At 33.4% G+C, this 288,358-nt stretch overlaps 10 protein-coding genes across 17 annotated transcripts; 6 read left to right on the forward strand and 4 right to left on the reverse strand.

The window, feature by feature from the left end:
- Positions 1-2,777: 2,777 nt before the first annotated feature.
- LOC124543230 (dnaJ homolog subfamily C member 22) lies at positions 2,778-9,917 on the reverse strand. Its single transcript, XM_047121367.1, has 6 exons — positions 8,931-9,917; positions 6,409-6,556; positions 5,781-5,985; positions 4,629-4,772; positions 3,528-3,651; positions 2,778-3,049 (listed from the first exon to the last, which is right to left on the reverse strand). The coding sequence occupies exons 1-6, from the start codon at positions 9,189-9,191 to the stop codon at positions 2,840-2,842; spliced, it is 1,092 nt and encodes a 363-aa protein (XP_046977323.1). The 5' UTR covers positions 9,192-9,917; the 3' UTR covers positions 2,778-2,839.
- Positions 9,918-10,249: 332 nt separating this feature from the next.
- Positions 10,250-39,357, forward strand: LOC124542869 (JNK-interacting protein 3). Its single transcript, XM_047120756.1, has 24 exons — positions 10,250-10,878; positions 11,453-11,608; positions 11,879-12,026; positions 12,384-12,500; positions 12,667-12,737; positions 14,096-14,243; positions 14,515-14,550; positions 14,925-14,942; positions 16,280-16,337; positions 17,744-18,056; positions 18,609-18,733; positions 22,281-22,449; positions 23,678-23,817; positions 24,640-24,788; positions 26,020-26,171; positions 27,362-27,550; positions 28,155-28,271; positions 29,435-29,615; positions 30,290-30,500; positions 30,735-30,895; positions 31,569-31,729; positions 33,152-33,455; positions 34,036-34,323; positions 37,191-39,357. The coding sequence occupies exons 1-24, from the start codon at positions 10,549-10,551 to the stop codon at positions 37,310-37,312; spliced, it is 3,864 nt and encodes a 1,287-aa protein (XP_046976712.1). The 5' UTR covers positions 10,250-10,548; the 3' UTR covers positions 37,313-39,357.
- A 5,139-nt stretch (positions 39,358-44,496) lies between these two features.
- Positions 44,497-51,538, reverse strand: LOC124543407 (syntaxin-6). The gene is made up of 7 exons (XM_047121623.1): positions 51,396-51,538; positions 51,200-51,282; positions 49,742-49,911; positions 49,231-49,325; positions 48,834-49,147; positions 48,622-48,716; positions 44,497-46,949 (listed from the first exon to the last, which is right to left on the reverse strand). The coding sequence occupies exons 2-7, from the start codon at positions 51,232-51,234 to the stop codon at positions 46,873-46,875; spliced, it is 786 nt and encodes a 261-aa protein (XP_046977579.1). The 5' UTR covers positions 51,235-51,282; positions 51,396-51,538; the 3' UTR covers positions 44,497-46,872.
- LOC124543406 (exosome component 10) lies at positions 51,497-68,879 on the forward strand. Of its 2 annotated transcripts, none has more exons than XM_047121621.1 (15): positions 51,497-51,623; positions 52,064-52,200; positions 53,309-53,490; positions 54,379-54,556; positions 57,394-57,566; positions 57,819-58,036; positions 61,445-61,563; positions 61,920-62,083; positions 64,312-64,495; positions 65,142-65,290; positions 65,596-65,734; positions 66,099-66,220; positions 66,745-66,853; positions 67,804-67,881; positions 68,395-68,879. In XM_047121621.1, exons 2-15 carry the CDS (start codon positions 52,138-52,140, stop codon positions 68,836-68,838), a joined length of 2,322 nt encoding a protein of 773 aa, XP_046977577.1. In that variant the 5' UTR covers positions 51,497-51,623; positions 52,064-52,137; the 3' UTR covers positions 68,839-68,879. The 2 variants fall into 2 exon arrangements, with proteins under 2 accessions (XP_046977577.1, XP_046977578.1); XM_047121622.1 differs by having other exon boundaries at positions 54,469-54,556.
- A 607-nt stretch (positions 68,880-69,486) lies between these two features.
- Positions 69,487-71,571, reverse strand: LOC124543276. Its single transcript, XM_047121439.1, has 4 exons — positions 71,066-71,571; positions 70,765-70,896; positions 70,518-70,673; positions 69,487-69,806 (listed from the first exon to the last, which is right to left on the reverse strand). Exons 1-4 carry the CDS (start codon positions 71,480-71,482, stop codon positions 69,504-69,506), a joined length of 1,008 nt encoding a protein of 335 aa, XP_046977395.1. The 5' UTR covers positions 71,483-71,571; the 3' UTR covers positions 69,487-69,503.
- A 4,232-nt stretch (positions 71,572-75,803) lies between these two features.
- LOC124543002 (discoidin domain-containing receptor 2-like) lies at positions 75,804-142,292 on the reverse strand. Of its 5 annotated transcripts, none has more exons than XM_047120988.1 (15): positions 142,008-142,292; positions 130,799-130,906; positions 99,981-100,086; positions 91,047-91,278; positions 89,557-89,704; positions 85,237-85,532; positions 84,252-84,459; positions 83,395-83,850; positions 82,604-82,785; positions 81,275-81,397; positions 80,407-80,516; positions 78,987-79,105; positions 78,084-78,222; positions 77,272-77,518; positions 75,804-76,110 (listed from the first exon to the last, which is right to left on the reverse strand). In XM_047120988.1, exons 2-15 carry the CDS (start codon positions 130,863-130,865, stop codon positions 75,919-75,921), a joined length of 2,625 nt encoding a protein of 874 aa, XP_046976944.1. In that variant the 5' UTR covers positions 130,866-130,906; positions 142,008-142,292; the 3' UTR covers positions 75,804-75,918. The 5 variants fall into 5 exon arrangements, with proteins under 5 accessions (XP_046976944.1, XP_046976941.1, XP_046976943.1 ...); XM_047120985.1 differs by having other exon boundaries at positions 80,398-80,516; XM_047120987.1 differs by having other exon boundaries at positions 80,398-80,516; positions 141,997-142,292.
- Positions 142,293-142,802: 510 nt separating this feature from the next.
- Positions 142,803-149,642, forward strand: LOC124542985 (ubiquitin-conjugating enzyme E2-22 kDa). 2 transcript variants are annotated; one of them, XM_047120960.1, is made up of 4 exons: positions 142,804-142,982; positions 144,375-144,527; positions 146,204-146,582; positions 149,296-149,642. In XM_047120960.1, coding segments are annotated over exons 1-4 (597 nt in total). In that variant the 5' UTR covers positions 142,804-142,919; the 3' UTR covers positions 149,298-149,642. The 2 variants fall into 2 exon arrangements, with proteins under 2 accessions (XP_046976915.1, XP_046976916.1); XM_047120959.1 differs by lacking the exon at positions 149,296-149,642 and having other exon boundaries at positions 142,803-142,982; positions 146,204-147,343.
- A 6,044-nt stretch (positions 149,643-155,686) lies between these two features.
- LOC124543013 (bestrophin-4) lies at positions 155,687-236,817 on the forward strand. Of its 2 annotated transcripts, XM_047121006.1 has the most exons (11): positions 155,687-156,110; positions 178,182-178,292; positions 202,996-203,167; positions 225,803-225,932; positions 226,247-226,485; positions 232,716-232,844; positions 232,981-233,088; positions 233,576-233,806; positions 234,177-234,441; positions 235,193-235,492; positions 235,978-236,817. In XM_047121006.1, exons 1-11 carry the CDS (start codon positions 156,040-156,042, stop codon positions 236,229-236,231), a joined length of 2,010 nt encoding a protein of 669 aa, XP_046976962.1. In that variant the 5' UTR covers positions 155,687-156,039; the 3' UTR covers positions 236,232-236,817. The 2 variants fall into 2 exon arrangements, with proteins under 2 accessions (XP_046976962.1, XP_046976963.1); XM_047121007.1 differs by lacking the exons at positions 155,687-156,110; positions 178,182-178,292 and adding an exon at positions 207,859-207,905 and having other exon boundaries at positions 203,028-203,167.
- Positions 236,818-238,633: 1,816 nt separating this feature from the next.
- LOC124543093 lies at positions 238,634-243,730 on the forward strand. Its single transcript, XM_047121132.1, has 8 exons — positions 238,634-238,922; positions 239,074-239,736; positions 239,910-239,970; positions 240,147-240,271; positions 240,861-240,939; positions 241,364-241,493; positions 243,145-243,210; positions 243,651-243,730. Exons 1-8 carry the CDS (start codon positions 238,904-238,906, stop codon positions 243,720-243,722), a joined length of 1,215 nt encoding a protein of 404 aa, XP_046977088.1. The 5' UTR covers positions 238,634-238,903; the 3' UTR covers positions 243,723-243,730.
- Positions 243,731-255,032: 11,302 nt separating this feature from the next.
- Positions 255,033-265,628, forward strand: LOC124542998 (glycerol kinase). Its single transcript, XM_047120977.1, has 8 exons — positions 255,033-255,441; positions 256,158-256,331; positions 257,714-257,861; positions 258,716-258,867; positions 260,212-260,460; positions 261,898-262,067; positions 263,639-263,774; positions 264,955-265,628. The coding sequence occupies exons 1-8, from the start codon at positions 255,199-255,201 to the stop codon at positions 265,225-265,227; spliced, it is 1,545 nt and encodes a 514-aa protein (XP_046976933.1). The 5' UTR covers positions 255,033-255,198; the 3' UTR covers positions 265,228-265,628.
- Positions 265,629-288,358: the final 22,730 nt, after the last annotated feature.

Below are 288,358 nucleotides of genomic sequence, written 5' to 3' on the forward strand. Positions count from 1 at the left end.
ATTTTTCGCATTGTCAAATAGCCTTTTCGGAACCATGTCTATATAGGGCACTGGTGCAATGTAAAAACCTATATAACCAAGTACTTTTGTAAGTATTTTGCCGTTATTAGTAAAATATCGTTTCGAAAAAAAACCTGTTTTCGTAACCACTTTAACATGATTAATTTAAAGTTTTTGACGGTATTTATTTATGAGTAGACGGTCCAAAAATATATTTTTTCTAAATGGTAGCCAAATATAAAATAACATAACGTAAATGGAAAATATTAACGCGAGTGTTACCGGACAGTGAAAAAAATATCCTCATATAATCTCTAAACATATTTTTTGGGATATGGGTTGGGTGTGATGATAGTTTAATGCACTCAAATGTTAACTGAAAATCAAATTAAACAAATTATAACATATTAATTATAATAATGAGCAATTGTTCTCGCTATGTGATTTTTATAGAAGATATGCTTTAGAAATAATATTTTTCTAAAGTTGAAATTATTTGTCACTAAAATTCGATTCATCAAGGCTCCTAAACTCAGTATGGATGTGCTTGCTACTCCAGTTTCAGATTCCTCAGTGTTACAGCCCACATTTCGTTTCATTATTAACGCCTTTTAAACATTGAATAAGGAGAAGTATTTATCTAAAATGCTCCTATTTCAAGCATAGAAGTTAACTATTGTAGGAAATATGAACAAAACCATCCATTTTATAATCAATTCATTCACGTGTTATCTGTAAATAAAAAAAGTAGCTTGTATAAAGAAAATTTTATTAAATAGAATAAAATATATTAATACAAAATGTTAAAATAAATATTATTAATACAAATTATTATTATATTTATGCTATGGAGGGTATCGATGTACCGTTTGAGCATTCCGAAACATTTTTCTTTGAACCTAATAACTACATTCGTTTATTTTTTTGATATTTCGAATTTAGAGATTCAAAATACACATTTTTTAATCTCAGACCTTTTCTTTTTAATACAAGACAATAATTAAAGAATAAAAAATAAATTAAAATTAACAAAGATAATAAATATTTACCACCTAGCTTATTACGATTATTAATTACAACACAAATATAGTCATCTTATTCATTGCAAAGTACAAGTTTGCGAGAAAAAGATAAAATATATTCTAGTTATATTTTTATTGGACATTATAATATACTTTATTCTTAAATAGATTAATCTAAAATAATGCAAGTTAGTCTAGTACGTAAATGCTCACAACACCCTTAAATTAAGTTTTATTTATTTAATATTTCTTACATTTGGCGTAATAAATGCGAATAATTAATACAGGTGCGACCTTTCTCACAATCTCATATACAAAAAAAAGCTTTCATTACGAATAAGTTCAATAATATTTAAATATCTAAGTATATAAGACTTTATCATTAATGACCTTTGTCAAAAATATTAAAAAAAAAAACAGTGTTATCAAAAGATTAAGTAATCAATTTTTTAATTTCAATTAACTAATTTCAGGGGGAAATGCCCTATGTTTGTTATTATTGAACCTGCTGGCAATAAAATGCAATTAGAAGACTACTTATACTGATAGAACCAGAATACTGGAAATAGACAGTTTGAAATCTCTATAGAACCGATGTACAGTATTCGTTTCGACTAGAAATATTTATTGAAAATACAATTGACTTTTGAATTGATTTTGAGAGTAATATAAATGTACTAACTAATATTATCAACAGCAACTACGACTTCGTTTAAAACTATACATTATTTTAATAAACTCCCTACTAAATAAATTAAGGATGTACATAAAAGTATTATCTCGAACATACAAAAATATATAATAATGATTTTTTTTTTGTATCAACCCTTGCACTACACAGAAATACACAGTAAATATTCATATCAAAATTGTAAGAGTGCATAGAAAACAAACTATCACTAAATATAGATTTGCGTAATATATATTACTAGTTAAAGGGGGTTGTTAGTCAGATAAAAAGAGTATCATATGTCCTTTGAAGTTCAAGTATTTTTCACACCAAATTACAACAAATTCGATTCATTGGTTTCCTTGTGAAACAGCGACAGACATACAGTTACTTTCACATATATAATATTAGTATAAATATTCCGTACAGTACTTTTAGGCTAATACGTTAACTAGTATCCTTAGAGTATAATAGTAAAATATTCATCTCTTAAATGCGATAATAAATACACCAAGTTATATTCGAATGCATACAGATCTATTCTGGATAAACCAAGTCCCCAGCACCGCTATTCTTGTAAGAACTCACTTCAATCTCACACGTGACGCGTCGGTAGTGATACGCTATCTTGTTGTGTTTATAAACCATATAGTATTTTCAATGTTGCATATCAACTTCTGACATTTCACGATCGTGATCCGCGGAGAGTTTCGAATTCTTAAATAACTCTATACACCGACAATAATAATAATCAATTAATCAAAAATTATACTTACGTCTAGTTATTTCAAGTGTGAGAAAGGTCTTATTAATAATATTTAAATATAGTACGACACAACTTAGATGTAGCCTCAGCAAAATTACGTACGTACACTATCCCAAATTATCAATATTTATTTCTCATGCGAATATGATCTTTGCACAAACGTAATAACTATAATATCATATGACCGAATATATTCGTCAATTTGACACGTCGATTTACGTGCACTTGCTTTCTCGTGTTGAACTGACACGAGAATCTATAGCGACCAATGGCGTCGAATGGCGCGATAGGGAGCTATTCAGTATAAATCAGCAGTAATCAATTTTGCCGATGCTACATCTAAGTTGTGTCGTGCTATACAATTCGTTTATATAGTAACGGTTACTGGTCAGAGTTGTCCTTCTTGTTGCGTCTCGACCGCCGGTGCTTGCTACTGGAGAGGATCTCGTAAGCGCGCTGGATGTCCATAAACCGTTCTTGAGCTTCCCTGCGATGCTCTGGTTTAGCCTTGTCCGGGTGGTGCTCACGGGACAGCTTCCGCCAGCGAGACGTGATCTCCTGTTGGCTCGCATCACGACCAAGGTCGAGGACCTGCGACAATATATACATTAAATGACAAACTATCAAGTGAAGAAAAACATAGGGTTATTGTAGTTGTATTACATTTTTCCTTAGGTAGAATCGACATTGAAAATTTCTTAAAAAGAGTGAAATTTGTCTAACACATTTTGAAGTACACAGTAATCAATCAAATCAATATGATTCAGCTTTAAAACGTTACTCTACCCCACAAGAGCCACAATAATAATAAGCATTTATTTAAGATTATTAATCCATATACAACACAATTACAAACAAAACAATTAACGTGTTAGTATCACAAATAAATGTATAAAATTAAAATTTGTTAAAGAAAAATGAATTTAAAAATAACAATGAGCAGGTATCATATCTTTCGTATAGCAAACAAAACAGTCGTACATTTCACATTGTACACTGATATATTTCCATCGTTACACAGTTGGTACTGTTGTAACTTTAGCATAAGAGTGGTCATTGTCGTGCGTACCTTGTAGGCGTTCTGTTCCCCATGCGGGTCGGACAGGTCTATGATCTGCTTCCACACCTCGTACCAGCCGTGGTGCTGCGCGAACTGGTACGTGTCGATGAGGCACTGCTTCACATCCAGCCACCTGAGGTTTGAAACCGATTATAACATACCCAAGTATAGTACGACACAAATTAGATGTAGCATCGGAAAATGCAATGGAATGAAAATAAAACCGATCACTGACGATTTACACAACCAATAGAAATAGCTCCCTATCGCGCCATTCGACGCTATTCGTCGCTATAGATTCACGCGTCACAGAAAGCAAGTGCGACGCGTCAAATTGACGAATATATTAGGTCATATGATATTACAAGTTATTACGTTTGTGCAAAGATCATATTCGCATGAGAAATAAATATTGATAATTTAGGATAGCGTACTTAATTCGGATGTGATCGGTTTTACGAATTTTGCCGATGCGACATCTAAGTTGTGTCGTACTATACAATTGTTATGCCGATGAAGACGGACACGCAGTTGTCCTTTTAGAGATCTTTTTATTTTACAACATCCACGAGATGACAGAAAAAAAAGCCGAGATGGCCCAGTGGTTAGAACGCGTGCATCTTAACCGATGATTGCGGATTCAAACCCAGGCAAGCACCACTATATATATGTGCTTAATTGTGTTTATAATTCATCTCGTGCTCGGCGCTGAAGGAAAACATCGTGAGGAAACCTGCATGTGTCTAATTTCATCGAAAATCTGCCACATGTGCATTCCACCAACCCGCATTGGAACAGCGTGCTGGAATATGTTCCAAACCCTCTCCTTAATGGAAGAGGAGGCCTTATCTCGGCAGTGGGAAATTTACAGGCTGTTACCTTACTTTACTTTTTTACATTCTAGCGTTTTAAAGTTTTATTTTATTACTGAACATCAGCAGATCTTTGCTCGAGCTAGTCGTCCATAATACCTTCTCATATATACGGAATAGTTGTTCATTCATATGAGTATATTGTATACGTTTACTGAACACTTAAATTTTTTGACCTTTAGTTACCATACAAAATATATACAATTTTAGGAAAATATCTGAATATAATGTTTCATACCAGGGGCTAGTAAAGAAATGATGTAGGGCTTCGTAGACGGGCACTTCATCACCCTCGCTGTCAGTGATGGTGCCGTGGAAGTAGAGGTAGCTGCACCACAATCCGAGGTACAGGCCAGCGCACAGAGCCAACACCACGATACGTCTGCAAGACAATTTGTGTTAGCAACACATTCCATATTCATAAACAGAGTAAAGGGAGCTTGGACCTGGTTATAAAAAGGTATATTAAACTGATTCTAAAAATTAATATTTATAATACATCTCAAAGCTCAACAGGTATAAAACTATAAATTATTAACTACGTATACTATATGTACAACTCATTATATATTCTACCGACCAGAAAATATACTTCTATTATTGTGTTTCAATTTAAAGGGTGAGTGAAAACAAACACAAGGGACATACTTAGTTATCAAGGTTGATGGTGTAATGTAAATATTAAAAAAAAAATAAGGCGCCAATAAACAAGCTATCATTAACAATTCCTCTAAATATTTAAGGTGAATGATGATAAAAAATATTGCATAGTTGAGAAGAATAAAGGCGTAAGCTTAAATCATGTGACAAAGAGTAGTAAATAAATTGAGAGCGTTATACTACGACCACATATTTTACTTAAAACTATATAAGCATAGAACTCTTCGAGATACCGATATTTGACACACTGCCCTCAATACTATGAATAGTGCTTACTACACATTAGTTCAGTAAACAAGCCGTGATGCAAAATACACGAACAACATTCCACAACGACGAGGGAAATATTTAAGCAAAGATAAATTGAAATAACGCGATAAAAAAGCAGTAATGCACCATTCTAATGATTGAGTTATTTTTACTTTCAACGCCCAGTTTATAAATAGACAAATTGTTTTACAATTAACCTTACATTCAGTCAAAAAATATATTATTTCATTTAAAATAGATAAGCAGGCCAGCAAATTGGATAACTGCTGGTAAATGCTTAATAAAGCTGATATAAATTAGCACTAAACTTATGGATATTACCAGCCATTAAACGCAAATGCTCCGCCAATCTTGGAAACTAAAATTTTACGTCCCTTTTGCCTATAGATATACTGGCTTCCCTTAACCACATCAGCACTTAGTACAATAGTCAACCAATAAGTAATCCAAGCTTACATACCTGACCACATGGGTACGTTTTGGGGGAGTCCTGCGCCACTGCTTGGAGAATGAGTCGAATGCCAAGGCTGAGGCCAGCACCATGAGCGTGAACCACACACTCTCGTCGTAAATGTAGTAACGTAGGGGGTACACCGCGTAAGCTGCTAGCACTGGCCACTTCAGGCTACCCCTCTCTCTGCCTATATTACCCACTGTCCATACACCTATAACACAATGGGCAGTCAATAAAAACAATATTATGAAAGATTAGTAAAGAAGAAAACTATAAATTTTTTGTATATAGAATTACTTTATTAAGTTTCTATCACTTAATGTCATTCATTATTAACTAAAGTAAATAAATTTCACAACAAGTACATTGAACAAGCATACATATGTTATTTTTATTTACTGTATAATAAGCATAGAAAAAATAGTGTGAGTAACATCGAAATGACTTTGAGATGCAGTAGTTTTATAATTGTTTTAAAATAAGTAATAATGTTTATGATTTTTTTTGCACTTGATAAACTTAAGTAAGGTGATATTATCTAAATATTTATTAGAACATTATATTATTTTTAATTGATTCAAAACTGATGGTAAAAACGAAATTATTAAAAATGTAAAACGATGATAATACTTACCGAGTGCTGCTACAAGTGGTATGAGACAGTTTAGGTATCTGAAATTGATGCCCCAAAAGTCATCAGGTGGAACCGCTAACATCATCATTTGACCCCAAGAATACCCAACCATGAGCATTCCAGTGAAGCGGTTCATGGAAAATGGAGGCTGTTGAAATAGTCTTATTTTAATGTTACATATTATTGATTTTAAATATTTGTAATGTTAATGCTTATGAGAACAGCAACATAAATTGAATCGAATTATTTTAAATAAAAGTATATAAATAGCTCGATAACAAAACTGAAACTCATGCTATGAATTAAATATGAAAAATGATCAACACCCACAATGCACTAATATCTTACAGAGAAAGAAAGTTGTAAATGGCTTAAGTCTTATGCATTTGCTATGTTAGTATGCTAATTGAATTAAATCTAAGTCAATGTTATATTTTATAATACATGATGTGGTTCCAAAGTCAACATGTCAACCTCAACACTTGTTGAGTGAATATAATGGTGTTTCTATATTAACAATTTAAATGTTTTATGCTACTTGGTCTCAATCAACTAGTGCAAAAACTCCTTCAAAAATGACCTGTTAAAATGTCTTTGTTTATATATTGGAATGGAAAATATTTTGACAAACGACGAAATGTTGATAGGAAATTGTTAGAGAAATTAATAAAGGTAACCAAACATTTTATACAAATCTTTGTGCACCTCGCTATTAGAAGTTATCTTAACATTTAGTTTGAAAAATGTGTATGGCATGTAGTATTTACATTGATGCTAGTTTACACAAAACAATCATGACATAAGTATCTGTGTAACAATGAGTTGATATTGTAATCAGTCAAGTGAGATGCTTTCAATATAAAACATCTATCTCTATACAAGGTTGTGTTTGTGTGTTGTTTAGTTAGTGTTTAATTTTTTAATAGACTATCTATTGAAAAAATTAAATATCATTTCTAAAGAATTGATAGATAAGGTATATTACCTAATACATGATAATATTAATGATAATAAACGTGAAAATAGCATTTGTTGATTTACAGGTGGGATATTTATAAATTAAATTGTACTTCATTTACATACTCTCTGAGTAAAATGATGAAACAGATTAGCTAGTGAGATTCTTTCCAATCCTTCTCGGCTGAATCTAATTTCCAGACCAGTTAAGTCAACAATATAACATAATGATTCATAAGTACTTTTATGAGCCTACTTGCATAAAGAATATTTTTATTTTGCTACATCATTTTTTAATGATGAATTGCTAATCAAGTATTTTATTATTGTAAATTAAGGATTCAAATCTATATTTATTGTATGATAGTATTTCTATGTGACAAAAACCATGTTTATGTTATAAAATACATTCAGAATGACCAAATAAGAACACAAAATTTAAATATGGCAAAATTATTTATTTACACATAATTTGAGCAAACTTTTATGTATAAGCAGATGCATGATATGATATGAACTATTAAGTAAGATTGTAGAAAATCCATTTCAATATTATTCTTATAATGTACATAAAATTAATTCATATTCAAAGCATAAGTACTGGGGTTAATATTTTCTATTATAAAAGGTGAGACTGACTATTTAAAAAATAAAAGTCACCATTCCTCTTAGTATAGACAATGAAAGATGTACTCCTTTCATCATAAATGTACTTTCACCTAACAATTGGTGCTTAGTTATTACATGCTTTAAAATTATACCATATATATTATTAATAATATATCTTTGTAAGGAATTCTCCACATATAAAATAAACAGTGGTAAAATTTTTAAAGTACTGTTAATAATCACCTCAGGGCTTTCAAGAGAGGATATGGTTTATTAAAAAATACTTTTAACACCCTTTCGTTCCCTCGAGACACTATTGAACTTGGATTTTCACAAACAGCTCACAAATCCAACACAAATCCAAAAATTAGCATGCAATAAACAAATAAGCTGGATTTTATTTACCTTAACCTATAAACGCTTTCTCCTAGGATAGTACCTCGCCTAATGAAATAAGAGAATATAATTGATATGATTAATTATTATACATAACAATAAAGAAATACTTAAAATTATGTTATAGTCAAGCTTTGTTCCAATAAGCAAGATTAGGATTAATACATATATTACATTAAATGGTTTTATTGTTTAACCCTCACCATTAGTTATATTGAATATACTCTATAAACCATAACTATAAGTGAAATCCCTAAAGTAATAAGAATCACTAAATGAGATCACAACTTATATGTTAGTGTTAAATTTATACTTTTAAAATTAAACAAAATATGATGTTTATTTAATACAAATACCTTCCCTCTTCATTCATTTCTTTCACTGTTCGATACATTTCAAATCAGTTCAGATTCTTCCATGAATTTTTACTAGAAACTCTTACTGACAATGAGGACTATTTTCATGCATATTCGTCCAAAAACACCTAGTCCAAATTAGATTCAAAGCATTTTGTCCAAAGTAGCGTCTAATTAAAATAACTAAGTAATTGTTGTACCAACCTTCTTGTTCTGAACCATTCTCTTGACTAAATCTTGCATGTAATTTGGATCTTCATTAGCGTCCTTCACATAGCGCGGGATACAAAACATTTCTCCCAACCAGCCGATACCAAAACCTCCTAGAGTCGACCACCACACGAAAGCATGCTTATCTCGACGCAAGTAGAAATGATGGACCCCGAATATTCCACCAAACAACCACAATACATAAGCCCAAATAACAGACTTTTTGCCAGGCATATTGGCTCCTTTAACGGACATCAGTGAAAATGTATACGTAATAAAAATAAGTTAAAATGTTCTACTTAAATAAATTAGTATGGAATGCAAATGAAACTCAAATGAGAAATTTGCTGCTAGGCGTATTTTAAACGATAAACTTGAATTACAGTGAGTTTAAAAAACTGACATCTGCCCTTTTTCGTGTTAATTGTAATAGAGGTCAGTTCATTTAATTTCTAATACAATAAAAATATTTTCTGATATTCAACCGACGAACAAACGGATTGAAAACAACTGACGTGACATGATGCTATCGGCTATACGTTTGTCTGTGTACGTCAGCCAGTCCGTTCGGATACTTGCTCACTTACTAATAATTCTACCACGTTTATTAAAATTAATTATCAGCAATTACAATTTTTCTTTATTATTACTTTTTGAGAAAATTAATTGAAGTCTGAAACTTAGTTTACATTATTGCTCACACTTTTACCTAATCATAAACTGAGAAGAGATCTTTATTGAAATTTTACTAATCATTATAGTTTAAATTCTTATTATATATAATAAGACACACCATAATCCTTTATATGTTTGATTTCACGAGATTTATTGTACATCAATACATAACATTGATGTTATAGCATTCACGGTCAGAAAGATAATATTAATTAATTAGACAGAGAACGGAGATTATTATTATTACGCTTCAACAACATATTTAATGTATGATCTGATATGCAAAATATTTTATGGAAAAGAGATATGAGTAACGACATAATCGATTAACTGAAAAAATGAAATTTAATTGGTTTCAAATAGAAATTTAAAACGAAATTTGTATATTTCTATTTATAAAAGTATTTATGCGCTAAAATCAACAATATTGTAAAGTTATTACTTTTTATAGTTTTACAATTATAGGAACCAACGCCTATATTTAAATTAACCAATTTCATTAGTATTGTCAATCAAATAAATAATAAAAATCTACACTTTAACTTACAATTTTTATTAAAAATACATAAGATCTATACCAAAACCAAAAAATTAACCCGGACAGTAATTTTGTCTATGTCCGGAAACGGTTCCAACGTCAATCGTTAATCGAACTTTTTTTTCTTGCAGTACAGCAAAAATACGTCAATCAAACAAATGGTGTGATTGTAGCCCTTATTCTTTTCTATCTTTCTCTATCTACATATTTATAACATCACCTACGTGAAGCTTTCTAAATATTAATCGTAATGCACGTAATAAGTATTTATTAAAAAAACAATCGATCGCGTCATTGTACAATATTGTACACAAATGCACTAATCATGTTTTCGCGTAATATTTATTATTAGACGTCTCTGCCAAAAGTAGTCGCAATTCCTTAATAACCTGCTTCATCATGAATTTCGACGATTGCGCGAGTAGTGGCTATGCCACGGCGGAAACCGTATACGGAACTCACGAAGATAGCCATGTAGTGATGTCGGAGAAGGTCCAGTCCCTCGCAGGAAGTATTTACCAAGAGTTCGAGAAAATGATAGCACGGTACGACGAGGATGTCGTTAAAACGTTGATGCCTTTGCTTGTGAACGTATTAGAGTGCTTAGACTCCGCGTACCAAACCAACCAGGAACATGAAGTGGAGCTGGAACTCCTGCGGGAAGACAACGAACAACTGGTCACTCAGTATGAGCGCGAGAAGTCCGCTAGGAAACACTCTGAGCAAAAGGTAAGTAACTGAATCATTATTTTTTCATGCACAAAGTGTAGACCTTGATTGGATTTCCTTTGTTTTGCTAGCAAGGCTACCTTAATTCATGTTCAGTAGTTATCTGTCTATGATTGTTTCATAACTTGTTTTTGTTATAAAGTTAATTTCGTGTATTGTGTAACTACTCAACACGGTAAATAATGTGTCACCCACTCTGTTATTTCAATCTCAAGGTAATCAACAGAACATCTTTTTTGCATAATTTACAAATTTAAATGTTGTGTTTTATCTCTAATACCATTAAAATATATGCTTTGGAATTTTTTTTTCATTACATTCTAATGATAAAAAGATTGATTCAGCTCAGCCTATCATACATAATTGATTAACAACTATATTTACAGTTGTTAAATCTTGAGAGAAAAAAATGATATTATTAAAAATATACCAATGTAAAATATTACATGAACATCATATTATGAAATGTATATTGTATTTACAAGTACTATATAGCCACTAATTGTTTTTTTTTTTCCTTACGATGAAAAATATTCTTTTAGTAACAATTTGTTTTTTTTTTTTGTATGGATAGTTACTTGAGGCTGAAGATCATTATGAGGGTGAAAGAAAAGATCTGACAGGGAGGTTAGAGGCTCTGGACAGCATTGTACGTATGCTGGAGCTGAAGCACAAGAATTCCTTGGACCATGCCAGTAGACTTGAGGAGAGAGAAAATGAACTTAAAAAGGTATCAAAGTTATAGACTCTATATTACAAAGTTATAGAATATATATTATTGACTACATTAATCTCAGATAAAAGTTAATATAAGCAACAATATTAATAATATTTATGTATTTAATATATATATGTTCCAATATATAGTTAAAATTCTTTAAAGCAATAAATATTCATGGCAATTGGTTATCAATATGTGATCTGCATAATAAGGTTTCATTATACATGTACTTTAGTTTATTTTTAATACAACCAAGTTAATTTAATATATGTTTGTCAGGAATATGCTAAACTCCACGAGAGATACACAGAGTTGTTCAAGACTCATATGGACTATATGGAACGCACCAAGTTGCTGTTGAGTACAGCTAGTGACCGCAGTGAGGTGCGAGGCCGTCTCGGTCTCAATCCTGTTGGCAGATCGAGTGGTAAGAATCCATTTTGTCTTAAATTTATACACACCTAATATAATGTGATTTGTTAATTAGTGTAGTATTGTTGAAACTATCAGAAATAATGATTATCTGAGTGTTCCAAAGACAATGGTTTTAGAGTATTTTAAACAACATATAGTTTTGAGATAACTCTTGATCTTCAGAAGGAAATTATTGTTTGATTAAAATTCAATACCCCAGCCTTGGTCCTTGTGGAGCACATGGTTTTGTTGCATGTAAAATATCATCAAATGGTATAATAAACTGACTTAACATCTTATCAGAATTATTAACATAATGTTATTAAGTTATAAGATTCTTATTATGTTTTTAATCTTATTGAATGTCTAGGTCCCATATCTTTTGGATTTGCATCTCTGGAGGGCTCGGTGCATGCAGTGGAGCAGACTGAGAGCATCCCCGGTAGTCCAGTCAGCCTGTCATCCTCCCCACCATCGCCTCCCATTGGTAAGATTACGTCATAATATAATAGAGTTGAAGTTATGTGCGCCTACACTAATGGATTATGTTATACATATTATGTAACTTATAATAACCATTCTCATCAAAAATTAAATCTAATTAGAATTTATAATGTTGGCCCGAATTCAAGCATATTATAATAATTTTGTAGGAGCAGAATTAGCAGCCGTCAGAACAGTTGAACGCGCCCACCAAACTGATCCCATTAGACAACAAAGCCAAGTAAGTATTAGACATACTTTTTACTAAATGTTATACTTATTGATTTTTTTTTTTCGGTAATCGTCAACAGTTCTCGTAAGACGTAGCAAGATATTGTTAATGTTTTGCAAGAGTTTTACTTGTTTTTTTATACTTATAATGTTTAATAAAAAAATTTAAACAAATCTAGCCTCATTATTTGTATACAAGATACTCTAGAACTGTAATTTAACTATTTGTAATATTACAAGGATTATGTTTTGTTTAGGTTTACATCGTGTGTGATAAAATAAAACAAATTTACATTTATTAATGCATAAATAACATTTGCAATCAATTAGTTAATATCGGCACGAAATCTATGAAATTATTAGACGTTATAACTACAATAATCAATAAACGTGATGTAGACGTATGACTATTTAATTACAAGCGATGTAAATACAAATGTCAAGGTCATTGCTCCTACAGCACGGACTCGCAAACTCGCGTTACACCCGTCGTCGCCGCACTCGCACGCACTCGAATAGTGCAACGAGCTCAGTCTAGACTGCTCGCACTGCAGGGGGACTGTGTACAAATACGCACACTCTCTGACTATAGCTATCTCTCTCTTGCGAGTGAATAATTGCACCTGTGATAGCAGACGACAGACGGGGGTCAGACCTTCGCTTTTGTTCAAGCATTCCTTCAAATGTCCCCCGTTCAAATTGTACGATAGACAATCTCGCGTATTCATCGTTGTGCACTGGTAACATTTTATGCATGAAACGTTCTTGCACATCGTCAGAAACAACGTCAGTTGTATCGTTAATTCTGTAATGCTTCGCATTTTCTTAACGCCATGTAATTATGTATGACACATGTCAAGTTGATTTATTTTTATTTAATGTTAATAATGAGGTTTTAATATTGGTAAAGTTAACCGCAAACGTCCGTTACTGAGTTCTTAAGGTTTTGTTTTTATAAGTTTAAATTTCGATAACTACTGGTAAATTCTTTTCGTTTGCAATTGTTGTATGAGTCGAGATGGCCCAGTGGTTAGAACGCGTGCACCTTAACCGATGATTGCGGGTTCAAACTACAAGCAAGCACCGCCGATTCAGGTGCTTAATTTGTCTTTATATTTCATCTCGTGCTCAGCGGTGAAGGAAAACATCGTGAGGAAACCTGCATGTGACAAATTTCATAGAAATTCTGCCACATGTGCATTCCACCAACCCGCATTGGAACAGCGTGGTGGAATATGTTCCAAAAACCTTCTCCTCAAAGGGAGAGGAGGCCTTTTACCCCAGCAGTGGGAATTTACAGGCTGTTGTTGTTGGTGTATCACAAAGATATGTGAGCCGCACAAAAGTTACACATATATAATCTTTCAGGCTACGTCGCCAGTGGCGCCACCTACTGGCGCGAGTCGTTCGCAGACCAAAAGCGAGAAGCGCAGTGCGAACACGTTGTATCAAGAGCTCGCCTTCCATGACACCGACGTCACTATCGCGGAGGTCGACGAAGGCGCGGATATCACGGGTATATTTCAACTATTATACTATACTCAATCTCTCTTTCTATCTCTCTCTCTCTCTCCTTGTCTCATACACACATGTATACATTGCTTTATATTGCTCAGTTGCCGCGCTTACTAGTATATCTTATTCATATATTTAACATTTATGCCTTATTAAGCTGCGTATTGCTTTTATAATTTTCTTTATCTGAATGAGTTTATTTATATACTGACCGTAGTCTGAGTTGATCTGAAAGAAATAGTAAGCTTAATAGTTTTATAATTTATTTCCAGGGAGCTGGGTTCACCCCGGCGAGTATGCGTCTTCGGGTAAGAGAGTGTGGATCGCATACATCATTCATCACTTTACATTCATTTTTTATCTTCTTTGCGTTTGTTGTATCGCCGCTGACAATATACGATACGTCCCAAATATAACACACCCTGCTCTTAAACGTATTTTAACTGAAATGTCACTTATTACTGTTAATACAATTTTATTTAAACGTTTGAAAGCCCTCTTATGACCGGTGATCAAAATTCTTTACGTAACTAATAATTTCTTACTAACAAACCGAGTGATATGCTCGTACGTGTAAGTTTCCCCCCGAGTCAGTTTCGATGTGCTATTTGACCCCGTGACCCCGGACTAATGCAGTTTCTTCTTTTTCCATGTTCTAACATACGTTGCATCAACATTGCAGTTAACGATAACTACTTCGGTGAGTAAAAACCGTTATAATTTACAGATCGCGTAACCTTAAGTCTTGACTCTTATTTACTGTATTTGCTTGCTTTTTATTATGATATTTATATGTCATACCATTTTTTCATTAAGTTAGTGGTTATTGTGATACTTTTTAGTAATTTTGTATATCATTGACTTGTGCTTGTTATTGTATGTAAGTATATGAAGATATCAAATAATGTACATCTCAAGCGCTAAAGAGTTAACGAATTTTTGTCTTAATCCGTAACGTTTCCTTTACACTTATTAAAAATTAAATGGATGATTAAAAATAACGTTTAAAGAATTTCATTAAATATTTTCTTTATGATTTAATAACATAATAATATAAAAATAATGTAAATAAAAAATGTCGACGTTGAGGAGTTCTTTCGTCTGAAGCAAATCCTGAATATAGTATTAGGTGATGCTTTCCATATAAATGTATTATCGGAATTGAACCAATATCTAATGTTTCGAGTCCGTAGGGTGTGATCAATTCAGCTTGCAAGATTATATACATAAACAAACTAAGAAATAAAGATTACAAGTGAAATAAAAGCTTGTTATTCAAATGTAATTGTTAAATACAGATAAAAAATATGGTTCAGTGAAGCTTTTCTCAATAGATTTAACTATATAAGGTCATGTAACCTATTGCTTAATACTATTTATGACATCAGTCCTTATTATGATATGGTAATTTGATATGTCAACAATATGTTTTTCTCTCGTTCTAAGCGGTTGAGGTGTGCAAGATTTGAGTATGTATATATGTATTGTGTAGGTTGTATATCAAAGTCAATCTAAAATGCTAGTAATATGGACTTACATCTTTTTCTTATTTATTTATTTTTTCTACCAGTACGTAATGCGTACGGATTGCATGTGGTTTACTTTATCTGAAGTGAGCTTGCTTAATCGTGTCAGGGTAATTTATTCGTATCAATTATCTCAGAAGGATGTGCGTTATTAAATTTATCTCGGTCAGTAGCCGCTGGCCGCTTCGCGCTCTACATCACGCATCCTTCGTTGTTTATCGGAAGTCGTAAACTTTTAGACGTGTTACCAAAACATGAATTATCGTTCTTATGTATTAGCAAGTTCAATTGGATTTAAACAGCCATGATTAGTCCATTATAATCAATTGAAATTGAGCCTGAATCCTTCAGCTGTATTTAAATTAAACGTCTCGATTTAAGGCTTCATTTAACCAGCAATTCTTATATGATCAAGAAATCAATAGGAACAAAAAATAATTACTTTATTTGTAGTTTATCTTATATATAAACTAAGATTGACGATATATACAATGTTTGTTCTTATCGACAGGTATGGGGAAGGAAGTGGAGAATCTCATCTTGGAGAACAATGAATTATTGGCCACTAAGTAAGTGTTTCTTGAATAAAACAAGGATGTCTTTAAAGATTTACAGGAAAACGTAATGATTGATTTCAAATTGTAATACCTTAGTTTTGCGATTACTACTTAGTCTTGTGTATTCTAACTTTGTTTCAAACTTCAAATTTAAAGCTCACGATTGCTTTTTTTTTTGGTGGCGGACAAGCATATGGGCCTCCTGATGGTAAGTGGTCACCATCACCCATAGACAATGACGCTGTAAGAAATATTAACTATTCCTTGCATCGTAAATGCGCCACCAACCTTCGGAACTAAGATGCTATGTCCTTTGTGCCTGTAGTCACAAAGGCCCACTCATCCTTCAAACCGGAACACAACAATGCGTACTGTTGTTTAGCGGTAGAATATCTGATGAGTGGGTGGTACCTACCCAGGCGGGCTTGCACAAAGCCCTACCACTATATTTGAGCCCTACCACCAAGATTGTTTGAAGAAATCCGCTTAATTATCTGTTCGTATCTCAAATTACTATTCGAGTAGTATCGTCAGTTGCTCATCTAAGTTTTCTGAATTTTCCAATCAGAGATGATCAGATTCCATTCAAGTCTCAGTTAGTTTGAGATCGCTATTGTTTATAAGAATTGCATACCAATGATAATATAATGAGTAAATTGTATTAATCGATAGACTTTGCAGTATTAGTAAAGTATTTACAGCAAAAAATACAATGGCATAAATTATACATATGAAATAAACTATTTGTTATTAATATTAAACCAAAATTGATAATGTGTTTTACAACAACATTTTCTATGATTCATTCAACTTTTGTATAATTCTAACGAACTTTGATCGATGCTTGTGTTTTGATATATTTTTGGAAAAATAGACTAAAAATATATATATATATATATATACATGTAGTTGATCAATTAAAATTTGAACGATGAGTATTATTTTTTGTCCGGTACTGGAAATATTATTGTACTTCTCTTCACTACTACTACACAATACTAAATGTTCACGTTACAAATAGAACAGAGGACTTGGAAACTGAAACGTGTCACAAGTATAGTACGACACAAATTAGATGTAGCATCGGAAAATGCAATGGAATGAAAATAAAACCGGTTACTACCGATTTACACAACCAATAGAAATAGTTTCCTATCGCGCCATTCGACGCTATTCGTCGCTATAGATTCACGCGTCAGAGAAAACAAGTGCATGTATATCGACGCGTCAAATTGACGAATATATTAGATCATATGATATTACTAGTTATTACGTTTGTGCAAAGATCATATTCGCATAAGAAATAAATATTGATAATTTGGGATAGCGTACTCAATTCTGATGTGATCGGTTTTACGAATTTTGCCGATGAGACATCTAAGTTGTGTCGTACTATATTCAATTATGCACGTGCTTAGGAACGCGCTGAATGTGGTGAAGGACGACCTCATAGTGAAAGTGGACGAGCTCACCGGCGAGCAGGAGATCCTGCGCGAGGAGGTGTCCGCGCTGAGTGCGGCGCGCGAGAGGCTTCGCGAACGGGTGTCCCAGCTGGAGGAGGAACTGCGGCACCTGAGAGAGGCCGTCGGGGCCGGGGGCGCGGCGGGCGGCGGCGGCGGGGGAGGGGGAGGGGCCCACGACGACGACGAGTCTGACGTGCCGATGGCCCAGAGGCGCAAGTTCACGAGGGTCGAAATGGCGCGCGTGCTCATGGAGAGAAACCAGTACAAGGTACGACTCGATTCAGCGAACTCATTTATATTGATTCCAATCCAATCCAATCCATCAGCCCATTTCCGTCCACTGCTGGACATAGGCCTCTTCAATTGCACGCCACTGAGATCGTTCTTGGGCTACTCGCATCCAGCTCCTGCCAGCCGTCTTGCGTAAGTCGTCACTCCACCGTGCCCGAGGACGTCCTACACTACGTTTGCAGAGACGCGGTCTCCACTCTAGAACACGTTTCCCCCAACGGTTATCGGTTCTGCGGCAAATATGGCCAGCCCACTGCCACTTCAGCTTACTAATCCGGTGGGCTATGTCGATGACTTTGGTTCTCTGGCGGATCGCCTCATTTCTGATGCGATCCCGCAGAGAAACGCCGATTGATTATATTGATTGCCCGACCGCTATGGTTAGACTCACAAACGATGATGAATGAATGACTTTAAATACTATAACTATAATAATATAACTATAAGAGATTTTCACAGAACATAATCTTCCTATATATTGACGTAGATGTTAACTATGGTTGAATGGGTTTGGGTGTGTGTTCTGCAGGAGAGGTTCATGGAGCTGCAGGATGCGGTTCGCTGGACGGAGATGGTGCGCGCGAGCCGCGTCGACTCCACCATGGATAAGAAGAACAAGCAAGGCATATGGAACTTTTTTAGTAAACTTTTTAGGTAAATATATGTAATAGTTTAATGTACTTAGTATGTCTTTATTAGCACGGAATGTCCTCAACAGTGAGCTGGTCCGCCTTAATATTGGACGCTGTGGCTGAAATTGTTAAGGAAGCTTTTACTACTTATACCGTTATTACTTTGTGAGTAATAACGCAGGCAATTATAACAACCAAAGTGGCTCAGTGGTTAAAACCCCTAACCGATTTTAGAGTTCAAACTCCTATCTGCTCTACTATACTCAAGCAGGCTAATACAAAATTTTTTGAATAGACATTTTACAAACTTTAAATGACGCTACCACCGGTTCGGAATGCCCATTCTACCGAGAAGAACCGGCAAGAAACTTAGTAGTCACTCTTTTTTTTAAATTTATGATGAAATTGGCTTTGAAGAAAAACATGGTGAAATAAGTGTCTTGTATCGTATGTAATTATGTCATATGTTAATCCACCAATCTACATTGGAATGGCGTGGTATAAACTCCTGCTCGTCAAGGAGTTTCACGTAAATCAATTCAGTGATGGTCCAATGGCTGCTATTTTCCAATCTAACTACCTCGTGGGTCAAAGCCTAGACCTGTGTTCGAATCTCGTCATGGCTAAGATGATATGAAATTACACAAAGCTTAATCGTATCGAATTCTGTGAGTAAATAATTGGGTATACTGTATACCATAGACATGATTGTGCACTGCACAGTTGGTTAGTCTCCGTTGAGGCTCCAATCGGTCAAAATATTGTTAAGTTTTAATATTTAATTGCTTTTGAAGTCGGGTTATGCACAAGTATATTTTCATTTGTGTGTTTAGTTCTTAAGTATTTATATTTATATTAAGTAAGTTTAGCAATGCGAACTATATAAGTGCCTTTTTTGTTTTTTATCATATATGCCTTATTATTGAAAAATTGGTAATAATATTCAAGTCTTACATTGGGATCGAAGTAATGGATGTGATGTTGTCCAATGTTTATTTATTTATTCATTCGTTATTTAAATTTGTATGAAATTATTTATTAGCTATTGCTGCTAAATGCGATAGTCATTTTTTTACCAAATGATCTCTAAATTTGTCTATGCGATGCTATTGGTCAATGCTTGTGTCATTGAATTAATATTTTTATCGCTGTATTAATAATATAAGGAATCTTCATTAAACTGATGGAAACTCTGCAATGCGCTGTGTTTATATTAAAGCTCTCGAAACGATAGCAGTGCGAAAGTTTGGAATATTTTAAATCGTTGCGAATTTATTTTGGAATATTTTTAATATCAAAATCATTGGCTACTGCGTAAAGTTAGCGCTTGATTAAGTAATGATCCCATAGATATTGGTACTCTATAGCCATCTAAGATGTTACGTCCCTTGTGCAAAGCCTTACCGCTTGTGAATTATCTATATATGTTTATATGCTGTTTGTTTTCAATTATGTTCATTGCGCCATATTTGATATATTCGCTAAACAGTGCTTGCTTATATTGTTATCTAGATATCTAGTTAAGTCATTAAACATTATCATTCATAAATCTATTATAATATCTTTGATATTATTAGAGTTCGTTGAATTTTGAACCGAGATGGCCCAGTGGTTAGAATGCGTGCATCTTTCGACGATTTACATTCGATGATTTCGGGTTGAAACCCAGGCAAGCACCACTATATATATGAGCTTAATTTGTGTTTATAATTCATCTCGTGCTCAGCGGTGAAGGAAAACATCGTGAGGAAACCTGCATGTGTCTAATTTCATCGAAATTCTGCCACATGTGCACAGCGTGATGGAATATGTTCAAAACCCTCTCCTTAATGGGAGAGAAGGCCTTAGCCCAGCAGTGGGTAATTTACAGGATGTTACTTTACTTTTTTTTTATTAGAATTCAAAGTATTATACGCTTTCGTATGCAAGCTGTTTATAATGTATCGGCTTTGCTTACAATAGTAGCCATTATATTACAAATATTTATCTTATTTGTTCTGTAAATAGACTGTCGCGAAAATTAGAGAGCTAATGTAGAGCTTATTGCTTGGAAACAAAGTGTCATACTACCCCATAAACATTACCGGCGCCTTCAAGGTCAAGAGTTCGCTTGTGTATACTACCGCTTGACCGATACTGACATTTTGTTCAAACTAAAAATACTTCTGGTGTCAAACTAGCGAATGTTATTTAGTACATTATAACGCGTAATTGCAATACTACGCAAATGTTATACGAAATGAACATAAAAGAATAATGTGATTTTAATCTTTACGACGTTGATAAGATTCGTAACACTGAGCGCTCTGCGAGGGTAATAAATGTTTGCGTGTTATTTTAATATGTTTTAATCATCCTTGTTACCGCTGCAGCTCCGCGATGTATTTGCATTCGAATTTTTATCTTTCCAATCGAATTAGAGCTGTGTCATCTATACATATAATAAAATTGGAGTGTCTGTTTGTAATATTAAAATAGCCCTTTTTTACTCAATGCATATGTATGTATAAACGGTACATATACCAAAATAACATTTTTTACAATTTTTGTCGGTCTGTCTGTTTGTTTCGGCTAATCTCTGGAACGGCTGGACCGATTTTGACGGGACTATCACTGGCAGATAACTGATATAATAAGGAGTAAATTAGACTACAATTTTTTTTTGTTATATTCAAACGTGTACAAGGTCACGGGCACAGCTAGTCTCATATAAACTACGTAAAAGACACGCCCTGCGCTCTTATTCCAAAAGTCTTTATGTCTTCAACAATCAGAGAGTGAGATTATGAACCAATCCGAAATGACTCACCCGTGTCTTTGGCCTATTGGTTAGCAAATACACCAGCTGATAATGTTATGTCATAAATATGAAATCCAAAATGCTGTGCCTAGGTACTAAGTTGCCATTTAGCGAATTGTAATAAATTCAAATGTATGATTTATTTTAATTTGATTATAATCATTATTTCAAATGTTTCACGTGTTATATCTGATAAGATTTAAGTTAACTAAATCTGTAGCGTGCTGATAATGAATTGATCAAATTATTTTATTATATTTTTGATAAGACGGACTTAAAATTAACGATCGTAGTAAGATATGTTAACGAATATGTATCGCCAAAGAGTTAATAATTGGTATCTATTTGCTGAAATAAATACATTTCTGTTAAGGAAATTTATCTGTGAATTTATTATAGCTGATAAGACGAAATTATTGCATGTGTACATTGATTTGCATGAAACTGTTGTTTAGTCCAAAGTTATTCCTGTCGACGTTACAGTTGTAACTTTGAACCCGACCCCTAACAAGATTCATAGTTGAGGACCAATTAGAAACGTATATACACATATAATCACTTTCGACACACGAACTACATCTATTAAGATTTAGGCGGTCGTATTCATACCCGATTCCCATAAGTCATTGGGAATACCTAAGTTGCTGGGTTAGTTTATCCTTACCATATAGATGTATCAACTCTTCTTTGATGTAGCGTCATTAAAATGATGAGATGAGGCTATTTGAATGAGAATTTTATTTTAAATGTTTATTTTTTTTGTCGTCAGTACGTCGGAGAGGCCCCAGCGTCCCCTATCGACGCCGCAGCTGCGTGCGGTCGCAGCACCCCAGCCTCCTCTGCGACACTCGCGCACGCAGGCCGACTTCCTCGAGACGCAGCTCTCTGACCACCACCACCGTCGGCACGACCATGCACGTTGCGACCAGTTCCGACAGGTAACTGTACCATAATAACAGACACGACACACTATATCACCGAAAACCGAAAATACCTATAGTCTATTCTAATAACATCAAACGAAGAACAAACTGACCGTTGATATATTTTTATATATATATTACAATTTACATGTTCTATGAGTTTTGTTGTGTTAAATAAATGATATACTTAAAACAATTCCTTAATAGTATGTCGTTATTAAGAATACAATGAAATATATTAAACCACAAAAATCCACATTCCGTTAACGACTATAAGTTATTTAGGTTACTGCGCCTCAAACAATAATGTTTTTAAAAATAATCAAAGTCAAAAGTGAAAATTATTTATTGTTAAAATAGTGTGTAGTATGAGTAGTATGTGCGTCGGAATTTATGGAAAAAAATTAACAGTTGTTACATTTTTTAAATATTTTATGCCTCGTTGACCTGACAAAAATGGTTTAATATCGGCTGCACTACCCCAAAATAGAAAGCCATATGACATAATAACATATAAATGACTAAAACATACTAGGCTACAATAATTGAGTATTGAACTTGGATTTTAGTATCGCATAAAATATTACCTAAAGTATTTTTTCCCTTTCGCTAGACATGTTATTTAGTCGTGACCATTCAAGGTCAACGTGTTTTATTTGTCTCTAGATGGCTTAGAATAGACTAATGATCATTAATCATGAACGCAATGAATGTATGCTTGTGTGTGTGTGTGGTTTATTGTCAATTAGCCTCATCAGTCTTTTGTTTTGTTTTTTCCTTCTCCTCACCTAATTCCTTGTCCTTTGTTTCTTCTTTTCAGTTGAGCGCTGATGACGAAACTTCGAGAAATAATTTTTATCGACTTTAGTTTTATAGTTTTACTGTGAATGATTTAGTATAAATTTACATACAATATGTTTAAGTATACTCGTATGTGATATATGATTGTGATATTTTTAATAAATTATATTATAGTTAAAATATTTTGTTTATAATTGAAAACAAAATCTCATTTCTCACAAGAGAATATATATACAAATTAATTTATTTTATTGTCAAATAAATATGGATGGGTCGTACACACTGAACGTATCAAAGTGACTTCAAATCAGGTCAAATCAATTTTATTCAAGTAAACTTCACAATGAAGCGTTTTTGAATCGTCAATAATCAAATACTACCACTACTTAGTGAAGTAGTAGTAAAGTAACGAAGGAGTAAAGTGCGTGCGTGGTGCGTGTAGGTGCGGGCGCACGTGCGCAAGGAGGACGGGCGCACGCAGGCCTACGGGTGGAGCCTCCCGTGCAAGAGCGGGCAGACGCAACGTGGCGCCCTCTCGCTGTCATCGGGCGGAGTACCCGTGCCCGTGCCAGTGTTCTGCAGGTGAGTTTGTCACCACAGACTATAAACGATCATATCAATGACACTGCTTTTACCTTTCACAAAGAAATATAACAGTCCAACAGGATTTGATTTATATTATAATTGAATGCTACCTCAGAGAGAACTAATAGATTCAGAATTTAATTACACTCTGATTTGCGGGCCTTACGATATAAAACTTTCTTGTAGTAGTTGCCTAAAATAAAAATATCTAATATACCATATATTAGATATTTTTATCTTATTGTATAATTACATTAGTCAACGTAAACAGAAGCTTAAATAATTTTGACTAATCCGTTGGATTCTGATATACTTCTGACTTAAACTCATAATTATGTTGTTAGAAAACAAGCACATTTTAAAAAAAAATTAAATGTTTTTTAAAATATTCCAAAGATATTAAATTACATATATATTATACATATATTATAATTTGGTCGCAGAACTTTGACAAGATACGACCCACAGTTTCAGATATTCTGTCACCAAACAGCTGTTTTCAGTATTGTTGTATTAAAATTTGCAGTGTAATTAAAGTCTACACGCACTAGGGACATATATTTTAGCTGCCAATATTATTGTCATTGAAGATTTTTTCGGCAAAATTGTTAATATTACTGCGCTATTGTATACGGGCGATGTGAACACTTCCCATCGAGTGATCTATTACTCGTTCGTCCTATTTATTTTAAATGAATGTAATCTTTAAAATTACACAAGATTTAAACTATATTAGCACAAACCTGTGAAGTACTGTTTATAATTTTAGTTTTTTCACGATTTATTTATATAAATAATATATAAACGAAATAATTTCAGGCCGATAGCCGAGTCAGAGCCCCAGATGACGCTGCTGTGCGCAGCCGGTGTGGACCGGGGCGGTGGTCGCACGCCGGACGGCGGTTGCATGGTGGGCGACAGTGTCTTCTACGATGGCAGAGATAAGAAACAGGACGCTATGTGCTTAGGTCAGTTGCAAATCCTCCTTATAAAAAAAAAAAAAAATATAATCTAGTCAATTGGACATGGTTTCTTGTGCATACATAATATGCATAACATTGAAATTAAACTAGTTTTAACAGATTCAAATCGCGTATATTAATTATTTTTATCATCCCAATATTTCGAGCACTTTACAGCGTTCGTGTAGACTAAAACTAGTTTTATTTCAATGTGTAATAATCGCGAAAAAAAGACAACATTATATGCATAACATATTTATGTGCCTGATCTTTGCGGGATAGCCACACACGGCATTCAGACACATGCAGATTTCAATAGGGATATATTGGACATGGCTTTGTAAATCATTTTTTGAGTGTGATTCAAAGTGATTATGAAATTATTATTGTTATTTTTCTTAATATAATGGTCGCGTTGTAAGGCAGATGTACAAATGTTACAACGTGTATATATGTGTATTAGTGATCACGACGGCGTACTGTGAGTGAGGAATGACGACCGAGTTTAATTTGTTTGTTTATACTGTAAAACGCCCTTAGTTTTTATCAATCCCCGAAGAATTTGAGTATTCATAAAAAAATTTAAGAAACGACTTCTTTGGATCTTTGGTTGATATTAACAGTATTATTAAGGCAAACTTTCAAAATAACGAACAATTTTGAAAGTTTACATTTTATAATTTTAAGGCATTTAGTTTGAAAATGTGCTTATTATGGCAGAAGCAAAGTTATGGGTTAGACTCTAATATGTTTTAGTACGATGGACCAAATTCCCTATACTATTATTAATTTGTGTGTTTGGATACTTTACGTTGCCAACATTTAGCCGTGGCAATTCCAATTAGGACATAATTTAAACGTAGTATGATAATAGTAATTTGCGAGTGACAAAAACCAAAACAAGAGTGATCCTATGTATATTATATTAACTTTAATCGAAACTTCAATATAATTAATTCTATTTTCGAACCCATTGTTACCAACTGTAATAATATTGTTCGTTTCAATTCGTCAATATTCCATTAAATTATACAATGATGACGAAACTATTTTATATTATTTTGCTTTATGACTAAGTCGACTATGAGTAATAATATTCCATATACGATACATATTCCAAATGAGTTTTCTTTTTTCAATGGTATGAATAATTTGTCCATATAGTTATCGTTTATTAATGTTAATATATATTTAAATACATGCAATTTTATAATATGATTGTTTTTGTGTGATGTAGCTTACGAAATGAGCAAAGCTCAGGGCTCGAACTCGCCGGAAGTGGAGCAGGGCGACGAGCAACTACCGGGCTCGCCCGAAGCGCCCGTCGAGACATCGCTCTCCTCCCTCGTCTGGATCTGCGCCAACACTCAGAACAAGGGCATCGTTATGGTATATATTACTTAACTAGCTTTTGCCCGCGACTTCGTTCGCGTGGACTTCAGGTCCCGTCTAGTCTAGTAATCGCTTAAAATCGCTTCGTAAATAAGTCAAAAATGGTTATTGTGGGTTATTCCTAAGAGATAAAAATGTGTTTTTTTACGACCTCACATTAGAAACCTCAAAAATTGTAGCCTATGTGTTATTCTGATGTATAAGCTATATTGTGGTAAAGTTTCATTCAAATCCATTCAGTAGTTTTTATGTGAAAGAGTAACAAACATCCATACATACAAACTTTCGCCTTTATAATAGTAGTAGGATGATACAAAGTTAGGCTTACTGCCATAATTATAGTCAATCATCATCCTCCTGCTTTTATACCAATTTTATTTGCGGTCGACGCATGTTTACTCCTACCATACCTCTGTCAGACGTCATCTCACAAGTAACTTTCTAACCATATCTTCTTTGACGCAATTCATCTATCGTTTACCTCTATATTCATACACATCCATGCTCAAGACCGTGCAGTCGATATGTTATTAAATATGAACTATTACAAAAATTGCACTGTCAGATCTTGTACTAGAACAGTAATTTCACAAACTGGTACTGTTTTTCGGCCTTGAAATGAGTCGTCGGGTATTTTTTAGTTTAATAACAACAACAACAGCCTGTAAGTTCCCACTGCTGGGCTAAAGGCCTCCTCTCCCTTTGAGGAGAAGGTTTGAACATATTCCCCCACGCTGTTCCAATGCGGGTTGGTGGAATGCACATGTGGCAGAATTTCTATGAAATTTGTCACATTAAGGTTTCCTCACGATGTTTTCCTTCACCGCTGAGCACGAGATTAAATGAATTATAAAGACGAATTAAGCACCTGAATCAGCGGTGCTTGCCTGGGTTTGAACCCGCAATCATCGGTTTAGATGCACGCGTTCTAACCACTGGGCCATCTCGACTCAATATATTATAAAAATTCAGTTTAATGTCTTCCTAATTTATTCAAGAGTTAAAAAGAAGTCTGCAAATAAAAAGCAAATTATACAGAAGTAATCAAAACAAAGCTAGTATTCATAAATCAATATAAAATAGAAAGAAGTCTGAAAAGGAAAAGCAAATTATAAAAAAGTAATCAAAACAAATCTAGTATTCATAAATCAAGTAACTTTCAATATAAAAATATCTTTCGTTTGCAGATAATCGACGCGAACAACCCAGCGGACGTGATCGAATCGTTCCCGGTGAGCGACAAGCACATCCTGTGCGTGGCGTCCGTGCCCGGCGCGCTCGACGACGACTACCGCGAACTGCGCGAACGCGACGCCGCGCCGCCCTCGCCCGCGCATGCGCAAGCGCACAACGACGCTGACACCAAGCGACATTCGGTAACTGTCAAAAAAAGTATTCAAAATCTATAGTACGACACAACTTAGATGTCGCATCGGCAAAATTCGTAAAACCGATCACATCCGAATTGAGTACGCTAGCCCAAATTATCAATGTTTATTTTCTCACACGAATATGATCTTTGCACAAACGTAATGACTTGTAATATTATATGACCTAATATATTCGTCAATTTGACGCGTCGGTTTACATGCACTTGTTTTCTCTGACGCGTGAATCTATAGCGACGAATAGCGTCGAATGGCGCGATAGAGGGCTATTTCTATTGGTTGTGTAAATCGGCAGTAATCGGTTTTATTTTCATTCCATTGCATTTTCCGATGCTACATTTAATTTGTGTCATACTATACTTTATTCAAGTAGGCTTTTACAAGCAATTTTGAATCTTCATTCAACACTCCATACTAAACAAAGCTACCATAATATTACCGGCAAGAAACGCAGTAGTTACTAATTTTCAATATTTTAAAATACGTATTAGTTACATACAATTATATATGATTATTATATAAAAACTTGAAATACAAATATTTGCTGACGGTAATGCTAATAATGACTGATATTGATTTATGATTTTCGTAGCAATCTTTGTTCTGCGTGGGCAAGAGCGACTCGACGGACAGTCAGAGCAACGGGACCATTACCAGTAACAGCAACGGAACGGGCGAAAAGGAAGTGGTAGTGGGCAGTACGAGACTGGTCAGCGTCATTTATTTACACACTTCTAATTGGTTAATATTGCATGTCTAGGAAGTTTCTACTAACCACAATTACTTTGGCTGTTAATTTTGATTGGTAGTAATTAGTGCTTTGGTAATATGGTTTATGGAATGTTAATTTAAACGGGCCTTAAACATTGTACTCGTCACAGCCAATGTAAAAATATGGGTATACATACCATGCATACATACCATGATCAGACCTGCTGTCCTGTATGGATCAGAGTGTTGGGCTACAAAAGGGATGACTGAAAGACATTTGCATGTTGCGGAGATGAGAATGCTGAGAGGAATGTGTGGTGTTACCCGAATGGATAGAGTAAGGAATGAGTACATAAGAGGAAGTTTGAAAGTGACACCGATAGCCGAGAAGTTATGTGGAAGGCGACTATCATGGTATGGGCATGTAATGCGGAGGAATGAGGAACACATTGTGAGGAAGGCCTTGAGCATGGATGTGGATGGATATAGAGGTAGAGGACGACCAACGAAACGATGGATGTATTGTGTGAAAGACGATATGGCTAGAAAGAATGTTACTTGTGAGATGACGTCTGACAGAGAAGTATGGAAGGAGAAGACATGCTGTGCCGACCCCAAATAAAATTGGGATAAGGGCAGGAGAATGATGACATAACAGCGAGCGTTTGAACATTATATTACGAAATTCAACTAAGAGTTAAATATTATTTCGCCTATAAAGTAGAAACTTAGTTACAAAAACTAAATCTTGTGTAATAAAAAAAATGATATTGTAAAAAGCTCATTTAAAATACGCAATTAAGATAAAATGTTGTTAAACGGCCGCTCGCCAATTCAACTACGTTGAACATATGTGTTATAGTCCAGACGTGTATACACAAACAACATTGCTCTCGATTCCTTTACTGTCCCAATACAGTTGAGCAAGTCCGGCCCAAATTAAAAGAACACTTACAGGACAACGGACTTCACGTAGTAATTTTTTGATCTGCTATTGTGCATTGGAAAATAGAATCAGCCTTACATGCAGGTTTAGTGTAATATGTGCAGGTTTAGTGTGGTAGTGTTTATTTGACAATCAATAAGTAAGTGTAATGCTTCTATATTGAATAAAGGAAATTGAGTTTGAGTTTATGAAATAACTGATCAATCTTCACATAGGTTCAAGCGACTCTGCTGACCCCGCCCAGTACGCCCGCTAAGGAGACACCAGCACAGCCGCAACCGCCGACCGCTGTGAGAGCGAACAGCGACGTGGTCAAGGAGCCGAGTTTGAAATCTGAAACAGAAACGGAGGGCGGTAATGCTGAAAGTCCGCCATTATCCTCCACGCCAATTAATGGTAAATATAAATATATAGTGATACGTGAAAATGATGATAAGTTATCAGTCTCGACAGACAAAGAAGTATAACACTGACCGGACAATGTGAATTGATACATGTTCTTTGTATAGAAATTTCAAGCCGAAACAAACGCATATAAAGTATTTACGTTTAGTAGTACAAAGTCTTGATTGTACTTTTATATGGTATATTTTTTTAAATTTCATCAACGATTGTTTTGTTTAAAAACAAAATATAGTCCAATTTTTTATCACTAGTTATCTAAAATGAATATTCAAAGCTTAATTAGTCTTCTTTAGATTTCTTCTATCTATTTATTAGTAACTGTCGAAAGAACTTTTGACTTGAGACCCATTAATATCAATCCTATAGTCTACCCGACTAGAACAATGATAGCTGTGTTTCGCTCCGAGGATGCTTTGCGTATTATACAAACTTCACTTCAGATTCACGCTTCTATGGAGAACTTGTATTGCATGATTAAACTCCATAGTCTAAAGCACTTTCGCAAAGGATATTTTTACTTCTAAAGATAATTTGTCGAAGATCATGCACATCACTTACGTTATTTAATCACCACCAAAAATATACTTTATTGACATATTAAAATATACGAAAATCATCATTCCTGTTACTAAAATGTGTTAATCACTCGTTTATTATATTCTCAGCGTTAACGGAAGCTCGTAATTCACCGGAGCCCGGCGTGGATGCGTTCGCGCAGGAACAATCGGAAGCCCTGACGGATGAGGGCAAGCGGGCGGAGGAGCCTATGCGAGATCGCAAGATGTCTACCGTGATGGCCACCATGTGGCTCGGAACCAAGAGCGGCGAGCTCTACGTGCACTCTGCCATTGGCAACTACAGTAAATGCTTGGCAAGGTGAGTGTCGACAGCCAATACTCAGTAAGTAAGATAGACAATTGGCCCATATGTCCATATGGACCAATGTTTGGCACCGTAATTGTACTGTTTGGTTGTAATAATAATTACATCGCCAATCTTGGTAACTAAGATGTTATGTTCTTTGTGCCTTTTTCGTCTAGTTTTCTAAGTTATACAATTATTCTATAAGTTCAATTAATTTGTTTACATTAATGTAATGAATTAATCCAGGGTTAATCTGAACGATGCGATATTATCAATCGTGTGGTGCTCGTCGCGATGCGTGGTCGCTCTCGCCGATGGTACCATTGCCATCTTTGCTCGTCTCCCGGACGGACAATGGGACTTTTCTCAATACTGGCTCATGACGCTCGGCGACCCCAAGTGTTCAGGTAAAACTTATTGTTATTTTAAGTAAACAATTTTACTCGAATTTATGATTTTTTAACAGAATTAAGTTTCTGTTAAAAATATTTAAAAATAGGAAAATTGTGTAGCGATAGTGATTTATTAAACAAATTAGCATCGGTTACATTAATATCTGTATAGTTCAATATTTCGTTATAATTTTACTTTCTCACATTAGGCAATGTGATAACACATTGATATAGATATAGCCCTACATAATATATTTTATACTAAAAATAGGAAAAAATAAATCAATAGGCCGTGTAGCATACCAAATTTTCAAAACAGATCCAAGAAACTTCCTGTATTTTTATTTAAGTATTAGGATATGGAAGCATTCACCTTATTTTTGGCTTAGAATAAAACAGTTTTATGCTCTACACAATCAAACACCTTAGACAAATCACTGAACACATTTAAATCATTCTGTAATTGTTTCTAAGCATCGTTAATATGTTTAAGAGGTGCTAATCACCTAGTCAAACGAACTTTGTTTTGTTTTCTCAATTATTTTCCTTTTTTAGATAGAAGCTATTATTACTGGAATTTTTTTTGCTTCCAGTTGGTACACTCCCTAGCTTGTAATGTTTTTAAATTGCTCTTTATTGTTTAAAGCATTTCTAATGAAAAATAATATATCATCCTTATTGTTTACAGTGCGATGCCTAAGCGCTGTGGGCGGCGCCGTGTGGTGTGGGTACCGTAATCGTGTATTAGTTGTGGAGCCTCGCTCGAGACGCCTCTTGCACTCTCTCGAGGCGCACCCGAGACATGAGAGTCAAGTGCGGCAAATGGCGGCTCACAGGGACGGCGTTTGGGTACTTAATTACAATTATTACTTTTCAAAGTCATAATGAAAGCCAATGATCTCTATGGTCGAGTGGTGTTTACACCGGTTTTCGTGGTTACGCTACTCTGAGGTCCCGGGTTCGATTCCCGATCGAGTCGATGTAGATTACCGTTAGTTTTCTATGTTGTCTTGGGTCTGGATGTTTGTGGTACCGTCGTTACTTCTGATTTCCATAACACAAGTGCTTTAGTTACTTACATTGGGATCAGAGTAATGTATGTGATGTTGTCTCATATTTATATTTATATTATATTATTTATATTATATATTATAAACATAGGTAAGAATTATTGACTAGCCCTTACCACTATACTTACTATAGAAAGTCTCTTGTGCCAATTGCATTGAATCAATCGCTGTTTAAAACTAAAATATCAAATCACATTTATTGAGTGATAATTATGTGAAACCAGGCAAGCTTAACGATGCTCTCAAAAAAACACTATTACCAGTAAATGAAAGGCTGAAACGATACCGACAATATCAGTGTAGTTGTATAATTCAATTTTTTTTTTGTTCTTGAATTTAATGAAATCCTAGATTGTAGGTATTTATATGATACTTGATAAAGAGCCGTCAATCTCAAACTCTAAACAATGTCACTCCCCTATTGTACGCTAAGATTTTTTAAACTACGCAACATTTTTTAAACATCGCAGTTTTTTCATAAATAAACTATCAATTCAAGATAAAGGTTTAGGTGTATGAATATATACAGGTTATAGTAGAGAAATAAAATGTTTTTCGAACTAATCGTTGTACACCCCTTATTGTACTCGTGTACGCCGGAAGGGAAACTAGTTTACAACCAAAAGTATTATATACGCCATTGCAAAATGAGACCTATAGTTTGTTCGCGTTAAGAATGCAGTGAGTTGTCATTGTTTACCGGCTTTACTCCGCCCCCTGACCAATCAAATCTTTTTTAACAGCAGGGTGAAGGTGTATGCATATTTGTGTTAAAATTCCAACAAATTATATTTGTTTTAAAGACTAAGTATAATGAATTTAAAAAATACACATTAAAATAAAAAATCGGATCGGGGTGTTTAATCAACAAAATTCTTAACACTATATACAATCGTTTTCGAATCTTGCCATCGCGATGTAGAAATTTACATATTTTGACATAACGTCATCTTGTAGCTATAGGTTACATTAATTATTACGTGTACAGCTTGAATGAATTAAATATAAATAAAAAAATAAAAGAAATTTAAATTATAAAAATAAAAATATCAGTTAATAATTAATCAAATGTGAACTTGACTTTGTAGTTTGAAAATATTTGATTGGTCAAAGGGGGCGGAGCCATGCCGGTAAACAATGACAACTCACTGCATTCTTAACGCGAACAGACTGTAATATATTTTTTATGAATTTTAAATAGGTATCAATAAAAATGGACTCGGCGTTGCGGCTGTACCACGCCCACACGTACGCCCACCTGAAGGATGTGGACATCGAGCCCTATGTGAGCAAGATGCTGGGCACGGGCAAGGTGGGCTTCTCGCTGGTGCGCATCACGGCGCTGCTCATCAGCTCGGGCCGCCTGTGGATCGGCACCAGCAACGGCGTCGTCATCTCGGTGCCACTGTCCGAGGGCGCGCCCGCTTCGGCCACCAATAGCCTCGTGCCGACCTCGCTCGTCACCGCTTCCGGTTCCGTTGCGACTGCGAGACCACCCATACCCGGTAATTTTAGTATTTTTTTTGCATAGTTAGCCGAATCTGATTCAAATTTAAGTTAACTGACAGTATATCATGTCTAACGTATTTTGAATATAGATGTATGTATAGTACGACACAACTTAGATGTCGCATCGGCAAAATTCGTAAAACCGATCACATCCGAATTGAGTACGCCATCCCAAATTATCAATATTTATTTCTCACGTGAATATGATCTTTGCACAAACGTAATAACTTGTAATATCATATGACCTAATATATTCGTCAATTTGACGGGTCGATTTACTTACACTCGCTTTCTCTGACGCGAGAATCTATAGCGACGAAAAGCGTCGAATTGCGCGATAGGGAGCTATTTCTATTGGTTGTGTAAATCGGCAGTAATCGGTTTTATTTTCATTCCATTGCATTTTCCAATGCTACATCTAATTTGTGTCGTACTATACAATTGAAAATATATTATACAATAAGAAACCTTAAAAATCTGTATATAGGCATCTTGTGAACCTGATGACCCTCGAAGACAGAGGATAATGTGTCTGTATACGAAGTGGTTTCTTAAACTAGATGTTTTTCCTTATAGGTCACGCCGCGTTGGTGCGTGCCGGGTCAGTAGCGCCCGGTGATTGCATTCCGCATTGCTCAATGGCGCACGCGCAGCTCAGTTTTCACGGTCACCGTGAGGCTGTTACGTTCTTCGTCGCGGTCCCGGGTGCCCAACAGAACTCACCAGATTCACCCCCACCACCGGCGCCGCAGCCTACCTCGCCCACACAACGAAATCCCACCACCGCAGCCACACTGGCTACCACCGCGGCGCCTCCCATGCTCGTCATATCCGGCGGCGAAGGGTACATCGATTTCAGAATAGGTACGTAACCCGCGACGTCAATCGTATAAACTATTTCAGTTATATGTGACACGTTCAGAAACCGACAGGCGTCGGAACATTAGAGGATCATTATCAGACAATAATATATACATCATGGCATTAAAGCACTTCAGCTTTATATAATATCATCAGATTCAGACCTAATAGAAGTATATACTTATGTGTTCACACAAGACTATCGTCTTGTTATAATTTCCATTCCACATAACCGCTTTTTCGAACCCTTTATGTTTTGGACACTTTTATGTTTTTCTTATTTTCAAACAAGCAATATGCACGTTAATCTCAGTGTGACAGGTAGGCGCCAGGCTTCGGCTTTAAACGGCTCAGCGGATACGTAGTAGTAACGCTTCCATGCTTTGATATGTACTTAGTTTTATGTTATATGCTTGTAGTTACCGGCGGGGGGTTACCGCGTTTGCGTATACTATAGAATAAAGTAGTCTATGTGTTGAAAAATCCCTGAGATTTATTATATTTAATTACGCTCGAGCCCCTTGTAATATACATTTATTTTGCTTATTTTTATTGTTAACGAGTGCCTATTGTTTGTTTTGAAAGCGATAAGTTTTTCTAATAAGTCATTGAATAGTCAATGGAATTTATACTCTGTTTTTTAAGCGACTTTATCTTTCGTGTAGTGACATAAAGTATGATCACTAGAAATCTAAAACAGATAGCTTATTTATACATGAACTCCTTTATTATTCTATAAATTGGACATTAATTAAATATATTATTATCTTTACTATTTGTTATGTATTTTGCATTCCAAAGATAGATAGCATTCTGAGCCCACTGTGGACTATCGATAATGGGTTAGAGTTGACGCCTGCGATAACTCACGTTGTTGGTACCATCCTATTTCTGGTTAGAGCGTCATACGAATTTTTCTTTCTCCTCTTTTTCTTCTCTCTTATATTCTTCTTTGTCTTATATCTTAGTCTCTCCGACTCTTATGTCTCCTGTATCAGATTTTCTAACGATTTTCTAACAATCTTCCTCATCAGTCCCATTTCGGTCATGCTCATTTGCTATGAATCGCTATATATAGCATTGCATACCTGATACTTTTAAGTACGTTTTAAGCTCAAGCAATCAGAAAATGTAGCTTTACTATTTTGACGTTTCGATTAAAATATAATTAGTAAACAAGAAACATTTTAAATGTACCCTTTTCAAGTTATTCTAAGGAATTTTAGAGCGATTTTCGTCCGTAGTTTCACATTACAGAGTCGTTAAAATAAACAGAGTATAAATACATTCAAGCCTCCGATTTGGATGCGTTCGTAGAATTCATGATAAAATTATTAGCTATTCTTATCGGTCGCATTTATATTTTTTGCCATTAGAGGAGCATGCCGATGACGTACGAGATACCGCCTCCCACCTCATTGTTTGGCAGATCGTTGACTCCTGAACGTACCTGATAGAATATAAGGCAATAAAACTCTTTCTAGTTGTAACCGGTACGTGTTTTGTGTTTACGTCACGACGAGCATGTCGCTTGGGAAATCGCAGCACTAACACGATAAGGCAGCCGGCGCTCCCTGCACTTACTCCGCACCGCACGGGCCCCGCCCACCTGTGCCCCGCTTAAACAGACCTCGTACCAAAGACTTTACTTTAGAAAGTGTTGCCATCATCAAAATGTCGACAACCGTAATGATTTCGTTATGTGTTCGATATTGTAATTTTGTTTACGCTGGTACGAGTTCTGTTTGAAAAGGGCCTGACTAACACTTCTTTTTCACGTCGTCATCGGTACACTGACTCTATGTCATATATCCCTCCGTGTCCTCTTTATAATTCTACATATAAAGTATGATCGAGTATTAGTGTTACAATGGCTTATGAATTAAATTTATTTTTATTAGCAGGCTTATTGTGTCAGGTCTGGCAGTCGGAATAAACATCATTTAACAAATGTTTTACTTTTGCCTACAGGTTAAATATACATTTTATATATTATAAATAAATAACGTAAGCCGATTTTTGTCCCAAATATTAAGGGATAGCAGCTGCACATAAAGAAACGGTTACGGTCTCATTTTCAAGAGCTCCAACCGTAGGTGCAGAAATTCAAGAGTGAACTTGATTCCTATTTACTCAGTTGTTACAATTTAACAAATAATTAGAAGAAAATAGTTACATACAGTCATACATTTTTTAAATAAACGCAAAGTTACACAGGTGACTTATAATTGCAGATCTTTTTGTAACATCACCGTGGATAATATATTGTTTTATTATCGGGTGCACGGAAGGATAGGGACAATTTAAATTCATGTTAATATCAAAAACAGCATTTATTAATACATTATATCAACCTGTTTTAAGTTGCGTGCGTGTGCCGATGATACAGTAACATTATAATACCACTGTCTGAAAACTTGCAGTACAAACTTTATGACTATGCCGCTTTGAAGTTACATGAAATATACTTTAATCCTTAGAATTAAAATGTTTTAAACATGTGACCTTTCGTGATGAACGAAAAGTTTAACGAATATTTTATTAAAAGTTGAGGTCATTTAAACATGAACACTCAAACCGGGTTCAAAACTCAGCCTTTTACTATGTGAAATTTCAAAGCGGCAAAGTTGAAATAATTGTACCATAAGACGTGTACATATTACAAATAGTACGAAGCTCCGTCCGTTTTGTATATGGCTAACGTGTATATTGCTAATTATAGTGTTATCCACTTAAATACTATTATAAATCATAGTGTATTACGTAATTTTAACAGCAACTACAAACAATAAATGATCAGTATCCTATCACTAAGTGATACGTTCGTCTAGTGTTGGTATTGTTGTATATCGAGTACTGAATGTCGTCAGCTGACTCGGAGATGGAGGAGAGCGTCGTGGCGGCGGAGGACGGCTCGTCGAGCGGGCACAGCTCGCTGGCGGAGCGCGCGGCTCGCAGTCACCTGATCGTGTGGCAGGTGGCCGCCGCCTAGCGCCGCGCGCCGCGCGCACGCGTCCGCCCCCGCCCGCGGCCGCCCTCCGACTGCGACTACGTCTACGTGTGCACCTCCGCCAAGCCCGCCGACACCTTCCAGTCATTCGAGTAGATGTCGCTGTCCGTCGAGGTAACTTGTTCGTGAGTTAGAATCGTTTATCCATAGTCCATTCGACGCGACGACGTCCGACCACGTCCGGCACTCCGCGGCCCGCGAGCACATATCAGGGCGCCCGCCGCGCGCGGCAACAGACTTTGATGTTATATTTGTGTACGAGTGCTACGTGCTTCTCGCCTCGCCCCGGCCGCTTCATTCCTATCGTATCGTATCGTATCGTATCGTATCGTATCGTACCGTACTGCGTTGTATTCTATTGTAATATATCGCTCACCTCGTCGCCGCCCGACGCGGCCGACGTACAACATTGTATCGCTGCTTTAACATTAACCTTAATCTAAATCTCATGTAGGTGTAAGTTACGAGATATAACCACCAAAAATTCTTTATAGAATCTTTATTAGTGAGTAGTTAGCGGTTTAGGATAATAGTCGAGATGTTATCTAAGACGTTAGATAGCCGTATGAAATATCTCTTAATGTAGAACAATTTTATTTTCGACTGATAACTATTACGGGCTGTGGTTGTCATCTCCATCACAAGTTTAGGTTTAAGATGAGTGAAGTATTTAACTTAGTCGAGTGTGGGTCACTCCGCTGTCAGACGCGACCCGGTGTCGCCGCCGGAGCCAGTGTAGTGTTAACTTTACCCTGTAACTAATTATACGTTATTATTTTGAGGAAGGTCGACTAGTTTCGTTGCGTGGTTGCAATTATATGTCTGTATTCGAGTGCCAGTGATACATAATATCGTTTAACCCATTTCATTTGACCGCATAATACGATACATACATAAAATTAATAATTAATTCGTCGCTGGAATACCGACTATATAGTTGTAACTAATAGTACTGGTTTTATTTCTCAAAAGATTTATGGTGCAAATTTATTTATAGCATAATTTAGATAAGATACGTTTGTTATGTGAATAATCAAATAAGTTTTTTTTTTTTTTATATATTTTGTGTTCTTCGATGATAATGTGATTTTTATTTACTCATTTATACAAAATGAAATTATTAAAGAGTTAAGTCACGTGCTATTTATTTTTAGTTCGAATATTATTACCGTATTTGTAGGGTGTTTAATATTCGTTCGGTTGTACATAACATATATTTATATTTATTACGAGCTCAGTTGTAAGGCGACATGCGAGCGAGTCGTTCAGTAGTCTAGACCACTTGAACGCTTCGATTCCTAGTCAAAACAAACGACCTAGATTAAATTTGCGAGGCTTATGTTGTTTTGCATGTGTAACGGATAGGCTGATGCCGAGGGGTTGAAGGTCGAAATATGCCTTAAATATATACACAGCGCAAGTCTTGTAGTTGGGCATTACTGTACTAAATGTAACGCTTGACAGTGTACTTTATGATATCGTATGACGTATTACTAATTGTTTACCCTCGCACGTTTAAAGCTTCGAACACACTTGCATAATCGTAACCAAGCTCAACACAATGACTTAAACGATATTTCACACTATCGTATTCTCTATACAGTTGTGACGTATTGCTTGTTGTCGGTGTGTTCATCGCTTTAAACTGTAAACGATGTTATTTATCTAAATGCTATTTTCGAAACATTGTATCAATATAGAATCATATAATTGGTTGAAATGATTATTAATGACACATACATATTGTCGTATATAATTTGTACTTATTTATAAAATTCGTGTGCAATTGGTTGATATAGATATCTTTCTTTATTTATTCAACGGTATAAATGAAATATAAACAGTATTCGAAACTGTTGTTTATACTTGTAAAGTGTTGACTTCCGCAGTATTTTTTTTAAACAAAATTTATACAAATTTATAAAGAAATAATTGTAGAAAAAATCAAGTCTTTTGCATAATATTGTAACTAGTATTTAAATTTTTTCTTGTTTGTATGGCGCAATCAAATAAAAAATGCCTCTGACTAATGTGGTTTTTCTTTCCGAACACTTTTTGGGGATTTCAACTTTTTTACTGTGTACTGTACAAAAGCGAATAAACAGATTTTTATAGATATAGATGGACAGCACGGCGTCGTTATTTATATATATTTTGTTGATAATATTTTTTTAAAATGTTTATTTCATGATATGCAATGCGAATGCTCTCTTATAAAAAGCAACAGCGTATTAATGATATAAATAAATTGTAGAAACGTGCTATTTGCGAAGTGATGTGACGTTAAAATTTCAATGCAAGATTTAATATACTTTAATATATGTTTAAAATGAATGTGGATACTGGTAACATAGTCTTTTTTTTCTGATTCAAGATGAACCAGTGATTAGACCACATATATTTAATCCTAATGAGTACCATTTATTTAATTAGTCTTAATATAAGGATTGGTCGACCTTACAGCATTATTGTCTTCATATAAGCAGCAGTGACCACCATCAACTGGATCATTTACTCGTCCACCTAATTAAACAATCCTAAGCGAGTGTGTTCTCTATATATTATACAGGATAAGGTCTTAAGCATTAAGTGGGGAATGAGACATTACACACACACTATCTACTCAGGAAGTCATCAGGGTGGTGATACAAGAAAATTACATACACGTGTTGTGTGCTTTGGATTGCGGGCTGTCATTTTGCGTCATCATCATTAATACAAACATATAGTACGACATAACTTAGATGTAGCATCGGCAAAATTCGTAAAACCGATTACTGCCTGACTTATACAACCGACAGAAATAGCTCCCAATAGCACTATTCGACCGCTATTCGTCGCTATAGATTGTCGCGTCAGTGACGTGTCAAATTAATGAATATATTTGGTCATATGATACACAGTGTTATTGGTAAATCGACGTATATCCGTTAGGAGTTGATAGAGGTGACTATTTGCCACCAATAATTTTAACCCCCATATGCATAATCCAAAAGTGAATAATTTTTGAGTTATCACGTTTTTTAGCTTCTTTCAAAATTTGTCAAAAATTTATTTAAAAAAAATATATCAAATAAAATCATTTTTTTTCTTTTTTATTATAATAATGATTAAACACTGGATATTTGTCAATATTTAAACAATAATTATCGGTCCAAATTTAAAAATGCCAGCCTTTTTCCTAATTGTAGTAGACCGTGGCCTAAAAGGAGTCCAGGTTAAACACGGGTTGATTTCTATGTCATGGCTCAAATCAAATCCCTAGTTTCCGGCGTTTCGCCAATATCACCCGTAGAAGATTTCGAAGTACAAATTACATAATTATTAGAATACGAATGCACTAAAACTAGTTACTGTATAAATCTTGACCGGGTGGAATGGTGGCAAGAATGCTGGCAGCATTTCCTCGTTGAATCGCAATTCCGATCCCCTGGGCAAAAAAACTGTCCAGCTCTCCTATCATCAGTGGAGGCAATGAGGCGAGGTGTTATATTTTTGATGAAGATTATTGCACCACTACTCCAAGGGCCAAGCGTTTCGACAGCAAATGGGACAAAAAAGTAATTTGATATAAGACGAATATTTAGATCTTTTATTAGGTTCTTTTTCCGCAAGGGCACCTAACATTGTTTCTCTGATATGAGACGAGTCCAACATGCCAACGCATGTAGCGTCCCACACAAGGGCCCGTCCTCGTTCCCTGGGAACCAATGTTAATTCATCAGGTCTCTTACCATCAACACGGCTAATTCTACGAGGCTGATTCTCTTACTGATAAGAGCAGGATGGTCGATGGTGGCAAGAGCCCTTTTTATTGTGTCATTAAGAGAACCGTTGCGAAAAAGCCTGACTGAACTCCTTGGCCAAGAGAGACCATGTAATCCGAAAGAGTCCACCTCCCTTCCACACGGGCATCTGTGCTCAGAGCACAGCAGTGTTCCCAGACGGAGACCAATCGATATGCGGAAACATTCATTATCTAAAAGCGTCCCAATATTTTTAGAGGATAATGAATTCAACCAATGACTTGACTCTTTACATGATAACGCTAGAAGCCTGGTACGGTCTTGGGCAACTTGTTAAATAATAATTTAACACTAGTTAATTGATAATTTGGGATAGAGTACTTAATGCGGATTCGATCGGTTTTACGAATTTTGCCGATGCTACATCTAAGTTGTGTCGTAGTGTAATTGAATATACAAGTAATGATTCTTTCTACAAATGTCGCTGAGAACGAAGCTAACGAGTAAGTCGCGTGACCAGCGCCGGCCTTTACACCGCGACTATAAGCTGCTCTTGTTTTCACACGCTCATATTTTATATGGACGACGCAATTTGACGCCGGTCGTGTTAAAGACATACCTTCATTGATATACGGTAAATGGTTGAAGTAATCTAATAAATTAGTCAACGCATTTATATGTTTGAAATTGAATGGAAAATCAGCATTTCTATGGATTAATGGCCTAAGTTAGGTATATCAATAATTAAAACCTAATGCATTATTTTAAGTGGAAACGTCTCACTTTGTATAGAGGTCATTTGGTACATACACGAAAACCGTGTAATCCATAACTAACATAGTTTGTATGTACAAAAGTAACAGATTGTAAATTTTCCATGTAAAGTCGTTTGGTAGATAAGGCTTTGGAGCTTATTTCACCACGCTGCCCCATGACGGAATGGTGGATATAAATGTGGCAAAATTTCGTTGTAATTACACAAATTCAGGGTCTATAATACACAAATTAAGCACATGTAAATTTAGTGCTTGCCTGGAATTGAATCCGCAATCATCGGTTAAGGTACACGCGTTCTAATCACTGGCGCTTTGTATGTATGTAAAAAAATATTCAATAACCATAACATACAGTAATAGTACAGTAACAGCCTTTAAATTTCCCACTGCTGCTGCTAAGGCCTCCTTCTCCCATTAAAGAGAGGATTTGGAACATATTCCACCATGCTGTTCCAATGCAGTTTGGTGGAATACACATGTGGCAGAATTTCGATGAAATTAGGTTTTCCTCACGACGTTTTCCTTCACCACCGAGCACGAGATGAATTATAACACAAATTAAGCACACATATAGTGGTGCTTGCCTGTGTTTGAACCGGAAATCGGTTAAGATGCACGCGTTATAATCTCAGTTCTTAACCATTACATACAATATATTATTAAATGCGTTAATTAACGGGGTTTTATTCCCGCTGCAAAAATTTATTATCCACATCGTAGGCTGAACTAATGTAAGATAATGTTAGTTATAACTAGAATAGAATTTGAAAACTTAACACTTATCAACTAGTCCAAATTAAACACCGAGAAATACGCTGGAGCCTTTATAGTCCGATTCGGAATTTCGTCAGCGCGATTCAATTGGGCCATAGTGACATCTAGCGGCGATCGCTACGGATTGGCCGGAAGGGGGGGTGAAGCTGACCCTCATTACACCCCCTCACCACCCTCTGCCATCGAGGTATATATAATTGTGAATTCAAAACTGGAACACGTAGAACGACCGAGCTACAGTTCATTCGTGGCTGAATGAATGATTAATGAACGATATTGAGCTTTAATTTCGATAAGTACTTAAATGCTAGTTACGGTATAAAATACGTTTATTATGCAAATGACGAACCCATTTTATTCTGCTGCAGTATAAATTACGCCGACGTCTTTAATAATTTATTATAGAAACTGAATACATGCTTCAACTTAGGAAAAGTATTTCTTTTTAGGTCACCCTGTACAAACACTATCGTAATAATTACGATCATTGTATCATTACATACGATGTATTTACTTTAAAACGATCAATAGTTTTGTACTTATTGTAACATTTTATAATGACCTAATCAGACATTCGCTTTCAGATATGTGCATAAGGATTATTCTCTGGAATTTTCCAATTAATCAGTCTTGTTAATTTATATTAAAGGCTTTTTGTTTACTTGCTATGTTTTTTAATCGTATATAAATTAAATACATCCTGATAAAATTAATGTAATCGTTTTATTATAATGAACTATTTATGTCTAAAGGTCCTTGCTGGTCTGGCTTACAAGGTTGCAGGCTGCGTTTTCAATAATCGGATCAGGCCAATCATATTATCGGTTTTCTATTAATATTCCGGATCTATGAAGTTACCGCTGAAAGCTTCTCAGTAATATTAAATGAAAATTATCATTAATAGACGTTAGCACTATTTTCTGTTTAAATAAAAGCTCCTAAACGGACTACCTGATAATAAATGGTCACCATCAACCTTTGGAAACATGTGATATCACTGGTGTCTGTAGGAGTACTGGTAACCTACCATGTAATTCTACTTGTAGGTCTAATTTTTGTTTTTAACACTCTCATCACAGTATTCTTAATACGAGTACACATTAAGTGGTAACACCAAGTCACCGACTCTACAGAGTCAATAAAACTAAGCTATTTACAAAAACCTTCGAATCATTTGTATCTTTAGTCTCTAGGTTAATTATGAGCTTGTAAAACAACTATTTTTAACGCTTGTATGAGTCTGCTTAATTAAAGTCATTTCATTATGACTTTTCAATATGATTAGTAGTAACCCACCCAGGCGGGTCGGCACAAAGTTATAACAACAGTAATTGCTTTACTTTGTCTCGCATTTCCCGAGGAAATCACTCGCTAGAAGCTGGAAATTGGACAGGTAATCACCGTATGCTCTATGTATACACATCAAAGGATTTCACGAAAATTATTAAAAATAAGTCTATTTAAGAAAAAAAAAACGATTACCACCTCTTTACATATTTTATAATGCAATGTACATTCATGAAATAATAATACACATTTTTTTATAAGAATATATACCCAAAGGTACGAGAGCCAACTACTAAGCCTGTTAATTGAATGGCTAATTAAGCTAATTACCTGTGATATACGATTTTACTACTGGTTTTCAGAAAATGTGAAACGATCCACGCTGTTTTAAATAATAAAGAAGATTGATAAACAAAATAGGTGATAGGATAGACACATTAATTTCGGTGACCGACTTTCTGAATGAAGCTTTTGTTTAACAACTATTTATATTTGTGGTTTGTAGAAGTTTAAAATGGAAGATTGGTGTTAAAATTTGGGTGATTAGTGGTTCGTTGGGAGATCCAAAGTAATACACGTATGATTCGTCTTTTCGTTTGTCTTTATTTTCCAAATAGAAACGCACAAATAAATATACATCACATCCATCTATTGTTCTTAACATTTACACTTAAAATAATTCATATAAATAATTTATTTGGAATTCATGTCCATCAACTTAGGAACATAACGTAATAAGGTGATCGATGTTTTCAACAAAATATAATATACAAAAATATTTTAAATCTATTCGTTCAAATGCCTCCAAATCAAATCTTTCACTAAATACTATTAGATATAGTGTAACTTTTGGATAATATTATTTACTTTTCATTGTTAAATACATATACATACAATATACGATTACAATATCCATAGTGACGTGTTCCACACTAGATTGTCGATTAAATTGTTCCAAAATGAGTCAGTAAGTTACCGATCCCGTCAACGATATGATCCTAAGTGATTCAAATGATATTACGTCTATAAATAATTATAATTAATTTGATAACAGTGTCCTCATAACAAACAAGGAAATATAAACATGAGCACTAAGAAGGAAGCAGTTTCATCGTGTTTACAAAAATGTTTCTTTTTTACAATATAAATAGACATTAATTACTTTATCCTCTAGACTGTATTTGACACTTTGGTAATTCATCGTCACGATTACACGAGTTTATGGTCACGGTCGTTTCAATAAATTATTAAAAAATAATAATTATCATATATGTAGTTAATTTCGATAGTTCCGCAGTCAAGTAAGCGTCATAAGCTGCATCTCCATTAGGGGACAACTTCTCTTAACATACTTAAGTTTTCAACATATATATGTACACAGTGTTCTATTATGTTTGGTGACTTTCAGAAGAATAGCAATTAATCGTAAACTTCCAAAACCTTTATAGATGCAGATCAACATAAGGTTAAGTTCATATCTTTGAGTTCGTAAAGTGCACCAACAAACGATAATATATTATGTATATATCTTTATTACAGGATTCTACAATTAGAAGACCTAACGAACTTGTCTGATATTTCGTATTTTCGATCCTATTATGACTCATACATTAAACAATATACAACTTAAAATAACAAAGGGCTAACAATACATTTATTAATATCAACAACCATACAACTATAAGGGTACGCGTATATTAAGGAAAGAACATTCGATCTACAAATCATAAGTTACGACTTTAAGCTTTATCACAAAAATACATTTCTTTTTAAATATTTTCATGTTAGAAACACGTTTATACACATGGGCGTCGCAATTCATCTGAGTAACACACAAGAGTGCAAAGGCACAGACGTAACGACAAAGCGATGATGTTAAAATTACTTAAATTATATTTAAATATATTTCCGTTTATTTTGACGATGTTAAACTTTACGCACTAGTGACGTAAAGGGAGTCTTGTGTTAAAGGCCACTTTCTCGCTACGCCCATGCTTATAATTAATTCGCGTATGAAAACCGTGTTTAATTATAATTATACGATATGACCATGTCACATTGTAGGCGACAACTGTGACCCGAGGGCCGCGTGCGATGCGGACAGTAGCGTGACCAACTTAAAAATTAATTATCTTCGTGGTAAATAGTATTTCAAAGTGCACACAAAATGCAAGCCACTATAATTGATAATCAAAAAAGTTTTAGCCTTCCACAGTTGTCTTTTATAGAGGTTTTTTTTGTCTTTTATCGATTTCGTCTAATACAAGGAGACAGTAAGTACGGCGCGCGAATACATATGACGAGTTCACACCGACAGGAAAGACTTGAGAAACGTCTATTTTATAATACAAGTATTTTGAAATTTACAAATCATTTTATTTATTCGAAAATTCGAATCTATTATTAAACGTTATTTTAAATTCTAACGGGTTTGTATTGTCTATAGTCCATCATGTGTTAACTTAAACTTGTATCAAACTTGCTGTAAAAATTCTCAAGCGACATAAGAACTGTAATCTACGTTATCTAACCTAGCTACAGTACAATATAACCTACCTACTAGTAATAAAATAACTTCTTGTTACTACTTTAGAATTGTTTAATTACACCCTCCCCCAGCGAATCCGGGGTTACGATCTAGGTATTGTAAATTAGCCTGTTGGTAAGTCACAAGTTACAAGCAGCCTGTTAAGGCCGCTTGCTACTAATTATATAATTAGCGACTAAAAATGTTACTATTAGGACACTTTAAAGCTAACATTTATTTAAAATGGGTCGATTTCAGTACAAATGTTTCGTCATAGCATCAATACGACGTACTAGTTCCATCGTAACCCTCCCAACGCCTTCCTGATAACAATTTAAACGATCGAAGAGCTCTTAATAGAATACAACGAATATCTAAATGGAAACGAGAAACAAAACCAAGGGCCAACAATACAATTCGGTTCCATACAGCTTAAAGTATAACAAAGAGAATCAATATAATAACCAGCAGACCGAGGAGTATTCCGATTGCCATCCATTGACGTTTATCTGAAAAAGAAACATTAATTTCATTTATGATAAAAGGTCTAATAGTTAAGTCGCTTAACAGAGAGTTAATTTAAAAAAAAAAAAAAACATGATCAAAGAACTAGTTTAAAACGGGTTTGAGCAAAACCAATCCAGTTTAAAAGACATTGTTTTCAGCACAAAGTAAGTGTGTAAAACTTCAGCCGGATTTAGTTACAACATCAGCCTGCTGGGCTAAAGCCTCCTCTCCCTTGTGGAACTTATTCCACCATGCTGTTCCAATGCGGGTTGGTAGAATACACATGTGTCAGAATTACTATGAAAATAGACCCATGCATGTTTCCTCACGATGTTTTCCTTCAACGACGAGCACGAGATGAATTATAAACACAAATTAAACATATGAATATTCAGTGACGTTTGCCTGGGCTTGAACCCGTAATCATCGGTTAAGATGCACGCGTTTTAACTACTAGGCCATCTCGGCTCCCACTGGCAAATCTCGGCTCTCGGATTTAATTAATTTCTATCAATTATTATATTTTTCACGACAACATTTGTCGATAACAATTTCACGACATTTGATCTTCTCATGAAATAACTTTTTAAATAGTAACCGACTTTAAAATTTAGTTTAATACAAGAAAAACGAACATCACAATATACATATGCAGCAAGATACAGGCGCTTGCCTTGTCTGGAACGCATTGGAATGTCTCTTTAAATTAGTTTGTAAATTATTATCCGCCAGACGCACGGATTGTTCCCGACTTTCAAACCCAGGCAAACATCACTCAATTATCATGTGATTTGTGTTATATAAATGTGTTTTGTGTGTATAATTCATCTCAAGACCGCATCGGATCAGCATAGTGGAATAAGCTCTTACCCTTACCCCTGAGGGCAGTGGGGGATTTACCAATAGGCTAAGAAGGCTGCAGCCTAGTGCGGCAGATTTAGAGGGGCGGCAAATTTTGCCCAAATTTGTTATTATTTTACAGAAATTAAAAAAAAAACTTGTATGTATACACATTACGTCCGTAATCCGTATACTCGTCACAACATAGCGGGTTGGATAAATAATCTAGTAACTGACAGAAATATCACCTAGTTTATAATCATACGAATAACGGGAAAAAACCGATGTAATGAGGACGAGGAAAGTTGGGGTGGCCAAAAATGAATAGCCTACTAGCTCACTAGCGGCAGATTTGTAAGTCCACCACTGCCTGAGGGAGAATATAGCTTATTTCAGAAGTGGGACTTTTACAAGATGTTTGTATATATCATTATCTGATACGACTTTCGCTCAAATATTCTCCGTACTGAAATTGATACTAATATTTCAGCGATTGATTAAACGTAGCCAGATAAATCTGAACAAAAATTACATTTGTTACCAACTTCCATGGTAATCGGTCAATTAGTCTAAGTCTCTTAATCTCATGTGTGTATAATGCACACTATCTATTTTTATACGTATAATTAGTTATCGCCCGAGGCTACGTTCGCATTTTAAGGATTGGTCACCGGGTGTGACACATAAACCAAATACCAAATTCGCTTCACTAGTTTAGGGTTGAAAAAGCAATAGAGAGACAGAGGGACTTTCGCATTTATGATATTAGTATAAATATACATTGATAATTAGTATGTTCTTTCAACTGAAATGTATTATATTTTATAAACTTACCATTATTCATGTGAAGGACTCTTGCGACCTTTTTAAGAGTCGAATCAAGTTTCGAATCAGCGTTTTCCATCTCCGTGTTAAGATCGTCCAGCATCCTGGGGAGAGAACACCATTCAAATTCAAAGTTATAAGACAAAAGTAAGGTAAGTTTATAGAATTGTACTTTTATCATTGCTCAAGTTATGTGCAAAGACAACTAATTAAGCACTTACACGGCTTGTTCGTCCAACTCGATGCCGATCTGTTTGGAGACAGTCTTCAGCGATCCCACGGAATTGCTGATCACGTGCAACTGTTCATTTTGACCCATGAACATCTTGTCCTGCATGGACATTATGTCGCCGTCGTAAGCGTCGAAGCGGCTCGGGCTGTCCGTCTGATTAGCGAGCTTCGAATATTTGGAGTACTTGGGCGTCGCTGTCCACGAGTTACCGAAATGCATTGGACTCTCCTCGCCGAGAAGGGGCTCCCTGGCGGTGCCATCGTTGTCTCGATTCCTATTTAGGCTCATCTTGCCTTTCATCACCTGAGAACAGTAATACTTGGATAAAAATCAACTATACATTATAAACTCGATCGCCGTTGCTAATAAGATGGGCCTATATATACCTTTACTTCTTGTTTAGTTGCTTCTATAAACGTCCTCCGGTCGCAGATTTCCTTATTGTCGATCTTAAATTTTGACGAATTCTTCTCAACTATGCGTGATTTAGAATTGTTAAGGAAATTAACCTACACGTATCATTGAATATCAACGATGTTTCGATGAATAGATGAATATCAACAATACAAATGGATCAGGAAATGCAATAAATTGACATTGGAAAATTATTCATTTACACTCAATCAAGATTCATCACGAAGGGGACCGTCAGGAAATTTGTCGTTTGCATCATTGTACGTAGCAGAGGCAATTGATTGAGATCCTTGCTGCACAATGTAAGACACGAGTCCACCTACTCTATCAAAAGAGCGTATGTAAATATTAAGAACCATCTTGAAACTGCAAAACTTCATACTACCATATGCTTTGTATTTACAAATTGAATGCATTTAAAATTAGTATAAAATCAAATTGTTACGAATAATTTTTGAGATAAATAAATATTTAAAAGGATATTTATTGTATCTTCTAAGTCTTCCAAGTCCCATTCAATACTCCGTAGAGCGTTTCTTAGTTCCGTGGACGTCCACTCCACTTCAGGGCTGTTCGGTGCGACCGGTGCCTTTGATATCTCTTGCCAGCGGATATATAACCCGCGGGTCTTATTCAGAGCTCTAAACACCTCACTATAAATATATAAAAACAGTAAATCATGTTCTTTCTTAAGTATGTCTTGTTGAGCAGTCCTTTCCTATAAGCATAGTCAGTGCAACTACAACTCGAGCAAGATCATCAAGCCCACATTCTGGCTGGTGAAAATCCAGGACTTCTACTATTGAGCTGACACACTAACAACTCACTAATTAAAACATCATTAGTTACCAGCATCTAATCGCTAATTATTATAATTATTGGGTAACTATGTGCATATTAAAAAAAGTATTGTTTTTTTACTCATTATACTCACAACTTTATTCTATGAATTTTATAAATAAATATTTATTTAAGTGCTAGAATAATAAGTTAACTAATACTATACTTTAAGCTACTATGATAAATATTAATTATCATATATTTAATAGCATTCCCAATATCTTTCAAGGACTGGCTTCAAAAGTTGTATTTACACTTCATGAGAAGTCAAACCATTCCTTACAAAAAAATTCTGGCTAAAAATGTATGTTAAGTATCCTAGGACTCAAAATAAACATTGATAACTTGCCCTTAATTTTACCTGCACCATTAAAATGTACATACAGCTTTGTTATTAAAATATTTGATTATTCAATCAATTAAAGAACTTTATAATTCAGCGATCGCCCCATATAGTGGGCCACAGATATTTCTTTCAGGCTCTTTCAATTAATTTAGAGATTGCATACAACATAATCAGCAAGACGTAACATGAAATATAAAAGTCTACTTGTAAGCTAAATAAGAAAAAATAGTTTTAATATGTTTGAAAACATGCAGATATTATAAAATATTTGGAGTAATTTCTAAACAAAAAACCCCCTTTAAGGGGTAGTAAGCATGATAACTGCATGATAATTAAGGACAAAAATTAAAAACACAATATTTATATTCCAGGCAGATTTACGGTGACCACATAATATGTTTGTAAATAGATGCACAAACTTTACAAAAGCTTTGTTTATAAGAGAATATTTAAAAATATTTGTTACTAATAAAGCTATTACTAAAGTATAAAATGAATTTGTTGTCATATTTCAGTTTATAAACAATGAATTGAAAAATAAGATGATTTGATAAATATAATTGCTACAGTGTTGCTTCATGATGTTTCTTACACATATACTAGAGATAGGACAGTGATTTCATGTGGAACATATGTATGCAAAGAAGTAACAAATACAGCAATCATACAATCAAAGGATAAGTGCGGTCTCCCCCACACGCTAAAAATAAAAATACTTGCTGAAGCTCAACAGTACAAGAACTTAAGCCACTTACTCTTTGACGACGTAAAATGGGTCTTCTAAAGTCATGTCAAACAATAATAAGGTATTTGCGGAAGCCGACTCATGTGACGCTGACTAACACAAACAATTGAAATTAAGCAATGATTACATTTCAATAAAAACGAACATGCAAGAAATCCTGACGTTCCGCTGCCTATCCCACAAAATATCGACGGCCTTATACCTACCAAGAAAACACTTCGCTCGATGATACTCTATTCTCTGTCCCTTACTCTCCTATACGGATCCGTTCTATTGCAGCTGCGTATCACAACTTCTTTCACTGCGCAATCGCCGAGGGCGGTAGCGTATAAGGTGCAGAGGAAGACGTGTTACAAAAGCGCTCCCTCTAACGTACATCATAAACAACTCGAGTAAGATATTACTTCAAGTGGCTCTCTTTTCTAACAGAGAAGGTACGTAAACATTTCCTTAGAAGCACAGAAATCGTTTTTGACTTGTAATGTCAATCTTGGCAAGACATGTAGTGATTTGATTCTGACATCTTGTACGTTTTGAAATTATTACCAATACGAATTATCATTAAAAAGATAATATTTTAATTTTGTTTTTAAGGCCAATATGCTTTTAAAAGTAAATTCTGTGAATTTTAGAATATCTTTAATAATCTGTCTTCTCTATATCTATTTAATTCATCTAAATCAAGTATGTGCTCAAATCAATACTCGTAAATAGTTTTCTAGAAACAGTTATTTTCTAGAGCACAACCATAAATATTCAATTACTAAATTATCTATTAGAATTTAGAATTATTCATATCTAGTCTGTGCATTGTGCATACTACTTTATTTTCATTATCTGTGGAATCATATTCTGTTCATTTCATTCTTCACAGCTCATCTCCTGCATGGTGCAGAAGTGATATTTCAGTTTATTTTATTTATGTTTTAATTGATTTATTCATACAACATGAATTCAGTTTTGAATCCAGAAGCTCCAGAATTTTATCCACATCTAACATCAGTTACACAGGTATGTATTGTTGATTTAGTTCAATATCTCGACAATATTTAGCATGTGTTTTCATCGTAATAGTAGTTATTGAGCTTTAATAAAAACTTGATTGTGTTAAAATAGGTCAATCCTTTTCAATTGATCCAATCAAGTTTCGTTAGTGAGATTCAGGGACTATGGATATTCGCCTATAGGTATAGACTTCGTTCTGGAACAAAGTGAGTTTGATAACGAAATTATTTCATGGACAAAGAAAACATTTAACGAAGGAAGACGTTTGCATCAATAAGATCGGCAGTAGTAATCATTGAAAATGCAAGGATATTCATTTGTTGTTCTCTTTTTTTAAATGTTTCACCAAATAGTTTATTTTATCAGAGGCTAGATATGGTACGATGAAAATATAACCGCCATTAAACAAACTTTACTAGAGATAGGAGAGAATACAGAATTTAATGCATAAAACTGTTTGTATAGATTATATGATGGTAAAATCCAATTCAATGAGTAAAAGTCTTGCCAAAATTTAGTAATAGTACTACTTAAAAGGAGATTGTAGAATATAACACGCAATTTTCGAAGATATCAAACATCTATATCAATGTAGTTCTCCAAGACCTATATCTATAAGTTATCTATATGTATGTTTATATAGTTGTATAGGTTTTGTGACTGAATATGATTGACTCGAGGATGAGGGAACTGATTTGCTGTTATACTAATAGAGCAACTGTCATTTAAGGCTAGTTAGTACATCATAATAAAACTTCTTTAAATCTAAATTAAATAATTAGACGAGTAATCTGATGATTGTTATTGTTCCCTGTAATTAAATATTCACAGAAATAATCTAATTAGAAACAAAAATAAAGTTTAATAAGTTGTAGAGTTTTTCAAATAAATAATTATGAAGAAATAATGCTCTGACAGAGAATGACATGTCAATATATAGTAAACAACAACCATCAAACCTTTATAAACAAGTAATAGCTAACTCATACTGGTTGAGTATGTTTTCATATTGATATATCCTCGTGTATTTTTTCTACTTTCCAAAAAAGATGTATTTATAAGTTTAGTATATTAAATATATGTTTTCTTTTTTAACATATTTTTATTTTTTCAGGATGGATACACGAAAATCACCAAAACAATCAAACTGTCTAATCACTTACCTGCAGGAGTTGCATACAAGATATTCAAAACATTCACTGATTTCAGCATTGTATCATGTAAAGTGAGCAATAATGTTGTCATACAATCGAATGACATACTGGTCAATGAACTGCCAGGTGTGAAGCTGAAGCCGTAAGTATTATTCTTCTTCTTCATCTCATAAGCATTTTTCAATATCATACACCGTTTATTAAGTCATGCACCATATTTAAATCTGGTTTGGGGCATTAAGTAAGTATGACTGGAAGCTAAGCTTTATTCTACCTATCATTGGTTTACTGGCAAAGCGAATTTATTACATTAAAGAATGCTACTTATTTTCAAAAACATATATTTATAGCTCATAAGCTATTATTATATATTATTTGAATATTTCATTAAAGCAAATTGTAACCTATCATATAGTTAGTGTAGCTTTGGATATTGCTATTGAAATATATAAAATGACTAATTAAAGAAATACCAGACAAAAATGTCTACTTGTGACTGAGCCATTTATATAAAGCAGGCGTTCCCAATTTTGCTATTTAAAATATATTTAATAGACTTTCTTTTAAACATTTTGTTATATTTTTTTGCTTTTGCGACATATATGTAACAGTACTTTTCATATAATGAATGTCATACAATGAATCCATTAGGCTAATGCTCAGCAGTATGACTTTTTCACTTTATCAATAACATTGTTGGTTTCCTCATATATCTGCGGGACCTCCAGTAGTGTAAACATAATGCACTTATATTATTAATAATCCATTTTTATTTGTAAGGCCTATAAATAAACTGTTTTTTTTTTTTTAATTTATTCTATCATAATATAAAACCTCCTTATTTTTTGTACTAATTTCATCATTGCATTAACATTTATATAATTTTTTCATCCGCTAGCGACTAAAGAAAATACTATTATAGCTCATTTGTTATGGTAAAACAGAAGACACTTTATCATAATCAATTACTGGGCTGTATTAGGTCGTTCATATAGCTAATGGTTAATAAAAGTAAGTTTTGCACAAACAGAAAAAATATCGAATACAACACAGAGAAAATAATAGACGCCAACGACAACATTTTGGACAGAGTTAACATCAACATTGACAATGTGTGCAGAGTGAACGCACCATGCGAGCAGTTCCTGGAAGGTGTCAATCCGAACTGCAAAGCCTGGAGCAACAAGCCTGTTATCACTAAGATACAGGTAATTGAACCTTTATTATTATTTCATACATATCAATGTACATAGGTTTTGTGATTATTGTAAGTATGTATGTTTGTTTGTATATTGTTCAAATCTTTGTTAGAAGTTTAACTTTATATTTTAACTAACCCGCGGCTTCGCTGCCTAAGTTAATCCTTACTATATCAGTTATATGCCAGTAAAAGTCACGTCAAAATCGGTCCAGCCGTTCCATAGATTAGCCGGAACAAAGAGACAGACAGATAGACAAAAATTATAAAAAAAGTTGTTTTTGGTATTTGTAGCGTGTATACATATGCATTGAGTAAAAAGGGCTATTTTAATGTTACAGACACTCCAATTTTATTATATGTATAGATTAGATTAGTTTCGTAGTATCTAAGCCTAGGGCTAAGGAATAAGTAACTGAAATGAATATGTATAACATATTGCTGGTTGTACATAATAGTCAATTAGTGTAACGTTATCACTTCGCCACGGAGACACCTACCCACCTACCAACCTACGTATTCTATAATGTGCGGCGGCGCGTCTGGCTTTCCCCTACTCACCCCTGACTACCCCTAGTTACCGCCAGTTACCCCACTGAGCGTTACTTGATTCGTTAGTGATTAATTGATTAGTTCAATGGCCAGACTTGGAAAAGCCGACTGAAAGTCATTTATATTTTATCACTTTATTATTCTGTAATGGTTCTGTTTTAAAGATATGTTTTATTGATTTAAAATCAAAGAGAATATAAGAACGTTTACGAAGCGTTATTGCATTTTAGCATTATATATTTTGAATCAATTTTCCAGCATTAGTCGAAAAGTTAACTTTATAAGGAAACTTTTCCAAATTTTTTTATTTATGTTCCAAACTTTTTTTGAAAATTTTCCGTGAGAAATTTACAGGCCTTTGTTGTTGTTGGTATTTTTAAAGCACACTTTAGGCAGAGTAATTTAACTTGAAAATAGCGCAAATGGTTTGAATATTATTATTTAATTGCATAATTTTGGTATTCGAAAAAAAAGAAAATCTATGAATATATAATATAAATAATAATAAGGATATACAACAAATATAATCTGCACTGTCTAGTGTATAAGGTAAGCTAATCTAAGATACGGTCGAGTTAATTTTCTGGAGTATCGATGACAGTATTCAGATAATTACTGTTGCTATGTTTATATGAAAACCCTAATTAATGAAGCTATAACTTGTTTAATAAGTAAGCTCAATATATGTCGCGAATAATTCACCTGTCGGAATAATCGCGCTTGTGTTCGTCGTATCGCTCGTAACTCGTACTACAACGTATGTATCTGTTGAATACGTATTGATTTACTCGAATGGCGGCTGAATGCTACCTTTATTGATTTCGAATGCAGTCTCTCTATCTGATTTGATGTATTTACAACTACAATACGCAACTAGAAAAGCTTTTATATAAAGTTTATGTAAAATAAGATGTGTCTCAATTTCCTTTGTTTTGCGACTGAAAGGATACGAAGAATGATTTCTTATGACTGTTATAACTGTCACTTCACTTATAAGAAATGATATATGTATATAATTTTGCAATCGAAGGGATTGCTTTTTGATTTTGTTATCGTTAAATATCAAGAATAATTTCAAATTTCAGTTTCAAATTCAATAACTTATTGAAGTTGAATTTTTATACTTGAACAAATTACGGGTATTGATCAGCGGTCGGTCGCCGTCTGGGGATCATTTTATGCTGGATGCTGGAGCACCTACTGCTTTAGGGCTTCACATCAACTGATTTTACAAAGAGATTTAGAATTTAGCATTAATATTGGCTATTGGCTTTCGAATTACCTTTGATTTATATACGCGTACAGTTTTTATCAATCTGATGGTAAATATATATCTAAGTTGGCTTAAGCGTTGATTACGTCTAGTACACGATTAGTACCATATGGTTAAATAAAAATCAGTAATAACTTCAGATTGTTTCTTCTCCTTAATAATAAGTAATATTTCTTTTTAATAATAGTTCGTGGATTTTAGTATCTGGCTAACTATACTTATGCAATTAATGAGAAATTAACTCAGTATGTCTGTCTGTATCGTCATGAGTAAATCACTGAACCGAATTTGATGAATTTTTTTAGGAAGTAAACGTGAACATCGAGAAATACTTTTTTATACTTTATACCTGAGAACCAACCCCTAGAGCTCGAGCGATGCCGCGGGCGACAGCTAATTTGTTTTTAAATCACATTTTGGCTGGATGTCTTCTAATAATAAAATTTGGCATAGACATCGATTATGTTATTGAATAGGAGACGGGGTACTTTTTTAATCAATGCTGTTATATAAATATGGAGTTAATTATTTATTGTACGTACATGAAAAAATAAATCGTAAGATAGCCCTTTTATTTTATTTATATACTAATATCGCGCTGCGACCGGCGGAGTCGGAGCGGCAACGTCGAAGCGACTGGAACCGCGCGGAGCGGCTAGTTATTTATAAAAAATCATTATTACAATTTAGTTGACTCTCAGCGATCGCGCGATGAGGTCCAAAGTTAGTATATAATATATGAAGTTCTTAAGTGTTTCCCGTTGATATGAGGCGCCTGTGTCTCTCATCGGAGCGGTTGTAGCAATTTGCGAACACGGCCCGACATCACGGCCGCGCCGCGTTGTATTGACGTTCGCACCGAACCGAGATGTTTTTAGTTGAAATGTTTGTTTGTTATCGATATAATATTGTGCAAACTTCGATCTAAGGGAACGTCGACAATAGCTATTAACCCAAGGAGATACAATTGATAAATTATGTGAATACTTTTGAAATGTTTTAATGTTTGTATTTTTTTCAAGGTGGGGTCGACTCTGTTCATTGGAGCTAAAAACATACCAAGACCCCAATTGTTATTTAAAGACACCATCGACAACTCGAACAGCCTATGGGTCCCGAAGATATCGGATAAGCCGAACAATATAAAGCCACTGGCACTGAACATACTGTTCAATGAAGAAGGGCAAGCCGTGGGGTGAGTGCGGATTATCTAATAGGAGAATTATTTAATGCTTCGTGTAGTGATATTAATGATCTTAAAAACATTTTCAATTTCAAGAACTTTCAAGAACGAACTATGACACTCAATTATTGACTCGTCTGCAATGAGCCAGATATTACTTTATTCTTTAAGAAACATTTTCTTCTGAAAGTGAGCTATACACAGTAATCACAACCCTTATTTGTGTATAAGTTGTTAAAATATTAATTGTAAATATAATTTCAGATACGAGCATCCGTACAAGGTGGAATTAGATCTCTATGAGCCACCGCCTGAGTTTTTAGAAGCTGACCCCGAACCGCCCTCGTTCCCACCGCCGCTCGAGGAAACGAATTACACGTACATTGACACAGAGGCGCTGGTCAATCAGCTTGTGGAACACCTGGAGACTGTTGTGGAGTTGGCCATCGATGTGGAACATCACTCGTACAGAACCTACCAAGGTTAGTGCATGCGGCCATGTAGCTTATATGTACATTTTCCTCTGGTCAAGCAGTGATACTGTAGGGAATGGTAGTCTATGGTCCTCTATGGTTATAGGTAATGGTAACCATTTAACAAGACGTGGCATATTGTCCATAATTAGTTATAGACATGTGTTTTTTTAGTGGTTATTAGGCAGGTATTCTATTAGTGTTTTTCTTAAATTACATTACAGGTAATTTACCGTTGCGTTTGTTTTTTGTAGTTGTAATATTTTCAAAACGAAATATTCAAAGTTCTAAGCATATCGGTTGGATCTCCAATGTCTCTGGAATGTGTTCCAGTAAATGTCCAGTAATGTTCCAGTGATGTTAAAATTAAAAAGTAATTTTATTTATAATATTCTAAATAATGTTAAAAGTCAGAATAGAACAGTATGTTTTTGTTTATGACTACTTTAAGGCATTGTGTAAAAATGATTTATAATTGTCTCTTCGTAGAGATTAAAAAAAAAAGAATTATTCAGTTTTTAAATTACAATTTGAGATAATAATGACATAATTAAAATAGCTAATTTATATCGTTATCCTGTGATAATACCAGCTTGGTAATACCAAGCCACCCATCCCAAGGTACCAGTTTCAGTCCATTAGGACAAGGGCCGTCTTGAAGATTTTTTGGTAGGCATATAAAACCTAAGAGGCGAAGTCAAAAAAGTCTTTAAGATTTCAACTTTCATCTCAGATCGCATATTTTCTGAATAAAGAATCATAATTTCATAAATAAGGTAGCTCTAGAATCATCTTGATAGTCCGCTATTTATGATATGACTATATTTAGTATGGCGCCTTGTACAGGAATAAATTAAAATGTACCGTATTGAGTATCAAAGGAAAGCGCTTGATTGAGCACTTTTCAATTATATATAATATTGGATCCGGCTTCCTCCTCCGTTTGTTAATTTATAAAATCGAGGTAATGAATCGTCGGCAACGTCTGTAGTTTTATTTATTAATATAACTTGTGTCCTGTCTTAACGGTATCGAAATCAAACAAAAATATAAAAAAAATATATTGCCTTACTATAGTATTAAGATAATCTTGGCTGAGACTCTTTTTTTCTGACTGGAGAATCGCATTACGCGTTTCCTCCTGTAAAATGGAGGGGGTATATGGGTTTTGCGGGTGCCTACCACGAATACCCACTAAAATACCAGCATCAACCCCTCATCTATTCAGCGGGCACCACGGGATCCCATTCGAATGCTACTGTGACTTTGACCAAAAGCCTACCTAAACCACATTGGACAAGAGAAAAAGAAAAAGATAACCTCCTCCTTGCAGTTGTTTTCAAAGTGCTGTGTTGCCAGTCGACGAACTATTGTTCTACGAAAACATTTATTGGAGACAATTTGCCCAAGATTTTTAAACCTGGCTATTTAATGGACAAAGCTGAAATCCGCCCACTTTTTTCACTGTTAAGAACGCGTATCTGAGTTAGTGTAACCAGAACAAATAGCACACCAAAATATTTGTTTGGTAACAACTCTTCTTCTTAGATACAGATATAAACCTTTTTTCTTTGTCTGACAATCTCGTGAAGTTATCAGGAGACTAATATCTATCGTCGCAGAAACGCCCCTAGATAAGCTATTATATTTTTAATGAGTTGATTTTTTTAATTGGGTGGCACATCCTTCGAGTGGCTAATAAATAGATTATCATTATAAAATAAATTTAAACAAGTTATTAGTTTGAATTGATTTATTTTTTGTCTACGTTTGTTTAAGCATTTGATAGCGTTCAAACCAATTTTAATGGTGATTCGGAGTAGACCTTTCTTTGTAACACCATGTTTAGGTGACGTCCTTAACGTTGCAAGGTTAATACATCTAAGCTGGAGTTTTTGAATCTAAAAACAAATCCCATGAGCAATAAAAGGGGCAAAATATTCTGTAAAGTAATGTAACAGCCTGTAAATTTCCCACTGCTGGGCTAAGGCATCCTCTCTCATTAAGGTGAGGGTTTGGAACATATTCCACCACGCTGTTCAATGCGGATTGGTGGAATGCACATGTGGCAGAATTTCAATGAAATTAGATACATGCAGGTTTCCTTACGATCTTTTCCTTCACCGCTGAGCACGAGATGAATTATAAACACAAATTAAGCACATATAAATAGTGGTGCTTGCCTGGGTTTGAACCCGAAATCATCGGTTAAGATGCGCGTTCTAACTACTGGGCCATTTCATCAAAATATAAATATATAAATATTCTGTTAAAGGTAATATATTACAAATATATTACCTTTTACATACTTTACATTATACAAAATACATTACATACATTTATACAAAATGATATATTAAGTACGTATTTATTGATTTTTAAGCACGATACTTAAATATAACATATTTTCTCAAGAGAAGAGATATCAAGAGATCTAGTGGAATGATGTCCTAAACTATGTCTTGCCACTGATGAAGCATGAAGCTGTACGCACTTGCTAACCTTCGGCGGTGCCACCAGATTACTTGCATATTTAATATGTGTAATGGTACATGGTAGTACATGTTGCCACGACGGTAGATCCGTCGCTCTCCCGGGGTGAAAAGAACTTCTTTAAAGCTGACGGAGGAATAAAACGTGCATAACTGTTGCCTTTGCTGATGTGGTCTTCTCACGAGCTCACTCCGCAGCGTTTTTTAAAGATAAGCAAAGATAAATCTCAGCAGTGCGTAACTATGCTAAGGCCCTCATGAATATGGGGCCCCGTTTGCTAGCTATTTATTATTTATAAAAATGAAACAATTTATTTTTAATTTTAAAAATTCGGCTTTTCTTGTAAAAATAATTTCGTTACAGTTAAGTTTCAAATAAACGGTGCAGTAATTTTCTTAAATATAAGGCTAAAGCTAATCTATTTCTATAAGGAAGAGCACGCCCACAGCTTTCAACTTTTAATATCCTTTAATAGCCTTTTGATAAAGATGTTAGTTAATAACCAATATGGCAATTAGGGAAATATAAATAGCAGTCAACGTATACACAAACGGGTAAGGGAAAACGTTGGTTTTTCGGGGCCCCCTGTGGATGGGTGCCACGTGCCCCGTGCATTTATGGTAAAGAGGGTAATATGCGGAAGACTCCATCAGGATTATACGAGACTAAAATGCAACACCTGTTACTTGCTAGTTCTTCATCTAAATAGTTCATGTATTCTATCGAGAAGAACCAGCAAGGAACTCAGTAGTAAAACTTTTCTTATCAATCATAAAAATGTAATAAACTTATCGAATTAATATATAAAAATAAACGTAGTACTCGTTTATTTTTATATATTAATTCGAGTCAAAGCGCATTTGACATCCATAAATAAGTTATTATTATGGATGAGATGTATTATTAATGGTCCATTCGTTTCAGGCATAACCTGTCTGATTCAAATAACGACATACGCCGGCGACTTCCTCATCGACGCGCTCGCCGTGCGCGAACATATTCACAAGTTGAACTTGTCATTCACCGACCCTAAAAAGATAAAAGTGAGTTACTTTATATGTGGATTCCCTTTAAATTCGACGACGATTCAAACATATATAAATATATATAAAGAATTTAAAGTTGAAATCAATTCATAAACCGGTTAAAATATTTAAAAGAAATTAAAGTGTCTATTATAAGATATTATTATAAGTATTATAAAAGAAAATAAACTACGAAGCACTATATGTTACATTATCTTTAATAATTAAGCATTCAAAATATAAAACCTTATTAGACAGAACAGTCCACGTATATCGGAAAGAGAAGGAAAGATGCTTGTTTTGTCTCTCTCCATGTATATCGGAAAGATGCTTGTTTCTTCTGTGCATTTAGTGTAATTATGGTATTTTACCAGGTGTTCCATGGCGCCGAAATGGATGTGCTGTGGCTGCAGCGCGACTTCGGCGTGTACGTGGTGGGCATGTTCGACACCCACAAGGCTGCGCGCGCACTCAACCTGCCATCGCTCTCCCTCAAGAGTCTCCTGTTCCGTTACTGCGGGGTCGACGCTGAGAAGAAGTTAGTATACGTCCGCACACTAGGGGTCGATGACCCATGTCCTTAGGGTTAAAGCTTCATACTAAATCTCATCAAAATCGGCTCAGTAGTTTGGTCACGCTGAGAAGAAGTTAGTATACGTACGCATACTAGGGGTCGATGACCCATGTCCATCCTTAGAGTTAAAGCTTCATACTAAATCTCATCAAAATCGGCTCAGTAGTGTGGCCGTAAAAGAGGAACAGACACAGACTTAGGTTTGGACTTATAATATTAGTATTGATTATTCATTAAATACTATCAAAATTCTCTCACCCTGTCTGATTTATTTGGGATAGGCGTGGTGTCAGATGTGCAAACTGCACGAAGAAATTCTTGGTTGCATGGAAAACTCCTAGGGAATGGGACTTAGGGATAGTGATCCTAAATGTAAAATTATGCATACGATGAAACAAATAGACATATGCCTCTCGTGATGTTAACCTGACACTGCCTAAGGAATTCTGCAGAGACCGAAACAGATGAAAATCTGAAGGTGCAAGGTCAGGGCTATACGGCGGATGCATTAATACCTCCCAGCCAAACTCTCGTAATTTTTGTTGAGTGGCTAAAGATGTGTGAGGTCTAGCGTTGTCATGGTGAAAAACCACACCCCTTCTGTTGATCAATTCTGGCCGCTTTCTCTCAATTTCTTGCTTCAATCTCATCAATTGTTCGCAATACAGTTCTGAATCGATGGTCCTGCCGGGCGGTAACAGCTCATAATGAATGATGCCCTTCCAACCCCACCATACACACAGCATTACCTTCACAGTCTGTGAAGCTTGACCGGCCTTTGACCACGATCTTTTTCGCACGTTCTTGTCGTATGTGATCCACTTTTCATCACCAGTTATCAGCTTCTTCAAAAATGGTTCGGTTTCATTACGTCGTAATAAAGAATCACAGGTTTCTTTCAGTAAGTTCATGAGGCACCCATATATCGAGCTTTTTTGTGTACCCAGCTTTATCCAAATGAGTCAAAACCGTTTTGTGGTCAATTGCCAGTTCTTCAGCTACATCGTAACTACTAATATGCCGATCTTGCTCCACTATTTCAAAAATGGCATCAATTTTGTCCGTAACAGGGCGACCAGAGCGAGATGCATCTTTGATATCAAAATTTCCGGCTTGAAAACGCTTAAACCAAACTTGCGCTACTCTCACAGATACTGCATTAGGTCCATAAACATCACAAATTTTTTTCGCGGCTTGAGTTGCAATTTTACCTTTTTTATAGTAAAATTTTAAAATGTATCGAATTTCTTCTTTAGATTCACTCATTTTAACAACAACAAAAACAAATGAAAATCACACAAATTCCTAATTTGAATTTGGAAGTGCCTTCTTTACAATTAAAATTTTTTAATGATACCAAAACCAGCCAGATACAAATGGTATAGCCAAAGAGATTTTATTACAATTTCATACATACTATATGCGAAAAGACTTTTTCTCCAACCTAATATATTTATGTAGTTAATTTTAAGCTGTTAACGGCAAAAGGAATTCTATTAAATGAACATAGACAATTTAATCAATAAGTCAAGTAACAGTTAGTATTTCGGCCTCGCCAAACAAAACATTTTAGGAATAAGTATTTAATAATATGTATAAATATCTATCAAATTTACAACATATAAATAAAAAGAATATGTACAAGGTTACATCTGTACCTTAAATAGCCTTATGACGTAGATGATCACTTCCATTAAGAAGGTCATTTGTATATACAAATTTTTAAACATTTCAGTTTGATAACAATATAAGTTATAGAGATACAGATCAAATTTATTTTTTCATTGAAACGCCTCATTCATGTAATTGATTTGGTGTTTAATATAGTTGAGTCGAGTGAGTCGAGATGGCCCAGTGGTTAGAACGCGCGCATCTTAACCGATGTTTGCGGGTTCAAACCCAGGCAAGCACCGCTGTTTCATGTGCTTAATTTGTCTTTATAATTTATCTCGAGCTCAGCGGTGAAGGAAAACATCGCGCGAACAACCTGCATGTGACAAATTTCATAGAAATTCTGCCACATGTGCATTCCACCAACTCGCATTGGAACAGCGTGGTGGAATATGTTCACACCTCCTCAAAGGAAGAGGAGGCCTTTAGCCCAGCCTTTAGGAATTTACAGGCTGTTGTTGATATAGTTTATTTTCACATTATAAACTCTAAAGATACTAAATAATACAAACGTCCCACAGGTACCAGCTTGCCGATTGGCGCATTCGTCCGCTTCCCGACGAGTTAGTGAAGTACGCTCGCTTGGATACGCATTACCTGCTGTACATCTGGCGTCGGTTGAAGGGCGAGCTGCTGGATGCGGGGGGAGGGGAACCGAACCTACTGCTCTCAGTCTTCGAAGTGAGCCGTCATCTGTGTGGCACCGTAAGTTATTACATAAATGCTTTTTTATCATTACAATATTGATATCATTGATTTAATGTTGTCTTAAATTATCGCGATTATTACACATTTAAATAAAAACTAGTTATAACGGATTTTAATCGCGTATATTAATTATTTTGGACATCCCGACGTTTCGTTTTTTTATCCGGTTTGATAAACCACAGATCCTCGCTAAAGAACATAGGTTCGTTGCTAGAACGATACGCGAGGCTATTGAAATTCAAAAACATCCGAACTTCAATAGAGAAGATGGTTGGATACTTTCTAACACCTGGGATCCACTAATAAAAATTTAAAATCCCAAATCCAACAGACTGCAAGACCTAAAGATACAGTGCAACCGGAACGTTACTCAAGATACCAATTGAGAAATCGTTGGCGGTAGTTGCAAATAATATTTCCTTTGTTCTTCAAATAGACAAATGCCACCTTAGTCTACCCGTGACCACGAACGCTGTAAAGTGCTCGAAACGTCGGGATGTCCAAAATAATTAATATACGCGATTAAAATCCGTTATAACTAGTTTTATTTAATCCATTGTTTTAACTTCTATATTGATATCATATTAACATGATTTGTTTATTTTGTTGTGCATTAAATTAAAAAAGGTTTCTTATGCCACAGACGTACAACAAAGAAGTGTTGAACGAGAACAGTCACATGACGATCTACATGCGCTCGAAGAAGTCTTTCAATTCGAAACAAATGGCCGCCCTGCGGATGCTGTACCGTTGGCGGGACGCTCAGGCGCGGGAACTGGACGAGAGTACCACGTGAGTAACATATTCTAAAATTTGTAACGAATATATGCGTCGAAACAAGAGTCCAGAGTGCATCATGTCACACAACCTTAATATATATTTATAGTGGGAGGGGTGTTGGCAAACCAATCAGCTGATGCCAAATGGCCACCATCGCCCATAGACATTGGCGCTGTAAAAAACTAAGAAGTTGTGTGTGTTATGCCTGTAAATATAATTAAAGGGAGTATTAAGACATACTAGATTAATGGGAAAAGATCAAGTGGCAGAGATTACCCAAATAACTGGTCGTAAATGGATGTTTTTATATGTGTCAGATACTTGTTGCCGAATCACATGCTGCTGTCGCTCGCCGAGGCACTTCCACGAGAAATGCAGGGCTTGAGCGCTTGTTGCAACCCCATGTCGCCGTTCCTGAAGCAGAATCTTGTCACCGTACACCGGATGCTGCTATCGGTACGTGGGATAAAACGACATTGAATTGATTTTTATATTATGAAGTTAGTTGTTTTGTTGTCTTCTTTTTTATCAAGGTCAAATAAACTATTAATATAAGCAATTATTATATATAATTCTAAAAAGTAATAATGCTAGATTAAAAACGAAACTTACTTAAAATTAACAAATACAAACCAAATTATCTGATGAATTCAACATAATGTAGCTACGGTCTGCAAAATAATATTTATTCATGACTTTCATTAAATTATATAAATTTAATCTAAATATATTCTATAAATTGGGTACATCGTATTAGTCTGTGATAGGTTTCTTCCTACTGGTAATGGCCAAGCGATTACAATATTGTGTTCGGTTCCAGTGCCGTGAGCTCCCCCTGGAGCCTCAGCTGTACCAGATGCCGGCCGCCGTTGACGCGATGTCGATCATGCCGCCGCAATTAACCTACGAAGTCCTCGACTTGGGAAACTACCCCGAATACACGTAATTATAACCACATATTTTTTAACTATTATATTTACTATTATATATTTTTAACTACAAACTCGCTTTGAAAAACTAATTCAATTTTCGATAGTTATTAAGAACGAATACTGGAGAAATTAAGCAATTTATATACCAAATAGTATCAACTGTAAATGTTGAAGGAAAAATACACTAACGTATTTTCAATAAGTAGTATATTAAGCTGTGAAACATGAGAACATAAAGAAGTTCTTATCAAATCCTTGATAAGGTAATGTCACAACGAAATAATCAAAGTAGTTATTCTATTCAAAATCAATAATAAGTGTCTTCTTAACTGTGTAAAGTTCGCTTTTTTTTCAAAGAACCTCTACCTTTAATAACGTGTTGTAACAAATAAATTCATAACTCACCATTGGTATTTTAAGTTTCTTCGAACTTTTACTTTAATAAACTAACTCAGAAAAAAAATTTAAAACAATCTTAAAGGTTGTTAGGAATCTACATTTGTTTAAGAAGGTTATATTCAATTTTGTTGACAGGGAGGAAGATGGTAACACAGAGGAAGCCGTGGGCCTCGTGGAAGAAGAGGTTGAGGACCCGCCCAAGAGGGCTGATATCCCCGTGTTCAAGACCCCCGACCCTGGCACTGTGAGTTTAAATCATTAAATCAAACATTTTAATGTATGGATGTATTTTGTTTTGCTCACGCTTTGGTGACCGTATTCATTTAATGTTCAAAAACAGTCGCTATCATATATTCGACAAAGAAGTTAATATTTACGAACAGACATACAAGACATATATTTTATATATTTAGTTATAAGTATATCATATTTAAAGTATTACCATTTAATATTTCAACAAAGCATAATCATTTGTTTGAGGTAATCTGTGTTATTGTAACTCGTGTAGACTATACTATATAGAGAATAGTGATGTAACTGTGCATAACTGTCGATATTTTAGTTAGTTGGACTCTTAACAAAGAGTTGTAGTAAGCAAAGGCTGTTTAAAGAAAAGCTCGGCTTGTCTGAGGTGATAGATTGTATAATGGAGTAAGAATACAACTTTATTTAATAAATATGCTGCCATTTTGTCTTATTTCATATTGCTTTCATATTATTTTTATTAGCTTATTTTCGAATTTTTAATTCTCGAACATTTGCGAATGTGAATATGCGATGCGTAACCACTGCACACAATGTTTACAAGTTTTTATCGAACACAAGCATAATATGACATCTCCATACATTTATTATCTGTAAACCGAAGTAATTGTTTCTTGAATATAATACAACTAGAAATCATATAATAATAATACAGAACTGGTAGCTTTAAATTTAATATACATATTTAGTTCGGAACATATTACTATATGTTGATCTATTGTATAAGTATCTCAAAATTAATGGCTATTATATACTTTCCATGTATATTCAATTCCAAAATTGGTGTTTTTGAAACGAATTTTTACACTAATAGATACACTTATTATTTCATACTCAATCTGCATTCTAGTTCTTTCACTTATATATTGTGTATTGTATTAATTGTTGTTATATTTATTTATAAGTATAAGATTGTTATTTGTTGTCCAGGGCTCGCGTTTGAATGTGGATGCGAAGATGTTTGTTCCACCGTTCGACAGATACAAACAGTATCGTTCATTGGCACAGGTACGTAGCTATGGTACATGTGTGTGCTATACACAAAGATACAAAAATATAATTAATTAATTATTTTATAATTATTAAACTCTGACTAAAGTAGTTGCTTACGAATTAAAAATAAATAAATAAATATAAATATGAGACAACATCACGTACATTACTCTGATCCCAATGTTAGTAGCTGAAGCACTTGTGTTATGGAAATCAGAAGTAACGACGGTACCACAAAAACCCAGACCCAAGACAACATAGAAAACTATTGGTAATCTACATCGACTCGGCCAGGAATCGAACCCGGGACCTCAGAGTGGCGTACCCATGAAAACCGGTGTACACACCACTCGACCATGGAGGTCGTCAAAAAATGTATTAATTTGATAACAAATACATAATTAATAACACTTTTTTCAATTTGTTGAATCAATCAATGAATGTAAATATTTATAATAAAATCTTTTTAGCTATAACATAGAAAACACGCAATGTTTAGTTTTTAATATAAGTGTTGTATTAATTCAGGTGGAGGAGATAAAAGAGTACAAAGACAAAGAGGCGAAAATTACGGCCATATCGAAGGGCAACGAGTATATAAAGACTGAAGTGCTGATAAAGCTGCAAGAAGCGAAGACTCTCATCGAAAATGAAAAGAAGAAAGCGGAGAATGAGCCCGACGACGAGGCAGCGCCGGCGTCCGACATGGAGGGCACCGGGGCGCTGCGCAAACGAAAGATACCAAACGAGAAGACGGCCAAGAAGAACGAACCCAGCGTCAGCCAGGGGAAGAATAAATCGGACAAGACCAAGAACAAGAATCAGAACAAGGTGAAGAATAAAACCGAGCCCGCACCTGCGAGCGCCGCCAACGTAAAGCCCTTCAACTACAAGAATGTTAACTACAAAAAGTTCCGCGACGAGCAAGAGCCGCACAAGCAGTCCAAGACGAAGCTGAAGAAACATAAATAATCATTTACATTATAAGCGAAAGTAAACCCATGTAATCGAAATGATCTTTCATTCAATCTCCCCCTAAATAAACAACCACGTTCTTTACCTATCTGTTCAGTTAAGTTTTTCATTCATTCGCAAAAGTCATTACATTCGTCAATAAGATCGAAATAAATTATTACATATTTTATTTTTTGCAAGACCATGTTCATTGTTGTTTAACAATTAGATGCATAATAGTACATCTAAGTGTTAATATGTAAGTCAGCGGTCCGCGAATGTCTTCGTGACTGTTTTGCAAAAATGTTGACAAATATATTAAACGTACAAAAAATAGCATCTAAAATACAACCTCAGACATCACACTAAAATTAGGTCGTTTGCAGTTTTCATTTATTTATTTTTATATGCTCAAACATATAAACATAATGTAAGTATTATGTGTACGAATTTAACTCTGTATCATTTAAAAACTTTCAATAGCTTTTTTCTTTTATCTATGGAATATGACTAATTAACACTAATTGTGCGTAGGTATATTGGGCCTCTAAGGTTTATATCAAGACTGCGGCCCGAGTATCCTTTATTTTGCCACCTTGTGGCCCTTGCCTACCAAAAGGTTGCCGACCGCTGATGTAAGTGATTGGAATCAAACGACATAATGTAAAGTGTTAATTGTATATTTATTCGGACACGTCTTCGGAAATATCCTCCCTAATCTTGATCTTATTCTTGTCCTGCCTGCGGTTCGTGTATTCTGAGTTATCCCGATCCTTCACCACACCCTTTCCTTCGGCTACTTTCCTGTTCCTCATGTGGTTTTTCTTATTCTTTGCGATTTCCACTTTTTTCCCCTTGTGTGCTGATTTCGCGTGGCTCTCCGTGACAGTCTTATCGTCTTCGTTGACGTCACGCTTCAGAGCGCTCTTAAACGTCTGCCCGCGGCTGGGTTCGTGTAGCGAGAATGTTATTCTGTCGTGGTGAATCTAATGAAATTATAACGATTAATTTAATAGTTTTCCAGTTGGATAGATATTTAATTATTTCAATACTATTGACCTGCCCTAGCTTCGCACGGGTATAATATCGATACTAAATATACCTACTACAGATACAGAATTTGTTTATTTACACACACATTAAACTTCTAAAATCGTTAATGTTTCTTTACTATTATATTTATTACGTCATATTATTTACAAAAGCCTTCCTCTCGAATCAATCTCTCTATTAAAAAAAATGACATCAAAATCCGTTGCGTAATTTTAAATATTTAAGCATACATAGGGACAGACAGCAGTAAGCGAGTTTTTTATCACTATGTAATAATGGCTTCAATTATTTTGTCTTAACATCGTCAATAACATCTGAAGTTAGGCCTTAATTTATGCTTAAGAGCTGATTCAAATAAAGATCACGAAGGCTTTCAAGGGATGGTGTGAAGTCTACGATAGTAGGTATTTCTATTGCATTATTTCAGTAATATGTACGACACAGTAGAAAAAAATTTGATCTAACAAGTATAAATGAATGCCCCGGTTTTATTACTTGTTAAGAAGTGTTCTGATAATTGGAAAATAAATGTATACCACCATATATGAAACATTGTAAAGTAAATGCTAATATCTATACGGATACGAAAAATTAAAAGTTGTCTTAAAAAATAAATTTTAGTAGATTACAAATAAAGTTCTTACCCTGTATTCTACACTGAGGTAGCATTCGTCTTCATCCTCACAGACGAGTGAATTGACGTCGGCAGGTTTAACTGCACTGGTGGGTCGGAGTCCTACTCGCACGAAGCGCCATAGCGAACGTATCCTCGGCCCGCACGAGCGTACAATCTCGCTAACCTTGAGATAAAATTTGATCATTTGAAGTGGAATTCATATTCAAACAGTCAATTAATTTCAAATTTTAGTATTATAACAGTAAGCATTGTACCTTCATCTGTTCTCCGCCGTCGCAAGCGGAATTAGCGCGCGACTCCACGCCGAAGCCGTTGATGCAAGCGCGGTCGTCGGGTGTAAGCGCCTCTATTTGGAATGCGCATTTTGGTATTGTGTCCGTTCGCTCCTGTGCAATTATTTCTATGTTAGAGTTATAAATCAAAGTTACGCTCTAAATAAAAATCGATCTAAATAAAAATTTCGTCGACTGAAAGCTATTTGCCATTTACTAAATAGTATAAACTTAATTATTATTTTATAAATATATTTATTTCCTTCATACAATAACTTCTTACCCATCCGATTTCGTCGCAGTGCTTCGGTTCGTCGTAGCAAATGTAATAGCTGACTGCCTTCGACCCGTCCGTTCGTTTCTCATTCGACCAAGTGTACCAATTCTCACCGAATTTGAACATGCTGTTTATATGGTTCTGTCGATATATTAACGGAAACAGCATTTCGTTGGGGTGCATCTGTTTTGGCTTCTCGGTTTGTTTCTCCTCCTCGAATTCTATCTGCTTTGCCCTGTGAGCTTTCTTTAGGAACGGGAGCATAGTTATTTCGACTTTCTTCCTCGAATCCCACGACTCTGTTTGCGTTTCGTCTTCATCTGCTCTCGAGTCTTCTTGATCAGAATGCATTATTACTTTGACCTTAACTGCTGAAACGGTTTGTAGGACATAGAGTGCTATGAGAAGTCCGCCTCGTTTCATGTTGAAATGTTTATGCGGCTGTGTGGTTAACGTTTGGGTATAGTTTTGCTCTGAGCTGTTTTGTTTCGTGAAGGATGTTGTTGATACGCCGGTCGATAAGAAGAATAGTGTTTATACGCCAGAACTACGAAAAAAATAAAGTAACCGACGTTTTTACATATGTTTTGCAAACAATGGATTATTTATTTATATCGTGTTATAGTTTGAACTAGCTCGGCCCTGCTTTTATAAACGCATTTGCATTTCGTATGTTTTATGAACACAAAGGGTGCAAAGTCAAGTAAAAGCATATGAGTAGCAAAGGCTTCCTGTCGTGTTGAAGAGAACGTTGTACGTAATTTAACCCCGCTGTTTCTACGCGGGTCGGCCAATATCCATGTGACAAATTGTGTCTGAGCACGAATTGAATTATTATGATCACAAATTACATGTAAACTCAGTGCAAACAAGTTTGTAGTGTGTACTTTGGTAATGATAACCCCTCGTCGCTGGCACTTTCGGCTCTTCATCCCATTAAGTAATAGGAAAATTTTGTCAGGTTGTCCGATGTTTTAATTACTTCTCAGCAACTTATGCTGCTAGTTGGTTACATAGTTACTGAGATTACTTTGGTACACATACAGTTTCCAACAATCTGTTGAATATTAAAAGAAAGGGTCGTACACAAAGAGAAACACGGCATAAGTTAGAATATTGCTTTTATTTGGGTACAAAGATGTAGAGTATAAAATAAAAATACTGCATTTGGTATCAACCTCCATAAAACTTTGATTATGAAAATTAAGCATTTCATCAAATACACGTTTTACACTATAAAATAAAATTAAAGCGTAAGACATATCTATAGACCTAATTATTATTTATTTATCTAAATAGAAATTGTATAATCGTATAGTACAAATAAAAAAGCGAATGAAGTTTGGACCATTGTTAGGAATTTAAGATTTCCATAGTGCTGAATATTTCTTTACATTAGCCGTATTCGTATTTACAAGTCATAAAACATCTAACGTGATATTCGCTTTAGGGATAAAAGTCGCACACTAAGGCAGAGAGGGTGTTTATTATTGTACATTGTTATTAGTGACTAATTTAATTACCTAAAGATACGCGGCACTATAGAGAAGGAAGGAAAGGGGGGGGGGTCAAGTATAACTACGCTATCTATTGTCTACAAGCTAGACAGTAACGAGAAAGTAAGGCCAGGTTCGTAAAGAAAAGTCTTATAGTTTTCTATATACTTAAAAATTACATAGATCTCTTGAGTCTTACTTCTAAACGCTTTCAATCGCCCAACTCGTTCGCTGTCCTTGTCCAGCTGAACGGTTATCAATACGCGCGACAGGGACAGAGAATGAGAGAGCGCGAACTTAGCGTTTATTCGATAAGAATACACATTAGCCTATTACATTGGTTCCGTCTGTGTACAAGTTCAAACATGTCTACATTGCAAACTAAAGACGCTCTTATACTACTTAATATTAAAGTGCTAAATATATAGGCTCCTAACATTAAGCCGTCGGTTCGGTCCACGGGAACGTAACACCTAGTGATACACTATTAGGGCGATCGGATTATCGTATCGATTCTAACGATTATCCGAATCGCGATACGATTTATCGAATAAAAAGACTATCTAATCGATATATTGTCGTTAACTGTCAACACTAACTCGGAACCAGCAAACTACGGAAAATAGACATATGTATATCTATAGTGTATATAATACATCTATTTATTTATAATTCTTTTTTTTTATTTAAATAATTCATTGTATCGACTTTTAAAATGCAACTATATAAACTTACATATACACAAATATAAGATCACTGTTTTTATTGTAGGTAATATAGGTGTTGTATGAAAATAAATTACTATCTAGGTCGGTAACTTTCTAAGTCGAAGTTGTCAATGGTCGATAGGGGGGGGGGGCAGTATTGGTGGGTAACCTTGTCTACTGTCTATTAAACGTAGCTCACTCGTGAGTTACGCGGCAGAGGTGGAACGTGTAACATGTATCTCATCGAAAATTGTTTTTGATTATTCGTGAGTATTGTATATACTTTATTTAGTCATCTATATGTTCCAATATTTTTATATGTCTCGAGTTAAAATTTTAAAATTCCAGCCTTTAAATACATGTTACACGTCAAGCGAACAGATAACACTATTCATCGACTGTTTACAAATTGGCAACACTCGACACGACCTACGACAGCTATTAAGCTCATAAATTGAAAAATACGTGCCGTTACACTAACAACAACATAATTAAGAAGCCTCTTAAATCCTGCAGCGTTAAGTCTAAATCTAGCTGTCAGGTCATCTAACTAAACGTCACTTTAAAAACGTCCTAGAAACTATAATCGCTAAATTAATAAACGTCTCTATCGCACACCGTTTGACAGAAAGAGATAAGTGATGTATGAATTCAACGTTCATTAATGTAACGAAACATGGAATTTTCAGTCAGAAATTAATAGAACATAATAAATATATACGTTTGACATCGTACGAACTACGATAGGGGAGGCCGTGCTGAAGCCGGAGAGTGACTCAATTTATTTTCACATTAAGTACAAAAATGTTCGTCTATCGTACGATATTCAGTCGAAATTATCTAAAAGCTTACGAGGTAACTCTCAAGGCGAGAGAACTATTTATATATAAGTCAATTACTAGCCGAGGTGCGGTCGTTTCAGAATGCTTTTAATTCTCAATAATAGATATTCGTTTATATAATGTAACTATATAAATTATCGATATAATATATAACTATAATGCACGCTGTAAACAATGTCAATAATATATGGCACAAAATATTGTTATATAATACTAAAAATACTTAAAATTATTGTTTTAAAAATTTCGTTGTATTTTAAGATGGATTAAAGCTTTTAATTTGAATTTGAATCATTAAAATTATTAAGTACATCGTTTTATATTTGTAACGGAAACTTGAACTTTACAAAACATACTCGTATAAAAAATCTTCAGTCCATAAGCGTTATCGCAAAAGTGTACAATATATATATGTATATATAAAACATTTGGGGTCAGTTTTAGGCCTTAGTATCCACGGCCGCACCTCACAAATTATGTTTATAACTTTCAAACTATAGTTTAAAATTATACTCCAATATAATTGAAAATTTATATATAAAAAAAAACAGCTACGTAAGCACGAAGTTACATACAAAACAATAGACAGTGAAGTGGGTCTAACGAATACTGATACTCGATATAATATGAAATTCTTTCATTATTTATATCTCTAGACAGATAATAAATAGTGGCAACACTTAACGCACACTATTAAAGTATCGTGACGTTTGGCGTATGTCTAACGCAGCTGTCACTCACACTAAGACAATAAGTTACTGTTATGTACTGTTTGTTATTTGTCACTCTATCTAGACATACAAACAATCCAAGATCAAATTTATCTAATCATCCCGGATACCTCCAGGTCATCGTAAGCCAAGATGCCGGTTTTAACAAATCATTTCTAAACAATAAACACATCTGCAGGCTTCAGTTTTAGTCTAAACCGACTAAAGATCAGAGTAATCTAACACAGTTTCAGTCTTTCGGTAATCTTGTAAGTAAGATATCTCCGTATAGTACGACACAACTAAGATGTAGCATCGGCAAATTCAATAACACCGATTACTGTCGATTTGTGATCGGTTTTACGAATTCTGCCGATGCTACATCTAAGTTGTGTCGTGGTATACTTAAATGCGATCGTGATTGCGAGCGACGATCGTACAATACATCTCCCTCGATCCGATACAAAACATTCAGATGTGTTCAGTTACTCTACCATTCGATGTTTCCTCTTAACCGACAAATATAAATGGAAAATTGTAGCGATTGCGAATTTTCCAAATTAAATTTAAATTCATATCTATCTAAAACATAATTAAATAATTTAATTTAACACGATATATTTTTTTTTATATAGGATGTTATAATATATAGCCTGTCGATATAAAGTAAAGCAATACATACAATAAACGTATTCAAACAAAATCCGGTATCTCAGCTCGGGAGAGGGACTCCACACTTCCCCACCATTAAAGCGAACGCTTGACGCTTCCCACGCGGTATATAATATATACAACAGACATTTTGTTTACGGTAATTCAAAGTTGGCATTTCTTTTTTTATACCAAAAAGTTACCAACAATTACAAAATAATCATTCTTGTTGATAACTCCAGGTTATTTTGGAAAGGTTATTAAAAAGTTACTTTTGTGGAGACCAATTATTGTTTCATCGGTTTCGACATGTGCTTGTGATCAGAACTTCAATCTGCGTTACACTTTGATAGTGAGGGAATAAGTGGAGCCAGGTTGGTAAGAGAATCAATCGTAACAACCGCACCCACAGCTAGCCGGCTAAGTCCAAAGGTACCCCGGGGGGACCGCCAGTCACGAGGTAGCGTATCCGAGGCCTTTCCTCTGCAAGAACAGGTGTATCTCCGCGAAGGTCGGCCTCTCCAGTTCGTCTCGTCTCCAACACTCGCACATCAGCTCGTAGATGTCTCGCGGCAGACCGGGGCAGCGGTCGATGCACTCGAAGAGGCCGTCGTCGGCTTGGAGGTGAGAAAGGTTCTCCAACACCTAGGTGAACAGGCATTTTGGATTCAGTACAGATCAGGATAAATTTCAAATAAAATATAACGTATTTGTGAAATATTCTGAATGTTATACATACAATACATATAGTAAGACACAACTTAGATGTCGCATCGGCAAAATTCGTAAAACCGATCACATCCGAATTGAGTACGCTATCCCAAATTATCAATATTTATTTCTCATGCGAATATGATCTTTGCACAAACGTAATAACGTGTAATATCATATGACCTTATATATTCGTCAATTTGAAGCGTCGGTTTACATGCACTTGCTTTCTCTGACGCGTGAATCAATAGCGACGAATAGCGTCGAATGGCGCGATAGCGAGCTATTTCTATTGGTTGTGTTAATCGGCAGTAATCGGTTTTATTTTCATTCCATTGCATTTTCCGATGCTACATCTAATTTGTGTCGTACTATAAGTATTGTATATATAAGCAACGGTACAATAAATGACAGTACCGAAGAATATAGTTATTATTGTGGTCGTGTAGAGTTTATCATATACTTGATACAGTGTTTGTCTGTGTGTAATACTAATATAATGTGTGTAATAATAATACTCCTGCCAGTACGGCTGGCAGGAGCTGGATGCGCGTAGCCCAAGAACGATCTCAGTGGCGTGGAATTGAAGAGGCCTATGTCCAGCAGTGGACGGAAATGGGCTGATGGATGGATGACAGATCAGGATTAATGAGTTATTAAAATCGAATGAATGATAAGTATAGTACGACACAACTTAGATGTCGCATCGGCAAAATTCGTAAAACCGATCACATCCGAATTGAGTACGCCATCCCAAATTATCAATATTTATTTCTCATCCGAATATGATCTTTGCCCAAACGTAATAACTTGTAATGTCATATGACCTTATATATTCGTCAATTTGACGCGTCGATTTACATACATTTGCTTTCTCTGACGCGTGAATCTATAGCGACGAATAGTGTCGAATTGCGCGATAGGGAACTATTTCTATTGGTTGTGCAAATCGACAGTAATCGGTTTTATTTTTATTCCATTGCATTTTCCGATGCTACATCTAATTTGTGTCCTACTATACATGAAACGTGTTTGGTGCAATAGTAGTATAGGGTATAGTTTGTAGGTCAAGACAGTGATTATGCATCCCCTGACCTCAGCTTCCGTGAGGTGTTCGTATGGGCGTCGTCTGCAAATGGTGAATATCTCGTGCAGGGTGACAGCGAACGCCCACACGTCACTCTTGGTAGTGTACTTCCCCCGAAGTACGGACTCCCACGCCGCCCATCGCAGCGGCAGCGGGATCCGACCGTCGACCTTGTAGTAGTCGCACGCGTACGCATCGTTGTCGGTGCCGAAGTCGCTTATTTTTATTTGATAACCCTTCCCGATCAGACAATTCCTGAAAAAACACAATACAATTCAGTTAAACGACGAAAGGTAACAAATTAATAACCCTTTTTTATTTATTTTTTTATATGGTATAGGTTGGCGGACGAGCATATGGGCCACCTGATGGTAAGTCACCATCACCCATAGACAATGACGCTGTGAGAAATATTAACTATTCCTTACATCGTCACTGCGCCACTAACCTTGGGAACTAAGATGTTATGTCCCTTGTGCCTGTAGTTACACTGGCTCACTCACCCTTCAAACCGGAACACAACAATACTGAGTACTGTTATTTGGCGGTAGAATAACTGATGAGTGGGTGGTACCTACCCAGACGGGCTCGCACAAAGCCCTACCACCAAGTATATACCCTTATTTTCTTCTTCGCTTTGATAGAGCTTCAGTCTTATTATTCTACAACAACAGCCTGTAAATTTCCCACTGCTGGTGTAAAGGCCTCCTCTCCCTTTGAGGAGAAGGTTTGGAACAAATTCCACCACGCTGTTAAAATGCTTAATGGAATGTATTCTTCTACACTCGCACACACAGAAACGTTGTCAGATAGAGGGTACCTCGTAGCGAGGTCTCTGTGCACGAAGTTGAGCGACTCGAGGTAGTGCATGCCCGCCGAGATTTGCGTCGTGATGTGCAGAAGCGTGCCCGTGCTCACGCTGCCGGGCGGAGACGTGCGCAGGAACGCGCACAGGTCGCCTGCACACACAGACAAACATTGCATCAAGTATATGATACACTAACCAACCACTACAATAACACACACAGACAAACGCTGTGTCAACTATATGATAAACTCTACACAACCGCAATAATAACTATATTCTTCGGTACTGTCATTTATTGTACCGTTGCTGTATGTATTGTATTTATAACGTTGAGAATATTTCACAAATACAGTGAATTCCCGGATTATTATTGAATATTTTTTTTAATGCAAGATCGAACACGTATTGTGCTCAATACTGTGCTCGAGCCGTTTTTTTGTTTGATTCTGATTGCTTTGTTTAAATCTGACTACACGTGATAGCTGTCACATCTTTATACTTCAGAGTTTAACATAAAAAATCTTATCATTGGATATGTAATATGTTTGAATACAATGTGTGCTTTTTTAAAAAAATCCAGCCTGTTGAAATTCCCTTTCTTAGGCAGTAGTTATTTAATCCAACAGGTAACGAATTCGTTTATAGGATTTATAAAGGATAGGAAGTCTTAAAAGTTTTATTGTAATTAATAGAACAAGCAATAGCAGGTTGGCTGGCAGAAATCGCTACTTAGCGATAAGACCGCCTTTTTGTACATTTTAATTTATTATTTTTTTGTTCCATGTAAAGTTTATTGTTTGTGGTGTACAATAAAGTATATTCTATCTATCTATCTATCACTTGTAAACTATACCTCATCTAGGTTTAAATATAAGAAAATATAAATGTCTACTATTTGTCATCTGATATCGTTACCTAGTTCCAAGTACTCCAGGACGACGGCCAACGGTGGGGACCGACACGCTCCCAACACTCTCGCGAGATGAGGCGACGACAGCGCAGCGAGAATGCGCACATCTCTCTCGAAATCCTCCCTGAAACAAGTTTTTATTTAAACAAGTCATAACTTTAGATGAACACCATGAAACATACAAATTGATGAATATCGTTATAATTTCACATTGAATAATAGTTGATTTTGAAAAGCCAAATTTTGCAAAACTTATATGTAACATAGGCAGGTGTACTGACTATTGTCTATGTGATGTTAAGTATTCATTGTCTATACATATCTATAAAAAAAATCTCATGCCTCATGTTAATGGGGACATTGTCGGTGGGGACCGACCTCGGAAATTAAGATAGTATGTCCCTTGTACCTTTACCTACCACCATCAAACCAGAACAAAACAATACCGTTTGGCGGTAGAATATATGGTGAGTGGGGACATACCCAAAGGGGCTTGGAAAGCATCTGCCATATAAATTAACCGAATCAGTCCGAATTATAGTGGATACTAATGTGCGTAACACAGACGATAAATAAGCGTAGAGCTAAAACTTATTGACATTCAGACAGGATGTATGTGTTATATACATATGTATAGTACGACACAACTTAGATGTAGCATCGGAAAAATTCGTAAAACCGATCACATCCGAATGAAGTACGCTAGCCCAAATTATCAATATTTATTTCTCATATGAATATGATCTTTACACAAACGTATTAACTTGTAATATCATATGACCTAATATATTCGTCAATTTGGCACGTCGATTTACATGCAATTGTTTTCTCGGGTTGAACTGACGCGTGAATCTATAGTGACGAATAGCGTCGAATGGTGCGATAGGGAGCTGTTTCTATTGGTTGTGTAAATCGGCAGTAATCGGTTTTATATTCATTTCATTGCATCTTCCAATGCTACATCTAATTTGTGTCATACTATAATTGTATTTAACTAACATGACTTTGTATTTTTAAATGTTGACAAATAGTAACTACTGAGTTTCTTGCCGGTTTTTCTTAGTTTCATCGGCATTCTTGTAAAAGCCTCTAGGAATATTTTTTTTTTATACTCAGTCATCCAACCAAATGCTTTACGTGTTCTTTGCACTTAGTTTTTATTTGAATGGATTAAATCATGATTTTATGTTATAATTTACATCTATATAAACTAGGCAATAAACAAACAAAGCAATCTGTAAAACTAGATAACCGTTAAAAGATTGTGAATATACAAACAAATTATATTTCTTAACAAATTAAGTTTTGTACTCAGTATTAACTAATTTACGTCAAACTGCCTTGCCTGTTAAGATAAAATAAAAATGTAATGTACAAAGCTAAAGACAATAAAATATAATAAAAAGAAGCGCATACATGATATACCTCTCCTTCGCGGAAGCGTCGTGGCAGAGGAACTTGACCGCCACCAGCCGCTTCTCCGAGGTGATGGTACCGTTGTACTCCGGCACGCCGTCTGCTTCCGCTACGTATACCTGAACGAGCATGGCGAGTTAAAAACATTACAACAATAAGAACAGCTTCCCACCAATCAAAGGTATCCTAAATCGACCACGCTGTTCCAATGCGACTTGGTGGAACACCACACATGTGGCAGAATTTCTGTAATTCGACAAATGTAGGTTTCCTCACGATGTTTTCCTTTACCGCCGAGCACGAGAGAATTATTAACGCAAATTAAGTACATGAATCAGCCGTGCTTGCCTGGGTTTGAACCCGCAATCATCGGTTAAGATACACGCGTTCTAACCACTGGGACATCTCAGGTCTAAGATGATACATGACATTGTATCTAAAAGAGTAGGTTGCTTTATATAACATGGATGCCTACTATTGTCGTATTGGTGATTTCAAGTATATCGTTTAAGCATCAAATCTATGCATGATTTCAAGTTGTTTCGAATACGGTAAAATGTTGTTTATATGATACTTTACTCAAAACTGGCACAGGACACAGAAATTCCGGACAGTGCTTGTACTGTCGAATGGGTAATGTCCTAACTACAATTGAAACTAAATCACTATAGGTGAATACTGATATTTATAAAATCGAAATGAAAATACCAAGTATGTGTGCCATTGTGTTTTGTGGTATTTTTTTATTATGAAAAATTCACTGATAAATCATATTTGATATTTTCCTGTCAACCAATCAGTCTATTTTTGACCCCTTATGGTCAATTTCCTGTACAAACTGGATGTTTTTTTATATAATATATGTCCGGTTACTCACAGTGCCGAATGCACCCTCAGCCAGCTTGGAGATCATGCGGAGTCGGTGTCTCGGGAACTCAATGACGTTGGTGTTGTCCAAGCGACGCTTGAGATCTATCAGTACCTCTTGTTGACTGGGAGACTGGAGAGGGAGTTTAATACGTTGTAATATTTAGATAATACATTTATTATATTATAGTATTAGGTTACTATGTAGTTTGTATGTAATTCGAGTTGTAATTCATGATTTATTTTTTAGGGGGAAGAATGACAGTACGCAACAACAGCCTGTAAATTCCCACTGCTGGGCTAAAGGCCTCCTCTCCCTTTGAGGAGAAGGTTTGGAACATATTCCACCACGCTGTTCCAGTGCGGGTTGGCGGAATACACATGTGGCAGAATTTCTATGAAATTTGTCACATGCAGGTTTCCTCACGATGTTTGCCTTCACCGCTGAGCACGAGATGAATTATAAAGACAAATTAAGCACATGAATCAGCGGTGCTTGCTTGGGTTTTGTACCCGCAATCATCGGTTAAGATGCACGCGTTCTAACCACTGGGCCATCTCGGCTCAAGAATGACAGTACTAAAACAAATTAATATTGTTCATTATTTTATAGATATGAGAATAACAATTAAACTAAGAGACACTATAATATTTCTACGTCGATGTGCAGATACAGAGGGCGTTACTAGTTACTTTAATGTGTTTTGCTAATTTCGAGGTGAAGATTGAAACACAGCGTCTCGTGTAAACATTTAATCAGAAATGACGGTTCATTGACATAAAATAAACACATCCTACATACTTTTAAATATTTTCGTGTAAATAACCTAATTTTGTATTATGCATTTTGTTGCATTTTGTAAAACCAACCTCGGTCAAAATGCGCCACTTAATAGAATGATACGATCTCACAAAACATTATGCTCAAGCAATGATATTGATATTTTTTCTGATTCTCTTTATAAATTTAAGAAAACCATAAAACTTAAATTTCTTCATTCTTCTATAAATGGTTAATTAATTATAGTAATAACTAAAAAACACATTCTTATATTTTTGTTTGAGTACAAATACTAACTTTTATTTAAAAAAAAAAAAAAATTTTTGCTCACTAAACTATTAGTACTAGGTATTATGTTGTTGTCTTATTAGAATTCAGTGTTGCTTATAATTAGGGCATCATTTAGTCTAGATCTTCTTTTGTTTATTAGCATGTACAATTGTAAGAATGTATGCTCTGTTAGCGACCTATGTAATAAATAAATAAATAAATAAACAAATGGTCTACAACAAGCAATTACTTATTACGTCTATGGAAGTAGAGATAGTGTCAACTCACCCTAGTGCTGTGCTTAGAACGTATCGAGCCGGCCGCTGAGCGCCTGGTGTCGAGGTCTAGAGTCTCCATATGGTCGCTGACGAGGTCGGTGGCGCGGTCGGACAGACTGTCTGCCAACCTCCGCTTTGTGAGGAGCGGGGCCGAACTCAGTTCCGGCACAGCGTAGTCGTAGTTGGAGCTATCTGTTGTGGGCATAATGGATCGCGTTAAATATTATAATAATGTTTTGTCTCGCAGACAATTAAAATTAAACATTTTTAGCTTTGTCGTTTCATAAATTCAAATCATTTGGAAAAAATAGATTCGTAAATTAGGAAAATTATTCAATACAAAATTATACAGACGATAAACAAGCGTGAACTTAATAATTGTTGACTTCCAGGCAGGATATATTACATATTTGTATAATTATATTTAACTTATATAGTAGGGTAGAATCTATGTTCCGAACCAGTGGTAGCTTAACTTGAAATAGTTGTTAAATGACGATTCAAAAGTGCTTGTGGAAGCCTACTTGAATAAAGTATATTTTGATCATTCTATTTTTGATTGATGACATTCTATTGATGATTAATTTCTAGGATAAGTTTATTATTTTCTGCAGTCTGCTTGGCCTGACAGCCTGTATCCACCACCCAAAAGTAATTCTTTATTTTGGGTGCAGGAGCGAAGTGTTTTAAGTCACTCCACATCACACCGAAATCTCATTGAGATAAAGGATAGCCTTCACAGTGCGGTCATCTTACTAATTCCGTCAAAGTAAAATAAGAAAATACTGTAACAACTGTTACCTGACAGAGCTGTATTGGAGTCCTTAACGAAATCCTTCATCTCGAGCAAGACCGTACTGTAGCTGAAGTACGGAGCGCACTTGAGGGCCTGATACGGCTCCTGGTACTCGTCGGACTTGACGTCCAGCGGGCAGTCGATTATCATCTTATTGTCGGGCAACATGGATGTACCGCAAGGGTTATAATTGTCTGCGACCGTCCTCTTTTGCGCTATCGTAGTTTTAGCCAGTGGTGACGCGAAGCATTTCCTATGTCTGTGTCTGTGAATGATGAGGAATACTGCGACGGCCAGGAGTATCACGAGCGCGGTCAAGACTCCTACGACGATCGCCATGTAAAGCGGGTCTTCTTGGTGCGCGGTGGATATCGGCAAGTCCTTTGTGGGAGGCGCTTTCGCTTTGTCCTTAGTACCGGTCGGCTTTAAGATCTCTGGCGTGTAGTTGCCTTGAGCGACATCTGTTAACAATGACAGGTATTATTGAAAATTCAATAAACACAAGTCAAATACTAACTCATATTTATGAAGCGGCACAATTTTAGTATTTAAGCTGTATCGAATGAAAATGAATGATGAATGAACGATAAAGCTATTAAATTTAAAAAGTTCATTCAAAATCGAAGCTTTCTAGCCGATGATTGCGGGGTCAAACCCAGACAAACCTTTGAATTTTGGTGCGGTTAATATATTATGTTTGTAATTCATCTCGTTTTTGGCTGAAAAGACAAACGTGAGGAAATCTGCATCTCATCAATGAAATTCTGCCACTAAAGAGAGAAGGAGCTCTAGCCCTATGATATGAGAGATAGCTGACGAGATGTTTCACCAAGTGTCATTAATATATGACTGATTCACTCACCAGAGTCGAAAAGCACCTCGCTGATGAGTATCCACCGCGCCGAGAAATGCAGTTCAATCCGCACCCACTTCCCGATGCGGTGGTGCAGCTTGATGCTGACGTTACGGGAACTCTCGAAGATATTGTCCTCATTCGTCGTGTACCGGATCGGCTCGTCTTGGAAGTGCCGGCCTCCGATGGAAAACGATATGATCGCCTCGGAGAACACCTGGCGACAAAGTTCACTTGGAATTACGGAAGAGTTATATCGCTAAAAGTGTTATTTCATTCCATTTATTTATTGTTAAGTGTGAGTATTATATCATCCCGATTTTAATAAAACTATGTTAACATATAAAACGCCAATATGATATATTGCGAGATTAACGGTAACGAATGAACTGATAAACAGACAAACAACCAAAAATTGTAAAAATCACACTTGTGATCCAATTGCTTTAATAAATACCCAGTAACATTTTTTTTACAATTTTTCATGTACACATTCGATAAGTTATGATTTTATAACAAATCTATACAAGATTTTTATTTGGTGACTTTTTGAAGGAAAAAAAAACATATAAGAGGTTAAACATATAACTTTGAAGTATGCTTGATTCGCTCACAGTTAGACGGATAAAACAGTAGTTTTTTTTTATGGTATAGGTTGGCGGACGAGCACATGGGCCACCTGATGGTAAGTGGTCACCATCACCCATAGACAATGACGTTGTAAGAAATATTAACTATTCCTTACATCGTCAATGTGCCACCAACCTTGGGAAGTAAGATGTTATGTCCCTTGTGCCTGTAGTGACACTGTTACACTAGTTACACTGGCTCACTGACCCTTCAAACCGGAACACAACAATGCTGAGTACTGTTATTTGGCGGTAGAATAACTGATGAATGGGTGGTACCTACCCAGACGGGCTTGCACAAAGGCCTACCACAAAGTTGTCAATATTTTAATAACATTACGAATATAAGACATCACCAAACTAACCTGCACATCCCTCATGAACTTATTGTTGCAGTACAAGTGCACCGCGCTGAACTCCCTCACTTTATCGAATTCGAAGATGACGACCGGCGGATTGGGCCTCGAGTCGTTACGCCAACCCACCCAGGCGGAGGTCTTGGCCGCCTCCCGTATCTCGTCGCCGCCGAACTGCCCGTCGACGAGCTGCCCCAGACCGCCTCGCAACTCGTCCCCCCACTGCCCATCATATATCATGTCCGTCAGCTCGACGCCATTGCTCCTCTTGTCGCCTTTCGGCATCGAATACGAAACGATGCCAACTGTGAAAGAAAATAATATCATTTATTGTAAAAGTTACACCATCGACTTATCACTAAACGCTTAAAAATAATATTTAATATGGGTTTCATTCATCTTTATAGGTGTAAACAACATTGAATTATTAAATCAAAATATAATTTATTCTATTCGTTTCCTACGAGCACTTTTGAATAAGCATTTTTGAAAACTATATCAACTGAATTTGCCCCCGGTTTAGAATGTAGATTGTACCGAGAAGAACCAGCAATTAATCATTAGTTACTCTTTTCCAATATATAGACCGGAATAATGCTAGGTAATTGACTGTTTGGTGCATTGTAACGTTATCTGGCTGGATTCTTTACAGTGTGCTGGGTTTTGGGAGAGAACCGCCTATTCTCGCGATTTAGAATTGACCACGTGTCGGCCCTATCTGTCAAAGGCATAACCTTCTCTTATGCTCTTTAGTCCCTTGTGTGTGGTGATGGCTATTCTGTATACTTTGTGACTTTTCTTATAATAGTAATAATATGTTATCATTATATATTATTTTATTGGTTTTCTTTAATTATGAATTGCTGTGACGTAACGTGACGAGATAATTTCTTTAGTCGTAAATAAACATGATGATCACATCAAGTTTGTTGTCATATTATGTAGGGAATTGAGTGTGACTATTTATTTTAAAAACCAAAATCTGAGGAAAATTAGTCACCCTAATATAATATACTCGTATGTATTGTTCAATCCAGACTTATTACTTAAAACTTAAGTTTGTATTTATTTTGCGACATTATAAAAAGTACTTCGCACACACGACGCCAGCACACAAGTCCTGCGTGCTCAACGAGCGCCTGATTTATACTAACGTGATGTTTTATGTGAATATTATGATAACAATGGTAGTTATTTCTCACCAGTTGGATAATGTTGAATGCTAAGGGTTAACTCGTGCGGTTTTGCGTGACACGTCAGCTATTTAAATTATAATATAAGTATTAGAAAACATTACAACTCAGGCTAATCTATCTATCTTAAGTTATTATTTATTTTTCAATCAAAAAGCTCCCACGCTATGTTAATACATTAGAAAATTAATGTTTTCTGTATTTCATATATTTACAGTCTATTTCGAAAAAAATAACTCTAGTTTCACTAAGTATACTACTAATATCAATGATACATTATGAGATACATGATACATTCTCTGTAACATATTATTAAAAAAGCATAGAACAACGCAATTTAAGTAAATAAAAATGATATAAGTTTTCCTTTATGGGATCTTTATCAAAAAGTATATTGTTTGAGTTCAATTGAATATATGAACAGCGACAACTATTCAAGATAGAGGTGCTGGATCAAGAGGATTTCATGATACTGACTAACATTAGCAAGCCGTCGTTATCTGGAGTCATGTAAAAAAAAAGTAAAGTAAACAGCCTGTAAATTTCCCACTGCTGGGGTAAGGCCTCCTCTCCTTTTGAGGAGAAGGTTTTGAACATATTCCACCACGCTGTTCCAAATCGGGTTGGTGGAATGCACATGTGGCAGAATTTCGATGAAATTAGACACATGCAGGTTTCCTCACGATGTTTTCCTTCACCGCCGAGCACGAGATGAATTATAATACAATTAAGCACATTTATATAGTGGCGCTTGACTGGGTTTGAACGCACGCGTTTTAAGATGCACGCGTTCTTACCACTGGGCCATCTCAGCTCTTGGAGTCATGTGTAACATAACAATTGAATGAAGCATCAATTCTTTAATTTCAAATTAAAAGATACCTTAATTTGGAAATAGATTTTTACGAGACATTATAGTCTATATAACTAAATAAACAATTAGGACAAACGATTTGTTTTGATTTGATTTTTTCAATTTGATTGGTAACGAATTGTAGGAATTAAATTGTGAGTTTAGAAGAATATGTTCATTTAAAAAATATATATCAGCACCTGATATAGATATATATGTATGTACTATCTAATCTTACTTATAAACAAGTTTATATCAATTTCGAACAACCCAATCAGAAAAAAACAAGCATGAATTAGAAACGATTAATAAATGTCATCGAACTGTATTATATTTTTACATACGGGTTAATTATAAATATATTTATATGTTTTTAAAATTTTATGTTAACAATTTAGTATTAATAAAAAAAATTACGATATCGCGTTGTTTCTATGTTGGTTTTCAGATGGTGACGCGATAACAGTATGGTACCTACTAAAAACAGTTTACACTTAATTTTCATACGAAACCTCAAGAAAAAGTTGTAACATTTTTATTCGAACATTTTTCGTTATTATTAATCATTGTATATTTTGTAGCATAAAATTTTAAAACGTTGATTATCATTTATATCAAAACGATTATAAAATACTTATGATAAAAGGTACCATTTGTTAAATTTTGACTTCATAATGACCCAGAAAAAAAATGGTAACAAATTAAAATAACATGTTCTTCGAAAACGAAACGTCTGATAACGATCGCGGCGAACGTTATTATCGTTAGTTCGTGACGTTTCAGCGAGGGCCGCGTGGAATTGTTAAGAACGATTTCAGTGCATGAATGAAAAAAAAAAGCACGAAAATTTCTCAAGAAGCAGACGTATGATTAGCCGAACAATTTTCTGCATTCGCTGTACGCTGCATGCGATGTTGAACGCGATAGGCTCCGGGTATTACCGAGAATTACCATACGAACAATTATTCTATGTGTGTCTATTGATGAAAGATATGCACAGCGAATTCAGCCTTTGTTGACATTTCGTCAGGGCTATGAGTGCCGTACACTGTCATAATCATTCTTTTAGTAACGGTGCCTTAATAAATACATTTTAAATATGAAACGAATCAATATTCAATATTCGGTACAATGTTTCGATCAAGAAGGTAATGCCTAATATGAAGTTAATTACTGGTGAGATACTAAACGTATTTGATTAATAAAAAGGTATCTCAAATAACATACGTCACGTTAAAAAGCAATCCATAATCATTCGAGAATAATAACTCAAATATAAGAATGTTGTTAAGTTTTGTATTATAATAAACTCAAAGTCTAGCAACCCTAGGTCTTATCCAAAGAGTTATCGTTAAAAGAATGGTTTTTACTCGTTTTTAGTCGCGCACAGTATTGGAAATAATCGTTGAATGTGAAAATCATTCATTCATTCCTTGAAAATGCAATTATTATACTTTTTAAAAGGTGTATTGTGTTATGGGGCTAATATTACGGCGTTTCATTGAACTTACTTAACATTTATGCTATATTGTGTTTTAATATGGCTACATTATGTACCATGTTTTATTTTACAGTCTCGTAAGTATGGCGACTAATATGTAAGGTTACATTCCGAGCTATAGTAGATCGCCGATTATCCGAACGTCGTTTAAGCGAATCGTCAATTATCCGAATCGGTCCTAAGCGTAATATATATTACTAAAACCAAGTATTTATGCTTTGCATATTTTTTATGACCTGATGGGGTTGCAGCTTACTCTGATCGATACTTTCGAGTGAGCGTTACTGTACAACTGTGTTTATTAAACTTACTAAAGTTTATTCTATGTGTGACAGTTCGTTTTCCTTGATAATAAAATCAGTCTATGTCCGATTATCCGTATTGACCCCAGTCACAATGAATTCGGATAATCAGCGTACTAGCTTCAAATCTCAGGTCAGGACAATAAAGCGTAAAGTCTTTGATCCTATGTCGGCATTCTTTGTGAGTACACTAGCAAATTAACACTTGTGCAGAAAATGTGCTGCGCAATTGGGATTGACATCGTAGTCGAAATTAGGAAGACCATCATTATTCGCTCATATCGCAATTAAAAAACCTATTTAAATATAAATCTGTTATAAATAATCCGAAGTGTCGCCTTTAAATGACGATTTTATGTACACAGAAATATGTCTGTTACGCCTTATCTTCTTCTGAAGGCAATGATTAATCTCAAAAGTGGGAAAAATCTCTTTCTTAATAATTAATATACATTGATCGATTCTAAATGTAGCTCTTACCGCTCCAGTAGCAGCCGTAGAGCTCGACTCTCATGCAAACGGTGCGCCGGTGAGAGCTGTAGGGTATGAAGCGGATCTTCGACGCCCATATCGGTGGCTCGAGGTGGTTCTTCTTCTCCAGGTAAGTATTCGTGTTGCCGGACAGTATCTATATAAAATAAGTTAATTGGTGATAGGGTTTTGTGCACAACTATCAAGATAGATCCACCCAGTCATTATATATACCAAGAATAATTGAACCACCAATTGGAAGAAGGGAATAAACGCCACTTTTCGACATATTTACTTTTATACACTCTTACATTCTGTAGACGTAGGGCTAAATATTATACATTTAAGGCAGTCTGTATGTCTGCAAGTCTGTCGGTGAATAAATCAGGTTTGATATTTTCTTAATAATCATTGATGTCCTATAAGTTTATAAGTTGAAAGCAAAAAGTTATGAAGATTTTTTATTTATTGTCGTTGTTCCTATTTTTTGGATTTATTCTCTTTTTCCAATTGGTGGTTCAATTGTAAGATAAAGAAACAGTGATTACTTCGTATCTTTGCTGTTTGAAGGGTGAATAAATCTGTGATACCACATGCACATCAATATCGAAAGGCAATAATTACCATTTAACGTCGGGTGAACCATTTTCTAATTCGCTAATAATACCTAGGAACTATTTCAAAGGTTTCGAAAAAAGTAAAGTAACAGCCTGTAAATTTCACACTGCTGGGATAAAGCCTCCTCTTCCATTAAAGAGAGGGTTTGGAACATACGCTGTTCCAATGCGGGTTGGTGGAATGCACATGTGGCAGAATTTCGATGAAATTAGACACATGCAGGTTTCCTCACGATGTGTTCTTTCACCGCCGAGCACGAGATACTTACGATAAACATAAATTAAGCACATATATACAGTGGTGCTTGCCTGGGTTTGAACCAGCAATCATCGGTTAAGACGTACTCGCTCTAACCACTGGGCCATCTCGGCTCTCCTCCAGCCAATCAGAGACGTATATGACGCATATTAAAAGGCGTTTTATTAAAATTTTTACATAAAGTAATGCTTCATTATCTATCTTTGCATTTATCGATTTTCGTGCCCATAAAGCGAGGAGCAAAGTTCCTCTTGTTTTTAATCCTCCTATTGTTCATTCCATGTTTGAGGTACAAACTAGCCGAGATATAACAAGTACTATCTTCAACTCTTATATTACATACGATTATACACACTCGAATGATGATTATATCCGTATGAACCTTCGCAGTTACTTTGACGTTTTGGAAACGTGCATTAAGAACAATTTCATGCGACATTCAAAAGTTATTTAGTTCATTAGTTGATAACGTAAAATATAATAACTATGGGTGTTATGTTTGGTCCAATGATTTCGTGTTCTCGAAACTTTCGAAAGAATTAAGTCTCATTAAAAACGTGCAGTAAACGAGAAGGTTTTTGTCGCTGTGAACTGGCGGAGTGAGTTCGTTTACGTTGCTTTACCTCTTGGCCATCAGCAGCGCGGTACCGCACCCACTTGCCGAGCTTCGGTCGCCAGTACTCCAGCACGTATGCCTCCGCGTACTCCGCGCCCTGGCCGTTGCCGAACCTGCCCTGTGTACCGGCCCCTGTGATCACGTGAACGGAGTGAAGGTCCACCTCCAGCCATTCGGTTGATTCAGTCGTGATTTGAGACTTGGGACACCACGCGCCGCCCTTTATTTCTTGATTTAATCTGTGGAAAATAAAACAATTTTTTTTTATAAAGTGTTGTATTTCTTTTGTCTTAAAATACTTCCTTTGTAAGGGTATTATGGTAGTATATTATTTAAATAAAATTAAAATAAAACTGACGTCCTAGTCGCTTCAGAAAAAGTCATTATTGCTCGGAGACGCTCGCTGGTGGAGGAAAGATGTAGCAGCCATTTATTTATAATTTTCTTCTCAGTAGTATTATATTTGGTAGGCCACGTTTATAAAAGAAAATGTCCTCCTAATAGGCACCAATTTCTTAAGATTCTTCAGCAATAAATACCTCAATGAAAACAAGAAAGGAAATTCGATTACTGCAATGTTTATAAATTTAATTGTACTATGTTTATTGTAGGTGTCGCCTTTCGTAACGCATTCGTAATATCAGGTAGCGCTCTGAGTTTTTACTAAAGTATTTCGGTATTTCACTAACTCACACACGAGCGGAGTAATACGAGTACATACATAGTTCAAACTATTCCAAAGAGCTTTGATAGATACCGGCCAGCCATGGCCGGCGGAGTTAGTTTCTGCAACGGTATTTGCATTTGACAAATATTTCTAATGGTCCAAGAGACATAGCTCTGTATTTCAACTTTAGGATGTTTAGTCAAAGTGAAATATTATGCTGAGATCTAGGTTATTACTCAAAATATTTATAGATATTATTACAATTAGTTTTGACGAATAAGATAAGAGAACGCTGCTGGATGATACTGCGATAGTTTTATCTTAAAAGTCGAAAGGTACGCGTCAAATTTTTATTGAATTTTAAAACACGAGTTCGTCTACGCACGAGTACCTCTGACAATACAACAAACAAGATATTTTATATAATCAAACACAAATGAAATAGATAAAAAAGCCGATATCGGCTAACAAATGAAATTTAAACAATACTGTTTTTTTTAAGCTGAGAAAATTTGAAACGGAGAATTTAATTTATAATATAAAGAGCCAATTTTTATAAAGACTACCAACGTTACCTAACCAAATTTATTACATATATATACGATGTTGGCCGTCCATATCGTGCAATACAAAAGCTTATATACATAGACATATTATATTTATATACATTTTCGAAACACATACATATGATGCTTTAAGTAACGTTTTCATACACGAACCGCCCCGTGGAAAAGGCAGCGTGGTCTACTCAGCGAGCACTTTTGTATTAGCGGGTTTAAAATTCAGTAGACGTTTTTAATATCTGTTTCTGAATGGCGGACTGACACAGATAATTCTAGCTGTGTTGTTAGAAATCTCGGTTGCTCACTTATCCTGATCGATTATTGTGTCGTTTTAAGTTTACCAAGGCTTTTAGACGTGAATATTTACGCTTATGAGATACTGCAAAGAGAAGAAAGCGCTACACTCCATATAACCGTTATTCCAGTTGGGTATGTCAATGATTTAAAACTTATAGTCCAAAACTATTGCAAATAGTTCAAATTTTCTAATCAAATCCTGCACTTCATCTTTCTGAACTAAACGGTGACTAATTTGGGCTTAAATAATGATAAAGTGATTTACTCATTATACCTCTGTTTGTATAAGTTACAAAGTTAACTAAGTGAATAATTAACGCTCCAGACCAGTGGCAATGGCGCCGCAATAATTCGCACATCAACAGTCTAGGAATATTGGTCAGGCAACAGGAAAATTGATCTTCGTGACATTTGGTCTGGACGCAGATGAAACACAGACTTAAGAAATGGAAAACAAACTATATCGTATTTTGTTGTTACGAAACATTACCTAAAACAACAAAAACAAAAACGTGTGCATACATAATATTACTTATACCAAAGCTGCATTGCAACTGATGTCGGGCGACAACGAGTAAGAACTAAAAGAACTGGCTACAGCGTTATCAAAGGAATTAAATTTTTCCAGCAGCTCAAGAACTCTTTGTTTTTGTTAATATAACAGCAAAAGTCCATTATCACTAGTACGGATTCCAGCAGCTATTTGATATCAACGTGAAGTAACGAATTTAACCATATCAAGTTGAGCCCCGACGCGAGGCATTATGGACGGTGTCAAAGCGTTTTGTTTAAAAAGGATTTATAACTTTGCTTCCCTGTGTGAATTTCACAGTCAAAGGGCTCGATAGACAGACAAAACGAGTGCTAACTTCATGTTGGGAGAACAAAAACAACTTTAACAATCATCGTCATATTTGGACAATTTACACAAAATTTAATGAATTTTAAAATTTCTCCGCGCATTTTTGAAAATCGTATAAAATTGGTCGTTATTGAGTTATGGAGTCGCGAACGGATGCAGCGGGAGGGCTTCATTTCTGTGATGATATTGGTAATATTACATGTGACAGAAGCGATTCCTTAAGCGCCGGAATCGCTTTACGGTAACAGAGTACGTATCCCAAGAAGTTCAAGAAAACGTAGCAAATATTGATCACATCGCTGGTAATAAACTTTCAATCGTGCTATGTAACAGTGGTTTTCACACTGGTGGAAATATGTCAGTACATTTGGGTTAAGAATACCACAAGTTGTTAAGACATGCGACGTCATTAACGTGTGACGGTGGGTTAGGCACGCACGCTTGTTACACGGAAGGAACTTTTATATATATTTTTTTATTATAATATGACTATAGACAGCGAGGGTTTTTAATGTGCACGCACGGGTGACCTCGGGTACATTATTGTATTTGAAATACTCTCCTTTGTCCACAGCTACCATTAAGTATATACCTAGCAGTCGTTAGAATTGTAAATGTGAATAAAAAACTATTCCATATATAAAAATAGCAATTTTTTTCTTAAATTTTGATGTACTACAAAACTGTAAGTCATATGGTGCTGCGGATGGAACATATGTACACATATATATAAGAATATCCACCAATTCGACCTGAAGCAGCACGGTGGTTTAAATTTCAGCAATATGTAATATAAGAAGATAATTATCAATAGCGCCACAGCCGAACATGCATAGAGTATTTGAACCTTTAACTAATCAACAAATTTTAGGATGAACACGGATTTAAAGGATCATGTATATTTGTATAGAAACCGAAAATAAAAAAATAACAAGCCGAACTGTTCGTAATATTTTTCTTTGTTGCAAATAATTCGCAACTACAACTACTGTGAATGCATACAAAAAAAATATCCATGGAACGAGTAGTTCCTTTGTAATATGAATATTTAGATTAATGCTTCGTTTGTTGGCCATTTTTAATTTACTTTCGAAATCGTCAATTCGTCTCCGGTTGTTTCCGACGATGCTCGAAATGCAATTATTAAACAAGTCGACTTCAAAGGGAACTCAAGACGTATTTTTTTAATTAAGTACATTATATCATGTATCGACTGCAAAGAACTATAAAGTATTTTATATAATAGAATATAGTTTTATCCCGTCAGTAAATTGCTTTATTTCTATTTACCTTTGGCGCAGATTGGATTGAATTCTAGTGTAGCGAGGGATATAAAACAATTGCTTTCAATAAGATTTCTCTTAAATTATTTTTACTAGATATTTTCCGTTGTTCCGCTAGCGCTAATATACAAACAAATACTATTTAATAAGAGTTTCTGTGCTCGCAGCGTTTCGCTTTCGTTTGATTTAATTTCGTCTGCGTGTAGACAATGAGGTCCCTCGCGATTAAGAAATATCTAAAACGATATTACTGTTGCTCGTATTCAAATCCGGGCAAGGACCACAGAGTTTTCGTTTGTTTATTATTCAGCTCGTATTTTGAGGTGGAGTAAGTATCTGTATCTGTTTGGCGGTAGAATGTATGGTGGTTCTTGCGTCGCACATAGCTTTAACTTACCAATGAAGTAAATATACAATATGTCATTTTTTTTATGGGAAGGCGTTAAAGACGGCGACGATAGGCGGTCAAACTAAACTCTGACGGTAAGTAGTGACTTTCACCCATGGGCCCTAGTTATAACAACAATGTTAAGGTTCTTGCACTTCTAATAAAACTCCTTCGTATACAATTCATCCTGACCACACAAATACAATTTATTGCCGTTCGGCTGTGAAATAAATAGACCACCCATTTACCAATTATTCACCGCCACAAACAGTAGATACATCTCTCAGACAGAGTCGTACAAAGGAAATGTGTTTACGGTTGCCTTGTACGTAGTTTCAATATTTGAGTGTGAAAATTAGAACAGCAACTTTTGATATAAACCTTATCTTGAACTGGCTTAACGTAAATGTAGCTTGATAAAAAATTCAAATATAAATTTAAAAAATGAAAGTTAAACGCGAGCGTTAAGAAGTAACCTAAGTAAGGCTAATCCAGGCAGCGTCTTATCGGCCCCTCTGTAATCGGTCACGAGCGAGGCTTACGCCTAATTCCATAGTGTTCGACGAACATAAGACCTGTAGACCTAGGGCCACTGCTACGGATTCCGTATCAATTTTAAGGCGTTTTGGTATGATTTCAATTGTTATTTTATTTTGTCCATTTCGAATTTCTTTTTCTTTAGATTTTTATCTATGGTCAAATTTGCGGAACACAATCTTCTCAAAAATGAATTTTGTACTGAAAAATATCAATTGTAAAATAAAAAAAATGTTTTCGATTATTAAATTATATTAAAAAATCAATTCTTATTCCAGCTATACTTTGTTGTTGTCAACATATTAAATCATAGAAAATGGTATTCAGTATGTTATAAAATAAAACATATCGCCCAAGCCCCGGTGATGGCGAAGGACCAATTGTTGGACCAAAACAAATAGCTCTAAATATATCAAAGTTGCTTCCTATTGCATGCGAGTTCGTACGATCTTTTAATCGTTATAATATAAATAATCCGAAACTTAAAACAATCTCTCGTGTGTAATGAACACGTTTTCTGAGAACAAACACTTTTAATCTACACATGTTACAAGGCTGAAAATCGACCACACACGCGGACAAGCATTAACCATACTTAATCTATATCCACACAAACTTTGTTTACAAGCAATGTTTAGGTATTTAACGTTTGAAACAAGACAATGCTCGCGGTTATAGACGGCTTTTTGTATTCATTGTTTATTTCTTCTCGATCATACATAGTTGTAGTATTCTTTCAGCTTAAACACGAAATTCCACGATAGGATATTGTCATAGTATACTTGCATTATTGGTTGAAGATAATGTCGCATTCAAGTCTCGAAAATTCCACTCTGCTTCGCAATATAAATTCATATACCTTATAATATAACAATTTCTTGGTTGCCTTTTAACTAAAGCATGCGTATTAAATTTTCCTCGGTAAGTAGACAAAGATAAATCAGTCCATTGTCTTATCTAACCTCTGTTTATCAATTAACGAATGTAGTATGAAATAGCAGAAAAAACATTGAAACATCCAAATTCATAGCACACATGATTTCCTTCAATTTTCAATAATGATCAGGGTCGAGTTCTGGGCGAAGCTAAATTAGTATAGACATAAAAATTTAACGAATACAAGTTATCTTCATACGAAATATCTCGTCGATCAGACTTGGTCCGTTGTTGCGAGAATGATCAGCAAGTTTATAGTAATAGTCTCTGTACCCGTCACGAGAACCTTTGGATTATTTCCACTTAACGATTTTTTAGTTTCAAAAGATAAGAATCGCACGGAACGACGGACGCCGCTGGCACAATATTTTCATTGAACTTACATTACAAGTTACAACACGTATCAACGGTGAGCTGACAAGCAATCAGACTCGAGAATAGTTACGAGCTATTAGTGCATTCATTTATCGTGTGTCACGGCGAGTGCCGCCCAATCAAAGTGACTCGCTTCACTCATTACCGCTTATTGACGCATACTCTTAAAAATAGGGTCACTTTAACATCGACAAATTTACGGAAAATCCCGATTCGTGTGCCGCATCTTATAAAAGGTCTATCGCTTCTGCAGATCGAAGTTACCGTTGATCAATTTAAATGATTAGTCTACTGAAACCGCGAACGAGACGCCGACGTTGATGTTGAACGAAGTGGCGTTGCCATCTCACCAGCTGTGACCGCAATCGATGATGGCCGTCATTCGAGCACACTCAATAAAACGCCCTGCATGTTTAACACCCGATAATCGTGAATAACGATGTCGGTCGTCTAATTGAAATTAAACGGGTCACTGGATAAATCGAATCTTTTAAATCTCATATAATGAAACTTTGTATTTCTATATTTATTCTTTTCTGTTCGTTTGGTAAAGGAAAACATAGTGACGAGTGCTGGCGAAATTCAATAACAAGCAGATCTTAACTCTACATTTAGAAGAAGACATAATATATTTCTCAGAGTACTCGCAAATATTAACAACTTTTAATAACTTGATATTTCCAAAAAACATCAGAAGGAATCCATAGTAACCTCGTGCTTTAAAACTTACTACGTACGTACAAGTAAAAGTATGCTGTGAATTCACGACAAAAATATTTTCATATAAATCAGATTCATAACAAAGATAAGTTTGACCTGAATATTTATTTCGGTCGTTGATTATTGTTTATTTCAAGTTATTTGTGCATTCAGATATGGTGTGTCATGACGATAGCCGGCCAATCAAAGTGACTCGCTTCACTTATTAATGCTTATTGGCGCGCATTCAACTTGACGTTTCTACAGGGTTACCAGATCGACTCGGAGACACGGAAAATTATTAATTAATATATTGAGAAATTTACAAGAATTAATTGTTATTTTACGTACACCTATTAGAGCTAAATGCTTATGAGATAAAATATAATTATACAAAAGACCATTTTTGATCGGATTGCTACAAGATTTATTATTTTTAATTTTATATACCCTTTTTAAATATGAACAGGTTATCTAAATGAATATAAATAATGATAATAAATAAGTAAGCATATTATCAAAAACAGTGTCCCGGAACCCGCGTTTCTATCTGGCCACCCGAGATATCAATGATGCGTTAAGGAGCGCCTTTCGTAATTGATATCATCCCGTACTCATTTCACAACACGCGACCGAATCGGGCGATATTCAGCTTCAGTGCCTCGTTATTAAGTGCTAAAACGTTAAGCTGCACTAAATCAGCTTGTCTTTAGTCGGCACTGCAGATATTTAATGGCTTTAAATAAAACAAACTCAAAGATTACACTGTTTGCTGCTAAATCTTAAGTTTGTTAGGGTACAACGAAGGGATATTGCAATGTTTTCGGTTGATCGATAGTATTACCCGAATGCGGCTAATAAGTTCGCCGAGCTGTAATCGTAAACGCACGCATTGCATGCATTGTTTCAAAGCCCATTCAGCCAACGAAACCGGTTGCTAAGTATTCTGCAGGCGGTAACAATAGCTTTTATTCTCACACGACCTAATAAAGTCCTCTTTCAATTGCACTGGGTCAAATTAATATGGAGAGCTTGCAGAATAGGCATTAATAGTTTTTCAATGTGAAATCAGCGTTTGAAAACCCTGGAGCCATCTGGCTTTTCATGAGTTCACATCAAGTGTTTGTGCAAAATATTGAAAACTAATAGAAATATTTGAATATTGCCCCAGAGTATTTGAAAATTAATTTTTTTTTTCTATTACAAAATGAAAAGTCAGATATTGAAATGTAGGATGTCATGAAAAAACAGGGACTTTTATTGGGGCGTTCTGTAAAAATAAAGGAGTAAGTCAGAGGAGAGGCTTCGGAAATCGCGCGATGGTCCGAGAAATGGAGTCCTCGTTTACATTCAATGTATACTTTGTAAATACTTATTGTTTTGCTTCAATACATACACACGGCTTGTAGGGAATATTTTTAAATGCATATAGCTTAGCAACTTATTAAAAGAGTTATTTACACGTGATTAAAATTATATTTTAATTGCACAGGTTTTTGGAACCGCTATTATTCCTATAGTTTGATCAAACAAATCTTTTTTCCCGCTAACAATTTGATTTGACATCGACCATTTCATTATTCCGAAATGGTTGTAACTTATCTGGGACGATAATAATAAATCCTTATTTGATAAAAACGTTCTAAAACCTCGTGTAGGTTTAGAGAAACATCTGCTCGAATAGTCCATCATTTTTAACCAAGTCCGCTCTCTAAAGGTAGACTCTTAAAAGAGTTTGTCTAGTAAAGATTGATCGTAACATTACTCGTTCTATATAGAATAAGACCTTCGTGGAACGATTGAAATTTTAAATATAAGAGAGATTCTAGTAAAAGATGTATCGAAACAATTTAACATTGGTACGAAATTATCGCACGTATATGATAACATTCACTTTTGCTAAATCTCTTGCGACTGAAAGCGCATTTTAATGGCGGCCCCTAAGATACAAAACGGATGTTACACATAATGAATGCTAACAAGTAATATTAATATAACAGAGGAAACTTCTTTTGCTCAACGAGTCCGCGCTACTTTGTTCGCCTGGACTTTAGATTAGCAACAAAACACTGTTTTACTAACTTTTATATTAATTCGCTCGCATTTAAGAGGACAGTCGTCAAGGGTTACGCAAAGAAATGCATTCCATGTCCATCCTTACAGTTCGAGCTTCATACTAAACTTCAACAAACTATTTTCAATGGATTAGCCATCAACGAACAACAGACGAACATATAGAGTTACATTCGCAGTAATAACTAAATTATATCAAACATAGCAACACCACGATGTATAGTCATAGATACATCTCTGATCTTGGTCTTTGGTACTCACCGTCCGTTCTGCGGTCCGACGTTGCCATCGTTGAAGGACGAGCTGGCTGTAAGGTCTCGGTCCGGGATTAGCCCACTCTCTATGCCGAGCGGCGCGATACATTGAGCTGGAAGCAAGAGGCGACTTCATTATATAAACATTCCAACACTTATTTCTCAGTCGAATTCCTTAGTTTCGGTAAAAATATATCAACTGAATAAATAGAGCGATTTGTTTTATACAAGTCTATAGTTGATTGTATTTTATTATACATAATACTTGTATACACGAGATTAACAATTACCCGGTATATTGACCCAGGAAACAAACCGCTTCATTAAAATACATACAGCGGTTTCTTCGTGATGCGAGGACTGACAGGCAGTCACAATATAAAATATTACACAACATTTACAAACGCTTAGTATAACAGTATATTTTTGAGACATTCAATAAGCTAAGCTATTAAATTCGCTTGCGACATATATAAATACAAAATATTTAAAAACAAAAAACATTTTTCTATTTTATCTGCAATGGAAAAACAATAACCATTATTATTCGCAGATAGTAGAACACAGCAACATTCTATCATCAGAATTAATTATTTAAAGTACCCGACTCCACGAATGAAACATCGAATTAGGTCGAAGGCAAAATATTTTAAAAACAAGAAAAATTTTACAAAGCTTACATTACTAACTGTAATATACTTATGTTATTCAATGGATACACATTTAAGAATCGAACACACGCGATTAAAAGCCCAAATAATTTTCTTTAAGGCTACGTCCACTGCAGTATGACTGAGTGACTGTGGCAGAGCTGTAGTCTGTCAGCAGCTTCACAAATGATAGTTTAACGGTAATCTCGGGGGTTTTAACGGCGACAAGACAGTCGGAAGTGCGACAGTGCACCGACATCACACAAGATGAGAGTCGTAATGTATCGATACGATCACGCAACGCGATCATCCGTCCGATCGCGTCACGGCGTTTCCACTTCCGTTCCAATGATTATGTCAATCAAGTGGCAAGTGGGATTTATTCATCGCACGCGTAGACGAATATTCGTGAATCGATCGCGATCGTGATCGGCGACCGTCAAAAAGAAATGATTGAAATGCAAACTGCGCCGGCGCCGGTTATATTTTTAACATCACGATAAGATCCTTTTGAGATCTGCGACGGCTGGAAGGCAGGCATTTATAAATACGCTATGTTAGGCAGTTACATACACCACGAGGCAGTCGGTCAACTAAACATTGACTCTCGAAGAAAACAAACATCAAATAATTAGTATTTTATTGTTGAAAGAAAAAATAGGAAACTTTAATATATATATGAGTAAATCGAAGACTTAATGAGGCTTAAACCTAGATTAAAACTATACAACTTTTAATGTTAGAAAAGCTGTTAAGCTAACACAATGTATTCAGATTTATTTAGGAGTAAAAAGGTTCTAATTGATAACACATAACAAAGGAGGCAATACCTCTTTGACTTTGTCATACATGGGTAAAATTAGCTCATTCTCATCTCAGACGGTACACCAAACCGAGCGACGTATTTATCCAATCAAATCTTCGCCACTAATTAAATTATGTTGCGGAGAACTCATCTCGCAACTCACTACATTCATATCCCGACGAGACACTCACACAAAAACATAATTAACATATATATTTATAAAATTGATCTATTATTAAATCAAAACTGCCAGCTATAAAATTAAGACAAAGTTTATATTTTAATTTACAAACAAATGAAAGAGAATTAAGCCCAGCTGTAGACATGATATGATATATAAGGCAATTTATATATATGAATATAAATATACGAGGTTGAATATAAAAGGTTGTTGGTACAAAAAGATACATAATCGCTTAACCACTGATGTAACATTCGCAAAGCGCACATCGCATAAACATTTGCATAGCAAATAGTACATTCCAACCGCTGAGCGAAAAACACAAACGTAAAGGTAATTTTATTTACCATGCTTCTATGTTTCATTTCGAAGAAATGTAAATATAATAAAAAAAACGAAACATCACAAAAAAATCTTCATACTTTTTTACTATTCAATATTTTACTTCTATCAAAAGCAAAATAAACCAATAAATTTCATATTTGCCAGTGAATCGAAATATTCTGAAAGGTATATTTCACAGAGTTGGTACTCGTCCGTACGATGCGAACTATGGACACAAATCTATACGGGAGATGTTCGTAACGATGTTCGCCGACAACGCAAAACACGTTACATTAATATGAAATATTTTCAAAATGAGTTCTGTTACCTGTACACTCGCTAGCTCCGTATAAATGTTCAAAGGCTTTGCCGGCATCGCAGTGTTTAATGTGAGCAAATAAGTACTTATTTCCGCATGTCTAACAGTTTCATTTAAGTTACCTCTACGTGACGCTGCGAAGCGATGCACAAAACGCTATGCAGATTGATTCACTGCTATATTTTATTAATAAAAATAATTCAAGCAATTCGTATAATATATGATAATGACTATCGATGAAACAGCGCACGCTATACGCAGTAACTGAGGTTCCGTAGAAACACGTACATTCCATGCAACAATATGACTGGTTTACGTATTGTTTAAAGAAAAATAATTAAGCATTGCTTTTAGCCGAAATGCCTCTTATCACATTCTAACCGAGCATAATGTACTAACAAAAACAGGGCTAAGTAGTCGAAATGAAATAAACGTAAGTCATAAGTCGTCAGGCGAAGTTCTCATCGAGCATGTATATTATAATTTCCGAGGGGTCAACCATTAGTCAATCTATCAAGTGATATCGCGTGCGGCGGTGCGGGAGTAAATAAACATACATATTTGTATACACGGCTCCGTCTGCTAAGCCCTCGTGCAAACAATGTGATGAAATGCAGCTTACGTGTTGTTCTAAACTTTAAGGTTCCCGTTGAGCGAAAACGCCCGTCAGAACCAGCTCGGAACGAGTTATTAAAGTGAATTCTGTCCAAATTTAATTCTCAGACAAGCAACACAAACAACGGCTTATATCGTTTTGACGGGAAGTATCTGTAACTCATTCACATTTCATTACTAACGAGTCGCCGAGAGATGTCAATTTAATCAGAATTCTGCTTAAGGTGGCGCCACGTTCGCTTCAGGCCGAATAAATGCTTTGTAATAAAAAAGTCGCGATTGCATACACTCGAAATCGTTTCAATAGGTAAAGCAATCTAGGCGTGGTAACCGTCGTAGTCAAGTACTATACTTTTTCATAAAAGAAAATATAAAAAGTTTAACAAACATATTATAAAATACAATATAATATTTAATATATTTTCATAAACGATATTGAAATAATAAACTCGACACGAATGTCACATATCATAACTGACCACACTAGTTGCGGCGAGAGTTCTTTAATTGAAAATGTACAGACAGACCACTCTAAGATATTACTATACATATTCATGGAGTGCATAGCGCAGTGGCCCTTAATTGGTCAGTGGCGTCGCTGATAAGTCGAGTCGTCAACGGAATGTATGATTAGCCGAGACAGGGGCGCGAGCGTGCCAATTTTTCATAGAACTTTCAGCTTTATAAATACTTTTGTGGTGCTAATAAATTAACAATAATTCTGAACTAATCCTGTTTTGACGAGGATTTAGACGTCTCATTGAATATTTAACTGAGAGGCCGACATAAACCCGTTATGTCAAAATTAATTCAATCAGCATGAATATTAAAGTTTAATTCGCAGACATTATACATTTTTTATCGAGGCAATTTATTGCTAAATCGTAAATTCGCTTCGCGCTCTTAACTTAGCCCTATTGCATTCTATCAATAAATTGTAGGGAAATTATGTTAGATACACGAATGGCAGACTATTTTAACATTAAAATATCATTCTAAAATTATCTAAATGTTATCCACATTTTGTATTTCTACGTTTAAACTTTGAATATGAATAAATTAAATGTATATTTATTATAAATAAGTACATAAAAATATTATTGAAACATTCAGTCGTTGCTATTGGTATTGATTTATATAATTAAAGCATTTGTTAATGTATTGTGTATGGGTATTGACCGGCTTGAAAATATATGATAATGACAAAACCATTAGCTTTCCTAGGCACCTAATATATAACGGATAGTTTCTATGAAATTAAATTTGTTGAAACAACTCCCAAGGGAAAGACTAAATATTTGCTCCAGAAATATTTACTATTAATAACGAATTCCTTTTTTAAAAAATCGATTGTTTACTTTTCATTTATACAAACACACAAATCATATTTACCGGACAAAATTAAACACAATTTTACAATAAGAGAGAAATTGTAAAATTTTAAAAAATTGATAAAACTTGATTGAAAACCAATTGACGTTACAAAAGAAAGCAAGAACATTGTTAAATAAATAAACACGAGTGATTCCTATTGCTGAACAAATACGTACACAAATACACAAACACAACGAACAATATTACAGTGGACAAGTGAACATGGGAATTGCTCCACAATCACAACACACGGCTAAATTATAGACTCGTCGACTTTTACTTTCTGATTACGAATACGTTCGATAACATTTATTCAGTGGTAATATATTTTTTAACCCAGTATTTCAGACATTTCTACTGTCATTTTATATTAATTTCTAAGCTACCAGTCCCGACTTCACACGGGTAAAATAAGGGTCAATATAATACGTTCTATTATAATATTTTTTTTGCTATTGGTAGGCGGTAATTTTTTTTCTGACACATTTTACAATCATTGTTATATTTCAGCCAATTTACACAAAACCTAATGAACCACTACGTCCATTATCACGTAATCGAAAATCGTATAAAATCCGCTCGGTAGTTGTCGAGTTTATCGCTTACAAACGCGGCATATAGATATATATATGTACGTATTTTAATGACTAACTGTTATAAACATACAAGAAGTGTTCGGATTGATTGAAACTGTTCTTTAAGCATCGTCGTATTCAATCAACTAAACCGAATCGTTTCAGTAGGTGATTTAACAATTCAGATATATGTAGATCATTTTAATTTCAGATTGATAAATATGTAATAGTTCTTGTCCGACGGTTAAACGACGAACACGACAAACATTAATTTGCATTCGCACGCCTTCGCCCTATCTGCACCCGGCCTTAGACACCAGTACAAGTAAACTTTTCGTAATTGATATTCATTGTGTAACAATGCTTAGTAATATAAGGGACCGAAGACAGATATGTATTAATCAGTCGGCTCGAATGTTGTGTAAACCCGTCCTCGTCCACACGTGGATGAAACGAACAATAGCTTCGGAATATCCTGATAAGTATGGAAATTGCATTCCGATGACGCTTACGCTTACTTTTGTCACTCTCGGGGAACTATTTAAATGTTACACAGTTCATATTGCAAATATTCAATAAATAATATCATCCGAGCTGAAAATAGAATCGTTTCATCAAAATGTAAGCAAATATGTAGCAGTGTTGGACGGCTTTTGCAGTCTGTGGAAGTAATTAAAGCGTAGAAGGCTCAATATTGTTAAAGTCAAACGCACTAGCGAAGATCATCCCACAGCCGCTGGCTGGCAGTAACTATCGGGGTAATTTGGGTATCGAATGTCGCTCACGTCCGCAGGAATCGCCTACTACGACCCACCCCTCGACGACTCCCTAAGTGGTGCTAAGAGAGCGACTACCTACTAGGTGATCAAGGGGTTTGCGGTACGATAAATAATAACCATTGAACGACTTTTTCTCTCGTAGAAAAGAGAAAATTGTTTTTTTTTTCTTTTTTACTTTTTCTTCGTGAAAGACGCCTCCAACCAGCGAGGTTATGAGGTTAGTTTTTCATGAGCATTTATTTTACGAGTAAACATTTGTATATCCATAGTAACGAGAATCAACTCAGGAAATAAATTCATAATAACCTGTTATTTATTTGCATACCTTCGTAAGATTTAGTTTCATAAAATGGCAAAATTATAGAAAAGTATGCAACTTTAAATTTTTTTTTCGAGTTATTACTGGAACGAACGTATTTTCGAAGGAAAGTTTAAAATGTCTTATATTGAACTTGGTACTGACAATTTAAAGGTGTAACTGAAAACTTGAAAACAGCGGTAAAAGTTTGTCTCCAAGCGAATAGAATCTCATTGTGCCTAGTACAAAAGGCAGTTTTAGGTCAAATGCAAATAGAATTCGCTTTTTGCGTGTCTCGACGTTCGAGTACCTACCGAGTACCGGCTACCTCTCGTTGCCGAGGACCGAGCGCTTGGGAACAAATTGCAAACGTCATAAAGCCAGTTTTGAATATTAATAAACGCGAATAAATGATCCCGCTTTAAGCAATACCATTTACTTCGACCACTCGTTCTCAAAGTTAGTCCGTAATAAAACGAATATTCGGAGCGAACGCGGAGCGTTAAAATTACGGACTCGATAACAGAATCGAACGTATGCGCTCGATGTAATTATAAAAAGCTAACTCGCATGTATAAATAAGCTAATAACAAATTTATAGAGCGAGGAAAGTTTGAGAAGCGGCGGGCTCGTGCGTGCCTATGCTCTTGCGTGACATGTAGTCGTCTAATGAATAATAAACAGCGCAGTGGCGACTCGCTACTCATTCATATACATCCACAATAGGCAATAATATTTTTAACATAAAACGATTGAATGTCGACTTAAACCGCCTACAATATTGGCACTCGTTCGTATAAATTTCAGAGCATCCGTCGCTCCACGAAACGTATTCGTTACTTGGTCACGTACATAAACAAACAAACATTACGAAAAGCAAAGCTTTGTGTGCGTATAAAAAGAGGTTTACGACTGAAAAATACTTCGCGTGATGTCGTCGAAACTATTATTTTAATTACTTTCATTGTAAGTCGGTGAGGGCTGTCACCGTTGGACTTCTTTTATATTTAACGGATCACTAATTTTCAGTCGGGCGTTTCGTATCGATCAAAGGCAGCGGTCCCTCAGGTACTCCGGTAATGACTTTCGAAACTATTCAATACATAGATATAATTGTAAACACGGTTGTAATAATTACACGTTCGAGAGATCGATATGGGAGCCGCGCCGTGCGGGTAATGGACGCCTGTAAATCATGCTTTGGGCGATTTCGATCGGCCGCGTTTTAGGACCGAAAAACGTTTTTTTGTACTTTTTCTCGAAATCGATACCGAGCGAATAATAAAGCGGGACGACGGCTTCCACGAAACTTTACCGTGCATCTGGAATCCGCAAAATTTAACAGCATGCGTCGACTCGTTTATTCCGCGCGCTGTCGTTTGGAGCCCGAGAGGCGGTCGCGCCTTCCGTTCGCCGAGCATTCTTCAAAATCGTCATCCATGACGCGAGCCGCCATTGTCGCCGCGGAGCTACTACGTGAACTGTATTAGAAGTTGCGAAATCAGCACTCACGAGGTAAAAATATCAAAGTAACTTGTTTTAAACTTGGAAACACAGTTGCGCAAAATGAATTGAAACAAAACAATTTCCTAACCGAAATGTGACAAGTTCGAAATAAAAATTGTGAACTTTTAAAAGGAAGTCGTACAAGTAGAGTACCTGACTCTCATTGAAACATCGCAAGACAAAGTGCGAATACTTAGTAAATTTATAATTCTTCGTATAACTTGATCGGAGTGAGGCGAGGCGTCCGGAGCGAGGAAGTTTCTCATTAAATATTAAAGGCGTCCATACACTGGTTGGGCAGTTTGTCCACTAGAAACCGAACCTATCGCGCTACCAGTACCGATTTATATCCTATCATATTTGATATTGCGTGTTAGCGTGAACGAATCATAATTATATTGGGCCAATAAAGTAAGAGCATAACGAAATAGTCACACATAGCGCTCGTCGCTTCGTTTTTAGAGGACAACCAACCTAATGTACAGAGTTGTTTTTATTTAAAAAAAAACTGAATGGGTATTGGATACATTCAAGGTATGTATGAACGACACTCTAGCAGAATAAAATAAATAAATAAGTATGCGTATGCGGCTTTTGTTTATTTTTATCTACATTCAATTATTTCTCATAATTAGAAGAGTATTGCATCTGGATGTTTATATTTGTATACGGTATGGAATAAGAATGCGTGTAACTATTCAAACATATAAATTTACGAAATTTAACTAAGCGGTAACCGAATTTGGTACTTAGAATCATTTACTTAAACATCAAAATAAGGTAACAAGTTGGTGCTGATATTGAAAGTGTAGGTCCATTTATAAAGGCCACGTATTCTTCACATGAGAACACGCAAAATTATATTTAAAGATTGTAGGTTCAAACGCGGTCGTGTACCATTACGCTCCAAACTTCAGGAACGAACTTCAAGACGGGAGGCCTGGTCCAGGAGTGAGACACTAAAGACATCAGTCTGTATTCTGTGATTATATATTTTTATTGATTTATTTTCATCTATCATCAGTCTGATGATTACGGTATCAATTCCATACCATTCCATATCAATACCATTCTCCTTTAACTGTACGAGTACCTATTTATCCCTTGTTTGTTTTTCATCATTTCATAGTATTTCATTTGTTTTATTTCACACCAGAATACGAGATGAATGTAAGACACAAACAGACAAGATTAAACCAAATAACTCTAGATAACCGAGTTAACTCGATTAGGATATCTCAACTAGCATGCTCATAAACGTTAAAAGATTCTTTTACAAAAAAATACTTGTTTCGAATTGCTCAAGAGAAAATATCTCGTTCAAAAGAGACGCGTTTAAAATACCTCACATACTCGTAAGATAACATTCGTATAATATAAGAGTGTCTGTGACAAGATCATAACTACATCTCGAGACGAAAGGAAGATATTTCATTATAAATAATATTCTATTTCAATTGAATTCGTACGTACAGCAAACAAACTCCGAATTATTGCAACTGCCAGCCAACATTGCGAAGTTAACGACATATCCAGGTACACTGTTATTGTTCCACTTGTTGAAATCATTCATTTATTTCATTCAGCAACAACAAGAACCTGTAAATTTCCCATTGCTGGTCTAAGGACTCCTCTCCCTTTGAGGCGAAGGTTTGGAGTATATTCTACCACGCTCCAATGTGAGTCAGTGGATTCACATGTGGCAGTAATTCGATGAAATTGGGCACATGCAGGTTTCCTCACGTTGTTTTTCTTCACCGCAGAGCTCGAGATGAATTAGAAACACATGAAAATTCAGTGGTGCGTGGTGTTATTTTAGTCAAAGCACTAAAAATGTCTTTATAATAGCTGAATTAATAAGTCAAGAAGTATTTTTATTGTATTGCTCTGAACTGTACAAAACGAAACCACACAAACAACCTACAGTTTAAATAACGTCGTAACCTTTTCAGAAGGAATCGTACACTTTTTAGACTTTTTAAGGCTTTCCGTTGTTAACTGTTAACATTTGCAGACACGTCGATTGACGTAAATGTTAACAATGTTTTAATCGAACAGCCCGAAGTCAGAAGAAATTCGTAAGATCAAAAGTCAAAAAAGTCCAAAATCTTTACTGAAAATAGAAGTGTTTACACTTTCTTATTGATAGTCAAAAATCTACCACCGGTTCGGAATTTAACACCTCAGACCCGAGAAGAACCGGCGAAATCAACAGAAAGTCAGCGGGATCAACTGGTTACTAGTGGACAGCGAATATCGCAAAACAAATTTTCAAAATTGCAAGACTTTCAAAGAACCTTATTCGAGTATGAAATATACTTGTTTATCCATACTAGTATTAAAAAGAGGCAAAGTTTGTGTTTGTTTGTTAAGGTTAAAGCATCAAAAATCACTTGAAGCAATCTTAAAAAAAACTCGAATGCTGTAGGGGTGAAGGGTATACTTGTAACGCATAAATTTCACCGTGTGAAGCATGGCCGTCTCGCTAGTATGTAGATAAAGTATTATTATTCATTATTTAAAGTGGCGAGTGAGTGTATCATATATTTCAGCCAGTACTAAAAGGAATTTTAACGAAAAAATGTATTACATCTTCAATGCCTCTTGTTATCTAATCATTCAAATGTATATTTATTTATCTGCTTAAGTATAACAGTTTAATGGGGACGACATAAGTAGACATTTAAACAAATTTTTAGGTATACATCAGTTATAGCAGCAGAGTGAACGGCACATTATTACAGAAGCAATATTTAAAAAAAATTAAGAATTATATTATCGAGTAAAGTTAGCGATCCGTCTATAATATTGCTAAAATAATGCATGCTCGTATGTTAAATTTGTAATATCCTTAAAATTACACATAGCAAATGTAAACTTCAAGTTTCATTTGTAGGACACGAAGATTTCTCGAAGACATTTCGATGATCTACAAATCTTACGAACAAAATATTCGCGTATCTGTTATAGTTTTGGCAGAGTTCGCTTCGAAAGTGTACGAACTGACGATTTTTATCTCTGACTGACTAGACGTGAACTATGTTTTAAAAATATGCAAACCATAATACATTTGTAATGTGTGTTTATAGCTTGTAATGCTGAGATCAATTCTGAAACTATAATCTGTAACGATATGAAAGTTCATATCAATTAGATGATTAATCTTGAACTTAATCCCGATAGAATATAAAAACTTATGTTCACGTATAAAAGATTTCGCTAACATCGCATCGGACGTTTTGCAGATGCAGAATACATATAGTGTCGCATCCGCGGTTGTACACGTCAAGCGATTACCTGCCGAGTTGAATATCTCTCGTTTATAGAAGGAACATTAAACTCCAGTATATCAATAGATTACAAATAAGTAATTTTAATAGATTACAATTAATAATTCTCTAAAATCTTCATAAAAGTCTTTTTAGTAGAAAATATATTTAAAAAAAAAATTGGAACATTACATCGAACTGACTTTTCCCCGCGGCTCCACGGGTGTCAATTTTTTTTCCCCGTAAAACTCGTAATTTATATTCCTATGTCCTTATCCAGGTCCCAGGGCACCTCTACGTCATACTTCATTACGATCGGTTCAGTGGTTTAGCCGTGATGAGGTAACAGATAGGCAGATAGAGTTACTTTCGCATTTATAACGTAGGTCTGATATAATTGTTTAATAGGTTATCACTCACATTATATTTTTATAATCACAGATTGATAAGAATATTCTTGCAAATGAATCCGACTCGTGCCGCGAGTATGTCGCATTAATTGCTCTTGAGATAAAATTATTCGTAGGCGCTTGAAGACTCAATTGTAATGAATGATCGATGGCGATTCATCGTCATTCAATCAGGCAGGCATTATTTTTGCCTCTAAATATGCCAATGAGACTGTGATATTGAACTTATAGTTTCTATGATAAGGAATATGATAATCCGTACTTTTATAAATATAATGCCCTAACTACTAAAGACTTACTAGATATACATATCTATAATATAATGAAAGAATGATGATGTTTTCATTTATTAATCATTAAATTTGGAACATTAATACCACTGATTTGTAAGCGAAAACTTCAATTAAGATCACCTCGTTCCATTCATTAGGTCATCGCGTCTCGATATTTTTTTCTTGGCGCATAATTAAAACCGATTCATTTTTGTAAAGGCTTAGAATACAAGGCCACGATATCGCAAACGGTAGTACTTTAAGTCAGGAATTTTATACAGGTTCTGGCTCAATTTGCATTGAAAGTAGCAACAGCGTCAACAGCCTAGGCTTTCAACTCGGTTTCTATATTTGTTATTGCGCCTTTGTAAGGCATTCGTTAATTATTTGCAACATTCTGATGAGATTCTAAAACTACTTGAAGTAATTGGAAAAATTGATTCATGTTATTTTATCGGTGAATAAAAGAGTTGTTATAACGTTTCCTATCGTTAATTTGACAATCATCTTTTCAAATATGGAATTCGTATTGTATATTTTACTAGCAACCCGACTCGGCTTCGCCCTTATGAAATACAATGACATCACATTAGAAACTTCTAAAATGATCAGTGTTAATTTATTACATTATCTACGTACTATATACGACAACCTTCCTCTCGAGCCATTCTATGTATTAAAAGAAACAACATCAAAACCGTAGCACAATTTTAAAGATGAGAGCGTAATGATGATAGTGATGATTTATTAGACCTATAAATGAAATTCAATCTTTCTGTTATTATTTTACCAGGACTAAGCCACAGTGGTAACCTGGGACTTGTGTACAAACGTCTAAATCATTGGTAGATTGATCATGTTTGTATCAACAGTTGAGAAGTATTTTACCTGCAAATTTCCAATTTCCCAATATAATATTAAAAAACATCCACGTAATTCGACACGTCAGCAGCGGCCCTCAAAGTCCGGACAACTCCAGAAGAATAAAAAGACTCGCAATTAAATTCAAATGAGGTCATGAGAACTGAAATCTAATGAAACGAGATAAAAAGTGACCTAACTGGCATTCTTTATAAAGTTCGGTCGAGTCCTAACTAAAGAAGTTTGAAAGTAAGTCGGAACTCAAACAAAGTTAGCTTTCATCCCTTATGAGATATCAAACTATTATGTATGTATAATATTCGTATTGTTTTTGATTATTTCATTTAAAATCATACCGAAACGTCAGATGCGTCGTTCGTTAAGTCGGATTATCTCGAACTACCAACAACTTTTTAGTTGGCAGAAAGCGTTTATTTCATCTTCCGTATTTGAAGGAATTCTCGAGGCAAGAATTTTCGAAAACTTCATAAAATGAAGTATTTATAGCAGAGAAATTTTACATGAATATTTCCCGAAAGCCATGTATGTTTTGTTTTAAAAACATATCAAATGTTAGTGGAAAAATATTTTTAATATACTATAAAAAACAAGGCGGCTTCGCATGGGTGCTATAGTCATATTAATTATACTACATATTATCTTTATATTTACCACGTTCACCGGTTTCTTTTGTCATTAGACTATACAGACTACTCTAATCCTGCATTTCAAAGTACATACTATAAAGATATATATATATATATGAAATGCATAATGTATTTTAGGTACTTTATCGAATAAAGATTAATGCCGTATTGCTTAAAATCGCTGCGAAAATAAGCCATTATTTCTCATAAAAAGTAAAGAATAAAAAATGGTTATTGTGGGTTATCCCTAAGAGACAGACATAATACCACCGCGGACTTTTTTGTAGAAATTTTTAAGTAGTACATTACAGTAGTATATTATTTTGATCTGTTTGTAAAAAAAAAACGCAAAAAAATTGTTTATTTACGACATCACATCACACAAAATTATTAATGTTTATCTTCTATATTATGTAGACATATAAACTTTTCTCTTAAATCATTTCTCTGTATTATAAAACACATGAAAATCCATTGCGTAGTTTTAAAAATCTAAGCATACAAAGGGACAGAGACAGCGAGAAGGGACTTTGTTTTATACTATGTAGTGACTATCTTTGTTCGTTAAAAAAAATTTACAAGCAGTCGAATCAAATCATATACTGTAATCAAGTAGGCTTATACAAGCACTTTTGAATCGTCATTTAACAACTAAATTAAGTGAAGCTACAACCGTTTCGAATGTAGTCTCTACCGAGAAGAACCGGCATGAAAGTCAGTGGTTACTCTTTTTCAACATTTAAAAAACAAAATCTTAAAACTAAAAACAATTTCATACGACTCATATAATAAACAAACACTGCAAAAGATGACACTGCTAAATTGTTTCTGTGTGTAACTATCAACTTGTTGGCAAACTATGATTTATGAGTTTTTTATAACATTTTATTCTATTGTGGCATATTGGGGCACGATATCATTATGTTCCAGTCGATTACTTGAATTAGTTATGAACACCGGCAAGGACAACCGTTGTAATTATTTGGTTTAATTCCATTTTAATAAATAACTATCGTTATCGAATTATATTCCTATATAATACATATGTGCGTTTCTACTAAACCCGATGTTTTTTATTCTCAAAACTAACTGAAGGTTATCGTATATCTTAATTGATTTATTCGTTGTTTTTATAAGTTATTATTTTGACTTCTGAAATTGAATTTTGAAAGTTTTTAGTCACCCACATAATCTGTAAAACCGGATTTCGACCGTGCCGTTAGTTCAGTTATATCGCAAACATAAACCTGTTATTTGTGTATATACAAATATTTGAACAAACGAGTATACAGGGATGCACAGACATGACCTACGATCCTCTTATATTTAGAGATAACAGTAACGAAATCCGCACAAAGCGACAGTGTTAAAGAGCATCGTATGTTTGCTGTGTCATTAGAAAGGGCCATTGTTTCGCGTCGTGATCTCGGAGCATAAAAGTGAAGAGATGGCCTGAGTACGTTACGCACTGTTAAGGTAAGCTCAAACCTTACACGAAGCTAGAAACGTGACTCGCGATCTGAATGCCTCGCCGCAGAACATTCATTTATGATTTTAATACTGAATGCAGTAATGAAAAACTAATGTAAGGTGTAAACAGATGATTCATTAAAGTTTAAAATAATCTTATACTAGCGACCCGCCCCGGCTTCGCACGTTTGCAATGCTGATACTAAATATACTGCTCAATGTTTGCAGTTTTTCAGTCATTCTCTACTATATTATTCCTCTTGAATCAATCTATCTATTAAAAAAGCTCATCAAAATCCGTTGTGTAATTTTAAAGATCTAAGCTTACATAGGGACAGACAGCGGTAAGCGACTTTGTTTTATACTATGTAATGATTATATGCTGATAAAACAAGACAGATATTGGCAACAGACTTTATAAAAAAGACCTATTATTTTTATTTTTTTTTATAATGTATAATTGTTATAAATATAGAAATTAATTGTCTCAATATCTGAAGGTACCAAATGGATTTTCTTCTTGATGACAAATTATCTTATTTCACGGTAACTAACTAAATTCACCGAAATTATATTTTAACACATAAAATTAAAATCGAAGCTAATTTATTTACATTGTCATTTTTCAAAAAAAAATTCCGTCGAGGCTTATATGGAACCATTGATGATAGATGAGAATATTCTCTAAGGAATGTAATGCAATCCGATCCATCATAAAAATATCGATATATATATGGTGTCGTTGGAGCCGTTCTCAGGTGGGTAGAAACAGCGTGCCTAGTTTGTGACGAGCTTAAAGTGAAGAGACCATCTCTTAAGACTAACCCCTGAAGGGATCTAGACGTCCAATGAATTGTTTTCAGGGCCCGACGAGTCTTTTGTCTTACCGCGCCTTCTCAACGAATGTTTCCTGTTGTTTCTTTTTGATACGCGATGTGTATGTACGTTGAATACTTGAGGAATTCCTTTCTTAAATATCTCCTAGGGCATGTTAGACAAATATTATGAATTTTCCAAGAGTCATGAATATACCAAATTCACGAGTAAAAAATGGCCGAAAATAGCCTCGTAGATCCTATCCATGGATCACGGTTACAAAACCGGGCCAGTACTTATATCGTCATAGTTAAGTTACAAACATAATTAAGAACATTGATATCGAATCTAGGAGCTACAGAACATAAGCTACCTATGATTTAATAATAAAATTGACCGAATTTCGACCACGGCAGGAAATCTCAAAGAAAAGCCATCTACGCGTTATTGTTCACTGTGGGTAAGCACATGTTGACTCTACATTTCCTATTCTCCTAGAAAACTTAACAAGTAGTCAATGGAACAAATTGCAAAGAATCGACTTTTAAAAATATGCAAGATTAAACAATATCACTAACGTTTCTTCCACACTAATATTTTATTTCGGAATAAAATATTTACCCAATAATATACGTACATAAAAAAAAAAATTAAAGTAATAATTAATATACGATTGTCTATATAATTATATCAAGTAATAGAAATTATTTTAATTTAGGATTAAACTCAATATGACAAAAAGTAACCACTTGATGAACTATGCAAATGAACAACCCCCTCAGGGCCGGAGGTTAAAGGCTCTCTGATAGAGACAAACGCTGAGTGATCGTTCATTATTTCTCTCTGAACGCTTTCATAATAATTACGACAGGAATATGCAATATTAAAAACATGGCCTGCTTGACGAGCGTATGTAATTTAATTGTTGGAAAAAGAGCAATTACTTAGTTTCGGTTCTTTTCAGCAAAATATATATTATGAGCCGGTAGATTATTTAAATCAAACTTGTATTGGCATGATTCAAAAGTACTTGTACTAAGTGTTTAATTGTAGCATTTGTCTATATATAATAAAATTGGAGTGTTTGTTTGTCATATTAAAGTAACCCTTTTTACTGAATGCATATGTATGTACACACAGTATATATACCAAAATAACATTTTTTACAATTTATGTTTGTATGTCTGTCCGTCTGTTAGTTCCGGCTAATCTCTGGAATTTGACGGGACTTTCACTGGCAGATAACTGATATAATAAGGAGTAACTTAGGCTTCAATATATTTTTTTTGTTATATACAAACGCGTACGAGGTCGCGAGCACAGCTAGTATACCTATGTAAGGCTAATGATTAAATGACTCAAAGATAAGTGGTGATCACATTTCGAGTACATATTGATATTGTTATAATAATACGCATTAGCCATCCCTTCCATTGTCAATGTGCTGTCGACCATGGGCGTTTGTTACCTGTAATAACACTGGTAGAATCAGCTTTTGGTGGTAGAATGACTCTCACTGTGCGCGATGACAAATCTTCGTAAAAGTCAAACAGCTTCACGAATACCTCTCCTATGGGATGCCTGAGGCGTATGCCTCTAAGCTGATTCAAGATGTGACACGCACCATACACGTGGCAGGAAATCACCCTATATACTCCGAGCACGAAATTAGCTATAAAAACATACTATGCCTTCGTCATATGCCCGTTTGAACCCGTGATCTTGAATTAAAATCTACCAACTTCGCGTGCAAAAATATACACTGCATTTTAGCCGGAGAGGCATTTTGTCGGTCGAGTGAATTTTAGTCTATTCTTTCGCTTAACTTAATTACATCGATGAGTTTGTTATGTTGTTTCCTTGTAAAGGACTTCATTTATTTCCCAAGGAATCAGTTGTGACTTCTTAAACATTGACTATAATGTATGCATAGCTAAATATCAATTACCGTTAGAGATATATTACTAAGTGAAATCAACTTGATCTCTGTAGGCGATCGAATCATACCGAAGAAATTGTGCATCGTGTATTCATAACGGAGATGTTATCGGAACCGAAGTGACGACTAGCAGGACGAACACGGCGCTGAGCAGTGGAGCGGGAACGGGGGTGTTGTGTCATACATTAAGGTGCTGATTTTACTTCCCTCGCTAAGGTAAAAACTGTTTCATAGCGAAACGGGACTTTATATTCACATTTAATTTACTGCTCTTTAATATATCTTTCACATACATATAATAAAATTGGAGTGTCTGTTGGTAATATTAAAATAGCCCAAAATAGCCCTTTTTTACTCAATGCATATGTATGTATTCACGGCACATACACAATATATATATATATATTTTTTAATTTTTGTCAGTCTGTCTGTTTGTTTCGGTTAATCTCTGGTTTGGGTGGACCTATTTTGACGGGACTTTCACCGACAAATAACTGATATAATAAAAAGTAATTTAGGCTACAAAAAGATATTTTTTTGTTAAATTCAAAAGCGTACAAGTTCGCGGGCACAGTTACTTTATAATATACATATAGATTGAATACTTAGTGGTTACTGCTTGATGTAACAATACAAGACATAAATTAATTGATTTAAAATACAATTACGATTAGATTACGCTTATAAAAACATTATGATTGGTTTGGAAATTATAATTTGAATTGGAAATAAGCCAGACGAACGGCAACTACAATTATGATAAAATAATAATTATTATTTGCATGTCAATATGATTCTACGTACTGTATACAATATCTATCGCTACGAGTGATAATCTGTGCCAGCTCGTGAAGCTCGGCGGGTTCTGCGAGTGCCCGTCGGAGATGAGGGTTCGTGTCACCACAAGTATTTAAGTATTTCAGCGAACGGCGAACATCCACGATGAAAACTTCGTCAACTATTAATAATAATCACTAAATTGTAATGTCGGCGGCGTCAACTTGTTCCTATATAGTTAACATTATATCGATCACTCAGGACGATTGGAATATTTTGCGTACCTACTAATCAAGTAAGTAATATAAGAATTAAATTGTTGTTATGATTTGGACACAATGTCTATGAAGGTACTTTAAAGGTTCTTCTCCGAATAAATAATTAATTATCTGTTAAATTTGACACTTTAATAATTTAAGACACGTCAATCTATCTTTCCTAATCTTAAAAGCTGACTGACGAAATCGTTGATTATAGAATAATCCACTTTAATTAAATTCAATTTAAAATTATGACCATGGAAACTTTTAGTGATCAGTGGTCAGAATTAAATCAATCTCGTTCAGGTTTAAAGTGAAAGCTTCGTGGCCTAGGAGGCGAGTCCATTCAATCTATAGATAATAATGAAAAAATTGTATTGCACCAAATCAATGGTTCAATGACCTATCTGCCTTCGAAGCAAATCCTTTGCAAATTAGTGTATTCACATACCCATACTATCATTCCTTATCTTGAGTTGGTCCAGTTGTCAACGCGATTATTCAACGAAGACGTTTAACATTGACTTGTGTGTGTGTGTGAACTGTGTGGGCCACCGCAAAATTTTGACGTGCACAATTCGAGCTCTTAATTAATTTCGTTTTCGGTCGTGAAAGGGAACAATGTGAAAACTTACTGCGTCGCATTAAATTTTGACGCCTTAGTCCAACATCGAGATTTTAGATTTACCAAATATAACACAATTTTCAATGTCCTCGATAAAGTACCCGCTATGATTGAGCTATACAAATAATAAAGGTTTGAAAGATAAAACACATGTGGTTGGGTAGAGAAGTCATTGGAGCTCGCTGGCCGTAACTTGTCCGGTGAATAAATCGTATCGTTAGCTCGCATTCATGGATTTCAAGCTCGCGACGACAGGAGTTATCTCCTCTCATAATACACGATCATAATATCCTGTTCCCACCAGAGACTAACAAACTTCATTAGGTCACTAATGGAACCCAGCCGCAGGTCGGCTTTCTAATTACCTATGTCACATATTATTAAGTTACCGCCTTGGCAGCTTGGCCAGGTAGGACATCGATATCGATTATATTAGGCCTAACGATTGACGATAACTTTATACGGTAAAACAATTTCTTACCTAACAGCCAGTATCCTTCGGGATGATGTAAGGATTATAACCCACATCCAAATCTGTTCATGCATTCATGAAGATACTCACACATATATACAAAGTAATGTATAGCAAAATTAATTCGAAATTTAAATAGAATATTGTTTTTAATAGTGCTCTAGCAAACAAGACAGCTTATTAAGTATGATATGGAAATAAACGTCAAATCATCTGCATTGAGAGCCTCAACATGAAAGGTTTCCCATTAGCAGTGCGCAACTCTACGAACCACGTTCAAATACTTTGTTGATAAGTCAACATGCATCGCATCCTTCATTATTTATTATTATTGAAAACATATGTCATACGATCTTTTACAGTTACCTTTGACTGAATATGAATTATTTCTTTTCGTACGGGAAATTTTATACTTGCTTACGTTTTATGTTATTCTGAATAATTGTACAGAGTGCACCACACGGAAAAATCTGTCCTACTTTTATAAATTTAAATAGACTTTGTAAAGTAGTTGTTATTTTTTATTCTTATGTAGACTGGCAAATGGTTACCTGATGGTAAGTGATAACCATTACCCATAGACACAGGCAGTGTAAGAAATAATAACTATCCTCTTTTGCTTATCTCAGGACTAACATGCTGCGTCCCTTGTGCCTGTACTGACTCACTTAGCCTTTAAAACCGGAACACAACAGTACTAAGTATTGGTGTTTGGTCTTAGAATATTTGATCCAGACGAGCATACACAAAGCCCTTTCAACAAAAGACGGCGAAGTGGTAGGTTACCCTGAATTAGCATAAAGGTTACATGATCGAGTAGAAGCATTTATAAAATAATGTTTCCGAATAGTAAATGAAACAAATTCCGTGTTACATAATAATCAGCAAGATATATAAAACACGCGGCCCTTGTCAGCTTAATGTTGTAAAATTTAAACAGTTAATATTTCGTGGTTAGAGTGACGTCACAGGCGGCAGGCAGGCCGACTTGTTGTTTTTATTTACGATCGATTTTGCGTGTAAGCGCCGCTGGGGCGTGAGCCGGTAGCGATTATTCGTATATTTAAATAACTAAAATAAACTCGAGTTAGTTATGTGTGTATCTAAAACGTCGTCTCGTATTTGATGATGCATGAAACTACTAAATATTTCTACGTATTTTTCTCCTTAAAAATATCTCGTTAAACTGCTACACGGGTATCTCTAACGAGCCTCAATATACTAATGTCACATATTCAAATTATCTTCGCTCGGCACTCGCTCGGGCGATAGTGTTAACACAACCTACACAATCCCCACAGCTAAGCTATGGTACATTTGATAAGAAATTTTGCAAATACGTAACAGATTATATATCAATATTAAAGTTTTAATTTCAACCACGATAACTGATTAATAATTGAACGATAGAGCCAATAATATGCTTCTTGGAACATCGTGGCATATGATCTTATAAACATTGATTATGATATATGTGAGGTTAATACATTTCGACACAGTTTATCCGAACGTGAAAATATAACTGAAATCCGTATTAATCGCATAAGTTAAAATTAAACGTCCGAAGCTTTTTAAGCAGATGACTTATAATTATTTAAGCACGAGAATTGATTCAATCATTAATTTTAACACTGCATCAACTAATACGTTTTTTAGCTAATTATGTATAATATGATTTAAGTGCTACATTTTGGCGTGTATTGTTTCGATACGGCGTTTTACCAGGGCCGCCTAACTGCTGTGGTGTTCATATTCAGGTCTAATGAACACTCATAGTCCTAATGTCTTAGTGCCTTAATCAGAAGCCTGTTTCTCGCGATACCGCTTCGAACTTTCTATTATAACTATAGTGTTACAGTGATCTGGCAATGCTGTTAACAAAGCAGGCGATTCAAAATTTTAAATTTAAAAATATTATATCATTTTTCCTGAGTAAGCTACAACAAGAAAATGTTTAGCTGTTGCCTAAGTTCATCGAGAAGATCGGAGCTTATTTCACACTCGGTTTCAATACAGGTTGATGGCACACAAGCAGTCTTTAACGCTTATTCCTCGGTCTTAAATCCAATATTCTGTCTCCACTGAATCATCTTGGCTCTCATGTGGTCTATTAAATATGCACGCCTATGATCTATTCAGTGTTATAATTCAATACTATACAAATTGAAATACATGAATTTGATAGTTTTCATCTACCGCACATAAAGTTCTAAAAAAATTTCAATCTCAACAAAGAAATTGGAACCGGTGACAAGCCATTGAATGGATCGTGATCTAGCCGCAAGAACGGACGAGATAATAAAATAAAAAAAAAAACGGAGGCAAACGGAAATAAATGCAATCGAATACTAGTGATTTAAAGTATCGTATTCAACCATATTTCACTGATAGCGAGCGAACAGATACCGGCAAAGTTTCAGGCGCAGGGGAATAAGCACTCGCTTAACAGTGATCTACCGTCAAACAACCATCTAGTGTAATTACAGGCACAAAGGACAATTCCAAATCTCGAATGTCAGCTCAGCGGCATTGCGAAGTTTGTCTATAATAGTCTTTGAACACATACCGTCAAGCAATTGATTCACAATTGCTCTTTATGGAAGAGTATCAAGCCCATATGATATACGCATTCAAGCATGCTATTCTCTAATCATCTTTTTCAATTTATATGTACTACGCTCGTAATTAGAGTGTCTTGATAATAGAAGCCAAATAAATTAATGTTAAGATAGATCAAAGTATCGAATTGAAATGATTTTTCTCGATGCGGTGTAATAATTAAGTGACCTATTGGAAAGGTTTCATTTCGATTTTGCATCAATTGCTAAACCGGAATCTAAATTAGATTCTTTTAATTTGTATTGAAGCAATACATTTACGTCATAATTGCCAATGATTTTCCTTTTAAGAAAAGAGACGCTACATCTTATAATAAATGTTGAAACGGTTTTTCATAATTTCTTCTAAGGTCCAAATTTCCGCAAATACAACAAAAAATATTGATGTTCCGCTACAACGAGATGATATTCATTCATATTAATAACTCAAAAGAGTAGGTAGGAAATATTTTATTACAATAATAAATTGGTAGACAAAAATTCATTGTTTATAAAGACGCATTCAAAATTAAACAAATGAAATAAAATACGTTACGATTTTAATTTTTATATACTATTTTCAAAAATAAGAACTGAATATTATTATCGCTCTAATGAAATAAAATCTGCAACGATTAACTGTGACCGATCCTATTCTATTCCCTGCTCAAAGGATAAAAAGTAGAAATGACGGAGCGCCTTTAGCGGTATTAAACATGACTTAGTGCTTTAGCTTCCGACGAAAGATGTCTAGTACACCGGGGAATAAGGATAGTATGGGCGGATAAAGAAAATTAATTAACTAACCGCTTGCATCCAGTTTCATTATCGTTAGCAAAATATATATTATATTAAATCGTTGATCACGTCACGATGAGCACTACCTCTGCTTTATTTGACGGTGAACGAAGCCGAGGGTAAGAACAAGAACTAGTCTTACTAATAATATAAATGATAATGTACGTTTGTTGCACTAGCGGGGCTATGCATGGCGTGTTCTAGTATTTTATTTACGGTGAACGTTAAACAAGCGGGGTCAACCGCTAGTTTTATATTTAAGCGACAGCCAACTGCATCGATGGTCTATTGGCATGTTTTGGTGCAGATCATAAGCTCGAGATCGAACTCTGCTTAATAGATAACTATATCAGCGTTCGGAGACCACGAAAAGTTTTAGTTAGTTAACTGCGCCCGATTTCTATCCCGTCGTCGTCTGCTGAAAGATTCGAAGATGCACTTCATCAGTTAATATTGTGGTCACATGTGCTGGGTGAAGTGACCTTGATCTGTCAAGATTTACCAACAATAATGATAAACTGTCACCAATGTTTATTCAAACATATTGGCAATGCGTTGCTACGCTTACATATCGATTGTTATGTCTTTTTTAGTTTACTAGCTTCGAATTATTGTTGAGTATCAACTTACTATATAGAGACGTTGGTCTTAACCGATTATTACGTATTCAAGTCCAAGCTAGTCGTTAAATATACGTGTGTGTTCAATTCGTGTTAAGAACTTGAGGTGACATGTATGTTTTGAACGAAAACACATAATTTGGGATGTTGCCGAAAGAACCTTTGATATGATTATAAAATATTTCTGGCACAAATAATATACATAGCATCTGACATACATTATTATATACGTCCGACCTGATTCCTTGATCCTTATTATTAGGATAACAGTTGCGGGCTAAACTCATGCTATCGTGTTTAGATCGAAAGCCACTCTGGAAGTGGAAACTACTGATCTATTTGCTCTATTTATAAACACCCGATCAATTACTGTTGGCGGAGTAGGATCGTCGTTGCAATTTTATTAACAATTAACACTACTAAGCAATGAATACACTTTAGATTTAAGTATATTAATTATTCAGGTGCAAGAGGAATTGTGATTTTCATTTTATAAATAATAAATATACAAAGGTTAGCCTTAAGGTGGTATTTATGGAAACAGCCATTGACGTAAACCATTAGCGTCAGCTACGAGACAACAGTCGACATTTAGTTTATATTAAATTTAATAAAATAAATATGTTTCGATCGGTCGAAAATAGAATACACGAAAGAGTAACATCTATATGAAATCTCAGAATTCGGACCTGAAGTGTGATTCCGTGTTCTTTATGATTTATATTATGATTCAACACGTTCAATAATGTGACGTACGCTTGCCCTAGAATCGCAAATTAAACAAGAGCTCTCGTAGGAGATGTTTTCGATTTTAATAATATCTCGTCCAAGCTACCACGGCTGAACACACTGAGGAACTACTGCGTTTGAATAATTCTTTTTGCATATTTACAATCAGCAAATTAAAGACGAATATTGACGATATAACTTTACGCTACGACATAAGGAACATTACGGTAACCACAATCATCATCAAATCTCACAAACTGTACTGGCATTTATATAATATTATAAATTTCGCCTGCGGTTTCACTTTCGTTCTTAGGGTTGATTTTAAGTTAAATTCGGTTCCGTGTTTTGATCGTGAAATAGTAACATTTATAGTATAGGAGCAGATCGTATTATTAATCAACGGAGATGAAGGGGCCAAACGTTCAAGGGCCTTTTTTCATGTTGACTTAAACAGACAGAGGGATCCGACTTTCATTTGGATGTTTTTAAACACCTGTATAAAGCTAGCACATAGTATTATTATCATGTGATTCATTTCCTGTTTTTAAGCTTAAGCGAACAAAGAGGACGTTCTCATTAATAAAAGTACAACATTAACATACACGGTAGTGTTATTAGGTACCTATATGCATGTTCATATGGTTATATGAATATTTCCCAATTAAAAAAATATATAAATATCAAAATACATTTTCCTTTTATATTACATGACATTAAATGACGGAATGAGTTGGTCGATGAATATATGATCCAGGAACGAATGGCATTTTTTTTGTATTTTTCAAACGTAACCACATATTTTTTATACATGAAGATATGATAGCAAGAAGAAAAAATCGAGTATAATATATAAAACTCTATTATAAACCTCTTCAGTATTTCTGCTGTTCATACTAAGATCAGTACATTGACATAACGTCGTTATGTAAAATAGTATACATAACTATAAGTTACAATACATAATGAATACTATATATTATAAAGTATCAATTCCTTGCTATCATACGAAACCTGAAGAGAAATATACTTCAAAGTACAATAAAAAAATTAAATAACTAATTTATCAGCAAAAGTATCAGTAATTCGTTTATTAATTTATAATATGCTACATGCTATTCCTTGTAGCTAAAGTTGATATACGTTTCAATATATCAAATTATCCAAGAATTGTTCGAACATTCTATAGCAGAACAATCCGCAAATTGTATGGAACATCATCAAAGGGTGGTTTGTGTTTGATAGAAGCTCACGGAATGTACCGTAGACAGTACGGTTTGTGCGGCACACACCGACCTCACTAGTTATACATATTCAGCCACAGACTGCTAATAATCCTTGATGCATCAAAATAATACGCTCCGACGTGTAACAGGAGTCCGTCGATCGTAAACAGAGGCTTTAGACGTTAACGAGATCGCAATAGCAGCGATCGTGTTTGTGACGAGATGCCTCCACCTGTTACTCTATAGACAGACCATTAAGCTACAGCAAACTGTGCTGCCTTCGCCTGTGTTTATCTCCGGCTTACATGACACTGACTAGAGACTGAATACCTTAAGCATTCGGTAATTTATGAGCCGGCAGGTAGACCCGATCGCAACGTAATTGAAATTACTCAAAGTGTTTGATGTTATGTTTTATTAAATTCGCTCCGTGTACTATCTATATACCTTTTTGTGTCTATAAATTGACTCGATTTAAACGTTTCTGTTCCGACCACGGTTCTTCGGGAAAACCAAATGGTTTGAACGAGTTGACCTTGTTCAAACTCAGACAAGCACCGCAAAATATTCGTAAGCTTGATTTGATTTTATGTATTGAAATCATCGTGACAATATATCTATTTTCAATGAAAATCTTACACGTATATCCTCATACCGTATTGGAGCTCCAATGTAGAATAAGTTAGCCTTATCCGAGCCGTGAAAAATGTGAAGACGGTTACATTTTTAATTTTAAACAAACTTTTCATTTGTTTATATTAGTAAAGAAATATAATTAAGCTGATTAACTATTCATATTTATTACTTTCATAAAGTCAGATTGCAGGTACATAACAAGCGATGTTTTTTCATTAACGAAAAAACGAAATGTATTATTAAATGTTTTCATTTTATTCAGAGAATGTTAACAGCTTTGTGCGTTGTGGAGTAAAACAGTATATAATATAATGAATATTATTAGAAAGTTTTGTTAGTTCGTTAGTTGAAGGATATACGGCTAAACTATAAATCAACATAGAACTTCCACTATTTGATAGATTGTTTCCAGATCGCTTTAAGCTATACCTACTTATGTCCTAATAAGTTATAGTTAAAGCGAGCCGACGTTGCGGGGGATATCTCAAACCTCGGCGCTTCCAAGTTAAACACTTTGGGAAAATTCATTCCTAAATTCACAAACATCATCGAAAAATATGACGATATAAAATATTCGTACATTATCGTGGGCTCGTGGGTAATGTTTTTATTTAAAAACCGTAATTATAACCGTGCACAGTCATAGCGGGTCGCGAGTACTTCATAAAAAGGCTATTAGAACTTTGTAGCGCCACGCCCAATAAGCAATATATCTTTTTTTAAATGAAAATAAAATATAAAATTATTAATCATTTTAACGCACCGACTAAAATGAGTTGAAATTTAAAATCACAAGAACTCTCCTCGTAATGACCTATTAGAGCTTATTCCACCATGCTGCTACAGTGCTGATTGCTACGCACAGCACATGCACGTTTCATAACACTTTTTTTTGGGTACAAAATCATTTATAATAAAATATTAAATACTTTAAAACTCAAGCCGGTTTTGAACCTACGATTTTAAATCCTCATATTCTACCGGCACATATAAAACATAAGATATAATGAAGTACATTCTTAGAATACGAATCGAATTGCAAAACAGCTGCTTGTATATACATAACACCGATAGCACGTAATGAAAAAACATATATTCTCAGGTAAACAACTCCATCGCCCAGCCAACGTAACTCAACTAGCAAGTATAGCTACAGCATTAAAGGCACCGACACTGACGTCCGCAACATTATGCATTGATAGCCGTGTGAATAGCGAAGCGAAACTTGCAAACGAGATGTAGCAATTTCGTTACCATGAGTTACGCCATCACGGCGCCGAGATGGCTTACAATTAGGGTTTCCATTACTAATTTAAAGAAACTTCATTTCTTTACTCGATACACACGCCAGACCGTCGGCGATGTATGAAGTGTGTCGTCTCGTAAACGTTTAATGTCATCGGACATAACATGTGTGGCTTCATCGATAAATGTTATGTCGAACAAGGATTAGTTAAGCAATTGTTCGTTTTGTTCGAGTTGAATCAGTAGCTATCTAAACACCCGTTATTCAATAAGCAAAACCGTCCTAAGAAATTATTTCTTGTTTTTAAAAAGGTAGTGAGTTTTCTTTGCTTTTTGTTGTATAAATGCCCATATTAAAGTAAGTTACCATCTTTACTCATAGATACTAGTATTTTAGGCAAAACAAAATAACTTCCTTATCGCCTGAATACGCCGTTAAATAGTCATTATTTCCCTAATGCCTGTAATTAAAAAAAAAACTTCCAATCATTTATGTATGTATGTTTTTTTTTATAATCATTATCGTCGATATGGACGTAGAAGTCGAGTTGGTTCCATATATTTTCTTTAACATACTATTCAGACAATCGGGTCTCTTTTTTAATCAGTCCTGAGAAAAAAGGTCGGATGGCAAACCTACTTTAAATATATAAGACATAAAGTCCCGTCGTCACTGCACAACCATTTCGAGATGCAAACGATGAGAGCTGTTTAGTGTTGCATATAATGTGTTTAATGAAACAATCGTTAACTCTTCGGGTTCTAAATTTTTCTTACGTAATCGCTTCAAATGTTTTACATCTTAATCAGTACAAGACGATACATCCTCGAATTTATGTTCGAGACTTTTGAATATCCGCGTGACGTAAACAATTTAGCAATGCCTGTTTTTTTTATGGTATAGGTTGGCGGACGAGCATATGGGCCACCTGATGGTAGGTGGTCACCATCGCCCATAGACAATGACGCTGAAAGAAATATTAACTATTCCTTAAATTGTCAATGTGCCACCAACCTTGGGAACTAAGATGTTATGTCCCTTGTGCCTGTAGATACACTGGCTCACTCACCCTTCAGACCGGAACACAACAATACTGAGTACTGTTATTTGGCGGTAGAATAACTGTTGAGTGGGTGGTACTTACCCAGAGGGGCTTGCACAAAGCCCTACAACCAAGTAACATTGACTATTTATTTAAGTAGGCATTTGCCCAGCAGTTGGACAGTTAACTATGTAATCGATTTCAAATCCAGTATTCAGATAATACGAGAAACTCATGTTTTATTTCACCATAAAACGAAATGCTAGGATTATCAATTGAATAGCAATCAAATGACAATTTCGAACTGTCAAAGCAACATCGAGTGCCGTGTCCTCTCGTTGCTAAAATACGTTGTCAAGTAAATGTCTAAGCCAATGTTTCCCTCTGTATCGTCTCTCGACCTGTCTTACGCTCAAATCATCGTTCGATTTAATGGATTTCCCATCTATTTCGTAATGATTAATTTGCGACATTCAACATCATACATCACTGTACTTATTTTGTCTTTATGTACACGTTGCCTACATAGTCGATACTCGATAGTCGTTATTTGGCCCTAAAGGTTGTCTTGAAAAGCTTTAAAATGCCTTTGTATAATTTCTTATATTCGTTTTACCCGATGAAACTCGCCAATACGATACAGTTTCGCATCAATGCGTTCTTTGTTCAAAATTTTTGTTAATTTTAGAAGTTGATCCAATCAATACTAATAATATATACGCAAAAGTATTTGTCCGTCTGTCTCTGTCTGTATTTTTTATAGCTTTTCATAACAACTGACGTCCAATGCGTATAACGTGAATATGAAGCCGCGGGCGACTACTACTATACAGACATTTTTTACACACCTTAAACTCACACATACAACGAAAAATACAATAAGCTGAATAATATTCATCAAGTTTATATTGGATTTATACATGGAATACACTAAAGGCAAAAGAACATTTCAATGAACAATTCTGATATGTTATTGGTTTTATTTCTATTTAAACTATCATAAAACAATAGTACGTTATTATTTTCATTGTGTCTTTACGAAACAAAAGAATTTAAAATTTTATACGTTTAATATTATTACTTTCATTAATATAATTTCAGAGATAACCGCTCCATGTACCTACTGACATGGAAAGATAGATGAGCAGAATTTAGAATAGGATAATAGCCTGTAAATACTAAATATTTTCGACCTAGGTTTAGAGGCTATAAATATTAATCATTTCCAATTTCAGTTAAGGCAATTAGAAGTTTTATATATTTATTTGTCACATGGTAGGCAGACACTCATTCCCGATGGATATTTCTTAATTTGTTATTTATTTCTTTGTCTCGTATTGTTCAATATGTTACGTATCATGTTCCAATCAAGGACCTAATAGTGTACGGTTATCGACAAGAATTAATCATTGTATAGGCAGTTAATCTGGCTAAGTGGTTGTGTAACGGGAATCGAGATGCAAATCTATTTCAAAGAAGATATGCAATATAGGATAATACACAATACAACTATTTACTCGAAATAATTAAAATCGATAAGTAAGCTTCCATTGTTCTGTAGTTAATGTTTCGTTAAAAAGGAATTTCAATTTTAATAATAGATAAAAGAAAGATTGAGTTCTTTCATTATTCCGATTTCTTTCAGCTGGTAAGATTCGGACGTTGACTGAGACCTGAAACTGTCACCGAAATATGCTCACCGAATTCTACTTTGTAGGTACAGAGATAACAATGACAGTCCCCTAGAAAATTTCCGGAGCTAGTGAACATTGAAAATTAATTCACATTGTTGAAAAACTCTTTTTGAATAGATTATATCTCACGGAAAAATAGTGATATTAAAAATGGAAAAAAAAATTCATACGAAATTCCCTTTTATTAAAAGATATTTGATGACTGAAGAGCTCATCTCCGACCAATCTCAACGATGTTCTCTGTTAATCATTTTATGACTATACTAACTTATCAGCGCGACTTCGAGTGGAAAAAATAAGAATTTAATTACGTACTACTTTTTAAACAGTGAGAATAATAAATATTTGACGACCGATCTATTCACCTTTAGTGCGCTACAACAACGCCCCACGTTTCACGTATTTTTCAAAGATATTGACGTATACAAATTGAGAGAAAAGAACAATATTTATCTACATAAAACTTTAAGCATAATTGTATTATTTATTTTTATGTCAGCAAACGATATAGAGTAAATACTTTTTATCAATTAAATTAAACTAAAGGAAAAGTAACAAAGAGAAACTGTCGCAATAACCAAATAACGCAGATTACAATGCAAACATATTGAAATGAAAATTTGAAATGCCTTTGGATCTGATGAGTTCGAGTTCAAAGCCGAGGCAAACGGAACGTATAGCTCCAGACAGATGCACCGATGATCTGGAGAAGCTAGAGGAGCCCAAATGGGTGCGGAAGGCGTATAACTACAGGCTTAACTGCGCCGTGAGAGAGGCCTATGTCCATTAGTAGACTCCAATTAGTGATAGGTTGTGTTGCAATAGTAGTTCGCCAGTCTCCTTTGAGAATAGTCGCCGAGGCCCAAATCAATCGGAAGACCATACATGGGGTCCCTTTGTCAGTCAATGTATTGATACTATAAAGAAAAACAGGCAGACTAACAGCCTGCCTACGCTGGTTATCAAAGTATATGTGTAATATAAATGACTTACATATATCCAGAGCGTGCAACAGCAGGGCCCGGGCGAGAAGCAATAGCGCTACCACACACGGCACCATCTCGCCGCGCTCACTTCACCATCTCTACCGACACTCCGATTCTGAAACAGATTGCTTATTAGACTAAAATCGATCTAAACATTTCCTTGTGTAACCTCAAGCTAATGTTTCATCGAAATCGAAAACGCTTCTTTTTTTTACTTGAAATAGTAGAGCTTATGGGGTAAGTAAAAACCTAATCTCATTATAAAACATTTTAATCAGTTTCTGCTAACTAAAATATTATACTCAGCTAGGAACACAACAGTATATAGTATTATTGTTTAGCGATACAGAAAGTGATCGGAACAAATTTAATTATATAGGTACCTACACAATAAAACAAATTTTCAAATAAAAAAAAACAATGGAAAACTAGCAACGACCTTACCAAAACAATATACATATACTTTACCTACACAAAGTAGGCTCATCTTATTATCTTTAATCGTTTTATACCTTTCATTTTAATTTAAGTTCCCACCGGTTCTGAATTTAGATTATACCGAGAAGGACCGCAAGGAACTCAGTTACTATAAAGGCTACGAAACATAGTTTACAGACAGAATGAAATCGGGTTGAATTATTGTTTAATAAATATTATATACATTCTGTATATAACGTTGGAGGTACCTGTATCTAAAATTATATTTACGTGTGGTACTTATGGACATATATGTATACAGTAATAACGAGAGTATCGGTATATTAAACAAAGGTAATGTTATCGATAGACTATTTATAGCAAAGGCAAAGTAGTTATCGGGATGTCTTCCTCAGTTTTTATGATAAGAATATAATACAATAGCGAAATTAGCTAAAGTAGTGCAACGCAAAACATTAGACTACGTCTACGTGTCATTTATTTCATACTAGTTGTCACGCGCGGCTTCGCTTGGATTAGGGGATTGGATGTCATGTATTAGATAAAAAAGTAGCCTTTGTTCTTCCTTGTAGTTAAAGTTTGCTTCATAGAATAATGTCATCAAATAATGTCATCAATTTTGATTGGACGTTTGGACAGATAGGCAGACAGAGTTATTTTCACATTTATAATTTTAAGTATAGACCACTGTCATCGGCTTTGGTGTTTGTAATAACATTTTGAATGCTAGTCTTTTACAATGTGCAGGTGTTAATTATAGATACTGATTCAATGGAATATGTATACAAAAATAATCCACGTCAGCATAGTGTCATACGAATAAATGTGTCGTTAAAATAGTACTATTTTGGTTTCATAATTCTATAGTTAGTGTTAGAACTTAATTAATTAATACGAATTTCATAGTACATTTTAGTGACGAGTCAATCAAAATCAAAAATTATAATTCCCTTTGCTAATTTACTTTATACAATTCTACAGTTTGTATGTATATATGTGTGTTTCTACAGTTTGTCCATCTCCATCTACATCTCAACCTGAAGTTCATACTGAAATATTTTTTCATTGTACAATAATTACCTACTCACTAAGGAATTTGAAAATAAAAAACTATCCTGAAGCTACGCAAAAATTTGTAAGAGCATTCCAGACGATTTTAAAGTTGCCGGTAAGTTTCAAGTGAGAAGCCCTTTAGGTAAAATAAAAGTGCACTGACGAAACCGTTGGAAATAGAATATTTAACAATGCCGCGCGACAATAGACATTTCTTATCACGTCGCTTTGACGACGATCTGAAAACGAAACGAAAATGAGCATCTTGATAAGTTGAAAAAACTCACATAAAACTATTGGTACCTATTTATTAGTTAGGTACTATCGACGACGTCAATTCGAAATGTACTGGATTATCAGAATATAATATCGTATACAAATATTAAAGTTGACACAACGCGCACAGCACCAATTAATTTGTTTACTGTCTATTATCAAACACAATGTCACTTCTAAAAGTTTTAAAGTCGCTGATATGACTAGAACCGTATAAAGTTCGAATTTCTTCGTGTATTAAAAACTATTTCGTTCCAACTCATCCAGGGAGAGGCCACGACCCGCAAGTTCCAAGCACCTTATACGGAGTGGAGTTGAATTCACTTCCTAGTTAAGAGGTTTTCAGTGTATTCGTTAGACGAATTCACGTTGAAGTTCTTTACCGCGACCGCAAACACACCGGTTTCCGGACCGATCGCTTTGAAATATGTTTCGACACCAATAACTTTTAAGTTTAATCAAATTAAGTCTTTATAGTGCCATAACATTTAACGATAAGAAATATTAATTAATAAAGTATTTCCATTAGATAATTGAAATAAAATATATAAACATTTTTTTAACAGGCGAGAAAAAATAAAATTTAAAACAAGAATGCAACAATTGTTGTTTGAAATATAGTAGATCACAATACGAGTGGTGGTGTTATGTGCGAGTACGGCTACGAGCGGTGTCGGCGCGACGTCATAACCCGACCGGACGCTCCGAGATACTAGAGCGACTAGACGATGGCAGTTCCTAGCAGCGCTAGCTGGCGAGCCGGGGAGGCCCGGGCTAAAACTTCTTGTATGCGCCCGCCCTTACGCTCGGACCAGAAGACCCGTCTCTATGAAAATGATATGTATTATATATAATTACTTAAACTTTATAACTAAAATATCTTTGTGAATTTATACGAATGTTCAACACTAATTTCATAAAGTGGAATGTGTTGTCGCTGCAAACCGTTCTCAGTGCATTTCGTTTGAGATGAAAATTTTTGGTATTTCCTGAGAGACATCTCCATGTGCAAAATGTAATTAGATATTCTACAGTTACATTCGTTTTCGTTTGTCTCGATACGCTCATTCAGAATTATTAATAAACTAAATATTTTCATTAAATAATAATGTTGATTTATAAAAAGTTAGTTCTCAAAACACTATTACTGATTTATATTTGCATGTAGTCGTGTGCATTACGATACGAAAAGTACATAAACTAATAAGCACTATAAATGAGTAAAAAAATTAAAGGCTTACCAGGGCGTAATAAAATGTAAGGGTTTAAAACATATTTTCATTATAAATCGCGAACACTGATCCACGAAACCGTCAGAATTTTTCGTTAAGCAACGATTCGGCGCGAAGGGATAAGCAACAAGTAAATGATAAGTTCAAAAACAATTCATTGCTAATTCTGTGTCGACGTAATACATATAAAATTACGGGAAAACTCGGCACGCGAGTCGTACTTCCACTTGACTGTTATTTTTTCACAAACATCGCATCGGATTTATCTCGCAGCCGTCCATATTCCAGTTAGATATTATTTAATTTGTATTCGACGGTTTTGATTGGTTTTAGCTGGACGTTTATTTGACGTCTGCTGGGTTGCATTTCATTTGTTTTATTTCATCGGCTTACTTATTCAACGTGAAATATTCCGATAAATAAACAAAAGATAAAAATTGTATTAGCAACATCTATTGAACCATATGTTAAGTTCGGTAAACAGTTCAACCTATTTAAGCTATAACAGTTCACTTCACTGATGGTAGGTATTTGTTGGACCGGCTGGGTAGGTACCACCAAATCAACGGTTATTTTACTACCAAACAGCAATACACTGTTTTGCTGTGTTCCGGTTCGAAGAACGAGTGAGCCAGTGTAATTACAAGTGGCGTCGGTTGGCGGCGCCTTAAAGGTGAAAGGACTATTTAATATTTCTTACAGTGGCAATGTCTATGAACGGTGGAAACCACTTACCATCAGGTGGCCGTTTTACTCGCCTGCCTTTTCATTATAAATAAAAGAACATATATATGTACCGCAATGGAAGCAAGAGTTATTAATATCATGGAAACTCTTTATGACTCGCTCTAGTTTATATAATTTAATTTACTTAAATGAATTGATACATTTTTTTAAATACGAATGGTTAATGAAAAAATATAGCGTTTCCATTCAAGCTTTCAAGTAATAAATACAAGAACTAGTTCCTCTCTCGGGTTTAACGAGAAATAATTAAGGCGACTTCATCGTGATTGAAGATTATTAAATAACGTTTTCAAAATGTAACTAGACAACGAATGCACCCGTATTGAAATATCGCACGAAAAAGAATACAATTATTTTCGGTAGCTGTTATCGTGATCGTAACAAAACGTAGCGTTTCAAATTGAATTTACACAAAGGTACGTCAAAATAAAATCTTCGAACGAGTTTTAATTAAGAGAATTTCGACAACTTGAAATAAAATATCAACATTTTTTAATATATTTAGTTTTATATGTATGTTTATATTGAATCTCGTATGAATACATAAATATTTTATTGCAATATGATTTATTGATGTAGCTTTTTATTAATGAACAATGCTCCGGTTTAGTATTTACTTTTCAATTATATCAATGTTTTGGTAAAATATGAAATAATTTAATCGGATCCGGAATAAAAATACATATATATTCTGTTTATTATATCCGCCAGTGATTTTGACAAAATGATAACATACTGAGCACTCTTGCAAAATATACACATGAAGTCGACTCAATAAGATTTAATTCTCTTTAATACTCGAACCCTTTCAGGGGAACAAAATTGCAGTTGCTTTCTGGTCCTTCTTAATCAACGTATTCCTATTGATCATATCCGAACTTCAAAAGGTAACATCGTCGAAATATGTATGATATTCTAGATCTACTTATACGTACAAACACTTGAAATATTTTATAATATGCATAATGTTTTAAAGTTGAGTTTACCAAAGACTATTGCCGTAACAAAGGGCTCAACAATCCCATCCCTCATGTCAAAGTCTACTCGGGAGGGTAAGGGACATCGGGTTGAATACAGTGACAGCGATACATTATGTGACCTGCGTAATGTTTATTTAAGATTAAAAGATCACACATCAATCAGCAAAGAGACTTGAAACATCCTAATATATTGGTGAAACTAGACTAAATTAAAAAAAAAATCATAATCAACTCTTTTTTTTAATACGACTCCATTGTACACATACTAGCCATAGCAGACACAAGGCGATAGGCTTTTTTTTCTTAAATAAATAAATCCCCACAGACCTATTGTCCGTGCCTTTTGTGTCTTTTCTTTTTGTTATTAGCTTTATTTTCGATGTCCTGCTTGTTTTATTTTGACCGAGAAGAACAAAAATTAATATTTTATAATAGCTGATGACTATGCACAATGATCGTGAGTTAAATCGTGTTACTTTTCTTCGGCTGTATGACTAAGTTCTCTCAAGAACTGTCAAAACTATAATATAAAGTAAAGTATATATAAGTAAAGTATAAATTTAAATAAATGTTGGACAACATCACATACATCACTCTGATCCCAATGTAAGTAGTTAAAGCTTGTGTTATGGAAAATCAGAAGTTACGACACTACGACAAACAACCAGACCCAAGACAACAAAGAAAACGATTGAACTTGAAACTTTTTCTACATTGACATGGCCTGGAATCGAACCCGGGATGTCATTGTGGCGTACCCATGAAAACCGGCGTACACACTACTCGACCACAGAGGTCGTACTCCTTTAATATTACAACATTAAAAATGCCATTTTGAAAAGTAATTTTAGTTATTAACTATATTGTGCCATTGTTGTGTTATGCCAATTTATAAAAATATATTTGGTTACCGACAGGCAACGTGTTTTAATTTAGATGTATCTTCGGGTACAAAAATATGTTCTTGTTTCCTCTAGCGAGTATTATTTTGAAAGAAAACGACTCCCATCTCATTTGTACTTATTTCCGAACGCTGCTACACGTGAGAGGGAGGGGGTGTCAGGGACTCCGTACATTTAACGACGCAATATGCAAAATTTCGCGGTCGGTTAAACAGTTAAGACGTTAAAGTGTAACAATTAAACAAACAAACATTCGTATTTATAACAGACTTTATAGAATGGTAATCAGTTAATTGCTTTGAGATACTGTGATATCGATTCATGAGACCAATACAGTCGTATTCTGCTGTGAGGCTCGTATATTCACTAGACCTATACTAGACGATTAGTCTTCATAGATATTGAAACGTTGAATGTCCACAACTCCACAGGTACAGAGACACTAAGTAATTCCTCAAACAGAAGATGCATTGACTCTGTTGGGAACTACGGAACAGTCTGAGACGATGAATAAGATAAATGAATCCAGACGCATCAGGCCTTTCAGAGATATGAGGAGTCCGTATTGTAAAATGTTTATATAATGTTCTATTAAAACAACACGAATAATAAAACCTTTATTAATAGTGGGCAAACATTTCAGTACAGTTGCATTATTGAAATAAACTAATTTTGTACTTTAGTTATGACAAAATAAGCGCTAACAAAACCAAACAAATACATATACCTAAAAGCAAATTAAAACATTTGGCGATGTTCTAAATTTAATTAATAGACATGCATTATTGTTTTTTTTTAACTATAACAAAATGTCATTGCAATTATATTATATAAAGTAAACTTTCAAAATTTTCGAATTTGCGCGTTCATTAATTAAAAAAATGTGTATTAATCAGTCCGAATATCCGATTTGAGGCTATATAACGTTCAGTGCTGCATGGATAAAGACGGTTTTATTGAAATAAACACATGGCGCCTTATCGATTTTTGAAACATGGTCATCTTCGCCAATGAAAACAATATGAAAAAAAAATAGTGATGAAAATTTTGAACCACGAATATACAGTCCATAATTAATCAATTATTATTAATCGGATTTCACAAAACCATCGAAAAAACTGAACCCTTTTAGGATTAAGCACTTCTGTGAGTCTGTTATAGTTTGTTTTCATCAAGAGGTAAGTTTCGTTTATTCGCTTTATGCCGTATTCATGCAAAAATAGTTTTTATTTTCAGGACTTTCATAAACCGTATACCATGCTGCATGCTGTTGAATTTTTTAGTTATAAATATAGGTATATTAATTTAGAGTTAGTTAGTTATAAATAAGGATATATTAATTTATATTTCATAATTGATATATATATCAATTATGAAATATAAATTAACATATCAACACATTAAAATAATTTAATTGAAAACGGATAGATTTTTAAGAACATTTAAAGGTTCGTTCTATAAGTAAAATTATCTTTTACATTTAATTTCGACCAGAGAGTTTGAGAGATAATACAAGATATAAAAACGAAAATGAATAAAACGTGAGATCTGTGGTTTTATGTACATAGTACGGGCCGAGAGGATCCCAAAGGTTCGATACAGATTATATCATATTTGGTTATAAATAATGTTACGAAAACAAGTTTCGATTCTTTATTTATTATTTGCCACATATCAACCCGCAAAAACATAATCCGTTTATTTACGCTATACATCCACGATTGTGTCACCGAACTCTATATGAGTAACAAATGTTGACAGTTTTCGTCCAGTACGTCCGGATAAAAATCAGCTGTGACACGGGACTGATTCAGTAAGTCTCTTTTTTTCATCAATCGAATATACGAAAGGTTGAAAACAAAAACTTATTAAATATTATCAATATCAGCCTGTAAATTTCCCTCCACTGCGTTTATGCCTCCTCCCCCTTTGAGGAGAAGGTTTTAGAAAATATTCCACCACGCTATTCTAATGCAGTTGGTGGAATACACACGTGGCTAATTTGTATGAAACTATACACATGCAGGTTCCCTCACGATATTTTCCTTCAGCGCTGAGCACAGTGGTGCCTGCGTGGATTTGAACCCGCAATCATCAGTTAAGATGCACGCCTTCTAACCACTAAGTCATCTCGGCTGAATATTATATTATAACTATCATCAACAAGTGCGTTATTGTGTGTGAGTAAGTATAAACAACACAAACTTGAAGTAAAGAAAATAAGATTATACAATTTAATTACCAGCCACTGTAACTACCGAGCTAATTTCTCACTTGACCGTACATTAAGCAGCCAGTTCAGCGAGCGTAGTAACCAAGCATTTAATAAATCTGTGACCTAAATGTTGAAATGTTGAATTTTGCTCAGAAACTTACTCCTTATTCCTGGACCAAGTAGTTTTGGAGATCACTGAAGGTCTGAACTAGATATCGTTTTTAATGATACAATTTTTAAGGTTTGTTGCATTCAGTTTGGTATACTTGGATAAAGATGTAAGAACGTTAGTCACAACTGACTTACATCTTTTTCAAAATTTATATTCAGAGGTCATTAAACTTCTGTTCTGACTAAGGTGTGAGTCAATCAAAATCTATATTTAATATAGAAATAAACTCGCTTATTAAAAATATTCTACAGATCGAAAAGGAAAATTCGCGTTACATATTTTTTAACTATGGAACCTTCTAATTTAAAGAAAATATTTTAAAAACCACATTTCTGTTATTACGTTGTTCTCTGTAATAAATATCTAAGATTGTAATTAAATGTGTTCTTAATTCAGTATGGTTCGTCTGGATTTGAAGCCACGATCAAGTTCTCTAATTATTTGCGTTCATATTGGTTGTCGTAAGTCGAACACATTAAATACTTTAAACAATATAAAACTATGAACGAAATACATATTTATTTATAATAAGAGTCGCCTTTATTTACATGGTGGAAGGGCTGTGAGCAATTCCGGTAGCAACCACACATTATAGCGCTAAGCAGTAATTTTTAGTATTACTTGGTTCTTCGTTTTTGTACAAAAGGCATAATATATATATCCATTATATACAAAGCAAAATAACTGTCCGTCTGTTGCTCTTTCACTGGCAACCATTGAACCCAATTTGATGAAGTTTTGCTATAAAACAAGCTTTAAATCCAAAGAATGACAGTCGCGACTTTTTTATACTTATCATCTGACGAAAAACCCTTAAAACCTAAGCAATACGCGGAGGATAAGTAGTTTAGAGATACCTGACATTTGTCATCGTATTTATCGTGTTACATACACCCCATACAAACCTGCATGGACACACATACAATACATACATACATACAAATATTACACACATCTTAGTACCGGTGTCAAAGATGACCAGAGCATCAAGATAATTCAGTCATATGACTTTCAAATATCAATTGAAAATAAGTTATCTTATTTGAGTTATAAGTACAAATGTTTACCTTAACAATTATAATGTTATAATTCGATTCAAACCATAGGATCAATTACTTTGACCTATTATATTTCAATAACTGATAATAATTGGCTTAAATCAATAAATGTGTCGCATTTAGCAGATGTAGACGAGTTGTTCCCATTCTGTACATTAAATTAAATTGATGATAAGGAATCATGAATTTAATGTCTCCAATTGAAGCATTGCATCAGCGTCACTCAATAAATTATATATGTTATCTGCATCTATTAAGTTTATGACATATCTTTGTTTTGCAAGTACCGACAATTATTTGAACCACTATGTACTCTCCGCTTCATTATGTAGCAAAATATCTTTAGTTTATTTAAGGAATAGAACCCTAGCAATGGATAATATCAAGATTATCGTGTATAATCCCTATTTTCGATGCCAAACTTGTCTTAAACTATAATTTTGAATTACTTACACATGTCTATATAGCATGTATACTCTTGATTTATTCTATTATACTAATGCTGAATACCACAAATGACAGTCAATTTATGATTTATTAGTAAGTGGTCTGGTTTATTTAAGCAATCAAGTTGCAGTGAGGCAAGTTGCACATTCAGAAAATTGGAGTGATGGACTCAACAATTATAAAATGTTACAATGGTTCTTTCCTGTTATTTGATTTGTACTTTTGCAGAAACACTGTCAACTTTAAGATGAACTTAATCATAGAATGATTTCATTACAAAGGATTTACTAATTTTTTTAATGACCAGATATTGATTGGTCATAGATGCAAATTTGAAAGCTAAGTCAAAAAGTATGTTAAGTTAAAATCTATATTAAGCATGAGTATATAACATTTACCTAATCATTATTGATTCAAGTGTAGCTCTTGTTGAGTAAAATAAGGACTGAATGATAGAAATATAGAAATGTCTATTTGTAATGTTGCCACAAATGTTAATTTTATGCACATATGAAATAATATTGATCAAAGACAGCTGAATTTGATCCAAAATTATTAATAGTTAGGTACCTTCATTGTTTTAAAGAAAGTCTACTATTTTATACAGTGTGTTTGTTTTACACACCAAATGTTTAGTTTTAGAACTTGACTAAAGGTTGTTTGATTTATATGAAAATCACGATCTGTTGTAACAAAGATAAAGGTCATTACTCTATCTCTATGACCATTTGTACCTAAATACACAAGTTTGTAAGAGAACTTGTCGTACCTACCATAAATGGCTTGCTTCAAATTCCACCAGTACTTACAACAACAACCAGTGAAAATATTAACCATTGAGTAAGATCACTGACTAATATTTCAAAAGTCAAAGTAGTGTAACTAAATTAAATCATAAAATATCTGAGTTGGAAAATATAGCTACATATTATAACTAAAAAGCAATTAATGGGATTTGAAAGGATTAATAGAAAAATATGTTTACATTAATATATAATTATAGATTTTTTTTAAAACATTTAAACAACTCTACATTGCATCTTTAATCAATTTTATGTAAGAAGACTAGATAATTCAGTATTTTACTGTTTTTCTAAATAGAATATATAACAATGATGCACAAAAAGAGCTATAATTTTATAAACACATTATAATAAAAGTTTATATATATGTTTTAAAGAAAATGAGTAATCATTAATTAATATTGAATAATTTTGCCTTTTTTCTGTCATACTCCTAATATTGAAGTACTTAAAAACCTACTTACCTTACCAGAACCAGGTACTTAAAAAAATATATTAAAATGTATGTTTATCATATGAATTTAACTTCAACATATTTTTATTTAGGTTGCTAACTAATTTAATATTTTATTAAATACATTTAATAAGTCTTACTTCGGATGCGTAAAATTATTTAAGTAACAACGATGAAACGATAATTGTAAACACGGAAAAAATAAATCTAAAATGATGAAGAAAACGGGAATGTAAATAAACGCAATATATCCGTCAGCAAGCGAAGCAGGCATACGAAACAAGAGGGGCCGTTGATACCCTTAGCGTAATTTATTTATGTTTGACCAAGTGTTAGATGAAACAAAGAAAACAACTATACATCCAAATGTTTGAAGCATTCACTAATGATATTAAATAGAAAAGTTGTTAAAAATAATAAAATCTCACGTTTAACGCACCTTCCAACACCAGGTACATAGGTGAAACCCGGTAACATGGGAAGTAAATTAGCATAACGATGTCCTCACACTTCTGAAATCACCAGCCATAACTCTACTATATGAACACTCAGTGGTAGAACTCACTTACTACCGTCAAAATATCACCATTTTATATGAATGTTTAGTTATGATTATATTAAAAAGTGTATGCACTCTATGTAATAAAATATGTTATAACACCTCAATTTAATCGACCATAGCACAAAGCTTGAAAGCTCCTGCACGTAGTAAAGTTCGGTCTGAAGTAGGCAAATAGTAGCGAATGGACATTTGAATGAAAATACAGATTGTCTATACCAAAGAACGAATGTATCAAATTCCTACACAAACAATCAGTAACCATAGATAAAGATAATAAATAAAAATTACAGATTATGCTTACTTATCATTTTCCTAATTTAATCACTATAGAAGATGTCTTTATTTGCTTGAAATATTTAGCAAAGTGTATGCTTACATTACATTTATGCATACAATCTTATTTATGATTCATCTTATTTTTGCAGTAAGCTAAAAAATAATAATTGAAGAATTAATAAAAAAATTAAAGCTCCGTTTTTTATTTGTTCAGTTTCATTATTTGATCTCTCAAATTATACCATTGTCCAAAAAAGACTAAGAGCTGTTTTTAGACGAAGATAACAGATAAAAAACGAAAGAATTGTCAAATTTGTATGTTACGTTCTTATATTCACTGACTCACTCAAATACATTCACAGTTCGATCCAGTCACTCAGTTGTATGTCAAACATATTCACTTTCCAGTATTACTAAGCAGTCTGTGGACTCTGTGGTACATGCCAAACATAAAATCCGCACTCTCTCACTGTTTGTCTTTAAAGTAACATCGTTCAGTTATAAATTATCAAAATGGCAAATATAGCTGCAAAACGTATAAAAAGGGAATTCAAGGAAGTCATGAAAAGTGAGGAGGTGAGATAGTATGTTTTACGTAAATTATAACATCCTCGTAACTTCTTGGCTGTTACTTGCACATTTGTGTATCAATGTCATACTTCTTAACTGGCATGGTTAAGTTTGCTGATAAATATTGCGAAATTATTTTGATAATTAGACTGCTTAATTAAAAAATAATTTAAAACTTCTCTATTCATCTGCATGAATAGTCAAATTCGATATTTTACGTTTACCAAATTTGATTCTTGACTTTGTCGAAACTACAAAAACAAATCTAAAGTTATATTTTATTGGCGGGTATTTTATGAAGTTGTTTTATATGTCATGTGGCGCTTAAAAAGTTTGTGGAAGTTATTTAACACGTAATCTAATTACGTTAACAGTGGTATGAAAGCAAGTGAATTTTGTAATTTGAAAATTGTTAACTTTGTTAAAAGTGTACTTTGTAATTTCAATACTATATTACATTTAGACGAAATTGCTAATTTATTTTTAAAACTGAATATTGGTTTTGAAGTCATCATTATTGATTTCTATTTTAATATAACTTTTACAGAATCCATTTATAACCTATACCTGAAGATATCAATATGTTATGTTTTAAAAATGATTTAAAAAGGTTATTAGCAATGTTAATTAGTAAAACAATGAGGAATAATGAGAAAGTTGAATATAAACATCATCATATACTCATCAAATCAATGATTACATACATATATGTTAAAAGATCTAGTATTAAATCAAATGTTTTTTTTTTTCTATCAATGTCTTTGTCCTTAGCTATTTTAATCTCTGATGCATTTAAAAATCCAAGTCATTATCTTATTCAGTAATACAAATTGTCTGAAGTTGCTTGGCCAGATGCCAGTATAAAATTGACCGAACAAAGATTTGTGAAAAATCATTTTTGTTTACACCACTTTTGAATGAAATTCGAAAGTTAAAAAAAAATCTTCAAATTTTATATTAAGTACTTATTTTTTAGCATTGAGAGATATATATTTTTCTATTTGATTTAACAATTTCCATCGTGCTATTTACACTTACTAAACTCTCATATTGTCGATATGTTTATGTTTTGCTTGATTCATTGCATTTCATGTCCATTACCATGAATATATAGGTATGCCTTGCTTGTTGTGCAAAATGATAAATGTTTTTGCTGCGCTTGTGAATGACTTGTCGTTTGTGCTATTGCCTTGCGAATTTCTCAGCTCTTGTCTTGCCCAAAAATTAAACAGATTAACAAACAATTCAAGTTGCTTTGCTAATTATGCCTGTGTGCAACAATACCTTATTAAAAAATATATGGGAAGTAAAGGTTTATTAGTATGGTTTTTGAATTTATTTATATGTTATGTTATGTTATGTTATCAATATTTTCACTGTACGTAATTTGTTAAATAGGTCGCAGGAGGTGATATTAAACTGGAATTAGTCAATGACTGTTGGACAGAACTACAGGGAGAAATATCTGGGCCGCCGGACACACCATACGAGGGTGGGACATTTCTTCTCGAGATAAAAGTACCAGAGACATATCCATTTAATCCTCCTAAGGTAATTTCGCTCGATTTTTATGCTAACTTAGTTCAATTATAAATGCCACAGATCCATAAGCTCTGAACAGTTTTTGAATCTGCCAAGGCATTGAAATTAAAATGTTTCTATATATGAAATTACAAACTCGTTATATACGCGTCGGAATTGTATGAAAAAACAAAGTAAGACCATGCACGAAACACTGTCAAAAATATTATCTTATCAAATAAAATTTTTGAAGCCGTCGGGACTGCGCATGATGGGTGTGCATCTGCGCTTACGCACAGGCGCACTCTAGTTTATTATAATCCTCCTTAGTTCTCCTGCATAGAAATTGGTCAGGAGGAAAATTTAGATATGAGTGGTTTTTGGGACTAGTTAACGACTCCCCAAAAGGATATCAAACAGATAGCCTTCCATCCAATGAGAAGCTGTAAAAATATATTATGATCATGAAAAAAATTAGTTGGGTGATCCAGACACATTCACTAAAAAAATATAATACCCTGTAATAACGATTATAACTATATGATTTATAAATTTGTGGAAATTAAATTAATAACAATAACACAGGAAAAGAAATTAAAAAAGAATATTTTATTTTTCGTTATTTAATTGTCTGATTATTTATTAAAGTTGTGAAACTTTTTGTTTCGTCGCTCCTATGCACTGACTGCGATCATAGATAAGCGTTACTAGATGTTTTTGTGACGCCTTATTTAAAGCTATGTATACTAATATTATTAATGGGAAAATATCTGTCTGTTTGTTATGCTATCAACGGCAATCCACTGAATCGATTTTGATGAAATTTTAGATGTTAAATTTTCAAGGAAGGACATGACCGCTAACTATTGCTTGAGTACTAGTCGCCCGCGGTTGTAATTAGTTAATGTCAACAAGTTAACATAAATTACAATAAAGATAATCCAAACTTAGTCGCACTCGCGAGTTAAATTCGGAAAAAACAATAGTTGGGCGTAACTAAACTATCGGAACGTTGAATGTAATTTAGTTGCTGTGGGTGTCTTAAGTATGTTTCCCTGATCTTAAGAATTATATTGTTTACTATACGATTCAATCGATTTTCGGTTTTCCTTACTACTTTTTTACGCGTTTACTTTGATCGAATTTAATCGATCAACTGCTAAATCGATCTCGTCGTTCGATCGATCGATCGATTCGAACTATCTAACCACATTGTAGCTTAAAAAAAATGATTTCGAATATCGATTAAATGTGAGCTGAGACGCGTATATTTGTTAGGGCATCCTACGATTAGGTCGCTAATTTCGTATCCTTTCTAAAACATATTAAATATTTTGTTATTTGGACTAACAGGTACGTTTATACGTATCCCCAATTCCAATTGAAGAAGGCGACAAAACTTTGATTTACAAATTCCATACGAATCGCTTATAATATGTGCACCAGCTATGCACAACAGAAGGTTTTTGCTTAATATATTTATTTTAGTTTAAAAGTTCCGATAGCGACTTCCGCGAAGACTCCTTTTTATGCGAACCAACAATGGATATAGATTATTCAAGATCTCGACCAATGATACCGCGTCTATTCAAGTTGTTTATTTTACTTATCTCCTCTTGTGGTTTGAATAAATTTTCATTAATAGTTATTTATTAGTTTTTATTTATTTTAGCCATGTTTGTTATATTTCGTTATTTTCCGTTCAGATCCGGTTCATGACGAAGATATGGCATCCCAACGTATCGTCAGCCACGGGCGCGATCTGCTTGGACATCCTCAAAGACCAGTGGGCGGCCGCGCTCACATTACGAACAGTCCTCTTATCGATACAGGCATTGCTATCGGCCGCCGAGCCCAACGATCCCCAAGACGCGGTCGTTGCCAAACAATATAAAGAGAATCATGAATTATTCGAAATGACCGCGAAGCATTGGACGAATATATACGCCGGTGGACCAACATGCATCTGCGAGTTCAACCAGAAAGTCCAGCGCATCCAAGACATGGGAATAGACGAGCACCAAGCCAGGGTCGCCCTCTCGACCTACGACTGGGAACTGGAGCGAGCTACAGAACAGCTATTCTGTTAGTCACCCAAATGTCTAGTTGTATACTTAAACTCCCCCCCATCAAGATGTCTCGTGATGTAGCGTCACGAGCTCGATGCTGTATCTGTTGATTTAATTTTTTTTTATTTTTAAAGTTTATTTTGTTTCTGTGATCTAATTGTCTGACGCCACGTGTGACGGCACGATTCTGTCGCGCTAAGCAACGATTCCATAGTCGAGTATAGCATAAGTATTCTATCCAGCTGGTGTAATTGTCATAATATTCGTCCGATTTATGTATCTAATGAAAACCTAATCAAACGATCGTTATACAATATTCATTGTTTAATAGGAGAGTTTTCTGTCCGACAGAGAATTGTAAACGAAGGAAAAGGAGGAAAGAAACTTCCATCAGGAATTATTGTAACACCTGTTCTGTACCTGTAACATAAGTATAGTGTTGATTTTGTACAAAGTGGTAATTGGCATAAATGCATGATGATCCAAACTATATATGAAAATATTCTGAACGATGTTTTTGTTGTGATGTTGATAATAAAAAAAATCCATCAATTTCCTTAGCCTCTGTGACAATCTCATATTCATTTTGCCTGAAATCTTCGTAACCAGATCCAGCATCTTCCGTCATAGACTCACCGATCAACTTAGCAGATGATGCTGTAAATTGTTATGTGACACTTGCAATAGAAGAAGTACAATATAATCTTAATGTTTAATATCGAATTGAAATCTGTCGGAACAAATGACATAAAATTATATTAAATGTTAATAAATTAATGGAATCCTTATTTATCAATTATCATATTTGAATTATGTCGTAACGGAATAAAATGAAGTCTGACGATATCATTTAATAGTCACACATCGATCATGTTCAAACATTCCATAGTTTTAATTTTTGGCTCTTAACGTTATTTCTCGACACGATCTGTCAAAATTAAATATCCTATATTGATGTTATTTGAGTGATTTTTGACGGTAGTGTAACATAGAACCTCATTCCTCTTTTGTCTGTTAACATGACACAGCTCTACTTGATGTCAACAAGGTGCTACATAGGTATAAAGTATTGTCACCTAGTCAGCCATAGTACGAAATTGAAAAAATATCTTTCAAACAAAATAAATACTTCAATAATTGTAATAAGAAACATTTCACAATATCTCAATTATAACTCAGGATAATAAATAAAATTGTATTAGCAGTTATGGATGAGGTATATTTATTATAAATGAACCAAGTAATAATATCATACAATACTTACATGCTTTAAATAAAACAAGACATATAAACGATAGTAAATAAGACATGTGTGTTGATTTAGAGGTAAATAATAATTAAATTATGAGAACACTGCTTTTTAAACGGTGCTTTTAAAATCTGGATGAAATACCGAATGTTCATTGGTCCATTTTGAAATTCAGCTGCAATCGACCAATGACCATTCAGATTAAAGATCAAATATACAAACCGACTTCAATCAGCGATTCAAGAGTGGGGATAGACATTTTGTGATCCTTGCAAACTCATATATCAGAGATAGGTAATAGTCTAGAGATGTGGAACAGAATTATTATATTTTCAACAATATACAAAGTTACAATTATCAAAATAAGTGTTAAATGTTCGAATGTTGAGGGTACAGCGATAAGTTTACTGTACAAGCTTTACCGACGAAGATGAGGGGACATTGTGAATTGATTTAATTCTTTTTGAAATTAATAATACTCGTTTAGTTCGTTACGAAACAAATGCTCCATGAAATGATAGAAGTGACGCTGCATAACGCCCTTTCCCACGAAGTATTCATGTTCATATCATAATTAGAAAGATTTTTTTTAAAAAAAATTTCAAGCAAACGTGAGTCACTAAAATTGTTAATAGGGTTGTCAGCGCATTCAAAGTATTTTGGTTCTGGCTGAAAAAATATTCAGAATATTGTCAGGCATTACGATGTTATTTTTTTTTATCTAAAGCAATTACAGTAATTAACTTTTTATTTAATTTTGTAAGTGTAAGCATTTAAGTTTATATATATTTCACTGGAGGCAACCCTACCCTTATTTCATTTATTTTTACTGGTTTGATCGGCATTTCATAGTGGGACTCTTGGAATTTATGTTAGATGTACTTATATATTATATAATGTCATATCAAGTCGTATTGTTTTTTTTTTTACTAAAATCGAAACGTTTTTCATATGAAATCATTGAATAAATCGTCCAGAAAAACTGTTTTTATGAAAATATTTTGGTCTGGATATTACTTTGCCTGCTAAAACTTGTCAACCGAACAAAGAATATTTTTTAATTTAGTTTTTTATTATTTTAGTAAATTTCTAGTATCCTTAGTCAAATACTGCCTTTATGGTAATGTGAACATTGTGATGTTTTAAAATTCGATTTATTATTTGCATGCTTGTGTAAATAAAATTTAAATCATGTACTTATTCAAAAAAAAAAATAATAGGTATTTATAACTCTGTTTATGTACACATAATATTTTCATACGTTTTTATTTTTAATGTCACATCCTAATAAATAAAAGCATTTCTTATGTTTATTGATATATGATACGTTTTATATGGGAATCAATAAATAAACACGGCATTAGGTAGTTTCGCATTCCTTATATTAATTACCTTAAAACGAATAAAAATTATATATTGTACTGTATTTAATTTACGTAAGCCCACATTTTCTCATTTATTTTTTTTTCACAAATTTCAGGACAAGAATCAGCAAACGTCAACCTACATCCGGTCCTGATTTTTTTATTGGTATTACTCGCAACATTGCTTGAATCGATTATATATTTTATATATTAAATTAATTTAAAAAGTTTTAAGGTATGACATAAATATATAAATAATGCAATGCAAGAAATGGTAAATAAAAGAAAAAGAAATCAGTCTGTTGTCGTAAATTTAAAAAAAAAAACGTAATATATGGATATAGTTATACGTAATATAATTGTCTGGAGGGATAAATCAATTTGAAAAGCGATATAAAGGTATCATAAATATTTTGTGTCGTATAATTATTGATTTAATAAACATGAATTATTAAATTATGTGCTTAATTTGTTTTATTAAATAAAATTATAAATCCCTTGTGTGTTTGTTATTTAAGCGCCTGAGTTGCTCCGAAGACAAAATGTGTCATATGTTGTAAGTTACAAGATAGCGCCTGCGTCTTAAGCTTGATGGTCGTGTTTGCATGCAAGAAAATTATACAATTAAAAAAAACACAATAAATTCATAACTGACATAATATGTAATAGTGACATAGTAACACCCGTTACTATGTCACTATTACATATTATTTTTAAAGTTAAATAAGTAATATATATTTGTATTAAAAAAACGTAGTGTCAGATCAAAGTCCGCCCGCCCTTGCATGTCGGGGTCCTAAGGTTAACAATTACGAACCTAGATAACATTGGCGTCACTATAATTATAAATGTTTAAAGCCTTTGAAATTATAAATAAATTTAATGATTTATTTAAAAGATAATAAATATGTATAGAATTACTATATGTATTAAAATATTGGTCGCATGAACTATTTTCTACTTAAAATTAATGTATTCTGAATTTTCTTTTTTTGGAATGCATTTATTTATACAGTAATTACATTTATTTATAAAATAATTACACTGACGATTCACTATCCATAAAAATACATTGTAAACCAAACTCAATAGAAATAGTAACTTTAATAAAGCGTTAGGTACATAATTACATAAATTTTATAATTTATATACGATTCGTGATGTAAGCCAAAATACATGTATGAATAATTGATATTTATGGCGAATTACTTGAACAAAAATTGATCCCAGAATAAGTTCTTGATTAAATAAAATTCTAATTAGACGTAAAAAAAAAATATAAAACGTTAATGAAACAAAATTCCTAGGAATTTTATTTTTGTTTCGATTGTTGTAGTTACCTAAGTAAAATAACAATATATTTTCTGAAATTCATTTACTCTCGATAAATTAGGTTTATTTAATGATTATTTTACAAGAATTATAAATAATTTTGCAATATTAACTACATATTAATATGTTTTCTGTACTCTGTTAAATATTTTATTTGTTTATTTAATAGGTTGGGGAAAAAGTTTCTTCGTATTTTATATGAAAATTCAAAAAGTTTTTTTTATAGTTTATTTACATTTGACTAAAGTATGTAGGTGCCATTTTGTTCCATAACTTTTTGCCATCTTGTTGATAGTGAGATGATCCCATTGCTGTAAAAATTTTGGGGCTTCTGATCGAAAAACTGCGACAAGTGGTTTTGGCAGTCCTCTCGTGATGTTTACCTGACACTGCCTAAGGAATTCTGCAGAGACCGAAACAGAAGAAAATCTGAAGGTGCAAGGTCAGGACTATACGGCGGATGCATTAATACCTCCCAGCCAAACTCTCGTAATTTTTGTTGAGTGGCTAAAGATGTGTGAGGTCTAGCGTTGTCATGGTGAAAAACCACACCCCTTCTGTTGATCAATTCTGGCCGCTTTCTGTCAATTTCTTGCTTCAATCTTATCAATTGTTCGCAATACAGTTCTGAATGGTCGATGGTCCTGCCGGGCGGTAACAGCTCATAATGAATGATGCCCTTCCAATCCCATCATACACACAGCATTACCTTGTTGCGAGTTAATCCGGGTTTTGCCACAGTCTGTGAAGCTTGACCGGCCTTTGACTACGATCTTTTTCGCACGTTCTTGTCGTATGTGATCCACTTTTCATCACCAGTTATCAGCTTCTTCAAAAATGGTTCGGTTTCATTACGTCGTAATAAAGAATCACAAATGAGTACACGGTTCATTAGGTTTCTTTCAGTGAGTTCATGAGGCACCCATATATCGAGCTTTTTTGTGTACCCAACTTTATTCAAATGAGTCAAAACCGTTTTGTGGTCAATTGCCAGTTCTTCAGCTACATCGTCACTACTAATATGCCGATCTTGCTCCACTTTTTCAAAAATGGCATCAATTTTGTCCGTAACAGGGCGACCAGAGCGAGATGCATCTTTGATATCAAAATTTCCGGCTTGAAAACGCTTAAACCAAACTTGCGCTAGTCTCACAGATACTGCATTAGGTCCATAAACATCACAAATTTTTTTCGCGGCTTGAGTTGCATTTTTACCTTTTTTATAGTAAAATTTTAAAATGTATCGAATTTCTTCTTCTTCTTTAGATTCACTCATTTTAACAACAACAAAAACAAATGAAAATCACACAAATTCCTAATTTGAATTTGGAAGTGCCTTCTTTAAAATTAAAACTTTTTAATGATACCAAAACCAGCCAGATACAAAGGGTATAGCCAAAGAGATTTTATTACAAGTTCATACATACTATATGCGAAAAGACTTTTTCCCCAACCTAATATAATTGAAGTACTAGTTTAAGGTATCGCTATTTTTAAAATTACTTACATTTTTTGAATACAGAAAATTAAATTTGGTTTAAGGTCGCTTTCAAAATGATGTGTGATTTGAAGATGTTTTTATTTAGGCTATTAGGTTTACAAACAGTATGTTCAAGATGCGATGAAATATAAAGCTGGTGTTTCGAAATTTAGATTCTATCGAGAACGACCATTAAGGAAAGTTTTTCTATCAATTTATAAAATTTAGCATATATTAAATTTTTTTTATGGTATAGGTTGGCGGACGAGCATTTGGGCCACCTGATGGTAAGTGGTCACCATCACCCATAGACAATGACGCTGTAAGAAATATTAACTATTCCTTACATCGTCAATGTGCCACCAACCTTGGGAACTAAGATGTTATGTCCTATGTGCCCGTAGTTACACTGGCTCACTCACCCTTCAAACCGGAACACAACAATACTGAGTACTGTTATTTGGCGGTAGAATAACTGATGAGTGGGTGGTACCTACCCAGACGGGCTTGCACAAAGCCCTACCACCAAGTATATTTCTTAATTAAATTATCTTTTATCTTGTTTGAAAATCAACGAATACCAACTGCACGCTTTTTCATGATCCAAATAGACTTTTCTTAAATGGTTTATTCGATGCAGTTTATAATGAAATTATATTTGTGGATAAATGCTAAATGAAAATTATCTGTGGAATCTTATCCCCGTAACTAATACCATGTCCCAGGGTTGTATTGACTTTGCGGAGTTATAAAGTTGTCGTTTACTTCTTACTTACTTCTCTTGTGATGATGACAATGATTGTCGACCTTTAGGTATATGAGAAGCATTTTTTTTATAAATACATAATATTTTGAGGTCAAGTAACAGTACGTATACCTCATTTATCAAAATGATCCTAACCGCTATGGTGTTAACGAGTATTTCAGTTTATTATGAGCTCAAATTTCGTACTGACAACGATTACAAAAAAGACTAATATCCATAATCACTAATATCTATGGCTGCCTTTGAGAGGCAAGAGGCCTATCACAATGTTAACACGAAGACCTTAATAAAACAGCCTGATAACTCTTTTTGCAAATTGTAATGCTTTGACATCCGTAGCTTTATCTTAAGTTTCTGAAGTATGCCGTATTGCTATGAAACCAAGCAATTTTTTAATCAAGCAACGTTAACATCAGTTATCCAGTTGTCTAACTTTTCTAATCGCGGATGCGGCGTTGTTAATTCTATTGTCAGAGAAGACTTAGATTCAGAGATCATTATTGTACTAAGTTCATTTAAAATTTTAAACGCAATGTATTATCTTTAGAGAACAATTCATTACAATGAACAGCAACGAAAGGAAGATCATTTATTTGTATCAATCGACGTCATCCAAGGAACAGCGAGCCTGTAGTTGTTCAAAAGTCCTCTTTAAACACTACCATACGAAAACTGAAAATGAGGTAGAACACACTTCTAATTCTCACCTGTAAGGACTAACAGCGAGTGAGTTCGAACTCTTGGAGAAACGTTAATATACTTCACAACACACCACCTCTCAAATAAAGGCAGACGGCAAGCAAGCACATCAAGGTAAAAACTGGAGCCTTAACATGGTAATAGGAGGAATGGAGGGATATATCCACTCCACCCTTAGTTTTAGTTTTTATTGCAGAGTGTAATGTAGGTAATGTATGTAACGACACAAGATCTTCGCACGAACTGATGATGAAATTATCGAAAAGTGTTCAGGTGAGAATAATATAATTAGTACTGCTAAGACTTCAAAGTGAAAGTCTGGAAACAAATGAACAGACGAGTGACTAAAATAAGCAGCGATAGCGACATTTATTAAAGATAAAGCATGACAGGTACGGAACTTCCAGTACAGGAAGAGTAACTAAGATGTTATTGCCTAATATACGAGTACAGTACTTACACCCATCTAAGTGTACACATCCTTACTGGTCACGGAGTTATTTTCTTTTATGGTATAGGTTGGCGGACGAGCATATGGGCCATCTGATGGTAAGTTGTCACCATCACCCATAGACAATGACGCTGTAAGAAATATTAACTGTTCCTTACGTCGTCAATGTGCTACACACCTTGGGAACTAAGATGTTATGTCCCTAGTGCCTGTAGTTACACTGGCTCACTCACCATTCAAACCGGAACACAACAATACTGAGTACTGTTATTATACCAAGTTCCAGTAGTATCTGCATCTTTTCATGCCCATCTTCATCAGCAATGCAACATTAATTCGCTCAGTTCATGCCTGGAATGCGACTAAATCTTTTCGGTGATGACTTAGCATATCGTCAAGATTGCATATGTTTTGTAGCACTTCGAAAAAACTAGATAACCAACTCATATATTGATCCGACTGCGGCTAGATTCCGCCAATCTAAAACAATGCGCTTACAACCGTAGGACTTGACAAAAATGTCCTCTCATTCGAGACGAAAATCCTTAAAACAACTTATAAAAGATACAACAGCGATGTAAACCCTTAGACTTTTTACGAAATATGCACACAGTCAAAGTTAAAATTCATCTCTTATCCTACTGGTTGCGAGCACGTGTCGTTTTTCATGTGAAAAACTGAGGAAGTACACACAGACAGACACAATATTTGGAGAACGAAAGAGCAAATGTAGATTTTTCATGTTGCAGCTTTGAGGCCATTTTTAACGTTTTGTTAGCTTTAATTATTTATAATATAAAACCAGGATCCTATAGTTACGAGCATGACTATGCTAAAGTGTAGATACTTAGTAGTTACTTTATTTTAGACTTTTAACGAACACATCATGTCATTTATGTATACCAAATCTTATATTCATTGGATTTTTCAGAAATGTAAACAAAAACAATCGTTTGAAACAACAACTCACTTTTTTTTCTTTTAGAAGCAGCTAATGAAAAGTGACAGTTATAATTGGCTAACCTATCAATAGGTCTTAATAAATGGCTGTTATGATCAAATAATTTATACCGATACACATCTATTCTTTATTATTTTCGTGATTTGTGAAATATACAGATAATTCTTCGTAATTTCGTAAATTCCTGCAGCAGATCAGTTCCATTAAATTGCAATCAGCAGCTAATTCACCCAAACGCAAATGAGGTAAATAAGATTTTTTTTATTTGTTTAGCTAGACTCTGCATTTTAAGGGATCTATTGATTAGATCCATTTAAGTTATCAGTAAAACAGTAAGAATGTCAATAAAACCTGAAATAAGAACTATGAAAAAACTTGTTTATTTAAGCGATTATTTACTAGCTAGAAATTTTTGTAACCAATATCTTAACTTCTTATAATAATAATGGTTATTAATATAATAATATTTATTTTTGTAAATAATAATTATTTTTAAATTAATTACTTACTCATTTTCGTATTTCATACCTTCTTATTTTTTAGCAGAAAATTAAAACAATTTTGTATTTAATCCACAATACATTAGTTTTGTCTATTTTGTTATTTAATAAAATATTTTCATTAAATTAATTAAAATCATATAAACTTAAACAATAAGTTATATACGAAACATTTGTATCTACGAAAACAAAAAGCTTTATTGCGATAAGCGCCATCTATCGGCAAACGGCTTAATTTCGTTCAAGCTTGTCAGAATAGAACCTGCATCGTGCGTCCGCGCAATGTTAACACGCATCAGTAAACAGCGAGCGAGTAACTTGAGCAACATACCGGGCGACTCGGCGAGGTATCGCAGGCGGTCGACACCGTCACACCGACAGTCACAGTTGTCGCGACTTCGCGGACGGTGCTCTCGCGCGCCTTTTCTTATGTCTCACGAGTCGGGGAGGGCAGAGTGCATAACACATCATCAGAATGTAACTGATTTGCAGTGTATTTTTCATATAATAATTTCCCTTCGCCTTTCCTAGTAACTAGATCTCGAGAAACTTTTTATTACTTTCTAAAACGTATTTAATTTTCCGCGTGTGTTTCGTTTCGAGCTCGCGCCTACAAAACGTGTGTGTGTATAAATAAATATTAATTTTATAGTTGTCGATTTGTACTCGACATGACTATATCGTACGCCGGTGAAGTTCCAAACGGTAGCAGTTTCGGTTGTTTCTGGCGGATCCTTTGCAAGTAAGTAGTCGGAGCGGCAGAGAAGTGCACCCGCGGAGGCTGACCAGAGGGCGACCCTGCGCCACGGTCGCGGCCCGACTCGCGGGCTAGTCGTGTCTCAAACAGCTGTTCTGAGCGCTCGAGCCCGCAAACGCGATCTCGGAGCGATCCGCAGCCTGCGAGTCGCGGGCGCATGCACTCGTTCAGTCCACGACTCCACGCACATTCGAATCACAATAGTCCGCCTTCCATTGTGACGTGCGAGTTTTGTTTGGCTTATAAAACACCACTGTATTCCGAGTTCTGCGCGATGTTTACATTGAGTCGTAATCAAATATCGATACTTTGTTATTAGTTAGGAGATGTGAGTGCGATCGCGGCCTTGGAGGCGTCGCCGTCGAGGTGATGAATGTGAATCGTCCGGAGCGGAGGTATCGATTCAATGTCTGGTAGCTCGCATGGCCATGACAACGAAATGTGGCGAAAGTTGGCTGTGGCCTGTGACGCATACGCCGAATGATTAATACCTACTCGATTCGAGCGAACGAACAGCTGGCCGATTAGCGAAATGTTAAATCTCGCTTTGACAAGTTATTCCATAGTCGTCACATTGACAATAAGGAATTAATATAATAAGTTTGTTATTGAACTTAAGTGAACATGTTGATAAATTCGACTTCCAGCTGTTAGGTATGTAGATGAGCAAATACCGCTAGCCTAGTTGTACGTATTTGTTTTGCTTATTTTGCAAACGAATAACCGAACGGTAAATGCAAAAAGTCACCAAATGTACGTCGTAACCTACACTACATACTAAACAAAAGCAGTGTCGATAATAATAATAAATGTAACGCCTTTATTGAGCGTCTCACTTAGACGATAAATTATGCTTTGGTCTAGTTTTTAAGAGAATAATTATTCAAATTCAAGAAACTAATAATCATTTATAGCAATAAAATTATATCAGAGCTATTAGATTAGCACATCTTCGCTCCGAGTAACGTAACTTTTTAAGTAAAACTTACTCGAACTTTATAACTCGAACGAGCAGTGATAATCATATATGCTATTTAAAAAGCGATTAAAAAATATTTATAAAATTTTGAAAACAAACATCCAAGTAAAATATTCCATGAAGTGAGTACTCAAAATAAAATAAAATTTTAGAAATATAAGCGACTTCAAATATTTCTTCTTTAAATGGGATGAATATAGAAGTTATGGATTTCTGAGGTAACAAAAATAAATGAAATATAACTCAATTAAACCTTTTTCTTATTTTAAGTTAGTTAAATATTTTAATATGTTGTAAGATGATAACTACTGTGTATTGTTTTAAGTTTTCTTGACTCTCACGGACTTTGACTCTACAAAAATTGTTTTGATATTAATATTTTAATTTTACATCCTTTTATTAATTCATTTGGTCATCAAAAACCTGTTTTTCGCTTTTACGTTTAAAAATGAGCCTAGTTTTGCATTTATTTTAATTTAATAATGGTATAAAAAGCCAAGTATGTTACTGTTCTTTTAGCGTCACATGATTACCTACGTTCTAAAGTGATTATAATTTGTCAGTGATATAAATGCGTTCGGTGCTAGCCTTATTACCTATTAATTCATCAGAAAAAAATTGAAAGGAAAAAAAATTGAATCGATAATTTTATTTAAATGATTACAAGATAAGAGAAAGTCAAAAGTCGTAAACTTCTATAAAACTTTCTATTTGAAATTTAACACGCACAAAAAATATCTTAGTGATATAAAAACTATAACAGTTGACAGAGCTGGCTTTGGCACGAATGGTGATCACTGCGTTTAAAAACATTAAACCGTCGTACCACATGATTGGCGAGTACCAATCAAGGCTAAATTGACAAATTTTTAGGTTAACGATGAACCATCTGTATTCAGGCTGTGGAAAGTCTGTTAAAATAGTACAAGGAAGGACGATTTTCTATTTGTGTGTATTCAGTTAATAATGGCATACGAAATATAAAAAGTAATATATTGACCTTTTATGAAATAATTATCTGTATAAAATGTTGCCATCATGAATATCAGCGTAGCACAAAAATTTACTGGCAGACTGCCTAGATAGTGCCAAGTCTGCCTATCGCACCATTAAATTGTTTATGGTAAATATACTTAGTTAAATAAACAAAGACAGTAAGTGGTAAGTAAGTTTCTTATAATATCTATTCAATTAAGATTATATTACGAACTGATTGATCCCTTAGATAACCTTCAAAAATACTGAAATTCGATGATGATTCAAACATTTTTATAAAATTTTATATTTTAATATATTCATACATAAATATTGTAATCAAGTAGGCATAAAATACTTTACTTCTCAGAGAATGATTTTCTTAAAGTTCAATGTTTTTTCAAAGTTATATAAAAAGCTATATATTATAGGGTTGCACCTTATATATGTATATTTATAATCATTTATCATATTTGTATCATTCGATGATTGATCGAAATGATTTTGAATTTAATCTAAAAATGACGTCGAAATGATATAATAGAATCCAACTGAATTATCTTCCCCCAGGATTGCATTGACTGGCGTAGTCGGAAACTGTTGTAATTGGTTTTATCTTGTAAAGAGAGTGTTTTTGTAAAGAGAGTGTTTTAATTGTGATAAAATAAATATATTAGCCGCTTTCAACAAAAAAAAAAGACAAAAACAACAATTAGTATAATATTATACAGTAAATGCTAAACTGAAACTGACTATGAAACTACGTATTACTTAAAATAATATTGTAAAAAATTGGTAATATTCATTAAGATACTATAAATATTTACCTTTACAGTCATAAGTTATATTATGGCTTAAATATGCATCAATTATTAAATCTCCAAAATTATACTAGATGAAGTGCTAACTTTAATGTCTGCGTTGTTATACGTTAGTTAAAGTCGATTTAACTCGGTTGTTAAACGTCAAAAATCTATTAAAGCATCTACTACTATGAAAAACTATCGTAGGAAATGGAATAGGATTCTTATTTTTCGACATATTCTGTTGTTTATATTGAGGTGATCACTCATAAAGTAATTATTGTTATATTATCCTTTAACATTCGGAAGTTCCTTTAAATGTTTACAGAATTTGACAATAGGAATTTTAAATCTGTATAATGGTTTTCAGAAAAGACATTTGAACACACTGTAGTCAAGTAACGAAATAAATAGCTTATGCTTGCTGTGATTAAACGTAAGCAGGTACGTAACAATGTTTAGAAAAATATTTTGTGTTTCAATGAAAAGATTCTCACAGATACTTATTATGGATATACTGATTGATACTTTATCAAAGTTAGTTACCACGTGATCGAACTGCATATAAATCTAAGTGTTCTTGCAACGGATAATAAATGGATTTTTTTAAATATTATTATATACAACAACAGCCTGAAAATTCCCACTGCTGGGTTAAAGGCCTCCTCTCCCTTTGAGGAGAAGGTTTGGAACATATTCCACCACGCTGATCCAATGCGGGTTGGTGGAATACACATGAGGCACAATTTCTATGAAGTTTGTCACATGCAGGTTTCCTCACGATGTTTTCCTTCACCGCTGAGCACGAGATGAATTATAAAGACAAATTGAGCACATGAATCAGCGGTGCTTTCCTAGGTTTGAACATCTTAAGCGATGATTGCGGGTTCAAACCCAATTGCGTTCTAACTCTCGACTCAGTAGTTTTCAAGTTTATCGCGAAAATACAGAAAGACGCGGCTGTGACTTTTATAATACAATAATTCGTTCTATTTCGTCTATAATCTAGTGAGTATCCATCCAAGAATATTAGCTCTTCAGTTGTGTATATATTCAGTTCTCAGTCTAGACCGGTAGCGATGTTCGGAGCTATGGTAGTGCCCGTGGCCAGACCGACCGCGAATACGCGATCTTATTTCTACGTTGAGAGGCCTCCTCTCCGTTTGAGGAGAAGTTTTGGAACATATTCCACCACGCTGTTCCAATGCGGGTTGGTGGAATACATATGTAGCAGAATTTCTATGAAATTTGTCACATGCAGGTTTCCTCACGATGTTTTCCTTCACCGCTGAGCACGAGATGAATTATAAAGACAAATTAAGCACATGAATCAGCGGTGCTTGCCTGGGTTTGAACTCAATTCACATAATAATACATTAAATTGTTCCAGTTCCATATACTTTGGGTATTAGTAACTTGTTTTTATTTCAAGTTCTAGTATTAAATAATGAAAATAAAAAATATTGACCGTTCATCATTCTCATGCATGTAAATATTTTGTACTATAATTGTCTAATAATATATATATTTTTATTCCCAATAGATTTAAATCTACCATAAATAAATTTAATTTATAGAATTAGACAGAAACCTCACATAAAATATAATAATAATTAATGAATATACTCTATTTATAATTAAGATGACCTTTTCTTTTAACTTAAAGTTAGTTTTTATAATTGCCAAAAAAATTCAATTAAATCATGTTAAGGAAAATCGCAATACCCCGAAACATCTGATAACAGATGCAAAAAAATGGCCAATTCAAAAACACCTACAAGATATTTTTAAACTCAATTAAGACGCGTGTACTGTATTCGAAAATAAATTTCATCTCTAATAGCTTTAAACGTTTTCTATAATTTGTGTTATTTATATACATATGCTTTAATGCTCTGTCTATTTTAAATAATTAATTTATATTGTCAGTAAAAATAAACTGTTTTTTGTCGTAAATAGGGAAATCTGTTGTTCTTACGAAACTGCATTGCTGTTCCATTTTTGAATAACTAGTCAATGGCTGCTATATACGACTGTACATAGCAGCCATTAAGAGCCAGTAAGAAAAACTTCGTCAGTTTTCAAATTTATTCCTTTATAAAGTAAAGCAGATTATCGCTCATACTGAGCACACAAAAATAGATCTTAAGGTCTTTTCTTACCCCGACTGTACTCTGAGATGCATTTAGGATCAGCATAGGATCTATTATTTTCAAAACATTTAAATTCAACACACCATCGTTACTTAAAAGTGATTCGTTGAACGTCTAATAAAGCTAAATTCTTCGATGTCTTACGGATGTTTAGAAACTCGTACCTAATTAACACATATAAGGTAAAATTTAAATATTTACAATTCAATGAATTAAACTATCAAGTTTAAGGTTCGAATTCAAATAGGTTCAAATAGCTTCTTCAAATAGAAGTTTGTAAATTTAATTACATATTAGTCAATACGTGAATACTTTCTTAACTTATGGAAAGAAGTTCTTTGAATCGGGGAGATTAGTGAACTTTCAGACATCGTTTTCAACCTAACCTAACACCTTTAAGGCAACCTTACTCTCTTATCTCTTTCTATTATATTATACTAGCGACCCGCCCGTCTTCGCACGGTTGCAGTTCTGATACTAAATATACTACAGGATTTGTTTATCTACAACATCACATTACAAATTTCTAAAATTATCAGTGTTTCTTGACTATAATGTCCATGTGTTGTATACAAAAACCTTCCTCTCGAATCACTCTATCTACTAAAAAAACCGCATTAGATTCCTTTACGTAGTTTTAAAGATTATATATATCCCTTTGTATGCTATAAAGGGATATAAGGACAGAAAAAGCGACTTTGTTTTGTACTATGTGGTGATAGCGCTATCATCTTCGTTCCAACCTTGGTCCTATGACGCTTATTTTAGTAAGTATTATTTACAAAAGGAGAGAAATTAAATTTATTGGCTATGGATATATTAAAAATAATTTCGACAACAGAAATTGTTGATTTTTGTCCACAAGCTTTTGTGGTTTGCGTTCAATACACGGATACACGTTTATTTTGTAAATACAATTGAGGAAATTTGTATTGAATAAATATATTAACACATTTATTGTTTATACAAATTATAACAAATAAATCATCAATATGTACAAATTAATATTTAATAGATCGAAACAATTGAAAATGTAAAACACGTAGATAAACAAAATCATAACAGAATTATATTTTTTTTCAATTATATTTTGCATTTTGCTCACCTGTCTGTCTGTAAACGTGATTGGTTAGATCTTTAAAATTACGCAATGTATTTTGATGAGGTTTTTTTGAATAGATAGATTGATTCAAGAGGAAGTTGTAAGTGTATAATACATGCATAATATAACAGAGAAATACTGATGACTAGGCGTTATTCTTGTGAGGTGGTAAATACACGCTTTTTGCTCTTACATGGCAACGCTGTCTGTCTCTGTGTCTCTTATAACCTGGGTGCCTTCAAATGAGGCGTGAAGAGGCATCTTGCGGGCCGGCATGGCGAGGGTGACTAGTGCAGCTCATTCTTGCTGTCTGTACTAGTCGTCTTTGCGTTTGGACTTAACTTACACTTACAATCAGGTGGAGTAGAGTCATGCCTACCCGGATAATTTACAAAAAAATGTACGGTATTGTACACCTTAAAAAGGCCTTCAAAAAGGGCCGCGATAGCATATGCCTATCTCTTAGGGACAACCAATATAAACCATTTTTTATCCTTTTTTTACGAGTATAAATGACTTATTTATTAGCAATATCGCACTAATCCTTATCCAATTAAGTATCTTAAATAAATTATGCATTTAATAATACATCAATATGGCTGTGGTGTGGTGTTATATTTTTGAAGAATGTAGATTTGAATGCAGAATGCAGGGTTTGTATTGCCTAATGACAAAAAGTTACGATCTTTGTATATTTAGTATCAGTTGTAAATATTTTGTAGTATATTCATTATTAGCATAGTACCCGTGCGAAGCCGAGGCGGGTCGCTAGTATTCTATAAATTTATTCAAATTTCGAGTTAATTAATTTTACACAATACTCATTTTGTATTAATAATTAAGCTGAAACCTCGTAATGGGTTTTTGGCGAAATTCGGCGAAATACTAGCTTAATACCCTAAACTAATAGATACATTTATTTTCACTTTGATTTTAGAGTTGTAAATACAAATGAGAGTTTAAAAAAATCTTGACTGAAGTTCAGGAAAACAAGACACGGGAAACGCTCCTCTGAAAAATAAAAAGAGTTATTAAACAGCTGCTTTTATTTTTATCCTGCGATATATTTCTTTAAATGTTGTCTCGTTTCTCTATAGTACGTACAATACTAGATGTCTACGCTAGTACATAGTCAACCGTTGCTAATACATCTTACCTCACGCCCTTGACTTTTCCTGCGTGCGTTCTTTCCAACATTTTAATTTTATGTCTCTAACGATTCTAGCATAGAACGTTAAAATCGCAGTATTTCATAACTAAAATGATTATTATGTATTTAAGTTATGTTATAGATAGTAATTCTATTTTATATTTGATTATACTTAAGTAGGTATGGATTTACCTTTATTGTAAAAGCCAGTTTTCACACAGCTATACTTTGCTCCATCTTGTGGTTGGTAACGCATTGATTGTATTGTTTATGTCTAATATTGGTAGGTGTGCTACTTGATTGTACGTGGTGACCATTTACCATAGATACGTTAAGGAATTTTAATCACTCTTTATATCAATGGGTCTTTGGGAATTATGTAGTCCCTTGTTTCTATAGTTACACTGGCTCAGTTTCCCTTCAAATTGGAACACAATAAAACTAAGCGTTGCTGTTTGAAGGTATTATGCAAAGTGGGCGGTAAATAGCTAGACGGGCAAAGAAAGACAAAGCCCTACTATAAAGTAAAAGTTTTATGCTTCTGTGTCTTTGGAAACTTACCATTCGCTAAGCGGTCTCCCTGGCTATGTAATAAAGAAAAAATTATTTTATTAATTTATATGAGAACATATTTTTTAGATTAAATTATAAATCTTCTATCATTTTTATTATCTGTATTATAAAATTGTTTTTCATTTAAAACAGAATCATCTCTAATCAATCTGATAAAATATAAAATACATTATCATTTGCTGCAAATTAATTTGATTAAAACGTTAGTTATATTAATTTATATCATTCGCTCAAATTTTTGGGCTCTATCATTGCATGCCTTGTACTCCGACGGTTCGAATATAACCTGTGATAAAAAAAAATTCTATAATCAAACTGTAAAGTAACGACATATTTATTATTTTCGCACGTGTATTGGCGAAATAATCAGTGCCCTCGTGGCATTGTCAAAATCCTAAATAAAAAAAAATAAAAAATATGTTTATTTTCTTAAATCCATTCCGTAACATTTGCTGAATTCTAAACATCAAGCGGTTATAAATATTAATTTGTTTATTAGTCCATTACGATGTGCCAAAATCAGACGGAGAATGGGCAATTACTATTAGCTAATGTCCCTAGCAGCCTTCAATCGTTCGTCGTTATTGTTGTTCTCCATATAGCGTGTGCTAACTTTATTTTAAAAGCAATTAATTGATTAAATTAAATTGCAAATGTTATTTATTGTAAATAATTTCATGGTGAATTTTGAGATTAAAAACGATTCAGCCAGGATTATTTTGTTTGATCAAAACAAATTTGATAACTGTGTGTCCTTTTCTTTTATATATATTATTTCTCTTATAACGGGTGGCCTTCATGCAGCTCAATAATCAAAGTCGTACGCTTCCAGTGTGAAGTGTTTTTATAGTCGATTTCTGGATTATTCCTTTCGTATTTTTCCAAAGAGTTTCCCAATTTCAAGATGTATCAAGCGATTCACACTTACTCTATATTCTACCGCCAAATAGCAATACTTAATATTATTGCGGTTCAGTTTGAACAGTGACTGAGCCTGTCCAGCTGCAGGCACAACATGACGTCATAATTCCCACGGTTGGTGGCGCATTCGTGTTGTCAGGAATGATTATATTATTGACATTCCGAATGTCTTACCAAATTCACTTATGTCCTTACCATTAACTGTACTCACCTACCAATGAGACAAAAAACCAAGTTTGCGAACTTCTATCCAAGTATTAGCACACTTAACACAGTTGGAAGAGAAGGAGATCATGTATTAAATCTAAAGCAACTGCTTTATTCAATGCTTTACGGAGGTTCGTATCACAAATGACAGGCAGAAATCAGTGATGAAAATTCAGTATGATACTATGTTGAGTTGATACAAGCTCTTTCCTTATCGATAAACCGAATAAGCAATACAAAAATAATGATTATCTGAGTTAGATCCCAGGAGATAGAATCATAGGAAACGCAAAAAATTAATTATTTAAAAATATCGGTGTAATCTCTGGAATGGCCGGACTGATTTTGAGTCCGGAAAGTTAAAGACTAAAGTTTGAAAGTTGGACTTTCACTGGTAGATAACTGATGTAAGAAGGAGTATTTTAGGTTACAATAATATAATTTTTTTTTATATTCAAATGCGTACAACGTCGCATGCATAGTTAGTTTTATTATAACACATCGTCCCTAGGAAGGATTCATTGAATTGCGTAGCCAGAAACTTGCGTTATAAGTTTATCCTTACTTCTCCTCTTACAGTGACTTAATCACCGATTCCAACAAAACAAGATTAAATTCTATAAATAATTCAAAAAAGCCACAGTACAGTACAGTAACAGTAACAGCCTGTAAATTTCCCACAGCTGGGCTAAATCCTTAAAGTGGAGAACGTTTGGAATATCTACCACGCTGTTCACATGCGGGTTGGTGGAATGCGCATGTGGCAGAATTTCGATGAAATTAGACATATGCAGGTTTCCTCACTAGTTTTCCTTCACCGCCAAGCATGAGATGAATAAACACAATTTTGTTAATAGTGTTGTAGGGTCAAGAATTTTAAGCTAAAAGTGAAGTTTGGAAGTCGGCAGAGTTCGCAATCCTGTACTCCTGAAAGCATGAAACCCGTTGATCCTGGGTTTGAACTCTTCTGATCTATCTGAATGCCGTTCCATGTAATTCTGATGCCGAAGAAGATAAGCAGTGCACCGGTTTTGGTTTCATATACATATACTAACCAAAACATAGATGACGTTTTGGTTACTATCAATTGAGAATGTCTTTCAGTAAAGAAGACATGGCATACAAAATTTCGATCGAATCCGCGTATTTAACGAGGGTGTTTTTAAAAGACAAGCAAAGAAAATTTAAAATATAAGTATGTAATTGAATCTGTTTGCTAATTGAAATGCCGCCGACTAGACTGACCCTGTGAATAGCTATAATAATTGGGTGTCGTATGACGTTGTCTTGTTCGGACAAAGCAACAGGACGTAGATTGCGACGCTGATATTTCCAACGAATCAACTTAAGCAGCGTGGCTTCGCTTCAGATTTTAAATTATGAAATAATAACATTGAAGAGAAAATCATTGAATATTCTTGGTTCAAGTAGAACTTTGAAGGAATATTTCAATCATCATTTTTCCATTGAAGCTGCTCCTGAAAATGTCACAAAGAATAAAGCACGACACATGATTTGTATGGTACCAAGATTTCATAACATGAGATACAGTGTTGAGAAACCGGTTATTTTCATAACAATAAAATTAAATAAAGATGTGATATCAAAAACTGATAAATTATTATAAAACTATCTTCATCTTAATCTTAATTAAGTAAATAAAATATTTTAATTCGTTCAAACGGTTTCGATGTTGTGTTTACAAAGAAACAGGTCGTAACAGGACCTGACGACTTTTATTTATAACGTTCGATGTAGGGACATCGACGCTGCGAGTGTATAATGAATCTAATACCGATAAATGAAATACAAAAATTTTACAGCTGACTTCTTATTGACACTTGTAAATTGCTAACGGACTTCGTGGTAACGGTTTGTATTTACACTGTTGATTACTAACAGCCAATGGCCCAATAATCGGATATGGTGGATTTTTGTCGAACACGATGGGTTTATATTCAAATAAGCGTTCCAGACTTAAAGTTTTGAAGTCTAGTTATTGTAATAAAATTTATGTTGCGGGAAAACGTCTCGAAAAAACCCTTATATGTCGGATGAAAATCTGCCACATAATTTTGTATCCTCTAACCCATTTTGTTGTAACGTTATGAAATATATCCAAAATACATTATCTCCGAAATATGACCTCTAATACGATTATATTCCGTCCTCGATTTTACATTTACCCTCCAACACAGTTTTGTGGTAGCGTCAAAATTCGTGTACATTTACTAACTCGACGCAACCCCTCCACGTTACTTGATGTTATTTCTTGGAATTTGAGTGAATAAAGCATGGTAGAATGGGTTTAATGAATAAGTTGTTGTTATATTCGCATTAGAGTCGACGTCGTGTCAGATCTTCTAGCTTACCACAATTCATTTCGTAAACACCAGTACATTTCTAATATTGATTTAGTGTTGGTTGATCCAAGATTGTCTTTGCTTTTACCAAACTTGACACAGCAAACACTTAACCTTTTCGCTTGGCTAAAAAGTTTCACTAGAAACGTTAAGTTCACCGTAAAATGTCACGGAATTAGTCATATATTTTTGGGGGTACTGGAAAGCCCCTTCTCCCGTTTCAGGTACTGTTTTAATTCATTAACACGAAAATGTTATTTCATAGTTGAAATATTCTCTATAATGATACAATGTAGTAAATAAAAACACGAGTGTTTACAACACGTGAATGTAACCTTACTGTTTTATGGTCATACAAAATTCTTGGCCGTTTAAAAGGCCGTTTTAGAATCAAGTTTTACAAATCAGAAAAACGAGTTCCTATGTCCGGGTGTGTCCGAAATTTATTGGTTATTTATATCGGTATATTTGACATCGGTGAATATTTTGTTATGTGTTTTATTTCTTTTTTCAATTTATTACTAGGTTTCATGTTGCATCGAAAATATTTTCAGTGTTTCTTTTAGTTTCTAAAAGTATATTATATCACGACGTGGAATGTTTATACTTGAAAAATATATCACTACAAGGAGATTTCTTAGATTTTTTTTTCATTACAACCCACTCACCTCGCAACCGTCGTTCGAGGTTTTAAGAACACGGAGTCTGTAATTATTTTTGAATCTATTGAGTTATTGTTGTTAGCCATTTGGACCGAATTTATTCCAGTGTTTTTTTTATACTAAACAAAATATCTTTGTAACATATCTACATTAACTGATATTGGAAAATCTTCGAATGCTTGCAAAATATAGTTTTTCTTTTTGGCATAGTTTGACAGACGAGCTAATGGGCCACCTGATGGCCACCACCACCCTAAGACAATGGCACTGTAAGAAATATTTTCATTCATTCATTCATTTCTTACATCGCCAATGTGCCCCCAACCTTGGGAACTAAGAATATTATGCCCCTGTTTTTACACTGGCTTACCTTTCAAACCGGGACACAACAATTTTGCTCTCTGGAGGTAAAAAATCTGATAAGTGGTTGGTACCAAGTTTATTACACTACTAACAGTAGTAGTAGTAGTCATAATTCTGCCACAATTAACATTAGTGAAACACACCGTTTTCGACGATGAAGAAAGGCTAAATAATGAACAATACTTACAATAGATACTACTTAAATAAATTCCGTATAAGAAACATTTGCTCTGTTGACTAAGAACAGATTAATAAATAAAATAAAAGATCCAGCTTCTAATAAACCTTAGTGCCTTTTCACGAGCTTCGGTCACGGCGCCCGCGTCCTGTAAAGTAGTGAGTTATGTCCTTCGACTGCGCGCGTCTGCATACACGGCCTCGACGACCGACGCGGCGTCCGTCGTATGGCCAGGAAGTAGGCGTATACAGGAACGATCACATTAGGCCACTCGTGATGTATGCCATTAGACCGCCGTTGTCATAGCCCCACAGGCATGACCTGTAGACTAGAAATCCGCCTCCTTATAAAGCGTTAGACATTTTTTTCTAAGACGTTGACTTTAAAATCGACTTCAACGTGTAAACGAACAAAGGTGTACTTTTTATATGAAACAGCTATTACACTAGTATAGTATATCGTAATTGGATTTTTTTTGATAATAATGAGAAAAGTATTTTTAAATAACAATCAATTTTCAATTCTTCGGGCGTTATATGACGGCCAACGTTTTTTTGTTCTATTTATCACAACAAAGTCGCTTACCGCTGTCTGTCCCTATGTATGCTTAGATCTTTAAAATTACGCAAAGGATTTTTATCCGGATTTTTTAAAGAGATAGAGTGATTCGAAAGGAAGGTTTTTGTATATAATACGTGGAAAATATAGTAAAGAAAAACTGATAATTTAGACATTCTCTACTGTATTTAGTATCAGAATTGGGTCGGGTCGCTAGTTAATTACTATAATAATAAGATACTTATACTTACTTTAGCTTTGCGTATTGGATGAGCACCGGCAGGTAGCGATGATATATACATTAACTTTGTGCTCGGGCTTTGTATAAACAAGACGAAAACCTCCCCGTCAAGGTAGATACCCTCTTCTTATATTCTACCGTTAAACAGCTGCGCATTGTATTTTTGTGTAAGGGTTGAAGGGCGGATGTGACAGACGTGATGATGGTGTGATGTTATGTCCTTTATGCCCTTAGGCATAAAGGACATAACATCACAGTCCCCAGTATTGGTGGAATAGATAGATAGCCGTGGTATTCCGCAATGCCTGGTGGGCCACCTGATGGTAAGTGGTCACACAGCATTATGTGGCCCATTTGCCCATATACCACATTGATAACCGTAAACCAACTAAATTAACCCTTAAAAACATCAATAGTAATTCTATACTAGAAATGGCTACTGATTACGAATAAGTCGTTACTAAAAAAACATTATATGTAACATAACATGAAACTGCACACGAAATATAGTTACATAAAACATAGTGCGTTATGTAAAATATATATGCCTTCGATTTCACAATAACAGAAAACATAATATTAATTTGCAATACGTAAACGCGATCAATTAAGCGAAAACGCAATATTCAAAGCAATAGATGCTTCAAAGACCGGAACACTAATGAACCTGTATGAAACTATTTAATTGACTTTTATTGTTTCATATTTGATTAACGTACCGGCTTTTATCTGTGCCTTTATTGATGCAAAATTGGGTTCAGGATTCATCTCAAATTATGGCATTAATTAAGAATACAGCCAATTTTTATTAAGAGGAAACGCTCGACGAAAAATAAATATAATATTTAGGAAATATTAATAAATACATAGAAACAATGAATTCGCTTAATAAATAAATGCAGCTAAGTTAATTCTGTTTATCCAGGGGCGAGGTGACTTTGTTTAGGTCTTTAAGCAGAGTTTACATCAGATCTCCTATTTTTTTTTATTACGTAATTTTCGTGATCCGATTCAAATTGTAAGCCAGTGTAATTGTCACATAGCATAATACGATATCTCATTTGGCAAATTAACAATGCATAATACTTCGTTTTTTAGACTTAAGTTAAGCGACATACGACGACTTAGTATAAATAATTAAATTATTTTATTTTATTTCATACATATTTATAAAATTAGTATTTGTAATATCATGTCTATAATATCGGATTACATTATATGCAAATTTTTATTTCGTTATTAACTGGGTACACTTTAAGAATGTTCGCTAATTAGATACAATGTGTACACATTGTTGACGCTAGACCAACATACTCATAGTTCGGTTATATGCCATTCCGTAATATTTATTTCGCGCATACGTCATTATTTTGATACTTGTTAGGCACATAAATTACGATCTAGGTACATAGTCAAAGGTCCGGTATCTTTTATGTACTTATAGTAAATAAATGTATTGTATACTGTATAACAGATTAAATTTGGTAAATTTACTTGGTGTTTGGGCTTTGTTGCAAGCATCTCTGAGTAGATACCATGTTACTGTTTTGTTCCGGTTTGAAGGGTGAGTGAGCCAGTGTAACTAAAGGCACAAGGGACAGCGCCATTGTAAATTTGATGGTGACCACTTACCTTCAGGTGGCCTGTTTGATCGTCCGCATACGAACGTCATACAAACAAATAGGAATGTACAAAAAATTTTGTTTCATTTAGCATGTAATTTAGGAGCAGTTTGTGAAGAAACTAAACCGGAAAAAATACGTAAAATTAAGAACATTTTTATATATAAAGAATAGTAATATTATGAAATATATCAAACAACTTAAATTTAATAGAAAGTAGCAAATTAAAAGATTATTTTGCTTTACGGGTGAATCATGAAAGTGCTTTATTACTGTATTATGGCGTTTATAGCACAGGAATTGCACTACACTTTTGATCACACCTCGGCATCGATAGTGACGGCTTTTGAGATGCAAACCATTTTAATTTGGGCTACGACAGCCTTTCAAAACGGAACTCAGCTGACACGGGGCCGTAGTATGCGTAAACAGAGGGCTTATATTCACTTTCATAGTAAACCGCCTTCCTTATTCGTGCCAAACAAGAGCCTGTAAATTTCCCACAGCTGGGCTAAAAGGCCTCCTCTCCCTTTGAAGAGTAGGCTCGGAACATATTCCACCACGCTGTTCTAATGCGGGTTGGTGGAATACACATGTGACAGAATTTTTATGAAATTAGACACATGCAGGTTTTCTCACGACGTTGTCTTTCACCGCCGAGCACGAGAATGAATGAATGAATTATAAACACAAATTATGCACGGGTTTGAACCCGCAGTCATCGGTTAAGATGCACGCGTTCTAACTACTGCGCCATCTTGCCTCTATTTTGTTAGAATAACTGCGTTATTATTGGTCAGGCTCATAACACAATAAACGACTTTACAAGCTACACAAAGCTAGTTTTTCGATCGTGCTCAACGGGGCCGAACGCTGTCTAATTGGTTATGCGTTTACGTTTTAACTAAATTCACTATCAAAACGTTAATTAATTGGTTGATATGCTGTTATATTTGGAAAATAGTGATGCATATTTGTCACGATTTGACATTTGTGTTGGTAAACAATAACGACTCTGTGGTAAAATAGTAGTTCCTCACCGCTTTGTTCGCGTTTTAGGGTGTTGGTTGCATGTCTTAGGAAAAAGTAGTTTATGTCCTTTAATGGAGTTCATGTTTGCTTCATGAAATTCGATTCAGCGGTTCGTGAAAGAGCGACAGACAGAGAGAGAGATGAGTCGAGATGGCCTGGGAGTGGTTAGAACACGTGTAACTTAACCGATGATTGCGGGTTCAAACCCAGGCAAGCACCGCTGTATCATGTGCTTAATTTGTCTTTATAATTCATCTCGTGCTCAGCAGTGAAGGAAAACATCGCGAGGAAACCTACATGTGACAAATTTCATAGAAATTCTGCCCGCATTGTAACAGCCTACTCCTCAAAGGGAGAGGAGGTCTATAGCCCAGCTGTAGGAATTTACAGGCTGTTGTTGTTGTTGTTTGTTTATTTCTCTTATAATTTTGGAACGGTCACGGTCAAATAGTTTTTTTTTTTTTTAATAATTTGATGTTTCATACTAAAATTAATTATTCAGTCTCACATCAGTAATTTTTTTTACGTTCAAAGTTAGACCTTTAATACAAATGTATAAAGTCGCCTAAAATGCAATGACTAATTTAAAAGAACTCTGAAACGCTGCGTTGAAAGAGATTTACAATAAGATTAGGCCTACATTTTTTGATGTTGGAGAGCCCGGTGAACTTGATATATATATTTCAAATTACACACTAAAAGTGATGGTCAGATAACCTTTAATACTATGTTTCTACACTCAATATTTATTAATATGTATTTTAAGTATTAATAACATATGTTTGTTTGTTTTTTATCATAAAAAATTTAGAGTTCGATTTTTTAAATTTATTATAAAAATTACGTATCTTTTTATAGTTAAGATAAACACACAGAGAACCATGATGGTGTAACGACGTCACCACTTTCATGCATAAACACTGATTATATATAAACTAAATAACAAAAAAAAAATATTATTTACTTAATTTTTATGTAACCACGAAACATTATTTTTAATAGAAGTTTTCCAATAGTTATTGTATAACGACTTAACTATCGAGTGATCGAATAACTCTTGTAACAAGAGAAACGAATGAATAAACAAATGGAAAAATGAAAAGATTTTCTATTCTAGATTTTCATTTACTTACATTGCTTTTTCCGCGCGTAAATTTCCGCGCGATCGGAATATCAATAACGCGATTCTATCGATACCGCTAACGACACGAACACAAAAATATTTTTGGTTTTCGTTTTAATTGCATTTATATACATATTCTAAAGCGTATATGTGTGTGTGTGGGATTAGACGGAAATAGTTTTCATTCGTTTAGAAAAGTTATGGGATAAAGAAATCTATCTTATGAATATCTTCAGTAACTGTATCTGTAGTATTTTCACTAAGTCAAAACCACAAAACACCATTGGTAAAACGTGGTGGTAGCAAAAAGAGGACCTTTTGACTTCACTTGAGAAGGATATGTATGGACTCCTCAATTACTTTCCTTTGTTCCGTTTTATACATTAGCTGTAATCCGTTGAAATTAAAAACAATGTAAGATAAGTACATACTTCTGCAAATTCAACTCTCATGCTATGAACTGTCTATACATATAGTAAAATTGGAGTGTATGTTTATAATATTAAAAAAATCTCTTTCTAATAAATCCATTTGTACACGGTACATATGCCAAAATAAAATATACATTTTTTACAATTTTTTTCTGTGTAGCTTCGGCTAATCTTTGGAACGGCTGGACTGATTTTGATGGCATTCTTAATGGCAGATAGCTGATGTAATAAGGAGTAGCAGGATAGTTTTATTTTTGAATTATCTTTAAAGTCACAGTAGCCCTCACGTCGTCACGTCGAGTACCTCCTGCGAACTGAACAATAACTTGTTTTTAATTCAAACAGGTGAAGTTGCAGGCACAGCTAGTTCAAAATAAAACAGTATAAATACTACATTGATTCGAAAGGGGAAAGATAATGGTTGTTTTTTATATTTATCCTTAATCAGTTTGAATTTACGTGGGCTTAGAAAATAATTAAACGAGCTAATGTAATAAGAAAATACTCTCAAGAAAATATATAAGTAAAGGTACATTCTAATAACAAAACAAATGTCAACAGTTCGTTCAATATCGAAGAAAACACAAGTTACTATCGCAACGGGGACGTTCGGATCAACAATTAAATCAAATAAAGCAGATTAACTTATCTTTTACTAGAATTTGCAGGAGTATATCCAATTAAAAAAATAAAAGATATAGATAGAATAAAATATCGTGAAAATACATTATAAATTCCAAGAGTAGACAAAGAAAACATTATAACGAAATGATCTTAGAGTTTTATTTATTTAATAAGAGACATAGAAAATGCAGCGTTTTTGTAAATTTTTTTATCCGAAAACAAGATTTTCGTATCTCAATCGCAAGTCAAGGCTATTTCAAACAAATATGTTTCCTAACGACTCGATATCACTGAGAGAGTCGAAAAGACGTAGAAAAAAACGCAGCCACTGTGATAATTCTCAATGAAATAACTTGTGAAGTATTGGCAATAAGAAAGAATCATTGAAATGCAATATTGCTGACGTAGATAGAATCAACGTAGAAGTAAGAACGCGTATTCGCGGTCGGTCTGGCCACGGGTACGGCCATAGCTCCGAACATCGCTACCGGTCCAGACTGAGAACTGAATATACATACATATATATCAACAACTGAAGAGCTAATTCTTGGATGGATACTTACTACATTATAGACGAAATAGAATTATTGTATTATAAAATAAAGTACCACAGCCGCGTCTATCTGTATTTTCGCGATAAACTTGAAAACTACTGAGTCGAGAGTTAGAACGCGTGCATCTTAACCGGTGATTGCGGGTTCAAACCCAGGAAAGCATCGCTGATTCATGTGCTTAATTTGTCTTTATAATTCATCTCATGCTCAGTGGTGAAGGAAAACATCGTGAGGAAACCTGCATGTGACAAATTTCATAGAAATTCTGCCACATGTGTATTCCACCAACGCGCATTGGAACGGCGTGGTGGCATATGTTCCAAACCTTCTCCTCAAAAAGGAGAGGAGGACTTTAGCCCAGCAGTGGGAATTTACAGGCTGTTGTTGATCGGATTTTAATGCAGTTTTCACTAATACATAGAAGGATTCATATTCAATACATAACATACCTATATTATGTATTTTAATAAAATGTTTTGTGTAAATAAGTTGAATTATAGCGACAATTGTTAAACATGTCGGAAAAATTTTGATTATAGACGAAATATAAATAAATAAAAAAAATAATGTTTGCTGTATAGAAATTGTAGAGATCCACCATCGCAATTTCCCGTCATATCTTTATTCATCTCTTTCGTTGAATGAAAATTAAAATGCAAATATTATTATGTGGCTATTTTTAACTAAAAGATTTTGGTTAGAGTAGTAACTATCGTTGAAGAGAAATTTTGCTTATTATGTTTAAATTAGAAGTGAAATATTTCGAGTGAATTTAGTACATAAAAAAGAAAAAATAGATATACAATATCTATTATCTATATACTAATAATTATATGTGTTTGTATCGACATTGATACATATAAAAATCAAAGACATTGCTTTAGTTTCGTTAATGGAGTATCAGTAATTATAAATGTACGTACGAATTCTAAAGGCTCGCTAAGCGCTAACGGTACATTGGTCACGTGCGTGGTACGATTACCGTGTTAATTAACCTGTATTGTCGACAATATATTCATTTCAGAGCAACCTTGTATTTCCGGTTGATCTTTTGCAGTACTTGTAATTGATTGTTTTCCTTTTAAATAATAATCTCACGCAAGAGAGAAATAAATGACATATTTGTTTTATATAAATATCAGTAGCATTTATTGTATGTTTTGGCTGGATTTGTCAGTTACGTTATTACATTGAGATTTCTTTTTTATTTGACGATCTCAATGGTCGAATAGTGTGTGTCGATTCCCGGCCGAGTTGATTTAGAAATAGTTCATTAGTTTTCTATGTTGTCTTAGGTCTGGGTGTTTGTAGTTTCGTCGTTACTTCTGATTTTCCATAACGCAAGTGCTTTAGTTACTTACATTGGGATCCGAGTAATGTATTAGATGTTGTCCAATATTTATTTGTTCACAGTCAATAAATGGTCTATATTGAATAAAGATATTGATTTTGAGGTCGTTACACTTTTAAAGGTTTCTGTTACATTTGAGATAAATTTAGTTCTATTGTGTGATTTCCTTGTTCGAGTTATTATGGGTGACTGTAAATGAAATTTTTTAAATTTGTCGATACATACACTTAAAATGTATATTTAAAAATCACATTATGTATACAGTAATTAGTTTTGAAGTCGTAGTTCAAATCTAAGCCGAATCGCCTTGCTTTGGCTAACAACGATTCGAAATAAAAAATCGCAAGGTCGAATTAGTAATTCTCGGCCAACAAACACGCTTTCGCAATATAACATTAGTGGGGATTATAATATTCAAAGTGATTTCACTACCGCGTACTGGATAAATAATTATCGGTCAATCCCACTGCTGGGCTAATACTGAGAGAGGGAGCAGATTCAATAGGCTATTTGACTGGTTTTTAAAATCCATTTTATATTATTTCGTAGTTTTTATTCGTTTTTTTATTTTTAGATATTTGCCAAAAAATATCAAATTAAAAATTTCGTATTTAAATAGCGCGTGAAAGCGCTAGTTGAACAATATGGCGCTGTAGTGGGGTCGGTGACGTCACTTGCCTGTGTTGTAATCTGTAGTACATATAATCCGTATACAGTTTAGTCAAACGAGGTTACAAGAAAGTGACGTCATCATAAACCCGACCAATCAGGACCGTTCTATGTCTATCTGTTTGATTTTTTAATAAATTATTTATTTTCAACTTTCGTTAATAAATATATCAAAATTTTAATGAATATCTATTTTAAAACTCATAATATATACTGATTACAATAATATAATTGACACTTTATTTTTCGCATTGTTAAATAGCCTATACTGTTACAATGTAAGTTTGTGAATGGAGATAGATGTGGTACAATTTAACACTACTTTTATATTCACTCTACTGATCACGGATTTAAATTGTAAACAGAAATTAAGCACATGGAAATTCAGTCGTGCTTGTTGGAGCTTAAACCCATAACCTTCGGTTATGATTAATATTTTATACCTATCGAGATATAACTGGTAAGTAGGTACAGTTAGTCAACGATAAAGTGTCAATTGATTAATTAGAATGAAATATTTCGTATGAAGACCACGATTCACGGCGTCACGTACAACTTAATGACAAAATTGATAGTGTATACTAGTTCTTGCCCGCGGTTTCACTCGCGTTTTATGGGTTGGTTGTCACGTGATAAACGAAAAAAGTAGCCTATATCCTTCCTTAGACTTTAAGTTTGCTTCATAACAAATTTCATCAAATTCAGTTCATTTGGGTTTGTTAGCGAAAGAATGACAAACAGACAGACAGACAGAGTTACTTTGACATTTATAATATTAGTAGTAAGTATATATTAGTATAAATTTGTTTTTTTTTAATTGGAACTTACGATGTTATGTTCCTGTTACCTTACATTGTAAATTCACCGTTTATTCAACTGCCAACCACTTCATAAATTATTTTATAATTGTACCTTTATTAACTCAGATACCGTTGAACAAACGAAAACTCGAAAAACATAACAAATATAACAGTATTTTTTTTGTTTGCGTCGATGCAATACTCCTCGTATTCAAAATAATTGCATCCAAGCCCTGGCTATGTAACTAGAAACCGCTGATTCTGGACTCATAACATCCTCTTATTATCAATATTTATTTTTAATAGAAGGGTGAGTTGGCCAGTGTAAACGCAGACGCACATCTTAGTTCCCAAAGTTAGTGGAGCATTGGTGATTGCAAGATTAATTTTTTTTAGGATATCTATAAGGTCTGGTGACCAATTACAACTCAGCGCTACGATATATCCGTCTGACAGTGTACCAAAAAAAATATTACAAAACGTTTTTATTTATAAAACAATCAAACAAAAATCCGTCTTGCACTGGAAATGATTCTCTCGTGTGGCTGCATAGTCTCATCCACTGCTGACATAAAGAAAAAAAACGTAATGTATAAATTTTAATGATAATGAATTGTTTCAGATGGCGCGGCAGTGTCTATAAGCTGGTTTGGCGCGAACTGCTTGCCTACCTCACTCTGTACTACACCATCAACTTACTCTATCGGTTTGCACTAACTGAGCAACAACAGAGGTATGAACATTTTATAATTTCATTCATATTTTCCTTTCAAAGGATTATAGGAGATACAAATAGAATATATATTTCCTTAATTGGCGCAAATTCTTAATTTAAACCACGAGTAGGTTTAGTTTTTTTTAATGGATACTTGACGATGTAAGTTACTATCGAGCTCAAAAATCAGGGTTTAAAATTCGAACAATCTCGTTTAAATTCCAAAATATTTTTATGAAACAAAGCATAGACAATATAAATAATTTAGAAAATGGTAACTCCGTTTGTAGTCAGATATTTAGCGTCTTGAGTTTGATAAATAATTCTCTCCTCGATGTCATCATTTTACTAAATGTTAAAAACTACAAATCTATTTTGTAAATTGTCTTAGTTTGCCATGGTAATAATTGTTAACATTATAGTTAAATATGGGCAGTGGTGATCACTTACTATCAGGAAGGCCATTTGGCTGCCCGCTTACCACTATAAAAAAAACAAACTAGTTTGAAAAGATTCTTATATTTCATACCACATTTGATATAAAATCTGATATATAATTTACTTCGCTATGAAGCGACGACGGGATCGGGACATCTACGAATTGAACAAGATTTTTTCGTAACCCCAACCAATATTAGTAGAGCTCCGATTTCAAGTATGCCCATATTAACGAAAGGTCATTTTTAAAGAGCCGTGCACCAGATGCAATAGAAGCGGAGCTCTAGTATAATATGATCTGTCGGCATCGCTTTGAAGGACATAAAATGAAATGTAATAATTGTCGCGGTTCACTTACCAGGAATGATCTCCTTGAAGTTTCTAGAAGATATAAGCACAGGTTTTACATAATTCCGTCGATTTTATATATACACGTATAGTACGACACAACTTAAATGTAGCATCGGCATTCATAAAACCGATCACATCCGAATTAAGTGCGCTATTCCAAATTATCAATATTTATTTCTTATGTGTACATGATCTTAACACCAAACGTAATATCTTGTTATATCATATTTACATGCACTTGATTTCTCGAGTTGAACTGACGCGAGAATCTATAGCGTCGAATGGCGCGATAGGGAGCTATTCTATCTATTCTATCGGTTGTGTGAATCGGCAGTAATGCTGCATCTAAGTTGTGTCGTACTATAAATTTATTATAATATCCAATTACCAATAATAATCCATAGGGTTTATCGTTTCTGAATTGACTGAGACTTAAGGCTGTTATATTATAATTAATGTAATAAAATAAGCTTTGACTGTGTACATACCTTCATAAAGAAATAGTTTAATTAACAAGAATATAAAAGTCGCATTTTGCACGTAAATAGTCTAAAATAAAAGCGTGTGAATCTGCGATGCGTCTTTACTTGCATAATATTATATAGACACTTAAAACTTTCTCTCATATATAGTAATATACATATGATAAGATAAAAAAAGTGTTACATATAAACTTCTCCTCAAAGGGAGTGGTCTTAGCCCAGCAGTGGGAAATTTAAAGGCTTTTGTTGTTGTATAATAACGTGTATTTTCAAAGTACGTATCGGATGCAGTTTCCGTCGAGAAGCATTAAGTCACCCGCATATTATGTACCTCCGGCTCCCTCTTCGACCTAGTTCTACTATCACTTTTAGAACACTTTTATCAAGGTTAATTGTATTACTTATATCGAAAAGTAAAAATGTATTGTACATTATACTACATATTTAACCTACTCATCAAACTGACCAAAATAATTTTGATTATAGCCTTCGAATAACTGGATTTACTTGCGTTGTCTTAATATAGACGAGAGATATAATTTTATTAAATTATAAGCAGTGCGACTTGACCGCATGGACTTTGGACATGAATGAATAATTGTTATTATTATAAGTTCTTATGCTCCTTTATGAAACCCTGTTGATTAACGGTATACTTCGTAGTAGAGAATCTATCACTATACATTTTTTAATACATATTGAATGTATGTATGTAAAAAATATCCATTCATTGAAACAAAAGATGGTTCGTGGTTCTTCGCCAAAAACTACCTGAAGTTGCGGTTACATCTCCATTTTGAGTCATTGAAGGGTGAAAAAATGAAAAATTATATGTTCTAACCTTCTAACCCGCAACCCAAACTATCAACATACAGACACATACGTATTACATGCGAAGTTAAATTGATACGCAGACTTTGTATCATTGGGGGCGATCTGATCACTAGAGTCGCTGGGTATAGAACCTAAAGAGGTACACTAACATACTGCACGGGATAACAAAGCAGGAGGTATGATGTGTAGCTGGACTCAAACCAAACCAAGATGGAGTTAGCCACTTGGCCCCATAGACCTTTTCTGACTATTAACGGCCGGAAATGTCCTGCCGTTGATAGTCAGCAGAGATCACTCGGCTGAGTGTGATTAACGCCATACCCACTCCGCGTTTGAGGCCCGCATAGGTGGGCCAGTCGTCAGGGCGTCACGGTGTCATGCACAACCAATCCCGTGAAGCCCTCAAAGAGAAGCGGCTACCTCTGGAGTTTTAGTTGATATTTCAATGCAAACAGCGATATTGAAAATCACTTTACATGGAAGAAAATTGTTATCGCATATTTTCACCGAGATTTAAAAAAACAACCTTGTTACGGAAAGCAATATTATTCATCCATTCCAATTTCCAATGGATTAAGAATATATACGCGTTTTTTTTTAAAGTAATATTTTTCCTTTCTCCCGTACGCTTTCCTCGACCATTCATTCGATTGAGTTGAAACTTTGTGCAGTTTTTGTTTTCAATTGCGTACACTTTTCTGGCGCGGAGCCATCGTCGAGCACTACAAAGCTGCGCGCGAGTCTATCAGACAATTGTTTACAAACAAATCACAAGAGGCATGACTACGCGGCTATTAGAGTATCTCAGTAGACATTGATTTTTTTAGTCATCTTAACAAACATACTTTGTGTACATTTTTTATTTTTAATCCGACTATTGTACAAATGAAATTACGCAGAATCTATTTTGTTAAATGCCGATTAAGCAGATTATAGCTATCGTTTTATTGTGTTCGATTCGTTTTCAATAAATTAAATGGATTTAATAAAGTATACACTTCATTTGCATGATTGTTAACGCGACATATTTCTATTAATCGTTTATTTGTATAAATTGAAATTAAACAAACTTATAAAGTATAATTTTTTACTTAAAAATAATACTAGCTATGCATCAAATTAATTAAGAATTTTCCAATATTTCTATTTACCCTTCCTTTTAAGTTTATCACTTGTGTTAGGAGTGGGTACGACATTAGCCCGAAATCGATCCTGCGTCATTTACGTCGCTAGGCGGCCCGTAAAGCATTGCACCGTTGACGCTTAAATATATAATTAAATTAATGTTAGATACCGCTTCTCGATTCTTTTCGTTACACTGAACTAGTTGTACCAATTTTTAATTCTAAAAAGCAATACAGTAACGATTTTAAAAGCTAGTAACGAAATAAGTAAACTTTCTCTTTATCCACACAATCGTGGCTTATGGCCTGACAATGGAGCCATTCTAAAAATATATATTTTTTAAATCATCATTATTAACAATATTATCCGATGGTCACGGTATGGGCATTTGGCATGTTTTGCGGAAGAGTGAGGACCATGTTACAAGGAAGATCTTGTGCATAGACGAGAATGGATATAAAGTTTGAGGATGACTAAAAGACGATATGGCTGGAAAGAATGTTACTTGTGAGATGGCGTTAGAAAGAGTAGTATTTAATAGGAAAATATGCTGCACCGATCCGAAATATAATTGGGATGGCAAGAGGAGAATTTACAGAACATTCTAGGTTTTTTAACCGATTTTGATCGGGCTAGTGAACTGAAATTTCATATGTATAATTTCCAGATAAACATGGTGAGACAACCTATATATTGTCACTATAAAAAAACTGCCATATATCAATCAGCTAACCAGCGTTACAGCAGAGTAATGGAATATGCTCAAACTTTCTCATTAAAAGGAAGAAAAGCCTTAGCCCAACAGTGGGATTCCTACAGGCTGTTACTTATGCGACTCTTATTTTTAGCTCACATCAAAGTCACAAGTAATATATTTGATTTGATGTGGAAGTGAAGTAACGCGTCCGTATTATTTCACTCTATGTCCAACTCGGAACTGAAACAAACTTTGTCATACGTCTTGCTCGTAATGGGTTTCAAATGCATAAAGTCACACAACGTGTCTTTCGACTTTATACTAGTTAGTTCCAAAGTTTAATTAAAACAAGTTCGTATTTTGACTAAAGAAATACGGAATTCATTTGTTTTTGTAATTTCGTTACTGAGATATTAGTTTCAGTGGTAGCGGGGAGTTTCACATCTTGTAATTTTTTTTTAATTTAAAATAAATGTGAAATAATTGTAACACATATCTATGACGATTTCAAACGTGTTTATTAAAATAGGTCTTGAGCAAAGAAGAAGAAGACGAAAAGACATGTAAAATATCAATTATGATTATTATTAGTATTCGTTAGCAAAACTATTTGTTTTATGACTTAAATGGTTGATTTAAATAGTTTGAATTTCATTTATTGGAAATCATTTATTGATATTTTTTAAATCAATAGCCGTTTGCACACGACGAGGCCTTGATGAATATCTATATCATCTATAGTCATACAAATATGTAATACGTCACAAGCGGAGAATGATTCCACGACCGTTAGCACCGAAGCCGGTTTCGCAGAACACAGCGCTAATTAATCGTCAAACAACAAAACAAAAAACATAATAAAGAAACGCTTACACTCGGATATCTTTGGCGTAAGCGGGTTCAAATAAAATTCAACGTAAAGTGCGTCACAACATTCAAAATTGGATATAAACGTTTTTAAAATAAAAATCAAAATTTGAAATGTCGTCCAACTACGCGTCAAGCTAAAACTCAAACTGAAATTACTTCATTCAATATATAAGCATTACACTTACTTATTGATGGGCAAAATAGTACCGGTTCGAAAAAGAAAACACCCAGACCTAAGAAGAACCGACGAAAGAAACTCAGCGGTTTTTTTTGTCTCTTATATACACAATTGAATTTGAAAAAACAAATAGCCAGGTGGCGATCGTTTCATTCTCAATTCCAAAAGTTATTATGATAAATTAATAACAAGTAGTGACGTTGTTTCTTTCACAATAACATTTCGCACACACATAATATTTGATACCCTCAAACAGTATGCCAGCATCGGTTCACATTAATTGAATGCTGGAGCATTCAACCGTTGAAATTCTGTTTAACAATTTTCATTATTATACGTCACACTGACGTCCATTAGACGTTGTACATGTATATAGAAATTAATGTTTTTTAAATTAATTAATGCGTTCGGGGAAAATCCTCAATGAATCCTTGTCTTGATAGTATGACGCTAGAATGAATTTTGACTAAATCATGAAATATTCAAATAAATTAAAATATATATTAAAGAAGAAGAAGTAGAACAAATATACTAAATAAATACCTCATAAAGTTTGACGATTACGAAAATATACAGAATATTTTCGAATTCCTTTGACACTGGTGTTGATTTTTCCGTAAAATGTGTCTCAAATCCGAAATTTCACATCGAAACGATAATGAACGTCAAAATACTTTTTCTTTTTCGGAATTGAGTATAGTAAGACACAAATTAGATGTAGCATCGGAAAATGCAATGGAATGAAAATAAAGCCGATTACTGCCGATTTACACAACCAATAGAAATAGCTCCCTATCGCGCCATTCGATGCTATTCGTCGCTATAGATTCACGCGTCAGAGAAAGCAAGTGCATGTAAATCGAAGCGTCAAATTGACAAATATATTAGGTCATATGATATTACAAGTTATTACGTTTGTGCAAAGATCATATTTGCGTGAGAAATAAATATTGATAATTTGGGCTAGCGTACTTCATTCGGATGTGATCGGTTTTACGAATTTTGCCGATGCGACATCTAAGTTGTGTCATACTATAATTAATTCGAATAAAACAATTGATAATCATAACATCTTGACATTAGTGATGTAAGGAATGGTTTTAATGTCTTATTGCAATGTTTAAACTTACCACTGATATATTATTAATATAATTTTGGTACAACTTGCTTAATAATGTTTAGAATCAGCCGCAAATCGCTGAATTTCGAGTGAGAACTGCAGACGCATTAAGTTTAGTGGAATGTATCCGATTCAATTTGCTGAATATTGAATACCGGCAGTGTCAAAATATGCTGCTATTTCAGCGTCGCTCGTGAATAGATAACTGTTCGGGAAGGCAGAAGGTAGCTTATTAGTTTAATTCCGTGAAATCTATCCGCCTGCTAAATTGAAATGTATCATTTCCATATCTAGTTTATTGGTTTTCGATGTCATTCCGAATTTGATTGTTATACATCTGCGAAATGCATGTTCACGCACACAGGTATACATACAGGTGTTCTATCGACGTGACGGATATTGGCTTTGGCTTTCGATAAACAAAATCGTATAACAGAAAAAATGTTCGAAAAAATCATACGAATATTTTTCTGTATAACGTATAAAAAAAAACATAGCATTTCTTTTTGCAAAAACCTAGGCATTTACAGTGGTATTCTAAAGCAATTTTCCAGTAATATACTTCATCAATATTTAATTTAGCATTAGTTTTTTAGATTTGCTAATTTAAATTTTGTACTGGAGACTGAATCATGTATAATGACGATGTGTATATTTTATCAGATAAATATAATGACTTTTGTACTTTACTCTCGAAATAACTCAATTTGAAGTAATAAAGGTTAATTAAAATTCGCTGCCATTATTACTTTAATTTATATTATGTTTTTAATAAATATCGTTTCATGTGTGTTCTGTACATAATACAACTGTACTTATTACCTCTCTTCCGATAAACACAATTTAAACTAATACGAGGTAAATATTTATTGTTTAACTAGGCCTAATTTGGTTTAGCCGTTTCAGATATTAACCTGAACAAACAGACAGACAACAGACTAAATTGCAAAAAATGTTATTTTGGTACATGTACCGTCTATAAATACAAATGCATTGAGTAAAAAAGGGCTATTTTATTACTACAAACAGACACTCCAATTTTATTATATGTATAGATAAAATTCGTGTTATTTATTTTTGTTTCGATTTCGAACTTTGATTAATGGAATACCATATAAGTAGAAAACGCGCTGATGCTGTTAATTGTTCGAATGTTAATATTTTAAATGAATGATTACAAAGCTTCAGCATACACTCTTTGATATTAGCCGATGCATGTTATTGAGTCCTTTGTGTATCAAATGCACGCGCGCCGTTCGCGACAAACCGTCAGCCCGTCATTTCGGTAACATTTCAATTTATATTCGGTAAATATTTGAAGCAATTTTTAATTTCGAAATGTTTGAACACAAACCGCCCCAAGTGATGATAGATTTCGACAAGTATAACTACATTGCTTTCAATTAAACGGTTATAGTTTTTGAAGCTAAAGTTATGTAAAAATATGGTTTTTTTTTTTAACATATACACCAAAAGAGACTTTAACTATCTATGTTTATATTATAATTGGGAAAGTAACTTTGTCTGTATGTCGCTCTGTGCTCTATTTGGTGTGAAGCAAACTTGAACTTCAAGTAATCACATAGGCTAAGTTTTTTCCTAATGCATGACAAACAACCTCTCTAAAATGCAAGCGAGGCCGCGGGCGTTAACTTGTTATTAACTAAGTTCACCTGTATAAATTTAGACTACTGGCGTGAAATTTCATGTCTGTATTACAAGTATACAAATTAAAAAATATCAAATTTGAATTACCGGTTTTTCTAATTTGTAATTGACATGTTATGATTACACAAGTTGACATAGTTATTTTTAAATCTTAAGAATTACTTTTGGTATAAATTGACATGTGACCCATGTAACCAGCATAGTAGCAGAGCAGAGGTAGGAGAGCCTTAGCCTAGCTGTGATAGGCATGAAATTATACAAGCTGCCATTTTTCTGTTTACATATCTAAACGTCTTCCTGTCTTCTATTATCTGTTAATTCTAAAGAGTGCTTATAATACGAAAGTTTCAACTATAATGACTTTGGAATGTTACGAGTTACGACCATTTCGTGAATCAGACTAACACGTGTTCGGATAAAGTTATTATTTATAATAAAAAATATGTCTCTTATAAATTACAAGCAAGGTATTTCAATGCTTATATGATACCGGACATATAACATTTTTCATATAGATAAGGACATACGTGTCCGTACAATACCGCCAAGCGTCGTTGCGGTGCTGTCTCGCGATATATTGGTGGTTTGTGTTTATAATTCATCTCGTGCTCAGCGGTCTCCTCAAACAGAGAGCAGGCTTTAGTGCAGCAGTGGGAAATTTACAGGCTGTTGTTGAATACTGTCTTCACCAATCTCCACTCATAATGTTTCTAAAAGAAAATCAGCATTTCAAAAAACATAGTTTTGTGAAGATTTGAAAAGAGTGTGAAACAAATGCAAAACGCTGCCTTAAATAAGATACATACCAAAACAAATTACTATTACAATTTAAGTTAATAATTAAAATAAACAGTTAATTATGATTAATGAATTAGTTTCTTAAATTAATCAACAATTATTTTATTCAAAATTTAAAGTTTACATTTTCACAGTGTGTTTCCAAGAAACTGTTTCTACATCATTAAAATCAATATATAAATTCTTCGAATCGTTTTTTAACCTTCGTCACTCCTACGTAAAGAGTTAAAGCTAATGACTGGTATCGGAGTAACATTGTTTTCTTTGTCGCTTCGTGAATTTTCTAGGAATTGATCAATTCAGTTTCAGTAAAGTAAATGTTAAAAAAATCTTGCACACAAGTTGCATTATGTATTTGATTTTTTTATGGTATAGGTTGGCGGACGAGCATATGGGCCACCTGATGGTAAGTGGTCACTATCACCCATAGACAATGAAGCTGTAAGAAATATTAACTATTCCTTACATCGTTAATACGCCACCAACCTTGGGAACTAAGATGCTATGTCCCTTGTGCCTGTAGTTACACTGGCTAACTCACCTTCAAACCGGAACACAATAATACTGAGTACTGTTATTTGGCGGTAGAATAACTGATGAGTGGGTGGTACCTACCCAGACGGGCTTGCAAAAATCCCAACCATCAAGTATTGAATATTTTGTCTTTGCTTTTTCTCCTTTAAATACTGAAATACACTTATATATAGGTATATCTAAATTTTCATCGATTTTTCTTGATATTCATTTTTGATTATTGGTTACATATTATGTGCGCAGAGTTTCCCATACCATCACAACTAACAGCTTGACTCGCGTATCCCCTCTTGTGTTTGCGTGACGCGTTTACTCAGTGTACTATTTATAATATAGTTTTATTAATAATAGTTAAATAAATTTGTTTATTCTATGTATTGGTTATGAATTCTTTCAATGATAGCGGATCATTCTGTGACTAAATATTTTTTATTTTTCCCGTGAACAATTGGTCGATGAAAATGGTCTGAATAAATTTCAGGGGCTTATTTTCGTTTTTCTTTTATTGCCTTATAAAAATATATCTGAAATACCACATAAAATTTTTGACTATTAGTTGACCTACCTACCTACCTGCATGATTTGCATGGTTATATTCGTACTTATTATAAGTGTTTTAAAAAAAATACTATCATTTTATATAAAAAATAAAAAAGATTAATTATTTAATAATTCAACCAACCATTCAAGCATTGGGAAATAAGAACTCAGTTACAAATATTAGAATTGAATTGAAAAATAATTTGAATAGAAAAAAAAACTTAACTGGCTTCACGCTAATATATTAAATATACTACGATAGGCGTCAATAAGGCCATTATTCATTGCCACATAGGAAAGTAAAAGCGGACTTAACCGATGCATTTATAATAGCTATGACGCAGGCATTTACAAATATCAAATAAAAATAGATCCATATATTTATAACATTCAAGTAATGTGTATCAATAATATTGATGCGAAATATGAAACCATTTACTATATCTGAGTTTCTTTCGCCGGTATCTTTTAAGGTCCGGAGTGTTTAGTTCCCAACCGGTGGTAGATTTTTGTTAATCAATAAGCAATGGTAACACTTCTATTGAATAAAGATTTTTGGCTTTGACTTCTAATACTTGGTTACCTCTTTAATCGACACCTCCCACGCATTAGGTCGTAACATGATTTTTGGTAAAAATGAGATGTTGGTACTATAATATATTAAAATATAAATACTACACGTACGTGAAAACCATATTTTCTTTAAATACGGAGATTTTAACTCGCTAATAGTCTTATCATATTTAAATTGCTGCGCATATAATCGTGTCTTCAGGTGCGACGATTTGCGTTGGTCCATTAGAGCGTACACACGTGAACCATAGCTCAGTTCCGAAAAACTTTGCAATACAGAAGTTGCGACTTTATGTATGTTTTAAGTAAGGTTTTATTTTTTACCGATTTTCATTAAAATATGAATTTTTAATTTAATAGAAAAGCTTTATTATACTCTCTAACATACAATCTGTGCTGTGTACCAAATCTTAAATTGATAAAATGATTAAAAAAACTGTATTTGGTAGCTGAGCAATGCAAACATGAAAGTTAAAAATCGCTCTCCTGAAAAATCACAAATTATGTCATACGACTCAATGCGTTGGAGGTATCGTTTTGACGTAAGACGTTAAGGGTGTTTTAAATGGGTGTATTTTTTAAGCATGCGGGTATAGTTCGACACAATTTAGATGTATCATCGACAAAATTCGTAAAACCGATCATATCCGAATTAAGTACGCTATCCCAAATTATCAATATTAAGTTCTTATGTCATTGTTGTTTACACCTATAAAGATGTATCACCTCGAATGTTACCCATATTAAATATTTTATTTTTTTAAGTGTTTAGTGATAAGTCGTTGGTGTAACTTTTTACAATAAATAAATAATAATTAAATATGATCTTTATAAAAACGTAATAGCTTTTAATATCAAACTCAAACTCAAACCTCAAAACTCAAACTCAAACTCAAACTCAAACTCAGTTCCTTTATTCAATATAGAAGCATTACACTTACTTATTAATTGTCAAATAAACACTAACACCGGTTCGGAAAAAGGAACATCCTGACCTGAGAAGAACCGGCGAAAGAAACTCAGCGGGTCTTTTTTTTGTTATTTTTTTTTTGTCAAATTAATAAGATACATAGTAGTATATGATTAGAAATAGCCAGGAGGCGATCGTTTCATTCCCAAGGTGTGCTATCAAACATAAACTCGCTAATTGTATAGTAACCTTTTGCACACAAGTGTTCCTTAACAATTTTTTTAAATTTGGCAACAGAAGCATTTTGAATCATATTATCATATGACCTAATATATTCGTCAATTTGACCCGTCGCTTTAAATGCACTTACTTTCTAGGGTTAAACTGACGCGAGAATCTATAGTGTCAAATAGCGTCGAATGGCGCGATAGGGAGCTATTTCTATTGGTTGTATAAATCGGCAGCAAACGGTTTTATTGAATTTTCCGATGCTACATCTAAGTTGTGTTGAACTATAGTGGCATTATACAAGATATTTACTATGAATTCAATTCAAGCATGTTTTTAAGACCGCTTGTCAAGGTCCAGACACGCCTCTCTTTAGTTACGAGTATAATATAAATTCGAAATTTAATAAAAAAAAGGGTTTAGTCAAAAAAAATAAAAATATATACCAAATAAATTTCTAAAATAAATGTTTTATAATAGATTGCTCATTATTATTGTTTAGCAGAGATATTATCGGGATATTTAGATAAACAAGAAAATTTCATTCGAGTTTAAGGTTAAGTTCGAATATGGCGTTAAAAAGGTTACCGGCTGAGGTTCGCCACGATAAGCACAAACCTTAAGCGGATTTCGGCTGCAGCGCAATTTTCGCTTAAATTTTCACTAATTTCGCTCCATAAAAAGTATCTGAAATTGAGGCGTGTGATTAAATGTTTTTTATGTGAAAATTATTATGCAGTCATAGTATAATATCGAAATAAGGATGTCATATTATTTCGAGCGATTAAACTTTATGATTTATCGTCGTATCGTTAATTCCGAACGTGTTTCATAAATGCACGTCACTTCATTCAAACAGAAAAAATAATAATTGTCACGATATGCATCGCAACCTTAATCTTTGTGTATATAGTTATGCTTATATATATATTTGTTTTTCAAATAGGTGTAGATGTAAATAGTCGAAGGGGTGCCTGTATATATATTTATTAATTGTTTTATCACGCACACTAAGACATGTAAGTACGAGTTTCATTCACTCCTACTAATGCATTGTGACGTGGGGGGCCTACATGAGTAAATAGATCTTTAGTTCCGTCTTGAATAATTGGGGTATTACCCAGAGATCTATCTGTGAAAAAAAAACACCATTAAAAATAAACTTGCATTTAATCTGTTTTTCTGATAACTTTATAACAACTTTAGTTTTCTAATACATATTTATAAGATTTTCGTCATTAACAAACATGAAACACGTATACATAAAATGTATGTTTGCGTTTATGTAATAATTTCGGCTTCTAAGTTGGAAACCGCAGCGACGGACAATTTCCTCTCTAATTTCGGTGATAAGCTAAATTAAAAAAGGAACCTTTAAACATAATGTGCTAAAAATATAACCAAGTTTAATTCTAATGATGAAATCAGCGTGATGGACAATACTGCATACGCTTCTTACAGCACTTTATTAGCTCTGAGTTCACTTAGTTTCCTCTTTTATTTACTGAATGTCAGACGGTATCCTAACCGGTGGCTATTATACGTCGGTTCTTCTCAGCTCAAGATATTATCTTTACGGAACCGGTGGTAGTGTTTAATTTGATTATCCATAAGTAAGCGTAATTCTTCAATCTATACCAGTAGTTCCCAAACTTATTATTCTCGATGACCACTTTTTAAATTTTCTTGGTTTCGGTTTGCTGCTACATTTCTAACACATTCTTAAAGTCGCCAAAAAATTAAAAAGGTATCGCTTCTGAGTTCTATCCCTATATTCCGATAGGTACCTATACTAAAAACGTAAAATAGTACGTTTTCCTACACTTTACTTATTAAAAGAATGGAATTACAAGAAAAAATTAATAAGATAATATAACAATGCTTACATTTTTGCTCTTTACTATCAAAAGCAGATAAATTTTTGGACCTCATTAACATCTTATGTACCTCCATTTTTTATTCACGCCTACGTAGACTCCCATCATGCCTCCCGTGGACCCCTGGGGATTTATCTGGAACACTTTTGGGAATCACTGATCGATATACTAATATTATATACGTGAAAGTAACTTTGTCTATCTGTCGCTCTTTCACTATCAAACCAATGAACTGAATTTGATAAAATTTGTTATGTAGCAAACTTGAACTCCAAGGAAATAACTCGTGACCATCAACTCCCTAAAAAGCGAAAGAAGGCGCCAGCAAGAACCAGTATTGAATAAAGTAATTTGTGTTTGACTTTACTCAAAGACGACATGTAAATAGGCGAAAATAATCTAGAGACATATCATCGATCTCCCCTCTACCAGAAATCCTTCACTCGATATATAAATTAATATTATCACAGGTAAGCATGCACTTAGAATTGGAAATGATAATAATATTATAACAGTAATACATACATTGTCTCGTAACGTTAAGAATATAGTTACGCAGTCTTTAATGACTTTGCGTTAAAGCAAGTCATGTTATTTATATATTTTATATTACCTTTGTAAAATATATCATATAAGAACGTTATGATAAACTACTAGAAATATTCCAGTTATTTATTTTCACAAATACAATATAAATATATAAATCCTCCTTACAGTCTCAATTGTCGAGACTCGTTCACATGTCTGTCGGCCGCTTTCGTACAAGTACTCTTCAGAATACGATTAATATCTTACTAGAATTATATGAAAAATGTATTACTTTAAGCCGTAGAGCTTAGTGCAAGCCGTCTGGGATGATACCACATCACAGATATTCTATCGTCAAACAAAAATATGTAATATTTATTATGCTTCGGTTTGACGGCTAAGAGACAGTATTAATACAGGCACAAGGGACAACAATGTTGGCGGTGCATTGGTTAATATTGTTTACATCACCGATGTTTTTGGAGTCGAGATGGCCCAGTGGTTAGAACGCGTGCATCTTAACCGATGATTGCGGGTTCAAACCCAGGCAAGCACCGCTGATTCAGGTGCTTAATTTGTCTTTATAATTCATCTCGTGCTTAGCGGTTAAAGAAAACATCGTGAAGAAACCTGCATGTGACAAATTTCATAGAAATTCTGCCCGCATTGGCACAGCGTGGTGGAATATGTTCCAAAAAAACCTTCTCCTCAAAAGGAGAGGAGGCCTTTAGCCCAGCAGTGAGAATTTACAGGCTGTTGTTGTTGTTTGTTGTTTGTGGATGGTGATAGTCATTTACTATCAGGTGGTACATTTTTTCCAATTGCCAGTCTTACCGATTACATTAAAAATATTAAAACTGATAATATTAATTAGCTTAATAATTAATACAGATTGAAACACTGGTTTTACACAGCAGCCTCGTGAACATAAATGTCTAGTTATCTTGTATAAGTTACAATACAGTTACGTTTTCCAGTGCTTGGCCAAGACTACCTTTTGCCTTAAAGATAACATTTGTGACGAAAATCCACTATACCAGCTGCTCTAATGCCTTCAACCTAGTGTACAGATAAGTGGTAGAACATAAACTTCGGTTATGATTAGCGTTCACCAATCACTTATATATTCTAAATAATATAGTGTTTTTTTAATAAACAGATTTTTTCAATAATATTAAATAATTTTGGTGACGTCATTTTAACTGCAAACTCCATTGATATAAAATGTCTTATAAACTATTCCGTAAAAACAGTTGAAATGTCTGTCTTATCGTTAAGATGTGATCTTGACCGCTTTTATTTCGTGCTTTTAATTATTAAACAATTTGGGCGAATACATTAGAGAATGATGTCATCAATTCGAAACCAATGTTACGATACATATCGATACAGATCTGATTATTAATGATCTGTCTTAATTCAAATTGAATGATAATCATGTCAAACGGCTGCGTTGTAATTAACCTGAGCCACCGACGCAACCCTCCAATCACAATCGTCTTATACGGAACTGTAAGGCTTCGTGTACATTGTGTCACATCACGATGTAACGCATGTGGCGTTATTATTTACGAATTTGTAGCTCTACAGCAGTTTCGTATGCGGTTCGTACGCGGTCCACGCACGACAAGAGAATCATTTTTTTAATTGTAAATTGTTATTATTTGCGGTCCGGTACAGCCTATGCAGCTAGAGCCGTATGCACGAGGTCTTAAATTATCAAGACTTATGACGAAAGTCATTAGTATATACACGCTTACCTTGGGTGCGATATTTATTTATTTATTTAAATTTTTAATTGCACAAGGTTCGTATAAAAACGGGCGTAACGCTACTGCATTTTTTACTGATAACGCAGACAGCCGGTGTGGATTTATGTGTAGTGTTCGTGAAACGGCCGACAGAAGAGCGGTTTTTATTGACTAAATAGAGTGTTTGTAGCGAGAACGTGTTTTTGATCGACAGCGGGAAAGCACACGGGGAAATAGGTCACCTAAAATTTACTTATTATTTCATTTATTTTTATTTAAAGTATAAATGATTGAGTAGTGAGGTTTATTTGCAATATTCTAGTTCATTAGCTAGTCTAGCTCAATAATAAAATGCATTCTATATACCGTCTATGAAAACTTATTTAAAAATAAACCGTAAATCATGCGCCACTATTTATATTATAACTTAAAAATTACATAACATGGAAAATTTATTCCAGCATAATATAAAATATTATTATAAATATATAAACCTTGTTTTTTTACTCCAACTAGTACTGACGCAACATAATGTAGGTGGTGTGGGGTATGATTATCATTGTAAGAAGCCCTAACGTAACAACTAGGTAAACATCTAAAATGAGATATTGAATGCAATTAAATCCCTCTTAAAAATATATATAATTAAACCAGCTTTATTCATAACAAGTGATCTGCCTCGTTTTCGCACTGGTACATACATACTAAAAATTGTACAGAATATGTTAATTTACTATATTACATAGAAACTTCTAAAACTATTAGTGTCTTTTTTATATTCTCCATGTATTATACACAAAAGCGAATCGATCAATCTATTAAAAAAAACTGCATCAAAATCCGTTGTGTAATTTTAAAGATCTAAGCATACATAGACAGGACAGACAGCGGTAAGCGATTTTGTTTTCTACTATGTAATGATATGAATTTATATTAAATCCAATACGATAAACTCGTTGAAAGCTAGCTAACCGTCTCAACGTCTAAATGAGGATTTTAGTTCGTGTTTTTCACTTAATCGTATCGTGCCGTATCTATTCCGTCGCAGTGCTAATGCGTATCAAAGAATCCACATTTTATTCACGCGTCGATATATACGTTTCGTTACATTTCTGAAACTACCGATAATTCTAAAGAGTAAAAGATACTATATTGTGTCAGCTATAACTTGTAAGCAACGTCTATTCATATATTCAATTAAGAAGGCACGTACCTCCATGTTAAGGTAATGGTATTTTAATAAAATAAACTTCACAAATGTAATCTAAATTGTTTCCTTTTTGTCTTAGTCGTCTCACCCACATTAAGACTTTGTGAGGGAAGTGGAGGTGCGAGCCCTCATGAGTGAATAGATGCATATTTATCTCGAACACATAGAATATATACTGTCACTAACATTTACATTTGACTGTAGACAAACAAATATATCTGATAAAGTTGTTGCGTAATCTATATTAATATTATAAATCTGAAAGTAACTCTGTCGGTCTGTCTGTCTCTTCTGCTCTTTGACGATCAAAGCCGCTGAACTGAAGAAAATTTGGACTCAAAGTTAGGATATAGGTTACTTTTTTGAATGACATATGACAGCCAATACCCTAAAACGCAAGCGAAGACGACTACTAGTATATTATATTTTTGTCAGCGTTCACTCCAAAGCGTCAGTCAGCGCCTTGACCGATAATCGCTACCATACCATCAGCATAAAAAATATGCAACATATAACTATACTATATACTCATATAGCGTATGTTCGATCTTAAACTTAAGCAGTACCAAAGTTCCATAACAAATATGTAATTATATTTGTTTCTGTATAAATAAACAAAATAAGCTTACCTCTTTGTAATGTTAGAATTGATTTATTGGTGTTTAAGATAATTGTTTAAGGTTCGCGAATGAAGTGCATCATTATCAACTTCGCTGGCATTTATTCTTTTTATAATAATTTACTTGTTGATAATTATAAAACTATAATTATTCTCGTTATAAATGTACACAGTGATTTTAAATGAATTATAACACGTGAAGTATTGTTGCTTGAAATGAAAATTGAAAGTAATAGAACAAGTAAGGAAATAGAAAAGAATAAAAATATTGTTTTAACTTTTTCTCTTACACGCTTCGCTATCCCTCTCTAACTCTAATTAGTTCCATGGGTGTATAACAGCAAACAATTATTTCCGATAAAATTCTTAATCAATTTGATTCCAACGGAGGTCAGTCAAAGTAAAAGGTAGCTCGCCTGGATTTTCATTGAGTTTTATAAATATCGACATAATTATTCAGTCAAGATGATACGTTGGCGGATATTAAGATCAGTACAAGTAGTTGCGTTGGCTGATGAAATTATATTTTAGGTACTGCTAGATCAATATCGTTAAAATCCCTATAATTATATACTAAATATTTTCTTCACTATTAAGCCCAGTTCGCCCTAAGCAAAATTGCATATTATAGACTTTTCAAATTCATCAAATATTGTTCGGAATCTGAATGAAATAAGTTATAAGCGATGTAGTATGTTGCTATATGTATAGTGTTCCGTATTATATTTTGAATTTTAATATGTTAGCAAAGCATGTAATGAAATAAGGACGAAATCAACTACACACATCAACATTGTCTAGGGATATTTTGAATTTACTCAATTATTTCAAAATTTATTAAAGATAACATGCAACATGTTTATATTTTTATAAAGCCCATTTATCTGACTATACTCCAGAATAAATAATAAACCATATTATTTTGCGTAAACTATTTTATCCTTAAATAAAGAAAAAACGTAAAATAATGGTAAACTAACAATTAATGTTTGTCTCAAGAAAATGTGTTAAATGTAAAAAAGTTTTTGTTTTTAACAGTCATATGAAAAATCAGTAGTCTGTAAAACTATCCAGGACATTTATAACGTCCTGCAACAATTTTTCATACTTTGAATTAAGTTATCCAAGTCTTGCTGTGGTATATTGTCCCAGGTCCGACTAAGATGCAAAAAAGTGGCTCATCCGTCGCAACATTTGCAGGAAAATTCCTCGAAGCCCTTCTTTGGAGTATGGCCCACGCGTGCTCTATGGGGTTTAGGTCAGGTGATTGAGTGGGACAGCCTAAGACCGATACGTCTTGTTCCTACAACCATCTACGAGTGGTGACGATCACCACTCCCGCTGTGTGCGGACGGGTGCTATCGTGCATGAGCGTGAATTCTTGGCCCATTTTTAGTCTATGGAGCTAAATTATTGGCACAAGCATCTCGTTACGACATTTTTTGGCCGCCATGGTGTTTCTGATCCAAACGAGGTCTGTTCTTCCACCAAGATAAATTCTCGCCCAAACCATAATTATGCCGCCGTGGTATGAATGGACTTTCTGAAGATGCTGCAGACGGCTATCATGACCAGGGAATCGCCAAACACGTACGCTACGTATATGGGGATGGAAACCGAACCGGGACTCATCGGTAAACAGCACTACAGACCATTAGTTATCATCCTTCTCCTATTCCTATCATCCAGAGAGCAAATTTACACGAACCCACTCTAGTCGTCGTCCACGATTTCCTCGGCGTAGTGCTGGAGTATGAAACGGCCTGCGAGCATAAAGGTTAGCTTCATGCAGCCTTCTCCTTACAGTTTGGTCACTCACAAGCAACTGGTCCTCTGGCTGGAGCCTCTGAACCAATTGAAGTGCCGTAACATTTGGTTCTCTTTTCGCGGCAACTTGCAAATATCGGTCTTGTCGTTGATTGGTTATGCGCTTTCCACCTGGATATCTTTCAGTCACTTCACCAGTAGCACGGTAGCGTGACCATAACCTAGATATGACGTTTTGTCTTGTTCCAATCTCCTCAGCAATTCTCTGTTGAGTAGCCCCAGCTTGAAGCATGCCTCCTGCCCTTAGCATTTCTTCTCTCGTTAAATTGCACCGCTGCATGATGCACACAATAGGTTTAACTTCGAAATTAATCGATAACTTGTTATAAAACTTAAATTTGACCCAAAAAAATATCGTAATATGACGGTAGGTAGACGTAACCTTCGGCCATCGCTACCATTATGTCGCGTAAAAATTTTATTTTTATATATTTTTTTCAAATTCAAATTTAGAAGAAGTCCAAGAAGGTTTACAAAATAGTCTTTCATCAAAAGATTTTAAAACCGGATATGATTTTTCGAGTTTAAGAATTTTATACAAAATATCCCTAGACGGTGTTGATGTGTATATAAACATTTTACGTTAAATTTGATATTATTATTGATGTCAAAACTTCTTATGAATTCAAAACTTGTATATAACTAGTAAAAAAATCGTAAGAAAAAAGCTACTAAATCTATACATAAAAACCATACAATTGGAGTGTCTGTTCGTGATATTTAAATATCGCTTTTTACTTAATCCGTATGTATATGTACCGAAAGAACATTTTTAATCATTTTTGTCTGTTTGTTCCGGCTAATCGGATTTGACGGTACTATCAGATAGCTAATGTAATAAGGAGTAACGTAGGCTAAAACAATAACTTTTGTTGAATTCAAACACATGAAGTTACATACAGCACAGCTAGTATATTTATAACTTGTACATTTCATATGACAAGCCACCAGTGCCTATATACCTAAAGGAGTGTATTATACTATAATCATTAAAATAAACGTTATTTTTAAATACACCTAAAATGACGTGTTTGACATTCAAAATAAAAACATTCTTCATTCATGTCTGCTTTTAAAAGCATTTCAGAACAAACATGTGCAGTGTAGAATTCAATGTAGCTAGAAGCTATCACTGGAAAATAGATTCCGGGAAGAAGCGAATAGAAACTTAATAGTTACTCTTTTGAAATTATCAAGGTCACGATTCTTGTAACATTTATAGGTAATTGGATAGAAGACGCAAGTGTGCAGACAAGATATATATACGCTAAAATATATAGAGTATTTTATATTGAAGTGTTGACATGTCAATAAAATTCTAAGTAACATTAAAATCCTTTTAGTGATCCACCGTGATTCCCACACAGAAAAGTACAAAAGTAAAATGTTTTTACGAATTTTCAGCGATACTAGAACGTTTTCGGATTTTGAATAACACTTTTAAAGCCGAAGGAGTAAGGATATATTTCGTAAAGTTATCAGTAAAAATTGTTTTGCAAGCATAACTGTTAATTTTTATGCTTGCTTATTATTTTTACTTTACTATGAATGGCAAAGGTACTTACTATTAGCCTCAATTTAACTTAAAGCATTACATATGTATAGCAAAAACAGCTTATTAATTTCCCACTAAGGCTAAGGCCTCCTCTCTCTCTTTGAGAAGCAGGTTTGGAACACATTTCACCACCCTGTTCCAATGCGGGTTGGTGAAATACATGTGTGGCAGAATTTCTTTGATATTAGATAGAATATAGGTTTCCTAACGATGTTTTTCTTCATCGATGAACACGAGATGAATTATAAAGACAAATTAAGTCCTTGAATATTCAATGGCGCTTGGACGCGTTTTAACCTCTGGGACCACACACATGGATACAATTGTATAAATGTACGTACATCATTTTCGATTTTGGCTGAATATTAAGATTGCGGTCGATTGGTTTCGGACAATGACATGAGTCTGTGGGGGCTTTGTCACAAGATAGAATTAAATTCTTTGAAAACAAACGATTTAGCAAACATGTACAAATCCAAGCAAGAAACTAGTTAGAAATGTTATAAATTCCAGTGCATGTTTGAGTATCAGCGTGGTGAATAGATTATGTATGTGAAGGAATCTCATACTTTTTCACGTGTATAATTCGATTCGCTTAAAATAATATCATGCTCTTAAATTTGCAACGTATTTTGTATTTTACGTTGGTACTTTTGAATCGTCAGTTTATCAACTTAGTTTTAAATCAACCTTACAAGCAATTGTTTTGTATAATTTGAAAAACAAAAATGTACTTACCTTTTTTATAATATTAGTAACCTTTTAAGGATGGTCGTTTTGTCATTGGCGTTTAACCAAATCTTTAAAATATATACATACTCAGATTTTTTCCAAATTATTCTATAATGCGGAAATAAATATTATTTTAATTGCGACGTTAAATTCGTCGTTAAATAAAGGTCAAAATTAAAAATGGATATTTTTTTTCTTTTCTACATGATAATAATACATTCTTCTCAATAATTATGTAGTTAATGTATTTAATTTCATTGGTAAGAGCTAAACACACTTGCAGAGTAAACGCAACCATGATATTAGTAGTGATATCTATTTCTGTAATTATGTGGAAAATGTCATCTCTCATCGGAACGTTAAGTGCTTTTCTTTTCTATCCATTGTATTAGTGTAAACTGATCGACAGCTCACCTTCGCATCTATATAATACATATATAAAATATCCGCAGTAACTAGTTTCCTCAGCAAGCAATAAATCATTATTGAAATGATACTATTAAATGCAGTATACCGAAGCCGTCGAATTTTGCGTCAAGTGGCCAGAGTTACACGTGTAGCTACGTTGTTATGTTATCTGTATTTTCATCATTATATAATACGACGAGTAATATCACGTTATAAATAGTAATATGGGTTTCATGTTTTTATTAATATGACACTCGGCACATAATAAATACAATAATTAAAATGTGCTTAACAGTTTACTTACTGATCATTATCTGCTTCATTACATATTTTATATTTGACTTTACGGGTTATGCTAATTGGCTTTTTGAATCCTTTGATATTTATTTTATCCTCGCTTTTAATAGTTATGAGTATTAAAAATATCGTGAGCTATCTGACCTCCTTTGTCAACTGTTCTGAAACTTCACTTATGCACTGGTATTTTGCATCTCTTCCTATACTTTTATACGTATTATGGTCGTAAGTTGACTTAGAATTATTTAACAAGGACGAGTTAAAATCTACGGGATCATTTAGAAATTGTACAATCCTAAAACTGCTAATAATGCTAAAATCATGTCTAGAAAAAGCACGTCACAAATCGTATCAATTCTGATTGAAAGATGTCGTGAACTGTTACAACTCACGGAATCCTTCCAAGTCAAATTCGTAATTAGACCGTATCCTGAAAGTAGCGCCAATAACAGAGAAAGAAAAATAGTTTCCTTTGAGGTAGGATTTTTGAAAAAGAGATATAACATAGAAGAGTGTTGGAGACAGAGAGAGTTGGAGAGGAAGAGCAAGACATAAGAATAATTGATGGTGTGAGGCGAGTTATGATAGAAGTGGATGTGAACGATCAGATGACGAATGATACAGGAGAATGGTAGAAGAATCTTACTTTTAAGATGACGTCAGATAGGGAAGTATGTGAATGCTGCATCTACCTAACCTCTAAATTGGTATAAAGGCGGGAGGATGATGATGGAAGGAAAATCTATACTACAATATCCACGTCAAGGCCACCATCTTGTATAGAAAATACGTTTCGACGACGGTGTTCCAAATCTATCCTCAATATATTTGACTTTGATTAAATATAGTTCGACGGAATATCATCGTGAATCGTTAGATTAATTAACTCGCGTTAATTATCATTATAGTCGTTTATACTCACTGAAACTTGTTTAGGGTAAAATGTCCGACATCGACTCACGCTCGTGTGTACCTACGTCAATAAAATACGAATCGTACTTTAATAAGCCCCGTTTAAAGTGTATAATTGTATTGGAGCTGTTAGTCATTTATTGAGGTTTTGAAAATATATTGTAAATTACTCAAATCACGTTATGCTAAATAGAAGCGACGATGCTGTCAATTTTTGTCGAGCGACGTTCTCGATCGATTTATTTTATTTAAAGTAATTTTTTGTTCACTATTAACGAATTTACAAAAAGCATTGCAAATAATTTTGACTTGAATATTTGATGCAAATACTATACGTTCGTTGGCTATGCATTATATGGCAACAGCCTGTAAATTTCTTATAACTGGTCTAAGAGGTCTTTTCTCCATTTGTGGAGAGGGTTGGTAGATTAGCATGTGTCAGAATTTTGTCGAAATTAGACGCATGCAGGTTTCATCACGAGGTTTTCCGTCACCGACGAGCTCGAGATGAATAAACACAAATTAAGCATATTAAAATTCAGTGGTGCGTGCATGGATTTTAACCGGCAATCATCGGTTTAAATGTACGCGTTCCAACCAATGGGCCAACTCGGCACTGCCTTGCATTCGTCGTAGGTAAACAAGTTATTTTATTTACTTCGCTTAACTCAACTGTAAATAAAATTCACAAGGTAATTTCTATATTTCTTTTTAATCGCTTTATTTTTCTTTTGATATTACGACGATTCTCGCGAAGACTTTTTCAAATGTTTGCGATAAGAAATATCAAGAAAAATTTCTACAATAGAAAACTGAGTAATATTGTTATTGTTCCCGCTTTGAACTTAAAAGTTATAGAATAGCCTTACGATATAATACTTATATTTCCTAGCTTATAAAACATGCATGGAACTTGCTTACAACTCTGCGACACGGCTACGATACGATAACAACATGCATGTTTTACGCGTGTGTTATCAACGCGTTTTTTATACTAACCAATACGACATTCGATCTGACAGTTCACAGTTCCTGGGATAGATACTACTCTCGCGTTTATGGTAGCGTATTAGAATATATAACATATGAAACTAAAGAAAAAAGAATCGAAAAGCGAGCTGTTATTTACCGCCTTTTTGAATAATTTGTTTTTAAGGAAATTATTTCAATATAAATGTATTTCCTAGATGATCTTAATACTTCTCGAGATATTTTATTTATATTTATCCTAACATAATATTGAAGTGTCACAAACGTCAAGGCCTGAAATCGCATTAGAATAAAAAAAAAATCCAAATAAGTTTTCTGTTTTGTAAAAAGACAAAAAAATTACGTAACACATTTTCCAGGCACACTATTGGTTGTCCCACATATCTAATTTGAACTTTTATTTAATCTTAATTATTGGTTTTTGATATGTTTGGAATTCGATACAGTTATAAACAAAGAGTATTTTTTAAATAAAATACAAATATGTTTTAGTAATTATTTTTTACAAAGGTTTCAAAATATTAAACAATTTTCCAATAGATTCCGCAATATACATATGTTTCATTTTTTTTTAAAAAAAAATTTCAAAGATAATGCTTCCGGTTATTTAAAAAAAAAACGTTTTTATTTTAATCTGTATTCCTAAACTAACGCCTTGTCTGCTTACAGAATATTCGAGAAGGTGCGTCAGTATTTCGGCGCGCAGAGCGAATCTATACCCATGTCGTTCGTTCTGGGCTTCTACGTCAGCCTGGTGGTGAAACGGTGGTGGGAGCAGTACAAGCTGCTGCCCTGGCCGGACACGCTGGCTCTCTTCATCTCAGCCGGGATACCTGGAGCGGTTAGTAGAGTAATCACACTGGTAGTCTATATAAAGAATCCATCAGTGACCTAGAGCAAACGTAAAGTGTCAACCACGTGCATTTAATTATCTGAGAGATAAGTATCGCAAAAACTTTAAAATAAAAAAAAATAAGAAAATTGCTTTTTGTAAATAATACACTTCCACACACACATGGAACTTATACAGTGTGAGTATATTGAAGTACAGTCAGCGTAAGAAAACCTTCGTTAGTTATCAAATTCATTCCTTTATCAAGTCTTAAACTCTTAGTACCTTTTGATGCTAAACATCAAATCATTGCATTATTGCTCCCGCGAAAATAGATCTTAAGGTGACGAATGTTTTCTTACCCCGACTGTACATATTTGATAAACGATTTGCCTTAAAACGTTATAATGGCAATACTGGCGCGATGGTTGCGGTGCTATTATGTACGTGGTGACATTAACAGCAGGTATGCGGCGCTACGCTGCGTTAAGCTTTCAAATAGACTTTAAGGTATGTTTTACATCGCTCTTGAACCCAATTAGCACATCGGGCGAAGCTTGTTTTAAAGCCTCAGTAACAGCCTATATTAAAAATATGTCCTCAGCCTTATACATAAACCTTGTATCGTTTTGTGTCTTGGTCCCTTATTTCGATTCCATTATAACATTGCTAATACCCCTTTTAGAACATAATGCATTCATAAACTTGATTTATATTTTTAACTACGCTTAATGTCATTGTGATGAATTTTCGATTCATACTGATTGTTGTCGCTGAGAGAATAAGCCGATACAGTGAAACATATGCATTATGCAGTCATCTACAGGTTTTTGTTTTTTAGGTACAGTCAGCATAAAAATATGTAGACTTTTAATTTTCCAATACATGAAAATATGTACGTTTATTTTACATGTATAACAAAAATTTAATGTTGTATTTAACATTTATACATTAACTATAAATTTAAAACATGTATGTACATATTTATAAATAGAATAGACAGACTAGGATAGCAATATTTTGTTAAAAGGAGAACCTTAATTTGATAATGTTTTCTTGATCAATGAATTATGAATTATTAATGATTAATCAATGAACTATTTACTTGAACAACGGCCTTAGGTGAAAAATCATCGGCAATATTTATAATTTTGATGCTGGCTGTACACGTCCTTGGAACTCTTTATCATGGTAACACTATTCTTTAAGAAAACTTTCAAAATTGTTAAAACATTCTACATTACCTTGCCCTTTACATGTAAATAGCTTAATTATATTTCGTAATAATATTCATTGCATGTATTTATTATAATTACATTCATCCATATGCATGTTTAAGTAACAATATAATAGGTACCTCGTAATTTAACAGTATGTTGGTTAAATTGCATATTTTATGTTAATTTTTTGTTTAATATGTCATTACGAAATGTTATGTATAACTTGTATTCTTTGCGAACGTCACTACATGACGTGGTGACGGTATTGACATGGCCTATTATTATTATATTATATCTGTGTATAATATGTCGAGTCTTATAGTTATGACACATATTATATGTCTCTTGATACCTCACAGTTATTGTTGAGATTTCTGTACTACAAAAAAAACGTAGTCGCCTAAAAGACGGGAAATTTATGATGTGTATAATTTTCTTATGTTTTTAATATTTCTGTATGACGTTATTTAAAAATCTACAGTTTATAAAACAAGCTTCAGTTTTCCGTGTGTCGCTCCGCCCACGTAAACGATTAAAACAAAGTTGCCAGTAACAGTATTGCAACTTAAAACTTAGCTGATGTCATGCGAATGCTAAACAATAATATTTTTTATTGTTGCCGATGCGAAAATTTATTTCTTTTCAAACAAAGCGAATTCAACCTTCAAGTGCTTCCTATTTTATGCATTTATTATTATTAAATATAATGAACAATGGTTCGCGTATAAAACCTTTTAAAGATATTTTATTAAACTGGAACATTTTGATTATAGAACAAAGGTTAAAGAAAGCCCTCAAAAGCAAAGGAACTATTAACAATTGTTTCACATGATAATAAAATTGTAAGAAGTTACAATTAACTATAATTAGATATTTCAATGAAACGTAAAATACGTAATATTTAGGCAAGAGTACTATAATTATTATTTAATCTGTTTATTTTATACATATTCTAAAATCAAATTCATATTATTATAAACACGTCGATTTTCTTCGCGAACTAGAATGTGTCATAGCTGTATGTTGCAATACTTTTGCCTTTTCTACGACGAAAGAAAAAAAATAACCTAGAATATTCTAGGTGTTTTTAGCGAGATAAGTCAGCAATTCAAATTACTATCTAAATATTTGAATGATTGTTATGCTGGCGTATTAACATTCATATCATTTAATTCGTTGTTTCCACAGCGCATCGCTATGTCGAAACACGGCAAGCGCACTCCGCGGTAGGACAATAAGCGGGTATTGGATATGCAAACAATTTCGTTCGCAAATCAACAGCTTGCGTTGAAATAACACAGCTATTCAACAGACAAAAGAAAAATAAAGATTCGTGAATAGTTTTTTTTTTCTATAATTCATATTTTTTTATAAAGTTTTTATCTCACTTAAAATAAATCACTCAACTAATTTGACATAACATCAAGTGTTGCTATTCTATATTAAAAACTATCTCCAATAGATAGATTTTAATATAGAATAACGTTAAATAAGACATATATTACTATTGTTTAAAAATCGTGACCTACGTAGGTATAAATTAGTATAATTATAACTAATATTTAATTATCGTTGATAAGTGCGTTCATGAAGGGTATTTGGTAAGGTGACTGCTGTATTGGCGTAAGAACGTTCTGAAAGTTTTATTGTAAGTGCAACACAAGAATCAATATTTGGAAGCGGAATTAATAAATTATACACATATACCAAATTCCATTAGACACGTTGTTTTAAATGAAAAAAAATATATATATTAATTTAAAATATATTATCTGTTGCGATCCTTTGTTCGAAGTTCGAAAAAGGAATGCTGTCCAAGGAAGAATTGTATTTAATACGAAACGTTTATTTTTTATGTTTGTTTTGTTTGTAGTACCTGTTATTGCGAGGTAAAATGAGTTTAAAATGCAATTTTTAAGAGAAGAAAAATAACATATGTAATTATAAATACTGTATGAGAAAATTCTGAAAGCCACTCATCGCAAACATTTTAATTAATCATGAAACTATTTTAAATTAAAGTTTTCTTAATAACGTAAATATGCTTCGTATAAATAAACGAGTTTTAGTGACAATGTTTTGCTATGAAGGGACAAAAATTAATTCGATATTTGAATATGAGTACTTTAAATAAGATTTGATTTAATTTATAGCGGTTTATCTGTTTGTATGGATATTTGTTACACAATTTACCTCGCTGGATACATCTAAAATAATTGTGAATAAAATAGAATAGAATATTCCTTTCAAAATTTTATTTAAACAAAGGAAAAACTAAATGAAATTTGAGCCGAGCCAAACGGTATAAGTCAATTTTCATAAAAATGTCGAGTTTTTTCACATAAATGGACGCCGATATGCTGGCTGTGTGGTTATAATGAAATATTTCGACTTTGGTTATCTTTTAAAAAACAATAGTTAATGGTAAAAATATACATCAAACATACATACAGTCCATGTTACTGTATGTGTCATACCTACCCAGTGCATTGAGAGAGACAACTGTTTGCACCGCTTTTCAAAATCCTACATTCAACTAAAAACAATATTGGCACAACTAAAAGGTTTTAACTAGAAAAAACGAATATAAAGCAGCTTTACTCTACGCAAATGGGCATTACGAACGAATGTAGTCGAACAAATAATTATGTACCTAACTAACTTACATTCTCAACTGAAGTTATACATACAATGTTGAGTTCCAAACAGTTACAAACATAAATTGCTAACTCTTCAGCTGACGGCCCCTATAGATAGATAATGTATTGATTTTTACGCGACCCGAATTAATACCAATCAAGTATCAGACAATGATACGTCGAAGAATCGATAGTTTTCAGATTAAGTGGATATTGTACCTTTGAATTTAAGCCTTCAAGGTCGAATTTCATTGCAACGTTCATACGTAACGTTTTTGATAAAACATTGCACCGCTATAATCGAATTTATTATTCAAATAAATAGTGATTATTTAATAACAATTTTTCATTACTTGCAATTAGTCGCCCAGCGGCTTCTCTCGCGTTTTACGGGTTTGTTATATGTTAGACAAAAATAACATATGTCTTATTGGATTTCAAGTTTGCTTCATTCGAAATTTAATCAAATTCGGTTCGGTTTGATAGTGGAAGAGCGACGGACGCACTGCCAGAGTTACTTTGACATTTATAACATTGATAAAGATTATACTCGAATATGTGTACAATGATCAATTCCAAACATCTGATTATTCAGCAATACTGGCGTGGTGGGTAAACCCTTCCTAAACTCAACCTCAGACGTTCGGCTATACAATATATTTTTACATACATAAACATAAATCCCACTCAATCACGGCTTGGAAAGACAATGAAACGATTAGGTGGCAATTATATAAACAGCTGTTTTTTAACCTTTATTTATTATAATCATTGAATAATTGCATTGCGAAGTTATTCTAGAAAATTAAATTCATATATATTTCGTAGTAAATATTTTTAGATGGTGTATAGCTGACCAACGAACTGTGAATGGGAAGCGCTAACAAGGTAAAGTATAATGAAGGAATTAATAATTATTAATTTTTGTATGTTATGCGAAGTTTGCATCTGCGATCGTATGACCTGGCTATTGTTCTTTTTAATTAAATATTATGTCTTTGCAATTTTTTTGTACGCGATTTTACTTATATTTAAGGTATGATTAACTTGTAATGTTTAACTATTTAATCACGGTTTTAAAATACTCATCTCTATGTATATATCCTTTGTTCCTGTATTTGCTAAGTGTTAACGTAGCTCGTCTGTAGGAAATGATCGTAGCCTCAAAAGATCTATAAAATATAACCTATAATAATATAATGTAGTAGCTTAAATAAACATACAAACTTATTAGACATAAATATTGGTGTAAAATGACGATTGTTTCATTGCTATTGTTCGTATGTAGGTAGGTCGTATCTATGTGTTTCGGAATTATTATCAAACTGGCATTTGTTTCTTGAGTTATATAACCTTTTTCATACGTAACGCAGCTTAACTTTGTTCCGAGTTTAAATTTTAATTGTTTTTAATCGTTAATTAAATTAATTTATACTAAGGTTACATTAATATCAGCCTTTGTTGAGCTTAAGATAAAGATTCTGTGTCATAATAATGCGACTGTAGTCGTGGTCTGCGCAATTGTTTTCTCTCTTCTTTGATAACGCGAGAGCATAGATTATCAGTGGAGTTTACCCGGTTTTAAACAACAATTTTAGGGTAAGAATGACATGTTCTAGCCACTGGGCAATCTTGACGGAGCTGGAACGTAAGCTCATGAACGTAGAAATAACGTCATTAAATTATGGTACTCTGAGGAATTCTTATCAAATATTTAATCTGTAATCAATTATTAAGTAATCTAGCTTTAATTATAGAATGCACTTCCTATTTTAATTTTTAAAAATATAAGCGAAATCTACGTCGACACGTTACTAACTTCTGACCGGCAGACTTAAAGTACGCGTATAATAGTTTGTGAGCGTTATATCGTCTCATATATCAAGAAATCGAAACAATATCTTGTCTCAAATATTATGACTTCCGACGGCTAGAATGAGTTAACTAGATATTAGCTTTCTTAATAAGATTGAATTGTTTTGTTTTGAAAAATATTAAAAAACAGTTTCTAATCATAACGAAATAAACTGAGTTGCATTCATGTATATTCGTATTAAAATTTCCAGTGCCGCGACCTGCCACCAGGGAATCTCATCATTGCCAATACATGCCATAGTCGATTCATATGCGGTATGTTAATTTGTCATCCACAAACAGACTCGCATTCAAATTTGTGTGGTCTCAAAAGAGCTAGATGCAAAGCTGGAACGTAGAGATGACTATTTCTATATCTATTTGCTAAATTATACCGTACAGTCTTATCTTATTTGTTTTATCTAACCTTAAGATGTTACTGTTTAAACATAATGCTTTTATGATATTATCTCCACAAATCTGAGGGCAAATCAGCTATACTTTGCGAGAAGTTCTGAGAAAAAGACTTCAAGGAATTGCTCGCATTTTCACAATGAGATCTTAAAGGGAACATTATAATATAATAATAAATTGCAACGAGCAACATCCATCTTTAAAATATTTGTAATAAACTACATTTTCTGTAGAATCTCTGTAATGATTTTTATTTATTTTTACTCTGTACAGTTCAAAAAGGTTTTATTGTATTACATATGGCCCAAAAAATCCAGTTAGTTCTTATAAGAACTTCTGCATATGACATAATGTTAGTGGCCGTAATCTAATATACATACTAACGTTTCGTTTTTATATATCGACTTCCTACTGATAGATTTATAGCTATTGCCAGGATAGTCCAAAAATCATACCTCCGCATCGAAAATGGCCTGCGTACAAAGTGTTATTAATGTTGCATTAAAATCAAATAAATTAAATTCGAATGACGTCTCAAAATAATTGAATACATTGCATTAATCGAAATCAATTATGTGCCACTTGTATTGTTTGTGTTATTTTTATTCAATTAATGTAAAGTGAAATGTAAACTTAGTTTTTGCATTCCGGTCAAGGTTGAGCTGACAGATTATAAACTGTCACGAAACTTGATGCACGTGACACATGAGGCGTGTGACTATTGTCTATACATATAATAAAATTGGAGTGTCTGTTTGTCATATTAAAATAGATCTTTTTTACAATTTTTGTCAGTTTGTTCCGGCTAATTTTTGGGACCGCTGGACCAATTATGACGGGACTTTCACTGGCATATATCTAATATAATACGGAGTAACTTAGGCTACAATAATATTATTACAAACGCGTACAAGGTCGCGGGCACAGCTAGTTATATTATTATCCGAGTTATGGCCATTTCTCGTGCCGAATACGAACCGATATAAAGGCTTTGACTCTTCTAAATTTAGTCGCTGAATCTGTCAAGCAATAAGTAACGGTGGATGTATCGCGCCGCGGATTCGGTTAAAAAAGTATTTTTACTCCAACAGACGTAGTGTTTCGTTTGATAAAAATATCTTTACCTAAATAATAATAGGCTATTTGAGTGGTTTTTAAAATCCATTTTATATTATATAGTAGAGGTTAAGGGACCCACATTAAAACTTGATTTTTTTTATTTCTAGTACATATTTGCCAAGTAAGTAAGTATATTTAAATAACGCGCGAAAACGATACTTGGACAATATGGCGCTGCAATGGGGTAACTTTGCTGTATTTTAATCTGTGGTACATATAGTAGAAAAGCAAGGTTTACAAGAAAGTGACTTCATCATAAGCCCAGCCAATTTTTTGTGTCACGTGACAAACGTTTGAAAAAAAATAATTATTGATTTTTCAATAAATTAAGTATTATTTTCAAGTTTCGTTACTAAATAACCATTTTTAAACTCATAATATACACTGATTACAATAATGCACGATTTATTTTTCGCATTGTCAAATAGCCTATTCCGAAATTATAGCACTACTAAATTGATCTGTTAGTAACGAATATTTATCAAACGTAACATTTTTCTAATGTAATTGCCAAGTGACTTTAAGGGGATATTTATAATTAAGACTGTTAAAGACTTGTATGAATAAAATATGTCATATAATATCTGCATTTTTTACAAAACGATCCCAAAAGCAAAAGCTGCAACGTTGCAAAAAAAGAAAAAACTCTGTTTCATTAGAAATAATGTATGAACTATATATCGAAGTAATTATTAATAACATTTAATATATCGAAGTGGGTACAGCCTAAATGCAATGTTAACTGCGGGCACAAGGGACATAGCGTCTTAGTTCCTAAGGTTGGTGACGCATTGACGATGTAAGGAATAGTTAATACTTCTTATAGGGTCATTGTCTATGGGTGATGGTGACCACTTACCATCAGGTGGCCCATATGCTCGTCCGCCAAGCTATTTCATAAAAAAAAAATGTATACAATCTTAGTTCAACGTGTGACATCCCCTCAGCGACAAAAATTTTAAAAACAAATTCAAAATAAATTCGATTACGGTATGAATTTAAAAAAAACACTTTCAATATAAGAAAATAAACTATTATTAGTTCACAATTTATAATAACTTCTGACCTCGAAAAGTTAAGGGTATACGTCAGTTGCATTAAAATTGAATGGCGAATTTTGATTGACGCAGCGCTAACCGGGTCTCCTTGTTATTGCATTAAATTGTCGCGTTATTTGAACTACGGACGTTAAGTTCGCATAGCTTTCAGTGACTACCCTTTTATTTGCTCTATCATTTTTTTAATTTACCTAAAACGTTTATTTCAACCTCGTGAGAAAATATAAAAATATATTTATTAAATATGAATAAGTTTAATTATTTATAGGTATATATTTTTAATCAAATATTTTTAACAAGAGTCAATAGCTTGTCTGTATAAATTTATATAAATAAATATAAAAAAATAAAAATGTAAATTTGTAATATAATCGACTCCTATTCTGATTTTCTTTCTTTCTTTCTTCATTGAAGCTTTGGTTAATAGTGGCATTAGGAAATAATGTAAAAACCTCGTCTTATTGGTCATATCGTCGTATCGTTTGTCCACTCGTCACATAGGGCTTGATTTTTTACCCAGGTTCGGAATTTCGATTCAACTAGGAAATGGAAATGCTGCTAGGATCCTAGCTACGCGGTCATAATTTGTACAATACGGCACAATTTAAATAGATCTTTCACTATTAAAAAGCCTAGATGCAAACGGAAAGAAGATAATTATAATATCGATTATTTGCACAGTTTATTGCTTCTTCTTCTTCTAGATATGATAAGGGTATGAATAATATTTTTCTTACTTAGAATAAAATTTTTATAATAGTTGGTACTTACTGTAACAACAACAACAAAAACAACAGCCTGTAAATTCCCACTGCTGGGCTAAAGGCCTCCTCTCCCTTTTTAAGGAGAAGGTATGGAACATATTCCACCACGCTGTTCCAATGCGGGTTGGTGGAATGTAACAAATATGAATGTTAAAGAAACAAATAATTCTTTGATGTCCGAAAGCGGTATCGCTGCAAAATTCGAACTTTGCTAATGAATTTTATATGAATGGGATATTTAAGGGCTGGTAACGAACATGCGACATGCCTTTAGCAACAAGCCATTGTAAGGCTATTTATTAAATGAACAAATATTTCAATATATTTATTGTGTTTCATTGCTTATTCTTTGTAACAAAGATTTGCCAATACTGACAGCTTGAGAAATCCGTCGATGTAAAAATCCAGACACAAGTGATAAATGTCGATAAAATGTATCAAGCGTCTTATCTGATAGAGATTTGACATTAAAATAATCAAATAAGATTATACCCACACTTATCCACGGTTTCATCTCTTCCATTTTTTTTCATCTCAAGCTTATTATATCGTCGTCGACTAGGTTCATAGTATTTTACAAAATTATATTTTTATAATCTGTATATTCTTAGGTACACAATGAAGTCAGTTAAAATATTTCTAAGAAAAACGACAATTTGTTTTCCGTGCAAAGAGTCGAGTAAAAACTAGTTGAAAACAATTAATTTGCATTAAACAATGGAATGAATTATTCTCTGTGAACAATATTATTCGTTTTATTAGAGGTTATATCAACATTACAGATTTTTAACGTAGATTAAATTTCAAGGCAAACTATGCAACGTCTGTTTCAGAGATTATTAATGACATATTATTTACTTCGTTATTACTTTTTTAAAGCCTTTACTGCTTCTAAAACGAAGATACCATTGTATGACCATTGTTAAAAAATATTTTGTCACATTGTCACAAGAGCCGCCATTTTGAATTAAATGTCAATGCATGTTTCTTTTGTAGATAACATTTATAATTTAAAATGTTTACCTGCTTATTAATAAAAAAATAGAATGAAGATATTACAAACAGGCACAAATAAATCATATTAAAAAAAAATTATTTATACTTAGATGAATTAAATAGCCATGTATTTTTTTAAAATAGAATTGTTTAAATGTTTCAAAGTAGTCTAGCAAATAGCAAGTGTTTTTTATAACTTTAACGATTGCAATCTTTTACGTTTTAATTAAATTTACGTTTTACATCAAAAGCGATGAAAATCCGTATACATGTTTTTATAATATCATTGACACCTATACGTACGATTTTTATAAATAACCATTTATAAAAATCGTACGTATTTACCTCGTCTTTAACTCAGATTGACATTTCGAGAAATATCAAATCAAAAATTAATTTTATTTGACCTTTTTTAAATAACACAGCGTGCAGTTACGATAACTAGTTTATAAAACAGCGCAGTTTCAAGTGTATATTTATACATTACTTGAACGATGACACAAGAAATAATAATAATTATAAACATCCGTCCTCGAACGAACAATACCGACATGTCGATTTTCTGTTTAACCGTTGGTAAAAAATACTGAACATTAACGTTTTTTTTTCTCGTAAGTCGTAATATTACGTCAAGATGGTTGAAGTAATAATTAGTATGTTTCGGAATTGTTTATTGCCGGCTGTAGGGCTGTGCTAACCTGTCTGGTTAGATAGCTGCAGTCAGTAGGAGGACACAAGATCTTGTATTGCTATTTTCCAGTAAACTAAGTGTGAGCCATTGTAATTACATGCACGAAAGGCATCGCTAGAGACCGTGTATGGGGGCTAAAATACGATCTAAGAAACTGTAACGTTTGAATTTAACAAAAAAGTTTTATTTGTAGCCTAAGTTTCTCCTTATTACGTCACAGCTATCTCTATAAAGTATCTTTATAATCGGTCCATCAATTTTAGAGAGCCGCAGTAAACAGACAGACAGACAAAATTTGTAAAAAATGTTATTTTGGTATATGTACCGTGCAAACATATATGCAGTTGGTAAAAAGCGGTTATTTTTAATATTACAAAAAAACGCAACAAACGTACTACGTATATTATATATGTTTTTTTCTTTTGTGGATTAAATACGATTAATTCAATTACTTCAAAATTAAAATTAATAGAAACATATAATAAATATCAATGCATAATATTTGATATTCCTTTCGAAGGATTATCTAATTTGCATTAATGCAGATACATACTTATATTTGTATACTATTGTGTTGTCACCGGCGCCAACTATAGTTCACAATTGAACCACCAATTGGAAGAAGGGAATAAACGCCACTTTTCGACATATTCACTTTTATACACTCTCACATTCTTTAGACGTAGGGCTAAATATTATACATTTAAGGCAGTCTGTCTATCTGCAAGTATGTCGGTGAATAAATCAGGATTGATATTTTCTTAATAATCATTGATGTCCTATAAGTTTATAAGTTGAAAGCAAAGAGTTATGAAGTTTTTTTTATTATCTCCGTTCCAATTTTTTTTTATTTAATCCCTTCTTCCAATTGGTGATTCAATTTTCGTTCCCGGTCCTGTAGAATTGAAATATATTATGTTAAAAATCAGATGAATTAACAAAATTTCCGTGTAGCAACAGTTGTTCGATTACAGAAATTCATTAAGCCCTACTGTAGTAGCTTATTTAATTAACTTTTAACGGATTATTATAATCCATTTCCAATACCTCTTTCCTTTTAATTTTTTATTCATTTTGCTGCTCTTGTCTGTAAGAATATTCATTCGTACATTGGTTTATAGCATTTCAGGATTATACAATTAGTAATTTTCTAATTATGAATAAATTGTTCGTATGTTATAAAGCCTTTGTAAATCGTAATCCTATTAGTCCTACTAATCGTACTAATATTATGAATGTGAAAGTTTGCGTGGGTGTATGTTTGTTTGTTAATCTTTAACGAAAAAGATGATGAACAGATTTTGAAGAAATTTTGCAGTAATATAGATTAAACATCGGAATTACACATAGGCTACAACTTATAGTGATTTTATTTAATTTGTTCATAATGTAAGGATATCAAGTAGCTTGCGAAGTCTGGTCAGGTCGCTAGTAATACATATAAAAATAGGGGGCGTGAGAAACTCGGATAAAACAAAATAGCTTTCACTATACAGGGTTATTGGTAACTCGATGTATATTCCTTAGGAGGTGATAAAGGTGACTATTTGCAATAATTTTAACCCCCATATGCATAATCCATTTTTGAGTTATCACGTTGTTTAGTTTTTCTCTATATTTGTCAAAAATGCTACTTCAAATATTTATTTTAAAAAAAAAGTATCAATTAAGATCTATTTTTTCTTTTGTTTTATAAAGACGATTAAACACTGGATATTTGTCAATATTTAAATAATAATTATCGGTCCTAATCTAAAAATGCGAGACGGAAAACGAATTTATTTCAACATTTTTTTGATTTTTTACCTCATGCAACTTGGCCTGCAGATTATTTTAAAAACATAACCGTTTTCTTAGCTTTCCAAAATTGTATAAAAAGGAGAAAATTATTTCAAATCAATCGAAATAAAATCATCAGAAAGGACGCTGGTGGAAATTCGTATTCGAACATGAACGAATTCGTACTAAAGGTCGCTCTTTAAAATTCTCACAAAATTAACTAAAAATAACAACCAATGGAAGCTGCTATGTATGCCCAACCATCATCACAGATTATTAATTATGGAAAATTTTTCCGATGATCAAGATCAAAGAAATATTTCGTGAAGCCTATGATTAGTATACAAGGAGTATTTACACCAAAAAGTTTACATACGTGTACGCAATCAAAGTTTTTTGAGCCAATACAGTGTAATTTGAAAAAAATATTCCATTGTTGTTATCAAGTAAAGGAAATACCTTATTATGTAAGGTATATCAGGGAATTTTTATATAGACGTTATAGTTGTGTTGCTGTCAATACGAACAAAGTTATTAATAGAATAATCGTTACGCTGGCTACATTAGTTGCTATCTGATGTTTATTTAATCCAACACATTTTTTTTCAACCATATTGAAGGTAGATGAACACTTAGCTGCCTATCATAATAAACAACTGCTTAAATTATGAATACATTTCCCACCATTGAAATGATATAACATTCAAACTGAAATTCAAACATAAAACGTAAAACTCTTTAGGGGTATCATTATTGGCGAGGTGGTTTCTTAATAGGCATATTCATCAAAGCCTTACGTTTAAACAGTCTACGATGTGTGCACAATCTTAAATTAATATTATAAATGTTAATGTGACTCTGTATGTCTTTCGGTTTGTTGATCTTTCACGACCAAACCGCGGAACCGAATTTGCGGAACTTCATACCGATGGGTATGAAGCAAACTTTAACTCCAAGAAAGGACATGATCTACTTGTTTTGCCAACACATGACAACCAACAATCTAAAAAACGTGCGAAGCCGCGGGCGACTACTAATTTTACATATAATATATGTTAAATGAGACAACATCACATACATTACTCTGATCCCAATGTAAGTAGCTGAAGCACTTGTGTTATGGAAATCAGAAGTAACGACGGTACCACAAACACCCAGACCCAAGGCAACATAGAAAACTAATGGTAATCTACATCGACTCGGCCGGGAATCGAACCCGGGACCTCAGAGTGGCGTACCCATGAAAACCGGTGTACACACCACTCGACCATGGAGGTCGTCAAAATTAAATGATTTACATATTATGTAAATCGATTCAAAACATTCTTAAGAAATCACGTGTCGCAGTGCAAGTCTTTTTAAAAGTAACATTAAGTCGAGAAACTTGCCTGAAGTTTCCGCTTAACGCTATCATATTCGCTTTTATATAATTCCACGAACAAAGCTTACAACTTAAAGAAAGCTTTCAATTATTTATTCAATTGAAAATGTAAAGTCAAGTACTAAAGCCCCCGGCTTAGTGAGCCCCTCAGACTAGGAAACAGAATAAATTTGAAAATGTAGTTTTCTTTACAACAACTGCTAAAATTTCCCACGAGTTAATCACCGTAAACGTTTTATGCAATGTACACATATCGATTTCGACATCGACACGTATTATAAATTGAAGTCCCCCCTGCCTGTTGTCAATTGCCGTTCTGTAGGTAACCTCAGAAACTACTGTGATTATATTTACCATACTCCTACTTGCTGTTCCCGCAACCTTGAACGCGTTTGAATTTAACAAAAATTATTATTGTAGCCTAAGATACTCGTTATTATATCAGTTATCTGCCGGTGAAAATCCCGTCAAAATCGGTCCAGCCGTTCCATAGATTAGCCGAAACAAACAGACGGACCGACAGACAAAAATTGTAAGAAAAGTTATTTTGGTATATGTACCGTTTACACATATGCATTGAGTAAAAAGGGGCCATTTCATATGACAAACAGACACTCCAATTTTATTATATGTATAGATTTTTGACCAATATGTCGAATCAAAATAAAAATGAACTTTATAGAAGTAGTCTAGTTGTAGAAGTAGAGTAGTTTACAAGCATTTTTGAATCGCCATTTAACAATTAAGTGAAGATACCGGCATTTCGGAAAGTAGATTCTACCGAGAAGAACAGGTAAGATACTCAGAAGTTACTATTCTTCAACATTTGAAAAAAACATGTCATGTCATGTCATGTCATGTCATATCAGTGTAGTTCAGTAAGATGCTTCACTTCGTGGTCACAATACTCACAATGATAATAACTTACTAGCAAGTTGGGCATTTTTCTGTCCGTATAAAAATGATAAAAAGCTGTATTTAATCTGTGGAAATTAGCGTAGATTATACACAAAAAGTTTTTATATAATATACAATGAACAAAAAGGTCTGCATGTCTATCTGCTGGATACTCGCGAAAACTGAAACTGATTGTTTGTATTTTATAGGCAAAATGTGGACTAACATTAAATCAATTCTGAGTGGATAATAAATCATTTCTGTGAATTTGCAATTGCAGACTAATTATTATTATTGATGTCTATTTATGTTTGACGCTTTGTACTCGATTGTATTATGAACTATTCGAAAACATATTTAATGTAAACATACGGCCAAGTTTTATTACATGCATTGTTAATGATTGACGCTCGTAAATTTGCACGCGTTAAATATTGAAATTATTGAACAGCAAAAAAAAATATATTTTTCATTTTCATTCCTCCCAACGTATCGAATGACTAAAGTAGCTTAAAAAAGTTGTGACCTATTAGTAGACAGTCATTCTCACATTAAAAAAAATGCCATGGACGGTAAATGTGCTACCAACTTTGAGAGTAACGATTCCATGTTCCTGGTGCTTGTAATTCACTGGCTAACACACTTTAAATTCCTTTTGTATTCTTTGATGGCAGTATATTTGAAAATCTTTGGTACCTACTCTGAAGGCCTTATGTCTCGAGTTGAATGTAATTGATTCGTATATTAATGGAAAACAATTATTTTCTGAAAAAAATAAACTTAAGAATATATCCTAATTTGTATTTTTTGCTGTCGTTACTCTTAGTTGTGTCACTCACACTAAGACATTTTGTAAGCACGAGGGTCACTCACTCATATAATAATGCACGCCGATACTAATTTAACTTGGAGTGGCGCGTATTTGTGAGTGAATTGATCTATAATTATTAAACGACAAAAACAACTTGACAATCTGCCTGCTCATAATGTCATATCATATATCCCACTATTAAGTGTCAACTTTATTAATTTCAAGTATGCGTTACCCTAATTACAATAACCGATTACAATTATTAACAACGACATACCAATTAAATATTTTACCGGAAACAAACAATTGTATTCTTTATAAAGTTTGGTAAAAACTAGGATTTACTTACAATGAATTCCTTCTTCGAAGAGAAACCAGTGTATCCGAATCAAAAATATTTAAAGGCAAATGCACAAGATACTTTTAAACTCCATCATAACTTCAAATTCTAGCTTACCAAATGAAAAGTCCGTTATGATTAGCAATTGGTATTTACCAATTTCCAATAGGATTGTTCTTAGCGAATGACCAATTAGAATTAAAGGCCATATTTTTGAGTTTCTTGGACAAAAATAAACTATTAATATTATATTCAAACAATTAATGAGAATAAAGTAATGACTTGCTGACAAAATATACTTGGGTTTTCAAGTATCGTTTCTTAACTACATCATAATATTCACAATCATATTGTGGAACTCCACATCAAACTGGCTTGACACACATTTATACATAAGCCTTAAAAATATAATGTGTCTAACCGTACCAAGATAATACTATTATTTTCATAAGTAACGTTCCATCGTGCATAAGATTCTAGTTAAAATAATTACCGATCATTATAGCGCATTTTATTACCTTTATTCAGCCGTATGTAGGTACTGAAGCGAATGTTACCACGTCAGACGATAAGGGGCTTTTAGAAAGGATTCGATACGGTATTACGTTTAAACAAACATAACATTTATGTCACATGCAATAAGATTTATAATTAAATAAAAATATGTATTTATTAAAATGACTGATTACACCGAGGCGATCGCTACATATTGACTAGTTTTTGCACAGAACACGTCGGACCCGTCTTTTATTTATTGATTACGACATCATGAAAAAAGAACAATGGTTGCGCGTACGTGACTCTTATTCTGGTCATCGCTTCAACTGCTATGTATAGTTAAAATAATAGCGATATAAAAACTATTTAATATAATGTTCATGTATACTCGAGCAAAATTACTTTACGTGTGTGTATCACACGAAAATTTAATTTAAAAACACGAAAAAATATCACGTACTCATATGGAAATGCAATAAATCAATTAACGTAATAGAAAATGATGGTAGGTAATTAAAAACCCCCATATCTAGTGGAATTATGCGTTCTCAATGATTTCTATCGATAAAAGAGAGGGCAGTGAGTGCTGCCCTTTACACTTTTTCAAAACTTGATTTTACTCTAATTGACTATGTGCAATGCTTTGTACTTTACTGAACTGAGGTACGCCGCGGGGTAAATTATATTACCAACGTATATTTATAGTGCATTAGAATAAAATAACTTTTCACACAAACCACAAAACTAAATAAGTGGTTTCGTAAAGTTTATAATTCTAGGAATACTTGTGACATCGAACGTTTGTGATGTTTTTTCCGAACACCGTTGGATCTAAAGTTAATAGAGTTCCTTGCGATAACCAGACCTGTATCTGAGCTGTTTGTAGTCACAAAGGGGTTGTCTATTCATCTCATACTTTCCAGGAAATCTAACCTTGTCTATGGTAAGTTTCCTGTTGCGCGGAACGGTTCAAACAGCTGAAGAACTCGGAGTTTTACTCTTTGTCTTCAGTTTGTAAGGTTAAGACTTCAAGGCAGGACAAACATTCAATTTTACATTCACACCGATTGCATTACCGAATGAAAATTCCAAGTCTTTAATTTTTTACTATATTAAAACACAACAAAAGTTGCCAGTGACAAAATTGCATTTAATAGCATTCCGTATTGTTGACGATTTTCTGAAAAGTTTGAAACGCGTTAAATGCTTTTATAAAGATCCTTTTTTGTTCTTTGTGGTTAATGATTAAATACAATTCGACAATACGTTTAAAATATTGCGAAATTATTTTAAAAAGCCGTGTCCATTCAGAAATAAATACAAAGAGCGTTCTGCGTTGTACAGTGTACACGCTGTTTATAGAGTGGCTGGTTGTCGATTCGATACACTTCATGATCTCACGCCGCGTGGCTGATTCTAAGGTTTTCCTCAAGCCGTTTGTTATGAACAAAATGTATTGAGACTTTTCACGTTACATAAACTATACTTCAGCTATTGTTTGAACGTTGGCGTGAAAATATGTTACTACTGAAAATTTCTACGGCTTATGTACAGAGATTATTGATGATAGTCAGTTAATGTTATCAAATGTTCTCCTTCGGGAAACAGCTTGGTTATGTACTATGAGGTTTATGAGTCTGCCCGATCTAGAATATTCTGAATTCTAATCCCGGGTACACCCATAATAAGGTTTTGAGGTTATCTGTCAAGAAATGCTACATGAGGGAATCTATTTCCAGAGTGCGCATGCTCAGTTTTTTACATGTGTTGATCAGTTGCTTTCGCTGAGAATAGTCATGCTGGAGGAATCGGTTTGGTAAATCAACAAAATTACCGATTTATGGTACGTAGTGCGAGAATCGAAAAAGAAGCGGCTACAAGACTGCATTCAACAGAAATAATCATATTTTTATGAATTCCTTTTTATTGAAAATAAACTAACGAAAACCATTTGATCCTTCTTCAAGAATAACATTATTTTCCTAGAACAAACTATGGTTTTAGAAGAAACATTACTTTATCTTTATAATTCATGTGTTTGGGCTGTTTTAATATGCCGATGTCTTGGGACAAACCTCGAGGTAACTTTATACGAACGATTTCTCGATGACCGCGTTTACTACCAGGTAGGTATCGTTTTGACCGTGATAGGCGATGTCTTAACTAATTCCCATAGGGTGACGATTAGTTATGCATGTCATGTTCTAGTTGTAGGTCAATCCGGTTAGCTGTCAGATTCAGAGGTGGTTATATTGTATATTAATTTTTGTATCCAACTAATCGTGTTACCTGGAAATATAGACCTTGATCCTTTCTTGTCTTGATGTTTTAATTATGAAGGATAATCATATTTTATATGTAGTATTAAACATAATAGCTTGTAAATAATCATAATGGGCCAGTGGTTAGAACACGCGCATCTTAACTGATGATTGCGAGTTCAAAGCACTGAATTTTCATGTGCGTAATTTGAGTTTAAAATTCATCTCAAGCGCATCAGTGAAGGGAAGCATCGTGAGGATAACTGCACAAGTCAAATTCCATCACATGTGAATCCATCAACCACCATTGAATAACGTGACGGAGTAGGCTCCTAACCTTCTCCTCAAAAGGGAGAAGAGGCCTTTGACCAGTAGCGGTAAATTTACATGTTGTTATATTACTTAACTTTTATACATAATTATATGTATTTAGTATGCAAGTCTATTATAGCACTACTTGAAGTTTTTCTTTGACAGGATAACAAAAAAATACTTCTAATCATTTTTCCATACTATTTTAGTGTAGTGTAATTATGAATGTTATGAGATAAATAACAACAGGCAAAGTTCAATAGGCTATTACATGGACTTAATTTTCATACAATGACGAAATGACTTCGTGTACAAATATACCCTTTTAAATAAAACTAGTTAAAACGGATTTGAATCGCGTATATTAATTATTTTTGGCATCCCGACGTTTCGAGCACTTTACAGCGTTCGTGGTCACGGGTAGACTCTACCAGTCTATTTTAATTTCGATTGCGATTCAAATCCGTTATAACTAGTTTTATTTAAATGTGTAATAATCGCAAAAATTAAAGACAACATTAAATATACCCTTATTTATAGATACTTGTCAGTACTGATTGTTAAATGGCGGAAGTCAATATGCAGTTGACCAATGACTTTGTAAATCTATATTTATTCCAATGACTTATTAGTAATTTAATACTTATTGTATATAACTATACTATATAGTCGAGACTGCCTAGTGGTTGGAACGCGTACATCTTAACCGATGATTGTGGGTTCAAACCCATGCAAGCAACACTGAATATTCATGTTCTTAATTTGTGTTTATCTCGTGCTCGGAGGTGAAGGAAAACATCGTGAGGGAACCTGCATGTGTCTAATTTCATAGAAATCCTGCCACATGTGTGTCCACCAATCCGCATTGGAACAGCATGGTTGGAATATGTTCCAAACGTTCTCCTCAAAGGGAGAGAGGGACTTAGCCCAGCAGTGGGTAATTAACAGGCTGCTGTTGTTGTTTGTTGATGCGCATACAACTATATAAGTCATGTTATAACACAAAACATATATTTTTAATTACTTTCAAATAAATAAGTGGAATATAAATCGTTTCGAACATATCTTTGTTTATCTTTATTCCAAACTCGATTTAAACATACTATAATGTTTAGATATCATATTTTCATAGTGTTTTAACAGGTGTACTTTACAAAAACAAGGTTATTTATACACGAGCATTATTAGGTAGTATCTTTGCATGTATGAAAAAAAATACGTAAATTTTATTTAAAAAAAAATTATATAATATTTTTTTGAACTGGTAACATTATAATTTAAAATAATAAACACCTTTGACATTGACACGACTTTGATTTAAAACGATAACACAACAATATCTATAACTACATGAATATAAACGAAATGACTATTAATAAATGCTTGCGTTACAGTCAGCGAATGCATTTTTTCTTCAATAGTCTAGTACCTATTACGTAAAAATATAATTGTCAATTATGAATGTTCTACGATGATAGAGAAGTAAATGGTTATAGTATTGTGATTTATTCGCGACAACAATGTTACATAAGACGATGCATTACGTCGCAATTGCTGAATATTACAAGCACGCAAATAAAACTATCGACACGTTTTTGCACCGAACTTGTTAAATTCAAAACAACAAAAACACTGAATACGAAATAGTTGATAGTGTTTCACGAAATACTTTTTGAATTGGTTACACAATAAATTAGTTTTGTCCCTTTCAGATATATGACGTTACAAAGTTTAAAACAAAATTCCAAAAAAATTCGGAATCAGTTATTACTTTGATTTGAATTAAACTATTGACTCAGTTAATTCATTTTTGTAAGGAGTATTTTTGGTTCCACTTATTCTTCTAGTTGTTCGAGATAGATAAAATGTATAATTTAACGAGCACGTCAGGGTAGGACATGCAGTCAAGATATATTCTACCGCCCAAGGTGGGTCCATTTACGTTTAAATGTTTTAATGAAAGGGGTGATCAATATCAAGGGGCCCGTCTGTCTGTATACAGAATATAAAAAAAAATATTGAAATTTGAAATTCTTATAAACCTGCTTCGTTTCGTCTACATGCCGAAAATGTAGTTTATCTATTAAAAAAATCCGAAACACTTTGATGAAGTCTTCAGAAAATATTTAAAAAAATATATACACTAGTAGGTTGAAACCATTAAAGATAAATTTATTAAGAATAAAAAAAAAAACAAAGAAATAATTTTCAAACTCATATTATTACAACAAAAAAATAAAGGTTACATTGCGTTTTCTGAATTTCAATTCCATGAGAATTTTAAAGGGTGTGTCCGAATAAATCGTACATACGATTACAATACGAATCAACCATTCTATTGACTCTCCAAATGTGGGCAAGTTTTGAATAAAGATTTTATCTATTTTGAGGAAGTTAAATAAGTAGTTACAAAGTTACCATCGCTTACTTTTTATTCAATGCCAACATTGTTTCGGAAGTTCTTATTTTATCCTTTCCTGTTAATTATAAGTGAATTAAGAAGCACTCATTAGATGAACGCCTAAGTATGCGTTTTAGGCGTTGCTCGTCAGGTGTTAATGATACGAAAATACTATCCTTCCTTGGGGTCCAATATCCCAAAATTGATGATTTGTTAAAGCATAACAGACGAACTGACAAAGTCTATTTCGCGTTGACAATATTAGTAAAGATTACTCTGAGTTGAATTGAGTGTCTAATCATGCAACATCAAAACTAATCATTCAAACGGGTCCACTCGCCATTATAATAATAAATAATAAATATAATAAATATGAGACAACATCACATACATTACTCTGATCCCAAAGTAAGTAGCTAAAGCACTTGTGTTATGGAAAATCAGAAGTAACGACGGTACCACAAACACCCAAACTCAAGACAACATAGAAAATTAATGATAATCTACATTGACTCGGCCGGGAATCGAACCCAGGACCTCGGAGTGGCGTACCCATGAAAACCGGTGTACACACCACTCGACCACGGATGTCGTCAATTTATGTATGCGACCATGCGACATTACAATATGTACTTATCGAAACAATGATATGCGAAAGTAGAATTTCACTTGTCGTTTAAAAATAATAAACGTATCACACGAAAACTACGCTCTACCTTGCTTATTTATAACCAACGATCTAAATGTAGCCATCTATAAGCGGCTCTCTGCCAATTAATAACTTAAAAAACCCTATTAAAAACTCTTTTAGAATCTACAAATTATTAAATTATTAAATTATTAAATTAGGACCGAGGTTAACTTACAATTTTATAAGGCTTAAATCCAAATCCAATCCAAAACAAAGGTATTTCGATTTTTCATAGTAACTTTTAATGCATAAACTAAAGCAAAAGTAGAGTTTTTAGTTCAGTTAATAGAGTTATTGACAGTTAGCCGACCGCTCACTCCAACCAACAACGGTCTCTCCTTTATAGATGAAACTAGCTAATTATTGACGAGGCTTTGTTCATAATATTCTAAATAGAAAACAAATAAGTGATTTCCCCGAAATGATATCCATGTTTACATTTTGATTTGCTATATATTTAAGGCTGGCGTTTCTTGAGTAAATAAATAAATATTGAGTGACGTTTACTTTGGTTGCAGGACGAAACAGGACGCCTGATGAGGAGGAATATCGTCAGATATGCAATCCTGGCCTACGTGATCACCTTGCAGAGAGTATCGCTCAGGGTTAAAAGACGATTTCCCACGTGGCAACACGTCGTCGACTCAGGTGAGATCGAATAATTAATATCGCGATTTTAATTAGCCTCATACAAATATGTAATTGTATTTATAAAACTTTGTCGAATGTCAGGAATGTCAGTTATTAAAACTGTAGATATACGTGTTTGCCTCTTGTTGGATGTTTTTAATTTCAATGAAATTAACTAAATTAAGGCTTTTTTACAAGAAGACCATCTTTATTTTGTATTATTTATAAGTGTCGTAATATTACAATCTGTTAAATATATTTAACTCAATTAATTTTAGAAGTATAATTACACGGATCCATTAAAGAATCACGATACCATCTTTCCCTTTCAGGCTTGATGCTTGAGAGCGAGAGGAAGGTATTCGAGAAAATGGACGGCAAGAGTCCGATGTCAAAATACTGGATGCCCTTGGTTTGGGCGACGAACATCATCAACAGAGCGCGGAAGGAAGGGCTTATAACAAGCGACCACATAGTACAGACGTTGTTGGTCGAGCTCTCTGACATAAGGAGACGATTGGGAGCTCTTATCGGGTACGACACGGTGTGCGTACCTCTCGTCTATACACAGGCTAGTAAATGTTGCTTGCTGTATCCGAATCATAACGACCAGTCTATATTATCGCAGATTATAACACATTAATGAACTCCTACTTGGAGGCCTCTTCTCCTCTCAGCTCAGCTTATATATTTCTATCCTCAACTCAAATCCACTAGAGCTTTGGTAACACAAGTGGCTGGATTCACACCAGTTGCCTCACGATGTTTTGCTTCACCGGTGATACAGACATTAACTATAAATACAAATCACCGAAGGGATTGAAAAAACGCTTCAACACCAAATAGCATTTTTCCTGAAACCTAACCTAACCAAAACCTATCCAAATTTAAGCCAGTGATCATTGATTAGACAGTACTTAATGATAATTATATATTTGATAGGCCGATCTGCAAGTTCGTATCCGTACATATAACCCATCCAAGTTCGATCGTCAAAAATATTACTTATTGATGTATCTTGTGTATACTGAGCCAGTGTACTTGAGGGCACAAGGAACCGTCTTAGTTAGACCATCCCAAACGCTGGTAGCTCATTGACAATATAAAGAATGATTAATATATCTTAAAGAACAATTGGTGACTAAAATCGAGCGTAAAAAAAACCTTGCTTTGAAGTTGAAATAGAAACTTTAAAATAATCCAAAGATGTGTAAAACGTTATAGAAATAATAATGAAGCAGAAACTTAACATAGGTTACCAAATATATTATAAAAGTTTTCATTATACATACATATATGTACATTGCATTGCAAGCTACACGTATTTAAATAAAACTAATTATAACGGATGAATCGCGTATATTAATTATTTTTAAACATCCCGACGTTTCGAGCACTTTACAGTGTTCGTGGTCACGGGTAGACTGACACCACGAACACTGTAAAGTGCTCGAAACGTCGGGATGTTTAAAAATAATTAATATACGCGATTCATCCGTTATAATTAGTTTTATTTAAATGTGTAATAATCGCGAAAATTTAAGACAACATTAAGCTACACGTAATCATAAACTACTGAATACAAAGAATTGATTTCCGCTCCTAACTAATTGAGTAATTTTATTCGTATATTTATTGGATGTATTTGTTATGTCCTTATTTTAATATAACACACGAAAAACATTCAACCCAGAAACAGCAACTGAAATAACCTTGTAAATATTTATTATCTTTTGTGTTATTTATTGTTAGATATAATAAATCATTATTAAAAATAATATTTGAAAACAACTATTAACAGTGACATAGATAAGAGAGATATTATTAGTTTTATCGATCGAGATCGCCGTATTAATAATCGTTTAGAACACTAAACGATTCTCCGCAAACCATCCACGTGATATATGCCTATTGTATTAGTGTGTGTTTGCACACACACTACCTTACAATCGCTGATAGACCAAACCCATATGCCTGGAGAAACTCAGGCGCAGGAACAACAGCTTTCCATCCAATCATAAGTACTAGATCGACTAAGCTATTACACGTGAAACGAATTAAATATATAAAAAAATATTGGACAAGTATCTATTAATTTAATAAGTATAAAAATAAGTGAACTAGCATCCGTACCTACTATTTCGTTGCTCATAACTTCACACCTGATTGTGAAATGTCATTTTACCGTCGATTTAAGTCAATATTTAAGTCATTTTTATATCGAAACATATTTCCTATATTTCTAAGGCCGAAGGTTAATAGGAATATATTATATAGATACAATAACTAAGTAATATTACGACAATGAGTAATAATCGGAAAAATCATCAAGTATTCATATTACTTCCCACTTATTTGCTATCACGTGGCCATTCATGACAATAGTGTGACCATATTCGATTTGTTTATTAAGACATTTTCGTTACCCATGCGTGTGATTAGAGAAAAAAAATGGGTCTTTTATCATATGAATATACTTATAGTATATACTTACTAATTCTTACTTTAAATAATATTCATATTTTACGGACCCTTAAAACAGCTGCATGATATTTTTATGAATAGGAAGATACATGATCCAATGAACCTTATACGTAAATATAGGTATATAAGACCTCCTGATTTAAAATCATATCAGTAATTACCTACTCTATATTCTACCATATTCTTAATTTAAAATAAACCTAATATCGTGATAGAGAAATATTCAAATTTTTACTAACAAAAAATTGAAAATAAATAAATCAACCCAAAGATAGTGAAGTCTGTCATTTATAGAAAACATTGATTTCCTTGTTATTTCATTATTGTTACGACTAAGATTTATCCTTAAATGTTGATTGAGGTAATATTTATATTGTAAATATGACGTATTAAAGTTAGGGTAACTTCATAAAACAAAATATAATATGGAAATCCTTACAATAATTTGCAGTACTCTCCTATAGCTGCGTACTATATTATATGTATATGCATAGTATGTACCTATGCTATTTACAATATAGAACACTTTTATGTAGTTGAAGACACTCTCGCAGAATTTTTTATTTAAATTCCTGTTTTTATAATAAAATCGTGATGAAGTTAAAGTTTTATTCTACGCTAATGAAAAACCAGATTTTTCTTGTTATCACATTACTATTCATGGAGTATATTTAAATGTTTATTTTTTCTTCATTTCGTGTTTTTAGAATAGCCGATTGAGCATTGTATATCATTCGATAATAACATTTAAAAACCTAACCTTGTAATTTACAACAAAGTTCGTTGCGCAGAATCAGGTTTTTTTTTACAATACCATAGTAATGATAGCCTCCATAGAGTATAGGTTTTTTTTCAATCAAGATCTTAATAGCTTTTACGAGTTGTAAATTATTAGCTACAAAGTTCAATTCTAGTTATTACGTTCATAATAATCATTGTATAAATAAAGACATACATTCGTGGCAGACATGTCGATATCTTTTTTTATTTGCCTAGGTTTTTAAGAGCAGAATAGACATTGCCTGTGTGTAAAGTATAATCAAACTTATAACTAATATGAATTATGATTGGCTTCTGAAAAATATGTCAATTAGTGGCCTAATTCGAAAGTAATTTGGGGTTACAAATATTACTTGTTCTGTACATCAGAAAACCAAGAGGAATTCGTGCAGCTGACGATGATTATTTACGTAGACATCTTTTTGTATCCATACTGTACTTCACGTTGTATGCTAATCAATATGGGCAACTCAAAATAAACTTTATTCAAATGGCTTTTTACGAGTCGAGATGGCCCAGTGGTTAGAACGCGTGCATCTTAACCGATGAATGCGGGTTCAAACCCAGGCAAGCACCGCTGATTCATGTGCTTAATTTGTCTTTATAATTCATCTCGTGCTCAGCGGTGAAGGAAAACATCGTGAGGAAACCTGCATGTGACAAATTTCATAGAAATTCTGCCACATGTGCATTCTACCAACCCGCATTGGAACAGCGTGGTGGAATATGAATATGTAACCTTCTTCTCAAAGGGAGAGGAGGCCTTTAGCACAGCAGTGGGAATTTACAGGCTGTTGTTGTTGTTGTTGTTGTTGTTGTTGAAATGGCTTTTACAAGCACTTTTGAATTGTAATTTTACAATTAAGTGAAGCTACCACCAGTTCGGAAAGTAGATTCTACCGAGAAGAATCGCAAGAAACTTACTTTACTCTTTTTCAACATTTAAAAAACACAAAGTCACGTTAGTTAATAGAATTATTTAAATTAATGATCCTGCTTGGAAGTCAACAGCTTCTCCACGCTTCTAAAAACTGTTAGATTTTGCAAAATAACTCGGAATACCCAAGTTTGGCTGCAGGAAGTATATGTCCGTACCTCCGAAAACACGCAAAGTCGTTGGTCCTGAGCTTGAGCACTTTCCTAACGGACCAAATTTGCCATCAAAGACTTACGTGTACTGACAGAAATGATCATTTTTAAAAGAATCAACAGCATTTGAATTCTAATGTTTTAATTGTATTTAAGTACAAATTTAATTTAATAAAAAAAATACAATTTTAAAAAGAGGTATTACTGGACTTGTTAAGAGTTTTTAAACGCGACTTTGCTTAATTTAATTAAGTATAAAATCTATACTAATATTATATTATAATGTGAAAGTAACTCAGTAACCACTGAACCGAATTTGATGACATTTGGTACGAAGCAAACTTGATCGTAGGCGTATTGACGTAGGGTACTTTTTTGTCTAACACAATATGACAACCAATCCCGAAAACGCGACTGGAGACGCGGGCATCAACTAGTGATATAAAAAATATTAAAATGCACGCTGTGTTGTACCGATTAAAATTAAAAAAATAGCAACACAGGTAAACGTGATCTGAGATCTTATGCGACTTATAAGATTAATAACACAAACCGAGTTTTACAATGAATAGGAAAACCAGTATTCGCGCAATAAACCACTACGTGAGAATCGCCTCTGCGGTAATCGTTATATGTTTTGTGATAAGGAGGAAAACTCTGTATATAAATAGATAAAGACGTATGTATGTATGCAACCTCTGTTGTATGAGTTATTTGAATAAGGCGACCGTTGTGTCTTATTTATAGTCAATCATCATACGTAGAATTCGCTGACATATGAAATTTTTGTTTAGAATTTATTAAAAAAACATATACTTACTAACAATTGTTGCCCGGTTATTAGCTTGCGTTTTGGGTTTTAGGGGTTGTCTTGGGGTTCCAGATAACTCCAACTTATTGGGTTCTATAGTTTGTGCATGACATCGTCGAAAACAGATTTACAGAGTTACTTTCACATTTATAAATTTTATAATATTAGTATAATCGTAACAGCAGAATTCCATGTTGCTTTTTGAAAACAACATATGCTCATTGATCTTACTGTCATTATTTGTCATATTTCTCATAATCACATATAAACACTTATATTTGTATCATATATAAAGAATAGCTTAGTTGTAATGTATATAATTTATTTTATGAAATTTTAGATTTAGTGCAAATGTCATTGCGTAATTTTATAAACAGCGTGTTGAGTTAGTCTGTGTGTGTGCAAAAATTAATCATATGTATTTGATTTAAATTTTAGAATGCGTTCCATTTCTCTTGGCTTCTTTTTTTTAACATAAGAACACTACCGAACAACTAAATCTAGAAGAGACATGAGATGTCATGATCTATGAGACATCTAGAAGAGACATTAACTATAAACATCGACCGTCTTTATCTTTATAAGAATATTCAAGACCGAGTACGATGAAATTTTACTTAAATATTTTGCATTTCTTTCTTTTTTATATTTATAATAAAACATGACACGCAGAATAATTAGCAATCAAGTGATTATTCAGTGTTGCCTTGACATAAAAACTGCATTTTGTCATATATTTTTTTGCATATCATCAATTCGTGGTTTTCCTCTCAGAGTTTAGGCATGCTTGGACCAATTGTCTGATTAATTACATTGTTGTAATATTAACAAGTCATCGAGTCGTTACGACCTAAAGTTTCTGCCTAATGTAACTTCACTGAGCTGCGTTTTCTTGTTAGATATAATTTGTAGCATATTTTTATTATTAAATATTGACTGTTTTATTTTCATCCGTTCAAGACTTAATTTCAAACGTTTTTATTTAGTCACTTTCATATAAACTACTTTGACGTTAGGAATAGATACAGATAACATTAAAAATAAACTTTTCTCTTTGAAAAAAAGTGTTCATATGTTTCGGGGTTTAAACGCCGTATCAAACTAAATAAAATTACTGGCTTTGGCCTGTCAATAAAACCTCAGTAGTAGTAGTAGTAGCCTGAAATTGAAAGTGTTTACACTCGAACGCCTTACGTTACGCCTCGAAAAGCATGCCAATCCGCTGATCGCGGCCTATCCGTACCCGTATCTATGGTAGTGAGTAAACTCGTGCACCATATTATCTCTTAGTAATTTGACTATTGTACCTCAACATAATATGCTAGATATTATTGTTCTTAGTAAACTTGTAACATGTTTAATGTCCGCGTAGACATAGATACTTTATTAAATTAAACGTATCAAGGAATCCTCAGTGATTGAGAAATCATATAGCTGACTTTGAGCCGCTATCGTTTACTCATCTTTTGACATATCGAACTTTTTTCTTTGGAAAATGCGTAACTGAAATACTTCAGTTTCTCTATTAGTAGAATAATATTTGCTAAGGTAATCAGTATGATCTTAAATGTGACTTATGAAGGCTGTATACTTTTGCTATGTGTAAATTGGGTTTATTTGACAAGAACTCCTTACAGGTGGTGACTCTTGCTCTATACACGTACTTCGTAGCAGCTCTGATGGGAAGACAGCTCGTACCACCAGCACCAGGCAGTACGTCTAAATACGAACCTGATGTGTACTTCCCCCTCTTTACTGCCTTACAGGTACGTAGCGAGACCTCCAAAATTGGGAAAAATATAGACAGTTTAAAAAAAAAGTGTACGAAATTGGATATTATAGTGTTGCTAGTAATTTTGTTTTAATCAAATGTTACCATGAAGTATTTTATCTGTATTTCAGTTTTGTTTTTACGTGGGCTGGCTGAAAGTAGCCGAGGTTCTTATCAATCCTTTCGGTGAAGACGACGACGATATCGAACTTAACTGGCTCATAGACAGACATATAAAGGTAAATATTAATCATTTTAAAACCTATCTAATAGTAATGACACTAAAAGTAAAATGTAACAGTAAATCCTTATACCTGGTGCTAATATTTCGATATTTTCGTAATATAATTGTTATATTATCATGTAAATTTGTAATGATTTTTTTAATATTAAATACAGAGGTAGTTATTATAGAGTAACTTATTTATAACCAAATTATCAATATCATATAATATCTCACCGCAGAACACGAGTGTGAAATCTCAGAATAGGATATGCGACATTGACTGTAATCATTATAAGAAGTCAGTGGTCAGCATTTCACGAATGAGATACGAAGTGAATTCTTACAGAATCGCAGTCCTCTTCGAAAATATCCTGGCCTATTAAGAAAGCGCTAAAGAATCGAAACGAAATATATATATGACCCGACCATTTTGTTTATGTAAATAATCGTCCTTAGATAACATAAATAAAAATATTCATTTCTTTTTAATTTTATTTCAGGCGGCGTACATGATAGTCGATGAAATGCACGAAGAGCATCCTGAACTGCTAAAAGACCAATACTGGGAAGAGGTGGTCCCCAAAGACTTGCCGTACACCGTGGCCTCCGAACACTATCGACGTCACGAGCCCCCTTGCTCCGCAGACCATTACAAAGTGAAAGCGGAGGATGCCGTTTATGCTAATGTACAAGCTCCGAGGAAAAGTCATGATGAAACCTACGCCGATTACGTCAGTAATTAAAATATTAATAACGCGCGTGAACCGATTACCGAATACATCGATGTTTTTAAAAATAGTAAATGTTTGTTCAGCCGCTTACAATACTTATTTTTCATCAGAAGAGTCAATAAAGAAGAATTAGTTCCCCTCTATATGTTTTGAAAAATAAGGGCCATGACCGCCTGTAAATTCCATTAAATTACTTAATAAGCATCTCCAATAGCGCTTTTGTATGCGTTTTTTTTAATCATGATACCAATAACTTTGTTAATAATTCCATCCATTTATGATTTGTTTGACCAAGCTAAAATCGTATACGTAGTCGTAAATGCATTAATTGTTATTATGTTATTTTATAAAAAAAAATCATTTATTTTAGGAAAGCGTGGATACACCATTGGTAGAGCGACGTAAAAATTGGTTTCAAAGACAAATCTCAAGAATGGGCTCAGTGCGGTCAGCTTCTACAGCGTATTCGTCAGGTGGACTGTTTGGAAGAAATCGTCATAATTCTGTTGTGTACTCGAGCCCGGAGGCAGGCCAACCAGTAGGTGTACCACAGCAACACCATAAAATGTCGCTCTATGAAAGGCTGGTTGGCAGAAAGTCTGGCAGAGGACAACATCGCCAAAACTCCAAACATGGTGATCAAAGCTTTCTTATTTTAAAATTTTAATTATAAATTAGTCAAGTTAATCAGTAGTGATAGAATATTCGTTTCTAAATTGAATCATATATCTACCTATTACATATAATTATTTACAAATGTTTCTTCATTATAAAATACTATTACTCATTACCTAAGTAACAATTCAATATCATCAAAAGAATCGCATATAAAATTAAAAGTGGTTTTGAAAAGGAAAATAATATGAATTTCAATCAATTAAAGTATTGTAAAAAATATTGTATTCTCGTGTAGAATTGTTAATCTTCAGGGATTATCCTGAGGGCTTGAAATGCAATGCGAAATAACAGATTAAAAACACAATGTAAAACATTCTACGAAGTCAACAAAGTCACTTAATTAATTAGATTATACAACAGCAGATCTCTTTTTTACGTTTTCTTTATATGTAATTTTATTTTAAATCAAATATCGATTGTATAATATGTATGCATCATAATATAACTATGCACTACCTTCTTTACAAAATATGCTGTCCTCATCTGTTGGGTTGCCTGTAAGAGATCGCTTTTAGTGATAAGGCCGCCCTTGCCTTCAATTCTCTGTAATTAACCATTTTATATGTACTGTTATTTTATAAGATTTGGAGTGCAATAAAGTTTTTATCTATCTATCTCTCGTTCACAAAATAAACAATCTTCTTTTATGTAATAAAGTAATGAAATACAATTTGAAAATCGATTATTATATTATATACTCTGTCTCAGGTGGTCAAAAAAGCAACGGATCCGCGATACCTATTACCCTTCGTAATCGACCTCGTATCCCAACCCCGGACGTTACAAAGGAAATAATGGACCGTGAGAACAGGATAGCCATGGGCATGCAAAATATGGGGGTGATAATGGCCCATCAAGGTTATCAGAACGAGGTACCGGTGCTTGGGGCGCTGGTATTATCTCCTATACAAGAACTGGATAGTGGATCAGTGAATAATACGCTGCACGCCGGCCAGCCGGGAACCACGGCACTAGCCCAAGCTGTTCTGTCACCAGGTTTAACACAAGGTACTCAATAGTTGTTGATTTATAAATATTTTTGAGTTAACCGATGCTGAGATGGCCCAGTGGTTAGAACGCGTGCATCTTAACCGAAGATTGCGGGTTCAAACCCAGGCAAGCACCGATATATATATATGTGCTTAATTTGTGTTTATAATTCATCTCGTGCTCGGCGGTGAAGGAAAACATTGTGAGGAAACCTGCATGTGTCTAATTTCATCGAAATTCTGCCACATGTGCATTCCACCAACCCGCATTGGAATAGCGTGGTGGAATATGTTCCGAAACCCTCTCCTTAATGGCAGAGGAGGCCTTATCCTAGCAGTGGGAAATTTACAGGCTGTTACTTTACTTTTTTTTTTTAGTTAACCGATTGATTCCCAAATCTCTACCAAAAAATTTGGTTGAATTATATGAATAATAATTATAAATATGCTATCAGTAGGTACTATAATAAAGCCTGATTTTAAAATTTTACTTAATTCTAACAGGTATGACACCAATGTTGGCAGCTGCCCCCGTCGTGTCTCCAGTCACCTTGTCACCTATTGGTGTCTCTCAACTGACTTTAGTAAATGGATCAGCCCCGTCGACGCCGCGGACTGACCGTACCACGCCGCCTATACCAAGAGCGACGGTCACGGAAATACCATCAGACAGGGACAGTGAGCACAGCGGAACCGGAACACCGCCAGAATTCAACAGAAAACCAAACGGTTCCAAGCGAGGAGAAGTCTACGTGTAAGGCCAGTTGCAGACAGAACGAACGAACGCAAACGAAACAAAATGTGTTATTAGTGTTATAAAAATCGTTTCTATGACAAAACTAAGTGTCAAGTTTCGTTTAAGGTAGTGTTGTGTTTTCGTTCGCTCTATCTGTTGAAAGCGTTGATCGCTGTTTATGGAACTCCGCCATCATACTCAAGCTACCACGGAATCTCTAAAACTTCGGACTAAGCGGAAAGAAAACGCGAAATCGTCTGTCCAGCTCTCTAGCGACTGGATTTTACCATAGGGAAGTAGACAGTGTGTATAAATAATTATAGATGAATTTTAATATAATTATTATAATAGGTGGTCGATTAGCATCACTACAATTAAAGTTGCTTTGAGCGTCGAAATCCGTCCATAAAAGGTGGTGCTAAATATGTAATCACTATTCTTATGTTTATCTATGTACAGAATGTTATTTTGACTGAAGAAAAAGAGTTTTATGTAATAGAAATTTAATGTGTGTTAATATTAAGTCGAATTTTATGTACCCTATGTATTTACAAATATTGAATTTACGCACAAACAGGGATTGAATTATATAGCTTTGTATAAATTCATTTTAGTGTATACTATTTTATTTTTATTTAAACTTCCTTTTTTACATTGTTAATTATCCCGAAATCGAAAAGATTAATATAATTTACCAACAATATATTTTTTAATTCAAATATGACATTTACAACTGAAAATACGTTCTTAAATCAGAATCACATCACTATCACTTACATCACTAAAATGCTGCATGATATTTACCCTTAATAAGCCATATTGTTTTTTATGAATTATTCGTGCTTAATTCCTTCTAATAATTTATTTCCAATTTGGGTCAGACTACTTACTGCAGAAATTAATAAAAACATTATTTTGCTAGCAAGATTTATTTCAATAAGAAAGTTGACTCAAAACATGCCTTTAACCATGAAATATTATTTTGCAATTTTCTACTTATACAATAAAAGGAAAAATAAAATATTAAAAATTTTTATTACTTCAAAACATTTTTTAAATAGATTATAAAAAAAAATAACATGACAATTTTAAAATAGTTTATTAAAAGGACATGTCTTGTTTAATCATTTTAAATCTTTACATTTAGTTAGATAAGATTTTTTATTCAGATAATAGTAAAAAAAAATTCACATTGGTTCTAGGTAAAAAAAAAGTTAAACCAATCAATTATTTTAAATGTTCTGAAGTTCAGTCCAAAATAAGTTTGATTTTTTGTAAAAAAGGCAACAAGAAACTTAAAAAATATATATATGAATAATACGTTATAAAGATTCCAGTTACATCATACATTATAAAGATTTCAGGTACATTTTTTATTTTTAGTATCATTCACGTATCTAATCATTACGGATAATAACACCACAGCCCAGTCTAACCATACCCAATCCGCGGTCCATGAAGCTGTTATGTTACCCAGTAAAAGCAACAAAAACATGAACACACAGTCTGAATAGAACTGGCAAACATCGGCGTTTATGGTGTATTTCCTAGTTTCAGTCGCGCATTGAGAATGTTTATGTTCAGATTTGTCATTAAAAGAGCTTTTTTTTTTCTTTTTCTGTCTACACTATCTTGTTTCAAAAAGTCGGTCGATTTCAATTTCTAAATAGACAGTTTTCCGAAATGGTGTTTTACTTCAGTCTAGAATTATATTACTGGAATACTGAATAATGTTGAGATTTATCTTGATAATTAAGAATACCTACAAGTACAATATTATGCCTTTTGAATATTAGTGCTCGATTTCTATAACACGATAATGCACAGGTAAAAAATCATTGCCCTAGTATGTAAAGCATCCCACATCCCTATCAAAAAAATATTTAAAAAATATAACTACAAAAACTAAAAGTACATTTTTATGGATACGTAAACAATGTTAGCATTACTTTGGTTAAATAAGTTCAGTCTAAGAAATTCGATGTTACGCTCAAACCAAGCATATGAGTGCGTAGCCAATCATCAACAACAATATAACTAACAATTAATGCACGACGATTATTTTATATGGAGGGCGCGCATTCGTTAAAAAAGATCTATATACGATTTGGGACGGATATTATACACATATATTTTTAATTAAAATGTAGTAAGTCCAAGTTTTGTTTAAACCTAAAAAATATTTTTGAATACATTAATCATACATTACCATAAAAGTTTTATTACCAAGATATATAATTGGATCGATCGATAACTGGTTGAAATATTAATTATGATCAACAGTATTAGAGTACTTAAATTAAGAGTTATCCCGTTATATAATTAAGCTATATTTAAACATTCGTTATTGGTAATTATGTTTTCAAATAACACAAATATGCATATAGAGAAGCTGGCAACCCTGCAGTACAAATTATTCGACTATTCGATAGTCGTCAGCGTTACTCGCCGCCATCTTGTATTCACTTTAGTGGTTCAGATGTTTTTACCTATTATTTAAGTGTTCTTTTGTTTATTTAACACATTCTTTACTCGACGTTTAACTTTGGTGGACGTGTTATTTCTGTTTAAATTAAGTGCAACGCCACAATTCAACATATGCGGTACTATCTATATAAGCCACAGCTGGCTATGAATAATAACAAAACTGCACTGCATCGAGAAGGCGTTGGCATTCACGAACAATATAAGTAAATGCAGGTTTCACAGAAAGGCGAGTCCTTAATCTTATTATTTTTAATATGTGTGACTGCGTGCTATTTTTATTTAGTAAATAGTTGTGTCAAACTCAAGGTCGCACGTGTTTTTTTTTTTTTAGATCTAACAAAAGCTTATCTAATTTTCGATCCTTTCATATTTTACAGACCCAAAAGGTTGTAAAAGAGTTGGTGTAGAAGAGCATTTGATTAAATTTAGACCATCGCCGAATTTTAAAAATATGAAAAAGTTTATGAAATCCAAAATGGACCATTTACAAATAACGAATCGGGCCAGTCCTAATACCGCTCCGGATCCGACGCCACCGCCTAATATTGGGAGGTCGGAAAGAGTCACGCCCGTCGTTCAGCCTCCTTTACCTCTAGACCCTCCTCCTCCGGACAGTCCAATATATTTAAATATGATAGTTAAACAGGAGGTTGAAGACACAGATTACCAAAGCGCATGTGGTATTTCTCCGGAAATTGATAACCAAGAGTCACAAGGGAATGGTGAAACACAAAATGTAACACCAGAGAAACAAACAGATAAAACAAAAATGCCAATATGTCGAGATTACATTAGAGGGACATGTAAAAGACAAGGCACTTGTAAATTTGCTCATAAGTATGATGTATCACAGCTGGAAGGTGTATATACATTCTGTCACAAATATCAAAACTCGGTATGCACATTTGCCAATTGCAAATACGTTCATGCAGATGTGTTTGAGGAGCGTCAGTTTTATAGAACTGGAATTCTTCCACCGCATGCATTGGCTCACCATAAGAAAGTCTTACAACCGCCCCCACCGCCTCCTCCTCCTGAAGGTATGTCCTGGTTATCCAGGGCTTCGCAATTTTCTCATAATATAACTTAATACAAATCTTTTCTATTATGTTCGTCCTATAATTCATCTTTTTTGTAAACTTTCAGTTGTATATATTATTTCAATGAGGTTATAATTTTATAATTATGAAGTTACTGCTCTCTCTTATTACAGAACCACAACCAGATTTGCCACCTATAACATTCACAAATCCTCCACCACCATTGCATACAGAGTAAGTATTTAAGATTTTGTTAACAGACGCCTATAAAGTTGAATTGTGTTAAGCTATAAGCTTGGCTGGTATTCAATTTGCAAGATAATGTCTACATAAAATTAAGAAAGTCAAAACATAATTTAAGCTAAATGATGTGTCTAATACAAAGCTTTACTTTACTTTGTTTATTTCAGAATAGACAAGTCAATATTAAATGTCATACCTTCCAGTTCACTGGAAACCAGAGGATTCACAGATCTCTTACCACCAACTAGATATACATCACCATTAAAACGAGAATGGAGCAATATCGAATCGTGTAAGTTAATTACTAAAATTAATTTATACAACTAAAATAAGCTTAAAGTAAATTATATTTACAATTTAAATGGCAGCAATAAAATATTTAAAAAATATGGCTCTTAATGAAACGCAAAATTGCTAGCGAATTTATTTTTTATTAATATTGCTTGCAATATGATCGGACATTAATTTATATATTAAATAAACTGCTTGCTGAAGCGAAAAAAGGCGACATAATATTTGAATCGAAAATAACGTTCAAATAATTAATTACACGTATTACCAACTAAATATTGCTAAAGTTTTTTACCAGCTAAACATTTACTATATCTAGAAGTATAATGCAAGCATCTTTAATGAAAAACTCACTTAAAAATAATATATAATGTTGTGCTTAGTGTGGTCATAGACTTTATTTTTTGACATGTTTAATTATATAAGTATAAAAAGCATATGGGTTGTAACAACTTACATCTTTAGAAAATATCATTGTATCAACATTTCAATCCATCTAATAGAAGCACAGCTTTCATTACATAATAACATTATCGAAACTGATGAAATTCGCGAAGCGAGTGTCATTTATTTGCAAATTTTTTCTGCAGTCGGAAGTACGCCGTGCGACCTCGACACCAATGAACACTTGACAAAAAAATGCAAACATTGTGATATCATGGAGTTCAGGTTTGATATATGCTTACGCTCGTTTTCATATTATTTAAAATATAGTATGTATATATTATTTTTCTTAATTTTACATTCGTTTTATATTTGTGTATCGCGAAATATTAATATAGGCGAGGGTAAAGCAAAAGCGATATAAAAACCAATTATTTTTGCATGAATTTCTAACGAGTAAATTATAAGCAAATGTTTCTGAAATACTGCATTGTTTTATATATATAATAATATTAAAAATATGTATTCTAAGTGATTTTAATGATATATGCGGCGGTGGCTCACATTGTAATGTTTAATGATAATGTTGCATTGAATGTATTACCTGCTGTAAGTTCTTATTTAATAGAGAACATGTTTATGTTTTTTACTTAATTCTGTGAGCCGCCAACATATGCACAAATGTTCATATAATTTATGCACATTGCAGATTACAATACAATAAAGATAAAGTACAAAAGATGAGACAAACCAAAGAGGAGCTTAACAAAAAGATGGCCATCTTGGACAAAAAAAGCGAAAAGCTTTACACAATAATAATGGCATTGCTTAAGCCTCAAGTAAGTTGAATATGACAAAGATGATCAATAAAACATTATAATACCCTAAACAATAATAACAAATACACAAATGTCCCAAGCTGTCGCCATGGTTATTTGTCATATAGGGACTGATTCATCAGTCTTATTGACTTTTATATGTCTGGTATATATCAAAATAGTACCTAACAATACTAAATATATGTTTGTTTGTACTAAACTTTTATGTACATAATTATATGTTCAAACAAATGACAGTAAAGTGAGACACCAAAATATGCACAAATGTACATATTAATGCACATTACCAATAACAATACAATAAGGTTAAGCACAAAGAACATGACAGACCATAGAGGTACTGTACAAAGTAATTCTATGAAAGTTCTGATGTTGAAAAGTGTTTGTTGACTAGCGTGATCTCTCTAAACCAAATGACCTGTATTGATAAGCTGTATACCAAATGATTTAAGATCATTGTACATCTTATGTTCTTATCAAATGAAATAAAACCTAATTGATTCATTTATAGCATGATTTATCCATATAAACAATTAATTTAACATGCATGCTTTTTATGAATTGACAAATATGGTTTGTGCTATAAAGCAATTTGCAAACCATTGCATGTATGTTTGTAAGGATAAATCACACTAAATTATTAAGTTCTATTTTAAATTGACAAGAATATAAGACAAAATTATTTAATATAAAGCTTATTAATGTAGGTAATTTAGTTACTAACCCAACATGCATTTTGCAATATCAGAACTTTTATAGAATAAAAGTAACATCTCCATGAATACATTACTTGCTCATTAGCAAGTACTTTGGACAAGATCATTCATTCATTTAATATGAATTTGAAATTCATTTGGTAACATATTTTTAAAAAAAAAAATGAAGTAGAATTTATGCACTACCCCAATTTCAGATTGGTAGCTCACTTTACTGTTTAATTTTCTAAACTTTAGGATTACTCCCATTTATAAAAATGTTTAGTACAATAACATACAGTTATTCAGTATTGTTTGGATCTAATTGAAATTTATACATCTATAATTCTGACCTAAACTTATTTAATGTTTTTACCGATACTGTTAATCTAAAGTGTGTAACGTGAATTTTTTTATGTAACAATTGTACCTTAACATACATCAATATTATATTAGGAGTTAAGATTAATCCCAAATTCTCACATTCCATGCGAAGTAGCTCTGCTGTTTTTTGCAAACAGCTCTTGAATATTATGCATTTTTATGATAACACATCATTCCGCTTTACTACTTATAACCACTTTCATTTCACTACCAAAATTTCTTCAACTTTGTTGATATTTAACACTATGAATACTATAGATTGTTCAAAATCTTTCAATACCAAGAATTGTCTATATAGGGGTTGTCTCAGTAATAAAATTATCATATATATTTTTTTTGCATTAATACTATTTTTATATTATATATTATAGTATAAGGTCAATACATAATATGACACTACAAATTAGCAGTTACAGTATATACACAGTGGCCATTTACCACATTGCTGATGGATTTATGCCTTCTGATATTTGAATATTTAAAATGTATGCAATCCATGTTCCCCGAATAGTATTAACTTCACAGACAAATGAAATCTTTGAAATACATTAATTTTTATTCTCAATTTTCAGTTGTCGTCGAAATCTCAGAGCCATACAAATGGCTTAAATTTACTAAATGGTGATAATAAAGACAAGGTAAGAATACAAGATTTTATCGAAAGTTAAATATTAATTAAAATATGCATTAAAAGTTTTGTCAAATTGCATCAAAGTCGTATTAAAAGTTATCATGAATTTCAGCTAACTATGAATCAAATTTTGAAGTATTTATTAAAATTTAAAATTAATGGTCCTGCCATTGTTACTTCTGAAAAATGATTCAAAAAATACTTATAAAAGTATACATTACACAAAAAGAATGTGTTAGAACAATTATGAATGTCATGTAACTTTGTTTACTTTAGTCTAAGGAATTAGTCAATTATATTCATTTTGGTAATATTTACTGTTAGTGACTTTTCACTTGCGTGCGGTCACTACGATCGGAATGTCGTGAATGTCGCTTAAATAAAACAGTCATAAACATACCAGTAGACCTCTATTTAACTTATGAATTATTTGTATTTTCGTTTCAGTCACTATTAGAACAACTAAACACAATAATGAATGTCACCAGTAGACTTTCTACACTTGGAGAAGATAAATAATATTTAAGGTAATATTATTAAATAATTAACTAAAAGCTGGACTTGGTATTAGGGCTTTGTTTAAGCCTATCAGGGGTGGTTCGCCCACACATCACTTATTCTATTGCCAAGCAACATAATACTGTTTCTGTATTCTGGTTTGATAAGGTTAGCCAGTGTAGCTAAAGTCACCAGTTATGTTATGTCTGTTATATGTAGTGATAACCACATACCACTAAGCTATTTACCATCTATAAAAAATAAAAACACTACTCTATACATTTTTTTTAATGAAAGTTGAAAATAATTAATTTTTGCACAAAATGGGTGAAGGCAACTTTATACATACTAATTTTTATGTATGCATCACATACATGAAAATAGTAAAAAGGACTTCATTAAAAATTTGACTATGTGACATATTTGGTGTAATATTAATGTATTTCCATATTGCATCTACATACATGCGTTATGTATGTACCACAAAAGAAAATACATTAGACTTTATATTGTCAAGAGCAGTGTGTGCAAAATTGATATTAAACTGTTACTAAATGAATGAAAATAAAAGATAAAGGGAGAAAGAGTTAAATAAAAGAGATTAAGTAGATAGAATCTAGATTTTCAAATTGTACTTTTCTTATATTTAGATAGACTGATGAAATGGCAATGATGGTCAGTGGTTAATATTACTCAGACTTCGCTTAAAAGCGCCTCGATATAGTTACAAACCCCTCAAACCCAAAGACAAGAAGAGAGTACTGGTGTTTAATAGTAGAATGAGTGATGAATGTTACTTAACCACTACAAAAAATGTAGGGCGTGCACAAAGCCCTAACACATAATTGTATGTAGAAATTAAAAAAATGATCAAAAATATTCTTTGTCAATATCGAATATTGAAATGTGATTACAAGACAAATCATGACAAAAAAGGTTTTATATATTTATTTTGTAATTTCAGAATAAAGCGGACGGAAAGTGTCGTCATGGAGCTTTGATGATGGTAAAGCTGCCTCTTCCGTGAGGGGCAGCTCTTGACATGAACATTATTTCTCTAATGTGTAAATACAATTGGTTGCAAAAAAATCGAACATTTTAAACATAGGTTATTATAAGTTTGGAATATGTTTTAACTTTACGACGACGCCAAGGGAGTTTTAAGCATTTACTTGTTCGTATGTTTGTCAACTCTAATATAAAAACGTGGGATGTAGGCAGAACTTACTTCTCCCGTTTTTATCCAGCTCGAGAGGACATCGGCTTTAATAAACGATCACTATCGAATGTTAACTTCTAAACTAATGGCTGATCTTTGTCTAACATAACTATATACATCTAGTAATGAAATTGGATGTGATTAAGCAACTAGACTAAATAACTATGTACAATCAATGTCATCCTGAAAAAACTGATTCATACTTCTTGTATAAAGCATAATTTGAATAGTGTATATTTATGATTTGGAAAAACATATTGTTATAGTGATATCATATCTTAATTTCATTATTAACAGTACCGTAAATACATATGTAAACAAGTAAATAATTTAGTAATCCTTTTTTTGCCTTTGATGATTTCACTATTTGTACATATGTACATAATTAAACACTGTATATTAATACAGCTTAGATCTTGTTTACATAAATATGTTTAAGCAGAGAATATAATCGATAAATATTTTTGTAATCTGTAGTATCTTTAAGCACAGGGCAGCAAAATTTATATTACTTTCAACCCAGATAGCTCAGTGATGGAAAGTCTCAATGATTCATTCATTTTAAATTTTTGTATAAAAATGGGTATAGATTCAAAAAATTAAGTGAAAGAGTAGTAACAAATAATTTATCAAACAACATCACATCATCACATCTAGCAAATATTGAGAAATGTAGAACTCCATTACAACTCTAATTATAACAGTGATATGTAAATATTATGAGAACACAAACTTTTTAAAATGTTTTATTATTCCACGTCATATAAGATTACGATTTTTTTGCAACGCGTTGTTATTATTTTTTAAGACGATATATTGTTTTCGAATATAATCGGTTGTTTGCAGACTGACATTTTGTTATTTAAATTATATATTATCAATATGAAACAAGTGTAGCCGATCACGCATGCTCTATTGTTTATTTTTTAAGTTGCAACGTTTTACTATATTGTATATATTGTGATTTATACAATTTGTAACAGTCATTTAATTTTAGAGGCTACAATGAAATGTTTTTATAAATATTTGACGACACTGACTTTGTTTCAATGAAAACATTTAGAACAGGATGTTTGTATCAGCATTTTATATAATAGCCATTATGAGAATTTTAAAACATTTTTATATTGAAATAAATATTTCAGACTAGTGTAAAATGATTTATGTTATATCCTAATTTATAAAAACTTCTTTACAGAAGCTAAAATATTCTTTTTATTTCCTTATTCACACATGACTTATAATCATTCTAGACCACTTTCACATCTGCATGCTATATTCACTTTTGCGTGCGTACATTGAATGAACTGGCATTCTATTGCATACCTTTGATAATTAAATCATAACAAATATTGTAAGTAAAAAATTACAGTCATTTTATACTTTCGTACACAACCCATTAAAATTGATTAAGTTATACTTCGTATTTCATATATTGTTATTAAAAAAACAGAATTCAAACAGTCACAAAAATTAAACCCTTTGTATAATTAAAACAGTGGATTTTCTAGTTATGCTAGATTTTATTAGTTCCATTTAATTTATTTATAATTACTTTTATACAAATATAATTAAACTTTTATAGCCTTACTATTTTAAAAGTTAACAGATTGTCATCATTCGTTATTTATTCTCACACATCGTTTTTTTATGTTTTTGAAATGAAATAATAATTCCTAATTAATTTCTTTGCTAAATAAGCATTTTTCATTATTAATAACCTCGTTTGTTGTCCAATAACTTTACTTGTCAATATTTTAATTTTTTTTATTTTATACGCACTCGCTGAATAATATTTTAAGTTTCTTGAAGCAATATACTTGAAGAAACTATATTTGTGTATGCATTTTACGATGCCGCTATGTGTGTGAATTTAAATTACCGAAAGATAATAAATTTTTAATAATAAGCCTTATACTGAAATAAGGTTTAAAACACGACGTTAAATATATCATACAATATAATTTAATGTCTTGTAATTCTAGACTAATTTAAAACACGGTAATTGAACATGATTAAGTAATAAATACCAAACCTAAATAGTGTTGCCAATCTATCACCAGTGGAGCTTGCCTAGCCTATTCTCATCAAATAAGATGTAAAAACGAACAAATAAAATATAGTTTGGTTAGCTGTCGTACTATAAATTCGTGTAAATAGATAATATTTTAATGTCAGATTACTTGGGAAGTATTATTAAGTGGATTTAAGGGTTTTTATTATGAATAAGAATATATTAATTTAATCAAGATTGTAGTGCAGAATATAGTGCTATTAGCATATAATACGTACATCTAATGTTTGTGTTTCTTTACCACTTAAATGAAATAGGGTGATACTTAACATTTTTTTTAATTTATTGTGGTCAGTTTATATATAAAAATGTCAGAATGCAAAGATTAGTTTATAATATTATTATTTTGTATTAATTAATGTTTCGATATTTAATACGTATATTAATATTCTGTCAGCACCTTTAAAATGACCATTATTTACGAATGATATGTTAATTTTTTTTAAATTATTAATTACATTTTCTATCTAAAAAGTTTTTATATTTTACTTGATCTCACAATTGTCTTAGCTTTCATTTTTGATAATTAAAATGACATTACTATTTTCAAATTTATTTTTTGTTTATAAAAATAAGTGTTGCCACTAATAAAAACCGAATTATAATTTAAATATTTCCGCACTGTTTAAATATTAATAATTCTCTGACCGCTATTAACAACAATGCTCAAAGTATTAGCGGGGAGTGGTTTACTTCACCAAGATGTCTTAATCAATGGTCCGGTTTGCACTAGGTTTTAACATTATCTATGCAGGAATAAATTTAAACAAACTATAGTTATTATTAACAGTATAGAAATCCATGAAAAATCATTTCACTAACAGTGCTGTCCATTTTTAAGGTAATGTACCACCTAGTGGAAACCGGCTCTGTTTGTAAATAGTATAGTATATTAATGTATGTTAGTGTCAAATATATTTAAGGTATTTATATTAAGCGAGGTAGAGTTTTAAAACAAATACTGTTAAGATAATTAAATTGAGAACATTCTTTAAGATAATTTATATGTTGTAATATATTTTATACAGTCATTTGAAATAAAATAATAAGTCGGTTAGCTTGTAAAATTCAATGCCTATTATTTATTTAGTTTTATTCGAATTTCAAGGATGGGGACAAAATGTAAACAAAATAATGGTATGTGTTATAATTTCGATGGCATGGTGCTAGAAGGGTCAAGTTCAATAACCCTTAATTATGTTTATTAGAACAACTTTTAGCCTGTCGTTTATGCACAAATAAAATTATTATTAATAACGTGTTGATTATTGATTTAAATAAAAAGCCTTGTGAGGTTGTGACGTTAATTCGTTTACATTTTACAGCGATTCAATTTAAATTGTATATATATTTTGTCGAGTTATATGTCTATATATAATGTCTGGTATATATGTTAAGTTCATCTAACTTTTGAACCGAGTGTCAAGCATGTGACGTCACCGATCGGTCTGGCGTCATTGTTTTGACATTCCAGAGATCACATTGTATAATGTTGTATAACTAATCACCCCTTATAGTAGTATTGTTTGTTTTAAATGTGGGTTACAGGTTTAAAAATAATTGTACGTGTGGAAAGTACTAATTTCTTAATGCATATTATTAATTAAATTAATTTAGTCGAAAACTATTGACAGTATATTTGTTCGTCCATTATTATAATAAATAAATGCAATGTTTTTTAATTCTAAATTTTAAATTTCCGAAGAAAATAAAATGTTAGACGTATATTCTTAAAGCCATTCTGATCGCTTTAATAGAATGGTTGCATTGGACAAATTGGTGTTTTATAATATATTTTATTTAATATTATAAATTAATATAAGAAAATATTGCTGAATTATATTTTTTTTTATCTATACGGTGCACAAATTAAAAACTTACAAGGCCTAATATGTTGTAGTAATTTTTAATAATAATGTTTCATTATGTAGGTATTGAATTGTTTTAATGTAACAATCCATAGAAAAGGTCGGTAGTATAGTAAATAATAGGGGACAGGGTACTGATATGTTCTCGTTGATTCGAGTGATGAGGTCTTAAATTCAAATTTTGGGAACGCAAGCCAGATTGGGATATATAATCTTAGTTCACGAACAAGACTGGTTTCATTAAACATAATATCAAGAATAAAACGATTAATCTTACACGCGACTAAAGCCTACAATTTCGACTGAAGAAGAATGTAACCTCCACGTCTAATAAACTATTTAAACTTAAATTCAGAACAATCAATAATGAGTTGTCGTTTATTACGTATATCACGTATTTGATCTATTAGTGGATGATTATGATCGGATAGACTGATTACCCTAGTGATTAGCTTATATGAAATCGAGAGCCCACTAGGAAAACGACGAGAATAGGGTTAGGTCTAAAAAAGTTATTGGGAATATAAAATCGTTGGAATCACAGATATCTTTGATTCGGCCCGAATTTACTTATTTGTATTTAGATACTTTGGAACGTATATAGAATGTTTGGGAGTGAGAAATTTAAGCGGTGATTAAATATGTCATAGGTAGTACGTGAAATACACACTTGAAAATTCATATTACACACTTTAGTATATACTATTTTTGTTATTGTATCGGTAACTATGCTGATTACTCGAGCAACTTCGATATTTAAATATGACCGAACTATTTATACTACGGTCATTAAATTTTAAATTCGTTATGACTGCAGTTAGGGCCCCCATCTTACTGATCATCTTAATCATATTCAACCTTGATTACAACTTAATCCGTATTATTTAAAAAAAATAGTAAACGTTGGTCGAATTGAAACGCATTTTTAATCATCTACTGGCTCTAAGTTGCAAAGTTTATACATGTGTAACAGCGAATGATTTACTAATAAGTATGAAAATAATGTATACGCTCCTCTCCGCGTTGACGCACGAGGGACAGCTTAGCTGATGGTAGTAAAGAGCAGCCCGGCCTCACTCGCGCAGCACCAGTAGAGCACGAACAAGGGATGACGTTTTGGACAACAGCCAATCTTGCGGCATCTCAACTGGAATATATTGAATTAATGCATTATTTAACTTATGAAATAACAGCAACAAAGCAGTAATATGGTAGATTTTGAAAAAAAAAATGAATAGTTTAATATATAACATTCTATTTCGTTACGAAGTCAATTTAAAATAAATAAAATGCCTCAGTGATTTGTTTATCTTTATCCAAAAGTTACTGTCTTACAGTAATTATGGATATTAAATGAAATGTATGTATGTAGGTTGTAGATATATTTGATAATCAGGAAGGCTAGGAAAGCAGCATTTCTAAGAATTTTTTATATATTTACCAAAGTTATTATTTTTTTACTTTTATACGCAAACGTGCTTAAGATTATATAATAACGTGCGTAGATTAGATAATATTCTAAATTTATATAGGTTCTAAATATATGCACGGAAACCTACATTGGAGCAGCGTGATGGAGAAAACAGGCTGCTACTTTACTTTTACGTATTACATTGATCGATTACGTCGTTAATATGTAAATATATTAACGTAGGAATAAATATACTAAGCTATATTTTTGGCAGCAAAACGAAAGTGCCACAAAGTGTTATAGAAGTGTATATTTAAAAGCAGAGTCGGATTTAAAGGTCCGGAGGCCCCCGGGCCACAAAGCAGTGGGGCCCTAGACAAACAGAAGCGAGAACAACCTAATAATTATATTATCATGAATTATTTACTTTTTTTATTTCAATCAATAAGCTATGATTTAATTACTTTGTATCGGTAACTTTTAAAATATTAAGTAGTAACATTATTATAAATTTGACTATATCTCGGTATTTGTTAACTCGTTGAAAACTGATGTGGCCCCCACTCATGTGGAGGCCCCAGGGCAGTTACCCCGGTTGCCCTCCCCTAAATACGGCCCTGTTTAAAGAATTTGAGGAGATTTCAAAGTCTTGTGAGAAATTATACACACGTACATGTTAATTGCATAATTTTGAAAATATAAGAAATAAAAACGATCGAGCTTACTTCTTAAATGGAAAGCCACTGGTGCGGCGTGTGTGTTCATCTGGCCCACAGCTTTGCTGGCGTCGGAAGGCTTCATAATATGAGTTTCCATCTTTGATTAGTTCATTTGGCTCCTCTGAATCTTGATCCCCGCAGTTGCGTTGGTAGAAGCTGGATTACTAGGCCACGTTTCCGAAAGTTATGGAACGTGTAGACTGCGTGGTCTTTGGAGTCAATACGACGTAAAGACAACCAGGAATTGTCTTAATTTTTACATTTTCGCCAGTTTCCTGTTCTACATATTAAATGTATCCTCGGAACAAATCTACTCAAGTACAAAATTTATACTTGTGCTGTTATGGATGTAGCTGGCGAGTAAAAGGACGCACCGTGCTTGTGCTGGGAGTCATATACCTGTTCCCCACACTCCTTTATCCCCCCTAAATTTAGCTCGAATCGTAAACAGCCCATACTAAATTTATTTCTACCCACATTTTCTTCTATAATCAGGCTAGAAAAAACTGTTGTTATGATTTAGGTACAGTTTTTAGTAATCCACTTATTGACTGGAAATGGATTTTATTGATCTGATGATTTACATAAGTATTAAATGTGCATACAATATAACAATATCGATATGATATATGTATATTAAGTTAATGTAATAACACAATAGCCGCTATTTTAAAATAGATTTCAGATTTTTAGACATATACTATATAAAACTTTAATGTATATAGTTATTTGGATATAAAAGTAGTAGGATATTGTCAAACGATATAGTTTTTTGCCTTGTCGAGAATAGTTTTAATTAAAGAATTTTCAAATTATTATATGTGTTTTATTTTCACATAATATTTTTGTTACTAAACAACGACAGTAACTTTATAAGCATTACATTAATAGGTTTTTAAAAACCACGAGGATTAGTAGAAGGAATTTATTCGTTTATAAATTAATATATGGCAAATGTATATTTCCTTCAGCCGCACGTATTCGCCTATTCACAATTATGGGAACTGAACATAAATATCCTTGCCTATATTTTTTACATATACTAATTTTATTACTCGGTAAATAGAATACAGTATTAAATATTATATAAAGACTATAAATACCTATATTATAGTAAATAATTAATATTTTTATATTTATTAAAAGTCATAATTCACTGTGGTATGGGCCTTAGTAAACATGCATTTGTTTACGTTACTAGCAGATGTTTTTGTACTATGCCTGATAACGAATATTTTTTTACACCTACCCCCCATTTGTGACTAAGATTTAAAATTTTATTTGGTATTACTGGTTTAATAGCCTATTGAACAGAAAACTACACATAGACTAAGTAAACTCATAACTGGCGCTATAGTGTAATAATTTCTACCTAAATCAATTTATGGAGGATAATTTTTCAATCAGATACGTTTATTTTATTTTCATAATTAAAAGTTTTCTTTCTTAAATAATCTAATTTAGAAGAGTTTTTCATTAACAATAATAACTTTAGTTGTTTAATGGTAACAATATTTTCTTCTTTCCATATCGGTAACAAGAAAAAAAACAATCAAATTGTTATATTCCCCAAAAAAGTACTTTAACTTATCAATTATGTATCAAATTAATTGCATTTATTACATAATCAATTTAATCTTATTAGCTACCTATTTATAAATTTACTTCCAAATATTATTTGTACCTACTTTTGAGTAATTTCAACTTAGGTATATGATATTATGTATGATCTAAACAGGTATCATTTACTATCATAACGCATGTTTTTACATATATAACACAAGAATAAAAATCTTAGATTTCGGAACCAATCATATTTTGCAGATGATTTATATGCAATTTAAATATATATATATTGTTAGTAAAATAATAGTTTATAAAAAACACGCTAATTGCATTGTCATTGGCACTTAATACATATGCAAAGTTTCGAATTAGAAATAGCTGAAAATCGCGCTCATAGTTACATACATACATACAGCTCAAGCTTATAAAAGCGTCTTAAAAATACGATATAATCGTTTACATAAAATCAAGACTTATCATTTCTAAGAATTTTGTTTTGAAATTTTAATTTTTATAGCTTTTTTAAACCCGTCGGGGTGGGTACCACCCACTCATCAGATGTTCGGCTGCCAAACAATAATACTTAGTATTGTTTTGTCCTGGTTTGAAAGGAAGGTGAGCCAGTCTAAATAGAGGTACGTAACATCTTAGTTATCCCAAGGTTGTTGTCCAACCCAACTGACGATATAAATAATGGTTAATAATTTTAATGTGTGCGGTGGTGACCACATAACATCAGGAGGCTTGTTTGCCCGTCCGCCTACCTATTAAATGAAGAAAAACTTGCTATTAGATCTATGTGTATAACGCACCCAGAAATGGGTTACTTATTACAAGTTGTAAGAGAGTTATGGTCTTTATTTAGATTGTACAAAATAGTCTTATATACTGTCTTTTCGCGCATCTATTTCTCCTTCGGTTCAATCGCTTAAGTTTCCTACCTTTATGACCTGATCATGACGGGAACATTTCAGTTCAATACACCTATTATAGCAAGATCACCGCTTTATTACTAAAACAGCGATCTTTTCCAAGCTACTTTAAGATACGGGAAATAAAAAGGGTTAAAAAATAGTTCCAATGTACATAATATAATATATTTAAAATATATTATAATTAAATAATAGTAACTTTTAAATAAGAACACATAAGTATAATTAATTCAAGTAGGCTTTTACAACATGCACTTTTGAATTGACATTTATTTTTAATATTTTTTTTGTATGTACCTACACTTACATTTGTGTATAATAAGATACAATTTATGTAAAAAATGTTTGCGAAACAGTATTCGTGTGCAAGATTTATTTGCGACCTCATTTTATTAAAAAAAAATATTTCGATTTATTTGTTTTACAGATGTCCATGGATAGTAATATTTTCAACCGACTTCCAAAAGGAGGAGGTTATCAATTCGTCTGTATTTTTTTTTTATAGCGTAGGTACACCTACACTATAAAAATATTATTCCAATAATTAGTTATTTCTTTCAGAAATAAAAAAGAGATAAATATTTAGTTTAAAAAAAACATGTCCATTAAAATACGAGTTAAAAAAATTATAAGATCGTAAGTTCGTATTACAATGCATATATTGTCGTAGCTTTATTTGTGATTTACATAGTTATAATTACTATTTGTCACCCTCGGTTTCGTTTGGGTTTTAGGTGTTGCTCATCAAGTGTTACGCATAAAAAAGTAGCGTATATCCATAAATATAATATAATAATATATATTCTTTGTTTCATAGCGAATTCCATCCAATTCTTTTCAGTGATTTGACCGCGTAAGAGAAGCGGAAAGATATATTGACAGAGTTACTTCCGCATTTATAAAATTAGTATAAATGTTTGTAGGCATGCATGTAATGTATTTTTTACATTTTATTTTACAATAGCAATAATGTAGGTAGTGAAAAAATGATTTAATCATTTATTAAAACAAAATGTACCCTACAATATATTTTTTATACATATTTAATACCCTTAGGTATTCCATAGTGCTAGGTGAGTTGACCATGGTTACAGAGGTCTGAATTTCCTATGATAACTTTTTCAATTGATTGAAATCCAGACGATAATTTTGCTCGAAATGACAATCATTTCAGTTTGTGAGTTAAAAAGTTTTATAGAAAAATTTATGTTATTAATTTTAAATCCCATTGCTTTCAATTCAAACGATAACTTAATTTTAGTGTCCCTAATTATATAATATAAATTAAATATTTTGAGTTTGCCGCTAAAAATTTGATAGATGGCAACGTTAGGAGCTGTCGTTTATAAAATTATTAAGTTATTTTAGAGCCCAATAAATAGAATTAGGTATGTCCGAGTAAGTTGTAAGAGACAAATTAATTTAAGTAAACATCAAACTTGTAACGGTTAAGTTAAATATTGTACTAATAATATTCTAGTGATTATTTTTGAAATTCTCAATAGGCAACATTCTTAATATGTCAAAACAAACAGGAAAACCTCCAGTTTTAATTTCAATTTTCAATGTCACTTCATTGGCTGTGAAAAACTTGATAAATATTTTAACCATGTTGTTTATTTAACTTAGCGTTAGCGATCAAAGTGCAATTAGATAAGAAATTTATTAGAAAGTAGTTTATTCCGTGTATGTTGTTAGCATATTGAAAATGGCAGAATATGGTAAATTCGGTCCCTTAATCGGAGCAATTGACGAAGGAACCTCGAGTGCGAGATTTATTATATTTAAAGCTAATTCATGTGAGGTAGTGGCGGTGCATCAGAAGGAGTTGGAACAATGTTTTCCCCAGGAAGGATGGGTCGAACAGGATCCCAACGCGATCTTGGAAGTGGTAATCACTTGCATAACAAAAGCTGTGGAGAAACTCGTGGCCTTAGGTGGAAAACCGAAGGTACTATAAATATACACGTTAAATAAAAGTTATGTATTAAGTTACCGAGGCGTCATTTTTTAACATATTAAATTTAAAATGACTGGTTTGTTAACAAAAAGCCAGTGTGAATTTTTCATTCATCATTTCTTCAATCGTAGTTATTGTGTATTGGTTGAAAAATATCCACATTTTCAATGTTTTATAACAGTTTTTATTATGTATAATTGAATAGAAAATGGTTGATAAGTAATGGAAAACTTAATGTAGAGCAAGATTGCTTGTTCTGTTATATTTTTTACAGCAATTAATTTTAAAATGAATATTTTAAAATAAGATACCTACCATACTAGCAAGTTGTATGAATGCATTGTATTATATAAAGTAAAAACTGTCATTATTTTTAAATTATATAACATTGTAATGTAATTATGATAGTATACACGATAGTGTATATATTTTTATCACTTTAATGACTTTATTTTCTTTTGTTTCTCTTTACTGTATTGTTAATATGTTATACAAAGAAATGTATGTGCATGAATTAAATTGAATAGTTTGTTATGTAAATGTGATTTTAATAAAAAAATACTTTTGAAAAAACTAATTATCTATACATTGATCTATGGTTTCTAAGCATAACATAATAAACTTGTATTTATATAATAATAAGGATAAAAAATACACACACACATACAAATCAATGCAACTTCAAATAAACACAATTTTATTTACAGGATATACTCGCCGTGGGTGTAACCAATCAGAGGGAGACTACAATTGTCTGGGATAGATATACCGGGAAACCACTTCACAATGCTATTGTATGGCTGGATATGAGAACTTCATCCACAATAGACAAACTACTGGATTTGGTGCCAAACAAGACAAGAAATAAAAATTACTTAAAGGCTAGTAAATTTTAATTTACTTTTTATTCTAAAATTTACTAAGTATGTTTCATATGATTGAGAATTGTATTATCTTATTTCCAAATTCAACAATGCTGAATGCTCGACCTACATAAGTAGCTAATCAGATAAAATAAATTATTAATAAATATTGCGATATTGTATAGCATATTTATTAATGAACAAAAAATTCTTGAGTGCCTTATATTGTATGAAATAATATTGAAGTCAGAATATTTAAGTATTACCCTTATTGTTTTAATTGAATATAAAGCTATGCCTAAATTTACCAGATATAATTCACTATTCATACAATTATGCCTAGGTATGATTTAATCAAATGGTTTAAGATACATATTTCAGAAGCAACCATTTGCTTACTACAAAAAAAGATATTCTTTTAATGAAAAATTGTAGTTGACAATGAAATACTATCCAAACGCAAGACAAATAATTCCTAACTTATTTAACTACAAACAAGTCTTTACTATTGTAAATATATATACATAAAAGTATTGAATAAATTTATAACTTATTATATAATAACAAAGTGTTGTGGATAATAAAACCGCAAGGTCAAATCTATATTACAGATGTTAAGCAATCTCCTTTAAAGATTAAAATAGATTACACACAATTGAATGTGATCATTTTATAATTACGACAATTGTTTTATTACATCTATCACAATCATGTGGTGCTGATAACATCCTCGATTCTATTATCCATGTATAAATTGTAAAAAATATTGTATATAATTGAAATAATGCTTTAATTATGTGTATTCAGTATTACTTCATACTAATCTAGTTACTATATGATCTAGTAATTTCGTCTTTTCAAAATTAACCAATAACCAGTTAATATCAGTCAAATGCAAATAAGTACATTTATAAAATTGGCTAGTCTTTGTTATATTAAAATAACAGCTTTTTGCAACATGCATACATGTGTATAGACAGTACATATACCAATATAACATTTTTTTCAATTTTTTTTGTCTGTTTCTCTGTTTGTTAAAGCTAATTAGCTAGACTGAGTTTGATCGGACTTTCAGTTACAGAGGGCTTGTTGTAATAAGAAAGTAATTTGGGCTACAAAAAATACCATTTGTAAAATATTGCACAACAACAACAGCCTGTAAATTCCCACTGCTGGGCTAAAGGCCTCCTCTCCCTTTGAGGAGAAGGTTTGAAACATATTCCACCACGCTGTTCCAATGCGGGTTGGGGGAAAAATATTGCATATAATAGGATATTTGTAAAAACTAGAAATGTGTGATAGGAGCACACTATAAAAATATTTAATTTTAATGCTAACTTTTTTCAGAATCAATTTTCAAAAAAAAAGCATGTTATGAATTTGATATGATATGATTGTAGCCATTATGCGGTCTGCCCATGTCACCATACTTCAGTGCTGTGAAACTGAGATGGTTGAGCGACAATGTGGACGCTGTAAAACAGGCCATGAAGAAGGGATCATGCTGCTTCGGTACTGTCGACACCTGGATCATATGGAACTTAACAGGTGAAAACATTATTTGGAATTGATTATTTGGATTTTATCTCAAAATATGCTTCTTAAGTCTAGTAGTAGAATATCCAAGTGTTAGTTTTGTGTGTTACCATATATTAGTGAATTAAAATTCAAATTTATTATGTAATTCAAACATTAATTTATAACCATAAATCAATAGTTGTTACATTATTTAAATTTGATATTTTTTTTACAAATACCTAAGTTTAATATAGAGTATTATTATTTACAAAAACATTTTTAAAAATTCAATACATTAAATAGCTGTCTGGTTCATGTAAATGTATGCGTTAATTTGATATATACATGTATTTGTTAATATGACTTTACAAGTTATAACTGCTCAGTTATGCTTCCTATTATAAGTAACCAGTGGTAGCTTTAATTTTAATATACATAGTTCTGTTAGTGTTAAGATAAATAATTCTTGTAAATTCAAGTAGAATAAAGTACATTTTGAGTTACGTACGTTCACGTAATGTAATTACCATTTTCCGATGAAAAAACTTACATGACATACAACAACAACAGCCTGTAAATTCCCACTTCAGGACTAAAGGCCTCTCCCTTTGAGGAGAAGGTTTGGAACATATTCCACCACGCTGTTCCTATGCGGGTTGGTGGAACGCACATGTGGCAGAATTTCTATGAAATTTGTCACATGCAGGTTTCCTCAGGATGTTTTCCTTCACCGCTGAGCACGAGATGAATTATAAAGACAAATTAAGCACATGAAACAGCGGTGCTTGTCTGGGTTTGAACCCGCAATCATCGGTTAAGATGCACGCGTTCTAACCAATGGGCCATCTCGACTCATGTATACACATCATTGTTATTTTCCCCAGGTGGCGTTAACGGCGGCAAGCATATCACCGATGTCACAAATGCCTCACGAACTATGCTTATGAATATTGAAAATTTAACCTGGGACCCACTATTGATGAAATTCTTCGAAGTGCCAAAATCGGTCCTGCCAGAAATTAAGTCCAGCTCTGAAGTAAGGATATTATTATACTTGCTTTATGATATTTATTCCATTAGTTAGGGAAAGCTCTCATCTTTATTTTATATTTATTTGATGTGTAATAACATTATTAAGTAGTATTTACGTATGAACACATTAAACTTAGAAGCTACTTTGCTAATTAAGAAACTTTGGTTGTATCATGTTTTAAAATATTACCAATTCGTCTCCAGATAAAACTAACTGAAAAAAAATAATTTCTATATTAAAATGAACTCTGAAACTTATAATGGACTATTGAGAGACATTTTTTTCAAACAAAAGAAGACATTATATACTCAATTAAAAACTAACTATAACTATAAATGTAAAGTAATTTATATATTGACTTCTCAATGTATATTTCATAATATTAATAAATCTTAAAAATACAAAAGACTACAGTATTTGTGATATACTACTAACACAAGGGACAAGCATCAATTTGTTGCTTTCGTTCCAGTGTCCAAAGGGGTCAGTGACCCTTTTGAGCGACAATTTATTATGACTAATTATGAGTAGTGTGTACACCGATTTCCATGGGTCATTCCGAGGTCCCGGGTTCAATTCCCGGCCGCGTCGATGTAGAAAAAGTTATTTAGTTTTCTATGTTGTCCTGGGTCTGGGTGTTTGTGGTATCGTCGTTACTTCTGATTTTCCATATCACAAGTGCTTAAGCTACATTGGGTTCTCATATTTATAGTATTTATAATTGATTGTTAATTATTTTTATTTTTTATTTTATTTGGGAAACAAACATTACAATAAGTCTTAATATTAACAAATAAAAATTAAATCACAAGCCAATCAAGTTTCCACTCATAAATTAATATACAATACTAGAGCAACAAGAAAAAAAGGAGGATATTACACAATTATAGTACAACACAACTTATATGTTGCATCGGCAAAATTCGTATAACCGATCACATCCGAATTGAGTACGCTAGCCCAAATTATCAATATTTATTTCTCATGCGAATATGATCTTTGCACAAACGTAATAACTTGTAATATCATATGACCTAATATATTCGTCGATTTGACACGTGGATTTACATGCACTTGCTTTCTCTGACGCGTGAATCTGTAGCGACGAATAGTGTCAAATGGCGCGATAGGGAGCTATTCCTATTGGTTGTGTAAATCGACAGTAATCGGTTTTATTTTCATACAATTGCATTTTCCGATGCTACATCTAATTTGTGTCGTACTATACAATTTTATTTTAATTTAAAGGATAATAAATAAAATTAAACTAATCCGAGCTTGTCTATAAGATAAATTATGAAAACGAAAAAAAATAAGCAATTATCAAGAATAATGATTTATTTTCAGATATACGGCTACATATCAGACGGACCAATCCGTGGTGTACCGATATCCGGCTGTCTTGGTGATCAACAAGCTGCGTTAGTCGGGCAGATGTGCTTGCAGCAAGGGCAAGCGAAGGCGACATACGGTACCGGTTGCTTCGTTCTATACAACACGGGCGACATTCGCGTCAACTCGAACCGGGGCCTACTGACGACTGTGGCCTATCAGCTCGGCAGTCAGAACCCGCCTTGTTACGCCTTAGAGGGATCGGTAAGTCAAATCAAATCAAATCAAATCAATTTTATTCAAGTAAACTTCACAATGAAGCGTTTTTGAATCGTCAATAATCAAATACTACCACCGTTTCGGAAAGCAGCTTCTAGCGAGAGAAACGGCAAGAAACTCGCATAGTTGCTCTTTTCAAATAAACACATTTACAATGCTGTTATTGACAGTAATTAGCGTCCTATGATGGAACCCGAGCCTAACTCCAGGCGTTTCTTTCTAAAAAGTACTATTTTAATTAATAGTATGATTTATTTATTAATTTAGTCTTAATAATATTTTTAAATTTTGAAAATGGTAAATTGATTATATTTTCCGGTATCTTATTATATATGCGTATACCAAATAAGTAAGTGTATCTAAACTCGTTTATTTTGCTTTGATAACTTATGAGTTTTTAACATTTTTGATGTGTGTACACCGGTTTTCAAGGGTACGCCACTCCGAGTTTGATTCCGAGTCGATATAGGTTATCATTAGTTTTCTATGTTGTCTCGGGTCTGGGTGTTTGTGGTACCGTCGTTACTTCTGATTTTCCATACACAAGTGCTTCAGCTACTTACATTGGGATAAGAGTAATGTATGTGATGTTGTCTCATATTTATTTATTATTTTTCAATAACAGTAATAATTGATAATCCTAATAAAGTTAAATGGTCAAATATGCACGAAATATGCACGAACAAAAAAACATTAGTAATTAGATTTTGACATTTATTTAAATTATAACTGATAGTTTCAATTAATTATGTATTATAAGTCCTAGAAAAACAAGAAAAAAAAACTTATTCATTATAATTATGTAATAATCATACGCTAAAAATGATCTTGATATGAAATTTGGCGCCATTCCTGCAGATACCTCTTCAGGAACAGTTTATCCAGTGCCGTTGAAAAATTTGTCAATTTTCTTTATCCCGTCCAGACCGTATTTTGTTATATAACATGCCTATTAAGTCTAACTATAGTAGGACACAAATTAGATGTAGCATCGGAAAATGCAATGGAATGAAAATAAAACCGATTACTGCCGATTTACACAACCAATAGAAATAGCTGCCTATCGCGCCATTCGACGCTATTCGTCGCTATAGATTCACGCGTCAGAGAAAGCAAGTGCATGTAAATCCACGCGTCAAATTGACGAATATATTAGGTCATATGATATTACACGTTATAACGTTTGTGCAAAGATCATATTCGCATGAGAAATAAATATTGATAATTTGGGATAGCGTACTCAATTCGGATGTGATCGGTTTTACGAATTTTGCCGATGCGACATCTAAGTTGTGTCGTTCTATACGGCAAAAAGCACTGTTAATGAAAAAGTATCCAAATATGCAATAACACTATAAAAACAGTATTTCCATATAATCGGATGTCCAGTAATGATATATAAATTCGGATTCCAATTTAAAGGTCGCGATAGCCGGCGCTGCCCTGGGCTGGCTTCGAGACAACATTGGACTGCTTGATAGCGCTACGGACTCCCAACAAATAGCGGAGAAAGCGACAGAGAATGGCAGTGTTGTTTTCGTCCCAGCATTTAGTGGACTGTACGCTCCCTATTGGAGACAAGACGCCAGGGGGTAAGGACAGCAAAACCATATGTTTCTCGTGCAAATTTAACTTCACAGTTCGAATTCAATAATCGGCTATTTGACTGGTTTTTAAAATCCATTTTGTATTATTAAGTAGAGGTTAAGGAACCCAGTAAAGGTTGACTTTTTTATTTCTAGTAAATATATATCATATTAAAAATTCCATATTTAAATAACGCGCGAAAACGCTACTTGATCAATATGGCGCTGCAATGGGACATGTGACGTCACTTTGCTGTATTTTAATCTGTTTTACATATAGTAGAAGACCAAGCTTTACAATTATTATGATATGATTATTTTGCCTGTGAGTGCATTCTAATTATTATTAGTGATTCCAACACGATGTCCATTCTTGTATGTGTGTGTTCATGCGTGGTTATATGTGTGTGTTAAGTGGTCAAAACTTTGTAGCATGACAAAGAGAGCCACCATCGTATTTTTAATATTAGCTTGGATTATTAATAATAGGCTATTTGAAAATGCGAAAAATAAATTGTGAATTATTGTAATCGGTGTATATTATGAGTTTAAAAATTGTTATTTAGTAACTAAACTTGAAAATAATACTTAATTTATTCAAAAATCAATAAATAAAAATGAAATTTGTCACGTGACACAAAACGCTCGCGATTGGCCGGGCTTATGATGAAGTCACTTTCTTGTAAACTTTGCTTTTCTGCTATATGTACCACAGATTAAAATACAGCAAAGTGACATCGACCCCATTGCAGCGCCATATCGTCCAAGTAGTGTTTTCGCGTGTTATTTAAATGTGGAATTTTTAATATGATATTTTTCGGCAAATATGTACTAGAAAACCTCTACTAAATAATATAAAATTGATTTTAAAAACCAGTCAAATAGCCTATTATATATAACATAGGTTATTGAGGATGCTCAAAATAGACCACAAATTGTTTCTCTGAAAATACAAAGTTTTGCTTTATTTAACACGTCTTTACAATATCATAACAATTATCATTAAACTATTACAATTATACTTTTATCTTACCTGAAAATAAAAAGGAAATTTTTAAGTTCACTAATATCGTCTCCTCTATTATATCTCTTTATTTTTCTTACATTTTTTTTTGTATCTATGTAAGTTGAATGTATACATATATTATAGATACTGGTATATATTTATGTATTTAGAGTGTAATATATTCATTTATCATTAAGTCTACTTGAATTTTATAACATAATACATACAATATATTATAAATATATACAATACACCATATACACCATACAATACATCATTGTATTAAAAATAATCTCCACTGGATTCAGGGTTTCTGGAATAGATCTCTTGTTAGAGATAAGTTATCCCTTTGTACACATATAATTTTCTGTATACTCTGTTGGTACATAAATAAATAAATAAAAAAAAATCAAAGTTCAAAATAATCTAAACATTATCTGTAATTCTGTCATTCAACCATCAAAAGCGCGGCAAAGTGACTTTCAGTTACAGATTATAAGCAAATTTGTGATAATAATATGTCATTTCGTTACATATATATATAATATTTATATAAATATAACATTTTCAGTGTTATTTGCGGAATAACGGAAGACACGCATTCGAACCACATCGTGAAAGCCGCGTTGGAAGCAGTTTGCTTCCAAGTGAGAGACATATTGGATGCGATGAACGAAGACTGCGGTATACCTCTGCAGTTACTTAAGGTGATTATTAATATCCTTTATTAAGTGATATAGGCAGACATCCTAATGTGGACACCACTGGCCAAAGATACTGTAAATCCCATTTCACTAATATACCATCGATCTTGGGATCTTGCATCTTAACCGATGATTGCGGGTTCAAACCCAGGCAAGCACCGCTGTTTTATGTGCTTAATTTGTCTTTATAATTCATCTCGTGCTCAGCGGTGAAGGAAAACATCGCGAGGAAACCTTCATGTGACAAATTTCATAGAAATTCTGCCACATGTGTATTCCACCAACCCGCATTGGAACAGCGTGGTGGAGTATGTTCCAAACCTTCTCCTCAAAGGGAGAGGAGGCCTTTAGCCCAGCAGTGGGAATTTACAGGCTGTTGTTGTTTGTTGTTGTTGTTGATCATTTTAAATACCGGCTCACTCAAACTCCAAATTTATTACAAAGTATTGCTGCTTGGTGGTAGAATGATGAATGGATAGCACCTACACGATTTGCACGAAATACCTACCTACAGATAAATTTTATTTTCAAATTTTGGTGGCAAAATGTATGGCATAGCGATGTATGTTGCATATTAAACAATGAAAATATTTTGCCTAAGAGGTCCATAGAACCCATTGAGATTGACCCTTCGATAGTTCGTCTCGGGTCAGAGTATTTTATTATGAACCAATGTTAGTTTTTATTTGGACTACGACTTTGACGATTTTGACAATATTATTGCCTATATATAAGTACACACAACTTGATGTAGCATGATATAGCGGCTACATTCGTAAAACCGAACACATCCGAATTAAGTACGCTATCTGAAATTATTAATATTTATTAATTATTTCTAATCTGAATATGATCTTTAAACAAACATAAATAACTTGTGATGTGATATAACCTTAATATATTAGTCAATTTGACAAGTCGATTTACATGCACTTGTTTTCTCGGGTTGAACTGACGCGAGAATATATAGCCACGAATAGCTTCGAATGTCGCGATAGTGAGGTATTTCTATGTTGTGTCGTACAATAATGTCTTAAATCTTCTGGGTATGCTGGAAGAAATCTCTTATAGGGATAAGCATACCTTTTAAATTATGCTTTCCTGTGACTTATATATTTGTATCTGTACTGTATCTGGCAAATTTTAATAAACTGTTAAATAAATAAAAATAAATAAATTTCAGGTCGATGGCGGTATGACTTCCAACGAGCTGGTAATGCAAATGCAATCTGACTTGATTGGCATTAATGTCATCAAGGCAGGTTTCACTGAGAGCACTGCTCTGGGCGCCGCCCTAGTCGCCTACTGGGGCCTGGACAGCAATAGGATGGCATCACAGATTGCCATGTCCACTGGCATCACCTACATGCCAAAGATAAGTGACGATGAAAGGGATATGAGATATAAACAGTGGAAAATGGCGGTCGAGAGATCACTGGGGTGGGAGCAGAATTGAGTATTAACGTACAAATTTAATATACATCGGTCAGGTCAAATATCACACAAAGTCTGAACGAAATGCTATAAACAAATGTATATACACAAATTGTGATTGGAAACGTTTTTATACAAAATATTTTTTATTAGATTTACACAAAACAAAGTAAATTAGAATTCAACGAATTTTCAATCCGCTTTAATTGCCAATTTCATAAAATAAGGCTTGGTTTAATGTTTAATAGACTCAGAAATTTGTAAAAAAGGTAGATATTGTTATGTATACATAGCTTTTGTCATATGAAGATTTAACTTATTAATAAACTGAAATTTATTTGACGCATAGCGCTGATGTCCAATGAATATAATACATTAAATGTATGAGGATTCTAAATAGTCATAAAAGTAAATATACAAATATTTTCACAGAATAAATTAATATCCATTTCTTACTTTACTAATTACACAACAGACATTAATGAAACAATATTTTGCCACTTATTATTACTAGTAAAGGTACAATAATTTATAATCTGTAAAACATTTAAACATACTGTACATACTGTACAGGTCCTTTTGAAATGTGTACGGTTCGCAAAATAATTGAATTAATTTAAAAAAATGTATATATTTAAAGCATACGAATCTTACTTTGTGGGCCAGGGAAGTACTATTATATTTTCAAGTGTATTTATAATTCATCTTTATACACAAAGCCTGCATGTGTATAACATAATTCAATATTTGCTACATATGTATGCATGTAGAATATGCTCCAAAATATTCTGATGAAATCGAGATCTTGGCCCAGGAAAACATTGAAACCTTATTGTTTTAATAAGACATACGTATGACACATTACATAATTAAAAATGTATATATTTAATTCTCATCAGTGGCGTAGCTAGGTGGCAAAGGGCCCTGAAGCATAGAAAAAGAATCGGACGCGGATTCCCTCTTTCCCTTCTTTAACTAATAATTACCCTTTAAAATTATAGATACTAAATAAGACATCTTATGCGCACGTTCGTGATTTTCTAGCTACAGAAGCTTAAGATTTAGTTTAGAGGGCCCCCTGAACTCCGGGGCCCAGGTGCACTGCACCACCTGGCCCTACGATAGCTACGCCACTGATTCTCATCAATAATGCTACGAGGGTAGGATCTGGTGATCAGTAATACAGGTCTATCCCTGTGTCACACCAGCTCAGACCATACACTCGACTGTGAGCTGTTCCTTATTATTAGTTATTACTTATTGTGACATGGTACTATCGACTCATAATGAAATTATAAAACGAACAACGAATTATTAACATTTATTATTAATTAATAAATTATTATCAATGGTTATGATAATATATAATAAGTGTTACATATGCGTAGGTAGGAATGTTAATAAAAGATTGACAGGTCTGTAAAGATTTCGTTGACGGACGGATTTTGACATATGTCAAATTTAAACATTCAACAAGTAATGCATTCAAGCGTTACTGTAATAATATATCATTGCTTGTAATATTATTAGGTAGTCGTTCTTTTATGGTTAAGGGAAAAGCAGAATATGGTTATTTTAAAATTTGTCATAAATATCGGCCCACGCTGCACGTAGAAATATTGACAAATGTGCACAAATTTTTATTATCTGTGCTAGGTATATTAGGAAATTAATTGGTGTGCTATTTTAAATCGTGCGAATGTAAATTTAATAAAGTATTAAGTGATTACTTCAAATGTGTTAATATGAAATATGTTTAGAGAAGTATCTGTTCGCGATCTTTCTTTAACTTTTTTCTCCTGGATAAATCAAAGCAATTTTGTTCAAGTAAATTTCACAATTAAGCGTTATTGAATCATCGATAATTAAATGCTACCATCGTTTTTGACGACCTTCATGGTCGAGTGGTGTGTACACCGGTTTTCATGGGTACACCACTCAGAGGTCCCGGGTTCGATTCCCGGCCGAGTCGATGTAGATTACCATTAGTTTTCTATGTTGTCTTGGGTCTGGGTGTTTGTGGTACCGTCGTTACTTCTGATTTCCATAACACAAGTGCTTTAGCTACTTATATTGGGATCAGAGTAATGTATGTGATATTGTCTCATATTTATATATTTATTTTATATTATATGTTTCGGAAAGCAGCCTCTAGCGAGAAGAGACAGCGAGTAACTCGCCTATACTCCAGCCACATTCGATCTGGAATTTTAGTAAACAAACCATGTGTCATCATAATTAGGGTTGATACACTCTTAATAAAAAATAATAATTATTAAAATTACAACTATATTCATTATAACACAATTTCCTGTTTAAACACAAAAAAAAATAATTTAATACAGAATCCAAAAAAATTATTTAGCCGGTCAATACAAAATTTATATGAAAATTTGCTTAAAATAAAAGTTTAAAAATCTTTAATTACCACTATAATATTACTACAAAACTAACAACCCTATATTTTAATATTGACGTAAAGAAATCGCAGGTTTGTAACATTTGGAGTGTTTTTTTAAGAAATTGGCAGATTTAGGAAGGTATATAATAGCGATACAGCATCTTCGTAATTGGTGGTGTATATTTTTAATCGTATAATTATAATTTTAAATAAAAATATATACTTATCGCGCATTCCTAATAAAGTATAAAATATTAATGCTTAAAAAACATACTAATACACTAGTATACCAACAGACGTTGCTTTTTCCAGTATTGGAGCAATTGTAATCTCAAACCTCCCATTGACCCATTCAAATATACACAAAATTAATCTAAATGAGTCCTGTCGTTTGGGAGGCGATAGATAAAGTTAATAAAGCGAATTATATAACTACGAGGTAATTTCTGATATCATTTTAAAATTGGAGGTATTATTTTTGAGATCTACATTATTCCAGATGATCATAAGTATTATAATTATAACCAAGAATGCGCTTAGTCCTTTGTCTTAAATATTTTATTATTCATCATCAATTTTAATTTTTATTAATATCAAAAATAATTGTTTTACATATTTCTAAAAATGTTTTGAGCATCTGCCTGACGTTGGTTGCTAAGCAACGCTTTGTTATTAAACATTCCACATCGAATTTGGCTGGAGTATAGTTGCTCTTTTCAAATAAACAGATTTACAATGCTGTTCTTTACAATAATTACTGTCCTGTGATGGAACCCGAGCCAAACTCCAGGCGTTTTTTTCTTAAAAGTTTTCTTTTAACCAATATATTCTACACATAAACTATTTAATCAATGGATCAATTCACTAGGCTTAGAAAAGTGCGTTCAATTTCGATGATGTATTTTTTTCGAATTCAAATTGAAATTCGAATCTTTTGGCTTCGAATTTTCTTGACATGTAAATGTTTTTTAAAATATTTTTTTAATTATAGCAACATTTGTATGATCATCAGCGACGTTCTTTGAGCATTTGTTTGTAATGTAGCAGAGAATATCTTCTTTTACCTAATGTAATTTAAATTAATTTTATTTATTTCGAAAACTCAATCGAGTGTGTGTTTGTTGTCCCCTATGTGTGTTTTATAATCTGTTTCGTTTTTTTTTTTATAATTATCTTGTTTATGATATTCAGAATTTTTATACGTATTTTATATTAAAAAAAATGTTGCATTGGAAAGTACCTACGATAAATGATTGACTAGAGATAATGTCTACTTAAATCAAGTCAGGAAACCAGAAGACGGCACTGGGTCCACTATGGTTTGGTCATTAAATGTCGAAGAATTTGTTCGATATATACCTATATAAACTTTATAAAGATTTAATTTAATTTAAGACAAAATGCAATGATTACATTTTTTTAATTAAATTAATATAAATTGTATACAATATTTTTTTGTTGTTTAAATTATAGGTTGGCTGTTTTTAATTCCTTTTGTTTTCAAGATTTTTATATTTTAATGTTAACGATTTTACTCATTGGTAGTTTGTAATTATTTTATTTGAATGAAATAAGTTTTCTTGATATCTGTTAAGCTGCTGACACACACGCTTGATGCCAAGTGTGGTGGTCGCTTAAAGTATATTATTTTAAATCGCGCTTGCTCTTATTTTGCTTGGTTGACGCAGGTATTTCTTTAGTCTAGTTGTAAACACTCGCCAACAAAAAAAACGTTAAATTTTGGATTCCATTGAACACAATTGTATTGCGATTTTATGGTATACATTATGTAACTTGGATTCAAAGAACATGAATTTTCAGAATGTTTGATATTTTGTTACCGAGTGTGTCCGACAATACGAGTCCTTGATCCGAGGATTAGAATAAAAAGTAACAAGTAGAATATACTAGAGTTGTACATGTACAATGTAGTGTAGGGTTTTTAGTCATTGTTACTATATATATTTTAGCATAGTTGATCGTTGAAAGCATCGAATATAATCGATAAATATTGGAACATCACCATTCCAGACTAATTGTAATAAAATTTATTTTGTTAACAAACTTATACACGAATAATACAAATAAACATATACTATGCGATCATTTGTTTCATTTTATCCATTAGTGTGATCACTATCAAGTTAGCGGTTTGATTGTAGGGCTTCAGGACATGAGCCCGATGGTAGGGCTTTGTGCAAGTTCCAGCCACTTAAATACTCTTGTTATTTCAGTAGTTCGGGATGGCCAAAATAATATTATCGTTTTACAATGATGCTTCAATGTCTCTATCTTCTGTAAGAATGCCCCACGCTATAGTCCAATTGTTTTATAATGACAGCTCAATCATATTTAAAATAAGAAATAGTGTTATATGCCAGTATGAAATGCTATGCCATATAAAATAATATTAATTACAGTTTTACATATTATTGATCAATTAATTACAATAATAATTGTAATTAAATATAATAAAGTAAATTCAATAGCTCCTGCTATATTAATAATATGCAATAATAATGTGATATAAATTATGATATAGAATCAAATGTCATAAAACCGTATTGAAGGCTAAGGTTACTCTCGTAACACTCTACATACAAGCATATATACACTTAATATTGTTGTGTTCGGTTTGAAGGATGACTGAGCCAGGAAGAGCAAAGATGAATGAGGTCTAGGGCTTCTTATAACACGCTACTAAAATGTGTTGTGTATATCTGAAAAGCGATGATGGCCTGTATGTTAAAGTATCGTCAAAGCATATCCATTTTAAGTAGTTTGATTCCACGCCCCGATGGTTTGAGTCTTGCATGTACTAGTGTTCTTTCTTCATGTTTAAAGTTTTGTAATGCCAGTGTCAAAGTAGCGAAATAATTATCTGTGTCGGATGATGGAGATCGTTCGCAAAGCAATTGTGGCTCTACGACCATGTCAATGCTAATTCAAATAGATTTTCGGAAGTTCTTTTGCACTTGGCGGTCAAAACGGTTAAATAAATCTGTTTAAATCAAATTTGGTAATGTTTTGATAGTAATCGATTAATATTTACGAAAATTAAATTGAATTTTTTAAAAAAGAAACGTAATCCCGCTGTAATCAGTTATATAATAATCAGTTTAGCTCTGTCAAAATATTTTTTATTAGAGTCTCACCAATGATATTCTAATAAACAGATATGTTATACCCATACTAAACAACAGAAAAAAGGGAGCCGCGCCGGGCACCGTTTAATTTATATTTCGTTACAAGTATATTGATAAAAACAATAAGTAAAAGGGATAACTATATGTTTTAATTACGCAAAACGTATTACTACATAAATATGATTTATCGACGTATTACTGGCATAATTATGATGAAAACGAGAAAAGGCAAACGTCCCAATTAGGACGTTTTCTAGTCTTCACTTTTTGCGCGTTAATCTGCTAAATCTGCTTACTAGAACATCATTGAGTCTCATACATTTATATAATTATGTACTTATGTACTTTGGTACGGATGCATGCAATTTCAGTCACTAATCATACACTCTACCGCAAAACAGTAAATAATTAATTTGTAGAGTGCTACCTCGAAGGCCGAGTGAGCCAGTGAGTATGAAGAGTGATATTACTTGCCATCATTGACTGATTTGCTAGTCCACCAAAGCTAGACAAATTATTATTTCATGGGGATTACCAACATTACGTCCAACACCAGCAATTTTTATTTATTTACAAGCAGAACTGTTTTCAGACGTCCGCCTTAACCGTGTATTGGGTATATACATAGCATATGTATAACACTACATTTTTTTCTATACGTTTTGTGTATATTCATTTTTTAGTAAGCTATCACAAAAAAATTCTAACTAAACTAAACGCTACCGCATTATCAATCAATCTCAAAACGCAAATGTTAGTATATTATGTGTAAATTAAAAGTCTATTATGTGTAAAAATAGGCACTTAGTAAAATAATAGAAATGCTTTAATATGCAATCAAAGAAGTAAAGTAAAAGTAAAAGTGAGTAAGTCTTTTAATCTTGCTTCCTTATATTCTATATAGATAAGATTCATTACACTTATGATCTATTTTAATACATTTATTTACTTATACACACATTTGGTTTTTGGGTTATTGTAACTAGGTAATAACGGCAAGTCCAAAACTTAGCTCCCGATTTGTTAAGAAGTATCATAAAACGTTCCTTTTTTGTGCATTTTTTTATTATTTTTGTCTTATTACTTTATTAAAAATTTACTTTTTCCCCACTTAATTAAATCAAATCAAACCAAAGTTACTTTATCCTTAGGTGGGCCCTAAAGTTCGCTCCTGGGAGCACATTTGCTGTAAACGTATTCAATAATGTAAAACGACAGAAATAAATTTTAAAGGTTCAAAAGGTGAATTCTCCCGAGGAGAACTGGAAATAAACACAATAAATACTTTTTTCGAAAAAACATTTACGTAGATTATATTACTCAATACAATATTTGAATAAAGTATTATCCTGCCTGGAAATCAACGAACGATATTATACTATATTATTTAATGAGTAGTAATTATTTGTTTGTTGATTTTATTTCAAAGAAGTCATTGATTTTTTTTTGTTAAAATACTAGATATATTATTTAACTTTGATCAAAAATGAAAGTCCTTAAAATTGTTATTTTAAGGACTTTCATTTTTGATCAAATACATTTGTGATGTTTCACAAAATAGAAGTTAAAAACAAATAACGCTAAATAATTTCGTTATTTGTTAAGTAAGTAATTTAAAAACCAAAAATTAACACATATTTAGTTGCGTACAATTCGTTTTAGATTACTATAATAAATTCAACAAGGATCTCCACCCAAACAGTCCTTCATTTACGTATTCCAACGCTACGTGGTCCAGATTATATTATGTGAGAAGTCATACGGGCGTAAGACGGTCCCCCCGCCATCACTCAGTCTGTCGGGCGAAGGTTCCAACACGGCTATGCACTTTACAACGCCCACAGTACATGTGTCTAAGGGAATGTGCGACTTAATAGTTATAGACATTCGATGAACGGTCACCTTGCCCGAATTCAGGGTTACTAAAAATATATCAATAAATTCTGTGGTTCGATATTGGTGAGGAATATACAAATTTCAATTTCGAATTAAAATCATTTTTTTATATATTGTTTTTTTTTTTTTTTTTTTTCTTAAAGGAAGCAAAGATAATGTAACGTACAGCCACATATTCAATACTTTTTTAAATAATTGTAATGATTTTTGTAGAAATTAAAATCCAAATACGGAAATAAAAAAACTTTAGCTGATTAACTGTCGTAAATTCAAAATATATAGATAATTATTATCAACTTGTAACGTGTTAATCCCGTCACTACATAACTTACATTAATCAATTATTTATTTCGGTATTCTGACATTGGAGAATCCATCCAAATACTGTCTAGTATTGACCAGTGATGCGAGAAAAAAATCTAACTGTCATAATTAATATCAAAACACGTGTTATTTTTCGAGTTAGTAGATGTGACTCGACCTTTATAGTTATCATAGTGTTTACGGATGTGAGGTATTAATCAGTTATACGATTATCGATTCTATCGTTTTGAGACGAATCGTTTCGAATGTAAACGATGAAACGAGTTCCTCTTTATCTAGACGACATGGCAATCGATTACATGAACACGTTTGTAGAATTATATGTTTATTACTTTTAGATAAATGAACTAAACATTATATGTTTGTACTATGCGTTCGACAAAATCAATAGGCGTCATTATCGTCGGATTCACTGACCGAATGAACCGTCATCCTAGTATATGATATAAGTCATCTTCGCCTACCATAATATCTAGAGTCTCCCAGTATGGTAATACTATAACTGGGCTATACATTTTTAAACAAATTAATATGTGTTTTAATTTAATATATTATGTAGACCGCCTTGGTGGTAGGGCCTTGTGCAAGCCCGCCTGGGTAGGTACCATCCACTTATCAATTATTCAAACGCCAAATTACAGTACTCAGTATTGTTGTGTTCCGGTTTGAAGGGACTAAGCCTGTAGTTACACTGAGCCAGTGTAACTACAGGCACAAGGGACATAACATCTTAGTTCCCAAGGTTGGTGGCACATTGACAATGTAAGGAATGGTTAATATTTCTTACAGCGTTAAAAAAATGATATCAGTGTAGTTATTATTTTTATTATAACTAGCTGTTTCCACAGTACAACCCTGGTTTTACCTCTGGATATTGCTTTGAATAGAAAATTAATAGGGTTTAAAGGAGCATCTTCACGAGTCTAATGCTGTTTATTTTGTAAATTTTACATTATGTCTTATATAAAGTTATTTATGTGGAATATATATGATAAATTTAACAGGTGGTATTCAGGTGTTAATCATAAAAAAGTTTAGCGAACAAACAGACTGACGAACTTTGAAACAGTGTTAATTTCGGATTTATAATATCGGGATAGTATTACCGTGTAGTAAGGGCGTGATGGCCCAGTGGTTAGAGCCCGTGCATCTTTAGCGATGAGTGCGAGTTCAAACCCAGGCAGGACCACTTAATATTCAAGTGCTTCATTTGTCTTTATAATTCATCTCGTTCTCAGTGGTGAAGAAAAACATTGTAAGGAAACCAGCTTAAAAATTCTGCCACATGTGTATCTCAACAACCCGCATTGGAACAGCTTGGTGGAATATTTATATTGTTCCAAAGCTATCCTCAAAGGGAGAGGAAGGTTTTAGCCCATCAGTGAGAAATTTACAGGCTGTTGTTGTTTGTTGATAGTATTACCCCTAATCCAAACAATTTATTAGTCAGTAATTACACTGTTTCCCATAAAAACATTCGTAAATAAATCGTAGTTGTTTTCAAAAAGTTATGATACAGAGCACTAAACATAATTAGAATCGCGGAAAAGATTCGATACGCACCGCAATGTTTGGCCAGCAATCACTCAGGGGTGTATTGACGTGTATATCGGAGAGCGGCGGTCGCAGGTCGACAAACAGAGCTGACGAGCACACGCGTGCCAAATTTTGATAAACTCCTCACTTCATGTTTAATCATACGACATTAAAGGCTGTACACACCGAACGATCGCTGCATTATCTTTTTCCATTAGGGGACCGACTGTTCAAACGATCGGCGCCCTGCTCCAACCTAACTTTGATTTGATGACTCTGTACCGTGTTTATTAATTTATTACGATTATATATTGAGTGTTTACTGAACACCTATATCGTCTAATTGGATAGCGGGTTCTATTTATATATAAATTGCTTTTATTTAACAAATTGATTAATATATATATTATATTAAAAATCACTTTATAAGTAATAAAGTTTTATATGGATAAAAGTTGATTTTAGCTATAGCTATTAGCCGTTTATAAAATATTCAAAGACGAACAATATTTCGCTTTAACATTTTTATTAATAGTTAGGTGTATATTTTAGTTTCCTATATTTTGTCCTGCCTAGGGGATGCGCGTCCTAGCTGCCTACACTGCCTGCCTAATGGATAATCCAGCTCTGGCAATGACGCGAAGGGTCGAGAACGATGCCTGTAACCAGGAGACCAATATTTTTAATTGATTAGATAGGCAGAGGATAACGCAGGACTTTTTTCTTTACGGGTATCTTACTTATCTATATAGTATCTTATCTATATAATGTGAAAGTAGCTCTGTCTGTTTGTCTGTCTTTCACGACCAAACCGCTGAACCGATTTTGATGAAATTTGAAATGAAGCAGACTTGAACTCCACGAAAGGACACAGCTTACTTTTTTGGTTGACACATGACAACCAACACCCTTAAACACTAGCGAATCCACGGGCGATTACCAGTAACTCATACTCACACATTGATATATTTCATCGTCATTACATCATTTAAAAAATATTAAAAACAAAACTTTACTTTAATTACTCATACTCATCCAGAACTCACACATACATACAAAACAAGTCTGTGTTGCCATACATTTTATGTTTTTTTTTATTAAAGTAGTAATATAAAGTCACAGCCTGTACATTTACCACTGCTGAGATAAGGCCTCCTCTTCCATTGAGAAGAGGGTTTGGTTTCACGCTGTCCAATGCGGGTTGGTAGAATGCACATGTGGCAGAATTCCTATGAAATTAGACATGCAGGTTTCCTCACGATGTTTTCCTTCACCGCCGAGCACGAGATGAATTAAAAACACAAATTAAGCACAAATATATATAGTGGTGCTTGCCTGGGTTTGAGCCCGCAACCATCTCAGCTTTTTTAATTGTTATATAGTTCCCTTATTATTTTCAATTTAACAAGGAACTGCATGCAACAACAACTGCATCTTGGTTCTACGCCGTCGACCAAACGTAGTATTAAAGGGCACAATCGCGAATAAAACTTAAGAATAATATACATAACGACATTTAATAATATTAAAAAAATATCCATATATATTACTTCTGCAGCGTACCTGAAATGAAACAAATAAAAAAAAAACGTAATAAGTATTTTTATCCTCAAGGGATAAAAGGGATTTCATTTCAGAACATAAGAAGATAAAAAATCGAGTCAAATCAAATTAAATTCCTTCATCAATTGCAGAAACATTACACTCTATTATGATACGAACAAACATTACCAGGCCTTCGTAAAACAATACCCACATGTCAAAAGAACCGGCGAAAGAAACTCAGAGGTACCTATTAATTAGGACATAGAAATAATTATACATTAAGAATAATTCGTAAACCCATTGTTTTATTATTAATATTCCACGTGGTATGGGTTTTAAATATAGAAATAGAAATAATAATCCGCAGTTCAAACTAAGGCTTCAGATAATTCTTCTAAAGTCTTCCATAAATAGACACGCTGCACGCTGACGTGACGAGGTCTATAAAGACGTCACGTGTTGCATATGCGACGTAGATTTTACGAGTTCCCAATGTCACGCAACGTCGCAATGCGTAGCCCTTACCCGTCTCGGCTTCGCACGGATGCAATGATACACACAAATAAACATTGGACATCATCACATACATTACTCTGATCCCAAGGCTTTTGTTGTGGAAAATCAGAGGTAACACCTAGACCCTAGACAACTTAGAAAACTAATTAAAGTACGACACAACTTAGATGTCGCATCGGCAAAATTCGTCGCCGGGAGTAGAACCCGGGACTTTGAAGTGTCGTGCACAAGAAAACCGGTGTACACACTACTCGACCACGGAGGTCGACATATCAGTAAAAACATCTATAATTATCAGACTTTCTTTACCTAGTTGTCCATGTATTATATACAAAAAACCGTCCTTACAAATCATTCTATATATTAAAGAAAACCGCATCAAAATCCTTTTCGTAATTTTAAAAGAGTAAGCATACACAGGGACAAACAGCGGTACGCGACTTTGTTTTATATATTATGTAATGGTAATGATGATGAAGATAAAATCAATAACTAAAAATATTCTGTGAAAATTGGACTAGTTGAATGCTGATGTTAATTTTATCTCATATTGACTTTAATTATTGTTTGATCCAGGATAATATATTTAATAGATTACATGGATTTTAGATGGAGATCGTGGATTCAAATCCTCGCTAAATTCAAGCAAAACTAATTCAACTGGATGAAATTCTTTGACACGCTCTAAACACTCTTGAGTTGTTTACACTCTATTGACAGTAATGTTTGAAGCCAATTGTCACAACATATATTGCACTAACACAAGTCTAGTCTAGTTATTAATCAGCTTTAATCTAAATGGTCATTGGTCAGTCGTAATCAACGTCGACCAATGAGAGAACAGATTAAAGTCAAACGACTAAAAATCGTCTAAGAGACACATTAAACATATTTTACTAAAAAAGTATGATTGTAATATGTTAGTCGAAAGAGACGGAGAGACATGACTGAGCTTCTCTTTTTTAAATTTCGAATATCGAATTGACAGTTATGATTTATTGAATAATTTGAAAAACAAAAAAGAAAAACTTTTTCTTTAGTTAATAAGAAACACAAAGCAATAAATGAAATACCAATGAAAGCTGTCAATGCTGTACTTAAACAAATTTTACGGGAAATCTCTATATTAAATATTTGCGCGCGTTAATCGGTTTGTCCAATTAGTTTGTTGATCGACGGCGCAGTTAAAATTAACTGAACAAATCGAGTCGCTGTGTAAGTAGTTTAAATCAAAGTTTAACTAAAATCCTAATTGATGTAAGATCGTAGGTGTGTAAGTACTTATTTGTACGGAATTTTAAATTATTGTTTGTATAAAATATTTTTAGACAAATATAAACTCGTCGGAGTGATGGGAACGAAAACTTGATGAAAAATGACTCACTGCTTATTCTATAATATTGAACGAAAACTTACGACACAAGTAAAGCAATGTGTGGAACTGGTCAGGTGAGAATGTCTATTTTCATAAAAGTTTATAGATTCAAATCTCCTTTAAAATATAAATTTACAAATAATCCTTGTTTAGCTAATGTAAGGATGTAAAATAAATTCTTGTTTTAAATGTTTGTTTTCTAGTGTGTGTGTTTCTACTTGGTTTTGATGTTACTGACTCCGGAATCAATCATTTACAAATATAATTTAATAAAACAGCCTATTTGCTATAGATAAATAGTACTCCAATTAATATTGAAGTATTATTATAATAGCAATACAATAATATTTTGCATTGTGATAGTTTATATACTCTATGATTTTTATAATAAATTTATCATATAAAAATAAAAAAAAATTCTAAAAGTGTATTTATTCCCCGTGAAGTCTAGTCGAACAAATATTCTATTTCTATTCCGTTAGAAATATGAAAAAGTAAAGTTGGACAGCTTATAGAAATCGAAGCACAGAATTGCACTAACAGTATTGCCATATTGGAAATGATTAAAATCACACAATAGAATATAAATAGTACTTTTTTTTTTGTTAAGGAGTGTTGCGTGTGTTAATTATGTTTAAGTCAATCAATTTCTTAAAAACACGTGTTTATGACATGACATTCTAAGCGCCAAAAATATTGAGCTCCATATTGTAATTATGATTACTTTCTTTTTTTTCATAACAGTACAATGTCTATTTTCAATGATTTAATAGTGGCTTTATTTTCTGCCCCAAATAAGTGTAAAACTTATGCCGTTGAGCCGAGATGCCCCAATGGGGTCAGAAAATGTGATGTTGAACCAAAAATAGCGGGTTGAAAACCGAACAAGCACTACTTAGTTTCATATACTTATCTACGAGTAGCTGTGCTATACTGATTAATTAAAGTATTATTATAGAACGATGTTATTGCACCTGATGTCCTTTTTAATTACGTCGTAATATATTTCTTGAAACACCAAGAATGGACTTGCTCCACGCACCATGTGTTCAACGGTGTTTATGTGTCATTTTAAATAATAGTCCCTTTATATTTTTTAATAATTTCATAAGATTTATATCTGCGACTGTTTCTAGACGTACATGTTGTACAAATTGCGTTTTCACCCTTCTAAACGCCCTTGTATTTTAAAATTGTTAAACGCAGCTTCGAAGTTAACAGTATCGCCGTTCGTTATTAAAAATAATCCACACCTTTATTAAAAATAACCCTTTTGTTCGAATAGAATTACAGGGTAATTTGTTACGCTAAGATTAAACTTTTATTAGAATTATAGCTCCGATGTCCTCTCCGTTTATAAACGTGAGATACAGACATGCTATAAAAGTTTTTTTTAAAGAATATTTTGTGTAAAGCAAATCAATGGTAATATACAAGGACATATTTGTTTTTTATGTATGTGATAACTAGGGTTACAGACTTTGTAACATTGTGTAACATTTTTTTATATATACCTAGTGGTACTTATTGTGTATTCTATTTGATTAAAACACACTTACATTTTTTTCGAAAAATACGTCCAATATTTTATTCAATACTAGTTGCCGTCTGCGGTTTTGCTCGTATTTTAGGGGTTTGATTGTCACGTGTTAAGCAAAAAAGTCGCCTATGTATGTATGTATGAGTATGTTGAGCTCCAACCAACTTTGCTTTATACCAAATTTAATAAAATTCGTTTCAGCGGTTTGGTAGTGAAAGGGCGACAGACAGACATTCACGTTTATAATACTAAAGTATTGAAGTAAAGATTAACAATAGCCCTTGAGATTTATATGACATTTATATTTGTCGAAATCTCAAACTTTAATTGCCGTAGGTAATTATAGTTTGGAGTTTTTTCTATCAATTGATTCATCGGGATTTGCTTATAAGTTATGACAGTTTCCGCATCGTGGAGTATTATGAATACAATCGCATTCAAGTAAAAATATAATCGTAGTGATCGTATAGTAATACGCGAGGATTACACGCATATCTGAACCAGTTTCGAGTAAACCCTTTGACAAATTAAATATGAATAGATCTGTGCACAATGCTCATTGGATATATCTCAATTGTATGAAATCAATTTAAGAATAATTTTAGTTTTCCTGTTGTCAGTGTACAAGAAAGGTTTTTATCGCAAGAACCTTTTCTTGATTTCTTTATAATTCCATTTTTAAGGGACAGAATTTATCACGAATAATTGAGTTGTTTACAGAAAGTTTTTCTGCATATATGAGTGAATTGTAAATTATAATAAAAATAACTCTATTAAATGTATATTAGTCCTGGCCAATTTGACGAATAGCTAATAATGCAGGCCACATTTACTCACTGTCATAATCCAATGAGATGTCAAATTCGACACTACCACAAAGAGTTCAGACGCAAGAACAGTAAGCTATTCTAGTAGTAAGCTGTTCATTCCCGTGCCTCGGATAACACGCCTTAGCGTGTAACAATCGAGAATTTGGTTTTGGAACAATCGTCTAATTACTTAAACAAACTAGCGTGGCAGTCTTTAATAATATTATATATCATAGCCATAGACCACAACTCGGATATCATGAAATAATATATCTTTATAAAAGATAATGATACTTTTGTATGCATGCGTCGCATTGTTAGTTTATAATTGTCACAATACAATTGTCAATGGATACCGATACGAATGGCGAATTTGTCCACCTGCCTGCAATCATTAATAAAAAATAAACAATTGAGCGCCATATTGTGCTGTGGTTGATTTTTCTGAATATACATTTCCAGTTGCTCTTGGAGTTTACCAAATTTCCAATTAAGGGAATTTTACATATCATTGCTGGAGTAACATCGAAAGGGTGGTTCAGGACGGTAATTAAATGCAATTTTCAGTATTACATCGCTTCATTAATACAATCGGGCCGTGTATCATCTGACAACCGAGCCTCATAAAGAAGTTTTTTTTTTTTTAATTAATCAATTATGTGACTTTCATTATTCTGACTAATATTATTTGAGAATTCTAGCATGTTTTGTGGTTATTCTTGTTTCTTTATTTACATTCTTGCTTCGATATATATTTGTAGCACCGACATTTTTTTTGTGAGCCATCGTATATTTTTAAATATATATAGATTTCGATGTTGAAATTTGATTTGAGTTGAAAATCTTTCTTTTTTCGAATAGAACTTTTAAGAAAGGATACCTGAAAGGTCACGTGTCTCGTTCAATATTATAAAGTAAGCTAGATTGTAATTTGCGTGAACTTTGCCGGAATTCCTTATTATATTACCATCAAATAGAGAAAATACGACTTAACGTCTGGTCTTATGGTTTTTAAAACGAGAAGCTGTCAGCGGAAAGCAATTGGTTAAAGGGAGCGAAATTGCGCATCTAAAATTTTGTATTTTCAGAGCACTTGCATTATTTATTTTTGGTAGTAGTAATGTAAGTATTTGGTATGTTATTTGATCGATTATTGTTTTGACGCTCACCATAAAAATAGCCACGTATAAGTAATTAAGAATCATTTTATTAGGTATTTAATTGTATTTTGTGGTTAGAGAACAGAGGACGGCGTATTCCTTCGTCTATACTGGACATTCGACAGCATTATCATTTTGTGTTTGCAAATGTTTAACGATTCGAAGTAGTGTTTCAAACTAAGCATATTATGCTCAATGTCAAACGTAGGGAGAGGGAGAAACACGGTCCAAAGTCTGTACTTTTGAAGAGGAATCTTTCCTATAATTCACCCGTAATTTTCATTGACAAACTAACGATACGATTCCTTTACTCTACAGATTTGTTTTTTTTTTTTTGTTATATGCCGTATCTGATCAATAATACCCACCAAACCGACGAAAATATGACGGTTCACCCGAGCGTGCCTCGTGATTGACTGCTATAGAGTCACTCAACGCGCAAGCGACTTTTGGCGGCCCGTTTGACTTCGATGCTGAGAAGATAAGGTCCTTTGGTCACCATTTTTGTCTAATGTGAGGCTGTAAACCCAGGACAGCAATTACAAACTATTTAACTCTATTCGTATGTAATAGAGCGTTATATGGTTGACTTATCCTAAGGGCACTTAATTTTACAGGATAAAAATGTCTGTAAATAAGCCAGTACTGATATGTTAGTGTGATTTAGTAGCTTTCCAAATGACTAGCATAGTCTGATTTTTTTTGTTTATATAAAAATTCTTCAGAGTTGTTACATCAATGGAATGAAGTCGCTGGAACTGCAAAACGCAAACTATTTTTGTAATAATATTATTATGTAATGAATCTTGCTTCTACAGTCGCTGCATCTGACTGACTTAGTGGATTCTTCATTTATTAATAGGTAATCAAAGTCACTGTTAACGTTTACTTTTATTTGTTTTACATTAACGTAGCATATAAGAAAACGTGGATACAGTCAGTCATTCTAAATTATAGTTCCACACGCATGCAACAGATGGCGCTACACGTCGAGTTATAATATTACGACACTTAAAATTTAATATTCTAGACAGTGTTGTATACGGAAAAGAACGTTAGAAACTTGATGAATTTGTTGTCTTCGATATTTTTCTTTATTGTTTATTTATCGAAATTTCAAGCCGTATAATCAAAATTATTTATTCTTTTTTATATACTTTTACAGAAATATATAAGAATTAATAATAAAATTTAAATAAGAGGCAACTATTTGTAATAGCACATAGCAAATTCGAATACCAAATCGCTGTGTTTACATAGAGAAATATATTAGGAATGACAATATAAAGATGATCGGTCTACACCCGATCTCATGTATAATGTGCATACAAATTTGAGTAGGTTGGGTGGTCTCCTTAGGTGGTAACATGTGTACGCCCTGGCGTCGCGACGCTCCCCTACACGTGTTAGAATGTCGACGCTTGCTACGTTCCTCGGCCTTTAGAACCCGCCGGTTGAGATTTTGTTCCGCTCTATATTAACATGAAACCATTCATTCATTCACTCATATTCGAAACGTGGTTGAATGGAAAATTATTATCTAAAGTTTAATACTATTTACTACGGATTCAACATGAGTATATATTATAGTTTTGTTGATTTTTAATATAACTTATATCTGTTGTTCTATGCTTACTTATTGACATATCATTTATGCTAAACTATTTGCATTTAGTTTTTTTACGTAATTGTTTCGTTAAATACTAAAGAGTTTTCATTTTTGTTTTCGATTATTTGAAATTGTTACCACCATCTTGTTTCAAATACTCGATCGGAAGGGTGGCTGCGCTCTGTAAATACGGCCGTGAAAAGGTAGGCATGCATGTAAATGTGCACTTTGTTCTTAAGAGAGCGCTTAAACTAATAATATATAAATTTATTGATGCCTATTTTTTTTCTTTCAAACCATCATTTATTAAAACCTCGTTCGTCTTTTGTCTGGTAAATAGTTTAGTTAATCAAGAGATTCTCAGTAGCAATTATCACGAAATTAACATTGGTACGAGTACGTGCCTCGGAAATCGCATAATGTACGTCGTGTGTCTCATCTCTTTCCGGTCGTGTAAGATTGCTGTGTCATAGGTCCATCAAAGTGACCTCACTTTGTGTGAAAAGATCCAGTGCTTGCACACGCAGAATTATAACCTCTTCTTATCCTTTTCCTTTTTTGTACTAATTTATTTTTTGACACAATAATTTTATGTGCTGCCAGTTAATGTCAGCTTATTTAAATTATTCCCAAAGCTCCAGTTGAATAGCCTTGGCCAGTAATACAAAATGATTCTAGTATTCTGTGTTATTTCTGAAGCAATCGATAGCCAAATAAATCAGTAAGTTTTACATATATACATTATACAAAGGAGAAATCAATCTGATTCTGCTCTAAAAACGGTCGTTCCACAGGGATCAATTTTATATCCTTTTTTATTTTTGGTATACATAAATAAGCCATTCGAAATAAGTGTTATTTGTGATATTGTACTTATAATACAAACAGTATCATCACGGTTTGCAAATACTTTAATAAAACGATAGTTAATTGAGACCATATTAGCTTTACCTTTATAATTATAAGGTACTCGCTTCAAACGTTTTCATTTTAAAAGGACTTCGTACAGATAAATTCGCTTACGTTTTTTATACTTTTACATCTCTTATAATCAAAGTCATCAATTATTTAATGTTTAATTCTATTTTTGATTATTTGTTATGGTATTAAAATAAATGTGTTAACTATGTTATGATAAAGGGTTTGGTAGTGGAATTTGAAATAAATATCTTCATTGAATTATGAGTGAAGGCTAAAATGATAAGCGCATCATTTGAAAGCAAGACATCTTTGATAATAGACACAGACATAAACACACTGTTAGAAGTATAAACAACTCCATACACTGTCGATATGCCTGCTTAGATAATTGCAGTGATTAAAGTATAATAAAATGTCCGTACGCTTCGTTGTTTGGCGGCGGGTTGGCTCAAAATCCTATCGATATAAGATGGTGACATCAAGAGTCAGTCAGTAAATAATGTATCTTCAGAATGTACATAAAAAAATAATTGAAAATTAATTAATATATCAAATACGTTTTAAAATACTTAATCGATTTTACATAATACTAACGACCCACTCCGGCTTCGCACGCGTGGTGTATTATACTGATACTAAATATACTGCAGAAAATCAATAGATACAAAAAAGTTTTGTGTCATTAGACAATACAAATTGGTACTGTGATATACTGGGATAGATATATCAACAAAAATTATTAATTTCTTCACTATATTGTCCATGTATTATATACAAAAAGCTACCTCTCGAATCAACTTATCTACTTAAAAAACCGCATGAAAATCCGTTGCGTAATTTGAAACATCTAAGCATACATAGAGACTTTGTTTCATACTACGTAATGTTCCTAACAATTTGTAATTAATTCGCCGGGTAGTACTTGAACACATGTCTACCTCGACAATACGAAACAATATGAAAACGTCTGTTAATATTGAACTTGATACGTAACGTCGCGAGATCCCTTAAGATATAATATAACGTAAATTGATTTGTATGAGCCAACGAGTGTTTACTCCCCTCTAAGGAACCACCCTATAAGGGAGGTTTATTAGTGTGCAAAAGTTACCCCGTCAGTACGCGGCTTGCATACGAGGCATTGATTTTAACAAGACCCCTTACCTCTTCCATTGTGAGACCGATTCGTACAAACATAGACGAATTACTGTTACTGGTTGCTTGGTGTTTTAGAACATGACTTGTGAACATAACATCTCATAATATGTTTCGAATATTCGATAGAATGCAAAAGGCGTTCTTCAGAAAATTAATTAGTACCATAAGACTATACTATCTCTTATTTTTTCTAGGCACCATTTTGATTTCGAATCGCGAATTTTGGGCTGTATAAATTAATTGAAATTAAATAACTTACCCCAGACATTGGTACTGTAAAACAATATTACTTATCCATTACATTACCAATCCACCTTGGGACTAAGTCCCTTTTTGTTGTAGTTTCACTGTCTTATTCAATCTTTCGAGATAGCCCAGTGGTTAGGACGCGTGCATCTTAACCGATGATTGCGGGTTCAAACCCAGGCAAGCACCGCTGATTCATGTCCTTAATTTGTCTTTATAATTCATCTCGTGCTCAGCGGTGAAGGAAAACATCGTGAGGAAACCTGCATGTGACAAATTTCATAGAAATTCTGCCACATGTGTATTCCATCAACCCGCATCGGAACAGCGTGATGGAATATGTTCCAAACCTTCTCCTCAAAGGGAGGGGAGACCTTTAACCCAGCAGTGGGAATTTACAGGCTGTTATTGTATTCAATCTTTCAACTGTATTTGAAAGATTGAGTAAACACATTGCTATTTGAAGATAGACTGTGCGAGATGTGAACTAGTGGACGCCATTTTGAGCAATAATCGATGTATTAAAATCGGTCTACAAAAAATTTAAATAATAAATAAAAAAAATACATTTCATTTGCTACCAATTTATTTATTGAGTTCTCGACGAAATTGCATTTCGATATTCCGAATTGAATCACGAATGTTTATCTTCCATCACCACTGTACAACTTTGTTGTGACGTCACACAGCCGATGACACGACTCCAGGACAAATTAATATTGAGAATGCTCATAACAAAAGATTCAATATTAATTAACTAGCCGGGCCCGCGAATTCGTACGCGTTTGAATTTAACAAAAAAGAAATGATTGTAGCCTAATTTACTCTTGACTACATAAGTTTTCTGTCACTAAAAGTGCTGTCAAAATCGGTTCAGCCGTTTTAAAGGTAAGCCGGAACAAACAGACAGATAGACAAATATTGAAAAAAAATTTATTTAGGCATACGTACCGTGTATACATACTGCATTTAGTAAAAAAGCGGTTATTTTAATATTACAAACAGACAGTCCAATTTTATTATATGTATACATTATCATTTAATTATAAATTGTCACTACAAACAGGAACATGTAGGCTTTGATTATTATTAGCGGTTGTGTGGCGTCGTTGAATTCATATCTATATATGCATTACGCTTCTTGGACGCGTTGTCAAGTAAAAAAGTAACACTTCGCTAGATAAATTCCAAGTACGAGTGTAAGAATGCAAGACCACCGGTTGCGCTTGTGTATATGAAGCCCATAAATTTATTAATTAAGTTTTATTAGTGTATTTAAATAAATTTAAATTTATTACGTATCTAAAACTTTTCGAAACATTCAAAATCATTTTCACTTGTTTAACTCACGAATTCCAAACGATAATGAACGTTCATAAAATTAAAAATAATATAAATCCTTCTTTCATCTCGTCTTAAAACGCACCTCGGAATTTGAACCCTCACTTGTAGCGATAATTTTTTAAACCAGAGCGCTCATGTTAAAATTTTATCCTTTTCTGTTACAAGTGGTTTTATCTATACAAAATTACCTACGTCTGTTTGTCAATAGTAATCTGTAAATAGAAACTGTTAAAATCCTTTTGAACGATGACCGAAGTTTACCCAGGTGCGTATACAAAATTCGATACCATTCATACACGCCATTTTATGTAAAACGCTGACAGATTAAATACCCATGCGAAATGGACTTGGAGTGAATGCTGTATGCATTGAATGAATGAATGAATGTTCAATTTTGATTCGTTATTTCATAACGATAATTGTTGCGGTTGAATGAAAAGGAATTGAAAAAAAAATTAAAAGTTCACAAATAAATATTTATAGAAACATTCATTTTATGTTGCCGATCATAAGAATAAGATACGTTATATCTGAATAATTAATTTTCGAAAACATACAAGGCAAGTAACATTAAAGCAAAAAGATTTACGTATTTTTTGAATTATACTCGTAATTAAAATAATTAGGTACAAAATCCTAAAGTTACATAAAAATAATGCAGGTGACTTTTAAAGTCGGCGATGCAAAAATCTCACAGTCTCACTAATCCCGCGTTGAAAAAACACGGTATTCTCTCCTTTGTCCCTTTATTCATATTTAATCTCCAACAAAAAACAATGATTTCACGGTATACAGCATTAACGCGTGTATGCATAACAGAGAACCGCCCAAGTAAACACAGCCATATTATATTAAAATGTTGTCGATCCTATTTACAGTCATTTTACTTTGTGTTTATCTTATAAATCTATTGTGTGCATGGCGGTTATATTATGGGATTTTGTGTCAATATTGGACCAACCGAGGCTGTTGCATTTAACACGTCCCACCGGTTGCCGCTCGACGAATGCATTCGACTTTTAAATCCTCCGCTTGTCAACAGATGGCGTTATCGGTTTTAAAATTATTTAAAAAAAATCTCTTCGAGTTAAATTTAATTGATTTGAACGTTTCAAGTTATAATTACAAGACTTTATATATTAATAGAGGTGAAAATTATATATAATTTATAATCACTTTCGGTGTGTAAGTAGTTATAATTATGTTTTTAATTGGTACAAAATTATTTTGCTATGAAGATTTTATCGGTCTTCAAAAATCTTTTGTATATTTTTCCTGTATTTTTTTTTTGCGTTATAATTTGTTACCACAAAACAATTGTTTAAAAGTATGTACGTCTAAACTAGTAATTATTTTTAATTAATCATCATGTATCGGTTTCTGTTATGAATGTATAAAAGATGTGGTTAACAATTGTTTCATGTTTTTTTTCTAAACTTAAGTACCTATTTGTAGTTTTATAATAAAGTTCCTCAGATTAATAGATAATTGTTTTAAAATTATAAGTTGATTGGACTTATAGTTTTGTGCCTTAGCCAATGTTAACATATTTTTTTTTTTAAATGAACGTTTCTTTTTTTTGTAACAACAAAATTAGCGTTATTATAACTCGAATAATATTTTAATG

The sequence above is a fragment of the Vanessa cardui genome, chromosome Z (assembly GCF_905220365.1).
Source record: "Vanessa cardui chromosome Z, ilVanCard2.1, whole genome shotgun sequence".
Classification (NCBI taxonomy): Eukaryota; Metazoa; Arthropoda; class Insecta; order Lepidoptera; family Nymphalidae; genus Vanessa; species Vanessa cardui.

Excerpts from the sequence above, each read along its gene's own strand:
- LOC124543230 (XM_047121367.1), bottom strand. The coding sequence starts at position 9,191 with ATGTCCGTTAAAGGAGCCAATATGCCTGGCAAAAAGTCTGTTATTTGG. Across the intron at positions 5,986-6,408 it reads ACCACTTGTAGCAGCACTCG|GTGTATGGACAGTGGGTAAT; the intron begins GTAAGTATTATC and ends ATTGTGTTATAG. Across the intron at positions 4,773-5,780 it reads AAACGTACCCATGTGGTCAG|ACGTATCGTGGTGTTGGCTC; the intron begins GTATGTAAGCTT and ends ATTGTCTTGCAG.
- LOC124542869 (XM_047120756.1), top strand. The coding sequence starts at position 10,549 with ATGAATTTCGACGATTGCGCGAGTAGTGGCTATGCCACGGCGGAAACC. Across the intron at positions 18,734-22,280 it reads TTTTTTAGTAAACTTTTTAG|TACGTCGGAGAGGCCCCAGC; the intron begins GTAAATATATGT and ends TTTTGTCGTCAG. Across the intron at positions 34,324-37,190 it reads GTACATCGATTTCAGAATAG|CTGACTCGGAGATGGAGGAG; the intron begins GTACGTAACCCG and ends GAATGTCGTCAG.
- LOC124543407 (XM_047121623.1), bottom strand. The coding sequence starts at position 51,234 with ATGACTTTAGAAGACCCATTTTACGTCGTCAAAGA. Across the intron at positions 49,326-49,741 it reads AGACTTAGAAGATACAATAA|GCATAGTTGAGAAGAATTCG; the intron begins ATATCCTTTTAA and ends ATTCTAAATCAC. Across the intron at positions 46,950-48,621 it reads AGTCCTTCACATGAATAATG|ATAAACGTCAATGGATGGCA; the intron begins GTAAGTTTATAA and ends TTTCTTTTTCAG.
- LOC124543406 (XM_047121621.1), top strand. The coding sequence starts at position 52,138 with ATGAATTCAGTTTTGAATCCAGAAGCTCCAGAATTTTATCCACATCTA. Across the intron at positions 64,496-65,141 it reads GCCGTCATCTGTGTGGCACC|ACGTACAACAAAGAAGTGTT; the intron begins GTAAGTTATTAC and ends CTTATGCCACAG. Across the intron at positions 65,291-65,595 it reads GAACTGGACGAGAGTACCAC|ATACTTGTTGCCGAATCACA; the intron begins GTGAGTAACATA and ends TATATGTGTCAG.
- LOC124543276 (XM_047121439.1), bottom strand. The coding sequence starts at position 71,482 with ATGAAACGAGGCGGACTTCTCATAGCACTCTATGTCCTACAAACCGTT. Across the intron at positions 70,897-71,065 it reads ACTGCGACGAAATCGGATGG|GAGCGAACGGACACAATACC; the intron begins GTAAGAAGTTAT and ends ATAATTGCACAG. Across the intron at positions 70,674-70,764 it reads ACGGCGGAGAACAGATGAAG|GTTAGCGAGATTGTACGCTC; the intron begins GTACAATGCTTA and ends TTTTATCTCAAG.
- LOC124543002 (XM_047120985.1), bottom strand. The coding sequence starts at position 130,865 with ATGGTGCCGTGTGTGGTAGCGCTATTGCTTCTCGCCCGGGCCCTGCTG. Across the intron at positions 91,279-99,980 it reads GTCGGACCGCAGAACGGACG|ATTAAATCAAGAAATAAAGG; the intron begins GTGAGTACCAAA and ends TATTTTCCACAG. Across the intron at positions 77,519-78,083 it reads CACAGAGACCTCGCTACGAG|GAATTGTCTGATCGGGAAGG; the intron begins GTACCCTCTATC and ends GTGTTTTTTCAG.
- LOC124542985 (XM_047120959.1), top strand. The coding sequence starts at position 142,920 with ATGGCAAATATAGCTGCAAAACGTATAAAAAGGGAATTCAAGGAAGTC. Across the intron at positions 142,983-144,374 it reads AAGTCATGAAAAGTGAGGAG|GTCGCAGGAGGTGATATTAA; the intron begins GTGAGATAGTAT and ends TTTGTTAAATAG. Across the intron at positions 144,528-146,203 it reads ATCCATTTAATCCTCCTAAG|ATCCGGTTCATGACGAAGAT; the intron begins GTAATTTCGCTC and ends TTTTCCGTTCAG.
- LOC124543013 (XM_047121006.1), top strand. The coding sequence starts at position 156,040 with ATGACTATATCGTACGCCGGTGAAGTTCCAAACGGTAGCAGTTTCGGT. Across the intron at positions 203,168-225,802 it reads CAGCCGGGATACCTGGAGCG|GACGAAACAGGACGCCTGAT; the intron begins GTTAGTAGAGTA and ends CTTTGGTTGCAG. Across the intron at positions 226,486-232,715 it reads TACCTCTCGTCTATACACAG|GTGGTGACTCTTGCTCTATA; the intron begins GCTAGTAAATGT and ends AACTCCTTACAG.
- LOC124543093 (XM_047121132.1), top strand. Across the intron at positions 240,272-240,860 it reads ATGGAGCAATATCGAATCGT|TCGGAAGTACGCCGTGCGAC; the intron begins GTAAGTTAATTA and ends TTTTTTCTGCAG. Across the intron at positions 240,940-241,363 it reads TGTGATATCATGGAGTTCAG|ATTACAATACAATAAAGATA; the intron begins GTTTGATATATG and ends TGCACATTGCAG.
- LOC124542998 (XM_047120977.1), top strand. The coding sequence starts at position 255,199 with ATGGCAGAATATGGTAAATTCGGTCCCTTAATCGGAGCAATTGACGAA. Across the intron at positions 255,442-256,157 it reads CCTTAGGTGGAAAACCGAAG|GATATACTCGCCGTGGGTGT; the intron begins GTACTATAAATA and ends TTTTATTTACAG. Across the intron at positions 263,775-264,954 it reads TACCTCTGCAGTTACTTAAG|GTCGATGGCGGTATGACTTC; the intron begins GTGATTATTAAT and ends AATAAATTTCAG.